We start from the raw sequence: 288,358 nt of genomic DNA on the forward strand, positions 1-288,358 counted from the left end.
GAGACTGACTCACCAAACGTCCAGTTTCAATCGAACACAACCTTAAGAACCACAAAGCTACATGGATCAGGAAATCTTGCTGAATAGTCAAGTTAGCAACACTCCCAGCGTGAGACAGTTAACAAAAAGTGATTCTTGTCTCCAATGCTAATACAGTATGTCTTACAGTATCTTTACCAACTTGCAGATTCACACTTTTAGCACACCACACACTCCTCCTTCCAAATGGTTTTTTATGAACCTTCACATTTTTAAGCCTGTATTACTGAACACGGTAGGTCAGTGAAAGACTAGTTAACACATCTGCCTCACAGTTCTAAGAAGAGAGGTTCAAATCTGGCTTTGCCTATGTGGAGTTGGCATGTTCTTGTCCCAAAAAAAAAAGATGAATGGTTGGTCAGTTGAAGACTCTAAATTATCCACTGGTATGAATTTAAGTGTAAATGATAGTTTGTTTATGTATGCCTTGTGATGGCTGGCAACCAGTTGATAGTATATCCTACCTCCTGCCCTCAGTTAGCTGGGATAGGCTCCAGCATACTGACGACCCTAGTGAGGATAAGCGGTGTAGAAAATGGATGACCGAATAGAGCTGCCTTGCAAATTCACTTCAAGTTAGAATCAATGTGTCAGTAAATTATTATACACTTTCGGACATTTACAGGTATAATTTTGGTGTTGCTCCATTGATCTCGCTAATGTTAATACCGCAGTAAAAGGATCTACAATTATTGATGATTTTTTTTTTTTAATGGGAACTTATAAGGAATTGTTCGTGGTTTGGCTTGTATCTGTGAAAACATCCAAAGATGTCACTTCACACAGTTTTTTTTTTTAATTTTTGTGATGACTCTTGACAAAAGGTTTCAACATTCGATTAGAGTTGTCCAAATTTTACCTGTAACTTCAAATCATTATTAGAAGATGAAACTTAAAGCTAAGACTTGCATAATTTCTTGCATGGCTGGCATACTGTTACCATAAAAATGATGACGTTCCAAAATTGAATTCAACAATAATTCTTGCTTTCACTTGCATTCAGCAGACAAGTGACCACCTTCGGCTTTGTTAAGCCAAACATTTGAAGGCGTCTCAGTGGGAAGTGGCGAGAAATGTCTGCCAGTCGCACCCTGGCTTCCTGCTTGAGTGTCTTTTTCCCAGAAGATCTAACCTCTAAATTGCCTCTCTTGCAACACTGGCGCAGGGAGATTTAAAATGTTACTGCTCACAAACATTATTAGGCCGCCAGTCATCCATGTCAACCATGAACAGCGGCACGAACTAATTGTTTCAATTTAGAAGGAGAGAATGTTCTTCACTAAAGGTGTCATTTGTTGATGCAGTAAATTGTGTTCAAGTAGCGAGGGAGACACTGAAGCCCCAGTAAATGTGGGGGAAAAAATGCAGTTGTAAGTCATTAAAATGAATATGTTGTTATGTAAATATTGCCTCAGTTTGAGCAGGACCATCACATTGAAAAGCAGTGATGTGAGGAGCAGCCATTTTTTCCTCTGTTGTTCTCCCTGGTGACTTAAATACAGAAGGTCTCGAAAGCCACACTGCTCTAAATATGTATTTCTGCAGAGCTAATTAGAGACTGACTGTCAAGCGGGCACTGAGCCCAGAACGAGGGTTGGCTAAATATACTAAAACAAAAACAAAGCTTCCAAAACTGAAAATTAAAAACAATTCGACAGACATAATCACAAACTCTCCTGGAAAGGTAACTTTTTGTGTGAGTTTCATTTAGCGAAGTGGGAGCAGGGCAGTGACATGATTCTGTAGTTTGGTCACAGGCTTTGAAAACTTTATGGAGTAACTGATGTGACTTTATAAGATGAAAAAAAAGGTCATATCAAGACAGAGTCGCTATCAACTTACAAAATAATTTCCATCCATCCATTTTCTTAGCTGCTTATCCTCACAAGGGTCGCAGAAGTGCTGGAACCTATCCCAGCTGTCATCGGGGAGGAGGCAGGGTACACACTGAACTGGTTGCCAGCCAATCACATGGAGAAAGCACTCACAATCAAACCGAGGGGCAATTAGAAGTGTCCAATTAGTTGTGTTTTTTTGGGATGTGGAAGGAAACTGGAATCCCCGGAGGAAACCCACGCAGGCACGGGGAGAACATGTAAACTCCACACAGCTGGGTCCGGGATTCAACCCGGGACCTCAGAACTGTGAGGCCAACTGTAAGGGCACCGTGCCGCCACAATAATTTCTATTGGTTTATAAAAGTTAAAGTGTAAATGGAAGGTTTCAGAGTCTTGGTTGGGTTCCTGGGCTAAGCTCTTATGTCATGTTAAGAAAGTACAGCATGATATGACGTGGAAACATGCAGTACAATAGTCTCTTGCCGTACTGGGGTTTATCTATTTTGGATTCATGCATTGCAGTTTTTCTTTTTTTCTTCAATTCTTTTTGCATACAATTCCTTGTATAGTGAGATTTTAAGTGTAAGATGGAATTTTTAGCTGGTTAAATAAATGCTTCCTAGCCTAAAGCATTAAAACTGTAAAAGAAAAAATATGTAAACACGTATTACAACTACTTTGCATTACTGCATGTATAAGGTTTTAAAAGATGTTAAAGAGTATAGAAAGTTTTTTTTTCCAAGAGTATGGCAGAGGTTAAAAGAAATGTGGTGAAGATTAATTAGACTGTGGGGAGGTCTATGTAGCTTTAAAATGTGTATAAACAATTTTTAAAAAGGGTGTCACTACTTTACGGTTTCCTAATTGTGGGAGTGGTCTGGACCCAAATCCCAAATTATTAAATTATTTCTATTTGTAGTTAGAGTGTGATGACTGATCTAACTAGTTTTGGCCACAATGGGAAGTAGTATATTATATATGTATAGACAGACATCTGGTCATCTTGATTTTTTTTTTCATGTTTCACCATTGAAAACAGTACTGTTTCTCAAGAGAATACGTTACAGCCCTTTAACTTGTAGTAGGATTCTCAATCACATTATCATGCCCCAAAGTAAGAGTAAGGATACCCCACATTAATTTTGTGGCTTGCTAATAAAATGCTGTTTCCATAGTTGAAATTGTTTTAATGCATTTACATATGGTTTATTGTTTTTTCACACTCCATTACACGGTCCACTTCTGCAAGTACAAGCAGCTTAACTCCTCAGCTAACCCAATCCCAGTCTTCCCTGTTACTGTCATTCTGTGGTTATGTAAATCATTTAGCCTTGTGAAACAGTAATAAAAAAAAAAACATGTGTGCCAACATGTAAGGTCTTGAATTATTTAACAAAGGGTTTCAAAGATAAACTTAAAACATCTGTAAAGTTCAACATTTCACACAAAGATACTAACCAGAGGGCTAAAATATGGATGTGTTGAGTGTTTTTCTCCATTTCAGTCTGTGTAACTTGAGGAAGGTGATCTTGGGAGTGTCATGGGTGGATTGGGCTCCCTCCTGCCTTCCTTGCAGCAGATACACGAGCCCTGAGTCAGCTTGGAGGAAGGTGAAATGTTTTACTGTTCACACATTCCCCTCTCACCAACCTCAAAACAGTCCTCTCGTCCCTCCCTGCAAAATAGTGCTCCTTGAGATCCTTGTGCACCGCCACTCAGCAGCACATCTGACACATCTGGGATCCGAGAGAGGATTAAGTGCTCTGTGTCTAAAAGTGTTTTTGAAAAATGAGAACACGTCAAGGGTTGCAAGATGGAAGCCATGACGCAAGCCTTGTGCCGCATGGTCAAACGGTGGAAATAATGTGAGCAGCAAAAATGTGCAGGCATCAAAGTGCATTTACGATCATGGCTCAAAGGTAACCCAACACCATATGTTGATAACATGATGTGCAAAAACCGCAAATAAATTGTTACATAATAATGACACGTAACCCCATTTCCCCCAAAAACATTGCGTTGAAGATTTTAAGGTGACCTTAACAAAAGGGTTTTCAAGATGCTTTAACATTATAAACACTATTTATTGAGTTACAACAGCTATTTTTTTATATTGTGGCTCACTATTGGACAATTTTGTGCTGCTATAACAAACTTTTAGTTGTGTACACGGTGGGGATCCTCTGTTTGCGATTTTATTTCTTACAGCAGCAATGTAACCTAAATTTGAACAGAAGACTGAACATGCTGTAGTGAAAATAAATGAGTAAAGTCATAATGATTACAATAATATAGTTTTCTATTTTGAAAAAAATCAGGTTCGTACATTTAAAACATTCAAATGAAAAACAACGGGTATGTTGGGATTATTGGATGTCTGATCCAGTTTACTATGATAGTTTACAATTCACCATTTTACTGTTTCAAAATTAAAATATCAACATTTATCAGTTTATACAATTTTCTTCAGAAAATTATCATATAAACCTGTATAGTTTCTTTTAGATATTCCTTTCTCACGTTAATAGAGTGTAATATGTGTGAATGTCACAAATGGTGGGCGGTAAAAACTAGACAGGTGGACCAAGGTATTGTACCGATTCAGTGTTCAGGAGGTCCAAATGCTTGATTGGTCACACGCATTGACAGAACAATCTTAGGCCTCTGCTTCACAGTTCAATGAAAATTTTAGTTCAGCAAAGCACTACACTACAGTAGAAAGAAACTTGTCCTGAACTGACCTTTGAAGTTGGAATTTGTCTCTGGGAGTTGGTGCCGGTATGGTATGGCATTCAGACCAAAGAACAAACAGAGTACTAAGAACGAAGAACAATAGACATTCAATTAAAAAGAACTTATGAGAGTCAGAGTAATGCAAAGATGCAGAGTCTTCTTGCATTGAGAACAGTTAACAGTGCACTCTGTAACGCCCCACATTATGTTAATTTTATACAGAGTGCCCTTACCCGTTCACCGTTTTCGTTATATATACACATGACAATTGTGCAAAGGGAGCAGTTTAAACTGACGAATCGTGTGATAGTCTACAGTATACACATATGCTTTCTATCAGTTTTTTTTTTTTTTTTTGGTATGCCCTTAAAATGTATGCTGTAACATTTTGCAATATCTATTAACAATGTGAGTTATTTCTAATCCTTGGGGTATCTGCAGCATCTACATTTTTGTATGAATACAACGTGGGAGATGATTTATTTCCTTGGCAGCTTGTAAACTAGAAGGAAACCATTTTTTTTTTTTTTCAGTTTAACTGTATAGAATAATCTTTGAATTACATTTGCATTTCTTTATCTTGGACAAGCAGCTAAAAACAAACTCTTTGTGATAAGAGGTACACGTGGTTTACATTCATTAAATCACCATTGTGCTTTCAGAGTGTGAGCGTTACCACATGGACAACAAAGTTTTGGATGAAGATAAATCCAATCTGAATGATGGTTGACTTGAACTTTTGATCAGACATCTGGTAAACATCAGCTGACTAAACATGCCACAATACATCTAATACTGTAAGACAAATGAAGACAAATAACCTAAAGCAGCTGCATTCATTCCAGAAGCCGTAAGTCTTCTCAACTTTTTTGAATGAGTTGAACATTTGAACAGAACGTCTGCATAGCACGTCATGTTGGAACACCAACACCGGGGGCCTCATTTAACAGCTGGGATAGGCTCCATCTGACTGCATAGAAATGGATGGACCCGACCAGGGGGTTAATTTATCAAAAAGAGTGCATAGAGTTGGTTTGTTTATAGCACTTGAACATCTCGCCTATTTGCATTGGGAAATGCCTCAAGATTGACCATATATTGTACTGTATGGGAGCAGCCATCCCTTTATGAATGGGCTACTTCTTGCTCTGAAATCGTGGCAAAGAAGGCAGGGGAAAGGACTATGCAAAGAACTTGTGGAGAAAATAAAATACCTTTTGAAACAATTCATTACTTTAATTAATTAAATAAATAAAACTATTAAAGTCCAAAACCAGAGTACGGGTAATTGTAATGCAATATTTTAACAACACCAATACACCAACCCCCACTACCACTGCCGTAAAATGGTTGGCTCCACCAATTGACCCCTCCGTGGATATTGCGCAATCCGCGTCACTGACCAATCAGAGGCCAGAGATCTGCATAAACCAAAGCCCGTTTTTGCTCCCGCCATTTTCTCAGTCAACATTGCATGGTCCAGTATAGGTGTAGTTAGCGTTTTATCGCGTATTTGGTTTATTTAACAAAAAATATGGTTAAGAGGTGTAGTCACGGACTTTGTAATAGTGACGACAGGTATCCTGAAAGGCTAGTTGGTGGAGTTCCATTCGTACCCTTTCCAAAACCGAAGACCCAGTACGAAAAATGCCTTCGATGGATCAAACTTTGTGGAAGACTGCATCATCAACTAAATCCATCTAATATCAACCGGAATACGTTTGCACGAAGGTATACCCTATATTTGATTTTCAATACATGTCTCGTATAAAGGAATTTGAAGTTCTTCCCTAGCATAACACTGCTGCGTGTGAATGATTGACACTGTAGCGCCGGAGAAAAGGAGTCGGAGGCGGAGTGTCGGACACAGGAAAAAGAACTTGCTTTATTGTTCGACATCACCAAACTACTCGCATAACGCCGGGAACTCTGTTAACCTTTACTCCGGAAGCGCAACAACAAAAACAGTCCGTGCGGAACCCCGCACCCCAACTCGAGGTCCCGCGGGTGAATTATGTAAACACCACACAAGCCCCCCCAGAGTTCACCCATAGTCAAAATCCTTGTGCCATGGAGGGATGATGACCCGACCCCGGCGGGTGTGCACTGTAGGGGCCAAGGGGGGCGGGGCCGCACTGTCCATTGAGTCACGGGACAAGGGCTCAGGCGGGGTCAAGGGTACCCCGGCAGGCGCAGGGGCACAGGGCAAAGGGGGACGACCCCGGCGCGGGGGGAGGGCCAACCCCAAAGGCTGGGCAATGTCCAGGTGCGCGGGTTTGACCCTGTCCACGGAAACAGTCTCGGGTCTGCCGCCAATGTCCACGAGCAGGCTCTTATCCCCGTCCTCCAGGACCCGGAACGGCCCGTCGTATGGGGGGCGGAGAGGTCCACGGTGGGCGTCATGACGAACAAACACAAAATCCGCAGAGCGCAGGTGACGGGGCAGCCGGGCAGCTGGGGTGCCATGTTGCGACGTAGGAACCGGCGCGAACCCTTTTGCGGCCTCCAGCAGGGAGGACCGTTGCCTGGCTGCGGACCAGGGATCTGTGGTGTCCGGGATGAATTTGCCGGGGACCCGCAGTGGCTGGCCGTAGACGAGTTCGGCGGATGAGGACAACAGGTCCTCCTTGGGGGCGCACCTGAGGCCGAGCATGACCCACGGGAGCTTATCCAACCAGTTGCCGTCCGTCAAGCCGGCACGCAGGGCTGCTTTCATGGAGCGGTGGAACCGCTCGCAAAGACCGTTCGCCTGGGGGTGATAGGCGGTAGTGCGGTGCAGCTTGACCCCCAAACTCTCAGCGACTGCGTTCCAGAGTTCAGAGGTTAACTGAGGGCCACAATCTGAGGAAAGGTCGCACGGTGTCCCGAAGCGTGCAACCCACGTGCCGATGAACGCCCGGGCCACGTCTGACGACGTTGTCGAGGAGAGGGGAACGGCTTCGGGCCAGCGGGTCGTCCTGTCCACCATGGTGAGCAAGTAGGTGAATCCGTGCTAGGGAGGAAGTGGACCTACCAAGTCGACGTTGACATGGTCAAACCTCCTCTCGGGGACAGCGAAGGGCTCCAAGGGGGCTTTTGTGTGGTGATGCACCTTAGCCCGCTGACAGGCCACGCATGAGTCGACCCAGGCCTGCACATCTTTCTTGAGACCGCGCCACACGAACTTCTGGGCCACCAGCCTCACGGACGGTTTCCTTCCGGGGTGGGAGAGGTTGTGGACCGCCTCGAAAACAGCTCTTCGCCAGTTTGCAGGGACCAGCGGCCGAGGCTGGTCAGCTGAGAGGTCGCACAGCAACCTGACGCCCGAGTCACCAACCGCGACTTCCTCCAGGCGCAAACCCGTGTCAGAAGTCTTGAGGGCCTGCACCCCGTGGTCCGAGGCCTGGTCTGCACTCATGCGGGAGTAGTGGAGACCCGGATGCACAGTGCCGACGATCGCCCTGGAGAGGCAGTCCGCGACCACATTGGATTTGCCGGCGATGTGTTGGATGTCCGTAGTGTGCTCAGAGATGAACGACAGTTGGCGTTGCTGGCGGGCGGACCACGGCTCGGCCACCTTGGACATGGCGAAAGTGAGGGGTTTATGGTCCACATATGCCGTGAACTCACGGCCTTCCAATAGGGAGCGAAAGTAGCGGATCGCCAGCCAGAGGCCGAGGAGCTCTCTATCGAACGTGCTGTATTTGCGCTCCCTGGGGACCAGCTGACGGCTGAAAAAGGCAAGCGGTTGCCAGGCGCCGCCGACCCACTGTTCGAATACGGCTCCAACAGCGTAGTCCGATGCATCGGTAGTGAGAGCGACAGGGGCCCCGTGGGTCGGGTGAGCCAGCCTAGCGGCACGACTCAGTGCGGCCTTCGTAGCCTCGAAGGCTTCCATCCTCTCGGCCGTCCATTCAACGTCCCGGTTGGGGGCCTTGTCTTTAAGAGCCTCATAGAGCGGGCGCATGATGTGTGCCGCCCGGCGGATGAACTGGTTGTAGAAAGTCACCATCCCCAGGAACTCCCGGAGGCCCCGAGCCGAGCGAGGTCGGGGAAAAGCGGAGACGGCCTCCACCTTTGCCGGAAGGGGGGCGGCGCCGTTCTTGTCTATGAGGTGCCCGAGGAACTGGATAGAGGGCACCCCGAAAACACACTTCGCCGGGTTGATGATCAGGCCATGCTGCTCAAGTCTTGCGAAGAGGTCGCGGAGGTGCATCAGATGTTCATCCTCCGAGGAGCTGGCGACGAGGATGTCATCCAAATAGATGAACACAAATGGCAAGTCCCTGAGCACAGAATCCATTAAACGCTGGAAAGATTGTGCCGCGTTTTTAAGACCAAACGGCATCCTCAGAAACTCGAACAGTCCAAACGGAGTGATTACAGCTGTCTTGGGAACGTCTGAGGGGTGCACGGGAACCTGGTGATACCCGCGCACCAGGTCGACCTTGGAGAACAAGATTTTGCCTGCCAGGTGGGCTGAGAAGTCCTGAATGTGTGGAACAGGGTAGCGGTCGGGCGTAGTGGCGTCGTTAAGGCGGCGGTAGTCACCACACGGTTGCCACCCACCACTCGGTTTAGGGACGATGTGTAGTGGCGAGGCCCACGGGCTATCCGAGCGGCGGACGATGCCCAGACGCTCCATGTTGGCAAACTCGGACTTAGCGACTGCTAGCTTCTCGGGATCAAGCCGTCGGGCCCTCGCGTGGATCGGGGGGCTCTTGGTCTCAATGTGGTGCTCGACCCTATGTTTAGTCGTGGCAGAGGAGAAAGTGGGCCGTGTCAAGCCAGGGAACTCACCAAGGAGGAGTTGGTACTTGGTGTCGTCCGATAGCGAACTGGAGAGACCACCATAAGTCGCCTCATTGCGGACGCAGGCGACCGTGGAAAAAGTCAGTGCATCCACCAGACGGCCCCTCTTAACATCCACCAGCAGCCCGTGGGCACAAAAAAAATCAGCGCCGAGGAGAGGGAATGAGACATCCGCAGTGACAAAGTCCCATGTGAAGCGCTGACTCCCGAAACACAAGTCCGCAGTCCTCATGCCATAAGAGCGGATAGGGGAGCCATTAGCGGACAGTAGGGGTGGCCCATGAGTCCCGCCAGTGGCGTCCTCCGCAGTGGCCGTCAGGACGCTCCTCTGGGCGCCGGTGTCGCAAAGGAATTTGCGCCCGGAAAGGTTGTCCTTGACGAACAGCAGCCGGCTCTTCGGGCCCACGCTCACGGCCGCTGCGAAGCGTGGGCTTTGGCGTTTCCCGACGCGTCGTAGTTGCAAGGGGCGCGGCACCTCTTCGCTTTCGCACCGAAACGGGCATGGAAGTAGCACAAGCCTGTGCCAGCACGGCCGTCGGTGCCGAAGGGGCCCCTGCTGGATGCCACCCCCGCGCCCGAAGGTGAGTAACTGCGCGTCGCGGCCAGCGTCTCAGGGGAGAAGCGCTGGGTTGCCAGGAAGAAACGGTCGGCCTCCTCGGCCAGGGCCCGGGGCTCAGTGACAGTACTGTTCGCGAGCGCCGTCTGAACATGCGGTGGCATATGCCTGAGAAACAGTTCCATGAAAATGAAATTGGGCTCTTCCGTGCCCAGCAGGTTTAGCATCATTTCCATGAGTTCGGAAGGTTTGCTGTCCCCCAGTCCATTAATGGCCAACAGACGTCGGGCACGTACCGGCCGTGAAAGCTCAAAAACCTTGAGAAGGTGAGCCTTGATCCCAGCATACTTATCTCGGGCCGGGGGAGAGGTGATGAAGTTCACTGCTCTGGCCGCCGTTGAGCTCCCGAGTGCTGAGACAACGTCGTAGTAACGCGTGGAATCATCTGAGATCCCGCGGAGGGCGAACTGAGCCTCCGTCTGTGCGAACCACGCTGCCGCGGACGTCTCCCAAAACTCCGGCAATTTGAGGATGGCGGTTGCCATGTTCGTTTCAGTCTCGAAAACGCCGGGACTGACGTCGGGGTCACCAGTGTAGCGCCGGAGAAAAGGAGTCGGAGGCGGAGTGTCGGACACAGGAAAAAGAACTTGCTTTATTGTTCGACATCACCAAACTACTCGCATAACGGTGGGAACTCTGTTAACCTTTACTCCGGAAGCGCAACAAAAAAAACAGTCCGTGCGGAACCCCGCACCCCAACTCGAGGTCCCGCGGGTGAATTATGTAAACACCACAACACACTTATTCTTTGTTGAGCGATGATCGGACTGCACAAACATATTGATTTCTTGCTGGCTCGCGGCCGAAGCTTAACCAGACTGTGTTTGCACGAAGATATGCCCTAAATTTGATTTTTAATACACGTCTCGTATAAATGAATGAGACGTTCTCCGCTAGCATAACATTGCTCCGTGTGAATGATTGAATGAAATCAGAAGCATGGCGTCTCTCTCAGTTAAGAATGTATTGTATTTAGAATCTATAATATATCGTTGATTTGAATGAAATCAGAAGCATGGAGTCTGTCTCAGTTCAGACAGTATTGTATTGTATTTGCCATTTTTACTGTTTGTCTTACATCAGCGCACGTGGCGTGACGTCACTTCAGGAGGCGTGGTTAAGTGCCCTGTACGGAGGGGTCAATTCCTTCCCATCTTTCCTGACTGAGCACAATACCTGTCTTCCAGTGATATGGCATAAGTTCCCAGTTTACATTTCTCAACTTCACCCACTCAATTCCAACACATTTTAATCACCAGGCCTCATTTTTCTGCTACATTTAGTCGAAAGTCATCCTTTATATTTTTAGGTAGGAGTTAACTGAAATTTACTCCAGCCGAACAATTGAGGAGCTCAGACAGTATGACTGTCCTCAATTTGATTTGGATATAAGAATTTAGTTACATCGTTTAATAATAACAAAAAGCCAAGTTTCTAGCTAATTGCTTACTGACTGCCATTGGCATTTCTAACTCAACTTTTGAAGGCGCTGCAAAAAGAATCCCAGGATGGCTGAATTGCTGATCCTAGATTTGCCCATTTGACATCTAACTCAGTGCCATGAAAATGCATCATGTCCCACAGATGAGTATTACATGTATATCTGAATAACCAGGGCGAAGACAAGCAATTTTAGATACCTTGTTGCAAGCTTTATTGTCAGGTCAATATACGCGCAGCCAGCCATCTTCAGCAGCTCCTGCTTGGGGCTAATCTGTAGAATGGATGGATGAATGAATGAATAAATAGCGCATTCCTCTCAGCCAGTAGTTTTCATACTGGAAGTGGGAGAGGGTGCGGAATGTTTACGCCCCCCATCCCTTGACAATTTTTCACCCCCTTTCCGTTTCCAATTCTCTGAGCTACTTTTACAATTTTCAGTGCAAAGCACCCCATCTGAGACAATTTCAAGCGGTGGGGAGGTGCAGAAACAGTTAATCTCCCAAAAAGGGGGTGCACATAGCCTTTCCTTTTCAATAGCTGAATGAATTGTGTGATGGTGCTTGAACTGAAATGTGGGTAAAATGTACTCTACACATTTGGGAAACCCTTGTTTAATCCCGTTTTCTTGGTGATGTCTTTAACCGCAAACTGGATGCAAGAATTGGCTGCCACGGTGCGCCAGTGAAACACCACAGACAAGAGGTGAGGATTTCCTTGAACATCTATACCCATAATTTCACTTATCCTCATAAGGGTCGCGGGAGTGCTGGAGCCTATTCCAGCTATCTTCAGGCAAGAGGCAGGGTACACCCTGAACTGGTTAAGAGCCAATTGAAAGGCACATAAAAACAACCAACCAATTGGACTGAACCACACTTAAGGGCAATTTAGAGTCTCCAATTAATGCACATTTTTGGGATGTGGGAGGACACTGGAGTGCCTGGAGAAAAACAGCTCAGGCATGGGGAGAACATGGAAACTACACACAGGCGGGGCCGGGATTTGAACCATCGACCTCCAACTCTATTATGGTTATTATGCACTAGGGACTTGGAAAAAAAGGAAGCACACAGTGCTTTTCAGACAATCGTCTGTACTTTTGCCTAAATTACAAGCCAGCAGACAGGGAAAAGACTGTGTGGTGTGTTATAATGCAACTCAAGCGAGGGGCACACAATATGTAGGATTACTGCATACTATGTATGCAAAATCTTGTGCCATGTCACTGAAACAAATATGTATACCCTACTGAGGAGTGGTACAGAGACTAATGGATGGATAATACGTATAGTTGTGCTAAAAAATTCTGGAACCCCTGGGGTGCCATTTCTAGCCATGACTTCATAAAAAGATGTTCATTTTGACATACTGTCCACATGAGCCCCTCTCTTTTTCTGTTGTGCAGCTGCTACTTGGCTGCTCATCATCGTCACTATCAGGTTCCAACCTCCTGATTGGCTCAAACATATGGTTTGACAAGGAAAAATTCACTTGGTTTCTCCTATATGTTGAAATCCTCATTTCTCGCCATTGAGTATGAAGTGTCACATGCATAAATGCAACATCAGTTCAATTAGCCTTCGCGATGGATCGAGTAACTACATCCCAGTGTCTCAAGCTCCGAGTATGTTTGGGGAGTGCTTAATGTGCATGGTAAAAACCTAATTCTTAGCTAAACTATAGTTGACAACTTGCTGGAAGTGACGTGGATGTACAGTATTAGATCACATATAAATGCAAATATGAGCTTTAAAGACATCAACAACACCTTAGTACTTTGACCTTCATGCACTTGGGAAAATATACGCCATTAGGGGCTTTACTACCATCGGAACGTTTGCAGGAACTTCCCAAGCTACCCTTTTATCTTGAGTTCCCCATGTCTCCCCATCAAAAAATAAAAATAAAAATACCAGGGCACTGGTCTTCTGAGAGCTACAAGAAACTTTCTTGGGGACGGGCTGTGGTGACAAGCATTGGTTTACATACCTGAGTTGGTGTTCATTTTTAGATTGGCAGAGCTGCTTTTATGCGGCATTTCACAAGACTTGAAATAAGACCATTAGACTACATTGAAAAGCAAAACCTTCGTACACCAATCATTACATTTTCCCGCTGAGGCTCACGTGGTTGAAAAGTAACAGGCCAAACAAATTCTGTGCAGCAGCGGACTCAATGGCGAAGTCCGCCACCATTTTCCACAGCGCAAGACGAGGAATTGAAGCCCAGCTTCACAAACAAATATTTGAAATATCCGTTTTTTTTTTTAATCCAAGCAGATTTACACATACCAAATACTTTACACTGGTGTACAATATTTAAAAACTGAATACGTTGTCCATGAAGTCGTGTATTTTTTATTGTTGTTTATTGTACGTTACAGAGGTAAGGTACTCACAATGACAACGTGGCTGCAGACAGCAGAGTATATAAAAAACTAAATACTGTAGATACAAATTCATTTACAAAAGCTAAATATTACATTACATCATAGCACACGATGAATTAATGGTCCATTAGGCATGTAAGCAGATGTTTTTTAAAACTGGAGAATGTAAAATAAATTGTCTGAATTGACGGACCAGGTTGACATCGCAAATGAGAACGAATTGCTCCAATTCCTTGCCTCACACAGCTCAAGGGTTAGGTTAAAAGGATATAATAAATATTTGGAATTGTGAATAAGATGGAAAATAAGACATTAACCTGAAAACGTGAAATACCAGCATTTTTTTTTTTCCATCCATGCCACTGGATTTCTTCCTTGAAATGGTGTTTGATCATCTGGCCCAGACGGAACTGGCAAAATTTGCCTGTACTCTAGTTTGGCTTTGAAATACCGGTATATTTTTTGTGACACTAGTTCTGGAACTTCTCTGACATACATATAGTGTGTACAGTAAATGAAGAGATTGTAGAGGTCAAAATGCCCAATTGTTTGTATGTGAATGCACTGACAGCTTGATACATTATGTGCTTATGGGAAAAGAGATGTTTTTGATTATTGAGGATTGCATTATATTATCAGAATCAGCTTTACTGGCCAAGTACGTATACATCACACAAGGAATTTGTCTCCGATAGTTGGAGCTGCCCCAGTACAACATACATGTTTATGTAGGAAAAACAATGGGCAATTGACAGAATTATTTTTTTTTTTAACTAAGAGTTGTGCAAAGGATGCAGTCTTCTAGCATCTAGAACAGGTACAATTACCAAACAGCGACACGCCACTGCAATCTCCATTGTGGAAAGGATTTAAAGACTTCAAGGAGTGTATGCAGTTTAAAGTGACAAGTCATGCGATAGTCTATCATATATACGTTATACTAATTGGCCACGCAAAAAGTGACAACAAACTCAAGGGAGAAAATTGGCAGGATGTGGAATTACAAGTTAGCTCTTCAAGAATTAGTTGAGAGAGGGAAGAAGCCGTTGGAATGCCTGCTAGTTTTGGTTTGCATTTTTCAGTAGTGCCGACACGTGCCAATCAGAATCAGATTTAATGGCCAAGTATGTAACAACACACAAGGAATTTGTCTCCGGCAGTCGGTGCTGCACTGGTATGGCATTCACGTCGAGCAAAGGGAGCAATTTAAAGTGACAAATCATGTGATACTCTACACTGTACCGTATATATTACTAATACTAACGTGTATAGTGTTTGGACCAACGGGATGTGAGTGAGTGTCCCAACAAAAGTGCGAGGGAGAAAATAGGTTTGCTGATCAAGAAGTCAATGACTAAATTGCAGGAGGTAAAAAATGTTTGAATACCTGCTAGTTTTGATTTGCATTGATCGGTAGTGCCTACCTGATGGAAGGAGCTAGAAGATCCAGGATCTCAATAGTTGTCACAAGACAGTTGAACAGTGTGAGGGGAAGCTGTGGTGAAGGATGCGTCCTGAAGTCCACAATCATCTCTACAGTGTACAGCTCCAGGTTGTGTTGACCACATGAAAGCTTCAGCCTCTCCACTTCCTATCGATACATAGACTCGTCGCCATCTTTGATGTGCCTGATGACTGTGGTGCCATCTCAAACTTCAGAGTTCAGGTACCTTGAGCTGCAGTCGTTCATGTAGGGCGAGAAGAGCAGCGGGGAGAGGACACAACTTTGGGGTGCCCCAGTGCTGATGGTGCATGTAGATGATCATCCTCACCTGCTGTGTACTGTACATCCGGAAGTTGTAGATCCACCGACAGATGGCAGGCAAGACGCTGAGCCAGAGAAGCTTGGAGGAGAGGAGTTCAGGGATGATGGTGTTGAATGCAGAGGTGAAGTCCACAAAAAGGATCCTTGGATAGGTTCCCATGCTGTCGAAATGTTCAAGGATGAAGAGCAGACCCATGCTGATGCATCATCCGAAGACCTGTTCGCTCGGTAGGAAAACTGCAGTCTGTTCAGCTGGGGGCCTGTGACGCTCTTGAAGTTGTCCAGCATAAGGCATTCAAGGGACCTCATGACCACAGATGTCAAGGTCACAAGCCTGTCGTCATTTAGACACGAGATTGCAGGTTTCATGGGGACAAGGATGATGGTGGAGCATTTGAAGCAAGTTAGTACTTCCCACAGTTATAGAGACCTGCTGAAGATCTTTGTTAAGACTGGAGTAAGTTGGTCCGCGCAGACTTTGAGACAGGATGTGGGCACAAGGTCTGGGGTGTCACTTTGCTAATCTTTTTTTGTTTGAAGATGCGTTTCACATCCTGTTTGTGGATGGTCAGCACAGGAGTTAGAGATGTTTAAGTGGTGGGTGGTGCGACTTTGTGGGTGAGTGGATAAAAAGTGTTCTTTTCAAATCCGCAGTAGAAGCTGTGCAGGTCGTCAGCTAGCTCACTATTATTGTCTACTGGGAGGGATCTTCGCTTGTAATTAGTTAGCATTGTAATGGTTGTTGCTGTTTGTAGTTTGGGAGTTCGTGGTTGAGTTTAGCTTTGTTAAAATCTTTTTGGGATAATGAGGGATTAGTCTTGGTGCTTTTTTTCCTTAATCTCGTTTACTTGTTCAAGGACCATTAGTAGCTTCGCTCATGTTCCAAAGAAGGCAAGGGGCATCGACTCTGAGTGGACAATGTTCCGAGCCTCTATTGCCGAGGAGGCCGATGGGACCTGTGGCCTTAAGGTAGTCATGCCTGTCATGGTGGCAATCTCCAAATCCATTGGTGGGCACTAAAAATGAGGGAGGCCGTCAGGCTAAAAGAGGAGCCAGCCCTATTGAGCCTTTTTCGCCTCTGGGGCTCCTAAGGTAGCTAATGGGTCCCGGCTGACCAAGCAGAATGCAGCTTTAGTGGTTTGGTTGCTGAAGCAAAAACTCTGGTATGGGAGGATTTCAGTGAGGTCTTGGAGAAAGACTTTCAGATGGTTTTGAAGAAATTCTGGTCCACCATCCATCCTCTTGGGAGGGAGAAGCAGTGGACCATCAACAATGTGCATAGGGGCTGGTGACCTCGACTTGGGACATTATGAGTCGGTGGGGAGAATACTTTAAAGACCTCCTCAATTCCGCCAACAAACCTTCCGAAGAAGAAGCAGAGTCTGGGTTCTCTGAGGCAGGCTTTCCTATCTGTAGGGTTGAGGTCACCGAGGTGGTTAAAAAACTCCCCTGTGGGAAGGCCATTGGTAAACTTCACCCTGTCCAAGCTTTTTTGGACCATGTTGCAGCTATAAAATTCTAGGTTAATGATTTGCTACAACAAAGTTTATCCATTTGAACATTAAATATCTTGTCTTTGTCATGTAGTCAACTAAATATAGGTTGAACATGATTTGCAATACATTGCATTCTGTTATTTGTTAAACACAACATCCCAACTTCATTGGAATTGAGTTTGTACTGAAAGGGGAAGTCCACCCAGTAAAAATAACAATTTATAAGATAGGTCATGTCATTGGTACTGTAACTTTAAAATAAAGATTTTTATCAGATATCATTTATGGCCTACGTATGCGATGTGAGGTGTCATGTGCTCAACATACAGATTTGAATCTATGGCTGTCTTCTTCTTTTCCTTTCGGCTTGTCCCGTAGGGGTCGCCACAGTGTGTCATCATTTTCCATCTAAGCCCATCTCATGCATCTTCCTCTCTAACACCCACTGTCCTCATGTCCTCCCTCACAACATCCATCAACCTCTTTTTTGGTCTTCCTCTTGCTCGTTTGCTCAGCACCCTTCTACCAATATACTCACTCTCTTGCCTCTGGACATGTCCAAACCATCGAACTCTGCTCTCTCGAACCTTGTCTCCAAAACATCAAACTTTGGCTGTGCCTCTAATTAGCTCATTTCTAATCCTATCCAACCTTCTCACTCCTAGCGAGAACCTGAGCATCTTAATTTCTGCCACCTCCAGTTCTGCTTCCTGTTGTTTCTTCAGTGCCACCGTCTCTAATCTGTACATCATGGCTGGCCTAACCACACTTTTATAAACTTTGCCCTCCATCCTAGCAGAGACTCTTCTGTCACATAACACACCAGAGACTTTCCGCCATATGTTCCAACCTGCTTGGACTCATTTCTTCACTTCTTTACCAGACTCACCACTGCTCTGGATTGTTGACCCCAAGTATTTGAAGTCGGCCACCCTCGCTATCTCCTCTCCCTGTAGCCTCACACTTCCCCCTCCACCACTTTCATTCACTCACATATATTCTGTTTTATTTCGGCTAATCTTCATACCTCTCCTTCCCAGTGCATGTCTCCATCTTTCTAATTCTTCCTCCACCAGCTCACTGCTTTCACTGCATACCACAATATCCTCTGCAAACATTATGGTCCAAGGGGAATCCAGTCTAACCTCGTCTGTCAGCCTATCCATTACTCCGCAAACAGGAAGGGGCTCAGCCCGGATCCCTGATGCAGTCCCACCTCCACCTTAAATTCTTCTGACACACCAACGGCACACCTCAGTGCTGTTCTGCTGCCCTCTTACATGTCCTGTACTATTCTAACATATTTCTCTGCCACACCAAACTTCCACATGCAGTACCACAGTTCCTCTCTTGGTACTCTGTCATAGGCTTTCTCTAGGTCTACAAAGACACAATGTAGCTCCTTCTGACCTTCTCTGTACATTTTCACGAGCATCCTCAAGGCAAATATTGCATCTGTGGTACTCTTTTTAGGCATGAAACCTTACTGTTGCTCCCAGATACTTACTTCTGTCCTGAGTCTACCCTCCACTACTCTTTCCCATAACTTCCTTGTGTGGCTCATTGTTTTTATTCCTCTATAGTTGCCACAGCTCTGCAAATCACCTTTGTTTCTAAAAATGGGAACTAGCACCCTTTTCCTCCATTCTTCAGACATCTTCTCGCCTGCTAGTATTCTGTTGAATAAGTTGGTCAAAAACTCCTTACCATTTTTTTATCCTTTGTAGTGCCTTTCGAACTTCCCCCTTGCTAATCATTGCCACTTCCTGGTCCTTCACACTTGCGTCTTCTACTCTTCCTTCTCTCATTTTATTTATTCATCAACTTCTCAAAATATTCTTTCCATCTATTCAGCACACTACTGGCACCAGTCAACACATTTCCATCTCTATCCTTAATCACCCTTACCTGCTGCAGATCTTTCCCATCTCTATCCCTCTGTCCAGCCAACCTGTAGAGATCCTTTTCTCCTTCTTTAATGTCCAACCTGGTGCACATGTCGTCATATGCCTCTTGCTTAGCCTTCGCCACCTCTGCCTTTGCCCTACGTCACATTTTAATGTATTCCTTCCACCTCTCTTCAGTCCTCTCACTGTCCCACTTCTTCGCTAATCTCTTTCCTTGTATGATTTCCTCTATTTTGGGGTTCCACCACCAGGTCTCCTTCTTCCCTTTCCTACCAGACGACACACCAAGTACTCTCGTGCCTGTCTCTCTGATCACCTTAGCTGTAGTATTCCAGTCTTCCGGGAGCTCCTCCTGTCCATCGAGAGCCTGTCTCCCCTCTCTCCGGAAGGCCTCACAGCATTCTTCCTTTCTCAACTTCCACGACCTGGTTCTCTGCTCTACCTTTGTCTTCTTAATTTTCCTACCCAGCGGCTGCCGGACCAAGCTCGCTCGCTCGCTCGTGGCTGGCTGGCTGCCGGACGAAGCTTGCTTGGTCGTGGCCGGCTGCTGGACGAAGCTTGCTCGCTCATGGACGGCTCCTCGATGAAGCTCACTCGCTCGCGGCCGGCTGCCGGAGCGCCGGGGTTTTTGTTTACGCAATTATGTCCTGCACGTAGGCCTCAGAGTAGTCAGACTCTGCGTCATTCCCGTCTGAAGAACCTTCTGATTATTCAACATTGACAGCCACAGGTTCAAATCTGTATGGATGTATTCCTCTGTCTTTCCGATCAACCAATACTTCTATTTCTTCATCAGATGAGGATAAATCAGACAAATCAGCACTGACAATAACTGTGTAGGAACTGTTGGAGGACGCTTTTTTCTCCGAGTGTTTGTTTAATTTCGGGTAGTGAGAATGTTGGTTATCCAAATACAGGCTGGTGACGATGAACAGTTTCTTCAAAGCTTTTACTTACAGAATACAAGGCACAAATGAGTCACAGACAATGGCTGTAGAAGATCACAAGTGCAAAGATACAGAGGACTTGCACCATTCTTATCCTATCAGAAGGGTCCGCATCAAAAGTATGAACGGAAAATAAAGAGCATCACAAGAGAATCTCATCATAAAATAAAGAGCGTCACATAATATCTGCATCATAAGGACTAAACCAATTCTATCTGGTAATAACGGGCACATTCCTATGTCCTGGTCTCTAGTAAACATTTAAGCAAGGTTCACTTAAGGTTAACTGAAGAGTTGGCACGCTTCAAACACGAGTTATACAGTCATGATTAAATATGAGCAGAAGACACACTTCAATCCCCCTTTTGGACTCGAAAGAGCGGGCACCTGAAATAAACAAGATTAAAAAAAGGTACCAGCAGTGTCATCATCCGGGAGTGGCTGGTGCATTCTGAAATAAACAAAATTAAATAAAGGTACCAGCAGCGTCATTGTCTGGGAGTGGCTGGTGCATTGGCCTAAAGGGGGAGCAATTCATTCTCAATGGCGGCAGTAATCAATCGCTGACACAGGGGAGTCAAGCTGGGATGCAGTCGGCTTCTTCAGGACCTTGGGGTTAGACTACTCCCAGGTACCAGGTAGATTCACCGGGATTATTCTGCCCGTGTACCGTGAAATCAACCCTTGTTGAATTATGTCATCAATGGGTGCCAGAAAGCACTGGAGACGTGGTTTTCCGGTTGTCGTCAGGTGGAGGGATCGCTGAGCCTGAGGCGGACCTAGACCTAGTGTAGACGATGTGGAACCCACGTGTCCTCCTTTCCTTCAAGATGTACTGCTGCTGCTTATTTTAAAGTTACACTACCAATGACATGACCTATCTGATACATTGTTATTTTCAATAAGTGGACTTCCCCTTTAATTTCAACTGTATCTTGAAAATAGAATGAGTCATTAATTTATTTGTGTAGATTGAATTGGATTTAAGATCATAAAACATGTCTGAAAAGTCTCAGGTGGATTTATGTGTGGCTCATATTTTGGCATAGCAAAGATGCAGAATCTGATCACAGTTGGATGTAAGTATCATTTCCTCCCAATTATTTTAATTGCACTCTTTTGCTCCCTGTTTACCTGGACCAGAATTTAAAGGTGGAACTCTGTTATGTAATTCAAGATGTTTTTCACTCATGTTTTATCTAGCTCAATTCAAACACACAACTAAATTTGTTGACTGTTTGAGCAGAACATGAACAACAAAACTTGACACAAGATCAGACATTGATTTAAAAAAAAAAAAGAAGACTATGAAAAAGGAAAGTAATCAGGGGCTTTCTGTGGTTGCTGTATGGCTCACTACACAACATGGCTTTCTGCCAACTCATCTATTAAAATGGTAAACTGAATAACCATTGCAAACTATGACTGTATTCAATGCAATTGATGCTATAGTAACCCAATTTTACCCATAATTTTGATAATTTCCACACCAAAAGAAGAAAGAAGGTTTACAAAATTTAACCATGAGCCAGAGTTTACAAAACATCTTGTTCCTTTTAATGTTGGACTTGGCCAGATGGTCAGCATTTGCGTCGCATCAACTTTCATGTGTTCCTCCCACTGAGCTGAAGATGCTGTGACAAGGAAGTCATCATACTTGATCCACTAACAGGTCCCCAGTTGATGTAATGGCTTTACACGTGAGAATCACGGGAATCATTTCCTTGCCACACAAATTAATGCTGTACCCATCGGATGATGTGAAGCTGCACTCTACCAGGGTGGCAGTGATGCAAGCAAAACTTACCCCCACTGACCATTGTTTTTTTAATTCAGAACACTTTTTGCTTACAGGTAATTTAAGGTGTCAATGATCATGGAGAACTCGTACAACAACCTTATTTGTGCAAGTGAAAGCTCTTTTTCAGATAGACTGGTTTGAGTCATTAGAGCTGTTGTACATTAAATTAAAGAGCCAGTGGACCATACTATAAACCATTCTCAGTACATAGTGCGTGTGTGCATGCGTTCGCACAAGCGTGAAAATGCAGGCAAATGTTTAACGGGGCAGTGAAGCTTTGAATAAATCGAAAAACACATCCTGATTTCCCCCTCAGTCTCAAGTATCATACACACAATTTACTTGAAGAGCAAAAGGTCTGAGACGGAATTGAACTAACCCATTTTATTTTTCAACATAATACACCCTTTGAGGTTTGGAAAGACTTGTTTTCTGTCACTGAAGTGAGATTTGAATGTGTAACACATCATTATTTTTGTCTCTATAACACAATTATGAACTCCAGACTAAAGGACTGAACTCAAATATCTTTTATAAAGGCCTAACACAGACATAAAATCTAAATCAAAAGAAAATACAATAAATATCCAGTTTGGCATTAATATTTTCTCGTAATTCAGTTATCCAATCCAAGTCTGAACTGGAATGGGAGGGCTGGGATCACAGATGCGGTGGAAACACATCTCTAGGAGCACAGATGCACCACATAGCAGTTTCTCAACATACACAATATTTCTGTGAACAGTTATATAGCAGAGAGCACACAAACACATCAACACCAAAAACAACCACTTTGGGAATCTGCATAAGGTATACGAAACATTACATAACTGTGAATTTAAAAAAAAAAAAACAAAAAAAAAACTTGCCGACTCGACATATCTCCACTGGTAAAAAATAACAAAAAAGTACAACACATTTTTGTCTTGCAGCAGAGGAGATGTATTCCTGTGTATTTGAATGGGGTGACCTTACCTTTCCCCTTCTGAAACTAAAAAAAAAAAAAAGAAAATGGACTACTTAAGAGTTAAAACCATATGTGAAGCACTGCTAGCCAAAGTCAGGCAAAAACAAACTATACCACCGCAAGACTCAGGAATCCTGAGATCCATACACACAGCAGTTGTGACTGCAAACACTTACGCAGTATTAATTCCAGGGATACCAGAACTGAAGATCAGGTCGCAGATGGTTGCTGATGTATTTGGCTAGGAGATAGAAGCCAAGGAACTACCTGGACCCCTACACCCAAAAGCCAGAGGGAGCAAAAAAACCTGCCACATCTGGTGACGCCAAAGCGCACGGGCATCACGGACTGCCCCAAAACTTGGTCAGATGGCTCCACTGCAACAAGAACATAAAGTCTCAATAGAAGCTTTTGTACAGAGACATTTCTGTTCAAGATCAATTTCCTATTAGTGGTTTAGAGAAAAGTGGATGATCCCAATCCCGTTTTCAACCTTCAGTGAATTTGACGGAATCATTCTGGTTGTCGCAAATTGCTCATACAATGAAAGATTTCTTAAAGATTTGGGGTTAAAGAACTCGACATCGACATTCCTAATGCATGCTGCTTTTTCAGTTGAAGGAAGATGAAACTATGGAACCAGCAGTTTTGCCAAGAAAATGTCTGAGGGTTGTCCTGATGGTCAGCAGTGTTAACAGTTACAGGCCAGTAGGTCAGTCTCATTATGCAGATGCCTAGTAAAAAGATCAGCTTTTCATTTCAATGAAACCGTAAGTAAAGTGTATTTCAGGAGAAGTCGTTTGCATGTAGAGGTGAAATAATGTACAGGTAAAACACTATCTGGAATTGGTGCATTTCCCTTCAATCCGAGCAGTCAAACTGTGAGAATGATAAGAGGCTCTGCCCATTTCACATGTTTTTGTCATCAGAAAAAGGTTCACGTTTCCAGGGAATGAGTTTTTAATTAATTACCAAAACAAAAGGAGGAAAAGGGAACAAACATTGGTCCATGATGTTGACCTGAAATGAACCGATTTGAAATCCACCTTGGATTTTCTTTCTGAAACAACATTTATTTAGTTCATCATCATATTCAACTTTAACCACAGGACACTGTCCCAGGCAGGAGTCATTATAATGAACTAATGGAATATCCACTGGATGTGGATCCCAACAATGCCATGAATTTGGAATGATCTGTAAAACACGACCCAGTTAGCCATTATATTGCATAAGAGGCCACATGACAGGCTAAGCAGTTCTCTAACCCCCCAGTAATCTCTGGTTGTACAGTATGTAGCATAGCATCTTCACCTCCTGGAGCTTCATGGTGGGACCTACCACCCCTGGTTTGTGTGTTTTATGTAAATATAGTGTGTAATGACACACTATCCAAGCACAGATGGTATTATGGGCTTCCTTCCAAACAGAGGTCATCGTTACCACCCTGCCCAAAAGGAGGGGCTGCAACACCACTATGTGGACCCGCTTTCACACTGACCCAAATGATAGATAGATGAGTTTATACAGTTTCTCTAATGTTGACTTGATTTTATTTCATGAGCTTCCTAAGAATGTTATCCGAAAAACGTAGAAAAATAAATCAAGTCCTCTGTCAATGTTGACAGTTCTCACCTGGCAGGCAGTGGTGAGGAAATTGTGCTTGAATCATAAATTGCCAAATACATTTGTAATCAAAACTCGCAAAATTGATGTAAAAACATGATTTACAACAGTTCTCTGCAATTTTTTTAGCTTAGTCCTATATGCCCCAAAGTGGTGTCACAGTGGCCAAACAGGTACAAAAGACATTTGGCAAAAGTGTTCCATGATCAAAATGTAACTCTTATGAGTTATCGATATTTCACTAATGGAATGTACTTGTATATTATAACACTAACATTGTCTGCAAAGTCAGTAGTGCAAAACAAATTATTGACTGCAAGTTTCACTATGTAAATGCTCTAGACTGCATATCATCATGAATTCTCATTATTCATTCTAAATTACTCAGACACTACAATTTAATATCTACTAAGTTGATTTGGGAGATAACTTTGGAATGTTTACATAACGGAATTTAGGTTTTAAGACCCATTTTAGAGCCATAACCCATCATCTGGGCTTTCCGTCTTCTTTAAAGACAGTGCTACAAAAAATGAAGTGTTTTTCCAGTCTATGTAAACTTCTGGCTTCAACTGTATTTACAGTGCTTTGAAAAAATATTCACCCCCTTCCAGATTTTTTCCCCCCCACACACAAAGGTTTCAAATCATAATCATCACTAATTTTAATGACTCAGAGACAACCAAATGACATACAAAATGCAGTTTTCAAATGACAATTAAATTTATTAAGGCACCCAAACATAAAAAAATAAATACAAACTTTTTTTGACCCTCTGTGAAAATGTAGTTGCCCCGTGAACCTAATAATGCCTTGTGCCACCCTTGGCAGTAATAACTGAAATCAAGCGTTTGCGATAATTGATGAGTCTTTCACATCACTCTGGAGGAATTTTTTTCCACTCTGCAGAATTCTTTTAACTCCACCATATTGGAGGGTTTTCGAGCATGAACGTCCCATTTACGGTCACATCACAGCATCCAATTGGATTTGAAGACAGACTTTGACTTAACCACTCCAAAACCTTAATTTAATTTTGGGGGGAGCCAATCAGAGGGGGATTTGCTGGTGTGTTTTGCATTTTTTTGGACAGAATGTTTGTTCAAAAGTCATCAAGATGTCATTTGGCAAATGTGAGATGAGCCTTTCTTTTCGCCTTGGAACTCTCCTATGGATGCCATTTTTGGCATTAATTGTGGATAATGGCTCTGAAGATTTCAAGGTTTGCTGGAGCCCCAAAGCCTTGGAAATTCCTTTGTAACCTTCTCCAGAGTGAATGATTTCAATCACTTTTTCTTCTCGTTTCTTCTTGAATTTCTTTGGAGAGTAGCATGTTCCATTGGTTCTTGAGATCTTGTAGTCTCACATTCTCTGACAGATTCTATTTAAGTGATTTCTTGATTCAACAAGTATGGTGGTAATCAGGTTTGGGTGTGACGTGTGAAAATTAACTCACCTTTCCCAAATTTGTGGTTAGTCACAGTGACTTTGTGATTTAAAAAGGGTGGAGCGGAATTATGTTTTCCACAGAGAATCAGAAAAGATTTGACTGTGCCTTAATAAATTGAATTGTCGTTTGAAAACTACATTTTGTGTTTCCTTGCGTTGTCTCTGAGTGATTAAAATCAGTTAAATGATGTGAAACTTTTGTGTGATAGCTATGAAAAAAAAAAACAGGGGACAAATACTTTCACTGTATATATATATATATATGTATATATATATACACACACACACACACACACACACACACACACACACACACACACACACACACACACACACACACACACCACACACACACACACACACACATATATTTTCTGAGGTTTTTTCTAAGCCTTTTATCCTCACAAGGGTTGTGGGAGTGCTGGAGTCTATCCCAGCTGTAATCGGGCAGAAGGCGGGGTACACCCTGAACTGGTTGCCAACCAATCACAGGGCATATGGAGACAAACAAAAGTCTCCACTCCTCTATGATTATGTAAATTTATGCCATTACTGGCTGGTGACACATGGCAGAGGAATTGTTTCTGGTGGGGAACCTGAAAGTAGATTTTACAGTTTTCAAAATGCTAGCAAGATTTAAATGTAACCCCCAGCTCACTAATGTGCGTGCACGACAGCACAGGAAGTTAGTTCCACTGCAAACATGATGTATTCATGATGCTGTATTGCCAAATGCAATATCTGATAGCTTTGAGACAAATATCATTTAATAAATTGGAGATGTGATCAATTTACCTGACGACCTGGTGAGAATAATGACATTGGTGGCACCTGTACCCATATGAGACAGTTGTACTGTATGTTTGTCTCTGATTTGTTTTAAGCGCTGTCCTCTTACATCTTTTTAAGTTTTTGTCTTGTGTTTTCTTCGTGAGAGCCTGCGATGTGTCCCTGGGAGTCTGCATGTGCAAATGATTGACACACATCGATTACACCTCCTGTCTTTAGTCTTGATTACGGTAGCTATTCTTGTCATGCCATGATCAATTGTAAATTACTTAAATTAGAGACATAACATGGCTGTCACTCAAGATATAGTCGTACACACACACCTGACTTTGGTGCAGGCGGCGTGGCCTCGATTTACGCTCTGTGATGATATTGCTATGTTCCCTGAGACTGATTGGTGACCAGTTCAGGGTGTAGCCCACCATTCACCCATTGTTAGCTGGGAAAGGCTCCGGCACTCCTGTGACCCTTGTGAGGATAAGCGGCTTGGAAAATGGGACTCCTGGCATAAAATGAGGCCACACAAGGATGACTTTTCAAAAGATCACGATATTGTAGTCATGTCATACATTTTTAACATACAATTATATAACAAAAGGTGTTTTATTTTTTTTTTACTTTCGCTGATACATAGACTGGGAATTACTTTGGTTCAGTTGGTTTCAAATAGCGACTAACAGGTTATATAGAGTTATATAAAGATTCTTCAGGAGGTTCCAAATCCCTGGTCCATGACTCACCTTTAATGTCAGAGAATCTGGTAAATAATTCCCATGTTGTTTGGATTGTAGAAGAACTCCCACTACACTGGTCAATACAAAATAGACTGGGTACAAAGCACCAGAGATGTAAAAGTGTGACATTTGGAATTATGCACTTTTAAAAAAAAACACTTCCATAACCATTGTATTTTCAAGTGATTAAATAAAGGGAAAAAAACAACCCAATTCAGTAAATAAACGCATCTAGTTGTTTAATGCATTCTAGTTGTATAATTATCCAATCATCAGGATGTGGTTAGCTAAGTTGTGTTCAAAACTTTTCTGACACTGTAGTGAACTCTGTTAATATAAAGTCTGCCAGCACAAAATTGTGATCACAGCAAATAAAAATAAAGGCGATTCTAACCACTTTTGTTTTTTAAATTTCCCTAAAATAAAATGTGTGAAGGAAGGGGTTGGGAGGAGTGGCGGCAAGTATGAGTAATTAAATTATAGAATACAATTTTATTGCTGAAGTCAAACTCAAATGCAACAAAACATAATGTTGGACTATGGTCATATCATCATAGTTACCACCATTAACATCATAGAATAAGGTTCCCTAAGATAAGAAGTAATGTAAAAGTATTAGTTGTGAGGGCACACAGGGACATGGAGTCATCTGGACACGGCTTTCGTACTGGATGGTCAGCAAAGTGTCTTTTCCTGGCTGCTCACCATCGATTGGATACATGAGGAGGAAAACGGTGAGCACGTCGTTTAGGGCTTTCAGGAGCTGGCTCTGGAACAAGAGAGGTTGAGAAAGTTGAAGTGACTCCCTTGGCAATGATGGCACATGAGGCGGAAAAGTCGTGCAGGAGATGGTGAACAGTGAGGATAAGGATGTTGCTTGGATTTGATTGAGAATGTTATTCATGGCACTATTTCCCTCAGTTCAACACTTCAGTAACTATAACTTAAAATGAAAATGAAAAAGGGATAACCAAAGGGTGGGTGATTCAAAGCACCCCAGTTAAAAGGATTATTGAGCCCTCCTGGAAGTAATCAGGCAATAGTGAAGCCTTGAGCGTCACAAAGGTCTGCTCAGCATTAGCATTGGACTTGAATGACGATGAATTTGGGGGGAGGGCTTATGACATTAATAATCTGGATCAGTGATGTTGCTGGCAGTATGCTGAAGAAAAATAACAAATCTGATTTTACATTGACAATGCTACGTTGGACATGCCACACACATCAAAATCACATGGCCATGCACTAAGTGAGCGATGTCTGTGTTGAACCTGTGCACAGATTTGTGACAGTACTAGCCGCCGGCTCTCTTTTGACAGGAACACATTTTAAACACATGGTGAAAGTCATGCCTCACACTCAAGTTCCGCCAACAAACATAACAGTGCTCCATAAACACTTATGTGAAGCTAAAAGCTGCTAATGTGAATACAAGAACAGTAAAGATTAAGTTCAGCATCGTCTAAAGGAGAAATGATCAAATTTGGTCAGAAAAAATATTTCTGAAAAATAACAGATCTTTGTGCATCTATCTATGCCAGTGATGTAGTGACAGAACATATAAATGCTCTTTTAATACATTGCATAAAGTACATAATTTACATGTGTATCAATTTTTGTAGTTTGTAGGTGTGTCGTGGGAAATTTCAAATATAAAATATGTGCCTTGGCCCACTAAAGTTTCAAAAAAAAAAATCACTGCTCGAGGGTAACTAAGTAAATGTAAAATATTAATTAAAATCATACACACATTCCTGAGTTTCAGACATTTTCTGATGAGAGGACTGAAATCCGGTAATTCAAATTTCATAGCTATGTCACTTCATACTTCAACGCTCCCAAGACAGTATTGCTAACAGAGCAAACACGTGCTCCAAAGGAGTCTTTATACTCCCGCGGTCGACGATGCCCGCACTGGATCACGTGACCTACGCATTGTCTAGTGCAAGACCCCTCCGCAGGTTGGCTATACACACGTAAAAAAAGGTTGCTGCCCGGAGAAAGCCACAGAGATAATCTAGCGTCATTGGTGTGTTTTAGTTGTATGCTTTGCTTACTGTTCCTACCAGCTCCACACACCACTGCCGCCTTGCGAATTGATTCTGCAGAATTATTATATGTATCTTCTGGTCATTTGGGTCCATTTGTTAAAGCAGACACTATTCCACAATTGCCATTGTTGTTGCTTTGTTCCTCATTACAGAAAGGAAAATAAAAACGGCTACAAGAAATGACCGAAAAGTGGTGAGGAAACTCCACCCTGTGGCATGTAATGCCAGCTGTAGGGACACCTCTGACTTGAAGAACAACTGCAGCACATTTTCAAAACTGTCCGTGTGGGTTGCGCGAATATAAAGCCAAACTACACACAGGATACTCACAATGAAGTCAGCCTGGTCGGCCCATGCAAGAGTATAAAGAGGCCTCGGCAAGTGGGTCTTTTAAAAGGAGGCAACCAATCAGAGAAAGGGGCTACAAAACTGGGTCAAACAGAAGTAGCTGTCAGACGCGCCTTTTCTGGACATGTATGACAAAAACAAGGTACGTTTCTAGAGGCGATGACCGAGGGGGAGAGAGAGGTGTCCAGTACGAACGCTGCCCGGCCGTCCACGCTGCCCTCCACGGCTGAACCCATGCAGGTGGAGGGTCTTGACGGGCCAGCGGAGGAGTGTCTCCGGCGCCGACGGGAGGGTCGCTGTTTTTACTGCGGGCGTCTGGCACACTTGATCGCCCGCTGCCCGGTTCGACTAAAGCACCCCGACATTAGGATCTCCACTCTGGTGAGTATACCGCGGCAGAGTCAGGGAGGTCACTTCTTCACCTCACCTTAGGAACGGACTCCCGTTCATGCACTGTGACTGCGTTAATTGATTCCAGCTAGGATGCAAACCTGATAAATCCCCGCATGGTCAAGGCGTTGGGGGCAGCTACCTAGCCCCACGCAATGGCTTCGTAACGCTTATGCCGCCAACGGCAAGCTCCTTTGTCGGGTTACACACCTCACTCAGATGTGCCGTATGAGCTTTCCAGACGCTCACTCGGAGCGCATTAGCTTTCATGTCTTCGACGCACATAGCAGCGACATCAACTTGGGCAGCCCGTGACTCAGAGAACATAACCTGCACATCGATTGGGCCACGGGTCAGATCAAGACATGGGGAGAGGATTGTCGCAGACGTTGTTTCGCTGTCCAGGAAAACGGGGGGATTCAAGTCGTGCTGGTTCGGCTAACATAAACTAGTACCGCCTCGGAGCTGACCGCAGTGCCCTCCTGCTACCACGACTTGCGGGAAGTTTTCTCTGAATCTAAGGCTAAATCTCTCCAGCCTCATCGGTCATACGACTGAGTGATCGAACTCCTGCCAGGCACCACACCTTCCAGAGGGAAACTGTTCTCGTTAACAGGACCAGAGCACCAGGCCATGAGGGACTACATCGAGGAGTCGCTGGCAGCCGGACTCATTCGCCCCTCATCCTCACCAACCGGTGCGGGTTTTTTTTTTCATCAAAAAGAAGGACTCCACGCTACGACCCTGCATCGACTACTGAGGACTGAACGACATCACAGTCAAGTACCGGTACCCCTTGCCTCTGATCGCTACGGCATTCGAACTCCTTCAGGGAGCCCGGATCTTCACCAAGCTGGACTTGCGCAGCGCTTACCCACCCCCGCCAGCAGGAAGGACGTACAGAGGTTTTTAGGATTCGCTAATTTCTACAGGAAGTTCATACGGAACTTCAGCTCTGTGGCCGCTCCTCTGCGCGCTCTCACCTCACCACACAACGTCTTCGAGTGGTCCAGGAGGCCTTTGGTAAGCTTATGGCGAGTTTCACCGCCGCACGGAATCAGTGGCCGCTCCTATCCTGCCAGAGGCGTGCTTCGTGTCTGGCTTCACCTGGGCGGTCGAGTCGCGGGTGAAGGAGGCTCTGGAGAGATGTCATCCTCCTGGCTTCCTGCCCAGGCTGGGAGTGGCCAGCCAATTAGTCAGTTCACACCTGCACCTTGTCCTGGCTGATTACTCTCAGAATATTTAGGACCCGGGGGACGACTAGTCCTCCGCCAGACCGTTGCCCTTGATGCCTCGTTCCCGCACTCCCGTTTGCCTGACTTCTGCTCTCCGTGTACCGACCCACGCCTGTCCCTTGACTACCCTTGTAAGCCTGTGCCGTTATTATTACCTCTGCTTATTTGGATTGTCTGCCTGATCCCTGACCTTGGATCGAATAAAGGTTACCTCTGTACTGCCTGCTTGTCTCTGGAATCGTGCATTTGGGCCCGCCCTCGAGCCCCATTTGTGACATTATCAGACCACATTTAAAGATAGGTGGATGCAAACCATCTCGATAGGATTCAGATCAGGACTTTGACCAGGCCACTAAAAGTGTTTGTCATTGTCCTGCTGCAGAAACGCTTGAGGTCACGAACAGATGGCCGGAAATTCTCCTTCAGGATTTTTTCTGTCAAATTATCATGGTGTAGGTGTTACAACTACCTCCAATCATCCTTGGAGGTAAGGTTTATTGGGTTTCACACCCTTAGTAGGGTCGCCCATCGTAAACAGGTCCAAGGTGAGGGATCGGACAAAGCACAGTAAAAAGGTAAATAATACAAATAAATGGATGCAAGTTTTCCTTGCCCAGATGTGAGTCACCAAGGCACCCCTCTGGAGCCAGGCTTGGAGCTAGGGCTTGAAAGCGCGCTCTTGGTGGCTGGCACTGCACCTGGGGGGCCTGGCCAGAAAAGCTCAATCAGGTAACGTAGATCTCCCCTCTCATGGGCTCACTACCTGTAAGAGAGGCCTTGGTGATCTGATCCTAGGCTACAAAAGCTGGATCAAAGGACGTGGAAAATCACTTCTCTGCTCGGGAAGGAGCCCAAGATAGTGGGTGAGTTCAAAAAGTTCCAACAAGATATAGTCCGACGAGCCTCTCCACACGCTGGGATTGATAGATGTCCTCTTGAGAGGGGTTGGACTTACTTTCACTCTGGAGTTGGTCGTGGTGAGATCCACTCAGCATATGCATACTGATGGCAAAACTTTCTGGCTTGGCGCTTGTATATTAATTTCACTCTGGTGGAAGAGAGGGTAGCTTCCCTCCAGATTGGTAGGTAGGAGAGGGGTTACTGTTACTTTTGCCTATGCCCCGAACAGCAGTTCAGAGTACCCACCCTTTTGAGTTCTTGGATGAAGGGGTACTAAAGAGCACTCCCACTGGGGACTCCATCATTCTGCTGGGGAACGTCAATACTTATATGGGCAATGACAGTGAGACCTGGAAGGGCATGATTGAGAGGAACAGCACTCCCCAAGCAAAACCAGAGTGTTGTTCTGTTATTGGACTTCTGTGCTCATCATGGACTATCCAAAACAAACACCATGTTCAAGAAAAGGTTGTTCACACGTGGACTTGGCACCAGGACACCCTAGGACGCAGTTTGATGATCGACTTTGTGGTAGTGCCATTGGGGGTGGACGTTGTACACCTGGGCCCCTTCAACATCTCCATCTCCACCGTTTAACATCCATGAAAGGGACGTGAGGCAGATCTTCAAAGAACTAAAGATCAACAAAGCGCCTGGCCATGACCTTGCGTGCCCATCCTGCCTCAAAGTCTGCACAGACCAACTTGCTCCTGTCTTCACAAAGATCTTCAACAGGTTTCTAGAACTGTGTGAAGTACCAAGCGGCTTCAAACGCGCCACCACCATACCGATCCCAAAAAAGGAGCAGTCTCAGGTCTGAATGACTGCAGGCCTGTTGGCTTGACATCTGTGGTCATGAAGTCCTTTGAACACTTTGTGCTGGACCACCTCAAGAACTTCACCGGTCCAGGCTGGACCCACAGCAGTTTGCCTATCGAGCTAACAGGTCTGCGGATGATGCCGTCAACATGGGTCTGACTTCATCCTTAAACATCTCAACAGTGAGTGAAGGATCATGTTCGAATGAATGAGAAAAGTGGAGGGGGAAGAGTGAGGCTACAGGGAGAAGAGATAGCGAGGGTGGACGACTTCAAACATTTAGGGTCAACAATCCAGAGCAATGGTGAGTGTGGTAAGGAAGTGAAGAAACAGGTCCAAGCAGGTTGGAACAGCTGGCAGAAGGTGTCTGGTGTGTTATGTGACAGAAGAGTCTCTGCTAGGATGAAGGGCAAAGTTTACAAAACAGTGGTGAGGCCGGCCATGATGTACGGATTAGAGACGGTGGCACTGAAGAAACAACAGGAAGCAGAACTGGAGGTGGCAGAAATGAAGATGTTGAGGTTCTCGGTCGGAGTGAGCAGGTTGGATAGGATTAGAAATGAGCTCATTAGAGGGACAGCCAAAGTTGGATGTTTGGCTGACAAGGTTCGAGAGAGCAGACTTCGATGGTTTGGACATGTTCAGAGGCGAGAGAGTGAGTATATTGGTGGTAGGGTGCTGAGGATGTAGCTGCCAGGCAAAATGGCGAGAGGAAGACCAAAGAGAAGGTTTATGGATGTGGTGAGGGAAGACATAAGGGCAGTTGGGGTTAGAGAGGAAGATGCAGGAGATAGGCTAAGATGGCAAAAGATGAAACGCTGTGGCGACCCCTAACGGGACAAGCCAAAAGGAAAAGAAGAAGATGTGGTGTCTGTGAAAACTCAAAATTCAAATATATGGATGCAAAGGTCTATGAGTTATGTCTTACAATGAAGAGATTATCTAGGAGGAAAATACACAATTACACAGCTGAGGAGATATTTTGTCTGATGGCCACCAGATGTTCTTTAAAGCTACTTTTCACCTCATCGTAATGACAAATTACAAGCTGTACATTGACTCACTTTCATAGGGTATAAATACATCAAAATTTGATTCTTCCACTTCAAACATTTTGTTCAAAGAAATCTAAGGTCTCGCTTACCATGTTCCAGTTTAGTAGTTGATCATCTTCTTGATTCCCTCAAAACACTTCCACTTATCTGGGATGTAGAATGGTTCAAAAATATGAGGGAAGGGGGTATCATACCCACACACTCGACTAATGGGAGCCTCCAAATTAAGGAAACACTCCTCCTAAAAACAGATAATTAAAAAGCAGATCAGTACAAGTATGAGAGACAGCATAAAATTATGCCTATAACTATATAAGAAACCGAGATTACAAAATGAAGTGTGCTCTTTCAGTGATTACAGGCTTATATGAAGCGGTATTAATGGATTATTTTCATTTTAATTGGAACTTCTTTACGACTGCTCTTCCTTTTGCTAGGATACCTTTACAAGCTGTTCTTAGTCCTCTATTAGCACTGTGCATCTTTATTTGCCAATGTTTGCCCAATCCCCCTAGCAAGATCTTCAAATGTATCAAATTGAAGTTGCTTTGTGAGCAAGAAAAGCATGAGCTCTACAGTGGAGACCCACACATCCACATGGGGCATATTAGATACGGAACAGGAAGTTTCACTGCCCAACACTGTAGCCAGATGCTATTGCGTAAACAAATACCATACAGATCAACCTCTGGCTATGTATTATGTAGGACTAGATGTTGATATCACTATTTCTGCTTATTTCAGCTCCGATGAGGCTCTGTGGGATGTTCAAATAAATGATGGCACCCTACGGGTTATCAATTGGGCTTCCTTCTATCATCAAGTGTTTCACTGATAGGCCCACGACACACTCAAGAGGGTTCAACAGTGAATCCCAGCATCCCAGTTTCACCCCCTAGGTGCCATCAATTCTCCTGATGGCCCAATTGGGGTTTTTCCTCTTTAGCCACAGCCACTGGCGGGCCTTTTCCACTGTTTTGGAGAGATCTCTGACTGGCTGCCGATCGGCCTTCCCTCAGACTCCCATCTTTCTGAGTAGCCCGGATGTTGAGGAGGCTATAAACCCTCAGCAGCCAAATTCCACCGGGCGTACCTCTGCTCTCCAGCTTTGCTGTTGCACTTCGGCCACAAGTCCTGCATATCTCAGCTGCTTCCGCTCACACGCCTCCTCGACTGCCCCCTCCTAGGGCACTCTGAGCTCGATGATGGAGACGAGCTTGAGAGAGGCAGACCAAAGCACTAGATCTGGTTGTAGGGTGGTAGTTGTAATCTCAGATGGAAAGCAGAACTTCTTGTCCAGGTCTGCCAGCAGCTCCCAGTCTCGTGCATTGCCCAGCTGTCCGCTATCTAGTGGCTTGTTAGTGTGGCCGGTTTGACTTTCCCCCTCCCGAACAAACAGCCTTGGTTGCCAGTTAGCTGACAGAGGTGGGAGGGTGTTCACAATCATCTGCTGGTTCTCTAGAACACCAGCGAGACACTTCAGCACTTAGTTGTGGTGCCAGGTGTAACGGCCTTGAGTAAGGCTGGTCATGCAACCAACCAGGATGTGCTTCAGTGTTGCAGGACTTGGGCATAACAGGCACTTATTTGGCATACCACTGGTTTAGGTTCTTGGGAGAAGGCAAGACGTCATACACAGCTCTGATGGTAAAGCTTTCCCTGAATGCATCCATCTCCCACACCTCTTTCCAGGTGATCTTCCTTGCCTCCACTCCAGGTTGCAGTCTTATAGCATTTAGAGCCCATTAGTATGGCCAGGCAGTGCAATGACAATTGTACAAACGGTGTCAAGGTTCAAGGAGTGTATACAGATTAAAATGACAAGTCGTGTGATAGTCTATTGTATATAATATGAACACTGATTGACCCAGCAGGGTTTGAAAACAACAACTCAAGGCAGAAAACTGGCAGAATGTTGCAGTGGAATATTAGTTTAGCTGTTCAAGAATTGAATATCTTAATTGCAAAAGGGAAGAAACTTTTGGAATGGCTTCTCGTTTTGATTTGCATTGATCACTAGCGCCTACCCTATGGAAGGAGGTCAGCATAACATTCAACTATTGCTCTAATTCTAAAAATATTCAAAATACAATAACTTGACATCTAAATAAAAAAAAATCTTTACAACTTTATTTTTCTAAACTCATTACAAGTCATGGATAATTATATTTTTGCATGAGAAATGTTTTGGTTCAAATGGCTCTACATACTGCTATTAAATATATATTCAGCACTCCATGTCATCAAGGGACAACGGCTTAGATGCAACAAGTCACAAGTGTGTTGCGCATCTAAACTTCACAGCCCTGTTCCAGCATTGTGGGTTTTCCTTACACAAAGGTGCTGTCTTACCCCAGTAATGACTCTGGTACTATGCCTAAACACAGACTTAAAAAGCTAATTACTTGCTATTTGTTGTATTATAGGAAATTAAGTTTAATTCGTGTGCAATGAATGGGGATAATGGGTTGAGCACACCCTACTCTTCATCACTTTCTTTGTCCTCACCCTGTGACTGGAACACAACTTGACATTCTTTCCAACAGACTATGGTAGATCAGACAGTAACCAAAATATAAGAGTAAAGCTGGACCTCGTTTTTCTCTTTGCTTGATAATATTGTATTTAATGCTAAAAATCCAAGACAACAATGGATAGCGAAAGTTTCAAAAGCAGATGTTTGCTTTCTCTGCTTGAATCAGTTCAGTTTGTGAACAACATCCTGTCCCCATTTCGGGTTGCACAGAAAAAATAAAGCATACCTAAAATGTATCACATCAAAGAATTTGGTTTGAAATATGATTAAGAATTATCTGGAGGATTTATCAGGTAGAATTGCACCCATCCTTTAATGCAACAGTCTGCTCACATCCCACATAAAGTAGTTACATGTTGCTCAATATAATTGATTTTGGAACATGGTGAGAGGATAACACTGCCCCATCCCGTTAGCTCCCCAAACTACCACTAATTTTGTTGTGTTACTGCACATATGCAGTTTAGATTATCTCGATTCACTCATATAGGAGTACAGGTGACAATTATCATTCAAAATGTCAGCTACACTGAAAGATATCGTTGTTTGCACAATAATGTGTCGTTTACTACCAAATATGATCATAACACACGACCACTAGTACATGTTTCAACTACTTATCCTCTCTTTTACCTACATTTTATTGATAGTAGAGACCACAAGTTATTAAATCCCAAAATTTCTTTCAAATGTACGCTGATGAACAACAGACTATTTTTACCCTCACCCCATCTTTGCTTGTGAATGAATGAGTAATTCAGGGAAGCTCTTTTTATGGTGAGTGATGGTACCCACCTGTCCCCAATTAGCCTATTCAGTTGAGGGATATTCCAAAAAGGTGTTTAATGAGCATTCCTCAACTTTCTCAATCTTTTTTGCCACCTGTCGCAGCTTTTTGGAAGATGTTAGAGCCATAAAATTCCAAGTTAATGATTATGTGCTAAAAACAAAGTTCATCAGTTTGAACAATACATATCTCATCTTTTCAGTGTATTCAATTAAATATGTTGAACATGATTTGGAAATGTTTTTGTTCTGTTTTTATTTAAAAATGTCCCAACTTCATTCGAATTATGTGTGTACATTGGAGCTATTCGGTAGTCCATCAGTAGTGTTTCAAATCATGTATTAACATGAAGCAAATGCATATTTGTAAGGCAAAGCTAAGTATACGCTTAAATGTACAATGGGTAATATCTTCATTATTTTGCATTTATTTCACTGTAAACATCAACTGGGAATGTAAATAGACAGATTAAATCAAACAGCGACTGTTGACAGTCCATGTGCCTTGCGATTGCCTGGCTACCAGTTCAGGGTGTACCCTGCCTCCTGGCCGATGACAGCTGGCATAGGCTCCACATTCCCGCGACCCTCGTGAGGATAAGCAGCTAAGAAAATGGATGGATGGAGGCTCACTATCTGCCAGACCCCACATGAGACATTGTCAACAAAGAGAAAGATTAAGGATGTCCATCTGCCTTGCTATTGTACAGGTAGGTAACTTTGGCAAAAATGGGTTTTGCTAAACAATACATTCAAATACAAAATAAGAATTTCGTTAATTCAACATTTTTTTTTAAATTTAGAAACTGCGGCTTGCACAGAAAATTGTAAAAATAAAAAATACAATACTGTATTTCAAAAGAAAAAAAATGGGTAACAAGGAACTGTTAGCGTATAACATGAAAGGAACGATTTTATAATCATTACTAGAAGTACTTTTGTGCAATTTCTGAGTTAGTAGAAAGTTTATGTTCAAGTTCAATGTCAGATGTGTCATGCATACATGACATACAGCATACCTAAAATAAAATTTCTCTCAGATCTGCAGTGCTATAACAGACTAAAAGATCTTAAAATAAATGAATAACATATAAATACATTTTAATTCTTTTATTAAAACTGTCCTGTGAAGAAAAACGGTAATTCCTTTTACAATGGGGCACAACGGTGGAAACATTGGGCTGACTTTCTGGCGCAGTCCTACGCACCTAATATGTCAATATGGCTTAAAAAAAAAAGTCACCATCCTTGGTTAACACCATCTGGACCAGAATTTTATGAGTAGAAATAACTGATCAGACCAGTGTGCCATGGCACATCAGTGTACTGCGACAGATAAGGTGTGCTGAGTGAAATAATCCAAATTCACTTAATCTATCTGAAAATTATTTATTCACGACAGGTAATTTATCATTGCTCAACTAACTATGCCAGAAATTTATGTATAGCATGACAGAGGGAACAAATAAATGCTCTTCCACTAGATGGCAAAAGATACATAAATAACCTATTGTACAGTAATCTTTTTTAGCGACATTTATTTTTGGTGATGTGCAATGAGATTTCTTGGGAATGCAAAATGTGATCCTTGGCTCAGTAAACTTTGGGAAACATTTCTAAACTACGTCCAAGAACAGCCTGGCTGGTTGAACAAAATGCTGTAGGGTCAGGTTTCATGCAGATATAATGGAAAGCAGCATGAGTGGAATAATACCAGACAATTCAAAAGCCCCAGAAAAAAGGATGAGTACCCCTGATTGATGTATGAGTATATACATTGTGAAAAACCATTGTAAGAAGATTGAGCTGTGGTTGGTTTAAGGAACAAAATTACAGGTTATGTCACATAAGTACAGTCCCATCCAAAAGAAAGTAAAAGCAAGGTCAATTCCTTTGTTTTTGTTTTTTGTATGGTGAAGACATTTGGGTTTCAGATCAAAAGATGAATATGAGACAATAGTTCAGAATTCAATCGTTCCTTTTATGCTACTTACAAACAGCCAGTTAATCGCAGTTACACTTTCTTAGTACGTGACGTCACATGACTAAGAAAGCGTAACTGGATTGGCTGGGTGTTCGGTTCTGACCTGAAGTAACCCAGCCTGGTTTGGACAGACGGTGAATTTTAGACAGCAAACTGTAGCCAGTTGAATTTTTAACAATGAAAAGTTACACTGAAATACAACTATGAAAATGTGATCACTTTACATATCAAATTCAAATCCCGTTTTCTGTGGTATTTCAAATTCAAATCCTGGTGGCACATATTTACATCCATATCCCTCTTCTCAGCTGTAAAATGTTTCTTTTCTCTCATAGACTGCATTCTGGTCTGCACGTTTGCTGAACACCAAATGTACTGCTGCTTTTCACAGGTCCAACCCAAAGCCAGAAGTACGCACTAATGTTTAAGCAATCAAACAAAAAGGCAACAAGTGAGAAACTAGAAAGATCCATCAGTAACATGTTCCAATTATTTTTCTCACTTAAAAAGTCAAATCATCAATGTGTGTAATCTAGACATATAATCATGAAATATAGACATAATTACCATGAAATAATGGAGGGAAATTTGAACCCCAGAAGAATTCCCTTTTACATTTTGTATTGGCAAGACAAGTTTACGTGCTTAAAATGTAACCAAACTATTTGCAAAATAACTTATATTGAAACCTAAATTCGTTAGAAGTGCTTTTTCACAAATTTAACTTTCACAAAAACATGGAAAATGCAGAATATCATTTGACAATTTCTATTTATGTGTATACTTTGGCAAATATTCCACAGAATAAAAATTGTTTTGTTTACATCTACCTTCTTTACAGAACACTGGGATTTATAAAGGATTATATGCTCTCAAAGCAACTAACTTCAAGCAGGTTTTTTGATTGTTTTTGTGAAAAGAACTTTGTTGCAGGATTCTAGCAGCACAGAAAAAAATATATTTGAAGAACAACCAAATAATAATTTAATGCAACAGAGCCATATAAGTCATGCTTCACTGTCTTTGAAAACAAAAAGCACAATATCCACCCCCCCCTCCAAATATTTTCTCCAAACTGCCTGGGGCTATGTGAAGGTTGCAGATTTAACACAATTAGTGATTTCACTTACATCACCAGGTCACAATGTGAAAACATGGACACATTGCTATCCAAGCCTACAGTGTTAGGGGAAGGGGAGCGAATTTGACAATGACTGAACAGAGTTCAAGAATATGAATAAGGAAAACGTTTTGTGACTATGCATATATATATTTATATATATATGTAGCATGGTGGTTAAGCTGGTAAAGAGTTGGCCTCACAGTTCTGAGGACCCGGGTTCAATGCTGGTCCCGCCTGTGTGGAGTTTGCACGTTCTCCCCATGCCTGTGTGGGTTTTCTCTGGGCACTCCGGTTTCCTCCCACCTCCCAAAAACATGAAACATTAATTGGACACACTAAATTGCCTCTCGGTGTGATTGTGAGTGTGGCTGTTTATCTCTATGTGCCCTGTGATTGGCTGGCAACCAGGTTCAGTGACCCTGCTCATTGACAGCTCGGATAGGCAGGTGTGATTAGGCATGGAATCTCAAGACCTTAAAAGTTGTGATACCCGGTATGTACTTGTTACCTTATACCATAATCATAATTTATTGAGACTGTCTGTCACAGACTGTGACAGACATTTTTAAAGAGGTCAATAGACATTCAATTTCAAAATTAAATATTCATATAATCAAATCATTTTATTTCATCATGATGTATTTTTATAATCTTGCATAATTTACAGCGCTATCTATTGTCAATCCAATGATGAAAGCTAGCAGTAGATGATCTATATCTTCCTAAAGCATGGGAAAAGTTTTCAACTTCAAGAAAACACAGGACCACGGGGGAAAATGACCGTTCGCATTTGGATATACGCACAGACTAGTCTAATGTTAGACTTTAGATAAAGTCAAAGTAAATCACAATCTCATAGTCATTATACTTAGATAATGAAACATTACCTGTGTTAAGTCCCTGAAATGTTTTCAGTGTAAGTGAATTTCCTTTAACATGGCTCATGATGTTGATGACTTTCTAGGTAAATGTGCTAGCAGTACGTGAAGCAGCTCGGAATATGTGCTTTTGGCATCACTTACGAACATGCTCTGTGCGGTTAACTTACATTTCCTGTTTCCAGGTGAATACTACTTGTTTAGGATGAGGCTTCTTTTGTTACCAACGTTTATGAAATCTTCTTTCAGCTTGTCCCATTAGGGGTCACCACAACGTGCCATCTTTTTCCATCTAAGCCTATCTCGTGCATCCTCCTCTCAAACACCCACTGTCCTCATGTCCTCCCTCACAATATCCATCAACCTTTTCTTTGGTCTTCCTCTCGCTCTTTTGCCTGGCAGCTCCATCCTCAGCACCCTTCTACCAACATACAGTGAAGAAAATAAATATTTGAACATCCTGCTATATAACAAGTTCTCCCACTTTGAAATCATGGAGGGGTCTGAAATTTTCATTATAGTTGCATGTCCACTGTGAGAGAGATAATTCAAAAACAAAAATCCAGAAAGTACAATGTATAATTTATTTAACGATTTATTTGTGTGATACAGCTGCAAATAAGTATTTGAACACCTGAGGAAACCCAATGTTAATATTTGGTACAGTAGCCTTTCTTTGCAAGCAGCTTGGTGAAAAAAGGTCCACTGTTGGAGCAATCATTAGAATATGGAAGAAGCTAAACATGAAGGTCAATCTCAATCAGAGTGGATCCCCATGCAAGAAATCACCTCGTGGGGTCTCAATGATCCTTAGAAAGGTATGGAATCAGCCCAAGACTACACGACAGGATTTGGTCAATGACCTGAAAACAGCTGGGACCACCGTTTCCAAGGTGACTGTTGGTAAAACACTAAGACACATTGGTTTGAAATCATGCATGACACGGAAGGTTCCCCTGCTTAAACCAGTACATGTCAAGGCTGGTCTTAAGTTTGCCAATGACCATTTGGATGATACAGAGGAGTCATGGGAATAAGTTTTGAAGTCTGATGAGACCAAAATGGAATTTTTTGGTCCCAATTCCTCTAACCCTGTTGGGAGGAAGACGAATGATGAGTTCCATCCTAAGAACACCATCCCTATTGTGAAGCATAGGGGTGGTAGTATCATGCTTTGGGGGTGTTTTTCTGCACGTGGGACAGGACGACTGCACTGTATTAAGGAGAGGATGAATGAGGCCATGTATTGTGAAATTTTGGGGAATGACCTCTTTCACTCAGTCAGAGCATTGAAAATGGGTCATGGCTGAGTCTTTCAACATGACAATGACCCGAAGCACACAGCCAGAAAAACCAAGGAGTGGCTCCGTAAGAAGGATATCAAGGTTCTGGCGTGGCCTAGCCAGTCTCCAGACCTAAACCCAAGCGAAACCCGTTTCTTCACTTCCTTACCACACTCCACTCCATTGCTCTGTATTGTTGACCCAAGTATTTCAAGTTGTTCACCTCCGCTATCTCTTCTTTCCTGGAGCTTCACTCCTCCTCCTTTGCCCCTCTCATTCGCACACATATTGTATATTCTGTTTTACTTCGGCTAATCTTCATTCCTCTGCTTTCCACGGTGTACCTCCATCTTTCTAACTTTTCCTCCGCATGTTCCCTGCTTTCACTGCAGATAACAATATCATATGCAAACATCATGGTCCAAGTCTACCCATTACTATCTCAAAGAGGAAGGGGCTCAGAGCGGAACCCTGATGCAGTCCCACCTCAACCTTAAATGCTTCTGACACACATACGGCACATCTCACTGCTGTTCTGCTGCCCTCATACATGTCCTGTACTATTCTAACAAATTTCTCCGCTACACCATACAAGCAAATGCAGTACCACAGATCCTCTCTTGGTACTCTGTCATAGGCTTTCTCTAAGTCTACAAAGACACAATGTAGCTCCTTCTAAGTTTCTCTGTACTTTTCCACGAGCAGGGTTCAAGGCAAATAATGCATCTGTTGTACTCTTTCTAGGCATGAAACCATACTGTTGCTCGCAGATACTTACTTCTGTCCTGAGTCTATCCTCCACTACTCTTTCCCATAACTTCATTGTGTGGCTCATCATCTTTATTCATCTGTAGTACCAACGTTTATGAAATAAACCTGTAAATTAATGTCAAAACAAACGTTCCATCTAATTTTTTACGTGTCTGAGCAAACACAGAAAGCCCGTGAGCGCCCCCTTTGACCACTGTGAGGAACATCAGACGTATGCACTGAAGTCAGATCACTATCAACCATTGAAGTTACATGGCTCATTCAAAGATTCAGATTATATTCCATCAGAATATTTTAAAAACAATTTTGTGTTTTCCCAAACTTACACTGAAAATGTCAACAAACTAAAAAATACATTGCTAACTAAACCAAGTCAACTATGAACAATAAATTTGAAAGGTCACTTGCAACTTTCAAAACTGAATTATTGCTTGCAGAATGGCGGCACGGTGGTTCAGCTGGTAAAGCATTGGCCTCACAGTTCTGAGGACACGGGTTCGATCCTGGTCCCGCGTGTGTGGAGTTTTAATGTTCTCCCTGTGTGGGTTTTCTCCGGGCACTTCGGTTTCCTTCCACATCCCAAAAACATGGACCATTAACTGGACACTCTAAATTGCCCCGTGGTGTGATTGTGAGTGCGGCTCTCGGTCTCTATGTGACCCGTGATTGGCTGGCAACCAGTTCAGGCTGCACCCTGCATCCTGCCCGTTGACAGCTGGGATAGGCTCCAGCACTCCCCGCGACCCTCGTGAGGATAAGCGGCAAAGAAAATGGATGGATGCTTGCAGAATATCTTTAGCAATGCATGTTGAAAGCTGAATGATACTCCCAAACAGTTTCAAGGTTAATGTTATGGTGCCTCCTAAAATACAGAATTAGCTGTTTATGCACTGTATTGTCTGTGCTTTCATCCTCGATCAGGCTGTGCCAAGGTGGAATTTTAACGTTAGACACCATCTCATCCTGCACTGCACCTGCACGATCTCGTCCAGTTTAACCAGTATTTCTTTGATTATTATATTATCCATTCTAAAACACATTGATGGGCTGCGTAAGTACTAACATTTCTAATTATGAGTGTACGTCTTTTAAGTCTTTAACATTATACACTATCTCATCCTGTACTTTCTACTTTGGCTTCAGACCAGACCTTTTTTCCTCAAAAAAGAGAAACTCTCGTCCAGTTTCACCACTTTTTCTTCTATTATTCACATTAATTAAAGCAACAGCACTTCTTTGTTTTTTTTACTTTTACAATTACTATCGAGAGTAAACACAAGCAGCATGTCAAACTGTCTTTGCTCTATGTTGCCCAGACAATTTTTGTTTGTAATTATAAGTGTACCCCTTTGAAAGCCAGAGGGGGACGGAGTCAGGTAAACTAGCAGGAGACCCTGTGCTTCATGTTGAAAAAAAAAAAAAAAAATAAGTCGCCAGGCTGTAGGTCAGTGCTTTGGATCGGTTTTCATGTGCGCTGAGAATGTGCGACTAGTGTGCAATGGACCTTTCCGACGTGACAATCACTCGTACAATAATAGCCAATCAGATAGCCGCATTGTCTGAACCCCTGGCTTGACCCGCCCCTCTTGTCGTTATGTCCCACAAGCAATGCTGGTTTATCGGTCACGTGCCCTTGGAAATGTTAATGTTAAGAACAAAATGGTCCTCAGATGCGCTTGGGGAACATGCAAATCTGATGAAAGATACTGCTCGACTACAACGGGTCTGGTTGATTCATTTTCCAAAGCCTAAAACACAGTAGAGGAAGAGTCTACGATGGATTAAGGCTTGCCAAAGACTGCATGCACAACTAAATGTGGACAATAATCAACAAACACAAGCCTATATGTTCGAAGTGAGGAAGAAGTATCTTTGCCGAGTTTAATTCCATTATTATCAGTGCTTTATACATTGTAGGAGAACAATTTTCATTTTGTTAGTATATCACCGACCTGCTGAATGAAATGTGTAACATTTTATGCTGAAGAGTCGGGTTTGTGAAACATAAATGCGCCACGTCATGCAAGAGAAATGTATCTATTTTTTATCACATCGGACTTTTAAAACAGAGCACTGGGTTACATTACGAGCCAAATCAAATAATTACAGGCACTCACTTATAAAGACTACAATGAAATGAGTCGTGATCTTTCCAAGTAAAAAGTACTCACCCTGCTTTACATGTGCAGTATGATTCCACAATTTCATCCTCTTAGATTTCAATATAAAGTACGTGAGGCATCAAACTTTTTTGCATTGATCGCCAACGTTTCGTTGTAACTCTGACATTATGTCCTGCTCCGTCCAAAATCTTAATTCCCTGTACATATCCTTGCGTGAAATAGTTGAGACCTCTCTGTAGAACTCTCTTGGACGAGTCTGATTCATTTGGCAAAAAACATACCCCAATATTATCTGGAATACGCGATAGAGAATCCAGTTCAAACCTGTTATGTTCAGTCACCATTTTGGAAGATTGTGGGGAATGGCAACTGTAGTTAAGGGGGGGAGGAGCTAAAGATCGCAAGTCGGAAAAGTCCATTGCGCAGTAGCGCAGTTTAGAGGGAACATTGGTCAAGACTACACAAAATTAGCGACATCATTCAATATCTATGTATTTCTACTTATAACAAATTTTACACGCGTAATTTTTCGTGCTCGACTGTGCAGATTTGTGAGTGCGATGGTGCGCGATCCCGCTCGTCAAATGACAATGATTATATATATATACATATATATATATATATTATTATTTTTTTTTTAAAACACTAACACACACAGCCCTGTCTGTGTGGAGTTTGTATGTTCTCCCCGTGCCTGCGTGGGTTTTCTCTGGGTACTCCGGTTTCTTCCCGCATCCCCAAAATCATGCATTAATTGGAGAGTCCAATTTGCCCCTAGGTCGCCCTTGACTTCTTAATCCGCTGAGTCCTATTTGGATTCCATTGTTCAATCTTTAAAACAATATGAAGCCACTTTCTTTCTTCAGTTAACTGTCCTTTAGTCTTTGACAGAATTTTCTTATCTTCCTTTAAATGACCCCGAATACATGTCATGAGTAGCAGGAAGCAAAACATTATTTATGTGAGTAGAATTCTTGACTTGTGCCTAAAGAAAGGGGAGATAATAAAACTAACATTCTTGTAAATGTTAAACTGTGAGGCCTTCGGAGGGGTAGTTGCACAAGGGCTGTACTACTCTGTGATACTCAGTGAATGACTATTTAGCTTTATTGCAAATTACGGTTTTTACTGTACCTTTGCAGTAAAGACATAATCCTATGAAGATAATCCCTCCTACATGTGCTAGTCTCAAACAACAACAACAAATCTAATACTGTGGTATTAAAAAAAAAATAAATCTAAAAATAGAAACACTCACTTGTACTGTAGAGCTGATTTCAGCAGCGAACCCTCCGGTTATTGGGGCCTCATGACTAATGAGTAAGCGTCCAGTTTTCACCACTGACTGTAATACAAAGAAAAAAATACTTTAATCTCTCCACAGCAACAGTCCTAAAACACAATATTTGGACAAAAGGGCTAAAGTAGAATAATTGAACATTACACGAAAAAAAAAGTACACAGCGTGCAGAAAAAATATGAACACTTTACTGTACTTTACAGAAGAAGAACTTTACATTGTTTCTTCAAAAGTGCAGTAACGAGTAAATGTAAATCTCACGCATTTAACCATGTACCTCTTGATATTTAGATATAAATTTTAATGCAATGTACACAAAGGTAGTCACCAATAATAAACTAAAATGCAGGAATCTTCTTTAATGTGGGTCATGCGTCTGAGATGCAAAAAAATGAGCAGGCACGCAAAAAGAAAGTTCAATCTGCATTAGAGGATGCAAGGCTAAGGATTAGTATTCCTGCGTGGTGAAAGGGAGAGAGAGAGAAAGAATCCACCTGTCCACCAGCCAATACAGGAAGTAAAAAAAAATTCCCTATTTGATATATGACACATTAAGACCATCTGGTTTCTAAGCAAATCAGAGATGATGATGGGACGCCACAGAACCCTCAGAGGGAGTTCACCCTGGTTCTGATTTGTCATGTGTCCTCATTGCGTGCTTTTCAAATGCGGGCACTAGCGTACTCAAAGCTAAGTTTTCTGATGGTGAAATGGTAACTCCAGGTAGAGAATATTGAGCAGCATAAATTGAATTAGTTCAAAAACCCAACATCACCATGACTCTCTGGGAATTTTTTTTTTTTATTAAAGGCAGGTGAACATGGCCATCCCCTGAACAAACAAGCTGGTATGCCCAATTTTTATCAAGTAGCAACACTGCCCAGCAATGCAAATACAAACCTAGCAGCATAAATAGGGCATGGAAAATATTCAGACTCTCTTGAATATAAATTATATTGGAGCCATTTTCTAAAACCATTTCAGTTCATTTTCCCCCCTCAATTTACACACACCTTCCCATATTGACAGAAAGGAAGTGTTGAATTTTTTGCTAAATTATTAAAATACAAATTGAAAATACATATAAATATAGACCTTGAAATGGTTTTACACCTTCAATACTGATTGGACATGATTAGGACACATCGCCCAGGGCGCCGAGTCACCCCAGAAGCCAAAAAACGGTTGACCATTCGTACTTGGGGGTTCGAGACTTTGGGCGACTCCACTGGTGGAGAGGCGTGGTGCAGGTACATAGATCCATCTTGAATGAGCACCCCCTTAAGGTGTCTGAGACGACAGTGGCATCCTTACATGGAAGACATTGGGGATGACCAGAACCCTTCCTAGTTCCTAAAGCTGGCTGTCCAGCCAAATTGAGCAATCAGGAGAGATGAACCTTGGTGAGAGAGGTAAATAAGAAGGCCAAGATCACTGTGGCTTAGCTCCACAGATGCAGTCAGTGGATGGGAGAATGTTCTAGAAAGTCAACCATCACTGGATGCCTCCACCAGTTATGACTTTATGGAAGTGGTTTGCTGGAAGCCTCTCAGTGCAAGAAAGCCCCCACTTGAAGTTTGATTTAAAAAAACAAAAACAAAAACTGAAGGACACAAAAATGGTGACACATAGGATTCTCTGGTTTAATGAGACCATGACAACTTTTTGCCCTTAATTCTAAGTAGTATGTGTGTAGAAAAACAGACACTGCTCATCACCTGTTGCAATACAATACAGTCCCAACAGTGTGGCATGGTGGCGGCAGCATCCTCCTGTGGGCGTGTTTTACAACTGCATGGGCAGGACAGCTGGTTGCAATGGAAGGAAAGATAAATACTGCCAGTATTGGGATATCCTGGAGCAAAACCTCCTCCAGAGTACTCAGGACCTCAGACTGGGATGAAGGAGTGGCTTCAGAATAAAACTTTTTCTGTTCTTGAATAACCCAGGCAAAGCCCGGACTTGTACCCTCTCTGGAGGAACCTAAAAATGTTTGTGGGCACCAATGTTCACCATCTAACCTGACAGAACTGACAAGGATCTGCAAGGAAAAACGGCACGAGATCCCCAAATCCTGGTATGAATCTTGTTGCATCATTCCCAAAAAGACTCATGGCTTTATTAACTAAAAATTGTGTTTCTACTAAATATTGAGCAATTGTCTGAATACTTACTGCTGTGTGATATTTCAGTTTTCTATGATTTCAGAAAAAAAATAAATAAATCAACAGTTCTGTATTTTTCCTGTCAATATGCTGCATGTATTTTAATGAGGAAAATAAGTAAATTATTTTAGCAAATGACTGCAATAAACAGTAAAAAAAATTAACGGTGGGAGACCTGCTGTATATTGCAGAGTTCTTCTACTTTTCCTTTCGGCTTGTCCCGTTACGGGTCGCCACAATTATGCTTAAATTATAGAAAGTAGAGCGTACTCATTAAAGAAGATAAAGCCAGTGAACATGTTGACAAGGAGCATTTAAAGAAAGGCTACAGATTTTTGAAAAGTACGACAAACCTTAAATTAAAATAGGCTGCTTCAATCTACTTGTGCTGTTATTAATGTTACTACACTTTGCAGTTTTTCTTAACCAAATGGAAACTTGATTGGCAATATATTCCCTTTTAAACCATGTGTGTAATCTGTAAATCTTTGCCAAATGCTTAACATTTATTCAAGTGCATTTTTGTGAGTAGAGCCTCTTTGATTTTCATTTTCAAAATATTTTATTATTTTTAATATTTTATATTTATTTTTTAATTTCTACTTTACAATGTTGAATTATGTTCTCATATTTTGTTTTATTTTATGGATTTTATTTTGAAACTAGTTATGTAGTGTGTGTGGGGGGGCACGTGATTCACCAACACCAATAAGCTGTAAGGGCGCGTTTCTTTTCTGTTCTGTTGCATTATGGGATGTGTGTTGATACCGGAAACACTGTCACTCTGTTCACTTTCTGTCTATAGCAGGGGTGCTCAATCAGTCGATCGCTATCGATGAGACAGTCTCAGTTGATCGCGGGACTGCGAGTCAAAATAAAAAAGACATCAGCCAATGGTCCCTCGAAACTGCGCGCGTGCGCAATTGTGCAACGTTGATGCAGTCTTGAGTCAAAGTATGACATACAGTTATTCAGTGTGTGGCATTTTACAATGAGATTCAGTGAGTGAGGGATGACTGGTTGTTACATCGAAGGGCACAATTCACATACATACTGTAAAAAATAAAAAGAAGCCACTAGTTTCTTTTAGGCAGCACACGGAACTCTCTCTAACAGCGACCACTGCTCCACCACACTCTTTTCCTAGGTTATCTTACACTCGCCCACCCCCGCCTCTTAAAGCCGTACACTCATAATTAGAAATTTTAGTACTTACGCAGCCCATCAACGTGTTTTAGAATGGATAATATAATAATCGAAGAAAAAGTGGTTAAACCGGACGAGATTCTCTCTTTTCCGAGTGGGAAAGGTCTAGTCTGAAGCCAAAGTAGAAAGTGCAGGATGAGATGGTGTGTAATTTTAAAATTCCACCTTGGCACAGCCTGATCCAGGATGGGAGCACAGACAATACAGCGCACAAAAAGAAAATTCTGTATTTTAAATATAGGAGGCAACATAACATTAACCTTAAAACGGTTTGGGAGCATCATCATCACCACCACACCCTCCTGCCCCCACTGGTAGCTCATTTTCCTGGCTGTGTCCTTCTGGTCATTGTCATGTTGAAAGACCCGGCCACGGCCCATCTTCAATGGTCTGACTGAGGGAAAGAGGTTGTTCCCCAAAATCTCACAATACATGCCCACGGCGATTCTCTCCTTAATACAGTGCAGCTGTCCTGTCCCATGTGCAGAAAAACACCCCCAAAGCATGATGCTACCACAGCCGTGCTTAACAGTAGGGATGGTGTTCTTGGGATGGAACTCATCATTTGTCTTTCTCCAAACACGGTTAGTGGAATTATGACCAAAAAGTTCAATTTTGGTCTCATCTGACCATAAAACCTCCCATGACTCCTCTGTATCATCCAAATGGTCATTGGCAACCTTAAGACAGGCCTTGACATGTGCTGGTTTAAGCAGGGGAACCTTCCGTGCCATGCATGATTTCAAACCATGATGTCTTACTGTATTACCAACAGTCAACTTGGAAACGGTAGTCCAAGCTCTTTTCAGGTCATTGACCAAGTCCTGTGGTGTAGTCCTGGGCTGATTCCACACCTTTCTAAGGGTCATTGAGACCCCACGAGGTGATATCTTGCATGGGGCTCCACTCCGATTGAGATCGACCTTCCTGTTTAGCTTCTTCCATTTTCTAATGATTGCTCCAACAGTGGACCCCCCCCACCAAGCTGCTTGGCAATTTCTCCGTTGCCCTTTCCAGCCATGTTGAGTTGTACAATTTTATCTCTGGTGTCTTTGGACAGCTCTTTGGTCTTGGCCACCTTACAAGTTTGAGGCTTACTGATTGTATGGGGTGGACAGGGGTCTTTATGCAGCTAACGACGTCACAAAGATGCATTTGATTCAGGATAATACATGGAGTGGAGGTGGACTTTTAAAGGCGGACTAACAGGTCTTTGAGGGTCAGAACTCTAGCTGATAGACAGGTGTTCGAACACTTATTTGCAGCTGTATCCATCCATCCATCCATCCATTTTCTTTGCCGCTTATCCTCACAATCCTCATGCAGGCACAGGAAGAACATACAAACTCCACTGGGGCGGGGCTGGGGTTTGAACCCTAGTCCTCAGAACTGTGAGGCCAACGCTCACCAGCTGCACCACCGTGCCTCCCGTACTGATAAATATTTAGTGACAAAATCTCTCTCCTAAAATTCATGAACTATATTCTTTGATTATAACGCAATCCTACACTCAGTAATGCAAATATCATAGGAAAAACAAGCTCAGGACATTGAATTGATAGTAAGTGAACATTTCTGGTTAAGACAACATTTTGCTTCTCATGCAAGCAGGCTTAGACAGTTTATCGAATTAACACATGAAGCCTGCTCAAATAAGAACTGAAACATCAAAGAAGAAAACACAAGAAGACCACTTGTGATTGATTCAATCCCCTGAGAATAAAATCACATGGATGAAAGAAAATATTTACATGCATCGCAGGACACTGTATAAGTGTAGTTGCATAAAACCAATTCTCCCTTAAAATTTTTACACGAAAGCAACCAGTTACTCAATTTAATTATTAAGGCGCTTAGTAAGTAATGCGCCATTAAAGTGGCCTGCAGATCAACTGAACCAGACAGTTTTATGATGACTGGGAGGCTGGACAGAAGAGGATGTTTTTTTTTTTTTCCAAAATCCAAACAACTATCTGCATACCACAATAAAGCCATCACTTTTTCGTGTGTGGTCTGTGTGTGACTTTTGTGCATAACTCTGTATGATGTTCATGCAAATAAAAATGTGAGAATTACAGGGGGGAGGGGAACTACTTAGGCAAAGTAAGGGTGGATGAGTGCATAATTCAGTATGCTACACCAGCTTGTTACCATGGGTGTGTGTTTCTGTATCACAGTGTGTAAAATGGATACGATAGAACTGTATGAACTTTTTTTTTTTTTTTAGGTTGCTGGAGAGAACCAAAGGGACAACTATGGACATTAGAGGCCTCCCCCTTCCAAGGTCAGGGATTTGGGTTTTCTATAACCTGCCATTACCACATAAGGATGCCTCTGCTCCACCCGTTTGTCATAGAATAAAACCAATAATATACTATAATCTTCTCACTGATCCAGACAAACGCTACGTCTGTTCACTGCAACTTAGGAAAACAGTGTCGTCACTTTCAAGCTTTAAGATTGCTTTTATAACAATCAAGTTTGAACTTTTAAGACACCCAGGAGAGTGTAGACATCTACCTCTGACCTTGGGAAACAATCTGATACAACGAACTTTAACAACTAAAATACCAATTCTGGAAAAGAATTATATCAATTCCATCCATTTTCCGAGATATTTTTTCGGACAAGCCAAAAGGAAAAGAAGACAAGTCTTTAATGAGGTCAATGACCTCTGTGTCATCTGCAAACTTCAAGAGATGGCAGATTGTTCAATCCCGGGTTATTTTGGCTCTGATGCAGCCACTGCGAGCCTCTGTCTGTGACTTCTCTCCAACATTGTCCCACCCACAACACAGTAAAGTAAAAGCCATGAAATGCATGGACAACGCTGTCAGTCTCATATACGGGACAGAGAAGGTCCTGCCAAATGGAGCAAATATATGTTTCAAAGGTAAATCACAGCATACTTGTACCATCATTATGACCCCATTAAGGGTTTTATTGGTCTATCTAGCTATATATATCATGCACACACACACACACACACACACACACACACACACACACACACACCACACACACACACACACACACACACACACACAACACACACACACACGCACACGCACACACGCACACACACAGAGACACAGTCCCTTCAGACATGCCCGTTAGTGTAAATGGTGTAAAGGTGCTTACAGTAATTGTACATTTAATCATTTTGTCGCCTTGCACATTCAATTCATTGAATAAAGAAATCTTCCAATGTTTTGTCTTTTTGCGCTAACTGGTGATCGACAAATTGAAGAGGTAAGCTCGCAAGGTCAAACCTACCCAGCTGCTAATTTGCCACGTCAACTACAAGAGTGGTTCGGGGAGAGGTTGAACTACTTGAAACAGAGTTGGTAACAATAGCAATAGAAAACAGTGATAAAAGTAAGAAGGATATGGTGTGTCAGAGTTAGAGAGCAAGTTAGTTAACTTTATAGTAAACACTCCTGACCCTGGGAACTCCCTCCATATTTTGTTTTTGAACTTTAAACTATTATTATTGTCAAGTAAAAAGATCAATGTTAAAAATACAGAACACTGGAATTTGATAACTATTTGTTATAGAAAACTTCCAGTATTTGTGAAAGTGTCCATTTAATATTCTAATACATGTTGCTGAGCGCGGGGCTTGACTGCACTTTTTTTTTTTTTTTTTTTTTTACATTTTTAAAACAAGTAACTATTTCTAAGACAAAAATAAAAGCTGGAAATCTTTAAAGGTGTTCAATAAATGTGCCTACAGGCTTTTAAATGAAGTTGAGTGTTGCCATTTTTATTATTTTAAATTTTGAAGCCAATATTTTCCTTTCTATGAAACATAAATAGCTTCATTTATCAGCCTCCTTCACTACTAATAATTGTCATTGCCTCGGAGAAAACCGTATTCGCCTATCACTAATGTTGACTGCATCATCCATAAACCTATTTGTTCAGTCGGCAATGAGATGAACACACTAAGTAAATGCAAAATAACCTGAATGTACCACTTGGGCAATCAACTGACAGGTCAAGGTACTGAAGAACCTAGCAATGTATGTCTGAAATGAATAAAGAGAAAAAAAATGTCTCCAATTATTGATGCCTCTCCTGTTCATTTGTTGCGCCAAAATTTCATACTGTACAGTTTAGGTTTGTTAATCCATACTAATGAATTTTCCTCCTTTCTCTGACAGAGGACTCATGATTGTTGGGCAGGGAAGCAGCTCTAGGTGCCTTCAATGTTACATTGTGCTTAATAGGGATGTTATTTGATCCCAGAAATGTTCCAAAGGCTGAAAGCAAAATGTCATGGTTACTACCATTAGCATACACTCCCAAAGTAATGAGCACCAAGACGTTTCACCCTGCCACTGGTATTTCATCCAACACTACTTCTATTATCAGTCTCTTTCTACATAAGTACACTTCCTGCTTCTGCTTTCCTGACCGAGTCCTTCCTCCATGATGCGGTTGGTCTCATCCTCGTATTTTTCTTTGCTCCTCCCTTCATTGATTTTTCAAACCATCCATTTAGCTTGCTTTTGTAAAGTCCATGAGTCAGTTCCAGTACTCCCCACAAAGTGGCCTCACGAAGGTTGGCAGTCAATGACCTGGCAAAAACTCAAAGGCTAAGGTCACTTTCCCATGGAATACATATCCAATTGCACACATAGGCAGATGAGAGCCTCCCAGAGCCAACTGCAACATGGCACCAAACACACACACGCATACTCTTGTATGTGAAGTACACGTTAAAGTGCAGACAAATTTGTTTTCAAGAGCCGTTTTCCTTGGTTTTGTTCATGAAAATTAATTACAGAAGCTTCTTTGACTGTTCTTCTTCTTCTTTTCCTTTCGGCTTGTCCCGTTAGGGGTCGCCACAGCATGTCATCTTTTGCCATCTTAGCCTATCTCCTGCATCTTCCTCTCTAACCCCAACTGCCCTCATGTCTTCCCTCACCACATCCATAAACCTTCTCTTTGGTCTTCCTCTCGCTCTTTTGCCTGGGAGCTCCATCCTCAGCATCCTTCTACCAATATACTCACTCTCTCGCCTCTGAACATGTCCAAACCATCGAAGTCTGCTCTCTCGAATCTTGTCTCCAAAACATCCAGCTTTGGCTGTCCCTCTAATGAGCTCATTTCTAATCCTATCCAACCTGGTCACTCCGAGCGAGAACCTCAACATCTTCATTTCTGCCACCTCCAGTTCAGATTCCTGTTGTTTCTTCAGTGCCACTGTCTCTAATCCGTACATCATGGCCGGCCTCACCACTGTTTTGTAAACTTTGCCCTTCATCCTAGCAGACACTCTTCTGTCACATAACACACCAGACACCTTTCGCCAGCTGTTCCAACCTGCTTGGACCCGTTTCTTCACTTCCTGACCACACTCTCCATTGCTCTGTATTGTTGACCCCAAGTATTTGAAGTCGTCCACCCTCGCTATCTCTTTTCCCTGTAGCCTCACTCTTCCCCCTCTACTTTTCTCATTCACGCACATATATTCTGTTTTACTTCGGCTAATCTTCATTCCTCTCCTTTCCAGTGCATGTCTCCATCTTTCCAATTGTTCCTCTGCATGCTCCCTGCTTTCTCTGCATATGACAATATCATCTGCGAACATCATGGTCCAAGGGGATTCCAGTCTAACCTCATCTGTCAGCCGATCCATTACCACTGCAAACAGGAAGGGGCTCAGAGCTGATCCCTGATGCAGTCCAACCTTGCTTCTTTGACTGTTATATAGTGTTATCCAAAGAGCATAAATCATTTTTAAAAACAGTTATAATGAAACATGAGCTTGGTATGATTGTATAATCTGCAACTCAAACCGACAGATGAGTTAAAAGTGCAATATTTTACTAAAAGAACAATCTAGTATTTGGGATGTAATAGTTTCTATGCTGCCTCAGTAAACATGAAATATAAATTAAAACTGTCCACACATTCCTGAGCTCCAGACATTTCTTTGCAGAGATGCCAGAAATTAGGTCATTTGAGATTCTCAAGCGTATCTACGTCACAAGCGAAGCCCTCCGCTGATCTCTCATCTCCTGAGCCAGCGCCGTCAACAAACACGTGTGCTTCACAGGTGGGTCTTTCACACAGGAGCAATCAATCAGAGGAAAGGGGGAAGTATTAGCCAAATATGGACACAGTCATTACAAAACTCAATCAAACAAGTAGGTGTCAGAGGCGCTTTTTCTGGAGAGAAACTAAGTTTGGTTATACTTTATTGAAGTATTACAATAGACTAAAATTCTTGAGGGGGGACGGAAACTATAATACACATATAGAGTCAGTATGAAAAGCCATCTCTCAGTCGACAGTGGCCATTAAACTTGACTTACAATGGAGAGGGTCACAGGAAATAATGGGAGATCCAGCAAGAGTGGAGATATTCACAATAGTCTATAAATCGATTACTTGCTTCAATGGAATGGAATCTGCTACAATAATTAACTCCATGTGTCATGTAGCAGATGTTTTGGCAGAGTATATTCATTACGGTCGCAACAACGAAGAGTGTTTTGAGTACAAAAAAATTTGTACTGGAAAGACAAAGTGACCAACGCCGAAGTCCTTTCTTGCAGACGTCTACGCAGCGTATACACTATCGCCGACAGAGTGTAGAGTACATGCTGGATAGACTGATGGCTAGGCCACGCCCACTAAATGAAAAATAGCTGAATCCCCAAAGACAAGGTGTACTGCGAGCTGGTTGCTGGGGCGTGAGCTACAGAACAACTGAGGCTATGCTACTGCGACATTGTCGACAGAGACCTGAAGGCCACCAACATGAACCCAGACACCAGAGACAGCCAAGACAACCGCTCAAAATGGAGAGAGGCCCTGACTTAGCACCTCAAAAAGGCGAAGAAAAAGTTGATGGAGGCTGCTGCACAGAATCAAGGAGGTAAGGGTGATTCAGAATAGAGATGGAAATGTGTTGACTGATGCCAGTAGTGTGGTAAACAGATGTAACGAATACTTTCAGAAATTGATGAATGAAGAAAATGATAGAGAAGGAAGAGTTGAAGAGGCAAGTGTGATTGACAGGGAAGGGGCAAAGATTAGTAAGGGGGAAATAAAAGGATGAAAAATGGAAAGGCAGTTGGTCCTCATGACATACCTGTGGTACTATGGAAGTGATTTGGAGAGGTGGCTGTGGTGTTTTTGATCAATGTATTCAACAGAATACTAGCGGGCAAGAAGATGTCTGAAGAATGGAGGAAAAGGGTGCTAGTTCCCATTTTTTAGAAACAAAGGCGATTTGCAGAGCTGTGGCAATTATAGAGGAATAAAGATGTTGAGCCATACAATGAAGTTATGGGAAAGAGTAGTGGAGGCTACAGTCAGAACAGAAGTAAGTATCTGTGAGCAACAGTACGGTTTCATGCGTAGAAGAGTGCCACAGATGCATTATTTGCCTCGAGGAAGTTAGTGGAAAAGTACAGAGAAGGTCAGAAGGAGCTACATTATGTCTTTGTGCATCTAGAAAAAGCCTATGACAGAGTACCAAGAGAGGAAGTGTAGTACTGCATGCATAAGTTTGGCGTGGCAGAGAAATATGTTAGAGTAGTCCAGGACGTATGAGGGGAGCAGAACAGTTTTGATGTATGCTGCAGGTGTGACAGAAGAATTTAAGGTGGAGGTGGGACTGCATCAAGGATCAGCTCTGAGCCCCTTCCTGTTTGCTGTGGTAATGGATAGGCTAACATTGATGATAGACTGGAATCCCCTCAGACCATGATGTTCGCAGATATTGTGATCTGCAGTGAAAGCAGGGATCAGGTGGAGGAACAATTAGATAGATGGAGGCATGGACTGGAAAGGAGAAGAATGAAGTTTAGCAAAAAATGAGGAAACACTGTCTATACAGTGGGTATGGAAAGCATTTCTTCTTCTTTTTCTTTTGGGTTGTCCCGCTAGGGGTCGTCACAGCGTGTTATCTTTTTCCATCTTAACCTATCTCGTGCATCCTCCTCTCCAACACCCACTGTCCTCATGTCCTCCCTCACAACATCCATCAACCTTTTCTTTGGTCTTCCTCTCGCTCTTTTGCCTGGCAGCTCAATCCTCAGCACCCTTCTACAAACATACTCACTCTTTCGCCTCTGAACATCTCCAAACCATCGAAGTCTCCTCTCTAACCTTGTCTCCAAAACATTCAACGATGAGCTCAGTACCACAGCTCCTCTCTTGGTACTCTGTCATAGGCTTTCTCTAGATCCACAAAGACAGTCCCCGTTAAATTGTTCTCACTTTGTTATTTTGGAGTCATTTGCTAAAATAATTTTTCATTTCCCCCCAACCCCGCTCCCCCCAATGTACACACAGCACCCTATAACTAAAAACTACAGAATTGTTGAAACTTTTGCAGATTTATTAAAAAAATGAAAAAAACTGCAATATCACATAGCAGCAAGTATTTAGACCCTTTTCTCACTATTCCGTACAAGCACCATTTTGAACTAATAGAGCGATGAGTCTTTTGGGAATGATGAACATTTTTTACACCTCGATTTAGGGATCCTCTGCCATTCCTCGTTGCAGATCGTCTCCAGTTCTGTCAGGTTGAATGATGATTAACATTGATGGACAGCCATTTTCAAGTCTATCCAGAGATGCTCAATTGGGTTTTTAAGTCGGGGCTCTGGCTGTGCCATTTAAGAACAGTCACAATTGTTCTGAAGCCTTTCCATTATTTTAGCTGTGTGCTTAGAGTCGTCTTGTTGGAAAGTGAAACAGACGGCGCCAGACTGAATGATGAGTTTCAGAGGAAAGGCTCTGAATGCTTGTGACGTTGATATTTTCGACATTTCTTTTATCTGTCAATATGAGGTGGTATGTACATATTAATCTGGAAATAAATGAACAAATGATTTTTGCAAATGGATGCAATATAAGGACGAAAAATTTAAAGAGCTCCGAATAGTTTCCATACACGCTGTGCTTATAGGTAGGCACGTCAGATGACCATTTAGCACTGCCTCACAGTTCTAAAGACCTAGGTTCAAACCAGGTCACTCCTGTGTGGAGTCTGCATGTTTTCCCATTCCCTGGGTGAGTTTTCTCAGGGTACGCCGCTTTCCTTTGACAGTCTCAAAACATGCACGGAAGGTTAAGTGAAGACTAAATTGCCCCTAGGTGTGAATGTGAGTGCAAATGGTTGTTTGTTTCTATGTCCTCTGCAACTGATTAGCAACCAATAAAATTTGACACAGAGGCGTAAACGATTATCACTGGCTCAACAGGAAGTAAACTCGTAAGAATTTTTTTCATTTGGTTAAGAAAAGGTACCAACATTAATAACATCACAAGTAGATCAAACCAACTTTTTTTAAATCCAGATATGTAGTACATTTTAAAAGCCTGCAGGCTTTGTCAACATGTTCAATGGCTACAGCTCTTACAATAGTATCCCTATACTGTACATAATGTGAGCATATACTGTATATGTGCGCCATATTCACTTTTGAATTTACATTGTTGGACAAAGTGTTAATTCCAAACTGCCAGGAAATGGGAAATGCCCCACTATTTTGTTCCCAGCTGAAGATATCGGGTGGGATGCTTGCTTCTAGGAAATTCAGGTGCTTCCGGTGTCTCAGGAGAGGGAAGCAGTGCACTGTCAAGACTGAGTATAATGATGATGGGGTGCTGCTGACATCGACTTGGGACATTGTGAATCGGTGGAAAGAATACTTCAATTCCAACGACAAGGCTTCCCAAAGAGGAAGCATGGTCTGGGTGTTAAGGTCACTGAGGTTGTTAAAAAGTTCATTGGATGAAGGGTAGATGAGATTCGCCCGGAGTTCCGAAAGGCTCTGGATGTTGTGTGGATGTCCTGGTTGACACGCCTCTGGAACATTAGGTGGACATGGGGGACAGTTTCTCTGGACTGGCAGACTGGAGTGGTGGTCCCAGTTTCTAGAAAGGACAAGATGGTGTATTTCATCGACAGGGATATCACACTCCTGAGCCTTCGCAGGAGAGTGTGAAGCGGATGAGAATAGAATCAACACCTCCATATCTGAGACCATAGTCCTCAGTCAGAAAAGGATGGTGTGCCCTCTCCAGGTTGGAGATGAGATCCTGGCCGAAGTGGAGGAGTTCAAGTATCTTAGTAGTGAGTAGTGAGGGAAGAATGGACTGGGAAATCTCAGGCGAATTGGTGCAGCATCTGCAGCGATGCGGACTTTGTATCAGTCTGTTGTGGTAAAGAAGGACTGTTTGAAATAGCTGGGAAAAGGGAAGTCTGGGGTTCCCTGTTGAAGCTACTTCCTCGGCAATGAATGAATGAATGAATGTTGAGAATGAATTTGAGTGGTCAAATGTGAAGCAATGCAGTTGCGACATTTTCTAAAACAAAGGTAATGTTTAAAATAGTTAATTGTTAAATTTTCATGCACAGTCGTACTCTAATTTCAACAAAAGGTTATTCCCGTTTCTTTGAATACAGAATACAGAAATAAAAAGGGAAAAGGTCATCCAAACTGATATGTAATCATTCAAATAACATGATAACCACAATAAAATGGCTGTAACTGTTAAACAGCAAATACAATATTTTGAAGTTGAAGTCTTGAATTATTTTTTTCTGTTTAGTCTCAGAAGAACTTTTTAAGTTCATAATGCCACTGTAGATGTACTTTCATATGAAATTAAATGGGGGGGGAGGGTTTGTCTTTTGTGGTCAAGCTGAGCACTTGTATGCACCGTACCTTGCAAACAGTTTCAACATCCCATGGTAGGATGGTGCGAAGGTCAATGACCTCGCAGGACACGCCCAGTTTCTCCTGCGCCATTTGGGCCACTTCCTTCATTACGTGTACCTAATGAAAAGAAGAAAGAAGAAAAAAAATCTGATCGTGATAATGCTTTTTTTTTTGTCAATTATTCGCATAATTTACTATGGTCAAATCCAGGTCCCCTACAAGTTGATCTTACATTATTGTCTGTGGTAAAGACAGATGACAAGCATGCACCTTATCTGTATCTTAGCTATCTTTTTGGAGCTCAAACTCCACTTGTATAGTTTTCTTTCTTACTTAGAAAGCCAGGCAGATAAGGAATAGTGAAATAGGAAGCAAATGTGAATTTCAGAAGGAAAGGCCATTGTTTCCACTACTTAACTGGAACATCTCTTTTGCCAAGTACACACTTCAAGAATAATACAGGCTATAATAGTGATGCTTTCTCTCAGTGTCCCCTGAACCCCCTCCCAAGCTGAAGGTACATTTGGGCCTAGATAAGCCAGATAAAGTGGTTGGGAACAATCAAACTGAATCTGACTCCTGGCGAGTTACAGGCTCTGTGATACCAAGCCGTACAAATCAAAGCTCACTGATGAAAAGACCATCAACAATGGAAAGTGTGCTGCAGACATGCAGTTAATAGGTGGAAAGCTAAGCACAGCTTTGGTGCTGAGATGTTTTTACAGATATAGTCTAAGCATGCCAGCTGAGCGACCCTGCAGTGACACAGATGGCTAGTAATGGAGTTAAAATTAATCCACCGGGTTTGACCAATATATATTGTTGATACGACGCCCTTCTGCTAGTGTCCACGGTTCCAAAGATAGACAGTAACCAAACTATTCAGCGCACCCACTGAGATGTTGTCAACTATGTGAAGGCCCACCTACCTGCGTCCCCCAGGCAATCAAAGTGACATCACTTCCTTCCTCTACAACCTCAGCCTGTGAGAGTGGAATAGTGTAGTGTTCTGAGGGAACGTGCTCCACTGCAAACACAAGACACAAAAAGATGAGTTCCTTACCAGATATCCAGCTAGTTATTTTGTCATCTTCAGTGTTAACATTATGCACTAGACCATCAACAACAGGGATATATTTTTCATGACTCGCATGACCTCAATCAACCCTGTGCTTCAATCATGCTATTGGACAAAATAGGAGGCATGTCAAAGTTTTCAGAGAAAATATCTATTTCAAATCCAAATTATGTACAAACTACGAGTTTTTCCCTTCAGTGTAGGCCAGATGGTAAATCACCACATCTACAAAGACATCATGCAGTGTGTGATTCTTTCATTATGTGAGAAGAGGGAAGATTTGTGGCAGGAAAACGCTTAGCTGCTTCACCATGAGTAGGGTTGGACAGCGACAATCAAAAACCAATTTGAACTGGGACTGACATTCCACTTCTCCTGGAATCTTTCAAATTTATACATCTTGATTCCCAGTTTCCAAGTCTAGAGTCATCCAAATGCACACAAAGATATGCTTGTGGTCAATGGCAGCAGCAAACAAAAGCGGCTCTTAACTTTGTTAAAATTATTGACCAGTCATTTCAGTGCATCACCTGGAATAAGCTTATGCAAAGCAGGCTTTCACAATGAGAAAAAGTTTGAAGTACTCCCACCTCCTCCGACATTCAGCTGACACCACACAGAGCTTCGATCAAGTCAACAATAAAACATCTTTGCCAAAATTGAGAGGGCTAACAAGGTGAACAGGTGTTGTATCTTTTTAGTAATTATTTTAGTCTTCAAAACATTGTCAAAGACGATGACAGAAAAAAATAGTGTAACATTCACAAACTTCACTGTAGCCCCTTCGCATCACAATAAACTGGGAGAAAATTCACATCAACATTTCATTGCAAACACTAACTTTGTGCCTTGCTGGTGGTTATGGAAAGCAATCATAGCATCTGGCTTGATTCATCTAAGAAATAATAATAATTAACCAGTGTCGTGCAAAGTTACTCTTTGTGCCAAAATATTGAGTTTTGGTGTGCACTCTTTAAAATAAGACAACTAAGCTTAAAACAGGGACTCAAGTTATTATTTAACATGATAGTATAGTCCAAAATAACGTTTAATAATGCTATATTTTATTTTTAGATGAAATGTTAATTGGGCAGCATTGTGGAGCAACTGGTTAGAGCGTTGGCCTCACAGTTCTGAGGACCGGGGTTGAATTCCCGGCACCGCCCGCATGGAGTTTGCATGTTCTGCGCGTGTTTGCGTGGGTTCTCTCTGGGCACTCCGGTTTCCTCCTTGGAAACTCAAAATTGCCCTTAGGAGTGATGAGTGTGAATGCTTGTTTGTCTGTATTTTAGTGTTGCATTAGATGAGAATTGTGACATACAAGACAAGACTTTGTTGAACTGCTAGTTTGTATGTGTGAGAGAGCACACAATTTTAGTTCTCAAAATGACTGGCCTGTGGTCTGTAGGAGTAAATTTTTCTGATGTTGGTGTGTGACATTTACAATTAATCTGGCTGAGCTAAGGTATGTGTGAGGAGGGAATGATGGTCATGTGTGTGATATGGCTCTTTGATGTGTATGATGTGGCTCTTTGTCGTATCAGTAAAAAATGTGGCTCTTCATCTCTGGTTGGCCACCCCTGCGGGTGATTACTTCAATGGGGAAAGCATAAAATATAGTATTTGTGAGGACAATCCACTACAAATTGCTGACAAGGATTTTTCATTACATAATCTGAACTGCTGTCCAGTATAGCTTGCTGTAAGGCAATTCATCTAATATACAGTACTTATTTATGCGAACAACCCTGAGTAACCAGAGAAAATCCATACATGCATGAAGCGAACATTCACATTAAATAGAAAGTTCCCAACGGCAGGATCCAGGACAGGATTCCAAACCTTCCTGCTGTGAGTCAGAAATTTCAACCTAACCCAACCAGAGTGCAATTCTTCACTGTAATTACATAATGTATTATTTTTAGTAAAGAAAATCAATAAAATGCAGACTCAACACTTATGTGGGTTGATACAGAACACATTATGAAACCTGTGGTTACCAAGATACTAAGATTTCAAAACAACTAACTTTAATAGAAGCCAATAATAGACTAACTTTAATAGACTTTAATAAATAAAAGAATAAATAAATAAATAAATAAATAAATAAATAGACTTTAATAGACTATAACTTTAATAGAGCCACTAATAAAATGACAAACCCATCAAACACACATTCCAACAACAGTATATTTTGTCTGACCTGGACGATTTCAAAGGCATCCACACATGCTTTTTCTACAATGCCATCACCTGGAAGAGACAGCATGTGCTTTTATCAGCAAAACATATTGTGTGAATAATGTTTGCCAGGTACATACTTGTTAATGTTGCAGAAAAAAAACTTTTGTTGTAGTTGTTCAAAAGAAGAATTAGACTCATACTCATGACAAACCAGACATGTCAAGCTCCCAGCCCGCACAGCTAATTCCTCCGGCTCGTGGGATTAATATGAAGTAAACATGACACTGACCTACACAACAACATCAGCTAAACATGCACATCATTACATGAAAAGTGTCTTATTTGTATGAGCTATAGAGCTCGTGCACCTTCGTCACTGAAGTCACGTGACTGGCCATATTGATGGTCTAACAGACCATTCTTCAATACCAAATCGATTGGAGACGGCACAAAAATATGTCTTATAGCACAAGGCCCAGAGTTTTGTCCGATACCGTTAAACATTTAGAATGTGATAGTAAACAAAGGTACGTGGAAAAATGAGAGCCACTTGGCATAGAGGACCCATATTTAATGCCGAAGTAGATGTTTTCGTCAATAAGTGGACTGTTAACCCGCTTCCGCTTGTCTTGGACAACTGGATATACACATGTATCAGGTGAGCACAGTGAAAAAAATGAGTATTTGAACATCCTGCTATACTGCAAGTTCTCCTGCTTAGAAATCATGGAGAAGTCTGAAATTTTCATTGTAGGTGCATGTCCACTGTGAGATTATCTTAAAAAAATCCACAAATCACAATGTATGATTTTTTTAACGATTTATTTGTGTGATACAGCTGCAAATAAGTATTTGAACACCTGAGAAAACCAATGTTAGTCATTCTTTGCAATTACAGAGGTCAAACGTTTCCTGTAGTTGTTCAATAGGTTTGCACACACTGCAGGAGGGATTTTGGCCCACTCCTCCACAGAGATCTTCTCTAGATCAGACAGGTTTCTGGGCTGTCGCTGAGAAGCATGGCGTTTCAGCTCCCTCCAAAGATTTTCTATTGGGTCTAGGTCTGGAGACTGGCTCGGCCACGCCAGTACCTTGATACGCTTCTTAAGGAGCCACTCCTTGGTTTTCCTGGCTGTGTGCTTCGGGTCATTGTCATGTTGAAAGACCCAGCCATGACCCATCATCAATGCTCTGACTCAGGGAAAGAGGTTGTTCCCCAAAATATCGCAATACATGGCCGCGGTCATCCTCTCCTAAATACAGTGAAGTCATCCTGTCCCATGTGCAGAAAAACGCAATCACCCCTATGCTTCACAGTAGGGATGGTGTTCTTGGGATGGAACTCTTCATTCTTCTTCCTCCACGCACAGTTAGTGGAATTATGAACAAAAAGTTCAATTTTGGTCTCATTTAACCACAAAACCTTCTCCCATGACTCTTCTGTATCATCAAAATGGTCACTGGCAAACTTAAGACGGGCCTTGACGTGTGCTGGTTTAAGCAGGGGAACCTTCCATGCCATGCATGATTTCAAACGATAACGTCTTAGTGTATTACCAACAGTCACCTTGGAAACGGTGGTCCAAGCACTTTTCAGGTGATTGACCAATTCCTGTGGTGTAGTCCTGGGCTGATTCCTCACCTTTCTTAGGATCAATGAGACCCCATGACGGGGCTCCACTCCAATTGAGATTTACCATCATGTTTAGCTTCTTCCATTTTCTAATGATTGCTCCAACAGTGGACCTTTTTTCACCAACCTGCTTGGCAATTTCTCTGTAGCCCTTTCCAGCCGTGTGGAGTTGTACATTTTTGTCTCTGTTGTCTTTGGACAGCTCTTTGGTCTTGGCCAAGTTCTAGTCTTACCGACTGTATGGGATGAACAGGTGTCTATATGCAGCAAACGACCTCACACAGGTGCATCTGATTCAGGATAATACATGGAGTGGAGGTGGACTTTTAAAGGCAGACTAACGAGTCTTTGCAGGCCAGAATTCTAGCTGATGGACAGCTGTTCGAATCCTTATTTGAAGCTGTATCACACAAATAAATCGTTAAAAAAAAATCATATATTGTGATTTCTGAATGTTTCTTTTTAGATTATTTCTCACAGTGGACATGCACCTACGACGAAGATTTCAGACCCCTCCATGATTTCTACGTGGGTAACGTAGAAATGTCTGGACGCATACTAATACTTCGTTGCTGGATCTGTCAAGAATCAAGAATAAATCCCACAGTGATGGAGCCACTCAGATTTTTTCAATACAAATACCAATGTTTAAATAAATGCCCCTGGTTTTATACAAACTCAGATTCATTAACTATTGAGTGGAAAAAAAAAAAAAGACAGCGAGTTGGCTCCTCCGTACACAAAGCGTGTTGCGGCCACACGTTAAACTTTGGCAAACTTCTCCGTGACAGACGTTTTTTTTCTTAAAGATGCATTGTTCTCAAATGAGTCCAATGTGTATTTAAAAAAAGAAAATAAGCCGCTGGGATAGGCTTCAGCCCCCGTACACTGAAGCATGTTGCCGCCACACATTAACCTACGTAAACATAATTTCTTTTTTTAAATACGCACAGGACTCATTTGAGAAAAATGCACATTTAAAATAAATAAATAATAAATAAATAAATAAATAAATAAATAAGTCTGTCGGGGAGAAGTTTACCTGAGTTCAACGTGTGGCCGCAACATGATTCCGTGTTTGTTGGAGACGACTCCCTGTCTTTTTTTTTTTTTTAACGTATTGTTTTCAAATGAGCCAACTTGGAATTATAAATACTTCTTGGAAATTTGAGATCAAGAGGAATAATACCTACCTGAAATGAAGTGATCGGTACACAGTCGTGTGTATTTGGTTGGGTACCATCCATCACGTTTAATTGCTGAAATCCATCAATCTTTTCTCGTCTTTTCAGCTGGTATTCTATAGAATGATCACTTTGAATATCTGTCTCGTCTGTTGTAACAACCAACAACACAACAAGTCTTGGGTATTGTGTATATTATGCTCCGAGCAGCTCTTTTCGAACGGCAATATGGTGCTGTGAAAATGGTGATGTCAACGTGCACAAGCTCTATAGGGCGGTGTGAAAATGGTGACGTCACATGCACCAGCTCTATAGCTAGGGTGGGGAAGCTATCGCTCACAGGCCATACAAGGCTCTTAAGATGGTTCCATATGGCTCGTAGAACCCTCATAATGACATACTACTTACTGTACATGTGATTTCTTTTGTTCAGGCAACACAAATGACGCAGAGACAGTTTGTCTTAGTGGGGTTGCCATAGTTTGGTGTGGCAGTCGATGTCCATAGCCGCACAAGGGTCGAACGCCGATCAGGTTGGAACAACTAATTATGGAAACACTTTTGACAAAGGTCACTCAAAGAAAAAAGGATGAGTACCAAAGTTTTCAACAAGAATGGACAGCCTTTGTGGAGAGAGAGAGTGCTGCTGTGTCTAAATTCACAGATGGGGAGTATGTCAAAGCATTCGTACTAGATGTTGCCAACAAACATTTTGACAACAATGCATAAAGACAAGATAATCAAACGGATAAAAGACATACCTTTGTCGGCAAGAACTGTTCACCCTCGTACCATCATGAAGGCAAATCAAATTTAATTACGCTCACGATTAACGGATGGAAGTCTAAATGCCTGCATGAAGCTTAATCTAACGACATATGAAACAGACTACAAAGGCATCAGCAAAACCAAGCAGCACCAGAAGTTGCATAAATGGTATGAGGCACTTTTGTCACCATTGGTTACAAACAGCGTTACAATGTTATTCTAAAATAATTAAGACTTATTGTACTCTAAAAGTTTTGGTTTTACATAACTGTGCAAAAACACCTGTACTTAGTTTTAAAAAATACTGTATGGCTCTTTTGAAATTACATTTTGAAATATTTGGCCTTCATGAGTCAAAAAGGTTCCCAACCCCTGAGCAAAACAGTACCCCCTAGGCAAGGGATGATGGATTTTCATGGTACCTTCAAGACCTTGACCAGAAATACCACTGTATCACAACATTTACATTTTTCATTGAACACAATCTTTTATTTTTAAACACAATTTTGGACATTTTGCACGTTAAAAAGAAATGTCCGAGGGTAAGATTAAATAAATCAGACTTCGTAAATCTCTATGTTCCATCAGTGGTGAGCTATTTTAGGAGAGACCCACTGGCTAATTGTGCTCAATGGGAGCTAACTGGTGCCTATGATCGCTGCTCTTCCACAGTGGTACAAAATTCAAAAGGATCTATTTACAACTTCTAACAAGAGTGGTTGCGCTGATCTACGTAAGTAGAAGTACATTTTACATGTAAATAGCGTAATCCATTCCAAGCCGCACACCCCTTTGCTAACTTTTCTAAGAGAAGTGTGACAGGCAAAAGGCATCACGAGGGACAGAGGAGAAGGCAAACTTTGGCAGCTGAGAGAAAAGAGACGTATGAACATACACATGCACAAACTTAATGTCAGTTTCTAGGGGCCCGTGGTGAATAATGATGAATAAACCTGCATAAAACAATGAAAAAAAATTGTACTTTTCCACTGTACTTTAGCTTGTGACAGCGCTAGCATGATTCAGAAACAGTCAAGTTCCCGTGGGAATAAAAATAACATCTTTCTTCTTCTTCTTCTTTTCCTTTCGGCTTGTCCCGTTAGGGGTCGCCACAGCATGCCATCTTTTGCCATCTTAGCCTATCTTCTGCATCTTCCTCTCTAACCCCAACTGCCCTCATATCTTCCCTCACTACATCCATAAACCTTCTCTTTAGTCTTCCTCTAGCTCTTTTGCCTGGCAGCTCCATCCTCACCACCCTTCCACCAATATACTCACTCTCTCGCCTCTGAACATGTCCAAACCATCGAAGTCTGCTCTCTCGAACCTTGTCAGACAAACATCCAACTTTGGCTGTCCCTCTAATGAGCTCATTTCTAATCCTATCCAACCTGCTCACTCCGAGCGAGAACCTCAGCAACTTCATTTATGCTACCTCCAGTTCTTTTTCCTGTTGTTTCTTCAGTGCCACCGTCTCTAACCCATACATCATGGCTGGCCTCACCAATGTTTTGGAAACTTCATCTTAGCAGAGACTTTTCTGTCACATAACACACCAGACACCCTCCGCCAGCTGTTCCAACCTGCTTGGACCTGTTTTTTCACTTCCTTACCACACTCACCATTGTTCTGGATTGTTGACGCTAAATATTTGAAGTCCTCCACCCTCGCTATCTCTTCTCCCTGTAGCCTCACTCTTCCCCCTCCACTTTTCTCATTCACGCACATATATTCTGTTTTACTCCGGCTAATCTTCATTCCTCTCCTTTCCAGTGCATGTCTCCATCTTTCTAATTGTTCCTCTGCATGCTCCCTGCTTTCAAGGCATATCACAATATCATCTGTGAACATCATGGTCCATGGGGATTGCAGTCTAACCTCATCTGTCAGCCTATCCATTACCACTGCAAACAGGAAGGGGCTCAGAGCTGATCCATGATGCAGTCCCACCTCCACCTTAAATTCTTCTGTCACACCTAAGGCACACCTCACCATTGTTCTGCTGCCATCATATATGTCCTGTACTATTTTAACATACTTCTCTGCCACACCAGACTTACGCATGCAGTACCACTGTTCCTCTCTTGGTACTCTGTCATAGGCTTTCTCTAGATCCACAAAGACACAATGTAACTCCTTCTGACCTTCTCTGTACTTTTCCACTAGCATCCCCAAGGCAAATAATGCATCTGTGGTACTCTTTCTAGGCATGAAACCATACTGTTGCTCGCAGATACTTACTTCTGTCCTGAGTCTAGCCTCCACTACTCTTTCCCATAACTTCATTGTGTGGCTCATCAACTTTATTCCTCTATAATTCCCATAGCTCTGAAGATCCCCTTTGTTCTTAAAAATGGGAACTAGAACACTTTTCCTCCATTCTTCAGGCATCGTTTCGCCCGCTAGTATTCTGTTGAATAAGTTGGCCAAAAACTTCACAGCCATCTCTCCAAATTGCTTCCATACCTCTACCGGTATGTCATCAGGACCAACTGTCTTTGCATTTTTCATCCTTTGTAGTGCCTTTCTGACTTCCAGCTTACTAATCATTGCCACTTCCTGGTCCTTCACACTTGCCTCTTCAACTCTTCCTTCTCTCTCATTTTCTTCTTTCATCAACTTCTCAAAATATTCTTTCCATCTATTCAGCACACTACCGGCACCAGTCAACACATTTCCATCTCTATCCTTAATCACCCTTACCTGCTGCACATCCTTCCCATCTCTATCCCTCTGTCTGGCCAACCTGTAGAGATCCTTTTCTCCTTCTTTCGTGCCCAACCTGGTGTACGTCTTCATATGCCTCTTGTTTAGCCTTTGCCACCTCTACCTTTGCCCTACGTCGCATCTCGATGGACTTCTTTCGCCTCTCCTCAGTCCTCTCAGTGTTCCACTTCTTCTTCGCTAATCTCTTTCCTTGTATGACTCCCTGTATTTTGGGGTTCCACCACCAAGTCTCCTTCTGCCTTTTCCTACCAGAAGACACACCAAGTACTCTCCTGCCTGTCTCTCTGATTACCTTGGCTGTCGTTGTCTAGTCTTCCGGGAGCTTCTACAGTCCATTGAGAGCCTGTCTCACCTCTTTCCGAAAGGCCACACAACATTCTTCCTTTCTCAGCTTCCACCACATGGTTCTCTGCTCTAGCTTTGTCTTCTTAATCTTCCTACCCACCACCAGAGTCATCCTACACACCACCATCCTATGCTGTCGAGTTACACTCTCCCCCACCACTACTTTACAGTCAGTAAAATCCTTCAGATTACATCGTCTGCACAAAATATAATCCACCTGCGTGCTTCTTCCTCTGCTCTTGTAGGTCACTATATGTTCCTCCCTCTTCTGGAAATAAGTGTTCACTACAGCCATCTCCATCCTTTTTGCAAAGTCCACCACCATCTGTCCCTCAAAGTTCCTTTCCTGGATGCCATAATTACCCATCACTTCTTCGTCGCCCCTCTTTCCTTTACCAATATGTCCATTACAATCTGCACCAATCACAACTCTCTCGCTGTCTGGGATGCTCAGAACTACTTCATCTAGTTCCTTCCAGAATTTCTCTTTCAACTCTAGGTCACATCCTACCTGTGGGACATAGCTGCTAACCACATTATGCATAACACCCTCAATTTCAAATTTTAGTGTCATCACTCGATCTGATACTCTTTTCACCTCCAAGACATTCTTAGCTAGCTCTTCCTTTAAAATAACCCTTACTCCATTTCTCTTCACATCGACTCTGTGGTAGAATAATTTAAACCCTGCTCCTAAACTTCTAGCCTTACTACCTTTCCACCTGCTCTCTTGGATGCACAGAATATCAACCTTTCTCCTCATCATCATGTCAACCAACTCCTCAGCTATTCCTATCATAGTCCCAACATTCAAAGTCCCTACACTCACTTGTAGGCTCTATGCATTCCTCTTTTTCTTCTGACAATGGATCCGGTTTCCTCGTCTTCTTTGTCTTGGACCCACAGTAACTGAATTTCCAGTGACGCCCTGCAGGTTAGCAGTGCCGGGGGCGGGCGTTGTTAACCCGGGCCACGACCGATCCAATATGGGATTCTTTAGATGAACGCTCATATTTGTTTGGCACAGTTTTTACGCCGGATGCCCTTCCTGACGCAACCCTCTGCATTTATCCGGGCTTGGGACCGGCCTTCAGATTGCACTGGTTTGTGCCCCCACAGGGGTGCATTGGGAATAAAAAAAAAAAAAAAAACATCATGGGTAAAATTAAACGTCCCTCCAACCCAATGGGATCCCAGGAAAATGCTACAGCAACATCCAATGGGAGAGCAGCTCTATCACGCAACACAAACCAAGGTACAGGAAGTGCATCATGGGTAAAGATTGACGTCCCTCCTAGCCAATGGGATGCCAGGAAGATGCAACGGCAATACCCAATGGGAGTGTAGCTCTATCGCGCCAGGATACAGGATGTTTCTGTTCGTGGAATTTGGGAAATCCAGTGCCTATTTCTTCTCTTCATATCCTAAATAGATACCACTGTATTTTAGGCAAAGGTTCTCACACCTGTATATCAAGAAATAATTTATATAGGAAATGCCTAACAAAGTCAAATGGACCAAAAGATCTTCAAAATCTAGACACCATGATGAGCACAAAAGAAATTCAGGAACAAATGAGAAAGAAAATAATCGAGATCAATCAGCGTGAAAAATGTTACAAAGATAAAAGATTAATAAAGATTTGGAGGTGAAGTAAACCACAGTGGGAGCCATTAATCAGAAATCGGGAAAATACAGAACAATGGTGAACCTTTTCAGTGTTGCCTGGCTGAACAAAATTACCAAAAGGTCACAAAAGTCCGATACAACAACATTCGAATAACTGAAGGCCTGACGTCAGTAAGGGTCAGTGTTAATGACTCCACCATAAGAAAAAGACAAACTGCTGTGGAGAGAATAGAGCAGTACAGCTTGTCTTGATTTTGCCAGAAAACAGCTTGATGATTCCCAGGAATTTGTGGAAAATACTCAAATTTTCTGAGCCAAAAGAATTTTTTTTAAGGTGTGTCCCATTACATCTGACGCAAAAGGAACCCCGCATTTCAGAGCATCATACCAACAATAATAGTTTAATAATAGGGCTTCCGGTTCTCGAACTGGTGACAACAAATCGAGGAAGCTCCGACCTGCACGACCAATCAATACCTAAATGCTGCAGAATTTGGACCGAATGCTGTGAGTACTCAACGATGATCTGCAGTTAAAGCAGGGAGCAGGCAGAGGAACAATTAGAAAAATGGAGGCCCCCACTGGAAAGGAGAGGAATGAAGAGCAGCTGAAGTAAAACACAATATATGTGCATGAATGCGAGGGGCAGGGGAGGAGGAGTGAAGCTCCAGGGAGAAGAGCTAGGGAGGATGAATGACTTCAAATACTTGGGGTCAACAATACAGAGCAATGGAGTGTGGTAAAGAAGTGAAGAAATGGGTCCAAGCAGGGTGGAACAGCTGGCTGAAGATAACTGGTGTTCCATGCAACAGAAGAGTCTCCGCTAGGATTAAGGGCAAAGTTTATAAAACAGTCGTGAGGCCGGCTGTGATGTATGGATTAGAAATGGTGGCATTGAAGAAACAACAGGAAGCAGAACTGGAGGTGGCAGAAATGAAGCGGTTGAGGTTTTCGCTCAGAGTGATCTGGTTGGACGGGATTAAACAGCCAAAGTTGAATGTTTTGGAGACAAGGTTCAAGAGAGCAGACTTCGATGATTTGGACATGTCCAGAGGCGAGAGAGAGAGTATGTTGGTAGAAGGGTGCTGAGGATGGAGCTGCCAGGCAAAAGAGCGACAGGAAGACCAAAAAATGATTGATGGATGTTGTGAGGGAAGACATGAGGACAGTGGGTGTTTGAGAAGAAGATGCACGAGATAGGTGGAAACAGATGACACGCTGTGGTGACCCCTAACGGGACAAGCCGAAAGGAAAAGAAGAAAGCAACAATAAAATATTGGTGATTATAATGTGGTGGTCTGGGGCTGTTTTGCTGCTTTGGGACCTGGAAGACTTGTGATAAATTCTGGTGCTACCAAAAAGGTAGAATATCCATCTGTTTGTGACCTCAAGATGAAATGAAGTTGTGATTTACAGCAGGACAATAATTCAAAGCTTCCCAGCAAGTCCACCTCTGAATGGCAGAAGAAAAAACAAAATAAAGACTTTGGAGTGATCATTTGAAGTCCTGGGCTTAATCCCATTGATATGCTGTGCCATGACCTTAAAATGGTGCAGGATGCTCAAAAGCCCACCAATGCAGCTGAATTACAACAATTCTGCAAAGATGAGTCAGCCAAAAGTCCTCCACAGCACTCTAAGACATTGATTACAAGATATTGCAAATGCAGTTGTTGCTGTTAATGGTGGCCCAACCAGTTATTAAATTTAGGGGGCAATCACTTTTTCACAAAGAGCCATGTAGGTTTTGATTTTTTTTTCTCTCCATTGATAATAATAATAGTGATTTTTGTAGTTACTTGTGTTGTTTTTGCCTAATTACATTTGTACGATTATGGGAAACATTTAAGTGTGACAAAAAAAAACAACATTTAAAATAAAAGATAAATCAGAAAGGGGGCTAACGCTTTCATACCAGAGAAACATTTACAAGGCACAGGGAAAATATTCTGAAAAGTTCCCACTAATTTGTACTGTAAGTAATGATGAGTCATTTGAGGTTTTCAAGATTTCCAGATGGATGTGGAATATGGAATTTGTGTAAATGTGAAATTATTTCTCAAATAAAAAAGGTACATTCAGATCAATACACATACAAATGTAAATGTAGATTTATTGTTATCTGTAGGTTACAACTGCAAATGAAAACATTGATTCATAATGTTGAAATTGCACTTAATTTTGTTGACATTTCAAACTGAAATGATTTGAAACATGCTTTGTAACAAGATAATCAATAAATATGACCATTTCCCTAATAAAACATGCATCAAGGAATGCCGGGGATTGGATTGTCATTACTTAAAGATTACTCTGCTATGGCTACATTGGTCCAGCCCACTTGACATCAAATTGGAGTGCATGTGGCCCGAAATTGAAGTTGAGCTTGACATCCCTGCTTTAAATTAAAGGGACTCACTCATCTCTAGACCCTGGGCTCTGCTACCACTAATAAAAGCAAGCAGCCCTCCACGAACACCCACCAGGGAGTGAAGCGGAATAGAAGACCCAAGCATCAGCCCGCTAATTTAACAAAAACTGGGCTTGTCATTGGCCCAGGCTCAGCAGTATGTGCAGCGAAATAAGAGGGGGTTCACTTGGATCAAGACAGACAGCCTTGAATATTGCAAGAGGGGAAATAGTGTGTAAAAAAAAAAAAAAAAGGAATTTATCTTTATCTATAGGGTTATTACCCCAAAAAGACATTATTAACACCTCCAATAATAGCTTCAAATTTTGAGACTGTCTTCTATGACAGCCTTCTTGAGACAAATGTGTTTTTATCCTCTTTGGCAACAAAGTGGGACAGCTAAAAATCTGAACATGACAAAATAAGTAAAGCAAAGACCATTCAGCCATGGAGACATAGGATGAGAGATGCCTTGCTCTGTTCCTTGAGAAAAATAACATTCTAAAACTATAGTACTCTTGTATATTCTGTGTATTGTCAACGGTCATAGCTCAAACTAAAAGTTATATGCCGAGGTTGGCTTTGGATTTCATAGTTCTGATTATACTGCTGTTTCATGAAATGAGAAAAACTGTAATTGTAATGCAGCATGATAAACAAAAACCCTCCAAATTGTTATTTTCATATCACAGTTGTTTGAGGCAAAAAGCTTAAAACTGAAATAAAATTGCTTTAACCATTATCCAACCAGACAAAGCCGTGCTCTTATTCATATATGACAAAACTAACCCTGTGATGATGGAGCTAAAATAATTTGCACCATTTATTCAAAATACATCAATGCTCAGTAAGGAGTGTGATCTATATGAGTAAGTAATAGGTGAAGATAAGGATTATTATAGTGTAAAGATCCAATATGATTACAGACGTTTTTCCTCAACTCAATAAATTTGCACTTTTATCACAGTTCCCTTATCGAATGATTACTGTGACAAAACTGCTTAACTCTAATGTGTGAGCAATACCCATATCAATGATAGCCATCTCAATAGCTTGGAGACGAGTTAGCAACTTTACAGTGACACGAGTCTTCCCTGGTTGCATTGATATCTCTGTAAAGTCTCCTGGAGAATAGGTGGGTCCAGGGTTTCAGACAAACCTTTTGCCCCGGGGGCACTTTTGCGCCCAACTTTTGTTCTTGGTTGCAGGTCGGGAGTTTGACTGGGGTGGAACACCTGTCAAACGATAACACGTGTCCGAAAGTGAGCTCAGGGAGTAGAGAAACCACAAGCACAGGGGAAAGGCAAAAGCTCACTTGATCTTCCTTGTATCTAAATTTTCGACTTCACTGCATGCAAGTATGTAACAGTAGTTACTTTCTCTGCTATTGTACAGCGCAAAAGCTTTTTACATTGCTGTGCTTGCTTTGCCTCTGTTTCAATTTTTTTCTGATAAGCTTATTTTTCCTATGAAAAATAGAAGCAGCAACTCCTGGATACTTTTAAACCTGTGGGACTTTACTTTTTTTTTTTTGAATTTATAGTAGGTTTTTACCATATTCCAATATTTTCTGAATCCCTCTCACCATTACGTGAGCGTGGCCTGCTAACTAGCATAAGCCTGGTATTAGCAACAAGAGCTGTCAAGGATGTGAAACATTTTTGCAGTGAGAAGAACACCAAAGTACTGTGTTTAACCAATGACGCGTTTTCTGATCTAAAAAAATCCTGGAGATCACAAATCAGCACCCAACTGTGAAATCTGTAATTATGCACACAGGGGCTCTGGATGTTCTCAAGCAGCAATTGGTGGTACTTAAGTGAGATTTCATTGACCTCTGAACAAAAGTGCTTGTATAAGTTAGAGATGAACGTTTTGCGAGGCTCAAGGAATTAAATTAGATGTTAAGAGAAGTATTTACTGCACTATCCTGAGTTTCATTTATAATTTCTGCATTTCTTGGGTGCGCACACATCTTTACGAGGCAGACCGTTTCTATCTAAATAGATAAGGGGTGAAATTATTGGCCGACAATATTTTTTACTGTGTGCATCATTCACCAGTCCGAAAAGAAAACAGTGACCATGTTTAAAGAGCTAAAGGACGAAACGATGGAGTTGTTCCCAAACAATCAGAGGAACAACAGAAAACGTGACACAAGGTGCAGACAGATTCATCAGCGTCATCCAAACAATGACATATGAGATGAGGCAGCACTTCCAATCTCCCACACACCTCCCTGCCCCACTGGAGCAGAGTCCAATGCAAAAGTCATGTTTGACTCGCCGAAATGTCATGTTAGGATAGGGTGAAGGCTGTCACCAATATTGGAGTCCAGCCCACACCATGCTAAGATCTTTCCACCATAGCCCCTTGGCTGAAATCACTGTCCACTAAGATGCATACAGCCCCTCCTCCACTCATGAAGAATCTTATCTGTGAATGTGACTGATATCTACAGGGTCTTTTCCAGAATTACTCAGATACCTATGGAAATAAAACATTCAAAGTTGACCAAAGATATGTGAAAAATTAGAACTAAAAAACTTAGTGAGGATAAAATGTGACTCTCAAACTACTGTCTCCAATTTTCTTTGAGAGACTAGGTCTTTTTAGTATCAGGTCACTGAGTAATAAATCAATGTTGATTAATGACATCATTACAACCTCTGACGATGACATCTCGTCATGAAATGAAACAGTTAACAGAAGGTAGCCATAATATAATTTTAAATGAGGTAACATCAGGAAATTTGTATTTTATGAATAATTGTCGAAATGGGAAAAAAGGCAGTGGTATTGCTGTTATGTTTTTAGTTATTTCAGTGTAAAGAAATGACACTGGGTAATTTTAGCTCTTTTGAATATCTGTTTATCAGTTAAAGGTGGGCCAAAAGTGACCTTTGACCTCTCTGAACATAATAGTCCAACCCACACTCAAGGTCACATATTAAAACTGGTCATCTCTAAGGATAGTGAAATTCTATCAATGAATTTAAGCATATGGCTATTTCTGAGCATTTTTGTGTATGTTATGAATTGAATTAGAACCTCGATGTCTATTAAGAAAAGGTACATAAATGGATACTACCACTAAGTTTATGGAAACCATAGCTGTGCCACAAAGACAATGCTGAGACAGGTGATGAACTTTTGGACAATTTCACCCGTACAATCTCAAATGTCAAATGATGTTGCTCCTATTTAAATGAAAACAGCAACCTAAGAACAAGGTTGAGGATTACAATGATGGCAAAGACCTCGAAATGAAAGTGTAAGAAAACACAACATAAGTGGAGAAAAACTAAACTCCAAATTGACCATGACCTCTACAGACAAAGTCTGTAATTATTTCTTATATTCTTTTTTTTTTTTTTTTTTAAAGTTTCATGTTTTTTGGACCAACCCTGTTACCTTGTGATTTTCATAGCGTCACACTGTTTGGCTGCATTCCCGTGTACGACCTCTGTCTGGCAATAAACCTTCCTAAAATCCACGCTTATGTCTCTGTTTCCTGCATTTGGGTTCTACCCTCCACCTCGTTCTTGACAAAATCAAGTTTATTTATTATCTCTGCTAATATACAAGACCATATGGGGGAAAGAAAAAAATGAAACTTTTTATATATATATGTGTGTGTGTGTGTGTGTGTATATATATATATATATATATATATATATATAATGCAGCCCTATGGGGGCACAAACCAGTGCAATCTGTAGGCCGGTCCCAAGCCCGGATAAATGCAGAGGGTTGCGTCAGGAAGGGCATCCAGCGTAAAAACTGTGCCAAACAAATATGAGCGTTCATCTAAAGAATCCCATACCGGATCGGTCGTGGCCCGGGTTAACAACGCCCGCCCCCGGCACTGCTAACCTGCAGGGCGTCGGTGGAAATTCAGCTACTGTGGGTCGAAGACAAAGAAGAGGAGGAAACCGGATCCAGCGTCAGAAGAAAAAGAGGAATGCACAGAGCCTACAACTGAGTGTAGGGACTTTGAATGTTGGGACTATGACAGGAAAAGCACAGGAGTTGGTTGACATGATGATTAGGAGAAAGGTTGATATTCTGTGCATCCAAGAGAGCAGGTGGAAAGGTAGTAAGGCTAGAAGTTTGGGAGCAGGGTTTAAATTATTCTACTACGGAGTAGATGGGAAGAGAAATGGAGTAGGGGTTATTTTAAAGGAAGAGCTGGCTAAGAATGTCTTGGAGGTGAAAAGAGTATCAGATCGAGTGATGAGACTAAAATTTGAAATTGAGGGTGTTATGTATAATGTGGTTAGCGGCTATGCACCACAGGTAGGATGTGACCTAGAGTTGAAAGAGAAATTCTGGAAGGAACTAGATGAAGTAGTTCTGAGCATCCCAGACAGGGAAAGAGTTGTGATTGGTGCAGATTGTAATGGACATATTGGTAAAGGAAACAGGGGCGATGAAGAAGTGATGGGTAAGTACGGCATCCAGGAAAGGAACTATGAAGGGCAGATGGTGGTGGACTTTGCAAAAAGGATGGAGATGGCTGTAGTGAACACTTATTTCCAGAAGAGGGAGGAACATATAATGACCTACAAGAGCGGAGGTAGAACCACGCAGGTAGATTATATTTTGTGCAGACGATGTAATCTGAAGGAGGTTACTGACTGTAAAGTAGTGGTAGGGGAGAGTGTAGCTCGACAGCATAGGATGGTAGTATGTAGGATGATTCTGGTGGTGGGTAGGAAGATTAAGAAGACAAAGGTAGAGCAGAGAACCATGTGGTGGAAGCTGAGAAAGGAAGAATGTTGTGCGGCCTTCCGGAAAGAGGTGAGACAGGCTCTCGATGGACAACCGAAGCTCCCGGAAGACTGGACGACGACAGCCAAGGTGATCAGAGAGACAGGCAGGAGAGTACTTGGTGTGTCATCTGGTAGGAAAGGGGAGAAGGAGACTTGGTGGTGGAACCCCAAAATACAGGGAGTCATACAAGGAAAGAGATTAGCGAAGAAGAAGTGGGATACTGAGAGGACGGAGGAGAGGCGAAAGGAGTACATCGAGATGCGACGTAGGGCAAAGGTAGAGGTGGCAAAGGCTAAACAAGAGGCATATGAAGACATGTACACCAGGTTGGACACGAAAGAAGGAGAAAAGGATCTCTACAGGTTGGCCAGACAGAGGGATAGAGATGGGAAGGATGTGCAGAAGGTTAGGGTGATTAAGGATAGAGATGGAAATGTGTTGACTGGTGCCGGTAGTGTGCTAAATAGATGGAAAGAATACTTTGAGAAGTTGATGAATGAAGAAAATGAGAGAGAAGGAAGAGTTGAAGAGGCAAGAGTGAAGGACCAGGAAGTGGAAATGATTACTAAGGGGGAAGTCAGAAAGGCACTACAAAGGATGAAAAATGGAAAGGCAGTTGGTCCTGATGACATACCGGTAGAGGTATGGAAGCAATTTGGAGAGATGGCTGTGGAGTTTTTGACCAACTTATTCAACAGAATACTAGCGGGCGAAAAGATGCCTGAAGAATGGAGGAAAAGTGTTCTAGTTCCCATTTTTAAGAACAAAGGGGATGTTCAGAGCTGTGGGAACTATAGAGGAATAAAGTTGATGAGCCACACAATGAAGTTATGGGAAAGAGTAGTGGAGGCTAGACTCAGGACAGAAGTAAGTATCTGCGAGCAACAGTATGGTTTCATGCCTAGAAAGAGTACCACAGATGCATTATTTGCCTTGAGGATGCTCGTGGAAAAGTACAGAGAAGGTCAGAAGGAGCTACATTGTGTCTTTGTGGATCTAGAGAAAGCCTATGACAGAGTACCAAGAGAGGAACTGTGGTACTGCATGCGTAAGTCTGGTGTGGCAGAGAAGTATGTTAAAATAGTACAGGACATGTATGATGGCAGCAGAACAATGGTGAGGTGTGCCTTAGGTGTGACAGAGGAATTTAAGGTGGAGGTGGGACTGCATCAGGGATCAGCTCTGAGCCCCTTCCTGTTTGCAGTGGTAATGGATAGGCTGACAGATGAGGTTAGACTGGAATCCCCTTGGACCATGATGTTCGCAGATGATATTGTGATATGCAGTGAAAGCAGGGAGCACGCAGAGGAACAATTGGAAAGATGGAGACATGCACTGGAAAGGAGAGGAATGAAGATTAGCCGAAGTAAAACAGAATATTTGCGCGTGAATGAGAAAAGTGGAGGGGGAAGAGTGAGGCTACAGGGAGAAGAGATAGTGACAGTGGATGACTTCAAATATTTAGGGTCAACAATCCAGAGCAATGGTGAGTGTGGTAAGGAAGTGAAGAAACGGGTCCAAGCAGGTTGGAACAGCTGGCGAAAGGTGTCTGGTGTGTTATGTGACAGAAGAGTGTCTGCTAGGATGAAGGGCAAAGTTTACAAAACAGTGGTGAGGCCGGCCATGATGTACGGATTAGAGATGGTGGCACTGAAGAAACAACAGGAAGCTGAACTGGAGGTGGCAGAAATGAAGATGTTGAGGTTCTCGCTCGGAGTGACCAGGTTGGATAGGATTAGAAATGAGCTCATTCGAGGGACAGCCAAAGCTGGATGTTTTGGAGACAAGATTCGAGAGAGCAGACTTCGATGGTTTGGACATGTTCAGAGGCGAGAGAGTGAGTATATTGGTAGAAGGATGCTGAGGATGGAGCTCCCAGGCAAAAGAGCGAGAGGAAGACCAAAGAGAAGGTTTATAGATGTGGTGAGGGAAGACATGAGGGCAGTTGGGGTTAGAGAGGAAGATGCAGGAGATAGGCTAAGATGGCAAAAGATGACACGCTGTGGCGACCCCTAACGGGACAAGCCGAAAGGAAAAGAAGATATATATATATATATATATATATATATATATATATAAACACAAACAGCTAAAAATACACAAAAAAGGTGTGGTAGTTTACAGATTTATTTCTAGTAACGTATCATGTGACCGACATGGAGTCCAGTGTTGTTTCATTCACGAAAATTTTATTCAAAACAACGAGAGTGAATGTAATGAACTGAATTAGATGAAATTATATATTCTTTGAGCTTGGCCGTCGCCATGAACGAGTCTGCTGGGAGTGGAAACTGGTGGAGCATTCTTTGCAGTTTTGACGTGTCAGTTGTAATGGGCAGATGTTGGAGCTGAGGCGATCCTGTCATTTTTCAAAATAAATGAATAATTTTACACAAAAACACAATACCATGGAAATTATATAAATTGGTCATTCCTTCTATGCGGCCTGGTAAGAAATGCCTCACAGACCAGTAAGGTCCACAGACTGTGGGTTGCAGACCACTGACCTAAATCACTTGTGAAAATCACTTTTTTGTGACCGTAACAAAGATAACTAACCAATGCAGCTTCTGTTGCTGACGACCCCTCATGATGGTGGTTCTTCACTCGATTCTGTGCTAAGTCATTTCTCGATAGCTAAGTTATGTATTTAATTATCTTTTTTGGAGTAACTACTTTTATTCAAGGGTGTTGGGCATCTCAGAGGCTGTCGGCGGCTGGGAGATTTATCTTATTATATTATTATTATATGCCTTGTGAAGCATTTTGCATTGTTTTTAAAGTATGGAAGGTGCTATACAAATAAAGGTTTGATTGATTGATGAATGGATTTTAAAATTTTATTTTTAACCAGACTTAACTGCATGAGTAGTTTTGAAGAATGAATTACTGCTGTGTTTATTAAAGGAAGACTTTGTCGAAACTAATAGGAATGGGAGCACACATTAAAAGTTAGTAGATGAGGGTTCAGTGTTTCTTTTAATCCCAGAGTTATCCCCAGATATTACCAAGAAACATCTCTGAATTGGAAAAGCATTATCGAAATTCCTCTCTCGCTCAGACATTCCAATGAGCCCAGCTGGAAAACTGACAGCCAATCAGCGTTTGCCACGCCTGCAGTGGTTCCTGTTCTGACCCTCCATTGCTCACAGATAGGTCTCACCAAACAGAGAACGTCAACTATCTGACATTTTGTGTTTGATTTTTGTGAAAAATAATTACAAACAAACAAAACAAAAATAGCACGATGTACAATGTTCAAGCCTGTGCGCTTGAGCCAGAATACACACATCCAGCACTTGAGTGTTATAGAAAGGGCGTGGCACTAACTACGAACAATAACAGTCCTATTTTATGGACCGCGGAGATTTGATGCTTCTTTGAGGAGTTGGTTTCGATGTAGAGATTTTACGTGTTTATAAGTCTTTGTATACGTGTTGTTTCTTCCAAGTTTGGCTCTGAAAGCTGGCACACATCCAGATTTTGCTTAGATTTCAAAAATGTTTATTTATTTTCCATTTTTTTTCAATTAATATCCAAAATATATGTAACAATAATATTACTTCACATTGGAGGGTGCCACAGTAAATAAACTTTCCTTGCAATTTACACTGACAAATAATCCAACTTACCTGCTGCTCTATAAAGGATCTTGGGTTCAAAGAAAATGCAGGGGTTTTTATCAGCGATGCAGGAGAGAAGAAGCCCCTTGGCCTGCACTGGGCTACGAGGCACCACAACCTGCGCACACAGATTTAATTGGGTTAAATCCATGTGGACTACAAATAGCAATACTAATAGTATGTCCAAAAGTAAGATCTGTATCTGATATTCCGTAATTATATACAGGATTAGTCCTTACAAACATGAAAACATGTAACTGTTGTAGCATACAGCGATGGACCAGTGAAGCCACCTTTACCACGAACTTCATGCAAGTAACTCACCTCACAAGTTATACTCGCCAAGTTACATGTGAGCTGTATTTTTATGTAGTTCTTGCTCCCATTAACCTTCTCTAAAATACAAATTGTCCATAATATAAGAACTTTTTGCTTTTTGTTTGGAAAACACTAGTGTAAAATACACCTAAAAAAAAACTTTTATTTGTACATTTTGAATCTTAATAATACCCTACATTTGTCGCCATGTCAGTGTTAACGAAAGCAGAATCACTGTTGACTTTTACAAGCCCTTGTTTTAAAAAATAAAAGCGACGAGTATAATTCTTTCTAGAAACTGACGAAATGAGCAAAATAATTTTCATACTTTGGCGCATAAGAAGAAAGCATCAGAAAGCATCCCAAAAGAAAGCAATCAGCGAGTTGATTGTGACGAACACTGTCAAAGACATGGTGCATGTTGGATTGAAAGGTAATTGTCTCACATCATGGTCGAGCAGCTTGATGGTGGACCTTATTTTACATTTTATTCATGCTTTGTTTAACCAGATAAAAGCTTATTGAGCGATAAACTCTTTAAAAAGCCAAGAGGCAGCAGAAATGATACAGTACATAAAACAAGATTCATACATTTAAAAAAAAGAAAAATAATAAAATGTATGGTTTCTGATTTTAAAACAGTGACAAAGCCTAGTACATAAATCGTGTTTAGATTTACTTTTGTATTATTCATTAAAATTTAGCAGGGTTTAAGAAATTTCTTGGGCCTCTTTAGTGTGTTAATGACCAAATGTTTAATATCCATCCATCTATTATCTACCGCTTTTCCGGGTCGGGTCGCGGGAGAAGTAGCTTCAGCAGGGATACCCAGACTTCCCTTTCCCCAGCCACTTCTTCCAGCTCTTTCGGAGGGATCCAGAGGCGTTCCCAAGCAAACAGAGAGACATAGTCTCTCCAGCGTGTCCTGGGTTGTCCTCGGGGTCTCTTTCCGGTGGGGCATGGTCCGGAACACCTCACCAGGGAGGCGTCCAGCAGGCATCCGAATCAGATAGCCCAGCCACCTCATCTGGGCCCTCTGAGCCCCTCTTGGATGACTGAACTTCTCAACCTATCTCTAATGGAAAGCCTGGACACCTTGCAGAGAACACTCATTTCAGCCACTTGTATCTGGGATCTCGTTCTTTCGGTCACGACTCTCAGCTCGTGCCCATAGGTGAGGGTAGGAACGTAGATCGACTGGTAAATTAAGAGCTTCGCCTTTCAACTTAGCTCTCTCTTTACTACCACAGACAGATACAAAGTCCGCATCACTGCAGATGCTGCACCGATCCGTATGTCGATCTCCCGCTCCTTGCTTCCCTCTCGTGAACAAGACCCCAAGATACTTGAACTCCTCCACTTGGGGAAGGATCTCATCCCCAACCTGGAGAGGGCACGCCACCCTTTTCCGACTGCGGACCATAGTCCCGGATTTGGAGGTGCTGATTCTACTGCCAGCCGCTTCACACTCTCTTGCTGCAAATCGCTCCAGTGAGAGCCGGAGATCACAGCTTGATGAAGCCAACAGAACTACATCATCTGTAAAGAGCAGAGATGCAATGCTGAGGCCACCAAACCGGACACCCTCTACGCCTCGGCTGTGCCTAGAAATTCTGTCCATAAAAGTTATGAACAAAATCGCTGACAAAGGGCAGTTTTGGCGGAGTCCAACTCTCACTGGAAACGAGTCCGATTTATTGCCGGCAATGCGGACCAAACTCTGACAGCGGTCATACGGGGACCGAAAAGCTCGTATCAGGGGATTAAGTACCCCATACTCGGGACACGGTTGAATGCCTTCTCCAAGTCCACAAAACACATGTAGACTGGTTGGGCGAACTCCCATGGACCCTCAAGGATCCTGCCGAGAATGTAGAGCTGGTCCACTGTTCCACGGCCAGGACGAAAACTACATTGCTCCTCCTGAATCCAAGACTCGACTTCCCGATCGACCCTCCTCTCCAGTACCCCCGAGTAGACCTTACCGGGGAGGCTGAGGAGTGTGATCCCTCTATAGTTGGAACATACCCTATGGTCACCCTTCTTAAAAGGGGAGACCACCACCCCAGTCTGCCAATCCAGAGGCACTGGCCATGCGATGTTGCAGAGGCGTGTCAAACAGGATAGCCCCGCAACATCCAGAGCCTTTAGGAACTCTGGGCAAATCTCATCCACTGTCGGGGCCCTGCCACCAAGGAGCTTTTTAACCACCTCGGTGACCTCAACCCCAGAGATAGAAGAGCACACCTCAGTGCACCCAGACTCAGCTTCCTCGTGTGAAGGCGTGTTGGTGGAATTGAGGAGGTCTTCGAAGTATTCTCCTCACTGACTCACAACATCCCGAGTTGAGGTCAGCAGCGCCCCGTCCCCACTATACACGGTGTTGACGGTGCATTGCTTCCCCCTCCTGAGACGCCAGACGGTGGACCAGAATTTCCTCGAAGCAGTCCTGAAGTCGTTCTCCATGGACTCAATGAACTCCTCCCACGCCCAGGTTTTTGCCTCGGCAACCACTGAAGCCGCATTTCGTTTGGCCAGCTGATACCTATCAGCTGCCTCAGGAGTCCCATAGGCCAGAAATGCCCGATAGGACTTCTTCTTCAGCTTGACAGCATCCCTCACTGTTGGTGTCGACCAACGTGTTCCTGGGTTGGCGCCACGACAGGCACTGACCACCTTATGGCCACAGCTCCGGTCAGCTGCCTTAGCAATGGAGGCGCGGAACATTGTCCACTCAGATTCAATGTCTCCCACCTCCTCTGGGACGTGAGCAAAATTCTTTCGGAGGTGGGAGTTAAAACTCCTTCTGACAGGGGAATCTGCCAGACATTCCCAGCAGACCCTCAGAATACGTTTGGGCCTGCCACGTCGGACTGGTATCTTCCTCCACCATTGGAGCCAACTCACCACCAGGTGGTGATGAGTTGATTGCTCCGCCCCACTCTTCACCCGCCCCACTCTTCACATGTCCAAGACATGCGGTTGCAAGTCCGATGAAACCACCACAAAGTCGATCATCGAACTGCGACCTAGGGTGTCCTGGTGTCAAGTGGACATGTGAACACACTTATGCTTGAACATTGTGTTTGTTATGGACAATCCTTGATAAGCACAGAAGTCCAGTAACAGAACAACTTTCAAGTTCTGATCGGGGGGCCATTCTTCCCAAACACGCCCCTCCAGGTCTCACCGTCGTTGCCCAGAAGTGGGAATTGAAGTCCCCCAGCAGAATGATGGAGTCGCCAGACGGGACGCTCTCCAGCACTCCCTCTAAGGACTCCAAAAAGAGTGGGTACTCTGCACTGCTCTTTGGTGCATAAGCACAAACAACAGTCAGGACCCATCCCCCTACCTGCAGGTGGAGGGAGGCTACCCTCTCATCTACTGGGGTAAACCCCAACGTACAGGCCCCGAGCAAGGGGGCAATAAGTATACCCACACCTGCTCAGTGTCTCTCCCCATGGGCAACTCCAGAGGGGAACAGAATCCAACCCCTCTCAAGAGGAGCGGTGTGAGTAGTGTGCGCGTAGAAGCGAATCAGACTATATCTAGTCAAAACTTCTCGACCTCACGCACAAATTTTGGCTCCTTCCCTGCCCAAGAAGTGACATTCCATGTCCCTTGAGCTAGTTTCTGTAGCCGGAGATCGGATCGCCAAGGTCCCCGCCGTTGGCCACCACCCACCCCTATGGCCGCTCTCACAGGTGGTGAGCCCATGGGAAGGGGGACCCATGTTACCCTTTCAGGCTGTGCCCGGCTGAGCCCATGGGTGCAGGCCCGGCGATTGTTTAATACATAAGTGCAATTTATAATACACCCAGAGATTGATTTATTTATACTTCTTTATTTATGCAAGATATTTATTGATTTACAATGCAATGGCAATCTTCAATGTTCTTTGGAATTGAAATTTAACTGCTCTTAATAAGGATGTACTTGAACTATTATACTCTACCACATCATATCAGTGGCATAAACAAATACATTTTTAGCTTTAGATTTATATAGATTCATGATTTTTTTTTATTATCCAGTCAATTCCAGGGACTCATTGTTCCGGGGCTGCGACTCATTGTTTCCAGATATGCGTTCCATTTTTGAATGTGAGATTGTGGAGGAAGACCAAGGAGAAAATAATCCATCAAAAAGCATATGGAAGAACTTTGAGATGTGGGAGAGTTGCACAGTTCCTCAAGATGGAGAGAGAGTATGGCGTCAAGTCGCTATCAAAACAATAGCTCAAACTACGTAGAAATGAGCATAATAGGCACAGTAAAAGAAAAAGCGTGATGGCGCACAATTAAAAGGCTTGCTTTTTTTTAATGTGGTCATTACATTTGTTTCATTGTAGTTTGAGCTCTCATTTTGATAGCGAACTGATGCCATGGAAGAGCGACTACAGATTCTAGTCTAATGGAGGGCAAGAGGCAGTAATTGCAACTTTTTCTGGATGTTTCCTCACTACAAAGTCTGAAACTTTCTCCCACATAGCCAACACTTCCTTCATCTCGGTGGTAGGGATACCCTCCTTCGTTTGGGTGTCATGGTTGAAAATGGTTGAATATTCACGTCTACTAAATGCAAAACAACAAAATGCGAGCACAGCTGCACAGAATTGCTACCGAGCTGAGGTGCATTCATGGAAAGACTGAGTGAAGCTCGAAAAGCTGAGTAGAACCTGTGCGTTTCAGAATCTTAACGATCGCGGCCTTATCTACTGGCAGTTGTCCATACGTCAAATACTGGCTCACAAGACAAAGCAAAAGATTGTCCCCCCGGTGGGGCGTATCTCGGAAAACTCATATGTAAAATTACTCATTTGTCAAGGTACCACTGTATAGCATAAAATGGAAATATAATTGGGGAATTGTAAGCCTCTGTAAGGCTAACTAACCTTAATGCCAGGGCAATGGGCAAAAAAGGCTTCGGGACTTTGGGAGTGGTAGAGGGATCCATGGCCAACGCATCCCCAGGGAGCCCGAATGGTGAGGTTTCCACAATCAAACAAGTTGCCAGAGCGGTAGCGGTATTTGGCAGCTTCATTGACAATCTACAAAAAGAACAATATGTTAGTTCCACCAAAAATTGACATTTTTAATCCTACAAATGGCACAGTCTGGTTGCAATCAGTCGGTCATAAAATGAGATCATCTAAACCACAATATGAGACACAGAGGCTGCCCACGAGTACCACGTAGCCCACATGAGGAACACAAGTAGCCCACCGTCCTGTTCTAGATCAAGATGGATTACTCGTGTTATGAGAAATTACAATTTTCCTAGGTATGCTGTAGACGTCATCATTTCAAAATGTACACTTGTAGAGATTTATAGAAAGAAACTGGTGCATACTGATAATTAATCTATTGCATGGATATAAAGTTACAGTGAAGAAAAAAAGTATTTGAACACCCTGCTATATTGCAAGTTCTTCCAATCAGAAATCATGGAGGGGTCTGAAATTTTTTATCGTAGGTGAGAGAAATAATCTAAAAAGAAAAATCTACAAATCACAATGTATAATTTTTTAAAGATTCTTTTGTGTGATACAGCTGCAAATAAGTATTTGAGCACCTGTCTATCAGCTAAAATTCTGACCTTCAAAGACCTGTTAGTCAGCCATTAAAAGTCCACCTCCACTCCATGTATTTTCCTGAATCAGATACACCTACGTGAGGTCGTTAGTTGCATAAAGACACCTGTCAACCCCATACAATCAGTAAGCCTCAAACTTGTAACATGGCCAAGACAAAAGAGTTGTCCAAAGACACCAGAGACAAAATTGTACAACTCCACATGGTTGGAAAGGGCTACGGAGAAATTGCCAAGCAGCTTGGTGAAAAAAGGTCCACTGTTGGAGCAATCACTAGAAAATATAAGAAGCTAAACATGACGGTCAATCTCAATCGGAGTGGAGCCCCATGCAAGATATCACCTCGTGGGGTCTCACGGTTCCTTAGAAAGGTGAGGAATCAGCCCAGGACTACACCACAGGACTTGGTCAATGACATGAAAAGAGCTGGGACCACCATTTCCAAAACTGACGGTTGGTAATACACTCAGAAATCATGCTTTGAAATCATGCATGGCATGGAAGGTTCCTCTGCTGAAGCCAGCAAATGTCAAAATGTCAAGGCCCGTCTTAAGTTTGCCAATGACCATTTGGATTATACTGCGGCCATGTATTGTGAGATTTTGGGGAACAACTCCTTTCCCTCAGTCAGGGTATTGAAGATGGGTCGTGGATGGGTCTTTCATCATGACAATGACACGAAGCACACAGCCAGGATATCCAAGGAGTGGCTCCATAAGAAGCATATCAAGGTTCTGGTGTGGCCTAACCTGGTGAACAACTACAGAAAACGTTTGACCTCTGTAATTGCAAAGGCTACCGTACCAGATGTTCAAATACTTATTTGCAGCTGTATCACACAAATGGTTAAAAAAAAAAAAAAAATCATGATTTGTGATTTCTGGATTTTTCTTTAGATTGTCTCTCTCACATGCACATACAATGAAAATTTCAGAACCCTCCATGATTTCTAAGTGGGGGAACTTGCAATATAGCAGGGTGTTCAAATACCTTTTTTCTTCGCTGTACATCTGCAAAACCCACATCATGAGTAAGTGACAAGGCTTTGGGAGTGGTCTTAGAATGATAAATTGACTTTAGATGGAAGGAGAGGCTTTGATCAGCTATTTGGCAGCACATCATGGAAGCAAACCTTCCATTTCCCATATCCAGCCATAGCCCATGTGGTGAGGTGGTGTGCAAAAGCTGTGTAGTGGTGAGAATATGGAGAAATTCCTGCAGCAAAATCTACAACAGAGCTTTATTAAAACAAAAAAAATATGTCTGAGTCCCATTGTCACCCTTGTCTCAAAAGAAAGTGATGACACTATGTGAACACCAGCTGGGACCGTGTGCATTTGGACAATTCCCCGGAAACAATCGACTGGTGATGTTAAGTCGGAATACGGATATCAGTGAGCTTGAGCCGGATTCTTCAAGCGACTAATGTCCATCCGGCTCATCTTGAGACTCATTTCCTGAGCTCCCAGAAAGTTGGTCGGGAAAGAGGTAAGAACTGGCTATTCTCAAAGCTAATGACCATAGTCTTAAATTGGTGCTACGTGCAAAAATAAGGGATTTTTTTCCAATAATTATTGCATGTTTACAAATCATGCATCAGTGCTGTTTGTGTGTGTGTGTACGTGTGTGATGGTACATTCAGCAGAATTTGGGGGTCCTGTAGCAAAGCAAATTTATTTATATCACACATTTCATACACAAAGTAACAATGTGCTTTACATGATTAAAAAGATTTGAATACAAAGAGATAAAATATTTAAAACAAACGACTGAAGTTCGCACATGACACCACAGTCATCAGCCTCATCAAAGACTGCGACGAGTCTGTTTATCATCAGTGGTGATGTGGTGAAGACTGGAGCTTTGATGTGGTCAACACAACCTGGTGTTGAACACTTTAATGACTAGAAATGATTGTGGACTTCAGAAAGCATCTTTCAACCACAGGTGCCCCTCACACTGTCCAACCATATTGGGTCAACCATTGAGACCTTCAACTTCTTGGGAAATAGAGTCTCACAGGACCTGAAGAGGGAGACGAACATCAACTCCATCCTCAAGAAAGCCCAGCAAAGATGTACTTCCAGCTTCTGAGGAACCGCGGCCTCTCACAAGAGTTGCTGAGACAGTTCTACACAGCAGTCTTCCAATCAGTACTGTGTACCTCCATCACACTCTGGTTTGAAGCTGCCACAAAAAAGGACAAACTCCGACTCCACTGGACAATCAAAACCGCTGAATGGATTGTCGACACCACCCTACCCACCCTTGAAGACGTGTTTTAAAGTAATCCCTTGTTTTTCGCGGTTAGCGAAAAGTGAAAAACCGCCAAGTAGCGGGGAATGTATGTTTATGTAGGTATCAGAATGTTTAAAATATGGAAAAAGTTTTTTTAAAATAGTATATTTGAGACAAAAAAAGGCATTTAGTTAAATCTTAAACATTATAAATATAATAGATACAGTATTATAAATGTATGAGATAACTTTATGTACAATCAATCAATTTAATCCAACAACCTGCAGCCCTATGGGGGCACAAACCAGTGCAATCTGTAGGCCGGTCCCAAGCCCGGATAAATGCAGAGGGTTGCGTCAGGAAGGGCATCCGGCGTAAAAACTGTGCCAAACAAATATGAGCGTTCATCTAAAGAATCCCATACCGGATCGGTCGTGGCCCGGGTTAACAACGCCCGCCCCCGGCACTGCTAACCTGCAGGGCGTCGGTGGAAATTCAGCTACTGTGGGTCGAAGACAAAGAAGAGGAGGAAACCGGACCCAGCGTCAGAAGAAAAAGAGGAATGCACAGAGCCTACAACTGAGTGTAGGGACTTTGAATGTTGGGACTATGACAGGAAAAGCACAGGAGTTGGTTGACATGATGATTAGGAGAAAGGTTGATATTCTGTGCATCCAAGAGAGCAGGTGGAAAGGTAGTAAGGCTAGAAGTTTGGGAGCAGGGTTTAAATTATTCTACCACGGAGTAGATGGGAAGAGAAATGGAGTAGGGGTTATTTTAAAGGAAGAGCTGGCTAAGAATGTCTTGGAGGTGAAAAGAGTATCAGATCGAGTGATGAGACTAAAATTTGAAATTGAGGGTGTTATGTATAATGTGGTTAGCGGCTATGCACCACAGGTAGGATGTGACCTAGAGTTGAAAGACAAATTCTGGAAGGAACTAGATGAAGTAGTTCTGAGCATCCCAGACAGCGAGAGAGTTGTGATTGGTGCAGATTGTAATGGACATATTGGTAAAGGAAACAGGGGCGATGAAGAAGTGATGGGTAAGTACGGCATCCAGGAAAGGAACTTTGAAGGGCAGATGGTGGTGGACTTTGCAAAAAGGATGGAGATGGCTGTAGTGAACACTTATTTCCAGAAGAGGGAGGAACACATAGTGACCTACAAGAGCGGAGGTAGAACCACGCAGGTAGATTATATTTTGTGCAGACGATGTAATCTGAAGGAGGTTACTGACTGTAAAGTAGTGGTAGGGGAGAGTGTAGCTCGACAGCATAGGATGGTAGTGTGTAGGATGACTCTGGTGGTGGGTAGGAAGATTAAGAAGACAAAGGTAGAGCAGAGAACCATGTGGTGGAAGCTGAGAAAGGAAGAATGTTGTGCGGCCTTCCGGAAAGAGGTGAGACAGGCTCTCGATGGACAACCGAAGCTCCCGGAAGACTGGACGACGACAGCCAAGGTGATCAGAGAGACAGGCAGGAGAGTACTTGGTGTGTCATCTGGTAGGAAAGGGGAGAAGGAGACTTGGTGGTGGAACCCCAAAATACAGGGAGTCATACAAGGAAAGAGATTAGCAAAGAAGAAGTGGGATACTGAGAGGACTGAGGAGAGGCGAAAGGAGTACATCGAGATGCGACGTAGGGCAAAGGTAGAGGTGGCAAAGGCTAAACAAGAGGCATATGAAGACATGTACACCAGGTTGGACACGAAAGAAGGAGAAAAGGATCTCTACAGGTTGGCCAGACAGAGGGATAGAGATGGGAAGGATGTGCAGCAGGTTAGGCTGATTAAGGATAGAGATGGAAATGTGTTGACTGGTGCCGGTAGTGTGCTAAATAGATGGAAAGAATACTTTGAGAAGTTCATGAATGAAGAAAATGAGAGAGAAGGAAGAGTTGAAGAGGCAAGAGTGAAGGACCAGGAAGTGGAAATGATTACTGAGGGGGAAGTCAGAAAGGCATTACAAAGGATGAAAAATGGGAAGGCAGTTGGTCCTGATGACATACCGGTAGAGGTATGGAAGCAATTTGGAGAGATGGCTGTGGAGTTTTTGACCAACTTATTCAACAGAATACTAGCGGGCGAAAAGATGCCTGAAGAATGGAGGAAAAGTGTTCTAGTTCCCATTTTTAAGAACAAAGGGGATGTTCAGAGCTGTGGGAACTATAGAGGAATAAAGTTGATGAGCCACACAATGAAGTTATGGGAAAGAGTAGTGGAGGCTAGACTCAGGTCAGAAGTAAGTATCTGCGAGCAACAGTATGGTTTCATGCCTAGAAAGAGTACCACAGATGCATTATTTGCCTTGAGGATGCTCGTGGAAAAGTACAGAGAAGGTCAGAAGGAGCTACATTGTGTCTTTGTGGATCTAGAGAAAGCCTATGACAGAGTACCAAGAGAGGAACTGTGGTACTGCATGCGTAAGTCTGGTGTGGCAGAGAAGTATGTTAAAATAGTACAGGACATGTATGATGGCAGCAGAACAATGGTGAGGTGTGCCTTAGGTGTGACAAAAGAATTTAAGGTGGAGGTGGGACTGCATCAGAGATCAGCTCTGAGCCCCTTCAAGTTTGCAGTGGTAATGGATAGGCTGACAGATGAGGTTAGACTGCAATCCCCTTGGACCATGATGTTCGGAGATGATATTGTGATATGCAGTGAAAGCAGGGAGCATGCAGAAGAACAATTAGAAAGATGGAGACATGCACTGGAAAGGAGAGGAATGAAGATTAGCCGAAGTAAAACAGAATATATGTGCGTGAATGAGAAAGGTGGAGGGGGAAGAGTGAAGCTACAGGGAGAAGAGATAGCGAGGGTGGAGGACTTCATATATTTAGGGTCAACAATCCAGAGCAATGGTGAGTGTGGTAAGGAAGTGAAGAAACGGGTCCAAGCAGGTTGGAACAGCTGGCGGAGGGTGTCTGGTGTGTTATGTGACAGAAAAGTCTCTGCTAAGATAAAGTTTCCAAAACATTGGTGAGGCCGGCCATGATGTACGGATTAGAGACGGTGGCACTGAAGAAACAACAGGAAGCTGAACTGGAGGTGGCAGAAATGAAGATGTTGAGGTTCTCGCTCGGAGTGAGCAGGTTGGATAGGATTAGAAATGAGCTCATTCGAGGGACAGCCAAAGCTGGATGTTTTGGAGACAAGATTCGAGAGAGAAGACTTCGATGGTTTGGACATGTTCAGAGGCGAGAGAGTGAGTATATTGGTAGAAGGATGCTGAGGATGGAGCTCCCAGGCAAAAGAGCGAGAGGAAGACAAAAGAGAAGGTTTATGGATGTGGTGAGGGAAGACATGAGGGCAGTTGGGGTTAGAGAGGAAGATGCAGGAGATAGGCTAAGATGGCAAAAGATGACACGCTGTGGCGACCCCTAACGGGACAAGCCGAAAGGAAAAGAAGAAGAAGAAGAAGATCCTGTACAAGATCATAACGCCGTCAACACCATTCCTGAACTCAACAGCTCATACCATATTGTTGGAAAATTTTTTAAATCAACCTTTGCTTGCTGAAAAGCCTAGTCTTCGAGGGGTTGAATGCTTCATTGGTTGATGTTTATCCAATCATTCTTTTTGGGGTGCGCTGCTGATTCATTCACGTCATAATGGCGCCACAAAACTAACTTCTGCGGTCTTTGATCATGTGCAAAAGTTTCACTTTTTTGCCGATCCATCAGCTCCCTCCCGTCCTCTTCCTCATTGTCACCAGGCTGTTTTTTATTTTGCAATCTGCTGTTTACATAACGAAAGCAGCTTCATTTTCAAGCATTTCTCTAATTTTGCATCTTTCTCTTCAGCTTAGGTGTTTTGGCAGCAGCTTTAAGATGAAGCACGAGTGCTTTGGATGCATTTTGACCTCGAGAGGCTATGCACAGAGTCAACAACCATGCAAACTGGTGCATTAGAAGAAGAAGAAGAAGAAGAAGAAGAAGAAGAAGAAGGGAGGGAGGGAGGGAGGGAGGGAGAAAGGGAGTTTCTGTGTGGAGCTTCACTGATGCGGCCAATCACCTCCAAAAGGTGCACCTGGCTTCTTTTTTGGGGGGAGGGGGGGGCCTTCTTAAAGTGATATAGTATGTACTGTGAGACAACTGGTCTTTTTTTTGTGGGGGGGGTGGAACAAAAAAGCAATGCACTTAATCCGCGATAGGTGAGGCGCGAAGTAGAGAGGGATTATTGTATTCTTTATTTTCAAAATTGTGAAAAATCACATCCCCCTAAACTCTGAGACACTGGATGTGTCCACTAAAAGCACTGAAAGTACAGCCTGCTCAACTTTCTAACACTACTAAAATATTTGTCCTGGAAAAATGAATGCTACTTTGTCGAGCCTCTTTATTTACGGCTACATATACAGTGCCTTGCGAAAGCATTTGGCCCCCTTAAACTAATCAACTTTTCGCCACATTTCAGGCTTAGAACATAAAGATATAAAATTTTCAGTTTTTGTCAAGAATTATCAACAAGTTGGACACAATCGTGAAGTGGAACAAAATTTATTGGATATTTTATACTTTTTTAACAAATAAAAAAATTTAAAAGTGGGCCGTGCAATATTATTCGTCCCCTTTACTTTCAGTGCAGCAAACTATCTCCAGAAGTTCAGTGAGGATCTCTGAATTATTCAATGTTGACTGATGATGATAAATAGAATTGACGTGTATGTTATCAAGTCTACGTATAAATTGCACCTGCTCTGTGATAGTCTCAGTGTTGCGTTTAAAGCGCAGAGAGCATCATGAAGACCAAGGAACACACCAGGCAGGTCGGAGATACTGTTATAGAGAAGTTTAAAGCCGGATTTGGAGACAAAAAGATTTCCCAAGCTTTAAACATCTCAAGGAGAATCAGACCACTGCAGATAGATCAAGACCTGGCTGTCCCTCTAAACTTTCACCTCAAACAAGGAGAAGACTGATCAGAGAAGCAAACAAGACGCCCATGATCACTCTGGATGAACTGCAGAGATCTACAACTGAGGGAGGAGAGTCTGTCCATAGGACAACAATCAGTCGTACACTGCACAAATCTGGCCTTTATGGAAGAGTGGCAAGAAGACAGCTATTTCTCAAAGATATCCAGAAAAATTCTCATTTAAAGTTTGCCACAAGCCACCTGAGACACACACCAAACATGTGGAAGAAGATGCTCTGGTCAAATGAAACCAAAATCAAACTTTTTGGACACAATGCAAAACGATATGCTTGGCGTAAAAGCAACAAAGCACATCAGCCTGAACACACCATCCCCACTGTCAAACATGGTGATGGCAGCCTCATGTTTTGGGCCTGATTTTCTTCAGCAGGGACAGGGAAGATGGTTAGAATTGATGGGAAGATGAATGGAGCCAAATACAGGACCATTCTGGAAGAAAACCTGTTGGAGTCTGCAAAAGACCTGAGACGGGAATGGAGATTTATCTTCCAACAGGACAATGATCCAAAACATAAAGCCAAATCTACAGTGGAATGGTTCACAAATAAACGTATCCAGGTGTTAGAATGGCCAAGTCAAAGACCAGACTTGAATCCAATTGACAATCTGTGGGCAGAGCTGAAGACCGCTGTTCACAAACACTCTCCATCTAACCTCACTGAGCTTGAGTTGTTTTGCAAGGAAGAATGGGCAAGAATTTCAGTGTCTTGATGTGCAAAACTGATAGAGACATACAACAAGCGACTTGCAGCTGTAATTGCAGCAAAAGGAGGAGCGACAAAGTATTAATGTAAGAGGGCTAAATAATATTTTACGCCCCACTGTTTAGGTTTTTATTTGGTAAAAAAAAAAGATTAAAATATCCAATAAATTTCGTTCCACTTCACGATTGTGCCCCAACTGTTGATTCTGGACAAAAAAATAATGTTATATCTTTATGTTTGAAGCCTGAAATGTGGCGAAAGGTTGAAAAGTTCAAGGGGGCCAAATACTTTCCACAAGGCACTGTAACTACATGTTTGACCCATAAAATATGCATCTGCCTTAAGCCTCCAGTGGCTGTATAATATCCAATTGAGTCATTGCAGAGCTTATTCACTTTGCTGTTAGGTGCTATAAAGGGGCCACACCTGCCCCCGTCACATTGACGTTTTTTTTTTTTTTTTTTTTTTGGGGGGGGGGGGGGGGAGAGAGATAGCTCTTCTATCTCTCTCTGTGATTCACGTGTAGTCATGACCAAAAACAAGGTACTCTAATATAGCCACACCAGATTCCCTCAAATGCAGATTCACTTGCTGGCGGTGAAAGTCACAACTTTAAAAAGGGTGAACGATTATTTGAGGGAATATGAATATGAATCAATGAGGTATGCAGCTCATTATGTATTTATGTATGTTCATGTTCAACTATCTTAACGGGTTGCTGATTCCTCTTCCACAGACATGATGTGACCCTGTGGGAAACTCCGGGCGCTTTCTTAGGGTATGAAATAACACAATTCGATTGGAGAGGAATTGAAGTCGACTGTGGTAACGTCCATAACAGTGTAGACATCCCATTTTAAATGCAAGTGAATCAAAATGACAATACTCCAAACAACCCCAGTTATGCTTGGATCACTCTCTCCAAGAATGCAAGACTAATATCGGGCCTCACTTAAGGGGGATTAATGAATTAAGCCACTTTAATTTGCGGCAAATAAAGTCCCCTATTTACAACCACCGGCACAGACAGCCCTTTTTGAAAAATACACTGGCTGTGCATGTCTGGAAGATAATAGCAAACTGCTCTAACTTGGCCCATAGCACAGTTACAACAAGCATCGCACGGAATAGTACTCGTCAAGAAAATAGATACTCATAGTATATAGTTCTGTCTTTCCTCATAATTGCAACAATTATATTGTATAAATGTACACTATGTCTGTACAGGCTGTAATGCATTCAGAAACATTCACTCTAGAGCAGGGGTCGAGAACCTTTTTGGCTGAGAGGGCCATAAAAACGAAATATTTTAAAATGTAATTCAAAAAGAGTCATACAATATTTTTAAAAATTAATAGGTTCATTTCATATTTTATGTAAGACCATTACTTTTTGACTACAATGAGTACATTATGCTGTTGGTCACCAATGATAAAAGTACTTCTTACCATTAATGGAACTTCTGGTGCTGCATGGTTTTGCTGATGGCTTTGTAGTCAGTTTCATACGTCATTAAATTAAATTTCACACAGCCGTTGAGACTTCCTCCATTACTCGTGAACGTTGGTCTTAATGTTTTTTAAATGGGAGAGACTTCTCACATGCATAGGTGGAAACAAACAACGTCAGTAGAGCAATCCTCACGCAGCAGTGTGGTATGTTGACGGGAAGTGGGTTCCAAGTTTTCACAAATCAGGTGGTCTCCAGGTTGTACTGTAATTTTTCGTATATAAAGCGCAAAATTTTCCCAAAATATTTTCAGTCAATAGAGTGCATTATATTTAGCTATAGATGAAACATCAAAAGAAAATCACATTGTACAGTCTTGTACAGGTACATGTGGTGGTAAAAAAAAAGGTATACATTTATATTTTAATATTTAATACACCGCCAATTTAGGATTCCTGACCTACTCGCAGGAGTGTCATTTTACGATCGTTAGCAAAGTATATTTGTTGCTACTCCACCAGACATCAGAAAAGGTTGCCCATGAGTTTGTTTTAACTTAAATTAAAAAAAAAATGTCAACTACAAGAGCTAGTTATGGAGCCGATTTTAAAATAAAAGTCATCACAGCTGCTGAAGAAGTGGGAAACTGCGAACCAGCGCGGCATTTCAAAGCAGCTGAAGTCAAATGTCAGATTGTGCATTACTGCTACATCAGCACATGCACAAAGATGATGATTAATGATTGTTGTACAAACAATTTTTTGAAAAACAATACATAAATGTAAAAACTGAGCAAAATAGAAATACAGATAATTCCAGATATTATGATAAGAATAGCAGCAAATGGGTGGTACAAATTGTACATTGGTAAAAGGGTTTTCCTGAATTGGTTTAGGTCAACTTTGGGGGTGGGCATTATGTACGAGACAGTACGTTAACTTTTTTTTCATTTCTCCTCTCCTGTGTTAGATTGCCAATAATCCTTGATGAGAGAAGCATGTGTTTTTTTCCGTTTGATTATCTTGTCTTTATGTGAAAAGTTGTCAAAAAGTTAATTGGCAACATCAACCGTTTTGGCAAACTCCCCATCTGTGAATGTCTTTCCGTTTCTCACAATTGCCAAAGTACCAGCAAAGCTATCTGACCCATAGGTTCCCGACCTCTGCTCTCCAGGGTCTTTAAATGGAATGTGAAGTTGAATACTTTTTTTTTTCATTATTTATTATTGTTACCTGGTCAAATGCAGGATAGATGTAGTCTGCAAACTGGATTTCAGCAATTGCTGTGGCTCCTGCAACTGCTACACCAATACCAAATCCCACAATGCCCTGCTCACAGAGAGGAGTGTTGAAGACGCGATCCTTACCTGGGGTAACATTAAGAGAAAAACATATAGAAGTAGTACATTAGCTACATGCAAAACTCTACAAAATTGGTTCATAGAAACAACAATAGCTGCAACACTTTACACAGCAGATTCCTGAAAGCTGTATGAGGCCTTAGTCACACTCGGATGATCAACCCATCCCAAACTTGGCAGAGGTTTCTCCTTCCTCTCCAGTCCTCCACTGAGCTGCCTGTTTATTTCCACTACAAAAATAATATAATATCTAAAAATCCACAGATACACCCCTTTTCTACCATTTATCCTCATTAGGGTCAGGATTTTGCTGCAGCCTATCCAAACAGACTCTAGGGGGACAGCGAGTGACTGTGGTCAACAGCCAGTTCCAGCCCATACATATCAACAATTCATGCTAACATTCTTATTGACAATTTAGTCTGCAGTGAGCACCCAAGGAAAAACCACGTAAGCGCAGAAGGACATGCAGACTCCACGCAGGAAGGCAGGGCTTGAAGCTGCTACCTAACTATGAGGCAGACATGCCAGCCATTCATTGGCTGCATTGCCTTATATTTAAAAATATTTTCTCATGTCTATATGTATAGGGTCATATATAGGAAATAATGTAAATAAGTGTAATCCTCTCCCAACCTCTGAATTGTAAATTCCCATTTTAATTTATGTAAAAACATGTACACGCAGTATTTAAACAATAAAAAATGCATACATTTAAACTTAAACGTATCATTTAACTTTTTGGTCACGGTGTGATCCATTGGAGGGACTCGAGAGATAATGGAAGTATGACACCGGAGTTACCCTCCATGATTTTAATGGGTAATTCTCCAGCAGCTTCTCCATTTCTTCTATTACCTGTGGCCTTTGTTTTGTAATGCTAGTCACTCCTTTGGCAACACTAGCTGCTTTTTATTACATTTTTATTCTTTAGGATGGTTGAAATAGTCGACATAGCCATACAATACTAGTTAGCAAGAGCCGTAACAAACATGGACACGATTTTCGTACTTAGTGATTATCTTGTTCCTTATATGCACTGTGGTTCTGACAACTTGTTTTTTCCCTTTGCTGCTGGTAGCCATGCTGTCTTTGGGCCCATGGGAAGGAAAATACTAGAAATATTAAAAAAAAAATACAATTTTGCGAAGCACTTGAGAATGTGCGTGCTCACTGTGAATGTCTGCCTCACTAAAAGCGGGCAGTGGCTTGCATCGGCAGATAAACGTGTGTTCGGCTTGACTCGGCAACAAGATCAACATGAGTTCAGCTTTGTTCAGGTGTTCAGACTCAGAGAATGGACCTGTCAATCACTCATACAATAATAGCCTATCAGATAGCTGCATTATATTAACCCCTGGCTTGTCGCAACCCTGCCGCCATGTTGTCCCACAAGCAATACAGATTGTCAGTAGCGTGCGCTTGGAAAAGTTAATGTTATGAAGAAGATGGTCCTCAGATGCGCTTGGGGAAGCTGCAATTCTGAGGAAAGATATCCTGCAAGGTTACAAGGGGCCCAGTTGATTCATTTTCCAAAGCCTAAAACACAGTTAAAGTGTCTACGATGCATTAAGGCTTGTGAAAGAGCCCACGTACAACTAAATGTGAACAAACACAGGGCTGTATGTTCAAAGGTAAGTGAGGGAGCAGCATCTTCTCTGAGTTTGATTTCATTATTATCAGTGCTTTATACATTGCAGGAGAACAACTTTCACTTTGGTAGTATATCACTGAACTGCTGAATGAAGTGTGTAATGTTCTATGCCGAAGAGTAGAGTTAGTGATTCGTATGCGTGATGTCATGCAAGAGAATTGTCTAATTGCATCACATCAGACTTTTAGGACAGAGCACTGAGTTTGATTACGAGCCAAGTCAAATGAATACACCCAGTTATTTGCGTAATGTACACATGGCATAGAGAGTGGGCTAAATTTCTGCTAGACAATATACAACAAATACAATAATCCAGTCAAGCCGCCCGCAAAAAAATAAAAAATTTTACTATATTTATACAATTATAAGGTGCACTTAGAATTCTATTCTCTCCTATATAGAGCAGGCAGCTTATAATGTGACGCGCCAAATGTCCACACTGAGTTCCAAAATCTGTAAATGTTTTTCTGTGACTAGTCTAATAAAGTGCAACAAAACACACTGGTTGAATTGTTAACATACATGCATTTTAGTTTGAATCAAGCTACCATATGATGGGCGTTCATGAGCCAGTGAGGACCATGTAAGAAGGTTCATCTGGTTACAAACGTAGACTGCAATTGTTCCTCACTGCCTCATGAGGGCCTTCGTGTGGTAGCTTGTATAAATAGTATAACTTGCTAGCAGTTATGCTAACAATGTAACCAATGTGTTCAGGTCCACTTCTTTGGTCTAGTCACACAACATTTACAGATTTTGGAGCTTGTGCACTTAAGGGGAGCTGTCCATTTTGGAGAAAATTTAAGACTTTTAAGGGCACCTTAAGGTCACAAAAGTATGGTACATATCATACATACATCCATGATTTGCAGATTTTCGTTATTTACGAGGGAGTAAGGAACATAAGCCCCACAAATAATGAGGGAACATTGTATACACCAACATACATACACACCGTGTATGTGTGCATGTGTGTGTGGAAACACACACACACATGTGAATAACATAACTCGCAAATAAAAGAATGACTCGAGAAATAATTGACATAAAACATACACTTTAAATGCTATTTCCATGTTGGGAGCGCCGCAAAGCATGATGGGTGTATGTAAACAGAGTTTAAATTGCATGTTTTGTGTCAATTATTTCTTGAGTTATCTTTTATTTCTTTTCTTATTTGGTAGTTCTGTTTGGTGTGGTGTGATGTGATAATTTTAGTTTCAATGTGACACCGTAAACACAACATTGTCAGTAATGACCTGCCTACACACAGGCAGCGTATGGGGCAATGTAAGATTCTTCTGCTTACGGATGTGAAATGCGATCGTCACTTTTTCTTGAGTGCCAGCATATGGTAGCTTACATACACGTTAAAACGCGTACTGGCATGCATGCTAACAGTGTAATGAGTGTGTGTAAGTGTATTTTGTTGGACAAGTCACACAACATTTGCAAATGTTGGAACTCAGTATGCACATAAGGTGCACACATTGTAAGGGGCCATGTCTAATGTGCGTCAACTTAGAGAATTTAAGACCTCTACAATCATGAAAATAAGGTAGATTAAAAAAAAAAAAAAACTTGGCAAGCAAAATCCAGAAAAATGCGGGGCACCCGTGTTAATGGTGTCACACACAATTTAGAAGCTGTAAACTGAAAATTTGAGCTGAGCTGAGCCCTTATGGACTTCAGTCACACATATATATATGGTGTCTTCACCTTTATCATATGAAGTCTACAGGAGCTCCACAAACTGTTGAAAGACAGCCTGCAAGTTTGTTTCAACAGTTGCTGTAGAAACATGCAATGCAACAGTCAAGTGACAACTTCAGTCACAGGCCTAGCAATTGACTCTTTCACTCTGCTCATTTGCCCCATACATTACAAACTTTTAAATACACACGTGTAGACAAATGCTTGCATACTAGAACTGGGTAACTGTTACTGGTATAACAGTGATATCCATTTTTGTTCCTGGTAATAATTGCACTGTTTGCTCGAGTCAGTGCTCTAACCCTAACCTCTGCTAAAAGACACGAAGTCAGAACAAAACAACAAAAGTTACTTTGATTGGCTCATGCTTTCATCATTACAAAACACTAGACTTGTTTCACAGCTGGCATTTGAATGACTGGAGTAGGAATATGCCTATTTGGACCCTCTAATTCACTATTTCTCGCTCTCTTTCTAGTTCCTCAGTCGTGATTGAAATCATGACTCTTGGCAATTAACATAATATGGATAAGCTTTGTGTTTCAGTCATTGCTAACAATTATACATCCACTATTTTGATATATTATTTATCAGCAGTACACTACACAAAACGTATTCAAGATGTGTAGGCAATGATAATGTAAGAATAATAGATGTAATTTTAATTCCACATGGAAAAGATTATCAAGGAAAAACAAGAGAACATGATACGAATATTAACAATACCTTGTGTATTGTACATAAAGATTTGTCACATTACATTTCTAAGGCTACAATGGAAAAATATTTGCAAAAGGTCCTGTTGGTCCTCTAGGTGAACAGTGAATTCTTTCAAGAGCAGCATAAAGTGAGGTTGTTGGGGTTTTTAATCCTCTGGTGCCATCTTGTGTCTAAACAAAAGGCAGAGTAAAGTGCTGCCGCGAAGGGGCTTGATATTATTGTGAAAAAAATTATAGTGAGCAGGCTTAATCTTACCATATTTGTCTCTAAGACCCACTGTACATCGAAACACTCCACCGAAGGCCACATCTTCCCCAAAGATAACTGGAAACAAACAACACAGTTAACTTTACAGAGCATGAGGGGGAAAATAAACAGTGAACAGCCTTGAAAAAAAACCCAAGTCAGTATTTTATAGAGCCACTTTTTGTGGCAATCATGGCTGCAAATTATTTTTTGCCAAGATCTTGCCACATCTTTCCACTGGAATTTTTGCCCATCCATTCGCCAACCTGCTCCAACTCGCTCAAGTTTGATAGTCACTTGCAGACTTGTAAAGGTTCAGACGAATATTGCTATATTTAGCACCAACAATCTCTCTCCAGACTCAAATCACTTTCCAAGTGACTGCTTTTGAAAAACATTCCCACTGCATGATGTTGCCACCATGTTTTGCTGTAAGGATGGAAAAGCTTTGCTTGACAGACTTAATGATTAATTTTGGTTTCATCTGACCACAGCATCCTGGGAGTCTCCCATGCCTTTTTGCAAACTCAAAATGCGCTGTCCTTGTAAATATATTTTTTTAAAACCTGAAAGTAGGCTTTTTTTCTGGCCACTCTTCCATTAAGCCCAGCCCTATGAAGTATACAGATTTTGTCAGGCCTATAGACAAATATTTTAGATATTCTGCTGTGGAAATCTATGGCTACCTGTTACCTTTCAAGACTGTGCAACTTCTGATTAACACCATCATTGCCAGGTAGGTGAGTTTTGGCTGGCAGTCCTCAATTAGCAGGTTTTGTTTTGGGCCCATATTACTTCCACTGGTTATGATGGTGCTCCTGAGGATCATCAAGGGTTTGCAATTTTTTTTTTTTTTTTAAACTCAACCCTGACTTGACTTGTACTTCTCAACAACTGTGCGCCTGACTCATTTGGAGGGCTCCTCCTTCTTTTCAGCTACAGATGCCTCTTGCTGTCTCTGGGGTCTTCACAAAAGGTGGCTACAGAGTAAAAGATCAAGTAACTGTACATAGGTGGACTTAAATGATTTTTTAAGGTAATTGTATCTATCAGGGCGGCACACGGTGGTAAGTGGTTAGACAGTCTCCTTCACACTTCTGAGCATCGGGGTACTTTCTTACCAGCTTCATCCAGCATCTTCACAAGGTCTTTAGCTTTTGTTCTGGAGATGATTAGCACATTTCGGACCAGAACACATTCATCTCTGGGAGAAAGAACATGGCACCTTAAAGGGGAAGTCCGGTGATTGAATTAATGTATCCGATAGGTCATGTCATATGTACTGTACCTAGAAAATTTGAGTTTAGTCCGATATCATTTAAGGTTGTTCTGAGAATATTTTTATTGACAATTTTGAATGCTCCTAGTCGGCGCCATTTTGGCAAGTGACCTACGTGCGCAGATGTGCACAAACAAAGGCTCAGTTACATTCCTACACAATCATGAACAGCACTGATTTTTTGGATTTATCCTCATCTGATGAAGAAATAGCAGTATCAGTTGCTCGAGAAGATGGAGGAATACGTCCATACAGATTTGAACCTGTGGCTGTAAATAATGTTGAATATTCAGATGGTTCTTTGGACGGGAATGACGCGCGGAACACACCATTCATCCATCCTATCGATTTTAGAGTTTGTTTAGGCCAGACAGCGGAGGACTGCACTGAGGAAAGCACTCGTGGCCATGAAGGATGGTAGAACCCATCAGTGGATAGATCTTATATTTTGGGAAAGGTAGTTTTAGCCAAGTGGGTGGCCAAGTGATAATGAAATGATCTTTGGCTTGGTGGAAGTTAATACTGCCTCCACAACAGCGGTGCGGTAGCTCAGCTGATAAAGCATTGGCCTTACAGTTCTGAGGACCCGGTTTCAATTTTCATGCCGTTTTTTTTTTTTTATAGATTTTGTGTGTGTGTGTGTGTGTGTGTGCATGAGTGTGTGTGCATGAGTGTGGAGAATTGTGGAGTTTGCATGTTCTCAGCATGCCTGCGTAGGTTTTCTCCAGACCCTCTGGTTTCCAGTCCTTAAATGATTCTTTTCTTACTGGGCAGAACATGCTACCGAACATTCCATGGATTATTTCTATCCGAATTATGGCAAAATTTCGCAATACAATAAGGTATTCTACTGTGTCCGATCATGGTGGTACTGCATGTGAAGCCACTACAAACTGCCGATGATTTCTTTGTTTGCGTACATGACACATCACAACCTTTGCTCGTAGGTCATGTGACTAGCCAAAATGGCGGCGACCGAGAACATTCAAAATTGAAGATAAAAATATTCTCAAAAAAACCTTAAATGATATCGGATTAAGCTAAAATTTTCTAGGTCAGGCGTGCCCAGACATTTCTACCCTAGAATCTACTTTTCAAGCAGCCAGCCTCTCGCGTTGACGTCACAAAGATCTACCGCTACAAAAATGCTAAAAAGTATTGAGGATTCCTTATTGTGTAAATGTATGTTTGTGTGCCTTGCATAACTGCATGAGCCAAAATTGCGCAACATATCATACTTAACTATGAACATTTTTTGTAACTATCCAAGTTCATGTTGATGATCACTAAACACCATAAGAATGAAAATGCACACCTGGGCTGTGTCACTCACTTCAGTGGATTCGTCTAACTGCAGTGAGAAACACTCAATCTCCAATGTCCTTCCACACATCAACCGTGGCTTCACAGCGCCGTGTAACTGTACTCCTTTACAGCTTCAGAGATTTTGTTGAAGATAATTTTTCCGCCTTATTTTTAAAAGATCGGAACGAGTCAGCTCTGCCTTTTTTACCATGTCTCCATCTTGGAAGGACTTCTTGTTATTAACGATGATGTGACAAACCTGGAATGATGCTTCGTGGTGATATTGTGTGAAAAGTGACTGCTGTGCAGCCAATTGGGATTTTAGTTCATTCACTTTTCTCATACTCGGGTTGCTTTTCGGCAGAATATCAGTGTCGTATTTTCCATAAACAGTTCGAAAATGCCAAAAGACATTTCACTACAGCGGCAGATGAGGCAAACGCACTTCACAAATGACATCGTGAACAAAAGTCCGCCTCCCATTCCGTATGAAAGTGATAAGTTTTTGTCTTTACTTCAGCATCCACTCATGTTTGATAAGATTTCTTAAGCGAGGGCTTAAAATAGGAGGAAGTCGCCGACTAGTGTGTTTTTCTATACTGTGTCGTTTGAACATGTGCAGTGAGCTACAGGTCAGAAAAATACGGTTGATGTCTTTTTTTTTTTTTTCTCGGCACGCCGTCGCGATTAACCAACACTACCAAGTGATCGACTGGTTGATCGCGATTGACGCATTGAGCACCCCTGTTCTCGGTACAGTACATATGACATGACTTATCAGATACATTCTTAATTCAATCACTGTAATTCCCCTTTAAAGCATATGAAAATTGCACCCAAGGATGAGCCAGACTTGTGGATTTCAACAATTCTTTCTCTGATTTCTTTTGATTTTCCCATGATTTCAAACAAGGTGGTATGGCGCTATCTGTTGTGATTGGCAACGTTTTTTTTTTTGGGGGGGGGGGGGCAGGGGGCTAAATGTAAGTGCGAGTCGCACACCGTTGACTTTATGGGAACGACAACCTTCCCAACATGGTGGCCACGTAGAAACGATGATTAGCAACACTGGCCTACCCAGTGTTAATACCTATGCCCGGGAAGATCAATAAAAGCTTGACCTTGTTTGGTCATGTGACTTTCTTGTGCCATTTGATTGGTGCACTAGACATAACGTCACTGAATCTTGAATTGGATTAGCGCAAACATTGACCAGAGTATGAGTCAAAGTCATAGTCTCAAACGCAAAATAGTTGATAAATGAGCAATGACTGATTAATAATAGTAGCAGAGACAATTAGATCATTGTAATGGCATAAATGTACCATTACTTTTTAGCAGAAAGAGCAGTAAAAGTGTTTTTTCCCCAGTCTCATCAACTCGTGACATATCCAAAACTGGTCCCAAGCGCAAAGGTGGAACCTCATGCCGATGCACTCGCATATGAGTCCGGCATGGAGTAATATTCAGAAATTCCATCTGTGTGTGGATGGCGGATGTGTGGAATTGATCTAGCTGTCAACATTCAAGAAGTACGAAAAAGCCTATGACATCAGCGGCGGCGACTCCCTACCCTCTGGAAAACTTCATCAGATATTTACGATTCATGTAAATGGCCCATTTTGAGTTCAAAATGGCGACTAGCCAGTGTTCCGAAAAATTTACCAGTCTTCGACAAACCCAATACACCGATGGAAAACTGAGGCACCACAGTGCAAGATTAATTTGGATTTAATACAAAGTTTCATTGCTAGATGGGAGTAACTGCTATGCAGTGTCCCTTGAATACTATTACATACAGATCAATCAAATAAAATTGTGATATTTCTTTTGGCTTGTCCCGTTACGGGTCGCCACACCGTGTCATCTTTTTCCATCTAAACCTATCTTGTGCATCCTCCTGCTCACTAAAAAAAAGGAAAAAAAAAACATTCAAATTAGTGGTTGTAAAGCCAAGGGGCTGAGTGGTTTTTGCTAGACACTTTAGGGAAGAAACACATACCTTTAATGAGTAAATAAGTAAAAAAAACTCATAAAAACTGAATTGATCGCGTTCAAGTTGAATGGTTCCACTGTACACCGGGCTTTAGTTTGTTGTCTCCCAATAATTTTGACGACACATACATGATTCATAATAATGACAAGTCATGTTGAGATTGCAGTTTTTAGAAATTGTGTGCACTGTTAAGTAGTTGCCAAGATTTGTGCACACACCCTCTACATGAGTAATTAGCATGCTATCAATGACAATGTTACTATATAAGTTTTTAGAGCCCGTCTAACAAGCTTTGACACCTTTTCAAAAATACTACTTTAAGTGTCAGAGAAAATCTGGAACAAAACAATATTAAAATGTAAGTTGGGAAGCTGCTGTGAATATGAAACTCTTCTCAGCTTTCTGAATGTAACAGCAGAATACTTAATCTTTTGTTTGAATGTTTATAAAGTAAACAAAAGCAATTGGTAGATCTCATATTTTACATGTAAAAAATGACTGTATTCTTAATACTCTGTACTAAACCTAATGAATAAAACATATTGTTTTAATGAAATACCTGCTGTGGGGTCACTGGAAAGAGTATTGTCCAAGGCACTTGTAATTGACTGGAACAAATTCATCTTCTGTGTTGGCCCTATGATGAGGTACAAAGACGAAAAAAAACAAGTACTTAACACAATACTTCCACAAGCAATATGTTAATGTGTTATTTGCAGCACTTGTCCACTACTGTATTTAAACTGATAACACTTAAATTATACAACCAGGACTCAATAAACAAAATAGAATATTATTGATCCAAATTTGCATGGCCTGTCCAACATGCACAGGCCTTCCCGATTCTAATCTTTTGTGTTCCGCCTATGTTATTGTAAAAACATTAATTACTAAAAATGAATTCATGAGCCATTGGTGACATCTGAGAATCAATTGTAATTGTAATTGTCATTTAAGCGTGCAATCCCGGCGCAGCACGGTGACTCAGTTGTAAAGCGTTGGCCTCACACTTCTGAGGTCCAGGGTTCAATTGACCCCTCCGTACAGGGCACTTAACAACGCCTCCTGAAGTGACGTCACGCCACGTGCGCTGACGTAAGACAAACAGTAAAAATGGCAAATACAATACAATACATTCTGAACTGAGACAGACTCCATGCTTCTGATTTCATTCAAATCAACGATATATTATAGATTCTAAATACAATACATTATTAACTGAGAGAGACGCCATGCTTCTGATTTCATTCAATCATTCACACGTAGCAATGTTATGCTAGCGGAGAACGTCTCATTCATTTATACGAGACGTGTATTAAAAATCAAATTTAGGGCATATCTTCGTGCAAACACAGTCTGGTTAAGCTTCGGCCGCGAGCCAGCAAGAAATCAATACGTCTGTGCAGTCCGATCATCGCTAAATATCGCTCAACAAAGAATAAGTGTGTCAATCGTTCACACGTAGCGGTGTTATGCTAGCAGAGAACGTCTCATTCATTTATACGAGACGTGTATTAAAAATCAAATTTAGGGCATATCTTCGTGCAAACACAGTCTGGTTAAGCTTCAGCCGCGAGCCAGCAAGAAATCAATACGTTTGTGCAGTCCGATCATCGCTAAATATCGCACAACAAAGAATAAGTGTGTCAATCGTTCACACGCAGCAATGTTATGCTAGCGAAGAACTTCGAATTCATTTATACGAGACGTGTTGAAAATCAAACATAGGGCATACCTTCGTGCAAACATATGTGTTCCGGTTGATATTAGATGGATTTAGTTGATTATGCGGTCTTCCACAAAGTTTGATCCATTAAAGGCATTTTTCATACTGGGTCTTCGGTTTTGGAAAGGGTACGAATCGAACTCCACCAACTAGCCTTTCAGGATACCTGTCGTCACTATTACAAAGTCCGTGACTACACCTCTTAACCATATTTTTGGTTAAATAACACAAATACGTGATAAAACGCTAACTAAACCTATACTGGACCATGCAATGTTTTCTGAGAAAATGGTTTTTGCAGATCTCTGGCCTCTGATTGGTCAGTGACGCAGATTGCGCAATATCTACGGAGGGGTCAATTGCGGGCCAGCCTGTCTGCAATATTAATTGGACACTCTAAATTGTCCCCAGGTGTGATTGTGAATGTGACTGTTCTCTGTCTCCTTGTGCCCTGCGATTGGCTGGCAACCATTTCAGGGTGTACCTTGCTTCCTGCCCATTGGCAGCTGGGATAGGTTCCAGCACTCCCGCGACCCTTGTGATGATAAGCAGCAAAGAAGATAGATGGATGTAAGGAAGGACTCCCAGCACACCTCCAGTATTACTGTTTTATAATCATCTCACCAATTCAGATTAGTTGTGCAGAGAACCCTAACAATACAGCGATTGACACGTGAGCAGACCTGTAATTGCAGTAACTATTTTTGAGAATTGCATGGCTGCAGTGAATGTTGGAATTTGATTTATAAGATTTATATAAAGATGTGACAGTTGTCTCATAATTCAGTGCATGGTTATAGGGACGTTATGTTTTCATAATATATTATTTTATGCGTATTTTCATTCTGGTTTTAGCTCATTTCCCTGACTCATTCTTGTCAATATGGTAGCAACTGAGTATCACTTCGACATATAAAAGTCGTAAGAAAAAGAATTCGACATTGGCTGACGGTTTTGATATTGATTTACAATGTTCACACTGCAATGGCAAATAGGGATTACTGTATCTCGATAAATGTATTTATGTTTCGTCGTAGATGGACGAGAGGAAAAACTAGTTGAACCGCTTGTTACTTACCATACAGTGTCGGGACGAGGTCGGGCTGGAAGGTAAAGTGTGCTGCATGTCTACGCTGTGCTTTGATATGCGGGTTGCAGGTCGGTGACAGTTTCAGCAACGTGGGTCCAAAAGAGGTCTGCGGCACGGTGGAAACGCCAGAGACAGAAAGATTCGAGTGTATCCGTCGAAGTAAAAAACGCGCAGCAGCCGCCATTACTGTTGCGACCGGGTCAAGAACCGAACTGAACTACAAAGATCGTCTACTAAACGGAAGAGCCTAAGTTCAACACAGAGCAAAGAACTGTTTCTGAAAATAAACTTAGCAGATACAATAACAACACTGCTAGATGTGTCTATATGTATATAATAACAGCTTCAAACAAACGAACCTTTTCATCTATTTGTGTAAGAGTCTCATTAAATTGCTGGTACAGTGAATCTTTCTCCTTTTGCTGTGAATAACAGCTCAACTACATACAATTGTTTTGATTGGTTCAGAGAAGGGGGCGTGTTGGCAGGGAACTTGGATCACATCCGGTGTATGTGCAAACTACTTCCGCATTTGGACGAACTATAAAATGAGCTCTCTCTCACATTGCAGATGTCAGACTCTACAAGTGACCGAATATGAGGACATTCCAGCCTGGGTGGTTATTAAAGGTTATTTTCATTTTGTATGTTCAACTGTGTATCGTCGTGTGCAACCACATGAAGCACGTTATTTTTCACGCAGTCAAAAAAAAACATGGAATACGCTCAATGTCCCCCGAGGCCCCGTAGCTCAGTGGCCCCCCACTAGTTTAGCCTTACCTTAGGCATGAAGGTCAATGTGTAGTGTCAAATTTAGTTATACTGTATCTACCGGACTGGGTGTTCCCGGCCTTTCTCAAATCATTGGCCCAAATTCTGCAGGGAGTCTGAGGCTCACGAATGACCACAAAAAAAAAAAAGCATTTCAGAAGCTGCCTTAATTTCGATGCTCACCTGCTTCCTGGGTATCCATCACAACGGAAGCTACATTACAATGCACGTCACCTCACATTGACATCTTTGCCTGGCATGTGTGGTCCACTTCTGTGTGGTGTGCAGGGAAAACCAATACTTAAGATTCAAACTTTTTTTTTTAAAGATGACTATTAAATTACATTTCCTCTTAAATTTAAAATACTGCATTATATTGACAATGCTACTCTATAAACAAGACATTTTTAGATGTGCGCTAACAAAAATATAATTCAAGAGTGTCTAACCAAAGCTTAAACTAATAGAATGCAAACAATTGTGGTTTGGTATTTTTATTGAAAATAAATATTAACAGGTCCAGGAGGAAAAGAAAATCTGTGAACCATATGAATTATTAACTGGATGACCCTTCTTTGGCAGCAACAACATTGACCGTTTTCTGTAGTTGCAAATCAGATCTCCACAATAATCAGGATTACTTGTGAACCATTTCTACTTACACAACTGTTGAAGTTCAGTAAGATTTCTGGGAAGTCTGTTGTGTCTACCTCTCAAGATAATTTCACAGTATCTCAAAGGGGTAGAGGTCATATACATACATATATATATATATATATATATATATATATATATATATAAAACTTATGTGTTGATGTTCAGTTTAGCTCGACAAGTCTATAAATGGAGAATGTTCAAGACTGTTGCGTCTTTTTCCAAAGAGTTGCCAAAGGGAAAACAAAACAAGATTTCTTGAATTATCCTGTATAACCCAAATTACAAATGGGTTTTGTGTAACATTTGATTTTTTTATGGTTTGGCACTGCTCTGTGAGAAATTACAGGAACAAAGGATGAATAGGTGGACTCCTGAGTATACAGCAAGTTTATAATATATACATAACAGGGCTTTAGAATGATCCAAAGAGCGAGGTGAACAATTTTGCTGCAAGGAAAAAAAAAGTGTAATCCAGTTCTGTTCTATCTTGCAGCAATACAACATTTTTACTGCATTAACGTATTAAAAGAAAAAACATTGACATTTCTTTTTCTGCACTGTTAAGTTGACTTAGCACACTCTGCCACATCCAGCTTCCTGCCACTGTTGCACATTTTGGCCAGATTCTGTAAAGAGAAAAACACTTCATAAGTACATGAAATGGTTGGAGAACATAAGCAGGCAACTTTTCAATTAAATCTTACATTAGCAGCTCTGACGATGGTGTTGGGAGACTGAAGGGCTGCAAGGTCCGTTAGGATTTTTTTTAGATCACTGTTGCATGGACGTTCTGAAACAGTTGAAAATGTGTCACTGTCAAATGGCCCAACAAAGTCAGTCTTTTAATCTAATTTTGTTTCTTTTTGAATGTTCCAAACTAAGATTTTTGCTCCTGCAAGCGTTTGCATCAATGCTCTCCATCACCTTAAACTAGCTGCTCACCGCTTACAGTGAACAAAATAAGTATTTGAACACCCTGTTACATTGCAAGTTCTCCCACTTATCATGGAGGGGTCTGAAATTTGCATTGTAGGTGCATGTCCACTGTGAGAGAGATAATCTAAAAAGAAAAATCCAGAAATCACAATGTGTTATGTTTTAACGATTTATTTGTGTGATACAGCTGCAAATAAGTATTTGGCCACCTGAGAAAACCAATGTTAATATTTGGCACAGTAGCCTTTGTTTGCAATTACAGAGGTCAAATGTTTCCTGTAGTTGTTCACCAGCTTTACACACACAGCAGGAGAGATTTTGCCCCACTCCTTCACACAGATCTTTGACAGACAGGTTTCTGGGCTGTCGCTGAGAAACACGGAGTTTCAGCTTCCTCCAAAGATTTTCTATTGGCTTTAGGTCTGGAGACTGGCTAGGCCATGCCAGAACCTTGATAAGCTTCTAATGGAGCCACTCCTTGGCTTTCCTGGCTGTGTGCTTCGGGTCATTGTCATGTAGGAAGACCCAGCCACGACCCATCTTCAATGCTCTGACTGAGGGAAAGAGGTTGTTCCCCAAAATCTCACAATACATGGCCGCGGTCATCCTAAATACAGTGAAGTCGTCCTGTCCCATGTGCAGAAAAACGCTACCACCCCTATGCTTCACAGTAGGGATGGTGTTCTTGGGATGGAACTCTTCATTCTTCTTCCTCCAAACATGGTTAGTGGAATTATGATCCAAAAGTTCAATTTTGGTCTCATCTGACCACAAAACTTTCTCCCATGACTCCTTTGTATCATCCAAATGGTCATTGGCAAACTTAAGACTGGCCTTGACATGTGATGGTTTAAGCAGGGGAACCTTCCGTGCCTTGTTTGACTTCAAACCATGACGTCTTAATGTATTACCAACGGTCACAGAGGTCCCAGCTCTTTTCAGGTCATTGACCAAGTTCTGCCTTGTAGTCCTGGGCTGATTTCTCACCGCTTGCATTCCATTATGTTACCTACTTGGCTCTTGCCGTATCTCCATGTAGCTTGCCACTTACACGTTAAAAAAAGTTGCTGCGTGGAGAAGGCCGCAGTGATCATCGCTCGTGATTGGTCCGTTTTAGTCAAATGGTGTGATGACGTACTCACCGTTCTTCCCTGCTCCACATACCATCTACATTGCCACCTTTTTAAATCGGTTTCACATCATAAACTTATCATTCGGTCATTTAGGTCCATTTGTTCAAGTAGACAGTATTACAGGGTCGCCATTGTTGCTTTGTTCCTTGTTACAGAAAGTAAAGTAAAAAAAGCTACTGGAAACAACAAAAAAGAATGAAGGAAACACTACAAGGTGGCGTCCTAGCCAATAGCAACATGGAGGTCAACACTCAAAGCTGTGAAGATGATCAAAGACTTCAGGAGTCATCTTCCGCTACAGCTGCCCCTCAAACTGTCCAACTACTCTTGTGTCAACCGTCAAGATCTCCAAAGTTCCTGGGAATAACAGACTCTCAGGACCTTAAAGGTCCACTGTCATGAAATGCATGATTTTTAGCATGTTATTAATGGGGAAAAAAGGAAGCCAGAATGGACCCATCCATTTTTTCGCCACACAGCATGATTTTGACGTGTATGGCTTTTTGTCACGTCCACCATGAAAATCCTCTTGATAGATTTGTTTTGGAGAAGGAGCAAGAAGTGACGTTAGTAGCACATGCCCACTTAGGCGGCTTCATGTGTTTGTACCAGTTTTACTTTGTAGCTCTTTGTTCCTTCGTGTCCGACAAAATGCCGACTCGTATTGCTGGATATTGCTCGAACACTCGGGAGGATGGATCCACTCTTTATACTTTTACAAAAGACCCGGTTCATCGTGAAAACTGGATTGCACAGGTGCAAAGGATGAGAGCTTTGTGGGTTCCAAATGACAGCAGTCACTCACATTTGAAAAATGTACGGGTGTAGTCAGTCATGCTCGCAGATATAGTTACGGGTGTGGTCCACCAGTCATGCCCGCAGATAAAGTTGCGGGTGTGATTAGGGATGGAATTCTCATGACCTTAAAATAACTTACTGGATGAATATAAATGTAAATTAAAAATCAAATAAACAAAAACATAACTAAAATGGAAAACTAAAATTTCAAACTCAGAAATGATAATTTCCAAATTCAACTGATATTAATAGAACATGATATAAAACGGTATTTCAAATATTTCATCAATAAAAATTCTTGATCTGACAAACTATCTGAAGAAAAGTTAAATGCACTGGCCTGTCAAGGAATAAACACGAAGGGTCTGTGCCCGCAATGTTTGGAAATGCCGAAAGTTTAGTTCAACATAATCGGCCTTAGTGGCAACAAGCTCGCGATACATTGTAACAAACATTCCTGTCAGCAATCGTGATGTATTGTTGTGGGGAATGGGGGGGGGGGGGGGCACACATCGCGGGACTCCCGTAAATAAGAGGCCGCCTTGCTAGAACAAGCCTTTATGTGCGTGCGATCGACGTATTGGCCACGCCGGAATCAAGCGACGAGGTGGATGATGGTCTTAATTTTGGGGGGGGGGGGGGGGCACGCCGTCACACTGCCTCGCGATCAACGCAATGAGTACCCATGGTGTAACTGAATTTCCTTTGACATGGCTCATTATGTTGAAGACATTCAACGTAAATGCACTAGCAGTACGTGAAGCAGCTCTGAACATGCGCTTTCGCCCTAACTTCCGTACATGCTCAGTACGATTAACTTGCATTTCCTGTTTCCGGGTGAATACTGGTTGTTTTGGAGCAGGCTTGTTTAGGTAACAACGTTTATGAAATAAACACCTAAATTAATGTCAAGGCTACACAAAATAGTCGACGTCTTTCAATATCTATTTTTTTTACTCAAATTTTAAGAGAGTGATTTTTTGTGCTCGACTGTGCAGATTCGCGAGCACGGAGGGGCGCGAGCGTGGTCACACTTGTCAAATGTGAGTGACTGTGACAGGTAGGTGCGTATAGAGCTATTAAAAAAAGAAATAATACCGTCTCTCATAATGTAACAAAAGATCTGCATACGTAAGACAGGGGTGCTAAATGTGTTGATGTGCGCGTCGGGTCGCCGGCGGCGGCTTCTGCGTCCGCCCTGATGCGGAGATGGTTTGGCCCCGTGCAGGAGGAGAAAGGAGCTTCCGCCTCGGTATGGGTCCTTCTGAGTATGCTACATAATGTTGGGGAGTCTTTTGTTAGCTAGAATTGATAGCATATCTTCAAAATATGGTTCAAAATGATAGGGTAATATTGCCAAGGTCAGTTCACTCGATTGTGAGACGTTTTCTTCAAAAAGAGCTTCCGTGTCAGAAGGGGCGTCGGGAAAAATCTGAAAATCTCTGTTGTTCCTCTGTGAATGTCCCAGTGTGACATCATCAGACGTTGCAGGCAATATGGCTCCCACTTGGATGTAAAATGAGACTTCCGCAATTTAGCGCATGGATGACGCGGTCTCCGCTCATATTTATTTTTTCGCGTAGACATTGAAGTGAATAATGTTATGTGTTTTTCGTTACAATATCTATTTTAGAATGTTTATAGGCATGACACTTGAGCTCTAAGTGGAAGATTAAAATCCACGCTATACTCAACAAGGCGCAGAAAAAGTTGTACTTCCTGTGGCTTCTGAGGAACCACGGCCTACTACAGGAGCTGTTGAGGCCGTTCTACACAGCAGTCATAAAATCACTCCTGTGTTCATCCATCACTCTCAGATTTTGTACTGCTACAAAAAGGACAAACAACTGCAACGGACAATCAAAACTGATAAAAACGGTTTCCCCCCACTCATTTCAAACTGCTCTGAATTGCTAGAAGACACTGCATCATTTTACACAATTGTAAAAAAACAAATAATAAAATAAATAGTGGTATTACTATATTACTGGAAACCTTTTATTGCTCAGTGACTGCTTTTATGTCTTTGTCAACTGACTGTTGCACTCGAGCAGCTCCAACTACTGGAGACAAATTCTTTGTTTTTTACATATTTGGCAAATTAAAATTACCGGGATTTGTACCTGGCTCCGGAGACCCTGGTGCCTTCAATTGCAGGTATGGATGCTCCAGTAGTTCTACAATGGATATTCTCTCTCTCGGATTTCTGACCAAGCACCTCTGTCAAACAAGACGTCATATTAGCCATTAAAAACTTTTTGTAACTTTATGACACAGCACAATAGAACTTCACTGATGCTTTTGCCAATGTCCATTTCGTATTCTTTAAATATAAATGTACACTATACAGTATAATGTTTATTTTTATGGGACCGGTATTTAAAAAAATTTGGAGAGAAAAAAAACGGGACATCGCTCCAAGTGTGTCTAAAAGCCCACGATGGGTTAACCAATGACAGTCTTCCAACAAATTCCAATGTCTATAAAGTGTAGTGGGAGGTTGTGTGTCTACATGTGAGGATTGGTGCTGTCATTGTTGGTGTTCTATATATGTCAAACACACCTCACCCTATGAAATATGACCCCTCACAGAGGATAAGGCTTCAGGTCAGAGGTGCCCAGACATTTTTACCCCAAGATTTACTTTTCAAGGAGCCAGCATTTTCCGTTTGACCGGGGAGGGGGGGGCACGCACGCATCGACGCGACTGCCATGGAGAAAGCAAGAGAGAGACCGTAAATAGGAGGCCATCTTGCTAGAACACGCCTTTATGTGCGTGGGATCGACAGTCTGCCACACCTGAATCAAGCGACGGGTTAGATGATAGGCTGACTTTTTTTTTTTTTTTTTTTGGCACGCAGTCATGCGATTGACCAAAACCGCCTCAGGGATCAACTGGTCCAGTCGATCGTGATCGACAAATTGAGTACCCCTGCTCTAAACAGTGCGTGCTCTGTGCTTAGGAAGGAGCGCCTCTGAGAATGAGCCATAGGGGAAAGAATTTGACCAGCCATGGTTCTTGAGTTTCAACTAATGATTGGATTTGGTTAAACAAGTAGTATAATGAAGGCAAGCAAAATAGCTCATAGGCATTTAAGAGCTGATATCGAACCATTTTTCTTCAGGTAATTTATCTTTAGTAGTCCCATGCAGATATTAAAATGAAAAATAATTAAAGAAAAAGGTTGTTTAATAATCTTTATTAATGATTTTTTTAACTTTTTTAGAAAATGTCAATGTTCAAACTTGTTGCACATTTTATAAGATTATCCTAATATTTTGAATTATTAAACTAAGTACTAAAGGATTTCATCAGGGTTTGTCAGTTTTCACTGCACTAATCTTACTTTTCTTTTTGCCGTGGTATCATTTCAGTACCAATTTCGAGGGATTTCATCCAATTACAGTATCTGAAGCCTCCTTGAGCAGTCACCTTATCATGGTGGAGGTGTTTGTGTATCCCAATGACCTAAGTTGTTTGGGGCTTCACACCCCCTGGTAGAGTAACCTATGACAAACAGGTCATAGGTGATGGACTAGACAAAACACCACTCCATAAACCCCTATGACTCATTTAAAACAAAAACAAAAATTGTGGAACTAGGGTTCCCTTATCCGGACGCAGGCCAAAAAGCCCCCACTCTGGAGCCAGGCCTGGAGGTGGGGCTTGAAGGCAAGTGCGTGGCGGTCAGGTCTGTACCCATAAGGCTCAGCCAGGCATATCCTAAAAGAGAAATATGGATCCCCATCTTCCCATGGGTTCACCATCTATGGGGAGGGGCAATTGGGGTCGTTAGCAATGCGACTTGGGTGTTGGCGCGGACCTTGGCGATCCAATCCCAGACTACGGCAGCTGGTTCTAGGGACGAGGAATGCCATCTCTCTAGCTGGGAAGGAGCCAAGCTGGTGTGTTTCTGTAAGTTTCAAATAGATATTTGGGCTTGTCCTCTGGTACCAGTCCTCTAGAGAAGGTTTGAATATTTCCACTCTGGAATCACTCACGGTGAGAGGTGCCGGGCAGGTGCGAGTATAATTATTGCACCCCGTGGCTCGGCGCCTGTACATTGGGATTCATCCCGGTGGACGACAGTGTAGCCTCCCTCCAGCGTCAGGTCCTCACTGACATTTGTGCATATGGACCAAACAACAACAACTAAGAGCACCAACCCTTTTTAGAGTCCTTGGAGTGGGTGCTGAAACCGCTCCTGCTGGGGAGACCATTGTTCTGGTGGGGAACTTCAACGCTCATGTCGCCAATGACAGTGAGACCTGGAAAGGTGTGATTGCGGGGGAATGCCCAATCTAAATCCGAACATGAGTACCGTTATGCTATTGGACTTCTCTGCTCACCATTGTCCATAACATGTTCAAGATAAGGGTGTCCATACATGCACTTGGCAGCACGACACCCCACCGTTCGATGATAGACTTTGTGATCATGTCATCAGACTTCTGGCCGCATGTCTTGGGCACTTTGGTGACGAGAGGCGAGGAGCTGTCCACTGATTACCACCTGGTGATGAGTTGGCTCTTATGGCAGGGGAAGATGCCGGTCCGACTTGGCAGGCCCAAACGTATTGTGAGGGTCTGCTGGGAACATATGCAGAATCCTGTCAGAAGGCATATCAACTTACTCCTCCAAAAGAACTTCACCCAAGTTTAGGAAGATGCGGTGGACATTGAGTCAAAGTAGACCATGTTCCGTTGCCTCTATTGGAGAGGCTGTAAGTTTGTCTGTGCCTGTCGTGTCAGCAATCCCCGAGACCGTTGGTGGACACCAGTGGTGAGGGATGCCGTCAACATCAAGAAAGAGTCCTATCGAGGATTTTTGGCCTGTGAGACTCCTCAGGCAGCTTCAGTAATGCATCTCTGTTTTTTGCAGATGATGTGGTTCTGATGGCCACTGGATCGGTTCGCAGCAGTGTGTGAAGCGGCTATGATGAGAATCGGCACCTCTATATCTGAGACCATGGTGGAGTAGGTGTGGAGTACGCTCTCCAGGTCGTGGATGAGATCCTGCCCCAAGTGGAGGGATTCAAATATATTGGTCTTGTTCACAAGTGAGGGAAGAATGCAACCGGAGATTGATAAACGGATCGGTGCAATCTCTGCAGTAATGCGGACTTTGTATCGATCCCTTGTTGTGAGTAAGGAGCTAAGCTGAAAGGGGAAGCTTTCTATTAACTGGTAGATCTGCATTCCTATCCTGATCTATGGTCACCAGTTGCTAGTTATGACTGAAAGAACAAAATCCTGGATATAAGCAGCCGAAATGAGTTTCCTCCGCAGGGTGTCTGGGGTCTCCCTTAAAAATAGGGTCAGAACCTCAGACATCCGAGAGGGGCTGAGAGGAAAGTCACTGTTCCTCAGCATTGAGAGGAGCCAGATGAGATGGCTTGGGCATCTGTGTAGGACTCTACCATGACGCCTCCCTGGTGAGGTGTTCCGGGCATGTCCCAGCGGGAGGAGACCCCGTAGTTGCCCCAGGACATGCTGGAGAGACTGTCTTTCGGGTTGCTTGGGAACGCCTCGGGATCCCCTCGGGAGAGCTGGAGGAAGTGGCTGTGGAGAGGGAAGTCTAGGCTTCCCTGCTAAAGTTACTGTACCCGCAACCTGAGCTCATATAAATGGAAGAATATGAATGGATAGATGAACTATGTGAGTCAAAATGTTTGTACTGTGATAGAATTAATACAGTATAAGTTTCTTTCAGCTTGTCCCTTTTGGGGTCGCCACAGCGTGACATCTCAGATGAACGCTCATATTTGTTTGGCACAGTTTTTACGCCGGATGCCCTTCCTGACACAACGCCTCTTGGGAAGTAGAGGGGCCAGTGAGATACGAACTCATGAACCCTGGTTTACCAGACCAGTGGTCTAAGCACTGACCTATTGGGCCTCTCTACAATTAATACAGTATATGGATACTATATTATGGCCACATATTTCCTCATCAAATCCAGTACATGTGACATTGTAATCAACATTGACTAACTTGGAGATTTCATGTTTGTTTTGCTTGTTTTAATGCAAAATATTAATTTGCCTTTTATTGAGAAAATTACTGTAAGAAATTAAAATCCAGGGGAAGAAGACCTATATACAATAAGTGACTGATTATAAATACAAGTTTGGTCACACTTGGAAAAGAGGTTTTACAATCTCAAAATATTTCTACCGGGTTAAATAAAGGATATTGAAATGTGTTTTTTGGCCTCTTACCTTCAACACATCCAGTAAATCCTTCTCTGATATGTCAGGAAATTCGATTTTATGGCAGGAATCAATGATGGCATGTAACTTGGCGATTTGGTTGGTGATGCTTTGGAATGGAGTCTTTCTGTACGTCATACAGTACAGGATACAGCCAAGGGACCACACATCACCTTTTGGACTGATCTTGGAGACAAAACCACCAAAAAGTCAGGAGACAATTCTGCAACCAGAAAGATATTTAGTAATTGTTGAATAAATAATTTGAAAATTACTTTTGAGCATCCTTTCCCATGTTGGGATGAAGTGTCTTTAATTGCCTCAGGGGGCATATAATTCAGGGTTCCGACCTATAAATGAGAAACTATTACATAACTACATTTACTCCTTTTTCTTACACTTCCCTGTCAAACATTCAGTGATTTTTCGTAGGGGTGCCCCAAACCACTAGTTAATATCGGATCTCAGTCTGATAACACACAGAAAGAGACATAGAGACACAAAGACACACACACAAACAAACACACACAGGCACACAAACATACACACGCACGCACACACACAAACAGAGAGAAAGAAAGAGCATGTGAGTTCAGGTAAAGACAGAAGTATATCAGACTGGATCTAAGATTTCAGATACAAGCAGTCTATTCTAGACCAAGCTCCAGGACTTTATCAAGCACCACCTGGCACATACAGCATGCAGAGCCAATGTGATCAAGCTGCTAAAGTGCTCCTAAAGTAGCATGGACTAAGCGTGAATGTTGCTTGCTGATAGTGGTATAGGTGACGTCACATCCGTTTTGAATTTTTTTCTGGCCGCCATATTGGGAGGTCTCATTTCGTTGGTAACATTAGATTACAAACGCTTTTTGACTTCTGAGACGATGGTGCACATGTGTTGTTATTGGCTGCTATAACAAGTTCAGCAAAGAAGGGAACAGACGGTTTTTTCGATTTCCAAAAATAATTACGCACCAAGGACCCCAAACAGAAGAAATGTCAAGCAAACGGCAAGCGAAGTGGCTCAGTAATATCTTGCGTGCAGATCTCACTCGTCCTACAGTTTCAAGTCGTGTGTGCAGCGATCACTTCATAAGTGGTAATTTTAAGCCTAGAATTGCCCTTTGACCATATCCTCCTACCGCTATTTTTACATGTATGTGTTGTTTGCTGTGTTTTATATTACAAGACTAACAGTGTTTGATAGGTCTACATGTACATGTACATCCAACTCGACGCCGATCGAAATCGGCCGCCAGTGACAGGCTTTTCATCTACAGTTTAGGATACAAACGTATGGATGTGTGTTGTGCGTTTGCTGTCTGTAAACGTCAAATTATTTTTAAGAAGGAAATATACCGTATATATATATTAAAAACAACACGAGTATGCATGTAGCACCTACCACCTACCAGGGCATCATTCACGCTAACCCTACTACAATAGTAGCGGCTTTCTATACGCTGACATTTGAGTCAGGCAAATAGAAAGTCGCTACTGTTGTATTAGGGCTAGTATTACTATTAGGGCTTCATTCAGACATTCATGCTATAATTTGTTAGTACTTAGTATCTTTACACCTTGTACATTAATTATGTAATGTAATGTAATTCATTATTGTCACATTACTTAATGCTCCTTCAAATAAATGTAAAAGATGGTGTAATATTTATTTGTCATAGATGTTTTTCCCTATTCGGTCCGATTTGTCGGACCTGAAAAATGGCTAAGCAGAAACAACAACAATAGTGAGTTACGCACTCTGTCCCGGGTGATTACAAGTTACTTACTCGGGCAATGATTAAAACCTTTTCTTCAGACAACGTTTTGCAGAGGACACTCTGAATCCACCCGCTTACAAAGTAATTGTAAGGCTCCAAGGACTTGTAGGCCTTCATCTGTTGGTTAGTAAGGCTGTTGGTTGTAAGCACCAAGTAGTTCACAATGTCGGGGTATTCCACTCTCGGCCAACATTTTTCAGTCGCAAAATCAGGCTTCGATCGACTATACGGGTCCAGAGCCTCACATAAACTGATTTTTTGCCTGTAGTAGGGTTTCAGATCAGCAGACAGATCCTCGAAATACTTGGGAAAACGCCATAGAAAGTGCAGATACAATGAATGCGATGCTGGTATGTAGACAAACTAAGAACTGTTTACAACCTCCCAAAATGGCCGACACACAAAAAATTCTTACCCACAAAGCACTTGCTCTGAAGTTGTGCAAGTGACCAATATGGACACTCTAGTTGAAACTCACTACAAAATGAAATTTACATTAAATTTATGTTTTATTAAATCCATTAAATTGTAGTCTACGTTCATGTGTAATCTGTGGTTGCAATTTAAATATATTTTGTATTTGGTTTTATTGAAGCTGTTTGCCAGGGATCTCAAGTTTAATATTTTATTCAATTGTACTAGGTTTAAATATATGTAACCAATTGGTTAGTAAGACTGTAGATGGGTACATTTTTGACAGCCCAAATAAAAATTGAAGCCATTTCGAACTTTTCATACAACAAAATAAGTAAAAAGAATGCATGGGCTGTGCGGATATCAGAGAATCAATATTGGTGTTCACCAAAACACAAGGCTGAAATATGAGTATCACATTGGAATTGAAAAAGTTGTATTAGGACATTCATAACTTAGCTTCTCTAAAGCTACGGCTCTTACTTGGGAATCCTTCATAATGCTCGTCACATCTGGTTGGATACGGTTTGCAATGCCAAAGTCAATTAGCTTCAGTGATGCATTTACAATGACAAAATTTGCTGGCTTCAAGTCACTGTGGACAATGCCTGCATAAAAGACAAAGGACACATAAGTTGGCTTGAAATAAATACTACACAAAGTGTAATTGAAGCCATTGAGAGGGAAAAAAGTACCATGCTTGTGGATAGTATGGACAGCCTCTAGCATGTTCTTCCAGTAGAATTTCCTCTCAAGTGGATTGACAGTCATTCGGTTGCGCAACCAAGTATTTAGATCTAAGTTACCACACTCCATCACCATATAAATGTAGTTGTTTGTTATTTCACTGCAAATACATGACCACCAAAACATTAAAATAACATCAAATTGTTGTATGGTGCATTTCCATGTATTGTTCCTTGAAGTATTCTGTTTGAAATGGAATCCACGCATCAGCTAACATATGATGACCGGAATAACATGATACACACTAATTTGTAGACAACAAATTATTTTAAACCAGTCTGTGTACTTACTAGTCATAGAGCTTTATAATTTGATCACTGTATTGCTGCAAGTGGTTCAGATGTTCAATCTCATTCTTGTAACTTTCTGCAGTCTGAGCATCTGCTTCCTCAAGGTTTACATATTTCACTGCAAACAACTGTTTTTTTTCATCCAAAACCTGGTACACCTAAAGGAAAGAAAAAAAGTCACAGCTACAACAATGAGCACCAACACAAATCATTATATTTATAGTATGTGAATGACTGGGGTACATAACACATTTTCTTCATATCTCCTATCATTATTTACCTTGCTGGATCCACCTCGTCCAATCATTTTAAGAATGAAGAACCGCTTGCTTTTAATCATAATTGTTTCATTTGACAATGATGTAATGGAAGCCTGCTGGTTAAAAAAAAAAAAATCTCAGTTATAAAAGAAAATCTTATTTCTTATAATATCCTTATTACGGTTTCAGATGGTTAAAAAAAATAAAAAATAAAAAAAAAAATCTGTTGATTTCTTGGATGCCATTACCTAGTGGAAACAGAAAAGTAGCATATGGCAGGCATTTCTGAGCCCCCCAACTGGTAAGTTAGAGTTTGGATATTTAGTTGTAATACCAGTATACAAATCCAGACAGCAAAATACAAAATATATCTTCATGCTTGTAATTCAACTGGAAATGGGACTATATTTTACAGTATATGTAGGGCTATACACAACAATATTTGTCTGGTTCTCAAAGTATCACATTAACAGACATCTTTTAAGAATTATTCCACCGATAGTGTAATTATTCTGTGATAAATGTGAAGAATGTTACAAATCTTTAAAACTTGTGAAAAATGACTGATTTCTTGCCAACTTAAGTCAATAAGGGTCAAGACTTTGACCATTTCATGACATCTTGAGTTTGAAACTTTCAGAACTTCTAGAACCTTTATCCAATTTTCAAAAGTTGGTAGCAAAAACTGACAACCTAATAATGTTAATTATTTTTAGTTCATTCCAAGGTTTAAGTGGGAATTTTTGCAGTCAATACAAAGTTATAAAAAAATAAGACAAGAATAAACACAACATAAGTTGTTAAATTACACAAGAAGGAATAAATAAAGCAAAGTAAAGAGGCATTTGTAATTTGTCAAAATTACTATGTATAGCGGTAAGGAAAATAAATGCAGTGAAACGGAATACATTGGTTCAATCGGTATTTAAGTTGATTGACACTGAAAGCCTGACAGCATGGGACTGTGCAATCAGCTGATTTGCTGAGGTCCTCTATGCCAGGGGTACCCAATCTTTTACACACCACAGGCAATTTTCAGGTAAAGACGTCATTGCCCCTCCCCGCTTATGTGCCACTGACAATTCCCGGGGAGTGGCACAATTTGCGGGTGAGTTTCTTGTGCAGCACATGCTCATGGCTGAGCTGAACTAAACTAAGAAACATCTGTTCATGAAGTGACTTCATTCTATACGCTAACTATGAATGAGTTATACTTGAATGGTAATGCCACTTGAGGCTTGTCTACTGTTCCACTCCCATCTTTTCGACCTCCAGAAATGCTTGGTATGTAAATTCATAGTGATACACTTGGAATCTATGTGCTTTTGTTATTTTCAGTAGGCATGAATGCAAATGTGACAAGGGGGTGTACCTGCTGAGTATGAAAACCATCTAATGGGTTCAGAGGTCTGGATGGCTGTTGCACAGGTCCACCTTTCTGTGCTACTATTCCAGATGAATACAACACCACAGGGTCTCTGTTTACAATGGGAAAAATAGAGCTGAAAGTTGAAACACAAGGTGTTTATGATAGAACCACATAAACGTAATATAGACCTGCATTCACAGAACTATCACCCCTATTTTCATAGAAATCAAAAGGCTTTGCATTAAAAGGAAGCACATACACACAAAAAAAAAAAAAAAAAATCAGTGTATGTACCATTTAACTGCCGTGTATAGATCTTACCTATTAGCAGATGGGTTTCCATAGTTGTTTGGAGTCAGTTGATCTAATTTCGATGGAAGTGGCCGAGAATGAGTCAATGCACAAGGAAACTGTTTGGAATCCGGTGGTGTTATGCAGTGTACCTAAAAAGAAGATAAATGCATGCAAATTTGCATTCATTTGGACTGGAAATAATCACAAAATACATTGTGTAGACAGTGGACATTGTACTGTAGATAATTACTACACTTTACACCAGTGATTTCCAACCTTTATGAAGCGACGGCACATTTTACAATTGGAACACCTCACTGCTCACCAACAAACAAAAATGTCAAAAAGTATATAGACGGTAATTATTGTGGCCTTCCTGCGATTTAATAGAAGAGCATTTATTTGTTGAGTCTATCGCTATGCCTGACTGGCATAACTAGAGGAACACAGATACATGTATATTTTTTCTTGTAAATATTAAGCAGAACACAAGCTGTTTATGAGACAGCTACATAAACTGGAGCTGCATTCACAAGACTAATAATTTTACATGGCACACATGGAGATTGGTCTTGACTGTTCATTGCTATATATACACACACACACACACATTTATTATAAATGTATACGATGTATCTTTAAAAGCATTCTCTAGTCCAGTGATTCCATTCAAGTGTGCTGTGGCACAGTGTGCCATGAGAGAGTTTCAGGTGTTCTGTGGGAAATTATCAAATTTTACTGAATTGCTCAAAAATATAATTTCCAAGAAATAATGTATCTTTGTTCCTCTATTTATGCCAGTGAAGCATAGTGAAAGAAAGAATAGAGAAATGTTTTCTATTCCTGTGTATCTATCTACTTTTTGAGAGATTTTCCAAATCGTAAAATATGTGCCTTCGCTCCATAAAGGTTGTAAATCACTGGTCTAGTCAGGTCATGTATTCTTTGTATTCAACATTACGTGACCAAAATAATAGGTACTTAGTTGCTATAATTGAAATGAAGTTACTTCACACACACCCAAGCTTTAGAGCATGAGTCGACAATGCCCGCATATTTACGTAAAACCGTTAGTGCTAGCACTAGCTTGGTAGACCACATAATGTGTTGAATGTAATCTCCGCAACCCTTATATGAGTGTAATCCCCCGAGCACCGGTGACAGCCTACAGACGTTTTTCTCCATTTTGTTCTTATAAAACATTTGTCATATCACCATGGTCACGGGTATATCCAGTGCCATTTTGAGTTCACAGGATAAAGCCCAGTGTTTGTAAAATATAGGATGTGGTGGTATCGGAACACAATATTTTATCACAGTAGTCTGACAGAGCAATTGTGGAAGACCAAATTATTTTGTAATGTGATCCAGGCATTAGGTGTTGTCTCTCCAACACCCGCCAACATATATCCGAAAAAACACTACTTACTTAGTATGTCAAAAGACGTGACAAGGCTAAAAGTAAACTAGCTTTTAGATTTAAATGGGTGCTCCACAGTAAGTGATTTCTGTAGAGACGATCTATGACGCATGCTATATCTCATCGACGATCTATCTCGCATGCACAATTAACATCAGAGGTGTCCTGCAATTGCTGTGCCAGCATGATGTGGACGGATGATCTTAACCCATCCAGGTAATAGGGGAGGGCTCGCTAAGAAGCCCACCCGAGAACAGCCTGGCCAACAGGACACCACTCACACGAAGGGATCCGGGGCAGTCCACCAGGCCCACTGAAACACCCCAAAACCAGCCAGCAGAAGACCATCCCCACCACCACCTCTGTGGACCAGAGGTTGGCTAGGGGGAGGCAAAAGTATTTTGTAGGAAGTGTATAAAAATGTCTAACCTCTGGAGATGTCTTCATTGTTGGGATCTTCCATTCTCCAACTGAGACATCTTCCTTGCTGGCAGGTTTGAGTTGTTTCACAGTTTTGTTCGCAGCGACCCTAGCAGGGAGCTGGGGCACTTAGGTTTACACCACATATGAACATGTTAATTTTAAAAACTAAATAAATTTACATGCATGCACCCGATTTTCAAAATGGGAAAATACCAAAATATGTATAAAGGGAAGTCTGGAGACTGAAGTAATTGTACTTTTTGGTCAGAGGTGCCTTGTTCACTCACCACTACAGGCGAACTGTATCTATGTCAACTTTTTTTGTAAGTGGATTTTTGGCAATTTCTTAATATTTACTGTGTACTTATGATACATTACACACAATACACTGTACATATCGAAGCTGTACTAGATTACACAATTCATATTCAAACAGTTAATACAATAAATCTTTATACAATAATATATGAAGTCGATAGTCGGCTGCGCAATATGGCTGAATAATTTGTCATTAAACTACAGTGGTACCTCGGTTTTCGAACATCTTGGTTTTCGGACAAAAATTTAGAGATTTTTTTGCTTTGATTTTCGAACGAAAATAAGTATTCGAACACCCCGACCAGCTAACCCATGATTTGTTATTGTGCTTTCGAATGCACCCCCGAAAACAACAGAAAAGACGTAATGCGGCGCAACCAATTGACTCACACATTCCTCTGCTCGCGGACGTTTCCCAGTTCTGTAATGACTTTTCTTCAAATTGAGCAACATTAACCCCCGATCAAAGAAGGCAAGTGGAACTGCTAGTGCTGAAAAAAGAAAAGTGGTGCGTAAAACTGTCGACTTCAAGAAGGATTTGATAGCCGAGCATGAATCCGGTGTGCGTATTTAAGAAGTATGGCATGGCGAAAACGACGATCAGCACCATTCTGAAACACAAGGATGCCCTCAAAGCAAGTGATGTTGCTAAAGGAGCAACCGTCTTGTCCAAGCAGAGGCCACAGATCTTGGAGGAACTCGAAAAGTTGTTTCTGATTTTCGTGAAGAGCAGCAATTAGCTGCCTAGGAAGGGAGGACATGTCGCCTGATAAGGCTGATGGCAGGAAAGATGTCTCAAGTGCCGATATTAAAGCCATCTGTGCTAAATGGAATGACATCCATAATTTTGTAGAACTTCATCACCCGAATAAAGCTGAATGTTGCAGAGCACTGCAAAATTTTAATGTTATGAGCCACTTCAGAAAAGTGCTTAAAAGATGGCAGAAACAGATTCATTCTTTGTGAAAAAGGGCCGAGTCATCCCACCGAAGACATTTTAAAATGTTTTGCATTACTGTTTTTCTTTTAATTCATTAATCCTACCTCTAGTTGCAAGTTGTTTTTTTTTTTTTATATATGTTACGTACTTTCTGTGTAAATTTTTTTTTTCCCCGCTCATTATTGCTTGTTTAAAGTTATTCTGCACTTTTAATAAAAAAAGGTTTACAAGGCTGGGGGCCGAGTCGCGACCGATACGGCAATGCACTCCCAGCCTAGCATACTCTACTAGCCTAAAGCATACATTTTAAGCAAAAAATAAGTATATTTCTTAAATTATTTAATCATATGAAATATTTAAACTACACCTGTATTTCTACTATGCAGTTTATTATCAGGAAAAGCTAAAAAAAAAAAGTTGCTGAAAAAAAAAAAAACATTTTAGGCTTGGAACTCATTATTTCATTTTCCATTCATTGTAATGGGAAAACGTGCTTTGGTTTTCTAAAGTTTTGGTTTTCAACCAGCCTTCTTGAATGGATTGTGTTAGAGAACCAAGGAAACATTGTATTTCATATCAGTCGTTGTGAGTAATTATTTTTGAAAGTAAGGACTTGGGGGTAAAAAAGGCTCAACTTTAATTTAATTTTAAAATGTAATGTTTAACCTTTAAAAAGGGGCCAACAAAACTGCTATCCCTGATGTTTTTTTTTTTTAATTAATAATAAGCGAAGGCTGAGGCTAGACTGACTTTTCCTGGCTTCTATCACCTCCATATAATGTAATTTCTCGAGTATAATGCGCACCCCCAAAATTGACAAAAAATAAATAAAATCATGAAAACCCTTTTACCAATGTACAATGTGCACCACCAATTTGCTGCTATCCATATGCTCAAAATATTAGAAATTATCTTTATTTCTATTTTGCTACGTTTGTACTTCTACTGTTTGTACTTGTATATTGTTCGTCCTTCCTCAACTTCCACCACCTGATTCTCTGCTCTACCTTTGTCTTCTTAATCTTCCTACCCACTACCAGAGTCATCCTACACACCACCATCCTATGCTGTCGAGCTACACTCTCTCCCACCAAAACCTTACAATCAGTAACCTTCAGATTACATCGTCTGCACAAAATATAATCCACCTGCGTGCTCCTACCTGTCTTGTTCCTGTCGCTTCTGGAAATAAGTGTTCATCAATGTCAATTCCATCCTTTTTGCGAAGTCCACCACCATCTGACCCTCAAAGCTCCTTCTCTGAATGCCGTGCTTACCCATCACTTCTTCATCGCCCCTGTTTCCTTCTGCCCAACATGTTAATTGAAAATCGGGACCCATCACACTCTCTCCTCCTCTCTCTCTCTATCTCTCTCTCTAGCGAGTAGATCTCTATTCTCGAGAGAGATCAGAGAGAGAGAGAGAGAGAGAGAGAGAGAGGAGAGAGAGAGAGAGAGAGAGAGAGAGAGAGAGAGAGAGAGAGAGATGAGAGAGAGAGAGGCGACGATCTGGAGATCTCGCTCGGACGATGATCGCATCTATCGTCTCGCTCTACTGCTCTATCTCTCTATGTCTCTCTCTAGCTCTCTCTCTCTCTCTCTCTCTCTCTTGTGGGACATAGCCGCTCATCACGTTATACCACAATACCCTCAATTTCAAATTTTAGTCTCATCACTCGATCTGATACTCTTTTCACCTCCAAGACATTCTTAGCCAGCTCTTCCTTTAAAATAACCCCTATTCATTTGTCTTCTATCTACTCCATGGTAAAATAATTTAAACTCTGCTCCTAAGATTCTAGCCTTACTCCCTTTCCACTTGCTCTCTTGGATGCACAATACACCAACCTTTCTCCTAATCATCATGTCAACTAACCCCTGAGCTTTTCCTGTCATAGTCCCAACATTCAAAGTCCCTACACAGAGTTGTAGGGACTGCGCATCCCTCTTCTTCTTCTGCCGACTAAGTCGCTTTCCTCCTCTTTTTTTGTCTTCGACCTACATTATCTGAATTTCTACCTACGCCTTGCAGATTAACAGTGCCAGGGGGGTGGGCGTACTTAGCCAGGGCCACGACCTATCCGTTATGGAAGTCGTTTGATGAACGCTCACATAAGTTTGCCACAGTTTTACGCCAGATGCCCTTCGTGCTGCAACCTTCTGCATTGATCCAGGCTTGGGACAGACGTACAAGATGCACAGGTTGGCAACAGCATTATGTTATTTAAATGAATTTAGAGACTTATTGTACTTTTACAAAGTGTTGGTCTTACATAAAATGCACAAATGCACTTTTATTTAGATTTAAAAATATTTTATGGCTCTTTTGGAATTACATTTCAAAATATTTGCCATTTATGGCTCTCTCAGCCTAAAAGGTAATCGAGCCCTGTGCTATGCTAACGATCGTAAAATGCAAAGCTTCCCTCAGCCCCCCTCAGGAGGTCAGGGTTCAGGTTGGTGGCACACTATATCGTAACACACACATATATAAATCTGTAACATAAGACATCAAGTATCATCGAAATTTACATGAATACCTTTTTTTTTTTAACCACTCTCACACCTGTATACGACTATACAATGTGATTGTATTTTATATTTTTCATCCATACCTAAATATAATGCGCTCTGTTGACTTTATGAAAATATTTTTGGAAAAACATGCACATTATTTTCAAGAAATTACAGTACATTGAAAGCAACCCATCAATAACAGTGGTCCAGCCCTCCCGTGTCCCTTGTGGGGATAAGCGGTAAGAAATTGGATGGATGAGCCCTAAAGTCTCTACTGTAGCCGTCCACAGAATTCGTTGCGGTGTTACTGGAATGGATTGTTCAAAGACTGTTTCTATCAAATATTTTAGTGAACATATTTTCTCCTGATATTGTTCACATCTATCATGATATATATTGAAACATTACAATATAGTACCTGGCCCTAACATATATAGTACAGATACAATATACGATAGATTGAGTGTATCTAATGTAATTTTGCATATAATATACATACAATATACGATACCTATTTCTCCTATAATTTTCATTAAGTGGTCATGATGATGATCTTAATTAATCAATTTTGTGGAAAACATCCTTTATACTTTAGATGGTACATTTTAGAAATGGTCAATTGTGTTGCAATGTACTGCATAGTGATATGTCAGGTGTTGTAACATTACGGCCTGAAAAGGTCCTGTCCAGACTTTCCTTTTTGGCTTTGAGAATACCGATTGAGAGCTGCTCATCCATGGTGGAAACAAGTTGTTTCTTTCCAGCTTCCAGGTTCCGCAGGGCCACCTCCAGCAGCTCAGCTGGCTTGGCATTTAATGACTGGGCTTTGAGGAGTATTGAAGTTGCCTTGCTCACATTTCCTTAATAAAGATGACAACCAATTGACAAAAAGGCATGCTTTAAATGTCCATACATAATGTATATTTGTGTCCAAATGAGACATTAGCCATCTGTATACCGTATTTTCACAAGTATAAAGGCGCACTTAAAAGTCCTAAATTTTCTCCAAAAAGGATGGGGTGCATTATAATGTGGAGCGCCTTATATATGCACAGACATCAAAAATCTATAACTGATTGGGAGCATTTGCTGCCGACACGCAAGTTATAGAGAGGAAAAGGAGACAGCATGCAGAGGTACAGGGCAGTATGGGTGTGGGAGAAGACACTAAAGGCACGCCCAGAAGGTATATAATGCTGTGTTTTGTTCTAAACATCATTTTGGCTAAGGACGCCCAAAAATGGCACCAACAAAGAGACACACTTATGAAGCACAGTTTAAACAAGCTATCAACACGGGAATCAAGCAGCCGCGAGAGAATTCAAGATCAAAAAACCCATGGTGCTAAAGTTGAGGAAGCAGGAAAACGAGCTTCGCCAAGTCAAGAAGACGAAGCAGAGTTTCCGTGAAAACGAGCCAAGGTGGCCCAAGTTGCAAGCGCAACTCGAGCAATTGATTAACAATCGAAGAACAAACAACTGCCATGAAAAAACAAGTGCAGCAAATGAACTCGGAGCTCGCGATTATTGCGGGAGGCTTGACGAAGCAACTTCAACCACTAGACATCAATGCAAACAGGGTGTGCATAGTGAAGTTGCAAGCGTGGGAGTGACGGATGACAAATGGCGAACACACCTTTATTAAGAGGCAGCGCCGGGAGAGTTAAACCACAATTTGTGAATGGATGGTGAATCCTTGGGCTAATGTGTCTGCTTCCACTGTTGTTTGAAAAGCCAGAATCATATATGGCAGGGGAACGAGACTGACAACGACGAGAGGGTACCTGGCGTGTTTGATGGAGAACTTGCCCAGCTGTCCATTTTTGATACAGAAACAAAGGACTTTGATGGATTTGTGGATGCAGATTACGGCAATAAAAAAAATATAACACGAGTACTTACATTGTTAAATAGTTCAATAAAGTACAACCGAACTCAATGTTTACATTGTTCAAGACTTAAAGTGCAACCAAACTCAGTTTTGCTTCCTGGGCCTTTCTTAAATAGCGTGCATGCATGCTACCATATATTTTAAGATAGTGTCGCTATTTAGCTATATTGTAGAGCTACATTGTTAAATACTTAAAATATAACCAAACCCACTGTTTACATTTTTAAATACTTCAATAAAGTACAACCAAACTCAGTTTTGCTTCCGGTAAATTTTAAATAGCCTGCATGCATGCTACTATGTTTTAAGCTAGTGTCACTATATAGCTATTTGCTTTGCAGCGCTAAACATGCTTGTAAATAGCATTTGAAGTGTATGTGTGTGTCAATTATTCAAGCTAGTCTCATTATATAGTTATTTGCTTTGCGGTCCTAAACAAGTTTGTAAATAGCGTTTGAAGTACATCTTTAATTGCAAATATTTCTTCACCTATTTTTTTGGTGTTTGTGCTGTTCTGTTTGTAGTGGTGTAATGATTTTGGTATGGTGTTACACCATGGGTGAGGATGGCGCGCTTAATGGTTACTTGCTTGCACCTGGTGGGGAAAAACTAAAAGCTTATTCTTCTGCTGACAAAAATAAAAAGGTACAATTGTGCCTCACTGTCTTATGAGCGTCACCATGTCTGCACCCAATAATACGATTAGCCTTATATAAGTTAAATACCGAAATTGCACCGACAACTGAGACTGCGCCTTTTAATATGATGCGCCTCAAGGTCGTGAAAATAGGGTAATCATCAGGTACAAGAAATTAAAATGATTGAGCTACTATACCTTGAGATGCCTCAAACTGAGCGTACGCAACATGGACAAATGCAAAGGCTTTACAGTGGGATCTTGCAACTATGAAATGGTCTTCAGCTTCATCAGGATCATTAATGCTTTTAAGGAAAAAGAGAAAATTCAATACAAAAAGGTGAACTGTGTATCATGTCCCTAAAAATTTTCCATATTATATCTTTACCATATTTATCCAGTACTTTAAAACAACTACAGCTGCCCATAGTGCTGTACATTATACTATAATAATAATAATAAAAGAGCAAACTCAAACATTAATAGCAACATTGAAAGCAATAAAGCTAAAAAGAGGGGTCTCATGCAGAGTTGAAAGTATAAAAATGGGTTTTAAGACACGTTCTAAAAATGGCTCAAAATGCTGCAAATTGCATGCATAAATTAAAGTGGACTCCTGCCATTCACAAAAGATAGGGACCGAATACCAAAAATCCATGGCTAATTGATGCCAATAGTAAAAAATAAATGGTCTTTCCTTTATAAATGTATTTATTTTTAATAAACCACCCCTCAAAAAAAAAAAAAAAAAAAAAAAAAAAGCAGGGATAAACAGTGAAAAAGTATTTTGGGGATTGGTTCCCCTCTAAAAAGAAGACAAAAAATTAATTGAATATAACTTTATTGTGAGGGAACAATAGATAAATTCACAAATAGGCGATTCAGCGAGTGTCAGAACGAGGGTACGGGGGGTGTACACTGAGTATCTTAGTACAAGCAGTATAGGTCAGTGATTCCAAAGCAGGGTGCCTGGCACACGATCTTTCAGTGAGTGTTTTTATACTATTTTTCTTTTTTGTCAGCATTGTAACGTGACAGCCAGAATATCCATTTTCTGAGCCGCTTATCCTCACGAGGGTTGCGGGAGTGCTGGAGCCAATCCCAGCTGTCATTGAGCAGGAGGCAGGGTACACCCTAAACTGGTTGCTAGCCAATCACTGGGCAGATGGAAACAGGCAACAGTCGCACTCACAATCACACCTAGTGGTATTTTAGAGTCTCCAGTTAATGCTTGTTTTAGGGATGTGGTAGGAAACCAGAGTTTACAGAGAAAACCCATGCAGGCAAGGGGAGAACATGCAAACACCACACAGGCAAGGCCAGGATTTGAACCCCGGTCCGCAGAACTGTGAGGCCAACACTTTACAGCTGCTCCACCATGCCGGTATTGGCAGAACAATTAAATGCTATTTAATTAGATGACAGAAGGAACAATCAACCTGTGTATCTATCTGTTCCCTTTTATACAACAGAATAAGTCATGGGTGCCTGTGAGTAGATATCTTTGTTTTCAAAAAAACGAGCCAACATTTCACACAGTCAATGTGTGAGTACATCAAGACAAATACGTCATTTTTACAGTCTTCATACTTTTTGTGACATTTTTTGGTGGTGTTCCGTGAGATTTTTTTTCAACTGTAAATAGGGTGCACACTGAACTTGACAAAGGTTGGGAAATGGTAAATAGTCTGTAGTGAGTTCACACTTACCCTTTGAGTTCTGCATATCTGATCAGTATTCTTGCATAGCTCGGGTTCTTGCTGTACTGTCTTATTGGCAGATATGAGAAAAGTTTAGAATAACAATCCTTGAGTTTATTAAGAAGGTAGATGTCTGTATGAGGGTTGCCTCTTTTTTCTAGGTTTATCAGGTAAATCCAACATGTCTCAGGGGAGTTTGAATTTAGGATTTGTTCAAAATTGTAAGTTTCATCTGAAAAAGAAAAAAAGCTAAAATCAGTTAACCAAACATCAATAAAACACTGTCATTATATTTTGGTCAACACTATGTATAGACAATGTCCAATGTGACCATCCAGACTAACCCACATTTTCAGTACCTTTTTTCATTGCTACAGTAGTGTTAAAAAATAATGGCAGTCAAAGATGACTCACCAGATTAAGTCAACTTTTCAGTATATTTTTTATTGCTCCATGTCAAACAAGTTACCAGTAGGTCCAGTAGATTCTCAGAAAACCAACACCCAGGATACTATATATACACTCTTAAAGCCCCACTGACATGGAAACCATGATTTTTAGTATTTTTAATTTTTTTTTTTTTTAAAGGCAGCTGGAATGGACCCATGTGTTTTTTTCACCACACAATATGATTTTGACATATATGGCTTTTTGTAACTCCCACCATGAAAATCCTCTCCAGGGATTTGTTTTGGAGAAGAAGCAGTGTGACAGCAGGAACTCACTCAGGCGGCCTCATGTGTTTATACCAGTTTTACCTGCAGGAAGGTAGCTCTTTGTTCCTTCGTGTTAGCGAAAATGCCGGCTCGTTGTATTGCCGGATATTGCTCGAAAACTTGGGAGGATGGATTTACTCTTCATACTTTTCTAAAAGACGTGGTTTGTCGTGAAAAATGGATTGCACAGGTGCAAAGGATTAGGTTCCAAATGACAGGTAGGTGTGGATAGAGGGACTTAAAAAAAAAAAAAAAAAAAAAAAAAAAAAAAACACAATAGTTGGGGGGGCGTAATCCTCTCAGAACGTAACAAAATATCCGTGTATGTAAGTCAAGGGTGCTAAATGTGTCTATGTTTCCGCCGGCGAAAACTGGGCAGGGCTTCGGCCAGGGTGGCTCATCGCAGCGTAGTGGCTCATACATACTGTCGGGGAGTCTCTTAGTAAGAAGTGATCCACATACCATCTAAATATGGCTCGAAATGATAGGGTAATGTTGCCCCGGTCACTTAACTCGATTGTGAGATGTTCGCTTCTTTGAAAATAGCTTCCGTGTCCCATAGCAGGTGCCACTACGTGTTGCGAATATCCCGGTGTAACATCTGCAGGCATAATGGCTACCTCTTGGATGTCGAATGAGACTTCCGCAACTTTGCGCATGCATGACTATCCGCTCATATTTATTTTTTCATATAGGCATTGAAGTGAATAATGTTATGTATTTTTCATTAAAAAATCCATTTTACAGTGTATATAGGGATGTTAGTGTGGCTTTAAGGCGGTGCAATTGGACAGTTTGTTGGATTTACCAACCTTTTGAATCACTAAACTAACATTTAGTTGTATGACTGCTTTACATCTGTGTGACATGGAGTCAACCAACTTGTGGCAGCTTTCAGGATATTGTTATTCCACTCCAAGATTACTTAACCCCTTCTTGAGCCAACACCTTATCGTGGTGGAGGGGTTTGTGTGTCCCTATGATCCTACGACCTAGATTATCTGGGGCTTCACACCCCTGGTAGGGTCACCCATGGCAAAAAGGTCCTAGCTAAGGGGCCAGAAAAGTGTGACTCAAACTCCTATGAAGAGTGCAAATATTGGATTTTGGTTTCCCTTGCCTGGACGTCACCCCCCGCAGCCAGGCCTGGAGGAGAGGCTCAAAGGCAAGCGCCTGGTAGATGGGCCTGCACGCATGGAATGTCACCTCTCTGGCAAGGAAGGAGCCCAAGTTGGTGCGTGAGGTCGAGAGGTTCTGACTAGATATAGTCGGACTCCCCTCTATGCACCCTTGGGCTCTGGTACCACTCTTCTTGAGAGGAGTTGGTTTCTGTTCCAGTCTAGAGTTACCAACAGTGAGAGACGCAGAGCAGGTATAGGTATACATATGGCCCCCCGGCTCGGGGCCTGTATGTTGGAGGGGGTTAGAGGGAATGCTGGAGACCCCTCCCTCTGGGGACTCCATCATTCTGCTGGGGGACTTTAATGCTCACATGAGCAATGACAGTGAGACCTAGAAGGATGTGCCTGGGAAGACCCCCCCCCCTCCCTAATAAGAACCCAAATGGTGTTCTGTTACTGAACTTCTGTGCTTATCAGAGATCATCCATAATGAACACTATATTCAGGCATTAGGGTGTTCACATGTCTACTTGGCACCAAGACACCCTAGGCCGCAGTTCGATGATCGACTTTGCAGTCGTGTCATTCGACTTGCGACTTCATGTCTCGTCACTTGGTGACGAGAGTGGCGGTGCTGTTCACTGATCACCACTTGGTGGTGAGTTGGCCCAGGTGTTAGAGGAAGTTTACGTATTGTGAGGGTCGACTGGGAACGCCTGGCAGAGTTCCCTGTCAGAAGGAATTTCAACCCCCACCTCCGAAAGAACTTTGCTCACGTTCCGTGGGAGGCGGGGAACATTGAATCAGAGTTCTGCACCTCCATTGCTGAGGCGGCCGACCCGAGCTGTGGCCATAAGGTGGTCAGTGCCTGTCGTGGCGGCAACCCCCGAACAAGTTGGTGGACACCAACAGTGGGGGATACTGTCGAGCTGAAAAAGGAGCCCTATTGGGCATTTTTGACCTGTGGGACTCCCGAGGTAACTGATAGGTACAGGCCGGCCAAGCGGAATGCAGCTTTGGTGGTCACCGAGGCAAAAACCTGGGAGTGGGAGGAGTTAGGTGAGGCCATGGAGAACGACTTCAAGACGGCTTTGAGGAAATTCTGGTCCACCGTCCGGCATCTCAGGAGGGGGATGTGGTGCACCATCAACACTGTATGGCAGGGATGGGGCACTACTGACCTCAACTCAGGATGTTGTGAGTCGGTGGGGAGAATACTTCGAAGACCTCCTCAATTCCACCAACACCCCTTCCCATGAGGAAACTTGAGTGTGGGTTCTCTGACGCGGGCTCTTCTATTTTTGGGGTTGAGGTCACTGAGGTGGTTAAAAAGCTCCTTGGTGGCAGGGCCCCGGCGGGTGGATGAGATTCGCCCGGAGTTCCTAAAGGCTCTGGATGTTGTGGAGCTGTCTTGGTTTACATAACTCTGCAACATTACGTGGACATCATACACAGTTCCTCTTCATTGGCAGACTTGGGTGCTGGTCCCCTTTTTAAGAAGGGGGGCCGGAGGGTGTGTTCCAACTATAGGAGGAAATCACACTTCTAAGCCTCCCTGGTAATGTCTATCCAGGGGTTCTGGAGAGGAGGGTCCGTCGGGAAGTCTAATCTCAGATCCAGGAGGAGCAATGTGGTTTTTCTCCTGGCCTTGAAACAGTGGACCAGCTCTACACCCTCTGCAGGATCCTCGAGGGTGCACAACCAGTCAGTATTTTGTAGACTTGGAGAAGGCATTCGACCGTGTCCCTTGGGGGGAGTCTTGTGGGGGGTTCTTCGGAAGTGTGGGGTACCGAATCCCCCAACACAGGCTGTTCGATCCCTGTATGATCGCTGTCAGAGTTTGGTCCACATTGCTGGCAATAGAGATCGTGCACTCACGTCATAAAATCACGTGATTTTTGTTTACGTCGCCATATTGCCGGTCAAACAAAGCATTGTTGAAAGTTAATTCTGTTGAGACGAAACGAATATATGTCTTATAGTACGACACCCAGAGTTTTGTCTGATACAGTTAAACACTTAGAATGTGATAAAAACAAAGGTACGTGGAAAAATTAGAGACACTTGGCATAGAGGATCCATATTTAATGCCGAAGTCGATGTTTTCGCTGATAAGAAATTTTACTGTTAATTCGCTTCCGCTTGTCTTGGACAACTGGATATACACATGTATCTGGTGAATAAGTCATCAAGATTAACACAGAAGAGTTTGAAAGCGTATAAAAGTCTGGACGCATACAAATACTTAATTGCTGGATCTGCTCTCAATCAAGAATAAATCCCTCATATTGATGTACCCACTCAGATTTTTTCAATACAAATACCAATACTGTATTTAAATAAATGACCCCTAGTTTTACACAAACTCGCATTCATTAACTATGATTGGAAAAAAAAATTAGGACAGGGAGTTGTCTCCTACTTGCACAGTAGCGTATTGCTGCCATACGGTTACCGCCGTAAACGTCTGTGTTTATTTTACTTTTTTTTTTTTAAATACACATTGTTCTCAAATGAGTCAACTTGGCATTAGAAATACTTTTTGATAATTTGAGATAGAGAAGAATAATTGCTACCTGAAATGAAAGGATTGCTACACTGGCATTTAGATGCAGAAATCTATCGATCTTTTCTCGTCTTTTCAGCTGGTATTCTATAGAATGATATCTTTGAAGAACTGTCTCGTCTACTGTGACCACCAACAGCACAGCAGGTCTCTGGCATTGTGAAAAATCTGCTCCAGTTCAACGACTCCCACATTGCCAAGCAGCTTTGTTTGGCCGGCAATATGGCACCGTGAAAACAGTGACATCACATGCACGATCTGTGTAAGTCTGACTTGTTTCCGATGAGAGTTGGACCCCACCAAGGCTGCCCTTTGTCACGAACAAACTTTTATCGACAGAATCTCCTGGCGCAGCAGAGGCGTGGAGGGTGTCTGGTTTTGTGGCCTCAGATCGGTGCAGTCTCTGCACTGATGCGGACTGTATTGGTCAGTTGTGGTGAAGAGGGAGGTAAGTCGAAAGGCAAACCTCTCAATTTAAAAGTCGATCTACGTTCCTAAACCCACCTATGGGCACAAGCTGTGGGTCATGACCAAAAGAACAAAATCCCGGATACAAGCCAACGAAATGAGTTTTCTCAGAAGCAGGGTGTCCGAGCTCTCCCTTAGAGGTAGGGTGAGAAGCACGGTAATCGGGGAGGGGCCCAGTGTCGAGCCACTGCTCCTCCACATTCAGAGGAGCCAGATGAGGTCACTGGGGGATCTGATTCATATGCCACCCGGACGCCTCCCTGGCAATGTTCCCTCTAAACTGCGCAACTGCGCATTTGCCCATTTGTCGCACACACTCAGCGCAGAGGAAAATAGATCCAGCACAGTGAACTACAGGCTGATGTCTTTTTTTTTTTTTTTTTTTTTTAAAACACGGGAGCACACTGCTTCTCACAAAGAGCTGCTGCTCGGCCTCACCCACTGATCTAAAAAAAAAAAAAAAAAAAAAAAAAAGACTGGATAGCACATGCATATCTAGCGGTGTGTTGATTGGTTGAAGCCAGTTGGCCGCCATCTTGGTACTTCCAAAACGTGTGGAGGACATGGCTTACAGGTTGGATCTGTCTGGCATGTAGAATTAAAACTGGTCGTGTGAGCTTGACATTTTTTCAGTTCTGGTAAGATGAAGGATTTTTAATTCAACTTGGTAAGCCAAACAAGGCTAAGTGCAAAGGAAAGACATAACACAAATTACCAAAAATTTCACAGAAAATGTGTTTTCTTGCTTATCCACTGATGAAGTTTGGGAAAATATTTACATCTCTTTTTTGCAAAAAAACCGTCAGCCTAAAAAGGTGAACCAGAGAGTGAACAGTGAACAACAACTATAAACAAAACTTTGTTCAAGTGAATTAAGCTCATCAGAAAATAAAAAACCCTTTACAAACAAACTTTAACAGTGTCAAAGTAAATCTTTCTAACTTACCTGTGGAATATTTTCTCACAGCCAAGAAACTACCGATTAACACACAGGTCGGCATGCTTGTTTTTGGAGTATCAAGATGGCGGATATCTGCTTTCGGCGACTTCAGTTTTGGTGGCCAATTAGCTATCCAGTCATTTTTATTTATTTATTTTTTAAGATCAGTGGCCACCCCAGGCCAACGACTCTACTTCAGAGTTTACCTGACACCGCCCCCTTCCATTTTAAAGGGGTACACTCAATTTCAAACAACGAGGTATGTGAATAATAGAAGAAAAAGTGGGGAAACTGGACAAGACTTTTCTTTTTGATTAAAAAAGGTCTGGTCTGAAGATAAAAAAAGTAGAAAGTGCAGGATGAGATGGTGTGTAATGTTAAAATTCCAGTTTGGCAGAGCCTGAATGAGGATGAAAGCACAGACAATACATTGCCCGTACAGCTAATTCTGTGTTTTAAATATACGAGGCAACATAACATTAACGCTAAAACTGTTTGGGAGCATCATTCAGCTTTCAACATGCATTGCGAAAAATATTCTGCAAGCAATAATTCGGTTTTACACCAAGAAAAACAGACGGGGATGTCAATGTGGGTTAAAAAAAAAATTAAATTCAACAAAGTTGGAAGCGACTTTTCAAATTTACAGTTAAAAGTTGGCTTCTTATGTATTTGTATTGTATGTTTTTGTTTGTTGACATTTTCAGTGAAAGTTTTCAAAAAGACAAAATTGTTCTTAAAAATGTTCAGATAGGAATGTAATCTGAACATTTTAAAGAGCCATGTAACTTCAATGGATGACACTGATTGACCACAGTGCATACGTCTGATGTTGCTCACAGTAGTCAACGGGAGCACTCACGGCCTTAGTGTGTTTGCTCACACGTAAAAAATTAGAGGGAACATTGCTCCCTGGTGAGGTGTTCCGGCCATGTCCCACCAAAAAGAGACACACTGGAAAGACTATGTCTCTTGGCTGGCCTGGGAACGTCTCGGATCCCTCGAAAAGAGCTGGAAGAAGTGGCAGGGTAAAGGGAAGTCTGGGTATCCTTGCTGAAGCTACTACCCCCGCGACACAACCCGGAGAAGCGGTAGAAAATGGATGGATGGATGGATGGATTCCTGAACGACATTCCACAATTCATTTACATTTTTTGGTTTTGCTTCAGAAACAGCATATTTTTATCTCACCCCACAGGTTCTCGATCCATGATCCCTGGTATGCGATAAATAGGCACAACACCATAGTATGAGAAACAAGCCCATATTATGATATTTCAGTGTCTTCACTGTGTACTATGGGTTGAATTCAGAGTTTGGAGGTCGTCTCACAAACTGTCAGCGGCCCCTGGACCCCCAAAAAAAAAAAAAAAAAAAATTCTACTCTCATCAGTCCACAGAATGTTCCTCAATTTTTCTTGCACCCAGCTGATGTGTGATTTGCCAAATTGTATCCTCTTGTGCACATGCTTTTCTTTTTTGCCCCCCCCCCCAACAGAGGGACTTTGCGGGAGATTCTTGAAAATAGAGAAGCTTCATATAGACCTCTTCTCACTGTCACAATACTTTCAGGTAACTCTCGTCTTTGATCATCCCGGAGCTGATCATCCATTTTGATGGTTGTCTTCTGTTTTCTGCCACGTGTCTCTGGTTTGGCTCTCCATTTGAAGTCAATAGAGATCTTTTTAGCTGAACAGTCTATAATTTTTGCACCTCTTTATAAGGTTTCCCCTCACCAGTCGAGCTTTTAATCAAAGTACACTGTTCTTCTGAAAAATGTGTTGAACGACCCATTTTCCTGAGGCTTTCAAAGAGAAATGCATGTTCAACAGGTGCTGGCTTCATCCTTAAATAGGGGCCACCTGATTTACACCTGTTTTTTACAAAACCGATTGAATGCCAAACTTTTTTTTAACGCACTCCTGTCAACAAATTGTCCAATTGCACAGCCTTAAGAGTGTGTATATAATGAATGATTGTGCTCTTGATAATTTACTGCACCTACTAGTAACTCGTTTGAGATGGAGCAATAAAAAAAAATTATACTGAAAACGTGGATTAAATCTAGTGAGTCACATTGGACTGCTATTGTTTTTAACACCGCTGTATTTATCTTAGAGGTATACCGTCTAATTTCAGAGTGTTCTTCGTATCATGTGAATAAAGAAGAGTGGTCATGGACACCACAGAGGCCTGGTCTTTCAAAGGTTTACTTTCTGGAGTGACAGATGGTGTCTGCAATCAATAGACAACACATTCTCCTTCAATCTCATCAACAACATTACGTCTCAACTAAACACTAAAAAAATGCCTCTCTGAATACTCCTGCAAACAATATAAAATTCTAACCGGAAAGCTGGCCAAGCGGTCATCAACAGCAACTTTCTTTGACGAGAGAAGCCCAAGGTTTGAACTAATATTTGAACCAGATGTTTGCCTGAAACACAATGACACAGTTTATACACCTCAATTTTATTGTGCAGATTTTGGTATTTGGCAATTACAGTAATTGATTATAGAACTGATGCAGGTAAAAAGTTAGAGGACGAAACATTAAATAGAGACAAAAATAACCATACAAATAAATATCAGGCATATGGTATGCTCCACATACAAAGTCAAAACAGTATGAACATTTTGCCTCCACATTTCTGCAAAGATTTCACTTGACTGGACTACCAATAGTTCTGACAATTCTAAGAGCAGCTTTGTCAGTGATGCTGAATGAGACCTGGCTCACAATCTCCAAGTTCAATACAGAGATGAGTCACACCTTCCAAACTTATACACCAACACATATACATGCTTGACAGAACAGGGCCATCCCGAAACAGCTCTCACAAAGCTATAAACATAGAATTATGAATTAGAGTTTAAAATAAGATTTGTGATGAAATCTTACAGAATCGGCCATAGCCCTACGCCCGACTAATTCAAGATTAACTGAATTTGTCATGTTTGTTTGTTTTATCTGTTTTGTTTCTAGATGTTTCTAGAGCTGGAAGCATGTGCAAAGAATAATAATTGTTGAGTTATACCAGTAGCTAAAAATTATTTTTCCATCATCAAAATTGACCTAATTTTTTAAATGCAGCCCTATGGGGGCACAAACCAGTGCAATCTATAGGCCGGTCCCAAGCCCGGATAAATGCAGAGGGTTGCGTCAGGAAGGGCATCCGGCGTAAAAACTGTGCCAAACAAATATGAGCGTTCATCTAAAGAATCCCATACCGGATCGGTCGTGGCCCGGGTTAACAACGCCCGCCCCCGGCACTGCTAACCTGCAGGGCGTCGGTGGAAATTCAGCTACTGTGGGTCGAAGACAAAGAAGAGGAGGAAACCGGATCCAGCGTCAGAAGAAAAAGAGGAATGCACAGAGCCTACAACTGAGTGTAGGGACTTTGAATGTTGGGACTATGACAGGAAAAGCACAGGAGTTGGTTGACATGATGATTAGGAGAAAGGTTGATATTCTGTGCATCCAAGAGAGCAGGTGGAAAGGTAGTAAGGCTAGAAGTTTGGGAGCAGGGTTTAAATTATTCTACCACGGAGTAGATGGGAAGAGAAATGGAGTAGGGGTTATTTTAAAGGAAGAGCTGGCTAAGAATGTCTTGGAGGTGAAAAGAGTATCAGATCGAGTGATGAGACTAAAATTTGAAATTGAGGGTGTTATGTATAATGTGGTTAGCGGCTATGCACCACAGGTAGGATGTGACCTAGAGTTGAAAGAGAAATTCTGGAAGGAACTAGATGAAGTAGTTCTGAGCATCCCAGACAGCGAGAGAGTTGTGATTGGTGCAGATTGTAATGGACATATTGGTAAAGGAAACAGGGGCGATGAAGAAGTGATGGGTAAGTACGGCATCCAGGAAAGGAACTTTGAAGGGCAGATGGTGGTGGACTTTGCAAAAAGGATGGAGATGGCTGTAGTGAACACTTATTTCCAGAAGAGGGAGGAACATATAGTGACCTACAAGAGCGGAGGTAGAACCACGCAGGTAGATTATATTTTGTGCAGACGATGTAATCTGAAGGAGGTTACTGACTGTAAAGTCGTGGTAGGGGAGAGTGTAGCTCGACAGCATAGGATGGTAGTATGTAGGATGATTCTGGTGGTGGGTAGGAAGATTAAGAAGACAAAGGTAGAGCAGAGAACCATGTGGTGGAAGCTGAGAAAGGAAGAATGTTGTGCGGCCTTCCGGAAAGAGGTGAGACAGGCTCTCGATGGACAACCGAAGCTCCCGGAAGACTGGACGACGACAGCCAAGGTGATCAGAGAGACAGGCAGGAGAGTACTTGGTGTGTCATCTGGTAGGAAGGGGAGAAGGAGACTTGGTGGTGGAACCCCAAAATACAGGGAGTCATACAAGGAAAGAGATTAGCGAAGAAGAAGTGGGATACTGAGAGGACTGAGGAGAGGCGAAAGGAGTACATCGAGATGCGACGTAGGGCAAAGGTAGAGGTGGCAAAGGCTAAACAAGAGGCATATGAAGACATGTACACCAGGTTGGACACGAAAGAAGGAGAAAAGGATCTCTACAGGTTGGCCAGACAGAGGGATAGAGATGGGAAGGATGTGCAGCAGGTAAGGGTGATTAAGGATAGAGATGGAAATGTGTTGACTGGTGCCGGTAGTGTACTAAATAGATGGAAAGAATACTTTGAGAAGTTGATGAATGAAGAAAATGAGAGAGAAGGAAGAGTTGAAGAGGCAAGAGTGAAGGACCAGGAAGTGGAAATGATTACTAAGGGGGAAGTCAGAAAGGCACTACAAAGGATGAAAAATGGAAAGGCAGTTGGTCCTGATGACATACCGGTAGAGGTATGGAAGCAATTTGGAGAGATGGCTGTGGAGTTTTTGACCAACTTATTCAACAGAATACTAGCGGGCGAAAAGATGCCTGAAGAATGGAGGAAAAGTGTTCTAGTTCCCATTTTTAAGAACAAAGGGGATGTTCAGAGCTGTGGGAACTATAGAGGAATAAAGTTGATGAGCCACACAATGAAGTTATGGGAAAGAGTAGTGGAGGCTAGACTCAGGACAGAAGTAAGTATCTGCGAGCAACAGTATGGTTTCATGCCTAGAAAGAGTACCACAGATGCATTATTTGCCTTGAGGATGCTCGTGGAAAAGTACAGAGAAGGTCAGAAGGAGCTACATTGTGTCTTTGTGGATCTAGAGAAAGCCTATGACAGAGTACCAAGAGAGGAACTGTGGTACTGCATGCGTAAGTCTGGTGTGGCAGAGAAGTATGTTAAAATAGTACAGGACATGTATGATGGTAGCAGAACAATGGTGAGGTGTGCCTTAGGTGTGACAGAGGAATTTAAGGTGGAGGTGGGACTGCATCAGGGATCAGCTCTGAGCCCCTTCCTATTTGCAGTGGTAATGGATAGGCTGACAGATGAGGTTAGACTGGAATCCCCTTGGACCATGATGTTCGCAGATGATATTGTCATATGCAGTGAAAGCAGGGAGCATGCAGAGGAACAATTGGAAAGATGGAGACATGCACTGGAAAGGAGAGGAATGAAGATTAGCCGAAGTAAAACAGAATATATGTGCGTGAATGAGAAAAGTAGAGGGGGAAGAGTGAGGCTACAGGGAGAAGAGATAGCGAGGGTGGACAACTTCAAATACTTGGGGTCAACAATACAGAGCAATGGAGAGTGTGGTCAGGAAGTGAAGAAACGGGTCCAAGCAGGTTGGAACAGCTGGCGAAAGGTGTCTGGTGTGTTATGTGACAGAAGAGTGTCTGCTAGGATGAAGGGCAAAGTTTACAAAACAGTGGTGAGGCCGGCCATGATGTACGGATTAGAGACGGTGGCACTGAAGAGACAACAGGAAGCAGAACTGGAGGTGGCAGAAATGAAGATGTTGAGGTTCTCGCTCGGAGTGACCAGGTTGGATAGGATTAGAAATGAGCTCATTCGAGGGACGGCCAAAGCTGGATGTTTTGGAGACAAGATTCGAGAGAGCAGACTTCGATGGTTTGGACATGTTCAGAGGCGAGAGAGTGAGTATATTGGTAGAAGGATGCTGAGGATGGAGCTCCCAGGCAAAAGAGCGAGAGGAAGACCAAAGAGAAGGTTTATGGATGTGGTGAGGGAAGACATGAGGGCAGTTGGGGTTAGAGAGGAAGATGCAGGAGATAGGCTAAGATGGCAAAAGATGACACGCTGTGGCGACCCCTAACGGGACAAGCCGAAAGGAAAAGAAGAAGAAGAAGAAGAAAATTGACCTAATTTTCGAACGCAGAGCTAAACACTAGCCCAGTGACAACAGCGGTGCAGAGGCATATACTTTCGAGGATGAGGCTCTCACCCATCATATTAATACCAAGCACTCATTCAATGTCGTGGCCATTCAGCAGAATTGACATTTCCTCATTCATTTAAACCTGACCCAATACTACAAGTGAAACATGCAACTGGACATCAAACTTAGCCCACCACTAGGAACAAAATGCGTCTTTCCTGACGTGCAATGAGTTTTGTGTCACTTGGGCCACAGTATGTCTGCCATCTGGCAGCTCTATTGAACAGCAGTGGTTAACCGGAAGGGAGCCTTCATTGAACCTCAACATTTTGGTCATGATGCCATTTCTTATTTTCCATTTATGTGCATTTTAGGTTGCATTAAAAGTAGTTTTCCTTGAGAGAAATTACCTGAACAAAGTCTGTATGACTGATCCATCACTGCTGTTTGATGGGCTCCCATCAAAGTTACATGGAAAACCATCCTTTTCTGGGACGGACAAAAGAGCATTGGGAACTCTGCCTGGCTGGAATGCATTTTTTTTAAACAAGGAAAAAGAAGGGGAAAAAAAACAGATTACAACCACAAAATAAGTTAAATAATCAAGATGAACGGGGGGGCTCACCAAAGTCTTGCATCGAGATGCAGATCTCCAGTTCAGCTGCTGGTCATCTGAACTGAGAAGTTCGCTTCTAGGAGGACAAGGAGAGGGGGGGTAACATGTTTTACAAAATGAAAAAAAGCAGTTTTAAAGTTGGAAGCAGTTGTTTGCCTTACCCTAAATTGAAAATGCTTGACAGATGCAATGAACCACTCCCATCTGATTTCCTCTTATCAGTCTGGATCTCTGAGCTTATTATGAAATCATCATGTGCAGTACTGTTTAAAAATACTGTGAAAAATACAATGACAATGAAGAACATTCATGTCATATATAATTCAAGGTTGAAAGGTTTTAAAACAATAAAGACAAAGACCATACTTCTACACAAAGTAATACAGCAGCCTCTCACACTGACCTACATGATTTGGACAAATACAAATGCATGCTGCCAATGTGAATGCAGTATACATGAACGATTTCTACAAATGCAGGAAACTAAGCACAAGACTGCCATACTTGGGTATTTATGTTTCTTTAAAAAAAAATGCAAATGTGTGATCATTAGGGGTGCAACAATACAAAAAATTCAGTGTAATATACAGTGAAGATAATAAGTATTTGAACTCCCTGCAATATTGCAAGTTCTTCCACTTAGAAATCATGACGGTCAATCTGAATTGGAGTGGAGCCCCATGCAAGATATCACCTTGTGGGGTCTCAATGGTCCTTAGAAAGGTGAGGAATCAGCCCAGGACTACATAACAGGACTTGGTCAATGACCTGAAAAGAGCTGGGACCACCGTTTCTAACGTGACTGTTGGTAAAACACTAAGACATCATGGTTTGAAATCGTTCATGGCACGGAAGGTTCCCCTGGTTAAACTAGCACATGTCAAGGCCCATCTTAAGTTGGCCAATGACCATTTGGATGATACAGAGGAGTCATGGGAGAAAGTTTTGTAGTCAGATGAGACCAAAATGGAACTTTTGGGTCATAATTCCACTCACCGTGTTTGGAGGAAGACGAATAGTGAGTTCCATCCCAAAAACACCATCCCTGCTGTGAAGGTGGTAGCATCATGCTATGGGGGTGTTTTTCTGCATATGGGACAGGACGACTGGACTGTATTAAAGAGAGGATGACCGCGGCCATGTATTGTGAGATTTTGGGGAACAACCTCTTTCCCTCAGTCAGAGCATTGAAGATGGGTCGTGGCTGGGTCTTTCAACATGACAATAACCCGAAACACACAGCCAGGAAAGCCAAGGAGTGACTCCGTAAGAACTATATCAAGCTTCTGCCGTGGCCTAGCCAGTCTTCAGACCTAAACCCAATAGAAAATCTTTGGGGGGAAACTCCGTGTTTCTCAGCGACAGCCCAGAAACCTGTCGTATCTAGAGCCTATCTGTGTGGAGGAGTGGGCCAAAATCCCTCCTGCAGTGTGTGCAAACCTGGTGACACAGTTGAAGCCAGAAGTTATATATCAGAATAAAGCTCTCCATTTTCAGGTCCGTCAGGATCACCCAAATTATCCATCCATATTCTGAGCTGCTGAGGGTCACAGGAGTGCTACAGCCTACCCGTGCTATCGTCGGCCAGGAGGGGGGATACACACTGAACTGTTTGCTAGACCAGTGGTCCCCACCCACCAGGCCGCAGACCGGTACCGGTCCATGGATCAATTAGTACCCGGCCGCTGAAGAAATAATTCATTAGTTCTGTTGTATTCATTATCCAAGTCTGAACAATCTTTTATTTAGAAAATTGACTGAATTCACTTGGTTACATCTCGGTCACTTCAGCACCAAATTTACCCGCACAAACTAGCAAAGTGAGTCAAAATAAAACATCTTTGGAAAGTTTCTTTTTGAAGGGGAAAGGGCTCAGTGAAGAGCCTACAACTTCCAAGAAAATAAAGTTATTGACAACATCAAAGTACACGCCCTTACTTGCACCTTTTAGAGGAGCTATGTGAGGAGATGTATTGAAATAAGGACTTATCTAGAGGGAAATCACTCGCAAGTGTGTTTGAATTACGAGAGCCGCTGCAAAGAATTCTTTCAGAAAAGAAGTCGCCACTGGCAACACATTTCAGTGACGATGGATGGGTTGCAAAACTGGCTTGTTTGTGCGACATATTCAGCCCGCTGAATGAATCCAATTCGACACTTCGGGGAAAAATAACAACAGTCTTCAAGGCAAGTAGTTGAATTTAAAGCCAAACTGGATTTGTGGGGACGGCATATTTGACATGTTTCTATAGCGCAGATTTTGTGTGAGACTGCAGTCCTTCATTCTCCCAGCTGGTGCACGATCACCTGTCTTTGCTACTAAAAGAGTTTGAGCGCTCATTCCCAACCAAAAAGGACCCATGAATTTCCAAGCGATGGATCTGCGACCCATTTATCAACAAACCAGGTGAATCCAGCATATCTGTGCAACAAGATCAACTGCTGGAGATCGCAAACGACAATGCCTTTTAAAGTATTTTGGAGACAACAACTCTGCCAATGATCTGGATTAAAGTCATCACAGGATACCCAGAAGATCGCCACCAAAGCACTGAAAACCCTGTTGGCATTTCCGAAATCCTATCTGTGTGAAGCGGGAGTGACAGCAATCAAAACAAAACAACGGAATAAATTGGACATAAGCAACACACTTCGGGTGTCATTGTCTCCCATTACACACAGATGGGACCATCTTGTTGCAGAAAAACAAGCTCAGGTGTTACTGTTATGACGAGTTCAAATTTTCATACACTTGATTCATTTTTGTGGCATACCTCTATCTTATTTTGAAGGAGTGTTTAAATGTTACTATAGCAACCAGTCAGAGAGCATTAGGGCTGTGGTCGCCAACAGTGAGGTGAGCCAAAAAGGAGAGATGGTTCAAACTGGCAAATTTATGCTATGTGTAGCTTTTTTAAAATAATATATATTTATGGAGTGTTTAATAAATAAAATAAATTGAACTGTTGTGTAGGTATGTTTAGATAAAGAAAAATGTGGAATTGCTGGTTCTTGTTCTTTATTTTTCCATGTTTTTTTATTTTGTTTCATTATTATTTTATTTTTCCTAATCATGTTTATTATATTTGATTTTCAATACAAACGATATTCAATACACAATCTACGTAACGCCCCACCCCCCACCACGGTTCGCAGTAAAAATTGTCAATCATTGTCAATCAATGTTGGGGACCACTGTGCTAGACAATCACAGAAACAACCAAACATTTGCACTCACAATCATACCTATAGGCAATTTAGAGATTCCAATTAATGCATGATTTGGGGTGTGGGATGAAATCAGAGTGGCCAGAGAAAACCCACGCAGGCATGGGGAGAACAGGCAAATTATTACATGGTGTGAAAATGTTAGGGTCGGTCGGGAAATCAGAGTCACAAACTTTTTTCCCCCCCACACGCTTTCAACCCTGCGGCTTATGCGGTGATGCATCTAATTTGGTGGAATATATGTGCCGAGGAAGTGGCTTTTACCGGTATGTTTGTTTTAAACCAGCCCTGTTAGCGCTGCGCTAGCATTAGCGCTGTGCTAGGGTGTTGCTGCTGTGTTACTGACGTGTCTCACTTATTAATATGTTATTTTGTGTTCTGACTGAGTTGTGTAAATAAACAGAACAGGTTACTGAAAAGTGGCATCAATCTCAGGTAATTCTAAGCAAAAATACTCCCATTTATCAGGCTTTAAATGTGTCCATATCACATAGCTCTATTTAGAACAACAGGTCTGTGATATACTGAGATGAAAGTGTACTTTCTGAAAAATCTTGAAAATACAACTGCGAGCATTATATTGTAGATTTTTGAAAAAATGAACGGCTGTAGTGCATTCTGGCGATATCTGTGAACAAATTTCGGACAAAAATTCAAAGTAAAATTTCTAGGTCCTGACCCAAAAAAAATTTTAAAAAATGGGCAAATGTTCCCCAAGGGTTAAGCCGAGATTTTTTTGTCCCCCATCCCCTTATCACTGGATAGTAAAAATCACATTTGTCATTGAATATGCTTAAATTATTCAATCTTATCTCAAGACAAATGAATTAAGTGAACTATTCAGTAAAAAGGCATCTAAAATTGTCCTTTCCCCCACATTATACATATTATAGTATGGATATAGAATTGTGTTTGTTTCTTTCGGCTTGTCCCTTTCGGGGTCGCCACAGCGTGTCAACTCAGATGAACGCATATATATGTTTGGCACAATTTTTACGCCGGATGCCCTTCCCGATAGACGAAAATATATCTACAATTTCTACACCGTACAGCAAAACATGTTAAAGAAGTTGATCTGTAGTAATTATTATAATGTTGAAGTCTCAAACTTGTTACGTCGCGTTGCACTGATACACCCGACCAGATTGCTCACTATCTTAGATATAGATCGAGTAATACTAACAGTATAATGAGTTGCCTATATATATCAATATTTTGAGATATATATAGATAAACCAACTTACCAGGTTTGTTGACCTTTCTAATGTAGTCGGACAAAAAAAAAAAAAAAAAAAAAAAAAAAAAAAAAAAAAAAAACTCTGTTCAACTCCTTTTCCTCAAGTCATGAACACTTGAACGTGTTCCTAACACTTGCGTCTTTTGCACGTATGTCTACCTGTTTGAACATTGCGCAGGGGCTGTACCTGGCTGATCACACATGAATTAGTTTGTACAAAACGCTATTCAAATAGTCGCCATTCAATGATTAATCTGCCTTTTGTGTGCACACGTGCACCCTTTGTGGCTTTCATTCTCGCCAAAATTTAAAAATCTCTGAGATAAAGCGAGGTCATGAGAATGCGAGGGGAGGGGCGTTGCTCATACTAGTATTAGTGCCTCAACATGGCTACGCTCGTGAAAGCAAAACAAAAACTCAAACACATGTTCATTCAGTGTTGTCAACTAATATCCGGATTAATTTTAGGCAAATTTTTCTCAATTTTCCGGAGGAATTTTCATGAAAATTTGACAATCTGGAATTCCGGGAAAATCCGGAGGACTTTTATCACTGGATATACTATTTTGTGAGAATATTTAAAGCAAAAACAAATGAAAAAAAGGTTTCTGAGACAGCTACACTTGGCACATTTTCAGATGTGGAGTTTGAATGCTGAATTCTAGCGTAGAGTGCTTTTTGTTTTTGTCTTATTCAACTTGTTTTTTTAATCAGGGTGATGTTGACTTAAGTATGTGTTGTCATGCATCCTGTGTTTTGGCCCCGTCACACCATGATGTTCTGGTCAGCGTTCTATAGAGTTTGAGGAAACATTGGTAGTCGCCCATGGTCGACGGGATATCGCCAGAAGAACGCTAGTGAACGTCAATGATCGCCGGGAATCGGCGGAGAACGCCGGTCCAGAAAAAAACTATGAACATGCACACAATTTCTCACCGAGACCAGTGTTCATCAACATTTAATTTTAAACGGTGCAGAACGTTCAAGAATGTTCGCGGAGCGTTTTACTAAGGTTCGCCGAGAGTTGCACGCACTTAGCTATCGTTAGTCAGTCGTAACTCGAGCTTTACTTGGTTGTAACTTAATCGTTTGCTTTGCAGTGAACGACTCAGTGGTGACCTATCAACGACCACTGAACAATCCCCTAGCACACACAGCGTGTAACTAAAGTCAAACAAACGTCCTTTGGCGTCCATTGAGCGTCATTCTTGCGTTTCCCGAACATCCATGCATATGGGTATATAAACCGATGCTTTGCATTCTTACTTGCAGCACTAGTTGCTGAAGTCCCCGCCCCACCTTTTTTTTGTCTAGGCGGCATGATGCTGACTGTTCAAACTCCCGAGAACAACTGGAGTATGAAATTTCCAACGTTTTCGTTCCCTTTCCACTGTAAAAATTACATGCCAGCAAAACGCTATTCTGTCGTTATTCACCCGTTTAGTCACACGCTCAACACGCTCGTCTAACATTGACAAATTCGTCGCGCGCCAGTGACACGTTAGTACACGCTAATGGTTTTTAGGGGTATCTTATTTGGTCGCTGGTACACGCTTCTCGTGCGTTAGACACGCGTTAGTCATGCATTAGACACACGTTAATCAAACGCCAGATGTGTCATCCTCATTTGAGAATGCTGAAAAAAATAGAACGATTGAAATGTTCAGAGGACGTTGACCAGAACGTCATGGTGTGACGGGGCCATTTCCATCAATGTAGTTGCATTCTGTGATACTTGTGACATACTATTGTACTTTTGTCTGTGACTATGCTTGCCTTCATGGTCATACTTCATACAAAAACCAGGTTAGTTCCAAACACCACATCTGAAGGATGGAGATTTGATTTCAGGTACACTCGAGGAATTTGTCATGGTGCAAAGGCTCCCTTCGCATGTAGCTTCTGTCTAAACAGCTTGGCCTAAAAGAATGTGGAAGGATCAGTTTAGTGGATCCTCACAATCACAAGTCTATATAAATGTATATTGCTCGATATCCTGTAATTCATAAGATCAGAAACCTCTATTGAATGGTTTGACAGATACACGTATTGTTGCAACCCTAGTGATTATGCATTACAATATACAAACAATTTCATGATACATTTCCATTTTTAGATGTATAGTACAGAGAAAATGGACGGACTTCTACGAACTCCCTTAAACACGGTATTCTTGGTTCAAATAGCTGTAAAATTACTTTTGATGGCTAGCTCAGTAAACTAATTAAGATAAAAGATCATATTCTTACATGGGTCATTTTCCTTGTCGTCTGAAGGAAAAACACGATTTTCCTCTGCTTGCAACCTCTGCAAGGCAGTCTCGAGCAGTTCCTTTGGTTCAGCACCCAGTTTAATTGCATTATCCAGTATATACATGCATTTCTTTGTTTTGCCTGACAATTAATAATAAGAAGAATAATAAGCACATAAGATATCGTATTAATTTAGATTATGAAAATGTTCGTACCTTGAGAATGTGCAAACTCTGCATGCGCAATGTGGACAAATGCAAAGTTATGGCAATGAGATCGTGCCACATCAAAATTGGCCTCAGCTTCATGGACATCTTCAATTCTACCACAAAAAAAAATAAAAACAGATGAAAATACCAATGCAGAACTGATATGCACATAATTAAAGGTGAAAGTGGACTTTTGTGAAAATTCCTGAAAATACACATGCGACCACTAGGGGGGTTCAGGGGCATATTTTATATATATATATATATATATATATATATATATATATATTATATATATACATACACACACACACACACACATACATACACACACAGTCACTCACATTTGAAAAATGTACGGTTGTGGTCAGTCATGCTCCCAGATAAAGTTGCGTGTGTGATTACGGATGGCCTTAAAATAACTTACTGGATTAATATAACATAACTGTAAATTAAAAACAAAATAAATACATAACTAAAATAGAAAATTAAAATATAAAACTCAGAAATGATCATTTCCAATTTCAACTGATATTAGTATAACATGATATAAAACGGTATTTAAAATTTTTCATCAATAAAAATTCTTCATCTGACAAACTATCTGAACAAAAGTTAAATGCACTGGCCTGTCAAGGAATAAACACGAACGGTCTGTACTCACAATGTTTTGAAAATACTGAAAGTTTAGTTCAACATAATTGGCGTTCGTGGCAACAAGCTAGCAATACATTGGAACAAACATTCCTGTCGGCAATTGTGACATATTGTGGGGTGGGGCCGGGGTGGGGGACACGCACCAAGTGACTGCCGTAAATAGGAGGCCAGCTTGCTAGAACGCGCGTTTATGTGCATGCGCTCGAGGTGTTGGCCATACCTGATTAAAGCGACGAGGTGGATGATAGTCTGTTTTTTGTTTATTTTTTACCCCATCACACTTCCTCGCGATGGACGCATTGAGCACCCCTGGTGCAATTGAATTTCCTTTGACATGCCTCATGATGTTGATGACTGTCGAGGTAAATGCACTCGCATTATGTGAAGCATTCTGAACATGCGTTTTCGTACTTGCTCCGTACATGCTTAGTAGGGTTAACTTGCATTTCCAGTTTCTGGGTGAATGCCGGTTGTTTTGGAGCAGACTTGTGTAGTCAACGTTTATGAAATAAACAAGTAAATTAATGTCAAGACCACACAAAATAAGCAACGTCTTGAGAGAATGCGAGGGAAGGGGCGTTACTGTTACTAGTGTTCGTGCCTCAACATGCCGACGCTCATGAAAACAAAACAAGGAACTCAAACGCATGTTTGTTCAATGTTGCCAACTAATATCCGGAATAATTTTAGGCAATTTTTCATGAAAATATGACAATCTGGAATTCCGGGAAAATCCGGAGGACTTTCATCACTGGACATAATAACATCACCCAAATACATACAGAAAAGAAATGGGTTAACATTGGTTTTATCATTTTTATAAATAGTAGAATAAACTACATCAAGTAGTGGGAATGGTGGTACTAGCAGTGGTACTGACAAGATGGGAAAAGTATTAAAGTATTCCAAAACATTTATCTTAAAAGTAAAAAGTATTATAAGTAGTAACACGAGTTACTGTATATCAAGGTCACTCACGCTTTCAACTCTGCAAATCTGACCAACATCCTGGCATAGCTCTCATTTTGACAGTGTAATCCGAGTGGCATATTTGAGAACACTCTGGTATAAAAACTGATGAGCTGGGTGAGATGGTTGGGATTTGAGTGAGGGTCCCTTTTATGCTCCAGATCTATCATGTATGACAGACAAGCTTCAGACGACGACGAGCTGATGATCTGGTTAATATTGTCAGTGTCATGATCTGCAAGAAAAATCAATACATCTGATTAAACATAAGCCTAAATTTTCTCTAAGTGATTTGAAAATAATCCTAGTACCTGTATTTAGATGTTTTCTAATCTTGTTCAGCTTTTGACAAACCATGGCAAGTCTCTGCATTCTGTCCGTATGGTTGTCTTCTTCCATCTAAATAAAAGATGGCGTCTGTTCAGATTAACTCGCAAGAACACAGACACATTTCTCTATGAAGGAAAATTGTGTGGGGTGTACAAAACCAAGTGGAGTACAAGGAAAATAATTTGTAAGTTTATGAATTTCAACCATTTGGTGGCAAATAGTTACATACGTATATTACTTTGTAACATTGGGCTTTTTCAGTAATTTAATTGATCATTTGAAAAGATCTAATCTACATTTTCTTTTCATTTGGAACACATTTTACCTTTTATTTGCACTTCTGTAATTAATGATGAAAGTGCTGATAAACCTTTATCACAACCTTACCACCAATGACTTTTTTTTCCCCCAGGCTCACCAAATGATTATTCTAGACGTGGAAAGCTGTTCATTGCCAAAAAGAGAAGAGGAAAGCACATAACCTAGATTTGAGAGTGTAGGGACTTTGAATGTTGGGACGATGACACGAAAATCTCAGGAGTTGGTTGACATGATGATTAGGAGAAAAGGTAATATATTGTGCATCCAACGGAGGATTCCAAGGGAGGAGGTGGAAAGGCAGGAAGGCTAGATGGTTTTACCATGATTTACTGTAGTAAGAGAAATGGAATTGGGGGTATTTTAAAAGAGTAAGCTCAGAATGTCTTCAAGGTGACAAGAGTATCACATTGTGTGATGAGATGAAACTTGAAATTGAGGGTGTTATGTATAATACAGTCACTGTGTGGGAGTGGTCAGTCATGCCTGCAGATATAAAGTTACGGGTGTGTTCCACCAGTCCTGCCCACAGATATAAAGTTGCAGGTGTGTGTTCTGTTTGTACTTATGAATGTAGCCCTTTAAGAGCGGAGGGGGGTGGTGTCAGGTAAGCTACTCTAAACTAGTAGAAGAAGCTGAGTAGAAGCTCGTTGTTAAAGACCGTGTGCTTCCGTGTTTAAAAAAAAATAAAAAAAGACGTCAGGCTGTGGTTCACTGCGCTGGATCGGTTTTCATGTGCACAGAGTGTGCGACAAGTGTGCAATCGACTTTTCCGACCTGTCAATCACTCGTACAATAATAGCCTATCAGATACCCGCATTGTTGTAACCCTTGGCTTGACCCGCCCCTCTTGTCGTCATGTCCCACAAGCAATGCTGGTTATCGGTCGTGTGCGCTTGGAAAAGTTAATGTTACGAACAAAATGGTCCTCAGATGCGCTTGGGGAACATGCAATCCTGATGAAAGATATCCTGCTATGTTACAAGGGGCCCGGTTGACTCATTTTCCAAAGGCTAAAACACAGTTGAGGAAGTGTCTACGATCGATTAAGGCTTGAGGAAGACCGCACGTAGAACTAAATGTGGACAATATCACCAATCACAAGGCTGTATGTTCGAAGGTAAGTGAGGGAGAAGTATCTTCTCTGACTTTGATTTCATTATTATCAATGCTTTATACATTGCAGGAGAACAACTTTCACTTTATTAGTGTATAATTGACCTCCTGAATGAAGTATGTAATGTTTTAAGCCGAAGAGTCGGGGTTAGTGATACGTAAATGCGCAACGTCATGCAAGAGAAATGTCTATCTGCCTATTTGTATCACATCGGACTCTTAAAACAGAGCACTGGGTCACATTACGAGCCAAGTCAAACGAATACACACTCACTTATAAAGACTATGATATTACTCGTGATCTTTTCAAGTAAAAAGTACTTACCCTAAATTACATGCGCAGTACGATTCCACAATTTTATCCTGTTGGATTCCACAATTTTATCATGTTGGATTTCAATATGAAGTTTCTGAGGCGTCAAACTTTTTTTTTTTTTTTTCCCCCATCGATCGCCAACGTTTCCCTGTAACTCTGACATTGCGTCCTGCTTCGTCCAAAATCTTAATTCCGTGTACATATCCTTGCATGAAATAGTTCAGACCTCTCTGTAGAACTCTCTTGGACAAGTCTGATGTACTTGGCAAAAAAACATACCCCAATATTATCTGGAATACGCGATAGAGAATCCAGTTCAAACCTGTTATGTTCAGTGACCATTTTGGAAGATTGTGGGGAATGGCAACTGTAACTAAGGGGGGGGCGGAGCTGAAGATCGCCAGTCGGAAAGGTCCATTGCGCAGACTACAAGACTACACAAAGCAAGCCACATCTTTCAATATCTATGTATTTCTATTCGTAACAAATTTTACGCATGTGATTTTTCATGATCGACTGTGCAGATTTGAGAGTATAATGGCACGTGGGCACATACGCGCCCGTCAAATCACAGTTACTGATAATGGGACCAGTGACTATGCAACATAGGTAGGATTTGACCTAGTGGGGAAATAGAAATTCTGGAAGGAGCTTGACGACGCAGTTCTGAGCATCCCAGACAAAGTTGCGATTTGTCCAGATTGTAAAGGCAATGTGTCCTAAGTAAATAGGGGTGATGAAGAAGTGATGGGTGAGTATGGCAGCCAAAAAATTAAATTTAATTGACTTCATAAAAAGGATGAAAAAGGCTGGAATCAACATTTTTTCCAGAAGAGGCAGTAACAACAGAGAAGGTAGAAGCACACAAATGGATTATAGTACTTCTTATGTAGATGATGTAATCTGAAGGACATTCCAGACTATAATGTACTGTGGTTAGGCATCATAGGATGGTGGTGTGTAAAATGCCTGATGGTGGGGAGGAAGATTAAGAGGACAAAGGCGGAACAGCAACCCATGTGGTGGAAGCTGAGACAGACTGTTGTGTAGCTTTTCAGGAAGAGATGAGACCGTTTCTTGGTGGAAAGGAGGAGCTTCCAGAAGACTGCACCACTACAGCCAAGGTAATCAGAGAGACAGGCAGGAGAGTACTTATTATATCCTATGGCAGGAAAGGAGAGGTGAAAACATGGCAGTGGAAATCTACACTATAGGAAATAATACAACGATTATTAGGGACTGAGGAGAGGGGAAAGGACTACATTGAGAGGGGAGAGGAATACATTGTGATGAAACGGGGCAAAAGATAGAGGTGGCAAAGGCCAGACAAGAGGCATATGATGACATATATGCCAGGTTGGACTGGACAAAGGAGAAAAGGATCTCTACAGGTTGGCCAGATAGAGGGATACAGATTGGAAAGATGTGAAGCAGGTTAAGATGATGAAGGATAGAGATGAAAAGGAATTCACCGTCCCCGGTAGTGTGCTGGATATATGGAAAGAATAATGAGGAGTTGATGAATGAGGAAAATGAGATAGAAGGAAGACTAGAAGAGGCAAATGTGGTCACAATGGCAATAAAGAGGATGAAAATTGGAAAGTCAGATGGTCCTGATGACATTCCTGTGGAGGTATGGAAGTATCTAATAGAGGGGACTGTAGTTCTTGACAAGCTTGTTCAACAACAAAACGATGTATACAGAAGGTAGAAGCGCTACATTAAGTCTTTGTAGATTTAGATAAAGCGTATGAGAGAGTAAACAGGGAGGAACTGTGGTACTACATCCAGATGTCTGGAGTGGTAGTTTGAATAATAAAGGGCATGTAAGAGGGCAGCAGAACCGTGGCGAGGTGTGCTGTAGGTGTGACAGAGGAATTTAAGGTATAGGTGGGACTGCATCAGTCCTGAGCCCTTTCCTGTTTGTGGTGGGGATGCATCGGCTGACAAGTGAGGCTAGACTGGAATCTCCGTAGACTAAGACGCAAAAAAAAAAGTGCAGGGAGTGACCACATTGGATAAAAATAGAAATGAGTGAGTATATTGGTAGAAGTCTAAAGAGCATGAACCTGTGAAAACTAGAGGAATACCAGAGAGAAGCTTGATGGATGTAGGAAGGGAAGACATGAGGGGAATTGGTGTTAGAGAAATGGATGCAGGAGATAAGCTTGCATGAAAAAGGATGACAGCCTGGGGGACACCTAACGGGACAAGCGAAAGGAAGACGACCAAAGGATTCCTGCAGAGGAGAAGCAGGCCCAAATTGTCAATCTCCAAAGGGTTGAGCTTGCCTTTACTTGGTTTGTGCATCCTCCTGATGGACACTGCTGTATTTGTTCATAAATGCACTTGTGTTTCTCAGGAGATATCCAGACATAGTCTTCAAAACATATGCAGCCATAGAAGTCCCACCACTTTGTGTTCAGGTGAAATTAAGTAACATCAGCAGAATTTTGAAAACAGTTGCATGACATTTGATCTCCACCATCATTGCTCAAATTTTAAGTAATTAGTGATTAATTAGGTTGACAGTAAAACTAAGCCGCTTGTCACTTCACCTATCAATTAAGTGCATCTAAGGCACAGCAAGTACTACTACTACGACTTGCAAAGGATGTTTCAGGAAACCTGGTAAAAGCAGAACATACAGAATGTGTATTGGTGTGAAATAACCAACTGATACAGACATAGCCCTGGTGAAGTGTATGCTAAAATTGATGTCTATCACATTTGATATTTTAATTTAAAGAAAACTCACAGAGGTCTCTGTGGTGTTCAGACTCAGCGTAGTGAATGTACTCTTGCTTTGGTTGTCCACATGGTCAAATACATTCAAAGAGATTCTATATCATGTTCATTAATCTAGCTGTAATCATATTACACATAATTATGCAACTCCAAAATTGGGGCTAGTGAAAATGTTGAATGACTCCCAACTCTAGAAAACAACTACAGTGGCTGGTGAGCAAAAACAAAGTCAAGTCCTGATTACAATCAATCAAAACTGCTGAACAGATTGTCGGCACCACCCTTCCCACCTTTGAGGACTTGCACGCCACTCAAACTAGGTCCAGAGTGGGCAAGATCCTTTCAGACCCTCCACATCCTGGTCACCAGCACTTCCAGCTCCTTCATTCTGGTAAGCGCTACTGATCAATACAAGTCAAAACTAGTAGGCATTCAAACAGTGTTTTCCCTTCTGGTAATGAAGTCATTAAATTGTTGATCAGCGAACCTACTATTTTCTGCATTGAGCCGCTGTTGGGACACACCCTCACATCGTGCTGGTCCAATCAGTATTAGTAATATATTCTATAGACTATCGTACGATTCATCACATTAAACTACTGCCTTTTCACAATTGTCATTGCACTGTGAACCACGAATGGGTAAGGGCATTCTGTGTAAATGTAACAATGTGAGGCGTTAACGCACTCTTAATTGTTGTAAATAAAGACTCTGAATCTTGCACATCTGCGACCCTTATAAGGAATAGTTCTTATGAACTGAATTTCTCTTGTTCTTTGTTATGAATGTCGTACGAGGGCGGCACCGACTGCCAGAGACAAAGTCCTTGTGTTGTTACACACCTGGCCAATAAAGCTGATTCTGATATTCGAAATAGAATATACATAAGGATGTGGAAATGCACGATTGATTAAATTTACTTATTTGCTTTCCACAAAGGTTATTTGATAGACTTCTAAAGTCATGATTAACTTTAATTACTAATGAGCCATAAGGCAAACCCTGCTTTTTAATATGGTGCTGCTATTATCTATTTGGTTAAAAGCAAGCCTGAAGCTAACACTTGCACTTTCTTTGGGGTTATCTTGGTTGATGTCATGCATGACTAAGTTGCTGCACAGAGCAAATAGACCGGTTGGGTTTGTGGTTATTATTAAATACATTCCTTCGGTGAACACATATACTGTATAATTACTAGCCAGTTGTTCTAAAAACAAAAATACCAGCGCCGATTTGTTTTACCCAGCCCACTCCGAGTTATAACCGTCAGCAAAAGCGCTTTTCTCTACATATTTGTGTTCTTAGAGAAGCTAACGTCGGTTAGCAGGTTGCACCGCCAGAGAATATTCTGTTTATTCCGCAACCGATCGGGATACAGATGTAACCCATTTTTTATTTGTTTGTTTGGTTGTTTGTTATAAGGTTAAATATAATTGCCCACCTTGTTTATGATGACAGGACAGCTATTCTTTTTTTCACCGAAATCGGACAACACACTCGCTCTCAACTGACAGTTTTCAAAATATAACCGGTCCGACTGAGTCGCTTGTTGATTGGTTTGTTTCTTCTTCTTCGTTTTCAAGTAGTGGGATTTTTTTTTTGTTTTTTGTTTTTTTTTTTTTTGGGTGGCGGCAAGAAAGCAGGAGTGCATTATCGCCAACTACTGGTAGGGAGTGTGGATTAGGCACGCCTACAAATCAGTCTCGTTAAAATAAAAGATAAAAGTAAACTATCCATACAGGACATCATTTTCCGGATAAAAATATGCCCATATTCTAATAGCCAGAGCTATTTACTGTTGATATTTTTTGGTATATCCACTGCTTACAATCTTATTTTGTCCTTTGTCAAAAGATTTACCATTTGTCTTCAAACAGGCAGAAACGGCAGTGTCAGATTTCATTATGACAGCCTTGTTATGGATCCTACAAACCCTAACCCAATCTAACCTGAACAAACTCCAGTGTTTGTATTTTGCACAGATGTGATACATATTTTGAATAGTGATCTTGTTTCCTCTGGGAAACCACCCCTGTAAAGTGCAGCCAATCATATTGCAGCGGGGCCAATTAGGCCGAGAACTTTCATGGGATTGCCGGAGTTTTGGGAGATGTCCGCGAAAAGCGTGGTTCGCGCAAATGCAGGCTCGATTCGCCCTCCACGGGATCTCGGAGGATACCGTGCGTTATTACCACGTCGTCTCAGCCCTTGGGAGTTCAACGGCGGCCAGAGCAGTGAGTTTCATCACATCACTCCCGACCCGAGATAAATATGCTGGGCTCAAGGCTCACCTCCTCAAGTTTTTCTAGCTTTCACGGCCGATGTCTTTTGGCTATTAATGGACTGGGGGACAGCAAACCTTCCGAACACATGGAAATTATGCTAAACCTGCTGGGTGCGGAGGAGCCCAACTTCCTTTTCATGGAACTGTTTCTCAGACACATGCCGTCGCATGTTCAGACAGCGCTCGCTAACACTTTGATCACTGAACCCCGTGCCCTGGCTGAGGAGGCCGACCGTTTCTTCCTGGCCACCCAGCGCTTCTCCCCTGAGGTGCTGGCCCCGGTGCACAGTTACTCGCTCCCGGGCACAGGGGTGCCATCCAGCAGGGGCCTCATCGCCACCAACGGCCGCGTTGGCACAGGCTTGTGCTACTTCCACACCCATTTTGGCGTGAAAGCGGAGAGGTACCGTGCCCCTTTCAACTACAACGCGGTGGAGAAACGCCAAAGCCCGTGCTCCGTCGCGGCCGTGAGCGCGGGCGGGAAGAACCGGCTGCTCTTCGTCATGGACACCCTTTCCAGGCGCATATTCCTGTGCGACACCGGCACCCAGAGGAGCGTACTGACCGCCACTGCGGATGATGCGCTGGTGGGACTCAGGGGCCACCCCTCCTGTTTGCTAATGGCTCCCCTATCTGTACGTATGGCATAAAGACTGTGGACTTGTGTTTCGGGGGTCGGCGCTTTGCATGGGACTTTGTCACTGCCGATGTCTCGTTCTCTCTCCTCGGCGCTGATTTTTTTTGTTGTGCCCACGGGCTGCTGGTGGACGTGAAGAAGGGCCGTCTGGTGGACGCACTGACTTTGTCCTCGGGTGCCTGTGGCCGCAACGAGGCGACTTATGGCGATCTCTCCAGTTCACTCTCAGATGGCACCAAGCATCAGCTCCTCCTGGGTTAGTTCCCTGGCTTGAAGCGGCCCACTTTCTCCTCTGCTGCTACCAAACATGTGGTCGAGCACCACATCGAGACCAAGGGTCCCCCGATTCATGCGAGAGCCCGACAGCTTGACCCCGAGAAGTTAGCTGTTGCTAAGTCCGAGTTTGCCAACATGGAGCGCCTGGGCATCATCCGCCGGTCGGATGTCCCGTGGGCCTCGCAGCTACACATCGTCCCTAGACCAGAGGGCGGGTGGCAACCATGTGGTGACAACCACCGCCTTAACGACGCCACTGCACCCGACCGCTACCCTGTCCCCCACATTCAGGACTTCTCGGCCCACTTGGCAGGCAAAAGCCTGTTCTCCAAGGTCGACCAGGTGCGCAGTTATCACCAGGTCCCTGAGCACCCCTCAGACGTTCCCAAGACGGCTGTAGTCACACCGTTTGGCCTGTTCGAGTTTCTGGGGATGCCGTTTTGGACTCAAAAACGTGGCCCAGTCTTGCGTTGAGTCGTGCCGCTATGCTGTCCCACCCGTCCCACGACGCCTCACTACTGATGCATCAGAGTACGCCATTGGGGCCGTATTCAAACAGTGGTTCGGCGGCGCCTGGCAACGGCTTGCCTTTTTCAGCCATCAGCTGGTCCCCAGGGAACGGAATTACAGCACATTCGATAGGGAGCTCCCCAACCTCTGGCTGGCGATCCGCCACTTCCATTCCCTATTGGAAGGCCGTGAGTTCACTGCATATGTGGACCACAAACCTCTCACTGCCACCATTTCCAAGGTGGCCGAGCCGTGGTCCGCCAGCCAGCAACGCCAACTGTCATTCATCTCGGACTACACAACGGACATCCGACACATCGCCGGCAAATCCAATGTGGTCGCGGACTGCCTCTCCAGGGCTGTCGTCGGCACTGTGCATCTGGGTCTTGACTATTCCCGTATGAGCACGGACCAGGCCTCGGACCACGGGGTACAGACCTGGGTCGACTCGGGCGTGGCCTGTCAGCGTGCTAAGGTGCACCGCCACGCAAAAGCCCCTGTGGAGTGCTTTGCTGTCCCCGAGAGGAGGTTCGACCACGTCAACGTCAACTTCGGTGGTCATGCTCGGCCTCAGGTGCGCCCTCAAGGAAGGACTGATGCCCTCTTCCTTTGGAGTTGGCCCTCCCCCCACGCTGGGGGCGGCCCCCTTTTCCCCGACTCCCTGCACCTGCCGGGGTGCCCTCGACCCCATCAGGGCCCTGGCCCCTTGACTCAATGGACTGTGTGCCCCCCCCACTCGGTCCCTGCAGTGCACACCCGCCGGGGTCGGGCCATCGTCCCTCCACGGCACAGGGATTTTGACTATGGGTTAATTCTGGGGGTGCTGGTGTGGTGGTCTACATAATTAACCCACGGGACCTCGAGTTAGGTTACAAGGTTCCGCACAGACTGTTTTTGTTCTTACACTTCCGTGAGTTGGTGAGTAGTGAGTTCCCGCCGTTATGCAAGTAGTCTGTTGATGTCTGCCAATAAAACAAGGTTTGTTACTGTGTTCGACACTCCGCCTCCGACTCCTTTTCTTCGGCGCTACAGTAGTGTATAATACAGCTGTTGAAAACCGCAAGGAAAATAAAAGGGGCAAGATAAACTGTCAATAGTTTAATATCCATCGTATAAATACGGTATTTTCACTAACCATTGCAGTTTCCCAGTACTTGTTAATGTGAGGTGTGGGAATAGTTTTTAGTTTGTATGTGGCCAGTGGCTGGTTGGTGATCAGTTCAGGGTTTACCCTGCCCCTCACCCAGAGAATCCCAGAGAGCCTCCAGCACGCCCGCGACCCTGGTCGGATCAGCAGAAGGAAACTGTATGGATGGAGAGTAATCACTCCCCGTGCCTGCGTGGGTTTTCTCTGGGCACTCCAGTTTCCTCCCACATCCCCAAAACATGCAACATAAATTGAACACTCTAAATTGCCCCTTGGTGTGATTGTGAGTGTGGCTGATTGTCTCGATCTGGCCTGCAATTGGCTGGCAACCAGTTCAGGGTGTCCCCTGCCTCATGAACGTGGACAGCTGGGATAGGATCCAGCACACCCAGCGACCCTTGTGAGGATACGCAGCTAATAAAATGGATGGATATTGTATAGTACTATTACTGCTAAATGTACTATTATTACGAAATGTATTCAGGATAAGAACATAATGCAGCCCTATGCAGGCACAAGCCAGTGCAATCTGTAGATTGATCCCAAGCCTGGATAAATGTAGATGGTGCGTCACGAGGGGTATACAACTTTAAACTTTGGCAAACAAATATGAGCGTTCATCAATAGAATCTCATTCTGGAACGGTCGTGGCACGGGTTCACAACTGTTTTATTGAATGGATCGGTGCTGGTCGGCGCTCAGGAGACAAAGACAACACTCAACAAAAGACCAACGTTCCCAAATGTTATTTAGCCTAATAACTGGCATATTTATTTCGACCAAATGCAAGTTTTCAAAATACAGTTGACATTGCGTGAAATCAATCATATGAGCCCCTTACCTATGCCGAGAAGGTGGAGAGCCTAACACCCAGGTAGAGGTCCGCTTGTCAACCAGCTGGGCGTCCGTACGAAACCCGCAGCAGACTCTACCTGTTTGTACTCTGCATCTCTCTATTATACTTTTCAGTTGCGTGCGAGAGAAAGGATGGGTGGCCTACCCGTCCCACCTGGCGCCGCAACAATTGTTTCCTGATTTACTATTGACACCTAAGTGTGTCCTTCAGGCTCTGAGAAACATCTTACGCAGCCATAACTGTCAAGACATCCTACAACAATGTTCGTCTTTGGTATGCATGTGAACAAGATAGTGAAATGGTCCAGACATCTTGACCAGAAAAACAAGTGATGCGAAAAACAAGTGAGTGAAAAACAACTTATATAACCATTGTTGCACAATACATTCGGTTCAACGGTTATGGGAAGCATCACTAATTAACACTCCTTTCAACGACGCCTGCACTCTTAACCTGCAGGCCGTCAGTGGAAATTCAGCAACCGTGGGTCGAAGACAAAGATGAGAAGGAATGTGGATTTGTCAGCAGAACAAGAAGAAGAATGCACAGAGCCTACATCTGAGTGTAGGGACTTTGAATGTATGTACTATGACAGGAAAACCTCAGGAGTTGGTTGACATGATTATTAGGAGAAAGGTTGATATATTGTGCATCCAAGAGAGCAGGTGGAAAGGGAGTAAGGCAAGAAGTTAGGGGCATGGTTTTAATTGTTTTATTATTTACGAACCAACGGTGCACGGGCGGACCCAAACGCAGGACTCCAAGACAAGGACATGATGATCAGTGGGTTTTATTATAAACGAAAGTTGCGCACGACAACAGAGGCCAAGAAGGCATGATCCAGAACACAAGAAACAATGTCCGATAACTATGAGTCAACTAAAGAGCATAACCAAAAGCATGACTGGACTATAATGGCGTAGTGGCGGAGTAACCCTGGATGCGGGAAAGCATACTCAACGAACTGTCAAAAACCAGTCACAAAACTCCAACTTAAATACATTGTCTAATCGCAGTGCCTCGTGTGACACAGCTGTGACCGGCGACAGGTGTCAGAGATGAAACCGCTCGGAGCGGTGGACAGGCCATCCCCCTCTTGGCCGTGGTCCATCCTTGTTCATGACAGAAACCCTCCAAATGCTTGGATCCCAGACACGACCAAATCAGAAAAAAAAAAAAAAACATGACCTGGAGAGGGCACAAACCCCCCAATCACAGTCCGTCTGGTGGCCTTCCACGCTACCCAGAACGAGGTGTCGGGCCGAGCAGGTCAGGAGGTCGGCCAGGACGCCACGCACCAGTGTCCCTATGGGGCGATTCGGGAGGATGTCCTATGCTCACCCATAGGTCGCAGGCGGGAGGTCTTATTGGCCATACAGATCAGGCACACGTTGACATACTCCCTCACGTCCTTTCCCAGGTTTGGCTATCAAAACCGTTGTTCCACTACTGAGCGGGTCTTCACCATGCCAGGGTGGCAGATGGTCTTGTTTGTGTGGTCCCAATCAATGACGTCTCCTCGTAGCACAGGAACCACAAACAGACAGCCGGGAGGACATTCGGCTGGCCCCGGAGAGTTCCTCAAAGCCTCCTCTACCTGTGTCTCGATCTCCCAGGTGAACCCAGACACGAAGCAGGCTTACGGAAGTATCGGAACACTCACTGGCTCCGTTCACTCGCCTACATGGATCTGAGATAGTGCGTCTGGTTTGCCATTCTTTGAGCCTGGAGGGAAGGACAGAGTGAACCGAAAGTAGGTGAAAAATAGTGCCCACCTGGCCTGGCAAGCATTCGGTCTCTTGGCGGTCCTCAGGTACTCCAAGTTCTTATGGTCCGTGAGAATCAAAAATGGAACTCCAGCCAGTGTCTCCATTCCTCCTCCGCCTCAGCTCTTTCCGTCATGTGGGATATGACGAAGACGATTCGTGCGCGGTCTGTCGGGAAGGCGGAGGCCTGTAGCTTGAAGTGAAGATCGCACTGGGCGAGAAAGGGCTTAACATTCCCTGAGTCACCAGAAAAGCATTCGGGCCGGGAGAGAGGTGTGGCTATGAGCCGCTGAAGCTCCGCGACTGGTGGGATAGTGAACGCGACTTCGACTGTGGTAGGAACCGTGGCGGCCGCCGTCGGCGCAGCGTTAGCGGCGCTAGCCTGGGAAGCCAGCCATGGCTCCAATCGGACACAGATTTCATGAAGCCTCTGGTTAGTCACCTGAAGAGCAGCTGCTCGGCCAGCCATCTGCCTTGGATCTGCAATGAGCGGCGGATGGCTTCTGAGTCAGCTGGGTCCATGTTGTGGCCAGATCGTTCAGTCATAACATGAACTCTAGGACGGACACAAATGCACGACTCGCTAGACAAGAAGGCAGTTAGAGGAAGGTCTTAATTCGTTCCAATGTCGAATGTCGGAGATACAGCCAGAGCGAGCAGAAGTATTGGGAGCGTCTAGCTTATGGGGTTGGTCGGATGACAGGCGAAGGTTGGTACACAGGGTTTCAGGATCAGGAATGCGGAAGTGCAGGAACGAGGCATGGATGGCAACGATCTGGCCAGGCCAGACTGTCCTCTGGGTCCTATATATACTGGGGTTAATTATCAGCGATGAGGCGCAGGTGTGTGCCTCCTAATCAACGCAGCAGTGCCGCCTGGACAAGAAGGTGGGCCGGCTGACAAGACTTCACCGCCACCTGGACAAGAAGGTGGGCCGGCTGACAAGACTTCACCGCCACCTGGACAGGAACGTGCGGCGATCGCATACCTATCGCCGCCACTTGGGCAGGAATATGGGGCGGCCAACGAACCTTCACCACAGCCGGGACAGGAACACTGGTCTAAGGAACATGGTTCATTTGGAAGTCTGTCGCCACTCCGACGTGGGTGTAGCATGGCAGCGGGTCAGTTGCCACTGCAATCTGGGCTTGGCTCGGTAGCGGATCGGTGGCTACTGCGTCGTTGGCATGGTTTGCCAGGAAATCTGTCACCACCGCGACGTGGGCTTGGCTCGGTCACGGTTCTGTTGCTACCATGACGTGTGCTTGGCTTTGTAGCGCGTCAGTTGCAACCGTGGCGTGTGATTCACCAGGAAGTCAATCGCCACCGCGACGTGGGCTTGGCTCGGTATTGGGTCAGTTGCTACGTGGGCTTGGCCTGGGCGCGGGTGAGTTGCTACCGCAGCATGGACGTGGTTCACCAGGAAGTTTGTCGCCAACGCAACGTGGGCTTGGTTCAGTAGAGGGTCGGTTGCTACCGCGACGTAGGCATGGCTCGGCAGACAGTCGCTCGTCACTGCCGCACGGGCTCAGTTGTGGCCATCCCAGGACGAGGATGTCCAATTGCCGCTGAATCCCGTCCATAAGATTCCCAATTTCAAGGATCGACAAAACGTCGAGGGAAATTGCCCGAGACTCGGCCGACGCTGAAGCAGAAGTGGGATGGCGCTGTGGCTTGGTTATCGGCGAAGCACCAGGAGAGGTTGGCTGAGGCTCGGGTGTCACTGGAGAAGCGTGGATGGATGATGGGTGTGTCCTGGCCGTCGCTGACGCAGAAGCGGGATGCTGCTGTGGCTTGGTTGTCAGCGAAGCGCCGGAAGACGTCGACTGAGACTCGGCGGCCGTTGGAGTGGGATGCCGCTGTGCCTTGGTTGTCTTGGTCACCCCACCATGGGAGATGCTAGGCGGCACCCTGCATGAGAGTCTAGGACGTGGATAGATCGGCAAATGGGTTCCGAAAAAAGGATTGGAGGAAGAAGACTTGGACTCACGGGGGGGAAGGCATACAGGAGCGGAAGCGTAGGACCGCGAAACAAAATCCTCAGGGAAAGTTGAAATTCATTGTCTGAGTCAGAATCAGGCAGTCGGTCATATGAATCTAAGTCTTCTTCGTAATTCGAAAAATGTTAATCCAATACAATATGTGGTGGTAAGCGGGTCGTGGTTGGGATGTACTCATGGTACACGGGCGGTGCGGGAGGTAAGGTAGAAGAGGATGACATAACGGAGCCTAGTCGGATAGGAGATGGTTGATCCTCAGACAGGCGGCGTCCTTTTCGACGTGCCCGACGACGACGCATTTTCCCTGCTGGGTCCTGTTCTGGCCAGTTCGTTCTGTCACAAACCAACCAGCGACATGTGTCAGAGATGAAACCGCTCGGAGCCTTGGCCAGGCCACGCCCCTCTTGGCCGGGTCCAGCCTTGCTCATGACAATCTGAAGGTGGTTACTGACTGTAAGGTAGTGGTAGGGACGAGTATAATTGAACAGGATACGATGGTGGTGTGGAGGATGACGCTGATGGTGGGGAGGAAGATTAAGAAGACAAAGGTAGAGCAGTGAACCATGTGGTGGAAGCTGAGAAAGGAAGAATGTTGTGCGGCTTTTTGGAAAGAGGTGAGACAGGCTCTCGATGAACAGGGAGAGCTCCCAGAAGACTGGACTACTACAGCCAAAGTGATCAGAGGGAGAGGCAGGAGAATACTTGGTGTGTCTTCTGGTAGGAAAGGGGAGAAGGAGACTTGGTGGTGCATCCCCAAAATACAGGATGTCATACAAGGAAAGAGGTTAGCGAAGAAGTGGGACACAGAGAGGACTGAGGGTAGGCGAATGGAATACATTGACATGCGAGGTAGGGCAAAAGGTAGAGTGGTGAAGGCTAAACAAGGGGCATGTGCACTGGAAAGGAGAGAAATGAAGATTAGCTGAAGTAAAACAGAATATATGTGTGTGAAGGAGAGGGGTGGAGGGCGAAGAGTGAGGCTCCAGGGAGAAGAGTTAGTGAGGGTGGATGACTTCAAATACTAAGGGTAAAAAATCCAGAGCAATGGTGAGTGTGTTAAGGAAGTGAAGAAACGGGTCCAAGCAGGATGGAACAGCTGGCGGAAGGTGTCTGGTGTGTTACGTGACAGAAGAGTCTCTGCTGGGATGAACGGCAACGTTTATTAAACAGTGGTGAGGCCGGCCATGATGTATAGATTAGATATGGTGGCACTGAAGAGACAACAAGAAGCAGACCTGGAAGTGACAGAAATGAAGATGTTGAGGTTCTCGCTCGGAGTGAGGAGGTTGAATAGGATTAGAAATGAGTTCATTAGAGGGAAAAAAGTTGGATGTTTTGTAGACAAGGTTCGAGAGAGCAGACTTTGATTGTTTAGACATGTCCAGAGGCGAGAGAATGAGTATAGAGGATGAGGATGGAGCTGCCAGGCAAAGGGCGAGAGGAAGACCAATGAGAAGGTTGATGGATGTTGTGAGGGAAGACATGAGGACCGTTGGTGATACAGAGGAAGATTCAAGAGATAGGTGCACATGGAAAATGATGAAGCGTTGTGGCAACCCCTAACTTGATAAGCCGAATGGAATGGAAGATTCAAGATAACTACTCCACAAGGTGCTTAAACCAATATAAATACAATAAAATAAAACATATCAATTCTCAGGTAAAGTGACAGGTGAAATATTTTTTTTTAGCAATGCTGTTGTTCAAAGAACTTAAAGAACAAGGTTTCTACATTTTTACTGCCCATGTTCAAGCATTGGTAAGATGACAGTATTGTACAGAACAGTCCATTCATCCATCAATTTTCTGAGCTGCTCATCCTCACAAGAGCCGTGGTAGTGCTGTAGCCTCTACCAGCTGTCATCGGGCAGGAAGCAGGGTACAGACTGAACTGATTGCCAGCCAGTTGCAGGACACATAGAGACAAACAGCCGCACTCACAATCACACCAATTAATGTTGCATGTTTTTGGAAGGTGGGAGGAAACCGAAGTGCCCCGAGAAAACCTGCGCAGGCACGCAGAGAACATGCAAATTGCACACAAGCAGGGCTGGGATTGAACCCATGTCCTCAGAAGTGTGATGCCAATGTTTTACAACTGTTTCAATGTGCCTCCAGCACAGAAAAGTAACACAAACAAAAATAAAGGAAAGTGGAGTTGCATAGATTTTTCATTACGGTGGTGATGTAGTCTTAATGTTCAGTGGTATGAGTTCAGAGTGTTAATGGCTCTAGGGACAACACTGACTTCGAGTCTGTTTTTCCGGGTTTTTTGATGGATCTGTAACGCCTTCCAGAGAGCAGCAGCCTAAACAGGTGGTGACCATGTGTGGGAAGAGTACTCAGCAATATTCGTACCTCTGCTGTGGTAGCGAGAAAGGGCAATGACCGGTAGAGATAGCCGAGATCAGCAAATGATCTTCTAGGCGCTGTTTATCAGTCTATGCAGAGCGAGGATGCTCTCCACAGTGGTTCTACAATAATAATAATAATAATAAAAAAACAGGAGCAATTTAGCTTCTTGATTGTTCTTCCTTGGCACTCTCAGGAAGCTGAGTCGCTGCTGAGCCTTTCTCACCACCGCTCGTTATATCGTTCTATGCACAACTTTTATATAACTATTGTCATATAAATGACAATAAAGGCTTTTGATTTATTGATGCATTCAAGATACCCAAATCAGTGTCCGAGGCACAGATTATCTTTGATCGAGCAACACATTCTGTGCTAAAGACTCAGCGCGCCAATCCATCAATAAAATAACTACATAGAACCACAAAACGGATCATTTATACTACTGCACTAAAATAAAAGCATCTGACTTCAGTACGTCCGACACTTTTGGAGTAAGTGAAGGCAGCACGCGTGCCTTATTTCCTTGTTCCTGCTCCTCTTAGCTCAGCGCCAAGATGGCAGCTCCGCGATGGAGATGAGCAAAGCAACGACGCATTTTCTGTCATGAGACAGTATTCGAGTATGTCGCTCTTGTGGTCTTTGTCATGACATGACAGTAATCTAAAAGCTGGCACATCTCGTCAGAAGACTATTGTAAGTTTTTCGAGAACATGCTTTTCCGTTGGCGAAGCTAGCAAGCAGCGGGTTCGGCAAATAAATGAACTTGTCACGTCAGCTACACAAAAGGAAACACCAGCTTTGCATATGGTAATTTTCACCCGTTGCTCTATTCTTTAATTGTCGATAAAGAGAAAGCTTGCTAGACTGTCTGAAAGGGGAGAAACGTTACATTTTAGGCAGGGTTACTTGATATTCTCTTAGCTGCACTTGTGACTTGGTGCTTGCCTATTTACATTGACGATAGCATCATAGTTTTTGAGAGAGCACATAAACCACCTATATTCCAATGTTTTTTTCCCCCCTCCTCCACTAGATCTCGTTCATCATGGCCATCACTCAGTTCCGTCTGTTTAAGATCTGCACTTGCCTAGCCAGTTTGCTCTCTTTCTTTAAAAGATTGATATGCAGGTAAGTAAAGGAAAAAAACGTAAAATCTGTCCATTGTTTTTTTTTAATCTATGGTGGTAGCTGTAGGTTTTTAGCATATTCAGATTAACCCTTAATATATCTTAAATCACTTTTCTATTTAATTTATCTGCTTGTCGTGTAAATGTTATTGCATGCAAAAACGTTTAAAACTCAAACTTCAGGTGTGACCTTAATTTCCCTTTTTATTGTCCTATCTTTTGGGAATAAAGGAGTGGAAGGGGACGAAAGCTCAGCGGGGATCAAATAACGCTCCCTACCACAGTGGATTTCTCATCAGTACCAAAACAGGTTAGGAGTGAACTCTCTGGACGGAAAATAAACAAGGACTAGCAACATGGTGTAAGGTTTAACGTCATTTCATTTTGTGTGGGACGATTCTTAATGTTCCACATTTTAGTGGCATTTGGCTGCAAAGGTCTGCCTGGGTCAAAATGATCTGGTAAACACATCTGAAAAAGAGTACTTTGATCAAATAATTTACCTCCAAACTTTGTTTTTTTACTGTTAAGTGTGCACAGCCAGAAGTTGAAGAATGGAGTTCATGGGATGAGGAAGCTCCAACAAGTATTAAGATTGAAGGTGGGAATGGAAACGTCCACCCTCAACCCACTGAAATTGAGGAACCCGACTACTTCAAAGACATGGCACCAACCATTCGGAAAACACAGAAGGTATATCAACACTTACAGCAAAGAAATATGCTTAGTGATTGTTCTTTCCTTACTGAATTGCTCATCGAAAATACAATTAAATTGTGACTGCTTAATTTATGATTTGTTTTGTTAATGTAAAATAAAATAATGTATTTAAATATTAGGCTAGGATCAAAAATACAAAACTGAAAAACAGGCCATTGGACTGAACTTAATTTTAATATTTAGTTGGTCATGTTATTAGATTTGCATTCATGCATAACATCTGACACGACCTTTCCTGCAGTTTTATGAATGTTATCTTTGGTGTTTTTGAGGTGTACTGTGCCTAGTTGTAGCCCCACCCCACACGAGATTTGTACTCAAAGTTCCATCATAATGGTTGGAGAATGAATGAAAATTATTTTGTTGAAGTGATTTGCCCCAAGTCTACTCATTCACATGTGGTGATCCTTCTATGTGGTTATGACTAGAAAACCACCAAATTGAGGGATCAATTGTTGTGCCTTCCTCCCTAAGCGTGACATTTTGTCTCTTCAACAAAACATAGCTGTCCATGTTCTAATTTGCCTGATGTGCTTTTGGCAGAGTAAAATCTCTCTTGTGACCTTTTGTTCCCCCTTTTGTGTACTCATATGAGCCTAAAATCGAAATGTGAAAAGTCAGACATATTTGTTTTTTTGTTCTTCAGTTTCCAATTGAAAATGGAAACAAGTGACTTATTGATACATGTCCTGCTTTCATTTTTTTAGTGTCAAACGTGATTAAAAATTAAATGTTTGTCTTTATCTTGGCAAATATTCTAATGTCTCTATACTATAGTAGTTGTTAGTCACATCCCCACTAAAAAATGTTAGCGTATCATGTAGTTACTAAGTATCAAATCTAATATGGGAGAGATGCTTCAAGAAACATTGAACTGATCATCTGGTTACTTTTGTTTTTGACAATTGAAAGAAAAATCAGCAGATGATGATATCTGACAGTTTGTTTTAAGTCACATCATCTTGAGCTTCTGGTAAACCATCACAAGTTTTTGCATTCTGTGTATATGTTCATATTTAATAGCAGAGAGCAACATTTTTTTGTAATACAATGCGTGTTGAGAGCCGAGTTAAAAAAATAAACTAAATGTTGAGTTTCATAGTAAAGACATAAAATTTTCCCTTGTGGAAGCGCCATTATTTTTGCCAAGCTGCCAAATTACTCTAGTCAATTAGTGGATAAGTGTACTTTGTGTATGGAGCGAATATCGCCCAACAAAACTGCTTCCACTTTGGCAGCTGCACCAAGCAATTCTGTGCCATTTATCAGTTGCTCATCTAATCTGTATGCACAAAAATGCACTTGAGCATCGTTTACCTTTTTAAGTACAGTTATACTGTGTTCAGATTGTGTAGTATTTTTTCCAGACTGTTGCCGTCATTTGAAAGTGCCAGATCTTTGCCCAGTCTAGCTGCCAAGTAATTGGCAGAGAACCTTCATGTGATGGTGGTTATTCTGTAAATTTGGTGGCACTGTTTCATAACAGTAGGGCTGGAATTCACAACAGCTCACTTACAAAAATGAATTGAAAGATTTACTTGGACCTTAGTCAGGCCTTACAACCTTTGGATGCAAGAAATGTAAGAAGTCGATGCTCCATTATGTCACCTTTAAAGGTATGGTCTTTGTAAAGGTTGCCCCTAGGTATGATTGTGAGTGTGGCTGTTTGTGTCTGTGTCCTGCGATTGGCTGGCAACCAGTTCAGGGTGTACCCTGCCTCCTGCCTGTTGACAGCTGGGAGGGACTCCAGCATTGCCGTCCGTGACCATTGTGATGATACGTGACTAAGAAAATGAATGGATATTTCTAGACAGTTGATTTTGAAGCTTAAAAAACATGACATGGGGACGGATCAATATTGATGATGTGGGGAAAATAAATAAAACAGCATGTTTCTATTCTCCACTTTGCAGATACTGCTAAAGAAAAGGGAGCCATTGAACCTCTTGGTGCCTGATGGCTCTGCAGGTTTCTCCAGCAGACTAGCAGCCTCTCAGGATATGATGAGTTTCTGCCCACCTTCTGTGAGTTCTCTCTTATGCTCTATGAAACTTCAGGTATGCATTCTGTGTATGGCTGAGGAAGACATGAGCGTGAAGATTTTATTGTTGATTACTATTAAAATTAATTTTATCATCGTATAAATGCTTGAGCATAGTATTGTATGTCAGGGGTTGTCAGAAAGTCTCTGTCACAGATCCTCTTGTAACGTGAGGGAATAACTTTGATCTTAAATTATATCACCTCTCCATTCTGTGTGGACTTGGAGTGGTGGTGTTGTCTGAACAGCAGCATGGTGGTCTATTGGTATTATTGTGCCAACAGATTTGCTGTATGTCAGGCGACTTAAGTACAGTGGTACTTCTACTTATGGAATTAATCCGTTCCGGAAGTCGTTTCGTTATGTAAAACTTTCATGAGTAGAAACGCATTTTACATGAAAATAACGTAATCCATTCCAAATTTTGTTCATTTACCTTTGGCTTTGAGCAGTGATGTGAAGAGAACGGTGAGTGACAAGACATCGTGGGGAGGAGGCACCCACAAAACTTAATTGCACTAAAATTAATAAATTCTAAAAATTATGAATTCCAAACAAACAACAACATTTACTTTCAATGTTTTGTGAAGCACCAATCTAAGGATGTTTGCCTTTGACATCTTTTAATAATCTTGTGGAAATGTGTAAGGCAAATGCCACAAAAGTGAGTGATAGCTCAATGGGTTAATACATTTTTCGGATGATTCTTTTGAATAGATTCAAAAATGTCATGGAATTTCATCAACATTTCTTTTATTCTAGCTGACTGAGTAGAGCCTGCCTCCTCCTACACCGCAAACCGCTCCTGCATTGTCATGTGTTGCATCGCCTCCAGGCTTTTGCTTTTTCGTAGAAAGGTTCTCATGGTCCTCCTGAACCAACTCGTTGATGTCCTCCTCAGTCTTTCCCGGCGAAACAATTTCCTCAACTTCAAGTTCAACCTGAACCTTGCACCTCTCAAAATCCTGTTGAGCAGCAGCATTAGGCCACATGCATGCGTGTCATTTTTATATTTCTCAACAATTTCATGTTTTGTTTTTAGGGACAAAACAACTCTTGTCTTCTTCTCACTGGCAATGGCCATCAATTTTTTGGGGCGCATGATGAAAAAAGATCAATAAATCAGCGAAGAAGTTGCACAGTACGTGTGTGCGTGAGCATATGATTATGGATTTGGTGATGAAGACACAGGAAGTGTGTCACAGGTAAAGATTGACATCCCCCCCAAAAAAATTGACGTCGCTCCTTGGCAATAGAGGGAGGGATGTGATGCCAGCACGATGCTACATGGTAGCCAATAGAGGAAGCTGCTCTAATGTGCCACACAAACCAAGAGACAGGATGTGCGTCTTGGCTTAAGATTGACATCCCTCCGAGCCAATGTGATGCTAGGAAGATAATCCGGCAGTTGCCAATGGCAAAGCAGCTCTATTGCGCCGCTTTCAGACCAAGATACAGTACAGGATGTTTACGTTCGCTGACATCCAGCGACCTTTTTTCCCTTTCGTATCCTGAATTTCCTTCGTAACTAGAGACAAAAAAAATTCTGGGGAGGCTTTTCATAACCTGAGTCTTTCATAAGTAGAGGTACACACCATTTCTTTCTGTTGGATTTATACCATAATATTGTCGTTGGTGCGATTGTATCACTGTACAGGCGGAGCTTGGCGAAATGGACAACTGGCAGGGGGACACTAATGCTTGGGAGGAGGAGTCTGATGCCACCTGGGAAGCTGAGGAAGTGCTCAGGTAGTGCATCTACTGTAAAGCTTTGGCCAAATGTTTTGAGATTCACACAAATACAAATTTTCACAATCTACTGCCTATTTTTTTTTATGTTGGTAATTTTAATGCATTCCAGAATGTTAGGAAAAGTGATCAGATAAATTTAAATGAATTGAAAAGTCCCTATTTGCCATTAAAATGCCCACTAAAACACACACTTCCACTGCACTTCAGCCCTGACACAGAAGGAGGACTAGCTGACATCATGCCAGTGATTCTCTCGTCAACACAGTTGGGAGTGTTGATGAGGAAAAAGCTTGATCAATCTTTCATGCTGATTGAGTTAGAATAACACCCTGACAAGGAGGGTGGTGATTGAAATCCTTCGTCTTCCTCCTTTTCTTCCTTTAACAAAGGTTACCAGCAAGGAAACATGCAGTCATCATTGCATTGTACAAAAAGGACTTTTAAAGGCAAATATATTACTGTTTGTACGATTGCACCTAAATCAACCATTTATTGGCTCATGAAGAACTTCAAGCAGCGAGGTTCAATAGCTGTGAAGAAGGATTCAGGACACCAAAGTAACTCCAGCAAATGTCATGACCCTTTCCTAACGTTCGTTTGGCTGCGAGATCAGGTCACCTCCAGTGCAGATCTTACTAAGGAATGGCAGCAAGCAGATGTGATTGCATCTGCATGCACAGTGAGGCGAAGACTTTGGGAGGATGGCCTGGTGTCAATAAAGGCAGCAAAAAAGCCACTTCTCTCCAAGAAAAACACCAGGGACTGGGCTGCTGAGGACCCGGTTAAGTCATTTTCTTTGATGAAATCCACTTTCCGATTAAAAAAATTGCCAATTTCTGACAAACTCCAAGCATTATTTGTTTAAGAATGTGTGGCCATCAGTCAAGACAGCATGCCAGGGCGGATTGCAGAGGTCTTGGAAAAAGAACGCAAATATTGACTCTTTGCATAAATTTCATTTGTCAAGAAAATTCTTTGACACTTGTGAAATTCTTATAATTATACTTCACTATATCATAGTAACATCTAACAAAAAGATCCAAAACACTGAAGCAGCAAAATTCGTCATAACCAATATTTGTCATTCTGTAAACTTGGCCTCGAGTTATATTCACAGTTCATAGGTGTGTAGCTTTACTCTTTGACCAAGAGATGGCAGCATTTACCACTACAATGGAATTCATTTCATATGTAATTACATATTTTACCAATTTTAATCCTTGTAACAGACAACAGAAGCTGGCTGAAAGAGAAAAGCGATCCATGGAGCAGCAGAGGAAGAAAATGGAAAAAGAGGCACAGAGGATGATGAAGAAAGAGCAGAAGATGGCTGTTAAGCTTTCATAACATTCTGCTTCGAGCCAGAGGAATACAAGGGAAATACACTGCATCAGTTGTGCGTTTATTTTTAAAATCATCAAACCATCCAAACCTCTCATGCTGCAGTGCAGCATTGTCAGAAACCTGTCCTCCCCATCATGTTTCAAAATCTTTTTGGCTTTTATGTATGAATTAGGATTTCTGGGTTTGCCCCCCCCCAAGTTATTTTAGGTGTATGTGCTAATTAGCACCTGCCCTATTCAAGTTGTCAATAAACTGAACCTGGACTTTACAAATTTTTCATATAAGGTGTCTAATTGCTTTAATTTCTAACTACAAAGGACAGTGGGTAACATTTTTTAAGGATCTGTTTATTGCTCATCTTTTTGTTTAATTGTTTGAAAGCTTTTCCCACCAATGATTGCTTGCACTGTACCTCTGCAAAATTAATGGTCAAAGTTAAATAGCATAAATAGTCTGTAAAAATAAGCCGTGGGTTCCTATGGTAACAACAAGGCTACTAACGTGAACCTCAGACCGTGATTAAAAAATATACTATTACTCATCAAATGTTTATGAATTGGTCTGGCAGAAGTGTGAATAAGTGCCATCAATTATGAGGTATGAATCTTTCACTAGCTACATAAATCAGTTGTGTTGCTTTCCTCTGTTTTAGATTTTCACTGGCAGCCTTTTTTGAAGTGAAATGTGCATTTCTTTGTGGTCTGTTGATTTTTGAAAGTGATGGATGTAAAGTCAATGAGTTCAAGTTAAAGAAAGAGAGAAATGTGCCGTCAACTGAGCTCCCTTTGAGAATCTAGATTCTTCAGCAATAAGATCTCCCTAATTCACCAAAAGCTTGCACGGTACATTGGTGTGTCTATTAAAAATGATATTTGTTATTTCTGATTTGCCGTATACAGTGTTTTGATTATTAAAGAAATGTGACTGTCTGAAGTCACCATCCTGAAATATACCCTCACAGCTTTTTGAATAAACTTCAGTCAGGTGAATAACATGCTTTCTGAATACAACAGATTGTAAATGGGTGTAAATTTTGAAATTTTCCACTTTTTAAATAGTATCAATAATATATTGCTCGGCTATCATGGACCTTCAATCTGTACATCAATTTCAATAGTCATTGATGGTGTAGTGCCAGGGGAGCCAACCAGTCAGTGATCAAGAGCTCCATTTTTTTTTAACTGTGTTACGGCCAAGAGCCACATTGTATACATGAAAGAGCAAAAGAGCCACATCATACACATGAACATTCCCTCCTCACACACATACCTTTGCTCTGCCAGATTTATTGTAAATGTCACACACCATTATGATAGCAAGAAAAATCGACTACTAGAGAGTACAAAGACCACAGGGCAGTAATTTAAAAACAATTGTATGTTCTTTCACACACAGAGAAACTAGCAGTTCACCTAAGTCTTTTGTATGTCAACTCTCATCTAATGCAACTCTAAAATACTCACATGACTGGAGGTCTAGTGCAACTGTGAATAAGTGGCCATGCTAATGTCCAATATTTTCTGTCCAGCAGTGTGGAGGGACAGTTGAAGGTCTGATACCATTTGTTTAAGATTTTTCTTTTCATGACAAAATATTTCAGCGATGTCTGTCCATCCATTTTTTGAGCCGGTTATCCTCACAAAGGTTGCAGGAGTGCTGGAGCCTTACTGAACTGATTGCCATCCAATCGCAGGGCACATTGAGACAATATCCGCACTCACAATCACACTTCAGGACAATTTAGAGTCTTCAATTAATGGATGTTTTTGGGAAATGGGAGGAAACGGGAGTGCCCAGAGAAAACCCATACAGGTATGGAGAGAACATGCAAACTCCACACAGGTAGGGCCGGGATTCGAACACCGGTCCTCAGAACTGTGAGCCCCGCTATAATCAATTCCATCACTGTTCCACCTTTCAGCGATGTCATCCAGGCATTTTTTTCAATCAATTCCCCTTAGTTGTAAGGGTTAGTGACATTAATTGGACACTCTAAATTGCCCCGAGGTGTGATTGTGAGTGCAGCTGTTTGTCTCTATGTGCCCTGGGAATGGCTGGCAACCAGTTCAGGGTGTCCCCAGCCTCCTGCCCGTTGACAGCTGGGATAGGCTCCAGCACTCCTGTGACCCTTGTGAGGCTAATTGGTTAAGAAATTGCATGGATGGATGGGTTAGTGGCCCTTTCAATGTTCCAAGCCAGTTGACATGATGCAGGCATTAATGAGCTGTGCTGGTACTTTTCCCAGCTGACACTTGGTGAAAGATAGGGTACACCCTGAACTGGTCGCCAGGAAATATCAGGGCACGTGTAAAAAAATCAACCATTCACAGTCACATTCACACCTAGAGGCAGTTTATTAATTCATCCATTCATCTATCCATCCATTTTACAAACCACTTATCCTCACAGGCGTCGTGGGAGTGCTGGAGCCTATTTCAGCTAGGTTACACCCTGAACTGGTTGCCAGCCAATCACGGGGCACATAGAGACAAAAACAGTCACAATCACACCTAAGAGCAATTTATAGTCTCCAATTAATGCATGTTTTTTGGGATGTTGATGGAAAATGGAGTACCCGAAGACAACCCACGCAGGCAAGGGAAGTACATGCAAACTCCACACAGGCAGGTACGGGATTTGAACCCCAGACCACAGCACTGTGAGGCCAATGCTTTTCAGTTGCTACACTGTGCTGCCTTGCTTCTTTATATTGAATTTTATTTTAGTTATTATAAGAGTTTGTGCTCATGTACGGTCTACAATATTTCTAATTAGATATAAGATATCAGTATTGCTATATTGCATATCCGTCAATTTAGTTAGTAATCTACTTTTTTCCCTTTTTGTCTTAATATCAATATTGGCATCAGCCCTCAAATTCCATATTGTTCAGGCTCTCGTAAAATATACTGTAGCTGCTAAATAAAACAAAACACATGTAGCTATTAAGTGAGCAAATAATTTTTCTCAAATGATTATGCCAGATTAAAATGATAACTGAAGAATTATTTGAAGATTTGTTAGACCACAATGCATTGCTGCTTGCGTAAATTTCAAATTGTGACAATATTTTGTCTGCATGGATAAAAAACAAAAAGGTCAGGTGGTGAACGAAGATTAGGTTCTGATGTATTCCATGTGAAGCGAATGTTCTGCAGGTATAATTTTAACTGCTTGTTTTCATGTTTGAAATCAGTGATGCCTGTCCCGTGAGATTGCTTTTTGTTGGTTAAAACTGCTTTAGAAATGACCTAAAGTCCTTTCAAAACTGGAAATCTGTCAGGGTACTCAGAAAGACAACTTCATAAACAATATTTCCTATACCCTGAAGGGTAATATTTCACCACACATCATCCTAACACAAGCCTACTATGCAGGTTGTTACAGCATCCTATGATTCAGGCTTTTGATGGCTACTGAACCATGATATTTTGGTTATGTAACATGGAGATACAACGCCATGGCAGAATAGAATGTTGTCATCATAGAGACGAAATTATGTGTTCATTCCTTTAGATTTGTCAGATTTTTCTTAAGTAGATTTGAATTGGCATTAGACTAAGTGTGTGTAGATGGATACAGTAGATGCAGTGATGCTAACCCAGTTTGTGAGCAGATTTAGACCTTCAGAGACTACCCTTAAAGTGGATTCAATGCACTTTACCCTGTCGGCTGTTTTGCCCCAAGGGGTGTGAAAATGGAGATTGACAAAGCTTTTACCTAAAATGAGCAGTCATCGCAATGCTGTCTGGTTAGCTCCCCTTTATTTATTCATGTTGTGAACATCTTAAATAAATTATTTGCCAGCTTTTACAGCGCTCTTACAGAAGATTGACCTACAGTGGTGCCTTGAGATATGTGTTTCATTTGTTTCATGATAAAGTACGGAACTAAATGATTAAATCTATGGATGGATGGATGGAAAAGCGATTCATCCCTTCCTGCCCCAACCCTCCAATCATCCACTTCCTTGTCAGTCACACTTGCCTCTTCTACTCTACCTTCTCTCCCATTTTCTTTATTCATTAACTTCTCAAAGTACTCTTTCCATCTACTTAGCACACTACTGGCACAAGTCAATATATTTCCATCACTATCCTTAATCATCTTTACTTGCTGCACATCCTTCCCATCTCTGTACCTCTGTCTGGCTAACCTGTGGAGACCCTTTTCTCGTTCTTTCGTATCCAACTTGGTGTACATGTCATCATATGCCTCTTGTTTAGCCTTCGCCATGTTCGATGTTTGGTCCTCGTTGTGTACTCCTCATTGGTAATGTTGTTAGCGCGCGAGGCTAACTTAGGCTGAACAGCTTCAACGCTTACGATACAGCACCAATTTAGGTACTAAGATGTACTAAGATAAGACTTGTTAAATTTCCTATAAGTCCTCAGTGCCCTCGTCATACAAGTTCTGAAGTTACTCACGTTCGATGTTTCTTCAACAGCACGGTTTGATCAGAAACGCGTCTTGTTATTAGCCAACCAAGCTCAGGTGGGCTGGGCCAATAAGCAAGTTTAAGTTGACGTTTCTACTTGCCCAACTTCCTACTAAGTACTCACGCTCCTCGTAAACAAAACGTAGGTATTGCCGGCCGTGTAAGTAGTAACGTTTGATGTTAAATATTAGTTCAGCTCCATTAAATATTAGAATACAGATGCATTTTGTTGTTAGCGATCTAGGCTAGGCAAACTTAGGTCGCACATATAGTTAAACATAGAACACAAATATTCATACTCCGATTCACCCCTACAGGAAATTTAAAGTCTTACATTAACTTACCCTGCATGTTCTTGCAATGTGGGAGGAAACCAGAGCACCCAAAAAAAACCCACACTGGCACAGGGAGAACTTGCAAACTCGACACAGGAAGGCCTGAGCCCGGATACAAACCCAACACCTTTGAACTGGGAGGTAGTCTTGCTCACCAATTGTCCAATGTGGTGCTCAGTGTAATACAAACATATGGATATACAGTACCTAGAACCAGTCAAAACTGCTTAGAAGGTCACAGTAATAACAGCTACATGTATAATATAAAGAATATATCCCCAAGTATTGTTATATTACCTATATCTGTGTTGTTACACTGTGTGAAAATATTCGTTGCTTGAAGAGTTATTACGGAATTTCATCTGTGCTATTTACCCATTTGTGGCATTTTCCGTTAACATAAAGAAACTTACCATATCTACAACAATGTGGCTGTTTAAAACACATACTATATGTCCACCCATCCATTTTCCAAACTGCTGCTCCTCACTAGGATTGCAGGCATACTGGTGCCTCTCCTAGCAATATATTGTTATTGAAAGATATTCACAACTACGGACAGTTTCTAATCTTCATTTAACCTACTGTATAGGTTTTGGGCATTCATGAGGAAACCAAAGTACCTGGAGAAAACCATTTCAGGCAAGGGGACAACATGCACAGTCCACACAGGAGAGGGCGGATTTAAACCCCGGGTCCTCATACTGTGAGACAGACATGGTAACCAATCACTCACCAGGCTGCCTTTTAAGTACATATGTAATTCTCTACGATTTTAGTTTGACTGTAAGCTTCAATTTAGAGTTGAAAACAGGAAGCTTGTTTTATGTGCATTTTTCACTATCAGTAAACTGCTGCTTCTTGTGAAGGGTGTTCAGTTCATTGTCACCGCACAGCACTTTTATCAAATTTTTGCCAATAAGTCAAAACCAGAAAAATAATCACTCAAACAGCACGTACCTAAAAAAACAAAACAAAAAAACAAAAAAAAAAAAAACATACAGCTTGTGTTACTAAAATCTCAAGGAACAACTGTAATTTGTGCCAGCACAAAACCAGTCAGGAGTTCAAGTGCTGTATGATCATGCTTTAATAATAAATGCACATGGATATTCATGCAAACTGCAGGTATTGCACATAGCTCAGGCACATATCTCATTTGCTGTGAATCATCATCAACTGTTAATACAAAAGTTCAACTTAAAGCTCCACTTATTGGGAGGACCAATACACTTTCACAAACATTTCACATTAAAGCTTTGGCTGAAGGAAAAAAAGTTTATTTTTTAAACAACTTAAACTTCTGAAAACATGTCAAACAGACTGACATTCAATCTTTCTTCTCCAAACAGTCATTTGAGCAGGTGACGGCAAGTTTTAACAAGGACAATCTGGAACAGTACAAAACACCAAAGATCAATAAATCTACTTAGATCGTTTTGTAGACAAACTATAGACAAATTATACCCATGAATAAATATTCCCTTTCATGTTGCCATTTTGCTTTATCTCACAGTAAATATACACAGGTGGACCCCAAATAGCAACATTGATTAGATGTTCAGGAAAATAATGAAAAAAATTGAAAAATCCTTAAGTGCTTCAAATTCAAAGTGAGCCATGTGCTTACATGTTGAAAACCATTAGACATCTGGCCTGTGAGCAATGTGACGAAGAGAGTGCAATCCCATGATACAACAGCCCCGAATGAGAGCAGCAATGTTAACTGGAGTGCTTTTCTCCACACCATGCTGCGAGTACAGCCAGGCCACTGTGGGTAGCATGGGTGCTGCGACTGCAACCAGATCCACCAGAAAACTGTTGCTCCAGTATTGCTTCCTGACCACACCCAGTCCTGGTGAGGGAGGGTGTGTTTCTGTGCTTATATCAAAATCCAATTCATCCATGAACCGAGGGTTATCTTCCAGTTCTGAGCAGCACAGTTCAACGTCAGTAGCGATGACTGCACTGTTGCGGGGAGCAGGACTCAGCATGGATGCTATGGGAGATATCAAGTCAGGGGAATGTGCAGAAGTTACAGTGGAGTTGAACAGGTTTGGGAGACCCAAAACAGAGCTGGACAATGTTTGGCCTCCACTCCCTTCAAGTTTAAGAAGGTGATAAAGGAGCGCCTGAAGGTCTTGTGACATGGGCATTATGTCAGTCTGGAGCGCCTTATCTTCAGTCTTGTTCAGGGCAAGTGAGATGCTGCTAGTAACAGAAGCTGATTTAGATGGTGGACATGGATTGGATATTTCGGATAAGATGGACACACCAGGGCCTGGCTCGATCCCGGCCTTTGGTTTGTTGATGGAGCCCAGACTGAAATCCACAGCAGTAGACATGAAGACCTGCTCCAAAATATCATCTCTGTTGGCCATCTCATCATTCATTAGCAGCCCACCATCAGCCATGGCCTCTACCCCTTGGTCTCCCAACTCCATTCCACACTCTTCATCTCTATCAATCTTCTTCCCATCCCTTTCAGGGCTCTGAAAGACAAAGTCCTGTGTGTTTTCGTCTTGAAGGTTGGCAAGTTCCATGCTTTGCAGTAGGGACTCCAGCTTCCTGTTTTGGATGTTTATGTCAATGAAATACTTCTGTATTCCCTTATCTTTTTCCATCAGGCTGTTCTTCATGGTCTCCACAACGTGGCGCAGCTGTTTGATTTCTTTACGGGCTTCTTTGAGGGACAGCTGAGCCTCTACCCGGTGACATTCTTCCTCAATCCAGTCTTCTCTCATTCTGCTGAGCTGGCCCTTGAGATCCTCAATTTCTGCCTCTCTGAAAAACAAGGAAAACTTTCTCTGTGACTACGTTATTGGATAAGTAGATAGTTCAAGACTTGTTTGCAGACATAGCCAGCCATCTCTCACTAGCCAAAAAAGTAAACATGAAAAAGTTTGGAAATGCTAAAGGAATACAATGAAATAGTCATACTAATGAGGAATCCAGAAGAAAGTTTCACGCAAGAGCAAACTTAAGCGTTGTGTCATGTCATTTACTTTTTATAATCATTTTCTCTTATGTAATTTCCAAGTGAAGTTGAATTGAGCAGAGCTTCAGGATGTGGCTATTACACCACGTCTACATTCCCCGACACCCTTGCTTCAAACTGCAAAAAGGTTAAAATAACAATTAAAGAAGCTCCATGTCAACACACCTGTCATGCACCCTGTTGTCAGACTCCAGTAGCTTTGTTTTCAGGTGCCTGATGGCCACTTCTTTTCGCTGCAGAGGGGTGAGATACTGTTCAGGGTTGGGGGGTCGAATTCCATGGTTATCGCCACATGAATGGTAGCGGCTCAAGTTTGCTCTCCTGTTGGCCAGAGAAGTCAAATTTGTTAAAACAATATGACACATATAGATTTAAAAATTATGAAATACAATAGGCAATTTGCTTGTCTGGAAGAGTGTTGACAAGGAAGATGTTTGGTGGAGCCTTTAATTATTTTTCTGGTGCAGTATTAATGGAATGCAGACAGTATTTTTCATGGAAATACATGCTTGGTAAACTAAAGACAGAATTCACCTTACAGGTTAACAAAATAAAAACTATAGGCTGCACCTAATTTTGACAGTACTTTTCATCTGACAGTCACCATTGTGAGGAAAATTACCTTTGAAATGTTTATTATTAGTTGCCATGTTGAAAATATAATAGATTTCATTTACTTACTAATTACATTTTGATTAATTTTCCTAATCTTAAATAAATATAGCAACATGACTCTCAGGAAAAAAGTGGATTAAAAACCATTGATCATTAATTTAGAATACACTTTTTAAAAAAAAATAAAATGAGGAAATGTAAATACTCTAAAAACTTGTGTGTTTTATACACATGTAGCTTGTGGCAACTGGTTAGAGCATTGGCCACACAGTGCTGAAGACCGGGGTTCAAATCCTGGGACTGCCTCTGTGGAGTATCCATGTTCTCCCCATGCCGGAGTGGGTTTTCTCCGGGTTCTCTGGTTTCCTCCCACATCCCAAAACATGCATTAATTGGTGACTCTAAATTGCCCCCAGGTGTGATTATGAGTGCCATTGTTGTCTGTCTCTGTGTGCCCTGAAATCGGCTGGCAACCAATTCAGGGTGTACCCCGCCTCCTGCCCATTGACAGCTGGGATAGGCTCCAGCACTCCCTCAACCCTTGTGAGGATAAGTGGCTCAGAAAATGGATGGATACATATGTAGCCTACACCCTGTGGAAAACATGAGTATTTTGACCTAATGGCAAATGTGCACAATCATGACAATCTCATTACATGTAATTAGTTAATCCTCAACCCCACCACACACACACAAGTAGAAACCATGCACATTAATGTTCTGAAAAGATGACAACTCTAGACAAAAAGATCTTCAGTATACATTTTTCTATGCTAAACACAACAGAGGGGGATACTTTGATACTATGGAAGATACAAAACATGATCATCACTGTCCCTTGATGACCAACCTCCTAAATTACCAGTATACACGCTGCCCTTGAAATCACTGTGCATTTATTGTAATGGGGTTCTGAACTACAGCTCATAGGGTAATCATCGGGGATCCGTGATTAGACATTTGAATTATTGAATTCTTATTAATCCTACCCAGAGCCAACTAATCCCAGTAGGCTACAAAAGAGGAAATGATTAAAAAAAAAAAAAAGTCAGAGCGTAATCCAGCCACATATGCACTGATCATCTTGGATATTGGCTGTGCTTCAATCTCAATCTCACCCACCAAAGATTCCTTCTCTTTCAAGTACAGACAATGGGAGTTTGATAAACAGGGTGGAAAGATTGGATGTACATTATCTCTTATTAGTATTGTAGTGAATACGACTCCGGCTTTTTTCACACTGCTGGCCTGGAAAACATCACAATCAATGCCTGGTTCCCTATATGGAATGACTGGAAATACATTCAGTGTTTGTCCCTATCGCCCTTGCCATAAATAAAATGAGCTGGCTCCAGCTTTCCTGAAACCCCTGAACAGGTTAAGGTGTCTTTAAAAAAAAAAAAAAAGAAGCATAAACTGTTGTTATTAAAAATATGTACCTGGATGTAGGGCTGGAGTTGCAGCTGCTACTATTGGTTGAGGATGCAACCCTAGGCGGAGTCCTACATGGAGCATATAGTTCTGCATCATAGTTGAAGGAAGGGCTTCCTGCTGGTTTGAACACTGGAAGCGAGCTGAGGTGAGTAATGTGACTGAATAATAATGTAGGAAATTAATGTTATGCAAAAAAACAAAACATTAATTCACATTAAACTGAAAAAACTGCAGATGCCAAAATAATACAAGAAACAGGATACCTGTGAGAAGGAGCCTTCTTTGCAGATATTTTGGTGAGAGTCTCCCTGGTCTTCAGACTCCCTGTACTACTGGAGGAGCTAAAATCTGCCTCACTTCCTGCGTGAGGAGGAATTGTATGTTAGCAGGAGCTGCTGCCAGACAGCGCACACTGTCACACTAAATAATGGTTATTTTGGTTGTCATTTCAGATGGTCAGGTATTAAAAATGAGCAATTATACTATAACATTTGATTTTTATACAGTTTTTTGGAAATCCTGACACTGTGCAGACTAAATGCTTTGACGGGACTTTTTTTTTTTTTTTTTAAAAGACTGAAATCCCTATTAAATACAGTTCTAATAGTGCATTGTCTTCAAGTTTTGCACTCAACATCTGCAATTCTTAATGGCAACATAGTCCAGTTAACCATGTCACAGCTGAACTGAAAAAGTCAAAACAAGCTCAGTGGAGTTTGTGGAGAAATACAGCGGTCAATCAACAACTGACTGACAGTGAATGTTACATACACTCAAGGTGTCCCAATCACTCTCAGTCACATTGGTCAAATGCAAATGTTGGATACAAAATGTTTATTAATGCACCGATCCAACCACAGTTTACAGGTTAAAAAATTCAACTAATAAAATAAAACCAAATTCCATACCTGAGAGAAATCTCTTGCCATCAAACAAAATCATAGTACTGTTTCCAGTGATTACCATGTCCAACTATATCTAAATGAGTAAAAATTGTGTGATTCCACACAACTTGGTGAGTCAAGAGGTCTGAGCACGTTCCCTCAGTCAAACAAGCTCCCACTAATCAGCCTAATTGGCTAAGCCTCCAAACTTTTTCCCTCGACCAATCAATTTACTACCTATTTTGTCTCATGTAGTTTTGTGCCCATTTACAGATTTAAGATGGATAAAGTTCAATTCTTAGATAAGGAGCCTATTTCCCAGCCTTCAATAACAACTACTGAATTAAGTAATTATTCTCCTTTCTCTCTTTGAGATTGCAGCTTTTTTTTTTTTTTCATAGAGACAATTCTTAATCATGTGATCAGTGTTTTTTTGTCTGGCACATTGGAAGAATTGGAAAATGAATGGAAGAAGATTCTCGATTTAAACACTTAATAAGCACAATGTACCAAGATACAACATGACCATGACTGAGGTCAGGAAAACTACTGCCTGTCACGTGCTGGGAGGTGTGCCATCTTGTAAAATTTGATAATTTTTTTAAACTGTGTGATTTCATTATTGTCATTTCTTTGTTTTGAAAAAATACAACAGTGCTGTCACACATTTATTTTTTTTAACAAATTCAAATTATTTAAAATATTTTCATTTGTGGCGACAATGCAGTCCTATGGGGGCACAAGCCATTGTAATCTGTAGGTCGGTCCCAAGCCCAGATAAATGCAGAGGGTTGCGTCAGGAACGGCATCTGGCGTAAAACAATGCCAAACAAATATGAGCTTTCATCTAAAGAATCCCATCCCGGATCAGTCATGGCCTGGGTCAACAATCCCTGCCCCCGGCACCGCTAACCTGCAGGGCGTCGGTGGAAATTCAGCTACTGTGGGTTGAAGACAAAGAAGAGGAGGAAACCGGATCCATCGTCAGAAGAAAAAGAGAAATGGAAAGAGCCTACAACTGAGTGTATTGACTTTGAATGTTGGGACTATGACAGGAAAAGGTCAGGACTTGGTTTACATGATGATTGGGAGAAAGGCTTATATATTGTGCATCCAAGAGAGCAGGTGGAAGGCTTGAAGTTTAGGGGCAGGGTTTAAATTATTTTACTAAGGAGTAGATGGGAAGAGAAATGGAGTAGGGGTCATTCTAAAGGAAGAGCTGGCTAAGAAAGTCTTGGAGATGAAAAGAATACCAGATCAAGTGATGAGGCTGAAATTTGCAATTGAGGGTGTTATATATAATGTGATTAGCGGCTATGCTCCACAGGTAGGATGTGACCTAGAGATGAAATAGAAATTCTCGAAGGAACTAGATGAAGTAGTCCTGAGCATCCCAGACAGATAGAGAGTTGTGATTGGGGTAGATTGTCATGGACATATTGGTGAAGGAAACAGGGGCGACAAAGAAGTGATGGGTAAGTACGGCATCCAGGAAAGGAACTTTGAGGGACAGATGGTGGTGAACTCTGTAGAAAGGATGGAAATGGCTATAGTGAACACTTATTTCCAAAAGAGGCAGGAACTTAGAGTGACCTACAAAAGTGGAGGTAGAAGCATGCAGATGAATGGACCTTTCCGATGGCGATCTTAAGCTACACCCCCTTAGCCATGTCCCAAAAGCTTACAAAATGGCTATTGAACAGAACGTGTTTGAAGTCGATTCTCTATCATGTATAATATTGGGGTATGTTTTTTTGCCCAGTAGCTCAGTGGTTAGAGCAGTGGTTTGGTAAACCAGGGGTTGTGGGTTCATATCCCACTGGGACCTCCACTCCCTGAGAAGGGTTGCGTCAGGAAGGGCATCCGGCGTAAAAATTGTGCCAAACATATATGTGCGTTCATCTGAGATGACACGCTGTGGCGACCTCGAAAGGGACAAGCCGAAATCTAGCTTTCATGTTTTTTGCCAAATCCGTCAGACTTGGCCAAGAGAGTTCTACAGAGAGATCTCAACAATTTCACGCAAGGTTATGTACAAAGAGTTAAGATCAGGAGCAGGATGCAATATCAGATTTACAGCGAAATGTTAGCGATCGATGTAAAAACGTTTGACGCCTCAGAAACTTCATATTGAAATCCAAGAGGATAAAATAGTGGAATTGTACTGCACATGTAAAGCAGGGTGAGTACTTTTTACTTGGAAAGATCATGAGTAATATCATTGTAGTCTTTATAAGTGAGTGGGTGTATTCATTTATGAATTAAATTCTGAAATATTTTAGGACTGGGGACTTCTTTTAACATCAGCATCCTTTCAGCAACTTATTGAAATTTGAATATGAATATGTTCTGTTTTATTAAGAAAGTTAGCCAAACATTTTGTTATTTATGACTATAATTTCAGGCAAGCCAGCACAGCTGTATGATTCCACTGATCCGGACTGAGTTTCAACCAATAATCATTTGGAAATCAGTGGAATATTCCCTCTGTACAGCAAACTGAAATAAAATGTGTCCCTTTATTCATAAAGTGATGTGAAGAGCATTCTTAAGTGTATGTCTTCGTGGAAGTATATAATACCGAAGCGTGCTTTATAAGCTTAAGATAATGGACTTTGCATCCTTCCTTGAACATTTTGTTATTCAAAGATAGTATCAACAGCGCTGAATTGAAAATAACAAAATGTTACCTTTGGAAGTCATTTATTGCAATTCATGTAAATTTGTACATATATATATATATATATATACACAGGTTTTTGTTTCAAATACAGTGGGTAACTGTTACAAGTAGAACTAAACACATTTTTCAAGGTACAGAACAGCCTGACATGTTCGTGGAGAATGAGACAATAAAATTTTGAAGTACAATTCGTTTGTTCGTTTTCACACTTACATAACATTGGGTACAGCACATTTAGATGGTCAAAACATTGTGATAAGGCCAAACAAAAATAATGTTCTGTTCGGTAACATCGACTAAGAAAACTAGGGTTGGTAGGTTGAGATTTTTTTTTATTTTGGATTTTTTTTTTTAGTATTGACTACTTTTGAGAAGGACTACGGTTTGGTGAGACATAGAATGGGTTATTATGGTATTGTTGCCTAGAACTTGGAAATGAATTGATCTGAGTCTGAAAATGGTGAATGGCATCCACATTGGCAACAGCCTCAACATCAGTATGCAGTTAGTGTTTTTGTCTTTGCTGTAGTAAAGTCAATTTCACCAATTATATGATACTCAACATCCTTTAAAGGTGTTGGCAGCTTCCAGTATGCTTTCTCTTGTGTGACAGTCTTTGAGTCTTGTATCCTGATGTTGGCTTCAACCCAAAACACCAGTGTAGCAACATGTGAGCAAGCTTCTCCCAGGCCAGCCTTGAAGTTGCAATGTGCAGCAACAATTTTCCCACTTGGTTCAGCAATCACCCAAGGCCAAAGGGGCTTTTCTCACAATGCTTGGGAATGGAGAACCTGTAAAGATAATATTGGAGTTTTTAACATATATGGATGTATACATGTATTAAGTATTATGCACATTTAATTAATATTACAGAATATTGTTATTTATCATTGTAGCAAATGAAAATTTCACAAAAGAATGGAGGCTAAAGAAATTTACATTTTATTGAAAAAAATTGTCTTTTTCAAATATGATTCTGAAAATATATGTAGTACAAAATGCCGGAAACAACAAAAACAAATTAATTATACTCTTTCCTGCATAGTGTTACTTAACTGTCAAATTATAAATTGCAAATGATCATTACATTTCTCCGGGCCTCACAAACATTACACACATTTAAATGTACATGAAGTAAATAATTGGATTTGCTAAAAAGCTGTAGTGGGAACGTCTACATTGAACTGAAAAAAGTCACAGTGTAATGAAATATAGATCATATGAAATGTAAACTGACCTTTCCACTGACTAGTTGGTATCCATTTCTGACAACAGCTCCCACATCATGAACCCACCCACACACAAACTGATTGCATGCATCCATGCGCTTGTCAGCTTTCAGGTCATCCATGGTATAAACACTTGGAGTGAAGATAAAATAGTTCACAATGTAAGGGTAAGTTAGAGCAGGATAGTATGTCATATCTGTTGTCCATTCCTGTTTGGGTAACTCGTAGGGGTCAACTCCATCAACCAGAGCAAGTTTCTCCTTGTTCCTTTTGACAGCTGGCAGGGTGTCAACATGTTTACACTTGGCAGAAGGACCTGCCATGCCTTGCTAGATCATGTAGACCAAACTCCAAGCGAAGAAACACTGACAAAACTATATAAAAACAGATTACACCTACACGCATGCAAACTTCCTGGGGGTTAGTTTGTCTTCCAATATGGCGGAAAATTAATGTGCATGCTCAGCAGTGACGTCAGTCGCAGCCCTCAATACAGTCTGCCGTTATGAGGGCTCTGCGAGCCATACGCAACCACCAAAAAAGCCGGGTGTGGCTTCTAGAGCCAGAGGTTCCCGACCCCTGGCTTGGATGGAAAAAGATGACACGGGACAAGCCGAAAGGAAAAGAAGAAGAAGATTTCCATTTGTGGGGGCACGGCGGCGTAACTGGCTAGAGCGTTGGCCTCACAGTTCTGAGGACCGGAGTTCAAATACTCTATTGGCCCTGCCTGTGTGGAGTTTGCATGTTCTCTCTGTGCCTGTGGTCCGTTTTTTCCAGGCACTGCGTTTTCCTCCCACATCCCAAAACATGCATTCACTGGAGACTCTAAATTGCCCTTAGGTGTGATTGTGAGTGCGACTGGTTGTCTGTCTCTCGGTGCCCTGCAATTGGCTGGCAACCAGTTCAGGTTGTACCCAGCCTCCTGCCTGTTGACAGCTGGGATAGGCTCCAGCACACCCGCAACCCTCGTGAGGATAAGTGGCTCAGAAAATGGATGGATGGATTTTTGTTTGTAATTTGAATGTATTTTTCTGATTTTACTGGAATTTTAATTTTCATCTTGCCACCAATGGAAATATTTTATTTTGAAATAAATTTAACTGAATGTGATTTCTGGATGCAATGCAGATGTACACAGGAGCAACATTGATCAGCAAAATAATAGTATAGTATAGTATCTTAGTATAGTAATAATAGTTTGCATTGTGGCAATGTTACAGTTTATATTTTTAAATATGTACTGTATTGGTTCTTGACTGGACATAATATTCAGCCCTGGAATCTGGTGCATTTTTATTTTCATTGAATCAAAGCTAAAATGTTAAATGTTACATATTCATTTTCTTTTTGTTGATGTAGTGTTTCTTTTTTTTCAGGGTTCTTCACCTCTGGGTTTCATGGCCGACCTCAGCTCCTTCTTGTGCCTGGTTGGAGCACTCCGTGGTCCGTGACTGCCATCCGCTATAACTCGGACCCTCTTCGCTTTGGCCTTGCGCCCGGGGAGCGTTGGTGAGCTATGGGCACTCTCCTCAGAGCCTGACGGAGTTTTGAAGGGGGACACAGACTGACTAGTGGGGCAGCCGGTGTCATCTATATTGTAGATAGGCACATAGACAGTAATAACCAAAACCAGACACACGAGAGCTCGACCTTGCACGCACACAAACACACATGCAAATGTGCATGCACAAACACAAGTGCACATATAATGGGGCAAATGGGGTGTGCATAAATTAAATAGATCAATAAAAGATCTTTGAGAGCTGTTGCCTAACATTGCTTATTGAGTTGTAAGAGGTTTCATCACTCGTTGGTGTTTTGTTTGTCATGATAAACAAAAAGAATGACTGACAATTATATTGTGTATATTCGGGATCTGAAAATGAACGCTTTACTAACGCATTCATATAAATTTCCTTTAATACTGTTTTCTTTTTTTTTTTTGCGTGACCCTTATTTGTGCTTACACTGCACTTGCTGAATGTGTACTTTGTTGAGTGTGCTGTTCCTGCTGTGTGTTCCTTGGCCTCTTTCGGGCAGTGTTGTGCATGAATGCAGATAACAAACGTACAACATACGTATTAGTTAAATGACCACAGTTAAACTGCATTATTAATACTCATTTCACATTACAAATATAAGCCTGCCAGTATTGTGCTATAAACTGTCTGGATGTTCCAACAGTGTTTGTGACTCCTGCAACTTTTATGCTAATTTCTGTTAGCCTGTCAATAGGAATTTAAATTGTGTGTTAGCATTAAGATGGTGATTTAAACGTTCTGTAATTTGGCTAATTACACTTCCATAGAGAGACACTCTTACATGGATAGTATAAGTGTCAATTTCATTAAAAAAAAACAACAACAACTACTTTGGTCTGGAGTGTCCAAAAGAGCTTCTTCTGTTTTACCCAGTTTTGTATTCGCTTTGTCCATATTTGGCTAAGACCTTCCCTTTCTTCTGATTGGTTCCCTTCATGTAGAAGACCTTGTGAGAGCACACCTTTGACATGGCTGTCTTGGGAGCGAAGAGGTAGGTGGCGATCTTCACTTGTGACATAGATAAGGTTGAGACAATCAAATGACCTGATTTCAGGCCTCTTTTAAAAAAAATAAAATAAATTAGGGAACTCAGGAATGTGGATGATATTAATTCATATTACATGTTTACTGAGGCACAAGTGAGACAATATTACATTCCAAATACCTGAAAAAGTTGGCTGAAGAATGTGTTGTATTTAATTATTCCCAATGTGTGTAATCGTTTCGTTGAATGTTTAGTTTTGCAGTACAGTACAGTACAATAAAATAACAGTCTTAGGTAGGTGCTTAGTAGGTGCCCCTCATGCTTGTTGTTGGCTTGAATTTAAAATATCATCACAAACATTTGTTATAGTGTGAAATATGGTAAAATAAAAATATTCCTTCATACGGGTTAGCTATTTGTCACATTTTTTTATGTCAGGTCCGAGTGAAAATTTTGGAACTGAAGTTCTTACCGGAATAAAAACTGTTGGTGCTGATTGTTCTCTTAGAGTGATCTGAGCTGGTGTCACACTCTTTGCCCTCCTCTTCTGAGAAAGGAGAGTCAGAAAGAGGTGATCCATTGCCCTTTTGCTGGAAGGGATGGAGGCCCAAACGTGGGATGCGACTCCGAGGGCTCCCTTTCTTTTTTTCCTGTTCAGTAGTGAAACATTGAATAATGTATATGTAGACATTCATTTCATACCATCCATCCATCCATCCATCCATCCATCCATCCATCCATTCATTTTCTTCACCGCTTATCCTCACAAGGGTCGCGGGGAGGGCTGGAGCCTATACCAGCTGTCAATGAGTAGGAGGCGGGGTACACCCTGAATTGTTGTCAGCCAATCGCAGGGTACATTGAGACAAACAGCCGGACTCACAATCACACCTAGGGGCAATTTAGAGTGTTCAATTAATCTTGCATGTTTTTGGAATGTGGGAGGAAACCGGAGTGCCCAGAGGAAACCCACATAGGCACAGGGAGAACATGCAAACTCCACACAGGCGGGTCCAGTATTTAACCAGGGACCTCAGAACTGTGAGGCCAACGCTTTACCACCCATTTCATACCTTTTGGTATAATTATGTATACGGTATACAGTATATAGACAGTATATTAATACAATTGTCTTAACTATAAAACCACATGCAACACCACTTTTATCAAGACTAACCTCATACTCTTGGAATGGTCCCATTGTGTTTCCTGTAGCGTATTCTCACTGTTCAAACATACAAAAAAAGGATAGGTCTTAATAAATGAAGACCAAAACACCCTTTCTGAATAGCATCACCCAACCCGTCCACAAAAACAACACACACAAATGCATGCACGCAGTATACTCACAATTGACATGCTGGTACAGATGCTACAATGAGTACACAGCCACAAATTTTGCTACCCTATAAAACCTTCTGAATATTGACATGAATTAATAGTAATAATATGGGAAGGATATTTTCATTTTACTATGTTTTACACTATAATAAAGCTGTTACTTAACCAAATTAAAATTCAAACATGTATAAACTATAGATTTTATTTAAAAAAAAAAAAACCTTACTGATTTAAAGCTGACACTGTCATGCCCCTGGCATCCTGCCCAGGCTGGGCGTGGCCAGCCAATTAGTTCACACACACCTGCACCCTGTTTCGGCTGATTACACCCGATACTTATAGGACACAGGGGACAACTAGTCCTCCGCCAGATCGTTGATTCTCATGCCTCATTCCCGCACTCCTGTATACCTGACGTACTGTGTACCGACCCTCGCCTGTTCCCTGTCCATCCTAGTAAGCCTGCCTCTTCTGATACTGCTGCTTTTCCAGACCGACTCGCTGATCATTGACCATGGACCGAATAAAGGCTTTCTCTACACTACCTGCTTGCCTCTGGAGTCGTGCATTCGGGTCCGACCTCGAGCCTCGTTCGTGACAGAACGATCTGGCCACAACATGGACCCAGTCGACCCCGAAGCCATCCGCCGCTCGTTACAGTTCCAGAGCAGACGCCTGGCTGAGCAGGAGGCTGCTCTTCAGGTAACGAATCAACGTATCCATGAGATCTCTGCCCGGGTGGAGCTGTGGCTAGCATCCCAAGCTAGTGCCTGTCGCCCTGAGTCAACCCGTTCCGCCTGTTACGGAGCCCTCCCGTGCCAGCATAACTCCGCTCTCCCGACCGGAAGGTTTCTCAAGTGACTCAGGCAACGTCAAGCCCTTACCTTGCGCAGTGCGACCTCCATTTCGAACTGTAGGCGTCTGCTTTCCCAATGGAACACTCCGGATTGCCTTCGCCATTTCCCACATGACGGAAAGGGGGGAGGCATGCGCCACAGAAGAATGGAGTCGCAACTCGGAGATTCATGGACGACGTTTGTCTGCACGCTCACCCAAGTATTCCAGTACGCGGCTCCGGAACGCAAGGCGGCGGCCTCACTCATGACAATTCGCCAAGGCCGTCGCCGCGTGTCAGACTACGCTATAGAATTCTGGATCCGGGCCGCTGAGAGCCGGTGGAATGAGGAGGCTCTCCAAGACGCCTTCTACCAGGGACTTTCCCCACAGATCCGTGGTTACCTCATTGCCATGGATCTTCCTCCTTCGCTGGACGACCTCACTGCACTGGCCCTCAAGGTGGATCAGCGCTTGGCCGTGCAGGGGCAGATGGACGGTATGACCGAGGAGGAGAGGGAGAGGCTCAGCCCGGTCGCTTCCCAGCCGCCCACGCTGCTTACTACGCTGGAACTCATGCAAGTGGAGGGGCTCAGGAGCTCAGCGGAGGAGCGCTTACGCCGGCGACGAGAAGGGCGTTGTTTCTACTGTAGTCGTCTTGGACCCTTAATCGCCTGCTGCCCGGTTTGACCGAAGCGCTCCGACTTTAGGATCTCAACGCCGGTGAGTGTGCGGTATACTGTCGCTGAGTCAGGGTGTAAGATAAGCTTACACATTTCACAGAGGCCTGTGAAATGTATCACCTCATGTGTCATAAATCTCTTTTAATGACTCTGTTGCTGTGCAGCGATGCATGTGTGTGCTGTTTGTCTATGGGAAGTTTAAGAGCTCAAGGTGACTGCAAATTTATGATAGCTGCATTCTTGTGGGTTTTTGTAACAGGAAGAACTGTGTCTACTCAGAGGACACCCGGCCTTGAGAAGATTAACTGTCTCTGTATAACAACTTTACTTGTCTTGTGAAACCTGCTCTCCCCCACCCTATGTGTGGAGCTCAATAAAATGTGTGGTTTTGGGGAGACTCGGAGAGAGTCTTACGTGCGGGTCTGGAGGATATGTTCTGCTCTCCTAAGCTCTCCCCAAACTGCAGTTTGGTAAAAAATAACTCTGCCTCTGTCTCAATCATTTTATCCTGGTGCTGTGAGCTTCTGGGTCCACATTGAGCGAGAAGTCCGTGCTTTGGACCTAACACAGGGCGGTTGCTTTTACACCTCACCGTGGGAACGGACTCTCGCTCATGCCTAGTGATCGCGTTCATTGACTCCAGTTCAGACGCTAACCTAATAAATCCCCATGTGGTCGAAGCGTTGCGTGCGGCGACCTTCCCCACACAGCGTCTTCGTATTGCTTACGCCGCCAATGGCAAGTTCCTCTGCCGGGTTACACACCACACACAAACCTTACGTATGGACTTTCCGGATACGCACACGGAGCGCATTAGTTTCCACGTTTTTAACTCTAGCAGCAGTGATATAATCCTGGGGAGTCCATGGCTCAAGAGACACAACCCCCGCATTGACTGGGTCACGGGTCGGATAATGGCATGGGGTGAGGACTGTCGCAAGCAGTGTTTTGCCGCTCGGGGGAACGGAGGGATTCAAGTTGCTGAACTGAGTACCGCTTCCGAATTAGCCCCCGTGCCCTCTTGCTACCATGATTTAAAGGAGGTGTTTTCTGAGCCCAAGGCAAAATCTCTGCCACTGCATCGGCCTTATGACTATGCTATCGAACTCCTCACAGGCACCTCACTTCCCAGAGGGAGACTCTTCTCTTTGACAGGACTGGAGTATCAGGAAATGAGGGATTATATCGAGGAGTCGCTGGCAACCGGATTCATTCGCCCGTCATCCTCAGCAGCCGGTGCAGGGTTTTCTTTTAAGAATAAGGAAATCAATTTACGACCCTGTATTAACTACCGAGGATTGAATGACATCACGGTCAAGAACAGGTACCCCTTGCCGTTAATTTCTACCGCATTTGAACTCCTCCAAGGAGCTGGGATCTTCACCAAGCTGGACTTGTACAGCGCGTATCAGCTGGTGCGGATCTGGGAGGGCGACGAATGGAAGACGGCTTTCAACACTCCCACGGGGCATTACGAGTATCTTGTGATGGCCTCCGGACTGATCAATGCGCCGGCCGTCTTCCATAACTTCATTAATGACGTGCTTCAGGAGTTCCTTAACAAAAACTTATTTGTATACCTTGACAACATTCTTATCTTTTCAGGAGACCTGACCTCCCATATCCGACAGGTCAGAGAGGTGCTCCAGCGTCTCTTGCAGGACCAGCTGTTCGTGAAATGGGAGAAGTGCGAGTTCCACCGAGCATCCGCGTCCTTTCTGGGCTTCATCCTGGCAAAAGGGGAGATACAGATAGATCCCGGGAAGATCGACGCGGTGCTTCGGTGGCCCACCCCCGCCAGCAGGAAGGACGTGCAGAGGTTCATTGGCTTCGCAAATTGCTACAGAAAGTTCATTCAGAACTTCAGCGCCATGGCTGCCCCTCTGCATACCCTCACCTCTCCGCACGTTTTCGAATGGTCCAGGACCTGCCACGAGGCCTTCAATAAACTTAAGGCAAGTTTCACCACTGCACCTATTCTCATTATCCCGGATCCAGATCGCCAGTTCGTGGTGGAGGTGGACGCGTCGGACTCGGGAATCGGAGCCATTTTGACGCAGATCACGTTGGACTTCGTCACCAGCCTACCGCCCTCCCAGGGAAACACAGTTGTGCTGTCTGTAGTGGACCTATTTCTCCAAGATGGTTCACTTTGTGCCACTTCCGAAGATCCCGTCGGCCAACCAGACAGCCCAGCTGGTGTTGGACGAGGTCATCCGCTACCACGGGTTCTCTCGGGACATCATCTCAGACAGAGGCACGAAATTCAGCGCCCACTTCTGGAAGGAATTGTGCACCCTCATCGGCACTTCGGCTAGTCTAACTTGGGGCCACCATCTCGAGTCTTAACGGCCAAACAGAGAGGGTAAATCAGGAATTAGAGACCGGACTTCGATGCTTAGCATCTAGGGACCAGACCACATGGAGCCAGCACCTCAAATGGGTTGAGTACGCCCACAACTCCCTACCCTCTGCCTCAACAGGTATGGCTCCACTCCACGTTGTGCACGGCTATCCTCCCTCTCTGTTTCCCTCATTGGCCACAGAGTCTGCGGTGCTGTCGGCCCTGGCAGTGGTACGGCGCTGCAAACGGACCTGGGAGGCAGCCCAGATGACGCTGCTGCGCATGAGCAACATCTACACATCCGCAGCGGACCGCAATTGGAGGTGCACCAGAACTCAGGGTGGGGCAGCGAGTGTGGCTCTCCACCAAGGATCTCCTGCTGCGGATGGAATCCCACTAACTTGCTCCCAGGTTTGTTGGTCCATTCCCGATCACCAAAATCATTAACCCGGTCAACGTATCAGTTAGACTACCCAGGTCGAGGAGGGTGCACCCTACGTTCCACGTCGGTAGACTACACGCGGATCGTCCTTCGCCGCTGGGTCCTCCAGCCAAACCCCCCCCGCATGGTGGACGGCGGGCCAGTGTACACAGTGCTCCGGTTGCTGTCTTCCCACCGCAGAGGAAGGAGGTTTCTGTACCTGGTGGATTGGGAGGGATATGGACCAGAGGAGCACTCTTGGATCCCCTTGCGCTTCATTGTGGACCCCTCCCTCATCGAGAACTTCCACGTGGCCCATCCAGACGCTCCTGGGCCGTTAGGGGCCAGCCGTTGAGGGGGGTACTGTCATGCCCCTGGCATCCTGCCCAGGCTGGGCGTGGCCAGCCAATTAGTTCACACACACCTGCACCCTGTTTCGGCTGATTGCACCCGGTACTTATAGGACACGGGGGACAACTCGTACTCTGCCAGATCATTGATTCTCATGCCTCGCTCCTGCACTCCCGTATACCTGTCCTACCGTGTACTGACCCTCGCCTGTTCCCTGACCATCCTAGTAAGCCTGCCTCTTCTGACACTGCTGCTTTTCCTGACTAACTCGCTGATCATTGACCATGGACCGAATAAAGGCTTTCTGTACACTACCTCCTTGCCTCTGGAGTCGTGCATTTGGATCCGCCCTTGAGCCTCGTTCGTGACAGACACCATAAATGGCAATTGACGGTATGTGCTCAATTCCTTCCAAGTGAGTGTGAATTATTTATATGTGGAGTGGATGACTGGCGACCAGTTATAGGTGAGATAGGCTCCAACGTTCTGCGAACAGGATAAGCGACATAGAAAAGTGATGCAAGGATGGAAGATTTAAGAAGGATACATGATCAATAATTTCCCACTTAATCTGTTCTGGGTCGTGAACCTATGGAGTCCATCCCAGTTGATGTAGGGCAAGAGGCGGGGTACACCCCTGGGAGGCTTCAATGAATCTACATTGCATGTTTTTGGGAGGTGGGAGAAAGTGGGGGTACTCCAAAAGTGATTATAGTTAGATTTTTTTTTTTAATGTAAGGACAAATGAACTAATTTCCCCAGTAAAACTGTGACTTTCCACTCAAAAGCACAAACAAAAAAAATTGTATAACAGTGCTATTTAGGCATTAAAGTTAAATAAAGACGACAGAAGAAATTAACTCCCATTGGATTAACCTCTTCCCCTCGGATTTTAACAAGGAACAAACATTTTTTATTAATGCTTTTGCACTAAATTATGTAGAATTTCCCCTCATGCTTGAATAAAATCTAAACTCTCATCACTTCTGGTTTGTTGGCTGCACTACCTCCCAGCAGGTTCCCTTAATGGGTCAGTTGCGTAACTGCAGATGTGATGTACTTCTTCTTCTGATGTAATTGACCCCAAGCTTTTTGTTCAGGTCAGCTCTGAAATCTTTGAGATGTCGGTCTTACATCTGTCTGTCTTGATCTGTAGCAATACACATTTAATTTGATTATAAGCTTCATCTGTGTACTATTTATTTAGTGGCAAAAAAAAAAGAAATGAAATTATTTTGGATGAGCTCCAGATGATGACATTCCCCTTTTTTTTTCAAACCACAAAGGATCACAAAAATAGACAAGTCTCATGGGATTAAAACTCCATTTGTCATTGTTAGATTCTAAAATAGGAGTTATATCTAGGTGCCCTCCATTATATATTTTAGATTCAGTGTCACAAACAACAGTGCCGTGGTATGTGAGCAGACGTCTCTTGGACTGGCACAACAGAATCTGATTTAGAATCAAGAGGAGAAAAACCTTTACACCTCTGCCCTAGCAACAGCCTTGGCAACAAAAGGGATGGTGAAGAAGGGAGCAATTAATGGCAATGGTTGGTTGCAGCTCATCTGAAGACTGCTGTATTGTTGATGGAATAGGGATGCTTTTACACTCTGAATAAATATGATGCCCTAGATTTGCTATCTGAAAACTGATTTGTGTGTGCAAACAGATTTTTTTCCAAATATTTATCTAATGTTGCATTGAAGGCCTAGTGTACAAAAGGCATTAAAATATTGTACAATTGTACTACATGGCTGCCTCAGATTATATGTGAGAAAATATTTTGGGCCATATTCTCAACTGTCCTAACCTTATTAATGCTGCAACTAATGCCGATTTGGTTGCCCAGTTGCATTATCAGCTTGGAGTCCGGACAACATTGCCAAGTTGTGACGCATCACATCTTATTGGTCAACATGTGATTTTCAGATTTCTTAAGCAATAAGTCACATCCAAACCACTTGATCTAAAGCCCCTCCAAGAATTAATTTAAGTGTTTTGTATGTGTCTTTAAGGAACGGGAAACTCTGGAAAAGTGAATCCATCCCCGTGTCATACAGTGCAGTGAAAACGTATTCCCCCCGATCTCAAACATTTATATGTTTGTGTAGTTTCCCCAATTTTATGTTTAACATCATCAAATAAATATAACCCAAGTGAACTTAAAATGCAGTACTTCAACACTATTCAATGTTTCCTGTCTGTGTGAACAAATAATGGTCCCCTACCCCTAAAAACTGGTTGGGTATCCTCAGCAGCAACAACTGAAATCAAGCATTTTCTGTAACTGGCAATGAGTCTTTCACATCTCTGTGGAGACTTTTTGCCCACTCTTCCTTGAAGAATTGAGTGACTCTAGCAACAATTGAGTGTTTTAGAGCATGAACGGCCTCTTTCAAGGTCATGACACATTTCATTCGGATTCAAGTCTCCACTGTGACCAGGCAACACCAAAATCTTCACTTTGTTTGTTTAAACCATTCAGAAGTTGACTTGGTGGCTTGTTTCCCCCTGCTGCAGAATTCAAGTGCACTTCAGGTTGAGGTCACAAACTGATGGCTGAATATTCTCCTTTGTAATTCTCTGTTATAGAATAGAAGTCATGATTACATTATTCACAGTAAGTGGTCGAGGTCCTCAAGGAGCAGATTAGCCCAAGACTGTCACACTACCACCATATTTGACTGTTATGATATTTCACACAGGGCCAAGTTATTTGGAAAAGTTTTCTTTTTTTTTGAGAAATAGAATCACCATTTAAAAACAGCCTTTTAGATTCACTTGGGTTATGTTTGACTGGTATTTACATTTGTTAGATGATCATTTACATTAAAGTGGGGACACTGTACAAAAATATAAGAAATATTAATTTGAGAAGAGGTCCAATACTTTTTTTTCACAGCACTGTATGTCAGCACTAAGATAATGAAATCTTTCAGTCAAATGCACAGAAAATGTTTGGAAGTGACCAAGTCTCAAAACATGTTCTCACGCTTTCTTCTATGACCAGATGGTTTACGTTTTAAACAGTTTATACATATAATCTCTTAATACACTCCAACTGCTTTCTAATGGTGATCTACAGATGGACTCTTGTCAAGATGTGTAGACCTTTTATTGCATTGATGCAGCAAGTCCTTTGTGTTGATTATCTTATGTTTTGATCTCCCACACAATGCTTAACTAGTACTCCAATATGCTTGAACCCTGAATGGTGTCAATTTACATATAAATTCATTATGCTCATATTACATGTCGTGAAAGTATGGTATGATGACAATAAATGGCATTCATTCATGATGCAATGCAAATAAATCAGTCAATAAATAAATCACTCCTTTGTTCTATAACTGTGAACCTTGAAACGGATGCCATCATCACACCATGTTGTCACAATGAGTAATGCTATCTATCTATCTATCTATCTATCTATCTATCTATCTATCTATCTATCTATCTATCTATCTATCTATCTATCTATCTATCTATCTATCTATCTATCTATCTATCTATCTATCTATCTATCTATCTATCTATCTATCTATCTATCTATCTATCTATCTATCTATATCTAGCGACAATAAAATTTAAATTTCAGACTCCTTGGAAAACCCGTCATTGAATTTGTTTCAATTGGTGCCCCGTCGATCAAAACAGAAAATGTTTTGCCTGTGGAATGAACACATGCGTGGCCATATTTATTTAGTCAAGTCACCAAAGAATGACATTATTTGCGTTGTCATAACAAACAACAACATAACTCCTACAGAGAAAACACACACACACACACCGATTCTTACGTGCAGTTCATTTGTTCAGAAACAGTCATATAACATGTTATTTTTATAAAAAAAAAAAAAATCACCAGTAAAAAGCTCACCTGATGTTTAGAATTGCCTCAGAAGGTCTGCGTAGCAAAAAAATAAAAAATAAAAATAAATAACTCGTCGGCTTTCTGGTCGCACGTTGTGTTCAACAGGACAGATGGAGCCACAGTGAGGACCAGCACCAATTGGACCACTGACAGTTCATGCACACGATGACGAACATCCTCAGGGTGTTACATAACGCATTAACTCTTGGATCGCCCACCACAGTGTAAACACTCCAGACGGACAAAACGAGTAATATGGAGCAGCACATGTAATCCATCGTATTCGACCGGCAAATAAATATGGCTCAAACATTTGAGGTTAAGAATACGCAAATATTTTAAATGATGTGCACATTTGCGAATAATGGCTCTCCATGGTACTGAATGGACAACTCGAGGCGTGGGAAGGGCCAGTGCTCGTGCCTTTAATTGTGAATCATATTCACCACCTTTTTATCGTGATATTCGGATAAACTCGCGAGATTCGAAAACGTCATGCCTTTGTTTTGTTTTGGTTTTCTCGAGTACTGTGTTAGGATGAGTGTCAATGACGCCTGTACGGGGAAAGAAAACATCTCAGAGTGCTTATTGCTTGCGCCCGTGGTTCCGCATCATTTGCCGGTGAGTCAAAGTGAACCGACATTTAGTTCTTCGAGTCTGGACGCTGCCTGGAACCGTGAAAGTCAGCACGTGATCAAACAAACAACATTTTGTCGTCACTGATGACCTCTACCGGTAATAAACAGTCATGACACATTCATCACTGGTTATATACTCTGCAGTACTGCTTTTAACATCCATCCATCCATCCATCCATCCATCCATCCATCCATCCATCCATCCATCCATCCATCCATCCATCCATCCATCCATCCATCCATCCATCCATCCATTTTCTTAGCCGCTTATCCTTACAAGGGTCGCGAGAGTGCTGGGGCCTATCCTATGTGTCAACGGGCAGGAGGCGGGGTACACCCTGAACTGGTTGCCAGCCAATCGCAGGTGCTTTTGACATCTTAACCGATTTTCAGAATTGGTCAACGCACAATGAGGAAAAAGATCATAGTTTGTTCTTACTGTTAATAAAGGCTATTGAGTGGTCTTGACATTCTCAATCAATGTGCCGTGGCATCTTACTGTGCAAAGAGGTGTGCCAGAAGAAATGATCTAATTTCATTTTTATTGGTCCAATTATTATTATTGTTATTATTATTTACTACAAACATATCTTTGTGACATATAGTGATAATTAAATACTCTTCTAATAGATGGTGAAAGATTCACAATAGTCTGTGCCCATTTTTTGGGAGACATTTCTGTTTGGTGGTGTGTCAGAACGTTCGCCGACCGTTGCACGCGTTTGGCTATCGTTAGTCAGTCGTTAGTGTAGCGTTACTTGTTTGTTACTTATCGTTTCTTACCGTCGGACTGTCATCACTGGGGTTTTCATGGTGTTTAGGGTCTCCAGGGAGTGTCACATGGTGTGTTACTTCTCAGATGTGCTCTTCCTCCTGGTGTTCTTTTTCCTCCTAAGACATTGCTAGTGAGAGAGGCTTTGCATTCTTACTTGCAGCGCTAGTTGCTGAAGTCCGCACCCCACCTTTTTTTTCGTCTAGGCAGCATGATGCTGACTGTTCAAACTCACAAGAACAACTGAAGTGACTATGAAATTTCCAACGTTTTCATTCCCGTTCCACTGTAAAAATTACACGCCAGCAAAACGCTATTCTGACGTTATTCACCCATTAGTCACACGCTCAACACGCTCGTCTTACATTGACAAATCGCTCGTCACACCCCAGTGACACGTTAGCACATGCTAATGGTTTTTAGGGGTATTGTTAAAATAATCATCCATATGTTCTCATTTTGTTCAAACTGTAGTTGGTTACAGATCACCACCAAGCTTGTACCTTTGAACTCACTATGTTGATGTAATCACTCTAACTTGATGGAATCAATTTAACAGATGAAAACAATCAAACAGTCTGACACGTCTTAGTTTATGTGTCGCAAGCCTTCAATGGTTGTGACACACTCACACACACACTCATCATGTGATTCACTGAATAAAAAGAAGCTGCAAGGAGACACAAGTTGGAGTTGGTTGGAAGCAGGGAAGTCCTGTCGCTCCCCTTGCAGCAAGTAAAACTTGAAGCCTTGTCTGTTCGCCTTCTTTTAATAGAGAGTCAAGCTTTTAAACCTGACAGGTATCTTATTTGGTCGCTGTTACACGCTTATCGTGCGTTAGACACAGGTTAGTCATGCATTAGACACATGTTAATCACACACTAGATGTGTCATCCTCATTTGAGAATGCTGAAAAATAGAACGATTGAAATGTTCAGAGAACGTTGACCAGAACGCCATGGTGTGACGAAGCCTTTAGATTAAGGTGGTAATATATGGGTTTTGCTCTGGTTGTAAAACAATGAACCAATGCTGAAGTACATCCTTCATGTGGGCCATTCAATATGCATAAAATTTCACTCCCTCTATAATTGGTGTCAGAGTTTGGTTTGTAGTCACTGCGTGCACTGATTCATACTCAGTGATGTTTGGACCCGAACAAGGTAACACTTTCGCCAATTCGATTCATAACCTCATCCTTTCATCCATTAGCTACCACTTATCCAGGTCAGTTCGCGGGGGAAGTAACTTCAACAGGGATACCCCGACTTTGCTTTCCCCAGCTACTTCTTTTAGCTCTTCCGGAGGGATCCCGAGGCGTTCCCAAGCCAGCCGAGAGACATAGTTTCTCCAGCGTGCCCTTCGTCATTCTCTGGGTCTTTTTCCGGTGGGACATGCCTGGAACACCTCACCAGGGAGGTGTCCGGGAGGCATCCGAATCAGATGGCCCAGCCACCTCATCTGGCTCCTCTCAATGCGGAGATGTAGCGGCTCGAGACTGAGCCCCTCCCGGATGACCGAGCTTCTCACCCTTTCTCTAAGGGAGATCCCGGACATCCTGGGGAGGAAACTCATATCGGCTACTTGTATCCGGGATCTTGCTCTTTTGGTCATGACCCACAGCTCATGCCCATAGGTGAGGGTAGGAACGTAGATCAACTGGTAAATTCAGAGCTTTGCCTTTCGACTTACCTTCCTCTGTATCACAACGGACCGATACAAAGTCTGTATCATTGCAGACGCTGCACTGACCCGTCTGTCGTTCTATTCTTCCCTCACTTGTGAACAAGACCCCAAGATACTTGAACTCCTCCACTTGGGGGAGGATCTCATCCCCGACCTGGAGAGGGCATGCAACCCTTTTCTGACTGAGGACCATAGCCTCGGATTTGGAGGTGCTGATTCTCATCCGAGCCGCTTCGCATTTGTTGTTATGGAAAATCCGTGATGAGCACAGCGGTCCAGTAACAGAAGACCACTTAAGTTCTGATTGGGGGGGGGGGGGGGCGTTCTTCCCAGGCACGCCTTTCCAGGTCTCACTGCCATTGCCCATGTGGGCATTGAAGTCCCCCTGCAGAATGATGGAGTCGCCAGGGGGGTCGCTCTCCAGCAGTCCCTCTAAGGACTCCAAAAATGATGGGCACTCTGCACTGCTGTCTGGTGGATAAGCACAAACAACAGTCAAGACCCACCCCCCATACCTGCAGGCGAAGGGAGGCTACCCTCTCATCCACTGGGGCAAACCCCAACGTACAGGCCCTGAGCCGGGGGGCAATAAGTATACCCACACCTGCTCAGCATCTCTCCCCGTAGGCAACTCCAGAGTGGAACAGAGTCCAACCCCTCTCAGGAGGAAGGGTGCCAGAGTCCAAGTGGTGTATAGAGGCAAGTCCGACTATATCTAGTTGAAACTTCTCAACCTCACGCACCTCGGGCTCCTTCCCTGCCAAAGGGGTGACATTCCATTTCCCTCGGGCTGCTTTCTGTAGCCGCGGATTGGATCACCAAGGTTCCCGCCTTTGGCCACGGCCCAGCTCACATTGCACCCAACCCCTATGGCTCCTCTCACAGGTGGTGAGCCCGTGGGAAGAGGGACGCATGTTACCCTTTCGGACTGTGCCTCGCCGAGCCCCGTGGGTGCAGGCCATGCCACCAGGGGCTTGCCTTCGAGCCCCACCTCCATGCCAGAGGGGGGCCTCGGTGACCCTCGTCCAGGCAAGGGAAACCAAGATCCAATATTTGTAGTCATCATAGGGGTTTTGGAGTCGTACTTTGTCTGATCCCTCACCTAGGACCTGTTTGCCGTGGGTGACCCTTCCAGGGGCATGAAGCCCCAGACAACTTAGCTCCTAGAATCATCGGGACACACAAACCCCTCCACCCCGATAAGGTGACGGCTCGAGGAGGGGCGATTCATAACCTTTACGGATAAATTTTCAAGGCGCAACTAAGGCCTTGGGGTTGTCCGGTTTGGTAAACCCGACTATTTTACCTCTGCCTTCCATAGCTGATGCGGTTCTCTTTGTGTCATCAAGATTCTATCTTCAACTGTCTCTGGAGCAGCTAAATGTAAAGCGGTTAGGAAGAGAATCAGTACCTCCAAAAGGTGCCCAGAAGGTAAAGGGTTCTTCCAGGGAATGAATTCCTGCCCCCAGGTGAAAGAGTTCAAGTATCTTGGGGTCTTTTTCTTGAATGAAGGAAAAAAAGAAACAGGCGATTTAAAGACAGATCAAACTCCAGATCAGTCTGTTGTAGTGAAGAAGCAACTTGGGAAAACCCGCAAAGCTGTCATTTTACTTAGCGATCTACTTTAGGCGGTACGGTGGACATCTGCCTCAGAGTTCAGTTCTGGGCACTCTATTCAAATCTGGCCTTGCCTGTGTGTAGTTTACATCTTCTCCCTGTGCCTGTGTGTGTTTTCTCAGGGTACTCCAGTTCCTCCAACATCCCAAAAACGCACGTGGTAGGTTAAATGCAGATTCTAAATTGTGAGGAGGTGTGAGTGTGATTGCTTATGTCCCCTGCGATTGGCTAGCGACCAGTTCAGGTTGAACTCGGCTTCTTGGCTGCAGTTAGCTGGGATTGGCTTCTGCATCCCTGCGACCTGAGGTTTGATAAGAATAGAAAATGGATGGTTGAATTTCCTGTTGCCTACATTCCATTCCCACCCTTACCTATGGTCATATGCTGTGGGTTATGACAAAAAACAAAAAAATGTATACAAGTGGCCGGAAATATTTTCTACTGCAGGGTGTCTGAGCTCGGTCATCTGGGACGGGCTTAGAGTAGAGTCACTGCTCCTCTGTATTTGGAGGAGCCAGATGAAGTGGCTTGGGCATCTTGTTAAGATGATGAAGTTTTCTGGCCATGTCCCTGTGAAAGGAGGCACAAGGTAGGATGGCCTGGAGAAATGTCTCTTAACACACACAAACACACACATAATAAATAAATAAGTAAATAAATAAATAAATACATTCTCTGAGCCGCTTATCCTCACGAGGGTCGTGGGAGTCCTGGAGCCAATCCCACCTGTCATTGGGCAGGAGGCGGGGTACACCTTTAAGTGGTTACCAGGGCACATGGAGACAGACAACAGTCACACTCACAATCACACCAACGGGCAATCTAGAGTGTCTGATTAATGCATGTTTTTGGGATGTGGAAGGAAACTCGAGTGCCTGGAGAAAACCCATGTGGGTATTTGGAGAACATGCAAACTCCACACATGCAGGGACAGGATTTGGATCCTAGTCCTCAGAACTGTGAGGCCAACGCTCTAACAAGTCACACCACCATTGTCTATCTATGAATGTGCTGCTCTCATTTAATTAGAATTTACAGATCCATTAAAAGCGTGAAAATACTTTTAGAAAACCATTTACCCATTCTTTAAGAATCAAAGAATGGTTTATTATGTGACATTTTAATTTCTTGACATTGTGAATTTGAGATTTTTGTTAGCTGCATAGGCAAAAGATAAAGATTAAAATTCATTAAAATATCATCATGAAATATTTCACTGTGTGTATTGAATGGAGGCCTATATTAGTTGCATTTACTAAACTACTGAAATAAAACCATAACAGTGCACGATATTCTTTAAAAATGAAAAGTGCATATTACGGCATAACAAATTAGGGTGTTTATTTATGTCATGCACTATGACATTTTAGGAGCATGATCTTTATGGTTTATATGGACAGTAGGCCTTGTAACCATGCCTAGGTCTTTTAGACTTGGACAGTACAGTACAACTTTGAAGAATGACCAGTGGAGGTCGCTAGAACAATTGTAAATGTCGGTGCCGTTGACCTACAGTCCTGCATTAAATACGCCATATACAGAATCCCGCTGGTGTTTTGTGTTTGGCAATGACCAGTGCATTTAATTTTCTCATTTATTATTGTGCTTAACACCTCCTCGTAAAGATTCCATGCAAGTGACTCAAAGATATCTTGTCCTGTTCACGCCATGTGTGTTATATTGACACGATTTAATGGTCACTCAGTACCTTTTCAACAGTCTGGACGTAAAATCTTATCTAATCAGATCTGATGAGTCCTTGGATGGATTCATTTCGTCCCAGTAATGGCCAGAACTATCTGATAAAGAGCTTTTATGCATGTTATCTCCATACCCTATAGCTGGACAGTCCAGATTTAGACAAGTCTTTAGTTTTGAAAACTTATCCAACACGAGTCATTAATCAGGAATCGCAACTTTTCGTTTATTTTCTGCCGCATTGATGCAATTTTATTTTCACTAAATGCAGAAAAGACAATCCATGCATGAGTTTGTTGCGAAAGCGCCACCAAAACTTTCCCACATGGACTCCCGGCTCGCTATTGTGGCCTTTGGCTGGGTGTTTGCAAGTGCATGTCATGAAATTGGGAAGCACCGGGCGAGCGTGTGGGCGTGTTCCAATTGGCCCAACTCGCTCTGCTCTCGCATGGAATCTGGAGCGCAAAAGGCACTTCTCGAGGGTCGCAAAGCAACCTCACACCCTGACGCGCAGACCGGCTCAGGCGGACTCCTCGATCCAAGGAACGGATCGACACTCGTCATCTGCGACTCAGCCTCCAGCCATGTTTGCATTTCGACTTGTTACGCTTTACGTGGGCCTGCTCCTTGTTTTCCTTTGGAATATACCATGCTTCCAGTCAGCTGCTATCATCTCTCCCTCTGCCCCGAAGAGGAACAGGGGAGCCAGGCTCCCTCATCACGGCGGACAAAGGTCAACCAAACTCCTAAAAGACATCTTCGCCTCTTCCCATTATATGAATAGCCAGCGCAAAGAAGACCTTAAGGACGATGTGGTGCCGCATGAGTACATGCTCTCCATTTACAGGACCTATTCGGCGGCGGAGAAGCTCGGACTAAACGCCAGCTTTTTTCGCTCCTCTAAATCTGCCAACACCATCACAAGTTTCGTGGACAGAGGAACAGGTTGGTTTGGGCCGCGGCCAACTCCGTCACATCAATCTAGCAAAGCTTTCTTTTTCTTTCCTTTTTTTGAGGGAGGGTCGAGGGTGGGGTGGATATAAAGAAGCGCTGTAACTTCGCTGTGCAAACGAGAAAAATCATGTAACTGCTGCTGGACCACTTAGCGGATACATCTTACTTTATCACATGTACAAAACGCGTGACCCCCCCCCCTTTTTTTTTTTTTTTTTTTTTTTTTTTTTTTTTTAGCTACGCTTAACCCCTAGGCAACACGACAGTAAAACACTAATTGAAACGCTCTCTAAACAAAGGCTGTAAATCAGAGGGAGTGCAGACTTAAAAAAAAAAAAAAAAAAAACTCCATACACGTAAATAGGAAACTATTCCGCCAGTTAATCTATTACAATACGAGGCTACAGCGCAACACTTGTGGTAGCCTATCCATGCGCAATAGCCCGAAATTGGCATGGAGCTGAATTGACTGTAGGCACCTTTTCACAGGTATCCAACATGCTCGTTTGCGCGTGTGCGTGTGAGGGGCAGGTGTCTGAGTCATAAACAGTGTTTTGGTGGCCAATATTTCAAATCTGTCGCGCAGTATTGCAACTACAATGCAACTGGAGGTTCTCTGCAACGATCTTAATGCATTCATTCAAAATGTATATTAATATCAACTTACCTCCTGAAAGGACAATAGAGCAATTGTATTAGACCTTAGTGTTTTTTTCCCCTCCCACAGTAATAATACATTTGCTTTCTTATAAAAAAAAAACATTCAATTTTTGATAGATTTTGTTAAACACGCAGTCAAAAATAAATAAATAAATAAAAAACCCTAAATGACGTTTACTGATTGCAGCTCCAGTATGAAGACAGAAAAGTAAGTCAAAACACGTTTCCGAGCTGCTTCTTGTGTGTGTTTCTTGCAGTGTGAACTGATTGGATAAAATCTAAAGGACAAAAAAAAAAAAAAAAAAAAAGCCGCACGCTCGTGATTGTGATGTGCTGTGTCACTGGCTCTGACCCCGAGACGGGCCCGGGACCCTCTGAAAGCTGCTTGGTATCGAACGGCTGATTGGAGTGTTTGAACTCAACGATCTGATTGAGTGTTCATGTCATAACATATCAAGAACTGTCCTCTCCCGTAATTACCCAGAGGCCACGATGAGAGGCTGCATCGCCAAATAAAGGGCTACGACGGGGGAAAGGTAAAAACAAATAACGAAAATAAAAAAAACAAACAAAAACAAAACAAGAAAAAAACAACAACTCTGCGGTCAGGTCATTTCTATTATTTTATTGGGACGCCAATTACGCGCTCGCCAATTCCAATTTATTGCGGAAAATTTGTAGTAGCTTTTGTTTCTTTAAAGGGTCCCCCTAAAATCCCTCCAGCGTTACATTTTATTAAGTAAGATGCAGTCAATTGGGAATACAAATCAAGGCAAAACTACCAACTGAGGCCTTGTTTTATGCACGAGCATGCGCTGCGCCTTTAGTACTCTGACGAGCTCTCATTTACATTTGCAGATTATATATAGGCCTATATATAGATGAATAGGGCCTATTATATTTTTTTTCCCAAAAATTGAAACTAAGGCGGTTCATAAAGGTCATTTCAAGAGCACGAGGTTCAATTTTCAAATACAACTGTGGCAGCGCTGCATTTTAATTGAAAGAAAAACGGCAAAATGGCTTTTGCATTTGTTGGCATGAAGCGAAAATTGCGGAGAAAGGCACCGAGAACGGAATCTGGGGTTTAAGAAAACCTGGTACATTCTTCTCTGTCAACACGAATATGTCAGTAATTTCAACACGGACTGTTCACTCAGTCCGTTCAGGGGTATTTTAAGGGGGATGTTGTCGTTGGCAAGATGGGATGAAATATAAGAGGGGAAGTGATTTCATGAGGAAGATGGGAATTCAGGCTGTTAATTATTTGCTGAACTTAAATTTGATTTTTTTGTTAAAGGTCTTGTTAAAAAAAGAAGAAAAAAGGTAGAAAAGAAACGTAATGCAGACCAGACCTGGAAGTCACAGAAACAAGCACAAGGTTTCAATCTGTTTTTTTTTTTTTGGTTTTTTTTTACGGTTTCACTCGAGGGTTCACGGAGGGAAACTGACAAGTAGAGTCAAATATCTATTTAGGAGAGCTTGTACAAATCACACGAGTGTGCGCACGCAGTCTTGTCGCTTACACTTTTCAAAGAACTTGGATATTTTGATATTATACTGGTTAACCCAGGCCAGGTTTAATTTGACGCATTTTACCGAGCAATATTATTTGACGTTTTTTTTGTTACAATACTATTGCACTTGATTAAATGCGTTTAAAAATTAACTCGCATTTAAGATCACAATATATATATATATATATATATATATATATATATATATATATATATATATATATATATATATACTTAAACACTTGTGAAATTGAATTTCAAATCGTATCGCAAGTTTCCTCCGCTGTAAGAGTGAACGTCGTTACAATGTAGGTCAACTATTTAATGCTTTGCAAATAGTTGTTTTTCCTTATCACTTCAAGTTGATGGAATATTTGCAGGCCCCCTTTCGCCCCCGGGGCTCTCACGGAGCATAATGCATTTATTGTGCATTGTTCGTATGAGTGTATCGGCATGCCTTCGGCCCGTTATTTCTGCCGTGCATAGCCAACTTTACCCATCATTATCCAGTAACTGTTGACCGTGCTTCTTCAAAAGTACATGCAGAAATTAAATTAACGCCAATATTAAGCACGTATAAGGACCAATGAACCTACAACTAAGTAACCTTTGAGAGTGATGGTAATTTATACAAAATAGCCTGTATTTAATACTAACCTAGAGACATTCACCATTAAATAAAAAAACAAAAACAAAAAACAAGTGACAACAAGAAGAAATCCTCCTGTGAACGGCCTGCCGGAAGCATTTTGAACTGTCTCTGCTCGACAAATTTGCAAAAATGAAATCAAAACATGGAAGCAGCATTTGGAGATGGCCTTTCCCCAAATGCAAGCACCCCAATTATTGATCAACAGACCCACAATTTATTGACATGCGACTAATAAAACATTTGTGTTTGTTATGCATTTGTTTAACTGTAAATGAATTTCCATGTCTCAGATTTATGTCAATGTATGATGTTTGATCGTGCTTGAGTCTTTGTGAGGAAACATTTTTCGCTCGCACTGTGAAAAAAAAAACGGTTTTGAATTTGTGCACTTTCAGCGGAAGCAGAGACTCGAATTTTAGCACAAAATTGGTATAAATGATAAAAATCTGCTTTTTCAGGTTGGTTTAGTGTGGGTATTGTGGGGGTAGTGCGAAGGGGGGAAACAAGGCCTCTGTGTGTCCCCTCCCTCCCCCATCTGAACACTGTACACACTAAGTGAATCTGACTGCAATTATTTCCCTCTTTTATCCTTGCAGACGATCTTTTGCACCCTCCTCTGCGAAGACAAAAGTATCTGTTTGATGTCTCAACCCTTTCAGACAAAGAGGAGCTGGTTGGGGCGGAATTAAGGATATTTAGGAGAGCGTTGGGAGACTTACAGAAGACAGGCCTCTACCACATGCAACTTTACCCCTGCAGCTCTGACGTGCTGCTAGACTCCAGGCTGCTGGACCCTCTGGACTCCACCATGTCCAGATGGGAGGTTCTAGACGTGTGGGAGATGTTTAAATCTCATCAACAGCATCAGCGGCAATCCCATGGTTATCATGAAGGGAACCATCTCTGCTTCCAGCTCAGAGTCACTCTCGGAAGTCCTGACACTGAATTGGATCTTAAGGTGCTGGGCCTGGACAGGAGCGGGCGGTCCCAAAAGGAGAAAGCCATTCTGGTGGCTTACACGCGCTCCAGGAAAAGGGAGAACCTCTTCAATGAGATGAAGGAGAAGATCAAGTCACGGAGGTCTATCAAGGAGATAGAAGCGGTGAGTGCTTCAGAAGAGGAGGAGAAGGAGGAGGAGGGGATGCCCCCCAGCAGGGTCAGAGGCGAGGGACCCCGCAGGCGAAGGCGGACAGCCCTGAGCAACCGCCACGGGAAAAGACATGGGAAGAAATCCAAATCCAGGTGCAGCAAAAAGGCGTTGCATGTGAATTTTAAAGAGCTGGGCTGGGACGACTGGATCATCGCCCCCTTGGACTACGAGGCGTACCACTGTGAAGGGGTTTGTGACTTCCCGCTCAGATCTCACCTGGAACCTACAAACCATGCCATCATACAGACTCTCATGAACTCCATGGATCCCAACAGCACCCCTCCCAGCTGCTGCGTCCCCACCAAACTGAGCCCGATCAGCATCCTGTACATAGACTCGGGCAATAATGTGGTCTATAAACAGTATGAGGACATGGTGGTGGAGCAGTGTGGGTGCAGGTAGCGGCCATTCAAGCACAAAATCAAACCTTTTAGAAGAGAAAAACAAAACAAAAAGATGTTGGCGGGAGGAAGAGTCCTTACACGATACCTCGACCCATGACGTGACATGGAACGCTAGATGCGATATTTGCTATTTATTCCAACTCACCGCTCACAAAAATGCACACTATCTGCCTTAAAGTGTTATTTCCCAACCATGCAAAAGTTACTGGTCATCAAACGGGCCTTTGTTTCCCAGAGTCTGGTTCTTTGTGTGATGGAATCCCATTGGGTGCCACGGTGCACCTGTTCGTGCTGTGGCTGTCGAGCCTATGAGAGGCTTTTTGCCTGTCAGCGTTTGGACTTGCAAGCTCTTGTCGTGCAATCCTGTCTGCGGGACGGACTCTTTTTGGTCTGTGCATCCAACTCGTAATTGCCTTGGTCCAGCTGGAGTCATTAAAGGCCCGTGCAAGTGCATGCTTTGCAAATAATAATAATAATAAAGAAATAAAAAAAAAAGAAAGAGAAAAAATGAAACGGGAGAGAATGTCACGCACAAGCACACAAGTGCACACACAAACGCATGCACACGCGCGTACAGAGTCAGAATAGAGGAGATAATGCCTTGAAGAGATTTTTGCCTGACTGTCAACCAGTAAGGAGGCGCTGTGTGAGGGTCATCGTGCGCTTTTGTGGACAGAAAAGGAAGAAAAATTGACTTGTTGGCCCTGTTTTTAAAAGCACACAGGTGAGGTGATTTTTTTTTCTTTTTCTTTCTCTTTCTCTCAAAAGTCTGCATCTTTATGAAATGCACTTCTGCAGCTTACTGCACCAAGGTGATGCAGTCACTTTGTCTGCTCAGATGAGGAAAATGTAAAACGAGAGACTCGCAAAAGAAGCGATATTTAAATGCACATTAGCTTTGAATGCACTGCTGTTCAATTAATTTTGAGCTGTAAATATTTTGTCTAGTTGTTAACTTTACAAAGTGCTCCCAATGAAGAAATGAGAGAACTGCATTTCTTTGTAAATATACAAAATGCACTCAAATTGGTATAATTATTTTATTATTTGTGATGTACAGAGTTTCATGATAATCATATATTTCTTACATTGATAAGAGTAATTTAAGGTGTATCCAGTATATTTTGCAGAGGGTGGAAATTACCATCATTAAGTGTCTACCTCATAATTGCCTATCGGACCTGAGTTTTGAGGTGTCCATTCGATGTAAAGAGTTTTCACAGTACCACAGTGTGTGTGTATGCATATATATATATATATATATATATATATATATATATATATATATATATATATATATATGTGTGTATGTATAAGATCATCTAATGGATACTATTCCACTCTATTACTTTCAAATAAAATTCCAAACCAAGTCCACAAGCCTTGTACGTATTTGGATGAATTCCACCCTCATTTTGTTTTGTGTATTAAAGCCAATAAAATATTGTTGAACATCTGTACTAAAGTGAATGAGGAAAGTCAATTCCTTGTCTCATTTTCTCATTGAATATCACGGTTTTAAAAGTGTGTTGCTCTAAATATTGCATTGTTTTGTACTCAGCAATACTTACAATGTCAGCAGTGTGTCGTTGCAGATTAGTAAAAATGTTATGTAATATTAAAATCCAAAATTTACTTTAGTGCCAAACTTACTTGTACATTTGGATGTACTGAGCAGGTCTTCTTTGTCGATGCTGAAAGTTCATGAGGTCATGCAAAACCTGTAATATTGACAGTAAGGGGGTCATTGTATTTGTTATTTGTTGTGTGCTCAACAAATCCTCTGAAAACTTGACAGGATTTAAATGGAGAGTAAAGTTGTAAGCAGATTTGAAACATTTGTTAGCTTGTGGGCTCGACACACGCTCTACAAGTGGCAAATTTTAAAACTCAAATTAATTGCAATTCACTCTCAAGTAAAAGTTGAATTGCATGTCTTTGAGTTTGAGTGATGTAAATGAAGTTGATTCATATTTAAGATAAAAACTTAATAAGCGGTGCGATGACTTGCCCTTTAGCATTGTCATCAGAGACTATTTAGAACTGAGCAAAAGCAGAAGAGCCATGGAAAGAATCTCACGTATTCTAAACTCTATTATTCTCATTTGGAAACAGTCAATCTTCATAAATGACAAATGCCATCAACGCTCAGACAGACACGGCGCTACACAAAAGCCATTTTGCGAACATTGCCGTAGCCATATGGTAACCGTCCAAGGAAGGAAATTCACAGCTTCGGTGTCACTGAATGTATGAAAAGACAGCTATTTTCCAATGAATTAGCCTTGCCGGGTGGAGTTTACTTAACACTTTATTGTTTTCCAATCTGTGGATGAACATTTTGGAGAGAAAGGGATTGCTCCAATATAAGCAAAGGACCGTGGCCTGGAAACATTTAGGAAATTACTTTGAAATATTATATATTGCCCAGACTCTCGCACAGTATCATGTCACTCCTCGCATGCTCGTGAGAGTGAAACCGAGGATGCTAACTGCACTTTTTAGCAGGGGCGGCAAATGACTGACACAACAACCATCACTGAATGGCCCTCTAGGCTCCGTGTCTGGAACGCCACAGCCACGGTGATACTTGAGACTCGCTATCATCTCCTGTGAGCATTCGGAGAGATAGCAGCCACCATCAAGGATGGAATTGAGAAGAACTAACAAAGAGAAATTAAGTGACCAAATTATTGGATAAACCTTTTCTTTTTTTACTTCTATTTATTTGACAAGTTTCTGCTTTGGTGGGCACTGGCTGGGACGCGAGACTGAATGTGGGGGGAACAGTTAAATGGTGATGAAAAGGACAGGAATGCTTTGTTTACCCGCTTAATCCCCCTCTCCTTAAATTAAATGTTCCAATAAAATGTCTTCATGACAACCGCCGTATTGTCCCCCCATTGCACGCAGAAGCAGAAAGATCAGAAAGAGATCTGTTTATTTGAAATTTGCTTCGAGTGTGTTAGTTCAAGCCTACCAAAATTGGCAACGAGACGGGTTCTTTTCATAAAAAATGTGGAGAATGTATAACACAAATAGTCTTGACACCCCACATCTGTATTGAAGGCTCCTCTTTAGGGCAGTGGTAGGCTACGAAGCAAAAAAAACAAAAAAAAGGGGGAAGGTCGGCATTGTGATTGTGTGAGTGGGAAGCCAGGGAGCCTCTCCAAGACATAAAAAAAAAAGTCATCTTGGCTCATTGAGGATGTGAATGCTCCTCATTCTTAACCTTCCCTTTATCAGTGATGTCCTCATCAGGATCGACATACGGTACATCTTGCTGATGGCTGAGACTGATACCCGAGACTTCAAAACCAAGTGGAAGTATGTTAGCTGGCAATCGAGGCACATTGCAACATCAATGGTCAGGATCTTGATTCATTGAAATACAACTTCGATGCAGAAAAGGGAAAATGGGCTGGATGCTTGGCTGAGGCCTGACTTTTTTATTGATAAAATCCAGCACCAGCATATATTCAGGAATGATATTTCTTTTCAGAGAGTTTGGCTCCAGAGGGATGCTCTCTTCTCCCGTGTCTTGTAGTCTTTGTTGTTACAGTTTGCTGATACTGTGACTCTATTTATAATAAAGGTCATCACCTTTCTCTTGACACAGGCCAGTGCAAGGTCACAATAAGGTCTAGATGAAGTGTACAATTACACACATCGCACGTTAATTGTCGATGTATTTATGTTTATAGGCCATTTTCACATGATTTGATCAATAATCCTGAAGATACACCCCACCTAATTTCCTTTTGGAAATATATTGATTTCACTTCAACGATTATTTGAATGATTGGCAGGTGTCATCTTTCAAACAGAAATCATCGTTTAAACTTTTAATGCTAACATATCTTTGTCATTCGGTCTCAAAACAATGAAATTTCCATGATGTGTAATATGATTTCTGAAGATGCTAATTACTTTCCTGGATACATGATATTTTTCTCCTTTTGCTCAATATGTGTTTTCCACTAAAACATACACAAATGCATTTTATTGTCTGCAGAGATCAATTTCTTTGTTCTTTTACAAACAATCCTTCTTTGCCACTCATTCAATTGCTGCAATACACCAAAGGAATCTGTGAGCTGAAGTGCCACGATGTGTCAGCCATGCATGAATATGTGTGTCCAAACTATTGCATGTCTTAGCATTATTATGATAGCAGAAATACAAGAGTGTAATGGGTTTAATTAGAAGTAGGTAGGATCATTTATGCAATATCATCCACAGCGTTTGAAGGGCAACATATGTAAATTGTGCAAATCACACAATTTTTATGAAGCTGTTGTCTTTACTGCTACACACTTTTGTCTTACCATCATGCAAGAGAGAAGCATATTTCAGTGGTTCAACACAAATTTCTCTGTCAATTATGATTCACGATGAAAACCCAAATTTTGAATCATAACTTTATGAAAATATAACTTCTAAGAATTGCTTTGTTTGAGTACCAATACAAAACCAAGGCAGCAGCAAAAAAAGATCTGTACATTAAACATTTATTTACATGTCTTTACCATTATCATTAAAAAAGCCAGACACACACGCACACACACACACACATACCCAAATGTACATGTGTGCATCTATAAACGCATTTATATTATGAATGGACAGAAGGGCTGCAGTCCACATAGATGAACAGATGAGGGATTCGGCAGAGCAGCAGATGCCTCAAGTGACCCTCCTGCTGCCTTTCATTGAACCACAGGCTCCAAGACAAAGGCAGGGGCAGCCCTAAACCTAAAATACACTTGCTTTTGCCTGAATGGCAAAGGTCACGTTGCCCCCCCCCCCCCCCACTCCCTCTCCCCCACCTCCATTTACTCTCATGAACTCATTTAACGATCACAAAATATCTATAGTCATCACAGGGACTCATTTTAAGAAGTCATTTGAACACAAGAATCAAAACTGGGCATTAAAAAGGAGGCGTCATTCTTGGAAGTTAAGAAGGCCAGTGTGATAAGCAGTCACAGCTTTACAAAAGAGTGGAGTCTTTTTTTTTTTCTCCCGTAGTGCAGCGTACAGTATATGAACCCCCCTCCCGTACACCATGCGACCTCTCCTTCTGTGGTACAGAATGATGTCTTTCATCCCGTCAATCAGATGCCTCCGATTCACCATTGATTACTTGCTAATTGCATTACATGAAATGTCACCCCCTGTGGAGCTTCTGATATGTCAGGACGAACAATTTTGCATGACGATCACGGTACAACACTTGTAATAAAAAATACATGTCGCTTGGCTTACCTTTCTGGACAAGCATGTTTTTTTTTTTGCTGTTTATTTTCAAAAGGAATGTTGAGGGTGCCCTTTCACCTCTCCTCATCAATTTACTACCCCTGGTCTCCGTTACAGATGGTGACCCTGTCCTCGTCATCCCTGATTAACAAGTACACCTACAGATTCTCTAACAAGTCGCGGCTTAGCATGCAGTCCATCTTTTTTGTTGTTGTTATTGGAAGTCTCTGTGAGCTTGTGTGAGGTTCTGCATGAGCTTGAGCCAAAGGTAAATTTACTCTGTCAAGTGTGACAATACTGATGTTTGGGAGCAAGGCGAGGACATGACCTCAGTGCCAATTCACATCCACAACTTGTTGAGTGGACAGTGAGGGAGAGTCATTTACAAACAATGGTATTTTCAGGGCTGGACACTTAGCCTGGAGGAGTGCAAATAAAGTCTTCTTTGTGCTGCATTGACTTCAAATATGAGTGAAACCTAAAATGAGTTAAAATAGTTGCTCAGTATTTCCTGATTCGATCGTTTCGATAATGCAATTGGTTTTCTTATTCTCCTACTTAAATTCAAACTATAACTAACAAAGAACAGTGCTGCATATCTATAGACGTGTCTGCGTTGAAAAATAATGTCTTTAAAAAATCCTTTTGTTTTACCACAAAACACATATGCAAACAGGTCAGGGGCAATGAGGGAGCAAGACAAGGATCTGAGGTTGAAAGGGAGATGACAGAGGGGTGGAAGGTGGATGGCGGAGGGGTGCACGAAGACTTGATGGACAACTCCACAACTCAGCAGAGGCAGAGCTTTCACTTAAAAATGATGCCTGGCCTATCTCAAAAGGTCACAGCCCAGAACGCTAACACACTACATTAATCATGAGAGGTTGTGGCTTACCTGTCTCGTGTTTCAGCTGTGCCGTACAGTTAACCTTAATTATGTCTGATTAGGAGGTGTGGAAGATAAAGGGTCAAAGGAGCCATGCAAACATTAATGATGCAAATTCAGATAGGATTTGGGTGTTTACAAAATTGAAAGAGTAATGTTTTGGTCATCATTTACCACACGGTTATTTTCTTAGTGTTAAATATCCAGCACCAAATATGTGAATAATGTTATATTTTATTTGTGCAGACAAACTTGAAAGAAAGATGAATATGCACGGGCTACTTGCAGATAAAACCACAAAAATACATTCAGTAATGTCTAAACTGTTTTCAAACATTTGTGTTCTCCTTTATTCAGTGCTATCGCTAAAACACAAGCAATGTTTACACAACAAATAAAAACAAATCTTCGTTTTGAATAATGTCTTGTACTGATGTAAATGTAGTTTTACGATGGTCAAAAGAAAAGTATAAATAGCAACCTCACAATTTAGTTTCTCACACACAACAAAAGCAAAATGTACTATGCTGATGATCTTTAAATGAGTTTTTTTCTGGAGGATCATTATTGCGATATGTTTGATAAATTGGATCATGACATAAAAGAGAAAATGAAATCCCAATCAGGTTATTTGCTGCCATAATTCAACGACCTTTATCCATCAGCGTGTTATAAGTCGAACATTTTGATCACATTCTTTCAGATTGCTTTCTGATATGAATCTAAGTAGAAAACCTCTATATATAAAAACAATCTACTACTTCTACTTCTATTACTATTAGTAATTAGTAGATGCAATCATAACAGTAATACACGGCAGCACGGTGGAGCAGCTGGAAAGCTTTGACCCTTCAGTTCTGAGGTCCTGGGTTCAATCCCGGACCCGCCTGTGTGGAGTTTGCATGTTCTCCCCGTGCCTGTGTGGGTTTTCTCCGGGCACTCTGGTTTCCTCCTATATCCCCAAAACATGCAACATTCATTGGACACTCTAAATTGCCCCTAGGTGTGATTATGAGTGCGGCTGGTTATATCGACATGCCTTGCGTTTGGCTGGCAACCAGTTCAGCGTGTACCCTGCCTGCTGCCCCTTGACAGCTGTAATAGGCTCCAGCAATTACCCATGACCCTTGTGAGGATAAGTGGCTAAGAAAATGGATGGATGGAATAGTAATATACGTGAGTACTAATTTGCACACTCACAAACCTGTTCTATTTTTACTGTCCTTGTTCAGACATCTGAGACCAAGCAATTATTTCACGATGCAAAAGATTAGACAGTCATGAGTCACCGAACATTGGCTAATTAATGATGTTGTTGTTCATGTTGCTGTTTATATTTCGGAGGGTCAGGGATGGCACATGAGGCATGACACTTATTGGTGTAAGTATTATGTGATTTGTGGAAAACTAGGAAAATTATAGTTCAATGTGGACACGTCTAGGACAGATGAAGTCCTGCTCAAAAATGAGTAAGATAGAAACTTCGTTCAACTTTTGCCAGCCTTCTGTGGGGATATGGATATCCAAATGAAAACATTAATCTACAGTATCTTCTCTGTGACTTTAGTGAAGCCCAATCATTTAAGACATTTTCAGACAAACCTTTTCCTACACCCATACAATAACATAAGAAATGTCTTGACTGGTAGTTGTGTCTTTTATTTTTCTTTGGCACAGCAAACATTTAGTCAAGATCGCATGCTCATAGTTATACAGTATATGTGATGCCGCTACAACACACACACACAGAGACACACACGACTGGTCCACTGTCCGGCGTCTCAGGAGGGGGAAGCAGTGCACAGTCAACTCTGTATATAGTGAAGCTGGGGCACAGCTGACCTCAACTTGGGATGTTGTGAGTCAGTGGGAGAATACTTCGAAGACCTCCTCAATCCTACCGACACACCTCCCCATGAGGAAGCAGACTTTGGATTCTTTGAGGCGGGCTCTTCTTTCTCTGGGGTTGAGGTCACTGAAGTGGTTGAAAAGCTCCTTCGTAACAGGGCCCTGGGGTTGGATGAAATTCACCCGAAGTTCCTAAAGGCTTTGGATGTTGTGGGGCTGTGTTGGTTTTCACGCCTCTGCAACATCACATAGACATTGGAGACACTGCTTCTGGATTGGTAGATTGTTGTGGTGCTCCGGTAGATTGGTGTGGTTTTTTTAAGAAGCGGGACTGGAGTGTGTGTTCCAACTTCAGGGGGATCACACTCCTCAGTCTCCCTGGTAAGGTCTATTCATGGGTGCTGGAGAGGAGGGTCCATCGAGAAGTCTCAGATTCAGGAAGAGCAATGTGGTTTTTGTCCAGTGGAACAGCTCTACACCTTTGGCAGGATCCTCGAGGGTTCATGGGAGTACACCCAACCACTCGACATGAGTTTTGTGGACTTGGAGAAGGCTTTTGACCGCGTCCTTCAGGAAGTCCTGGGGGGAGTTTTTATGGAGTATGGTGTACTGAACCCCGTGATATGGGCTGTTTGGTCCCTGTACGACCGGTGTCAGAGTTTGGTGCGCATTGCTGGCAGAAAGTCAGACTCATTTCAAGTGAGAGTTGGACTCCACCAAGGCTACCTTTTGTCACTGATTTTGTTCATAACTTTTCTGAACAGAATTTCTAGGCACAGCTGACGTGTAGAGGGGGTCCGGTTTGGTGGCCTCAGTATTGCTTCTCAGAGGCCTTCCCGACGCCCCCCTGCTAAGGTGTTACAGGCACGTCCAACTGGAAAGAGACCCCAGGGACGACCCAGGACACGCTGGACAGACTATGTCTCTCAGCTGGCCTGGGATTGCCACGGGATTCCTCCGGAAGAGCTGAATGAAGTGGATGGATGGATGGTCTCGTTATTTTGCATTTCATATCAGTAACATGATACCACACCCACTACTATTAAGTATAATGCAGGCAAACCTGAAGGGGTCTGTCTATAATGATAATTTTTGAATGCTGTTGGACACTTAAAACTGGGTGGCAGGCTGGAAGTAGATCAGGAGCTGGACTTTGGACACTGATGGTGTGAACAAAGTTTACATCTTTTCAGTTGGATATTCGGTGCTTGGCGATTACTGGTGACAAAAATTCAGAAAGCATTTTCAGTCAAATACCAAAGGGACATTTTGAAAAAGTGGAAAAGTGAGTGCATGCTGGAAATATACAGTAAATATACTGGAGTATAAACAAATAAAGTATGCTGGTAATCACAAACAAAAACCAATGTAAAGAGACACTTGCTAGAGTGACTGACATTGCAAAACAGCTCGCTTTCCTTCATAAAATGATTAAATTCTCACTTGTTCACACATCATGTGCGTGTTGCATTTCCCATGCAATGGATTTTAAGTAACCATAGCGAAATAATACAAATGCCATAGTTGAGCATTTCATGAAATAAAACAAACCGGACAATATGCCAGGCACATGCGCCTGCAAAATACTAAAATGCATGCACACATTGAATGTTGTGCCAAAGCGAGGTAATGGTTTCACACTCTCACAACCCCCTTCTTGGTAATTGCCCCATTATACGTTTGTGCCAGATGAAGCCATTACAGATGTTTTATGATGGGGCCATTTTCATTTTGTCTTCCCAATGAGGGGCAGATTTATGGCAAAAGGCAGCCCTCCATTCAGGGAGTCCCGGATTCCCTAAAACAGAAACACTTTTACTGTGTTTACGTGCTCACATACACACACATGCACAGACAATAAATGCTATATTTCATTTCATTGTATTATGCACATAACTGAGAGTGGGATCTGGTGCCTATCGTTTTAATCCAAAGTCAATCATAAATTAGGCAGTATTCCATGTCGGTCCACAATTTGCATTGCATGTGGGAATGGGAAGAAGCATTTTGAGGCAATACCTTGTCAAGATGTTTGTAGTCTATGGGGAAGAAACAGATATAGGGTCAGTTCCAGCTCAGTGTTGGTGTCGATATCTCCCCTGTGACTGACTGCCGGGCAGTTCAGGGTATAGTCCGCCTTTCGCCTAAAGCTAGGTGGGATAGGCTCCAACTTTCCCACAACCCTTGTGAGGATAAGCGGCTTGGATAATGACATGACATGACACTGCAAAGAAAATGTCAATGCTTCAAATGACTGAATTTATTTGATGACTGATTTGATTCTGAAATATGGTGTTCCTTCCTGGAACTGTAAGTATTTGTCAGGTACAAGTCTTTTACAAACAAGGTATGCGGTATGTGGAGTGGTAAACAAGGTATGCAGAGGAAGCCTTGTAATAAATCATTTACTCAAGCCGAACAAAGAAATCAGTAGAGAAACGAGCTGGCCTTTGTGTTCGTGCATAGAATCGTGTTGCACAAACCAGCCACTGTGACACTTCCAATACCTTGCACATATCATCCTGACCTACCCGACGCTGATTGATTTTCTCATTGTGACACTCAGCTTATTGAATCTGTCACCACGATGGTTTCACTGTTGCAGCACTATGTAAAAAATCAAATCTCAACTGAACGATTGCTGGATTCCTCACCAATTTAGTTTGTGTTAATTAACGTTGGCACCACTTGATTCATTCCAACATACAGGAAGTACATTTTCTCTCCATTCTCCCTCTCAGGCATGCTTTTTGACCACCTGAAACGTGAACATTGACTCTCTTGCTATCTCTCCAGCTGCTATTCTTGTGTCTCTCGCATCTTGTAAATGTGCCCCTCCTTCGCAAAAACCCCCAAAACTGAGCTCTCGCACGATTTTTCTGTTTGCTGTTGTCTGACCTCTTCATGAACTGCGGTAAAGTGAAAGCCACTTTCATCTGGGAGAGAATCGGATGGCAGTCACCATATGCCTTTCTACTGATACAAAGGTGGGAAAGGGGGGAGGCCAGTGTGTGTGAGCATTGGGTAGGGTGGAGGTGGTGGGTGGGGGTATTGCATGCCTGGGAGAAAAGGAAAGTGGCATGCTGCATCTTTTTGTGCTGGTAAAGTGGTAGCGGTTAAGGGTCGGGGGCTTGGGGCAGAAGAAAAGGGGAGGTTTACTGGATGTTGTGCTCAGCGCTGAATGACTGTTGAGAGGGAAGCCTCTTATGGATGACTGCAACGGGTAAACAGCATTCCTCTTTCTCTGTCTGACTCGCGCTGTCTCCAATTTCAGACATAGACTACTATCTGTTTTTAGAAAGAGAGAACTTCATCAGGTCTGTAGTTGACTGAGGCTCAAGGTGCTCTCCTTCTGACGACAAACACATTCTCCATTTCATAAGATGAACCTCCTCAGACAGCATGTTTTACAGAAAATAAAGAAGAGGACACCCAGAAAGTATCATATAAATATTGTATATTTGGCTGACACTTGACAGGGATTGATAATCTCCATGTCTCAGTCCCAAGATGCTCAATAGAGTGTCAAATAAATTCATCCTTTTATTTGTTTGTTTTATTCTATCTTTTCTTTTGGATTTCACTTCTAAGGGTAATGTTATGAATAAAGCAGCCAGTACAAATCCTCAATGATTCATTGTAAAGCATAAGAACTAAAATACAATTTTATCTACCCCTGTAGAAGCAGCACCATAGATGGACAGCATGGGCAGAGTGGATGAACCCTGAACCGCTCCCTTGTTGCTATATCTGCACGAGTGTCTGCTAACTTTGCTTACTTCTGTGATGGGCAGAGGGGAAGATTCCTGAATATGCCTGTAAAAATGACAAATAAAAACAATTCTTCTACAAGTATATAGAGTTACTTGGATTACACTCACAGGTTTGCAAAGTCACTTATACTTTTTCAGAGGTTATAAGCCACAATAATTACTGCCCTATAGGGAAATTAAAAATGAGCATTTGACAATAATACTAAGCTTTTAAACTTGTTAAATTGGGGGTGACAGCGGCATACTTTTGGACAGAAAGGCCACATGATTGACACAAAAACTGTTTTTAAGTTCAAAGGGAAGGTGAAACACCATATTCCAGTAATCCCCAACCACCGGACCACGCACCAGCATTGGGCCATGGGCCATCTGGTACAAGGCCTCACAAGTAAGTTGGAATTTTTTTATATATCTTTTAAAATTACAATTTTATTTTTGCTAAGCAGGAGATGGGACACCCCCACCCCGTTGGGGGTCACTCCATCCACCCCATTCTGTTCACAATAACATCCATGATTAGTGTAAATGCTGTCAATCATGTTTTTTTTTTAACACACTTTTATTTTAAAAATATTTAGAGAGGGGTGGCACAGTGAATGACTGGTAAACACATCTGACTCATGGTTCTGACGACCAGGGTTCAAATCCCAGCCCCACCTATTTGCATGTTCACCCTGTTCATGCATGGGTTTTCTTCAGGTACTCCAGTTTCCTCCCACATCGCTCCAGCATGCCGCAAACCTGTTGAGGATAAACGGAACAAAAGATAAAAGAATAGATGTTTGCTCTGGAAGTTAGCCAGTTACTGTCTCTGATGCAAAGAGAGAAGCACTTGTCATCATGTCACTTGCAATTAATTTACTGTTCTCTCCATTCATAGTTGTGTGCTACAGCTGTGTGAGTGCATTTTATGAAGAATTTTGTTGAATATCCTATTTGAAGATTACTGCCATTGGTTGGGAAGCAGGCTGTGGTGATCAGTATCAGTTTGCATTGTCTCTCTCTGTGAGCTTCAGTCCTAATCAAGAAATGCTTGGTTTGTCACAATTGTTATACTGTATCTTATGTTTGCCTTTTTTGTAAATCCAACCATCCATTTTCAACACCACTTGTCCTGATTGGGGTCGTGGGGTGCTGGAGGTGATCTCAGCTGACTTCAGGCGAAAGGCGGAGTAAATCCTGAACTGGTCACTAGTCAGTCGCAAGACACATATAAACATGGACAACCATTTGCACCCACATTCACACCGTCACCGATGGTGAGCTGAACCCACGCTGCCTGCACCAAAGTCAGGCGAGTGTATCACTTTGATATGGGCCTCAAGTTTTGGCCAGCGTCACAGAGTTGACTGTTTTTGTTGTTGCTTTGAACTGACCTCTCCTACCCTCTCCTCTTGGAACCCTGGAAAGCAGAAGTGATAAGAAGGAGAGAGCCAGTTATCACTTCTTACCCGGAAAGCATTTTCTGGAGTAAGAAGGAAGGTTCCCGCCCCTTAATGCATTGCCGCGGACCAATCCCGGTCAACTTTTGGCTCTGCCCCCCATTACAGTAGTTAGCTCAATATGATTGAGTGACCAAGACTGCAATTTGTAACCCTTAAGCTTCACATTTGTGTATATCACAACTATATTATCAGTGACCTTTTTTGTTAGTCTGAATATTTTCACCTTCAGTTTGGGGATGTGTTGATGTGTGGTTATCGGGAAAGAAGCGTGATTGATTAGCTTCTGGATTTAGAGCACAGTGGGCACACCTCTTTTTTTGATTCAGGGACTTTCAAACGTGCATTCAACCATACATTGTTCGGAAAAAATTACTTTTTTCGACTTTATTTCATACCGAATGAAAAACACTCTCTTACAAGTTGTTAGGCCTTTTCAAATTGAAAACTCTCATATTTCAATGATTTAGACCACCATAGAGTGACTCTCTAACATCAGTTTCATATAATAGGGTCAATTTCATTAAAAAAAAAACATCTTCGTTTTGTCATACAAGTGTCCAGAAAAGACTAACAGCTACTTCTGATTGACACATTTTGTATCACGATTGTCCATAATGGGCTAAGACTGCCCCCTTTGTTTTGTTTGGCTGGCACAGTGTAGATGACCCACTTGTGAGAGCACACGTGTTTCTTATGGTGACACCACTGGCTTGGGAGGGGAAAGGGAATCTGAAGTGTTTCGCTAGTGACATAGATAAGCTTGAGAAATTTCAATCACCTGATTTCAGGGCTCTCAACAGAAAACTATCTGGAGCTCAGGCAGTGTGGACGATATGTATTCACATTGCACAAGTTTAATGAAGCCCCATAGAAACAATATTACATCCCCAATACTCGAAAAAGTTGGTTTGGGGAAATATGCACCTTGTCTTTTTCACAGATTTTAATGTTGCATGGTTTTCACAGAGCCTTGATTGCCAAAGAATCACGTTTCTTTGACAAGGTCTCCTTCATTAACAAATTCTTAGCGTGTCAGAAGTCTTCTTGGGAGATGCGCTAAAGAAAGGACTTAGATGCAAACGGGGGAGTCAGGCAGGTAATAAACGGAAGAATAACTTGGAGATATTACATCAAGATACAGTTCATATTCATGAGCTCAGTTCAATAGCAATTACAAAAGGCTTGTGCCACCATGTGACCCCAAGGCAAATATGTTGCTAATACCCGAGTCTTTGTGAAAACAATGTCATCTTTTACAGTATGGTCATGAGAGGAGCACCAAATAAACACAATGCAAGACCACGTCTATTTAATTGAAACCCCATCCAGTTTTGTGCCGTTTCCCTCTATTTCTTCATGCACATCCTGCACTTATTGTGGAATGTACTTTAAGTGACTATAACAAAAGTCAATATTAAATACATAAGAATATTAATAAAATCTCTGTCAATTCCCATTTTATTCTCCATACTTTGGAATTTTTGTGGATTGCGTGATGAAAAACATGCGTTATTCAGCTGTTCTTCAGATAGTTGTTTCCAAATAATTAAATTGGAGAACAATTTCAACTTTCAAACCATCAGGCAATTTGCAGAGAGTGGTTTGCATAAATGTTGAAATGCTTGCTACAATGAATCTATTAAATGATTTCTAGTACAAAATACATTTTTATGACACGTCTCTACCAATATTCTGTGTGTAAATATGTTTATTATGGCTGTTTACTTTGCTTGAATCCAAACCACCCGCTTTTAGTCCTCAAAGTCATTTAAAAAAACATTATTTTGTGCTGCATTTGTACTTTAATGATTGATTGATTATGAACCATTAACATTATCTATTAAGAATTCCAATTGTGTTATTTTAAGTGGTCTGTCATAGACAGATCTTTGTGAAGAATGGCACACCTACTATAACAACACAATGAATCAAAGGTGCAACTCCCTACAGGCCTGATGCGTAACATCTTTTTTAACTGCCTGGACCTATACGGTTTCATTTATGCGGATTCTCCCGTGAAGACTCATGACACAGTCACTGGATAAGTGTTGTGAATGAAGGTGACCTTATACCAAAGAGGTGTAACTCACTGACAATGGTGGTTATCATAAATCATAGATCACAGCGTTTTCTTGAACCTTGTAAAAATTGAAAGCTGTGAAAAAGATAAAGTGCACTTTAAATTTGAAGAGGGCATACACCTTTGTGTGTAAATCTATTTAAAACAAATCCAATAAATCTCTCTTTTTTTTTTGGAATGGCCAATAATGAAATAGAATGACCAAGTCACAAAGATCTACCCACTATTATAATGCAGAACATATTTATTTTAAAGTATACTGAGGATTCTTCATGTGTAAATGTATGTGTGTGTGCCTTGCATAACCGCATATGCCAATATTGCACAACACAACATAACTATGAAAATGTTTTGTAACGATCTGAGTTCACATTGATGATCACTAAACACCACACGAATGAAAATGCACATTTGGGCTGTGTCACTCACGTGAGTAGATTCGTCCATATGCAGTGAGAAACACTCACAAGCTCCGATGTCCTTCCACACATCTGCCATGGCTTCACAGTGCCGTGTAACTGTACTCCTTGACAGCGGTAGAGCTTTTTTTGAAGATAATATTTTCGCCTTATTTTTAAAAGGTCGGAACAATGAGTCTCTTTTACCATCTCTCCGTCTTAGAAGGACTTCTTGTTATTAACAATGATGTGACGAACCCCGAATGGATGGCGGCTTTTGCTGTTGAACTCTGATGTGGGAAAAATGACTGCTGTGTGGTCATTTGGGATTTTAGTTTGTTCACTTTTTTCATTCTCAGCTCGCTTTGAGGTGGAATGTCGGTGTCGTATTTGCCATGAACAATTCGAAAATGCCACTCCACATTTCACTACACTGGCAGATGAGGGAAACGGACTTCGAAAATGACATTGTGAAAAAAAAGTCTGCGTGCCATTCCATATGAAAATGATATGTTTTTGTCTTCTTCTTTGCTCCAGCCTCCATACTCATGTTTGATAAGATTTCTTTACTTTAAGAAAAAAGCGAGGCCTTAAAATAGTGGGGGAACTTGCTGACTAGCGTGTTTTCCTGTACTGTGTCGTTGTTTGCTCACGCGCAGTGAGCTAAAGGTCAGAAAAATACAGCTGAAGTCTTCTTTTTTTTTTTCTCGGCACGCCTTTGTGATCGACCAAGACTGGCTCGCGATTGAAGGGTCGATCGCGATCGACACATTGAGCACCCCTGCTCTAGATTAATTAAATCTGTTAGCTTCACCTGTTACAAATCAATATGCTCTGGCACACCCAGTATAAAAGTATTGGAACTTGAAATATCAACATGAAATGAATTAAGGGGGGCGGGTCTTGTACATGCGAATTGCTTGTGTATGCCCTCACTTATACTGTAGTTCTATGGACTTCTATAATTTACTTAGTCCCACCATACTTCAGTTGTAGTCGGGTTCACGACCATTGTCCTGCATGTTTCTTCTCCTGTGCTGTCCTGTCCCATCTTGCCCTGTCCTTCCCAAGTGTACCACATGCAACATCCATATTTAATGTTTCCTAGTTGCAGATATGTAATGATTTATTTTTATCATTCTATTTACAATAACATATCTTTGTCTCCCTTCCCCCTCTGGAGATTTGACTAATTGACTCTAATTCTCAATAAACTGCAATTAAGAAACCACAGAAAAAGCTTTAAAACTGAACTGTGACACAGAAAAACTTTTCTAGCATAAAAGGAATGCAGATTCGCCATTCTGGCTGGGCGGGTTTTCTCTGGGCACTCCAGTTTCCTTCCACATCAACAAAACATGCATTAATTTGAGACTCTAAAAAGCCCCTAGGTGTGTTTGTGAGTGCGACTGTTATCTTTCTCCGTGTGCCCTGCAATTGGCTAGCAACCAGTTCAGGGTGTATCCCGCCTCCTGCTCAATGACAGCTGGGATGGGCTCCTGGACTCCCATGACCCTAGTGAGGATAAGCAGCTCAGAAAATGGATGGATGGATTTCATAGCCACACATGCGAGTGGAGTCATCAGCCATTAGAGGAAGAATTGGCATCTAACATCTACACTTTCTACCAAAGACATGCTCGGAGAGGAGCATGGAATACATAGCGATGAAGGTAAGCATCTATATCACAGGTGTCAAACTCAAGGCCCGGGGACCAGATCCGGCCCGCCACATGATTTTACGTGGCCCGCGAAGGTAAATCATGTGTGTCAATCTCCATGATTCTTGTTCAAATCAATCCATCCATCCATCCATCCATCCATCCATCCATCCATCCATTTTCTTCACCGCGTATTCTCACGAGGGTCGGGGGGAGTGCTGGAGCATATCCCAGTTGTCAATGGGCAGGAGGCGGGGTACACCCTGAATTGGTTGCCAGCCAATCGCACGGCACATTGACAAAAACAGCCGTACTCCCAATCACACCGAGGGGCAATTTAGAGTGTTCAATTAATGTTGCATGTTTCTGGAATGTGGGAGGAAACCAGAGTGCCCGGAGTAAACCCACGCAGGCACGGAGAGAACATGCAAACTCCACACAGGCGGGTCCAAGATTGAACCCGGGACCTCAGAACTGTGAGGCCAACACTTTACCAGCTGACCCACCGTGCCGCCCTCTTGTTCAAATCTGTAAACAAATTTAAAACTGTATAAATAATAACATCAAGACACAGCAAGCATTTTTTTTATCTTACCAAACATTGATAATAGTTGAAAACTCTATTACCCTTGATTTCTGACTTCAAAACTAGCTCATAAATTTCATGAGTAAATTTGATGAGGCGGATAAAGATTTCTATATTTTCAGTCAGTCAGAAACCGGAACGACAATGTGGTCCAGATTAAAAATTAGTTTGACACCACTGATCTACATGGTGACTGTTGGACTCAATATTAGACAATGAAATATATAATAGCTGGGATAGGTCCAGCACTCCCCAAGACCCTTGTGAGGATAAGCGGCAAAGAAATTGGATGGATGGATGAAATGTATAACATCCTTGATAAAAACTTGAAATTATGTTTTTGGGATGTGTTGTTTGTACATTCTCTATTTGAAACAGTGATAGATTGATACTTTTTCAGAAACCTCTTACAATATAATTAGTAGAGTTGGGCATTGTTTGAATTTGAGTGATTCCAGTGTTGATTCTGGTTGCTTATTTTGATTACGATTCTAAACAAGTCTCAATTCCAATTATTTTAGCGGGCTGTGCCAAAAACGTTTGCTTGGTTTAAATAAGGGTGTCATATGATGAACATCCATTTTCTTGGCAGCCTGCAGCATAGACTACAATGAACATTTGATTGAGGATCTTTATAACTGCTATCAATATCAGTCATGAACAAATCTAAACTAAAAAGCAATGTGTGGAACTAACCCAGTTGACATAAAATTAATTAATTAATGTTTCAGCTAAAAATTAAATATAGACTTGTAAAAATAATACAAACAAATTATTTATATATGCAACTTTTAATTTGACTTCCCATTTTAAGAATATCAGCTTTTATTTTGAAGCATACATGCCAAAACTCAGCATTTTCGCTTGAACGGTGACTTTTTACGATACCGGTCAGAACAAAAGTAAAACTAGAGAGAATTAAAAGAGTCATGAATTCAATTAAATCCTCTGTAAAATGTTGAACCCTTTAGCAACCCAGAGATGAGGCATGACATTCCAATTGTGTTAATTTGAGACAATGTTTATGTTACTTTTGTCCCAATTCATTATGATGTTTTAGCTCAATATCACACTTGTAATGTTACTGTCATTACTTTCTTTCGGGTATGATGAAACCATTTATATTTTCTTCTTGTCTCTGTAATCAGCTCTTACTTTTTTGGGGGGAAGACTAGAATAAATGCTAAAAACTATTAGTGCAAGAGTGCAACCCAGTGTTTAACTTGTTAGCTGCCTCAATGTTGACAAAGATGTATTTTATTGTTTCAAACTCACCCAAATGATGTCAGTGACATTCTGTGTGGTGTAGGCTGAGGCTTGGAATGGGAGGGAGCACACGACGTTTGTACATAACATGAAAACCCCCTTTACTCAATATAATCTTGTGTTGCACTGAGAAGACTGGTAAGTTATTTTATCAAAGGTAAGACAGAGTTTGTTCACCACTGATGTTGGGCACAATTAAATCTTTGTGTGCGTTCTTCGTCGTTAGTGTTCTGAGCTTTTTTTGGGGGGTCGTTGGACTGTAGGCATCAAAACTGGCAACCAAATTTGTACATTTGAACAATTCCAGTAGAACGACAAAGTTCATGCCTGTTTCAATTGGTTCTTGATTCTCAATGCCAAATCTTTAGTATACACTCCAACTGCAATATGATGTTTCACCTTGCCAGGGCATCTGACCAAATACAGCCGCAGAAGTACATAAGAGAAAAAGTGCTCAAATGAAATTGAATATGCATCTATGAAAGTCTCTTTTACAAGCTTACATGAACACAGATATTTTCTAGTATCTATTCATCATTCATTGTGCTTATCCCTCATTTTACTGTATTTTTTAATTGTTCTGCCTAGTTCCCCTAAGCTGAGTATATGCATACATTTGTCACCTTCAATTAATTTCTCCCACCGTATTGTTGTTAACGATCTCACTGCCCTTCAAATAATGTATACTGTGCATCAAACTAGATGCTGACGTCATGCATCTAATTAACTGATTGGGATATGCCTTGAAAAAGGCAATAAGTAGATACAATAAAGTTCTCGTGTTTTTGCGGGCAAAGTCTCACCAGATCAAAAGTAACCTGCCTGGGAGTGATGTGTGAGAGGCAGCGTCTCAGAACCACAGACACGTTGTATGGAGAGACCCAGCCTTGTTGAGGAATCAAACGTAAAGCTTTCCTCCATATTGAATTGAATTGAATTCAAGTTGTTTCCTTTGTTTGTAACTTGGCCATATACCTATCATTTTACATTCAAAACTGGTTCTTACAGGATTTCAGACTTTAGTTTATTTAACATTTTTATTTATTTAACCGTTGTGAGGCTGCACGTTGGAGCAGCTGTAAAGCGTCGGCCTCACAGTTCTGAGGACAGGGGTTTGAATCCTGGCCCTGCCTGTGTGGAGTTTGCATGTTCTCCCCCGTGCCTGCGTGAGTTTTCTCCAACCCTGCGACTGGCTGGTGGCCAGTTCGAGGTGTAGTCTACCTTTTGCCTGAAGTTAGCTGGGATAGGCTCCAGCCCTCTGCCCGGATAAATGCAGAGGGGTTCTGTCAGGAAAGGCATCCGGCGTAAAAAGTGTGCCAAACAAATATGAGGGTTCATCTGAGATGACACACTGTGGCGACCCCTCACGGGACAAGCCGAAAGAAATCCATACTCCAGTTTCCTTCCTTATCCCAAAAACATGCATTGATTGGAGAGCGTGTACTCTGCCTCCTGCCTGATGACAGTTGGGATTGGCTCCAGCACTCCCGTGACCCTCGTGCGGATAAGCGGCTCAGAAAATGGATGGATGGATTTTAAGTGTAAGCAAGACACAGCTAAGAAGCTGTACCAATACCGTATTTATGAATCTGCATTTTATATCATTTATTGTGAACACATTTTAAAATGTGTTTAATTGATTAATTTCAAAGCCTCACCAGTAACAGTCAATGGGGAAAACATAACCACAGAAAAATCCCGAGACATAGCAAATAATTTGCAATATAAATACAAAATTATCTCCAATGCACTAAACTATATATTAAGGGATAACTGCAATTATTATTATTATTATTTTTATTATTATTATGATTATTATTATGATGATGATGATTATTATTTATTCTTTACATGAGGGTAAAGGACTTCCTCCCCTGACTGCATGTACCTGGAAAATTTACTCTGAGAATAAATATTATATTTATCTTCTTCTTTTCCTTTCGGCTTGTCCCGTTAGGGGTCGCCACAGCGTGTCATCTTTTGCCATCTTAGCCTATCTCCTGCATCTTCCTCTCGAACCCCAACTGCCCTCATGTCTTCCCTCACCACATCCATAAACCTTCTCTTTGGTCTTCCTCTCGCTCTTTTGCCTGGGAGCTCCATCCTCAGCATCCTTCTACCAATATACTCACTCTCTCGCCTCTGAACATGTCCAAACCATCGAAGTCTTCTCTCTCGAATCTTGTCTCCAAAACATCCAGCTTTGGCTGTCCCTCGAATGAGCTCATTTCTAATCCTATCCAACCTGCTCACTCCGAGCGAGAACCTCAACATCTTCATTTCTGCCACCTCCAGTTCAGCTTCCTGTTGTTTCTTCAGTGCCACCGTCTCTAATCCGTACATCATGGCCGGCCTCACCACTGTTTTGTAAACTTTGCCCTTCATCCTAGCAGAGACTCTTCTGTCACATAACACACCAGACACCTTTCGCCAGCTGTTCCAACCTGCTTGGACCCGTTTCTTCACTTCCTGACCACCCTCTCCATTGCTCTGTATTGTTGACCCCAAGTATTTGAAGTCGTCCACCCTCGCTATCTCTTCTCCCTGTAGCCTCACTCTTCCCCCTCCACTTTTCTCATTCACGCACATATATTCTGTTTTACTTCGGCTAATCTTCATTCCTCTCCTTTCCAGTGCATGTCTCCATCTTTCCAATTGTTCCTCTGCATGCTCCCTGCTTTCACTGCATATGACAATATCATCTGCGAACATCATGGTCCAAGGGGATTCCAGTCTAACCTCATCTGTCAGCCTATCCATTACCACTGCAAACAGGAAGGGGCTCAGAGCTGATCCCTGATGCAGTCCCACCTCCACCTTAAAGTCCTCTGTCACACCTAAGGCACACCTCACCATTGTTCTGCTGCCATCATACATGTCCTGTACTATTTTAACATACTTCTCTGCCACACCAGACTTACGCATGCAGTACCACAGTTCCTCTCTTGGTACTCTGTCATAGGCTTTCTCTAGATCCACAAAGACACAATGTAGCTCCTTCTGACCTTCTCTGTACTTTTCCACGAGCATCCTCAAGGCAAATAATGCATCTGTGGTACTCTTTCTAGGCATGAAACCATACTGTTGCTCGCAGATACTTACTTCTGACCTGAGTCTAGCCTCCACTACTCTTTCCCATAACTTCATTGTGTGGCTCATCAACTTTATTCCTCTATAGTTCCCACAGCTCTGAACATCCCCTTTGTTCTTAAAAATGGGAACTAGAACACTTTTCCTCCATTCTTCAGGCATCTTTTCGCCCGCTAGTATTCTGTTGAATAAGTTGGTCAAAAACTCCACAGCCATCTCTCCAAATTGCTTCCATACCTCTACCGGTATGTCATCAGGACCAACTGCCTTCCCATTTTTCATCCTTTGTAATGCCTTTCTGACTTCCCCCTTAGTAATCATTTCCACTTCCTGGTCCTTCACTCTTGCCTCTTCAACTCTTCCTTCTCTCTCATTTTCTTCATTCATCAACTTCTCAAAGTATTCTTTCCATCTATTTAGCACACTACCGGCACCAGTCAACACATTTCCATCTCTATCCTTAATCAGCCTAACCTGCTGTACATCCTTCCCATCTCTATCCCTCTGTCTGGCCAACCTGTAGAGATCCTTTCCTCCTTCTTTCGTGTCCAACCTGGTGTACATGTCTTCATATGCCTCTTGTTTAGCCTTTGCCACCTCTACCTTTGCCCTACGTCGCATCTCGATGTACTCCTTTCGCCTCTCCTCAGTCCTCTCAGTATCCCACTTCTTCTTCGCTAATCTCTTTCCTTGTATGACTCCCTGTATTATGGGGTTCCACCACCAAGTCTCCTTCTCCCCTTTCCTACCAGATGACACACCAAGTACTCTCCTGCCTGTCTCTCTGATCATCTTGGCTGTCGTCGTCCAGTCTTCCAGGAGCTTCGGTTGTCCATCGAGAGCCTGTCTCACCTCTTTCCGGAAGGCCGCACAACATTCTTCCTTTCTCAGCTTCCACCACATGGTTCTCTGCTCTACCTTTGTCTTCTTAATCTTCCTACCCACCACCAGAAACATCCTACATACTACCATCCTATGCTGTCGAGCTACACTCTCCCCTACCACTACTTTACAGTCAGTAACCTCCTTCAGATTACATCGTCTGCACAAAATATAATCTACCTGCGTGGTTCTACCGCCGCTCTTGTAGGTCACTATATGTTCCTCCCTCTTTTGGAAATAAGTGTTCACTACAGCCATCTCCATCCTTTTTGCAAAGTCCACCACCATCTGCCCTTCAAAGTTCCTTTCCTGTCCCCTGTTTCCTTTACCAATATGTCCATTACAATCTGCACCAATCACAACTCTCTCGCTGTCTGGGATGCTCAGAACTACTTCATCTAGTTCCTTCCAGAATTTCTCTTTCAACTCTAGGTCACATCCTACCTGTGGTGCATAGCCGCTAACCACATTATACATAACACCCTCAATTTCAAATTTTAGTCTCATCACTCGATCTGATACTCTTTTCACCTCCAAGACATTCTTAGCCAGCTCTTCCTTTAAAATAACCCCTACTCCATTTCTCTTCCCATCTACTCCGTGGTAGAATAATTTAAACCCTGCTCCCAAACTTCTAGCCTTACTACCTTTCCACCTGCTCTCTTGGATGCACAGAATATCAACCTTTCTCCTAATCATCATGTCAACCAACTCCTGAGCTTTTCCTGTCATAGTCATAATATTATATTTATCAGATTTAAAATTACCAATGTTGTTTCCCAAATAAAGAAATTAAATAATAATTTAGTGTGTGTATGAATGGGTGATTTAGAGGCATTAACCATGTGCACTTTGTAGATTGTCACTTTATAAAGTTCAGTCCAATGGTTTGAAGTTTACAGGCAGATGCGGAACAGCAGTTATGGTATACGCATGAAAGTATCCAAGCAATGAGCCAACTTGCTCATGGTGGGGCTATTTAATATTTGATGAAAGACTGCTGAAAAACAAAAAGAAATAGAAGTTATGGTAGACATTTGTTTAGGTGCTAAATGCATCCCGTTGGGAACATCTTGTCAGTACTTCTGCTTGTCATTTCTATTGTGGCAAGACTTGGAGGACACATAAACCGCAGCTCTAGGAGCTGTAGTTGATCTCATATTCATCTGTGTAAAGTTGCCAGTTGCCATGATTCGTTTTTCGAGTATCCATCTCACTTCCCGATTGGCAAAAGTTTTGTTCCATGAGACAATCATGGCTTTGTGGGTTGGTTGTCTTAATTGTTGACCCCATTCAACATGATTTTTATTGAAAATCTCCAACATTTACAGTTTACTATTGCCAACCCTGATCATTTTCCAAGCAGATCTACAAGGGTTAAAACCACCCTCCAAATACCCTTAATCCACATGAGAATTTGTCAAGATAATCTTTAGAGACATCAAATAATCAGGAATATTATGAAAGGATAAAAATACTTATATATTACATCTTTGTATAATTTGCTTTACTTTACCCTTTATATATATATATATATATATATATATATATATATATATATATATATATATATGTTGATACATACACATTCATGCACATCTTAAACTGATTAACGAACTTAACACTGCACTATAGTGTGTAATCTTTTTGTGTGATCAGAGGAGATTTAGGGAGCCACCGTGTTTGGAAGGAAGAGAGGACGTACCGGAAGAATGTTTGTTAAAGAAGTAACATTAATCCATTCCTCTTGGCATTCTTTAAAGAGTAGCAGCAGCTATGACAGGCTAAATGTTTCCAGAAATGTCACATTTCCACAAAATCTAAAAAGCCTCTTGCAGCCACTCATCCTTTGATGTTTGAATATGCGTTAGAGATCCAATGATAAATAGACGATGGTTAAGGCTGGAGAGGAAAGAGGTCTGGGTGGAGGGGCTTGGCAAAGGCCTGCTGACGGAACAGACTCCACCACTCAGACCACTTTGCCAATGAATCCAGATGCTTTCCTTTTTTCAACCACAGGGTGGTTTGAAGTGCAACTCGAAATCAAGATCTCTTCAGACATCCAAGATTGCAAGGTTACAGCCGTGAATCTGAGTATTGTATCCGCTCCGAATGCTTCTGAACATATTGGCCCTGGAAATGCACACCCACTTTGGAAAGATATTGAACAGATGCCGCAGAGCTGCTGTGATCTATTAAACATAAGATGTGGCTCACCACCATCATATTAGATCAGAGGGCACCTGGACAGAGCAGGTACATTTACCACTGCATTTTGTCTCTGAAATCAAACCACACCTCCTGGGAAATTCTTTGGTATCTTTTCTAGTGAGCAAAGTGTTGTCTGTATGATTACTGGTTTTAATAACAAAAACAAAACAAACAAAACTGTAAAGATCCATAAGTTCTTTCAAAAGTGTATTATTTTTTACTTTTTTGGAGGGAGGCTGGGAGGGTGACATGGATCTTTTAGACACATTCACATTCAGTATTCAATGAAGGCAAGTAGTATGTATGCATACAGTATGTCACAACCAAAACAACAAACACAAGCTGTTTTTGATTTTGGATCTACAGAAAAGTGACATCTATTGTTTCCAATGGGGTCACATTACTCACAAATGCCAAATTCAAAACCAGCATATTAACCAGCAAATTATATTCAAACTGAAACAAAGGAAAGGGGAAACAAAGAAAAACAAGAAAATAAACAAAGGACTTTGTCATGTATAGATGGTGTCACTATAGTACACGCTATATATGAGAGGAATGTATACTTAAGTCTGAGAGTACGATAATACTGATCAACAACAAATATCAGAAAAACATGTGGAAAAATCAGAGTAACACGCTGCCATTGGTTCAAGGTGTACAATGCTTCTTGCCCAATGAGAGTTGAGTTTGGCTCCGGCACTCCCGCGACCCTAGTGAGGATAGGTGGCTCAGAAAATGGATGGATGGATGTCCGTGGGACAATTATGAATGCAGTAATACAGAAAGAACAAAATGTGTCTTGTCTATATTAATATTATATATATATTATATATTATATACTCATATTATAAATGGGAAAATCTATAATCAAACAGGGATGCATTTGGTTATTTTTTTAATGGGTGTATGGTATGCCTTACTCATTGAGAGGTATTTTGTGTTGTGTATGTTTTGTTTTTGTGATTGTATTTTGTGAGTCATCAATAATAACCATAAAAATAAAAGCAATCCGATTTTCGATACCGATTGTCCTCATTAGGGTCCTGGCCAACCTGAAGTCTATTTCAGCTGACCTTGAGAGACAGGGTACATCCTGATTTGGGTGCCAGCCAATTGGAGGGCACATATGTAGAGGAAAAAAAATCCATACTCATAATTTAGAGTCTTCAAGGTAATATGCACAAGTTCCATTTAAAATTAGGAGGAAGCCAGAGTATCTGGAGAACGCACATGCAAACTCCACACAGATGGGGGCTTGATTTGAACCAAGGTCCTCAGAACTGTGAGACAGATGCTCTAACCAGTCGCGCTATTGTGCTGCCACAACACGATTGTAAAGTCTAATTTTAATGGCCGACAACAAAACAACTGCCAAATAATTATTAGATGATTTAGGATAATTTTGATTCACCAAATCCAAATACCTCTTTGGTTCTGTTAAATTATGTCAACTTTTTAAACTGTGGCCGTATTTTTGAAGAAAGACTCAATGTTTTTAAAACCAAAGACCAAATCCGAAACTTAGGTGTTCTGAGAGATTCCGACCTCATCTTCAACAGTCACGTCAAATCAATTACTAAAAACAACCTTTTACTGTCTGGAGAACATATATAAAGTGAAGGCTTTCATGTGTCAAGCAGACCAGGAAAAACTCATCCATGCTTTTATCTCAAGTAGACTTGACTGTTGTAATGGTCTTCTGACTGGACTCCCTAAAAAGAGCATTAAACAGCTGCAGCATTCTGAATGTGCTGCAGCTGGGGTTATGACCAGAACGAAGAGGTCAGAGCATATGACTCCAATTCTAAAGTCCTTGCACTGGCTTCCAGTCAGCTTTAGAATAGATTTCAAAGTTCTCCTACTGGTCTATAAATCACTAAATGATGCAGGTCCTGAGTACACGGAAGAAATGCTAATGGAATACAAACCCAGTAGGGCTCTGAGATCGACAGACTCAGGTCCAATAGTGGAGCGCAAAGTCCAAAGCAAACATGGTGAAGCAGCATTGAGCTATTGTCCTCCAAAAAAAAAATGGAATAAGTTGCCGAGAGGGGTGATGTCACCCCTGTGAATATTTTTAAATTGAATTTTAAAACTCTTGTTTTAGTATTTCTGTCTTTAAATTGCACTGTATGGTGTTTTAATTGTGGAGTTTCTTTTTGTTCTATTACTTGGTTTTTAAATTATTCTAATCATGTAAAGCCCATTCGGTTACATTGTGTATGAAATGTGCAATACAAATGAATTTGCTTTGCATTTTCTTGATTTTATCTAGCCTAGTTGGTTGCAGGTATATTACCAAATTGTCAAAGCAGGTCTTAAAAGTATAAAAGAAATGCAACCAAGTTATAAATGATGTATAGCATTACAAACAAATGTTCATATCAAATATCAACAGTTGGAGAACTCTGCTGGCATGTTCCTGTGAGAAAGCCAGTGTTGGTCTTTTCAGGATCTGAAGATGATGTGCTCTAGTGAGCACTCGTATGAACATTTCATACCACAACTACTGGATAGTGACCAGAATTACTAATCATTGATACTGTCACCACACTAGAATAAACTTGACCAAACTTTATCTAGGACATTATAGGTCCAAGACAACAACAACATGGGCTATGAAAAGGGTTTTAATGCTTAAAATGTTTTGGAAAATGGGCTCCTCTCCCAATGTCGCCACAATCTCAAGTTATATCATGTGTTGCTTTTCACAGGCTTATAAAACCATAATAATGTCCTTTAGAGACTCAGCCAAACGAAACATACAGTACATCTGTACAACAACTTTTCTTAAAAGTGGCTAACCCCAGAATGAGAAAAAGTTGGCTGTCACTATCCTATCACGTTAAATGCAAAAACAGCCACAGAACATCGTCGTATGCCACATTTAGACTATGGAAAGAAAACTGCTCCACAGCTGAGCAGTAAAGAGTGGTTTGCGATATGTTCTGAACAAAGAGGCTTTGAGATCTGAGGAGCACTGGTGGAATTTCCTCTTTAACATAATTGCCTGAGCATACAAATTACCATCTTGTTGGTGAATGACCTTATCATCTGTTTGAGATGTAATGGCCAAGGTATTTTACCTATTACATATTTCAAGGACATTGTTACTCAGACAGAACATATGGAAAACTGATTTCTGGTCATCGTTGCCACATATAATGTTGATATTGTTTTTCTTGGCATCATATTTGATGTCATATTGGGTACCATACTGAGAGCAAACTGTGAGTAACTCATGTAACCCAGCCCTACAAGGGGAGAGCACGACCAAGTCATCCACATACATGAAGTGATTAATGACCGTGTTCCCTATTACACGGGCGTTTTTACAGGCATGTAGTCCATTAGACAAGTCATCCATGTACACATTGAACAGAAAGCAAAAAAATATGTTAGCTGTGCAGTTTGTATAGTAATAGTTATTCATGCAAGAGCCCATAACACGTACTTGACAATGAATAAGCCACCTGTGATGTTGAGCTCAAAGATGAAAAAAAGGATTTAAAATCGGGTCTCCTTTAGCGGCTACTCTCTTCTCTATTGCCCGCCAGTGCCGGCCCGAGGCAGACGTGTACTAAGCACCTGGAACTAGGAGCCCCTTAATAAAATTTATTTTTGAAAGCAAATAAAACATTGTCAAGAAATAAAGGAGGTAACACAAACATCATATGCCTACATCATATACATATGACACTTGTGTTGTTAGTTGTCAAGTGAAGGTGACACCAGGTGGTGGGAGGGCCCCCCGCTCCCAGAGGGCCCCCCCCCCCCAAAAAAGAAAAACATGGGCTGGCAGTCTTTCCCCTCATATAGGCTAATTATCTATCATGCATTCTGCATTTGCAACAACAACAACAAAGTACTCTCACAATCCTCCCCTAGTCTTCCTCATAGCTGAAATGATATTGTCGTCATTTGGGCTGCCTTTCTTAATGTTTTGTGGAAGTGCGACATATGTCTTGCTTCTGTTGTGCGTGTCTCATTCCCTCTTCTATGATTCTCGCTTTCTTCTTTCTCTGCTAGTTTGCTGTTGCTAGTGGCACCCAAGGGGAGAAGTAGACAGACAAACCCTGCTGAATACTGTAGTTAAGTCAATGCAAAATTTAAACAGTAATTAACTATCAGTAATTATGTAACCTATTTTAAAACTGTAAGTCGTAAACTGGTTGTAATGCGGTCAAAGATTGCCTAGCGAGCTTGGGGGTAGCCATCAAGACAGGAAGGTAGAGTAGTATGTTGGTGTGGAAAAGGTGGGCATTCCTGATTCCAAGCCACGATGACAGCCAAAAGCCTGTTTGTCATCTCCCACACCGAGAAGATGCTCCCCGCAGCCAGCTGGGTGTCCTGTGACTGGCACGACTCCTTCAGTGGCAAAAGGGAGATAAGTAATGGTGAAATTGAGAAAATGAGATTGTGAAAGCAGTTGCTTTGTTTCCAAACGCTCAGCCAGCGTCTTTTATTTGAACTCTGGACACAAGTGGCTTAAATTCACCAATCCAGTCAAAATAATAAGCAAAATGACACACCAGTCATAACTCAGAAACAAATATGACTTGAGGCATATTACCTCCTTCACTGTCTTGAAATGAAGGACTTTTAGGGGGGTGAAACCTAACATTGTTTACAGATTTTGTCAATATATTATGTCTTTGGATCAGAATCTACTTTTTTACTGACTGACATGACATGTACTATTAATTTTTGAGTACCTATTTTAGGCAATTAAAGAATCCAAGTTTAAAAATTTGCTAACAAACAGAAATATTCCATGAATTACATTATTGGAGATCTGTAGTTTTATGAAACTGCTCAGTGACCCCCTTGTTGTCAAGTAATACACAGCTATGCTTTAAAAAAAACAATTGAGACACGCTGCATGTATTATTATAGCATATTTAGTTGGACTGTTATCTTTGCGTGTTAAATATGGAATGAAATAATTATTCAGAAATTCTCATGTTTACCAGTTAGAAACAGTCGCAATTGCTGGTGAGTGCAGCGTAATGAGTTGAACCCAATGATTGACTTGCGACCAATTCAGGGTGTAACGTGCCTCTTGTCAAAAAGTCAGTTGGTTCAGCTTCCACAACATAAGCAGTAGAAAATGAATGAATAAATGGATGAATGAAAGAATGAAAGATTATGTTGCCACGGAACATCATGCTCTGTATCTGCGCTTTGAACTGACCTGTCATGGTTGATTTTAAAGTCTTTCCAACTACTCTGGTGGTTCGGTGTGCTACACCTGGGTCCTTACAGCAGATTCACCCCGTGTCATTTTATGGAGGAAAAAACATTTATCATCAGATTATGTAACATAAATACAGAAAGAAAAGATTTCCAAATGCTTGCTACCTCATTTCATTGTTGCTTATCTTGTATTTGTTGGTGAATATGCTCAGACTAACTATAAGTATTTTCAGCAGCATGCACCCTGTGGATAGAACTCGAGCACGTGCAAAACAGGCAAAATTCACATACATCATAGAGTATATACAGTATAATGTAACAGCTCCGGCTTCACTTGTCCTCTTCAAATAGAGTACAATCCCCCTTACACGGAGCAATGGTTTGTTCCTGTCTGAAGAAGACAGCCTCTTGATTGTCATTATATACAGATTGTCATGACATTTTGTCTTCAGACCTTGGACTCAAACTCAACTTCGGCGGATCTGTTCTAGAGACGTTTCTGTTTAGTCTGGATGCAACATTCCACAAAGACATTTAGAAATTTGCCTCTTAAAATTGAACAAAACATCCTTTAAAATCTGAACCGTGTCCAAAAATTGTTCAGCTGGATTGTTCAGAAGGAAATAGCAGAGTGGGGCATTTCCTCCATTCATCTGTGTCAATAAATTTATGGATTTACAGACGTCAATTTTATGAGCCTCTAGCCAGAGTGCCAACATTATCCGCTCACTTCAAGTTGGCCAAATAAAATGGCTCAACTATTTATGATTGACTAGTCTCCGAGGAGCAACAAGTAAAGTTCGGCATGCTGTGACTGCTAACCTAAAGCCATTTTACTACACGTCGCTTTGTTTTGTGTACTCAATCTTGAATTGAACATCTGCTCAGAAGATGCACCACATACAGAATATTTTTCAACATACTGTATGTAATGCAGATGCAACACAGAAATTCCCATTGTTCCCCGCTTTTGAAATTGTTTTGAAAATGAAATAATTTATCATTAAGCCTTTTAATCTATGGTTCCAAAGAAAATGACATAAGCTCTTTGAAATCAATAACAGCCCCCCCCTTTTTCCCTGTACAGAAATTAGTGGCAGGCTGTTGGCAGATTTATTACCCTTATACACTACTGTGTGTACTTAACATGTCCGAGAAAACATGTGGATAGAAGTTACAGCTCCTTTCTCTATTTTTTTTCTTTCTACACAGCACACATTGTGCTCTTCAACAATCATATCCTGGGCAATGTCATTTGAGGTGGGAACCCCTATAGGAGGGTTAGAAGCTAGCTTGGGTGGAGTGAAAGTAGTGAGCGGTGGGGGAGTTGGGAATTAATCCTTAGCCAGATACTAGGCTGAATAAATAAACCCGGAAACATTAAAATCCCCTTTCCCCTTCACCTTTGAACTTGAGCATTAGATTGTGTAAACATACATTGCGACGTTTCAGCTCAGCTTGTTGTGTCTCTGTCTTACACTCGTCAATGTTCTCTTCCACCGGTGAAACAGCACCTTGTGCTCTCACATTTCATTTTGTATATTTGGGGGGGGAACGCCGCTATTTGGGGTATATATTTTTTGTGCATTGTTTTCTAATTAGAACCAGGCACACCATAATTTGGATACGCACCTGTCACGTCCCATCGGAACGAGAGGTAGGACTCAAATGCAGGAACTCGGAAGACGCAAGGTAGTTCAAGAAGAGACACGTTTATTGTATGCAGAGTTCGGGGATCGAGCAGGCAGTCCGGTGCACGGGGAAACAATGCAGGCAGAAGTGTCAAGGAGTCAGGCTTACAAGGTTGGTCAGAGAACGGACGGAGGTCGGTACACACAGGTTCAGTCAGGAGTACGAGAGTGCTGGAACGGGACATAAAGCTCAACGAACTGGCCGCGGACCAGTCGTCACCGGGTCCTATATATACAGGGGATGATCAGCCTGCATGAGGAGCAGGTGTGCGCCTCCCAATCAGCGCAGCCGCGCGGGCACCCGCACAGCTCATGCTGAAGCGGCAGGATCATGACAGTACCCCCCCCCCTCAAAGGCACGGCTCCCAGACGTGCCTAAACGAAAAAACAGACAATAACACAGGAAGGGGGTCCGGAGGAGGGCACGCCCCCCCTGAACCCCAGACTGGTGGCCATCCAGGCTACCAAACACGAGGCGTCCGGGCGGACAGGTCAGGAGGACGACCCGGACGCCAAGCACCAGGGTCCCCACGGGGCGATTCGGGCGGACGACCTCTGTGAGGAACCAAACGGCGAGGCAGGAACCAGAACGAGGCAGGCCACTGCTCCAGACGAGAACCTCCCATGCCGTCGTTGCAAGACGACCAGCGATTGGTCGCCAACGAGGCCAGGTCCTGAAGCGGCTGGGCGAACTCAGGAGTGAAGAAGATGGAGAGCAGGACCAGAGCCATGACCACCACCCTCCCGTAGTCTCTCCAGCTCCAGGGTGGCTCCACAGAACTCCCCAGCTCCTCCTGGACAGCAACGTGAGAAGGCGGCGCCATCGCCGCCCCCTCCTGGACAGCAACGTGAGAAGGCGGCACCATCGCTGCCCCCTCCTGGACAGCAACGTGAGAAGGCGGCGCCATCGCCGCCCCCTCCTGGACAGCAACGTGAGAAGGCGGCGCCAGTACCGCCCCCTCCTGGACAGCAACGTGAGAAGGCGGCGCCAGTACCGCCCCCTCCTGGACAGCAACTTGAGAAGGCGGCGCCAGTATCGCCCCCTCCTGGACAGCAACTTGAGAAGGCAGCAGCAGCATCACCAACTCCGCCCCCTCCTGGACAGCAACGTGAGAAGGCGGCAGCAGCATCACCAACTCCGCCGCCTCCTGGACGGGAGCGTGAGGCGGCTGGGGAACTGTCGCCCCCTCCTGGACAGCAACTTGAGAAGGCGGCGCCAGTACCGCCCCCTCCTGGACAGCAACTTGAGAAGGCAGCGCCAGTACCGCCCCATCCTGGACAGCAACTTGAGAAGGCAGCGCCAGTACCGCACCCTCCTGGACAGCAACTTGAGAAGGCGGCGCCAGTACCGCCCCCTCCTGGACAGCAACTTGAGAAGGCGGCGCCAGTACCGCCCCCTCCTGGACAGCAACGTGAGAAGGCGGCGCCAGTACCGCCCCCTCCTGGACAGCAACTTGAGAAGGCGGCGCCAGTACCGCCCCCTCCTGGACAGCAACGTGAGAAGGCGGCGCCAGTACCGCCCCCTCCTGGACAGCAACGTAAGAAGGCGGCGCCTGTACCGCCCCCTCCTGGACAGAAACTTGAGAAGGCGGCGCCAGTACCGCCCCCTCCTGGACAGCAACGTGAGAAGGCGGCAGCAGCATCACCAACTCCACCTCCTGCTGGACGGGAGCGTGAGGCGGCTGGGGAACTGTCGCCACCTCCTGGACAGGAACGTGAGGGCGTGCCCGTCGCCAACAGAGCAGGAACGGGTAGCGGCCGCGGGCCGGTCGCCGACAGAGCAGGAGTGTGGAGCGTCTGCGGGCCGGTCGCCACTGCCACCCCAGAGCACGGACGAGAGGCGCTGTGGAGACGTCGCCACCTCCTGGACAGCAACGTGAGGTGGCATCGGGTCGGTCCCCACTGCCACGTGAGCTTGCAGTGCATCCGTTGAAACGGCAACGTGGGCATGGCGCGGTGGCGTATCCGTTTCCAGGGCAACGTGAACCTGAGTAGGCGGAGAGTCAGTCGAAACTGACACGTGGGCGTGTCTCGGGAGCGGGTCAGTTCCAACTGCCGCGTGAGCTCTGCTCAGAACCGCCAACACTGCGACGTGCACTTGAGGTGGCGAGTCTGTTCCCACTGTGGCGTGCACTTGGCAAGGGGACGAGTCGGTTTCCACGGCAACGTGAACCTGAGCAGGCGGAGAGTCAGTCGAAACTGACACGTGGGCGTGTCTCGGGAGCGGGTCAGTTCCAACTGCCACGTGAACCTGAGTCAGCAGCGAGTCCGTCGCCGTTGCGACGTCAGCGTAGGTTGGCTGGTTCGCCAATCGTTGCCGGACCTGGGCCGTGAGAGCCGCCAATTCGGCAGTCTGCCACTCTATCTCTGCTCGCATTTCGCGGCGGAACGCCTCGTGATTAGGCGGCTCCTCCTCCGTCCTGGCTGGAAGCTTCGCCACCTGCTGGGGGTCTGCCGGTCTCACCGTTGCCGGCGAGGAGTGGGAGGACGGTGTCTTCGTTGCTGCGCAGCGAGAGACACCAGGGAGCGCCCGGCCGGGGCGTCTCCTCTGTCCGCCACGCGGAGGTCCCGGGTAGATGGCCAATCGGGTTCCCTCGTACCGATTAGTGTACTTGGATCTACCGGGCGAAGTCGCTCGGGTGCTGGAAACGCGGGGAGGCGGCACAAACTGACTGGGGTGAAGGATCGGACGAGCAGATTCATATTCAAATTCGTCGGAGTCGTACTCAGGCAGCTGGTCATACAAATCGTGGTCCTCCTCATATTCCGAAAAGTCAGAGTCCAGAAGAATATGAGGAGCCGGATGGGTCGTGTTCGGGACGTATTCATACCTCGCTGGCGGAGCGTAAGACACGAAAGTGGAGGACGTCAGGGAGCCTACCCGGATTGGACAGGCTTGGTCCTCCGGCAGACGGTCTACCTTGCGTCGGTCCCGGCGACGCCGGGTCTTTCCTGCTGGGTCCTGTGATGGCCAGTTCGTTCTGTCATGTCCCATCGGAACGAGAGGTAGGACCCAAATGCAGGAACTCGGAAGACGCAAGGTAGTTCAAGAAGAGACACGTTTATTGTATGGAGAGTTCGGGGATCGAGCAGGCAGTCCGGTGCACGGGGAAACAATGCAGGCAGAAGTGTCAAGGAGTCAGGCTTACAAGGTTGGTCAGAGAACGGACGGAGGTCGGTACACACAGGTTCAGTCAGGAGTACGAGAGTGCTGGAACGGGACATAAAGCTCAACGAACTGGCCGCGGACCAGTCGTCACCGGGTCCTATATATACAGGGGATGATCAGCCCGCATGAGGAGCAGGTGTGCGCCTCCCAATCAGCGCAGCCGCGCGGGCACCCGCACAGCTCATGCTGAAGCGGCAGGATCATGACAGCACCGCAATATTTCCACACCATTGTCAGTCTTAAATATTTTCCAAGTTCATGGCCACAATTCTAGCAGCTTCTGTAGATTTAGATTCAGCAAATGGTGTAATATTTTATAGTCCTGGAAATCTTGATGTTAACCATTGCTTCCAGTTAGTAGAAATAGTAGAATATTTAAAATTGTGGAGGCTCAACTGTGAGTTTAAAATCCATCATGCAAAATGATTTTGAATTACCGGAGTGCCTTCCCACCCATCAATTTTAAAATTAAACAAGCAAGTAAATCGGTGAGGTTTCTTCAAATCTTGAAGTGTTTTTGCTTTTTCTTCACACCTTTGGCTACTCAAAGTCTTCAACTCTTTGCAAAGTCGTGCTTGAAATTCACCACCAGTAGAGGGGGTGAGAGTGAGAAGAGGAGACTGAAGCAACTCCCCAGAACCAAGTCATTTCATCCGGTGCTACAAGTGGGTGTTAAGTGTACTGTAATTCCCAACATTTTTGTGTACATGAACTGAAGAATGACAGACCATTTATGAAAACACCTATGGATTGTTTTAAATCGTGGGGAAAATACATTATATTTTAAGTGTCTCTTAAAGTGTGGTCCATCTTTGGTTAGTGTGAAATAAAATTGATTATTACTTTATATCCTTTGAAAAATCAAGTAAAACAATGCTTATCAAAGAAATAACATGTTGAAATCAATCTAATCTTTTTTTTTTTTTTTAAACGTAATTATTGCGAGTGGGAGACAGAAGAGGCTCCCATTACAATACAAACAATGATAATATTACACTGGTAACTACTGTATATATGATTCACCATAAGCTGTAAAACCATGCAGTTGTGCTAAAAAATATTGGGACACCTGAGGTAAAAAAAAAAACACATTACGCTTTTTTTTCTTGACTGTCTGATGTTAAGTCAGACTAACATTTCCTGTTTTAGTTCAATATCCAGCCATCCATTTTCTTTGCCGCTTCTTCTCACAAGGGTTGCGAGGAGTGCTGGAGCCTATTCAAGCTGTCACCGGGCAGGAGGCGGGGTAGTCCCTGAACTGGCAATCGCAGGGCATATCGAGGCAAACAGCCACACTCACAATCACAGCTAGGGGCAATTGACCCCTCCATACAGGGCACTTAACCACGCCTCCTGAAGTGACGTCACGCCACGTGCGCTGACGTAAGACAAATAGTAAAATGGCAAATACAATACAATACAATACATTCTGAACTGAGACAGACTCCATGCTTCTGAATTCATTCAAATCAACGATATATTATAGATTCTAAATACAATACATTCTTAACTGAGAGAGACACCATGCTTCTGATTTCATTCAATCATTCACACGTAGCAATGTTATGCTAGCGGAGAACGTCTCATTCATTTATACGAGACGTGCATTAAAGATCAAATTTAGGGCATATCTTCATGCAAACACAGTCTGGTTAACTTTCGGCCGCGAGCCAGCAAGAAATAAATACGTTTGTGCAGTCCGATCATCGCTAAATATCGCTCAACAAAGAATAAGTGTGGCAATCGTTCCCACGTAGCAATGTTATGCTAGCGCAGAACGTCTCATTCATTTATATGAGACGTGTATTAAAAATGAAATTTAGGGCATATCTTCGAGCAAACACAGTTTGGTTAACTTTCGGCCACGAGCCAGCAAGAAATCAATACGTTTGTGCAGTCCGATTATCGCTAAATATCCCTCAACAAAGAATAAGTGTGGCAATCGTTCACACGTAGCAATGTTATGCTAGCGGAGAACGTCTCATTCATTTATACGAGACGTGTATTAAAAATCAAATTTAGGGCATATCTTCGTGCAAACACAGTCTGGTTGACTTTCGGCCGCGAGCCAGCAAGAAATCAATACGTTTGTGCAGTTCGATCATCGCTAAATATCGCTCAACAAAGAATTAGTGTGGCAATCGTTCACACGTAGCAATGTTATGCTAGCGGAGAACGTCTCATTCATTTATACGAGACGTGTATTAAAAATCAAATTTAGGGCATATCTTCGTGCAAACACAGTCTGGTTAAGCTTCGGCCGCGAGCCAGCAAGAAAGCGACACGTTTGTGCAGTCCGATCATCGCTAAATATCGCTCAACAAAGAATAAGTGTGTCAATCGTTCACACGCAGCAGTGTTATGCTAGCGAAGAACTTTGAATTCATTTATACGAGACATGTATTGAAAATCAAATATAGGGCATACCTTCATGCAAACATATGTGTTCCGGTTGATATTAGATGGATTTAGTTGATGATGCGGTCTTCCACAAAGTTTGATCCATCGAAGGCATTTTTCGTACTGGGTCTTCGGTTTTGGAAAGGGTACGAATTGAACTCCACCAACTAGCCTTTCAAGATACCTGTCGTCACTATTACAAAGTCCGTGACTACACCTCTTAACCATATTTTTTGTTAAATAACCCAAATACGCGATAAAACGCTTACTAAACCTATACTGGACCATTCAATGTTGTCAGAGAAAATGGCGGGAGCAAAAACAGGCTTTGGTCCATGCAGATCTCTGGCCTCTGATTGGTCAGTAACGCGGATTGCGCAATATCCACGGAGGGGTCAATTTTGAGTGTCCAATTAATGTTGCATGTTTTTTGGTAAGTGGGAGGAAACCGGAGTGCCTGGACGACACCCATGTAGCCATGGGGAGAACATGCAAACTCCACAAAGAGTCTGGGATTGAACCCAGGACCTCAGAACTGTGAGGCCAACGCTTTACCAGCTGATCCACCGTGCTGCCCTTAGTTCAATTTGAATTACCAAAAGTATTTGATAAAAACCAGAAGAGTAAGAGAAGGACTTTTGTAGACAAATGTATATAATAGACAAATGTTAAGGATTCGATTGTTAATTTTTCACTGACACTCTGTCTTTGTATAATATCTGTATTGGTGATGAGTAAGTATGGAGTGGAGGCCTGTTGAACGTTCCTGGCACATGGTTGACTCAAAGTGGGTTTTTATTAACTACAGTGACAGTAATAGTGAGAAAAATTCCAATACCAGTCCAGAGGATGCACATTCCCCATACAAATAGTGGAATCACATTTCATTTCCATTCCTGCTTCGATGAACGTCTTTCCTCGCATTCTGTATTGTGAGAGTGCGAGGACCAGGGAATAGCATGATAAACAACACAATGGTCTAGCAACGAATACTGTTCAGCTCACGCTTTTTGCATTTCTATATGAATATTTTCCAAACTTGTCATTCCATTACCCAACAGGGCACTATTTCACGTAGTAATTAAAAACAAATGTTTTGGGGCACATTGAGTCACCGCCAGAGGATGCCACTCTGTGATGCCACACATTGTGTGCATGCCAGAAATGACCACAGTGAGAGCAGAAGACAGTCAAGTGTGGCTGATAGGCTTGCCATTATAGTACTCAATATGTTTTTTTATTGCATTGATATGTAGTGAAAATAACACAGGCAGTAGAAATACGGTTTTAACAAGTCACCGTTGTTCTGGTTGCGTTGGTTATTTATTCCAGTTCCTATGTAATTGTGACTTTGTGTAAAACAAAAACTAAAATGATTTGCAAATCCTCATCAAACAATGTCAAATGGAATACACTACAATGATTTCTTATAATGTCATTGATTTAATGGTAGAAAGGCTGACTTTACAGGCTACCAACCCGAGTGCTCAGTAGATCCAAGAAAGTCAGCAGTGAACCTTGCTGAGTAAGTAGGTTAAAATGAATGTAGATACTTACAGTGAACCAAATAAATATTTTAACACCGTGCTATATCCCAAGTTCTCCCACTTAGAAATCATGGAGGGGTCTGAAATTCTCATCATGGGTGCATGTCCACTGTGAGAGAGATAATCTAAAGACAAAAATCCAGAAATTACAATGTATGATTTTTTAAACAATTTATTTATGTGACACAGCTGCAATTAAGTATTTGAACACCTGTCTATCAGCTAGAATTCTGACCCTCACGGACCTGTTAGTCTGCCTCTAAAAGTCCACCTCCACTCCATGTATCATCCTGAATCAGATGCACCTGTGTGAGGTTGTTAGCTGCATAAAGACACCTGTCCACTCCATACAATAAGTAAGACTCAAACTTGTAACATGGCGAAGACCAAAGAGTTGTCCAAAGACACCAGAGACAAAATTGTACAACTCCACACGGCTGGAAAGGGCTACGGAGAAATTGTCAAGCAGCTTGGTGAAAAAAGGTTCTCTGTTGGAGCAATCATTAGAAAATGGAAGAAGCTCAACATGACGGTCAGTCTCAATGGGAGTGGAGCCCCATGCAAGATATCACCTTGTGGAGTCTCAATGATCCTTAGAAAGGTGAGGAATCAGCCCAGGACTATACGACAGGACTTGGTAAGTGACCAGAAAAGAGCTGGGACCACCGTTTACAAGGTGACTGTTGGTAATACACTAAGACATCATGGTTTGAAATCATGCATGGCACGGAAAATTCCCCTGCTTAAACCAGCACATGTCAAGACCCATCTTAAGTTTGCCAATAACCATTTGGATGATACAGAAGAGTCATGGGAGAAAGTTTTGTGGTCACGTGAGACCAAAATGGAACTTTTGGGTCAGAATTCCACTCACCGTGTTTGGAGGAAGATGAATGATGAGTTCCATCCCAAGAACACCATCCCTACTGTGAAGTCTGGGGGTGGTAGCATCATGCTTTGGGGGTGTTTTTCTGCACATGGGACAGGACGACTGCACTGTATTAAGGTGAGGATGACCACGGCCATGTATTGAGAGATTTTGGAGAACAACCTATTTCCCTCAGTCAGAGCATTGAAGATGGGTTGTGTCTAGGTCTTTCAACATGACAATGACCCAAAGGACACAGCCAGGAAAACCAAGGAGTGGCTCCATAAGAAGCAAATCAATGTTCTGGCATGGACTAGCCAGTCTCAAGACCAAAATCCAAAAGAAAATCTTTGGAGGGAGCGGAAATTCCGTGATTCTCAGCGACAGCCCAGAATTAAATTGCTCCTAGGTGTGATTGTGAGTGCGACTGATGTCTGTCTCGGTGTGCCCTGTGATTGCTTGGCAACCAGTTCAAGGTGTACCCTGCCTCCTGCCCAATGACAGATCGGTTAGGCTCCAGGACTCCCGTGACCCTCGTGAGGATAAGCGGTGAAGAAAATGGATGAATATTAAACTATAATAAAACTTTGAGTCAAATGAAGTGGCTTTGGCATCTTGTTATGATGCCTCCTGGATGGTTCTCTAATGGGAGGAGGCCCCTGTGTCAAACCAGGACACACCGGACAGACTTGGGAATGCCTCGGGACCGATGAATGAAATGGCTGGGTAGATAGAAGTCTGGGTTTATGTGCTTTAGCTGCAGCCCCTGCAATCCAACTCTTGAATGGATGAATGGATTCTATTTATGTTTTACACAACATTCCAATCTCTTTGGAAGTGGGGGTTGTGCTTGACGTTATAACCTTGAACTTTTTTTCCATTTTACTGTCGCCAAGTGTTTCCCTCAGTGTACATGCAGTGCGTTTCTGCATGTGTTTGTGTGCTTTGGTGACTATTAGTGTGCATCTGACCTGCATTACCTTCCTTTACTTTGGTTACAATCCTTTAGCTTTTTGTTTTTTGACTCAGAAGCTGGCGCCCCGAGGCAGACAGCAGGGGTTCCGTACTGTGTTTCCTGTAAAAAATACCTACTCACTACACATCCTAATTAAAGTGATGGACATACGCAAGATCCCTCTAAAATCACAGAACTATACCAATTTCCTGGTCATTTGGCCTTTTCATCTGGCTCTTGTTTCTTAGCATAAAAATTTTCTTGCTGAACATGAAGATTTATACCTACATGCTCAACACCCCCATCATATTTTTGTAGCATATTGATATGATTGGTACTTAACAACATGATAACTACAGATGATACTTTCTGTCCCTTTAACTTGGACTAAAAGAGGATGATCTAATAAGCAATGTGAGAAAACACATAGCCTCTGCTGGAAGTGGCCTAAAAACCTTTGGCTTGGAGTACAAACTTTCTTCTGATATCAGTGTCAATGTTTGTATGTGTGAAAGTCTGGGAATGTGTGATTGCATTGGCGCTGAGTTATAGGAAGTCAGAGACATGATAAAGAAACAGGCTGATTTCACGGCTGGCTGCCAACATTGACAAGTAGTAACAACTATGCAACTAACATACCGGTACTTATTTCCACAGACACCAACACCCAATACAATGTATGCAAATATATAACACCATTTAGTAGTTGTCAGTGATAATTAATAATTATAATAATTTTTAGGGTGGAAGAGTGGGACAGTTGTAGAGCATTGGCCTCACAGTTCTGAGGGCCGGAGTTGAAATCCCGGCCCAGCCTGTGTGGAGTTTGCATGTTGTCCCTGTGCCTGTGTGGGTTTTCTCTGGGCACTCCGGTTTCCTCCCACAGACCAAAAACAAGCATTTATTGGAGAGTGCCCATAGGTACGATTGTTTTCTGTCTACATATGCCATGCAATTGACTGGCAACCAGTTCAGGGTGGAATACTACTAATATCAACATCAACTACCAATATTGAGATGAAAACACTATATGTTATCATATATATTACCCTATGGGTGATTGAATGCATAGATCGTTCTACAAGTATCAGAAGTGAATAATTGTTGCTTAGAATTAAAAAGTACATGATCGCTAATAGATGATGTGTGGTGATGGTCTTTTTATCCCATAAGTTGCATAGTCCTTTCCATTCTTTCATCAGATCCTCTGAGCATTTTCAGACCCAATTCCAATGAAGTTGGGACGTTACATACACAGAAACAGAATACAATGCTTAGAACCATCCATCCATCCATCCATCCATCCATCCATCCATCCATCCATCCATCCATCCATCCATCCATCCATCTATCCATCCATCCATCCATCCATCCATCACTTTTCTTAGCTGCTTATCATCACAGGGGTAATGGGAGTGCTGGAGCCTATCCCAGCTGTCAACAGGCTCCAGACAGGGTACAACGCTGACCTGGTTGCCAGCCAACTGCAGGGCACATGTAGACAGACAACACCCACACTCACAATCACAGCTGGGGGGAATTTAGAATGTCCAATGGATGTGGAAGGAAACTGGAGTGTCCCGAGAAAACCCACACAGGCATGGGGAGAACATGCAAACTCCATACAGGTGGGTCCGGGATCAAATCCGGGACCTCAGGACTGTGAGACCAACGCTTTTACTAGCTGCATCACCGTGCCGCCAATACGTAAAATACAATTCCAATAATAAAAAAAATATTTATGATCATTCGTATTTGTTTATTCATAATGGGTTATAGTTAAACAATTATTTACCCACTCATCCATTTTCTTCCACTTGTCTGAGGTCGGGCCATGGGGGCAGTAGCTTTAGCAGGGAAGCCCAGACTTCCGTCATTGCAACCACTCCATTCAGCTCTTCCCGGGGTATCATGAGGCGTTCCCGGGTCAACCGAGAGACATAGTCTCTCGAGCATGTCCTAGTTCGTCTCTAGAATCACCCTCCAGTGGCACATGCCCAGAACACGTCACCAGGGAGGCGTCCAGGAGGCATCCTAGTCATCATATCTGCCTCCTGGAGGAGCAGCAGCTCTACTCTGAGTCCCTCGCAGATGACCAAGCTTCTCATCCTATCTCTAAGAGAGAGCCAGGACACCCTGCAGAGGAAACCCTTTTGAGACGCTTTTATCCAGGATCTTGTTCTTATGGTCATGAGTCACAATTCTTGACAAGAGAAACCTAGACCGGCTAGTAAATTGAGAGCTTTGCATTTCGTCTGAGCTTCCTCTTTACCACAAGAGACCTATATAAAGTCTGCATTTCTGCAGACGCTGCACCAATCTGCCTGTCAATCTCCCGTTACATTCTTCCCTTACTCTTGAAAAAGACCCCGAGATTCTTGAACTCCTGCACTTGGGGCAGGATCTCATTCCCGACCTGGAGAGGCCACGCCACCCTTGTCCAAGTTCGGACCAAGGTCTCAGATTTGGAGATGCTACTTTTTATCCTAATGACTTCACTCCCAGCTCCGAACTGCTTAAGTGAGAGGTGGAGATTATGGCTTGATGTTGCTAACATAACTGCATCATCAGCAAAAACGAGATAAAAAATACTAGAGCCATCAAAATGGACCCCCTCGACACATTAACTCCACCTAGAAATTCTCTCTATAAAAGTTAGGGCAGAATTGGTGACAAGGGGCAGCCTTGGCAGAGTCCAATCCTCACCTGAAATTAGTCCAATTTACTGTCACCTCTGGCACCAGTCATACAGGGACCAAACAATCCGTATCAGGGGATTCAGCATCGCATACTCCCCACAGGACTCACCAAGTTAAATATTCAAATGCCTTCTCCAAATCCACAAAACACATGCAGAGTGCTTAGGCGAACTTCCATGCACGCTGCAGGACCCTGCTGAGGGTGTAAAGCTGGTCCACTCTTTCACAGCCAGGACAAAAACCACACTGCTCCTCCTCAATATGAGATTAGAGTTCCCGGTGGACCCTCTTCTCCAGCACCCCTGAATAGACGTTAGTAGGGAGGCTGAGGAGTAGGATCACCCCTGTAGTTGGAACACATGCTCCGGTCCCCCTCCTTAATTCTGTAAAATTAGAGGACCTATCTCTGACTTCTCTGCAATGTTGCACAAGCATGTGAACTAGCACAAACTAACCATATCTAGAGGAACTCCGGGCGGATCTCATCCACCCCTAGGGCCTTGCCACTGAGGAGCTTTTTAACCACCTCAGTGACCAAAACCCCAGAAATAGGGATAGGCTCTTATGGCCGCATATGTTCCTCCAAAACCTGTATGTACCTTTCAGCATTAATGTGCCTTCACCGATATGTAAGTTACCCACGACATTGGCATTAAGCCGCATACCATCACAAATGCTAGCTTTTGAACTTTGCGTCCATAACAGTCCGGATGGTTCTTTACTTCTTTAGCCCATCAGACAGAATGTCCAAAGATTTTTTTTTTAGGACTCATCAGACCACAGAACACTTTCCACTTTACATCAGTCCATCTTAGATGAGTTTGAGCCCAGAGAAGCCTGCAGCATTTCTGGGTGTTGTTGATAAATGGCTTTTGCTTTCCATATTTGAGTTTTAAGTTACACTTACGGATGTAGGGCCGAAATATATTTACTTACAATGGTTTTCTGAAGTCTTCCTGGAGCCATTTGGAGATATCCTTTTCTACATTGATATTTGTTTTTTATGCAGTGCCACCCAACGGATCGAAGGTCAGGGGCATTCAATGTTGGTTTTTGACCTTGCCGTTGACATGCAGTGATTTCTTCCGATTTTTCTCAACCTTGTGATAATATTATGGAAGTACCTAAATTTCTCCCAATTATACGTTGAGGAACATTGCCCTTAAATTGTTCAACTACTTTCTCATGCTCTTGTTCACAAAGATGTAACCTCGCCCCACATATGCTTTTCAATGACTGAGCAATTCAGGAAAGCTCCTTTTACACTCAATGGATGTGCTAAAAACTAAATTTTCAGTTAGAACAGTATTTAATTGAATAGATGTATTCAAGGCGGCACAGTGGCTCAGCTAGAAACCGTTGGCCTCACAGTTCTGAGGTTCCGGGTTCAATCCTGGTCCCGCCTGTGTGGAATTTGCATGTTCTCCCCATGCCTGCATGGGTTTTCTCCGAGCACTCCGGTTTCCTCCCACCTCCCAAAAACATGCAACATTAATTGGACTCTCTAAATTGCCCCTAGGTGTTATTGTGAGTGCATCTGTTTGTCTCTATGTGCCCTGTGATTGGCTGGCAACCAGTTCAGGGTGTACCCTGCCTCCTGCCCGTTGACAGCTGGGATAGGCTCCATGACTCCCTTGACCTTCGTGATGTTAAGCGGCAAAGAAAATCAATGCATGGATGGATGGATGGATGGACATTTATTCAATTAAATATAGGTTCAACGTATTTGTAAGGGCGACACGACAGTCAGCTGGAAAGCATTTGCCTGACAGTTCTGAGGACAATGGTTCCATCCCGGCCCACCATTGTGGAGTTTGCATGTTCTCCCCGTGCCTGCGTGGGTTTTCTCCGGCCACTCCGGTTTCCTTCCACATCCCAAAAACATGCTACATTAATTGGACACTCTAAATTGCCCCTAGGTGTGATTGTGAGTGCGGCTGTTTGTCTCGATGTGCCCTGCAATTGGCTGGTAACTAGTTCAGGGTGTATGCCGCCTCCTGCCTGGTGACAGCTGGGATTGGCTCCAGCACTCCCCGCACCACTCATGAGGATAAGTGGCAAAGAAAATGGATGGATGGATTTTACATATAGCATCACTGCTGCGATTGGCTCCATCACTTCCCGTGACCCTTGTGAGGATAAGCTCCTAAGAAAATGGATGGATGGATGGATGGATGGATGGATGGTTGGATGGATGGATATAGCATCATTGATGGTGTAGAGGTACATTCATCTGATTTTGCTGCATGCAGCGTGTGTTCAGTCACCACTGTGCGACGGTTTGAATGTGAGTCTGAATTGTTGCCCACGTCTATCTTTGTCCTGGGACTGACTGATGACCAGCTCAAAGTATACTTCACCTTTCAGACAAAGTCAGCTAGCATAGGCTCCCGTAACCCTGAAAAGCACAAGCAATCCAGAAAATTGATGAATATTTGCCCCCCAAAAAATAAAATAACTGGATGAAAATCATGTTATCTTAGTACCCTCATTTTGGTTTTCATAATGTTATTAAAAATATATATATATATCTAGGATCTCATTTGATGTGTTTATGTGTCCTAGAAAAGCAATGTGAATGTGTGTCTACTGACCCACAACATCGTTTATCTACATGCAGTATGTGTGCAAGGCTCAAATTAAGCGGTCTCACATTGCAGTTTACAAGTCAAATTTTGCATTTTGGACATATAAAAAAAAAAAACACAAAAAAATAAAAAAACTGTAAAAAAAAAAAACAAAAACGAAAATAGAGGCCAGGCAGTGGCATAAGTGGTCCAACATGCTTATGTCAACAATGTGACATAAGATGCTGTCTAATTTGTGATTTTTTTCATTTAACTGTGACAATGACAATATTATGCAACCATGAGTGATTGTGCTTTTTGCTTAGTGTGCTCACTGTGGGACATATTGCCAATCTGATGGTCTGTAATTAGAACAACCTTGAGTCAAGTGGGTGAAAAATACTGTAAAACGTGGCCAGAAAGGAATAAGAGTAAAATGGATCATGACAATGTACTCAAAAAGAGGAGGGTTTAGGCAAAGGGAGAAACATCTTTCTCATTTGAGGTTTCCTCATTTTAGTTTGAAAAAAATGAACACTTGCAAACCTTGCAGTCATAAAAAGATTATTTTTTTCTTATTCCTACTCAACTGGTCTAAGCTTATAAATACATACCAAGGAAACTAATGTATGAATATTGTATGTCACGAAATACTAAAATGCTGGCTGTTTAAGAAGTGAAGATGCACAAAGGCTGTTCATGCTTTAAGAAAAAAAGCATTATCATTTATGCACAATTTGAATTGAAATGAAAACGGAAAAAAGGAAACTAAATAGTCATACCTTACTAAGTGAAAGGTCCTATTTTATCTTTTATATTAAAAAATTTCTCTTTAACCAAGCAAAAATATATCTTACCCCGGTAACTGATCATTTGATAGAATTTTCAGGAGGGTAAGAGTACCAAAATATTCATTAAGTGTGACCCTTCATTTAAACTCCCCCATTATATTGTCATCAACAATTTTCATGATGTTTTATGAAATCCTTGCTTAGCTTGCCTATGTGATTAAGCCGCAAAAAAAAAAAAAAAAAAAAAAAACGCGCATCAAAATGAGGAAGTATCTGAGCAAATGAAAAATGATTCACAAAACTGCTCCCCATATTAAAAATAAATGGGCCTAGTGTTTGTGTTTGTGAATCATTATCCACTAAAAGTATTACTCTTGTCTTGGTTTTCACCAATCAGAAGAACACTTGGGCAGATTACAGTATCATAAAAGCAATGGACATGAGATATTTTTTGTGGACTCAAACTGTTATTGTAAGACCCGACACGATGCTCGCAATGCAACGGGATGCTTGAGGAATGACTTTGGCAAAAAAACTGGGAAATTTTAGGGAATCTCAAGTATTTATTAAATTCACCTGCCCAAGAGCCAAACAGCTCACTCTGTTGCAACGTCATTTAAGAGGTCACTAATTCACGGTTCATGAACGGACCTAGAAGCAGTCCCCCAAAAACCAATGCCATGGCCAAAAAAGAATTGAAGACATATGAGGTGCTTCCATTTTAAGCAGCGCAACATATTTCAGGGTTTATGGTAGTAATGAACTCTATCAAAACAGGGCCATTTCAGCCAGTCAAATCTGAATCGCAGGCGGTAATTACTGAAATCACTGGCTGGGCACAGACCAGATGCAGACAAAGAATGAAAGAGAGAGTGAGAGAGCAAGAGAAAGAGAGAGAGAGAGAGTGAGAGAAAGAGAGAGCAAGAGAGAGAGAGAGAGAGAGAGAGAGAGAGAGAGAGACAGACAGTGAGAGAGAATGTAAGTTGAGTTAAAGGCAGAGAAAGATCAGAAAATGACCAACAAAGTGAAAGAAAATTTGGAACAAATGGCACTTAAAATGGAAGTAAAATTAGATCATTTTTGTATGCGCTTCTCAGTGGGAAGTTTCCACTGAGAGCTCTGATTAAAAGTGGATGTAATGGGTGAAAGGCCATTATGAACTTAAAAAAAGGGTTTGAACAAACCAAAGTGGTTCACTTAATATTTCTTAGATTAATATATGAAGAGTTTGTTTTCAAAACGAGACATAGGCATTTTTTTCAGATTTACGAAACTCGCGCCAAAATTATCCAGTTCTGAATGGATAATTTTGGCGCGAGTTTCGTAATTCTGAAAAAAATGCCTATGTCTCGTTTTGAAAACAAACTCTTCATATGTAAAATAGTTTAAGACTATACTGTGTGAAGATGCCAAGCAGAACAACAGAAACTCAAACTTCATTTTTTAAAGTTTTTCAAATAACTTTATTTGAAAACAACTTTCTCTTTGTATTTACTTTCTCTTATTGTGAAATGTAGCTCCACATTTATGTAGGAAATGAGAGACCATTACACAGTTGTTTTCATATGTTTTATGATTAGGGAAGAATTTGTAAAACATGTTACAATTATTAATTATGCTTTCATATCATCACATCATCCATCAATCCATTCATTTTCTGAGCCGCTTATCCTCACTAGGGTCATGGGAGTGCTGGAGCACATCCAAACTATCTTTGGGCAGGAGGCGGGGTACATCCAGAACTGGTTGCCAGCCATGGCAGCTAGGGCACATTGAAACAAACAACCATTTGAACACAAATTCAAACCTATGGGGAATTTCGAGTCTTCAATTCATATATCATGCATGTTTTTGGGATGTGGGAGGAAACCAGAGTACCGGGGGAAAACCTAGGCAAGTACTGGGAAAATATGTAAACTCCACACAGGTGGGGCTGGGATTTGAACCACAATCATCAGAACTGTGACGCCTATGCTCTAACATGAAACTCAAATTAAAATATCCTCCAATTTACAATGGCTGTGCAGGAGCTCTAACCAGTTGGGCCACCATGCCACCAATTATACTTATTATATAATATAATTAGATCAAATTGAAATCTGCCTACCATCACCAGGCTAAAGAGGTTCCATATCGTAGTGGGGATAGGGCCCTCTACAATCGTACTAGAAATAAGATGACTAAAGAAATCAACATTTAAGAGGTATTATGTTGCAAAACTGGAAAAACAGCTTGGCGCTAATGACTCCAAATCAGTCTGGCACAGATTACAAATGCTCACTCATTACAAGTGACGATCCCCCACAGTAGACAACTATAGTGGGCTAGCTGACAACCTGAAAACCTGAACAGTTTTTGCTGCCGATTTGAAAATGACACGCTCCCTCCAAACACCCACCAAGTCGCACCACCATCCACTTCAAGTATCTCCAACGCCACTGTTTACCCTCCATGCACGGGATGTGAGGCAGATCTTCAAACAACAAACGATCAACAAAGTGCTGGGCCCTGACCTTGTGTCCACATCCTACCTCAAAGTCTGCGCAGACCAACTTGCTCCTGTCTTCAACAGGTCTCTAGAGCTGTGTGAATTACCGACCTGTTTCAAACGCTTCACTATTATAGCGGTCCCCAAAAAAGCAGCAGTCTCTGGTTTTAATGACTACAGGTCTGTTGCCTTGACATCTGTAGTCATGAAGTCTTTTCAACACCTTGTGCTGGACCACCTCAAGAGATTCACGGGTCCCCACCTGGACGCACTGCAGCTAACAGGTTTGTGGATGATGGGCCTGCACTTCATCCTTGAACACCTCGATAGCGAGGGAACCTATGCGAGGATCATGTTTGTGGACTTCAGATCTGTGTTTAACACAATCATCCCTGAACTCCTCTCCTCCAAGCTGCCAGTGGATCGACAACTTCCTGACAGGCAGTACACAACAGTTGAGGCTGGGGGCAGCACCTCATCCACGCGCACTATAAGCACTGTGCCACACCAAGGTTGTGCTCTCTCCCCTCTGCTCGTCATCTGCCTCATCGTAGACGGCGACGAGTCTGCGTATCGAGAGGAAGTGGCGAAATTGAAGCTTTGGTGTGGCCAACACAACCTGGCGATGAACACTCTAAAGACTGTACAAGTGTCTGTGGACTTCAGGGGGCATCCTCCACCACAGCTTCCCCTCACATTGTCCAAATGTCTTGTGTCACCCGTCGAAACCTTCAAGTTCTTTAGAATTACTGTCTCATAGGACCTGAAGTGGGAGACGGGCAACAACTCCATCCTCAAAAAAGCCCAGCAAAGGATGTACTACTTGCGGGTTCTGAGGAAGCATGACCTGCTACAAGAGCTGCTGAGACAGTTCTACACAGTAGTCATCTAATCACTACTGAGTACCTCCATCACAGTCTGGTTTGGGGCTGCCACAAAAAACAACAAACTTCGACTGCAAGGGAGAATCAAAACAGCTGAACGGATTGTTGGCACCACCCTACTCACCCTTGAAGATTTGCATGCCACTCGAACTACGGCCAGAATGTGCAGGATCCTTTCGGACCTTCCACATCTTGGCCACAAGCTCTTCCAGGTCCTTCTTTGGGTAGGCGCTATCGATCAATGCAAATCAAAACTCGCAGACGTTCAAGCAGTTTTTTCTCCTCTTGCAATTACGTCATGAAATTCTTGATCAGTGAACCTACAAGTTTCTGCCCTATCCACACCCTCACATTCTGCTGGTTCGATCAGTATTCATATTATATACTGTAGACTATAGCACGATTCGTCACTTTGAACTGCTCCCTTTGCACAATTGTGATTTCACTGGTCTATAACGTTGAACCGTAAATGCGTGAGGCCAATCTGTTTAAGCACAAAATAATGACGTTGACACACTCTAAACTGTTCTAAATTATAGAAGACTGCATCTTGCACAACTGTGACTCTTATAAGGTATAGTTCATTTTGAATTGAATGTCTATTGTTCTTCCTCTTGTTAATTTTTCTCAGTACTCAACATGAATGTCGTACCAGTGCGGCACCGACTGCCAGAGACGAATTCCTTGTGTGTTGTTCCATACTTGGCCATTAAATCAGATTCTGATTCTGATTCTGATTTTGGATCTGAACCCATTACTCCTGATATTTGAGGTAGCTGCACTAACAAATCACCCACATGAACAGTCAGTAAGTCGGGATTGTGTTTGTTGCTATTGGTGTACTCACATAAGACAGGCACCAAAAATGTACTAATTTCACACAGTGGCAAACAAATGTTGTCTATCAATATTGTGAAGTCTTTTCCTGTTGCACTATGATTGCTCATGTAAATTAGAGCACAAAAGGAGGTTACAGCCCACCAAGTACTAACGATCACTCACTGGCTATCTTACCTGGTTAACAAGTGCGTCCCACTGCCCCCTCACTCATGCACTATAAGGATTCCCACAGTTTTTCAGGCAGCACACTCACCTTGGCAATATGACTGGCCCCTGCTTCCCGGGAAGAGAAGGCTATGCAGTTGTAACAATATGACCATCCCAATCATTTACCACATTTGTATGATGTAAATACAAAGAAGTTTGCTTTTGTTATGTTTGGAGGTTGTGTAGGGTATTAAGGCAGTTTAGAATTAGGTTGGGTTGAGGGTTAGTGGGAAATATATTAATGCCATGACACTTAAGTCACAAGCTTTTCGTTCTGTCTGGAAGCAGTTGGCGTGTTCTAGAGCAACCAGTCATGGTGCATTGCCACATGTCCGGGAGCCAGTAATATTGGAGAATATTACGGTCACCCTGTTGAGGGAAATAATATAAATCCGAGTATCCATGGCAATCCTGTTTTCATCAAGCTTCAGACACTGTATGGTAGCTGATCAAAATTTATCCGCTTACTGCTTTCATAACGGCTTGGAATGAATCATGCACTCCCATTCAAGTACTTTACATTGACCAGATCTCAGTCCACGGAATGTGTGTGAGTCACCGCCCCTTGTCGGACGACTGTCTTCGGCTCGCCTGCAGCTTCTCTCCATGATCACACCCTGGGGACCCATTCAATCAGCCCCCCATATATTTTGTAATTAACTTTAACGGATGACTTTGAGCAATGGCAGTGTTTTACTGTCTCTTTTAAATTGCATTTATCATGCTACTGGTTTCGAGGTATAAAAATGTGACCCTCCCCACTATAATGCCAATCAGATCTTAGTGAGACCATTCTGTCCTGTTAGTTCCCAGAATGCCACACCAACCCCACCCTCTTTCTCTCTCTCTCTCCCAGGGTGTCTCATGACTGACCAAGACAGTTTTATTAGCCTTTGACCAAGCCAGCAGGAAAAGGGGGAGCTGGTACAGGGTCCTAACAAATACACTGCCAGTCAAGGAAACAACTGGTCGAAGAGAATATAGATGATCTCAAACAGATAATTGACAGAGCTGAGGGACGATTGATAAGCAAACTGCAGGGAGGGGCTGAAGGAAATGTGAGGTCAGGGGACACAAGGGTTTGTCTTGTCTAAATGGGAGGAAAAGGTAGCTCTGTACCCACTATTTCTTTTTATTGCACTGTTAATTTTGATAGAACATGCATATTTGCCAATCATCCATTCATGATCCAATCATCAACAATTGTGAGGATTCAGTTTACCTGTTAATTCAACCTAAAGGGGTGAGCCATTCTGCATTTTATAGATGCAAATCATTAAAGTTTCCTTGATCACCCCTTCCACCAGTTTGCCCCATATGTCTGACTAAATGAAGTAACATAAGGTCTCCGAGTATCCTAAATCTGTTTTTTCGAGATCAGCTTGGAAATTCCTAGCTTGCTCACCAGCAACAGGTTGCGAATGCTGTCAGGCCATTGTTGAATCTGTTTGCAGTCAAAGGTTAGATGTTGCAGCAGCCTACAATCAAGAAATGTTTTAAAGTTCCTCCCTCTGTGTTCCTCTTCTTGATCCCTGGTATTCACAGTGGGGCTAGATGTGTACTGTAACATCCAAGTCAACACTTTCTTTCATGTCTGTTACCCCATGAGAATTACTAATGTGTCTGTGGCTGTCGAAAGGTGCATGATAACCTGCATGTTTGCACGTGTGTGCATATGCTTGTATTTGGCTAAGTAGGAAAGGAAGACTTGAATAACAGCTCAATAAATATCATGTGTTGGTTTATTGTTTTTGACGCATTTTTGTCGTTTTTTTGGGGAAACACTAAACCAACGAATGTCTCTGGGAAAAAGGCAACGTGGTGCTCTTTTCTGGGTCAAGAAGAATATGGAGGAAATCCACTTTGACGTTCAAAGGTATTTTGAGATTAAATGTACTTGTCATGGGATTGGTTACTGGTCTGTGTTAGGGGTGAGGGCGAAAGGGGAAGAAGGTGTGTGTTCTGGGGTCCATGGATACAATTTTGCCTGTTGATAAGTGGAGCGGGTAATACTGATAACATTTTTAGCCCTTGTGAGCATGGTGTGTTGTAGAGCAATCATGCAGTGAATCATAGGATGGATGAACACTGAGACTAGCTGGTTTAGACTAGTGGGAAAGCATGGGGACACTTGTTCCCCACAAAAACTGTTGAATAATATTTCAATTATGTGTGTAATTTTCCATGTACCAAATTTATGTATGGCTTATACTGTTTAGGGTCATTGGGAAGTAAGACCCTATCTGAGCTGGCTGCATGATGGGTACAACCTGGACTGAGCAGATGTCACTCACCAGACTGAAACCTAGAAACAGACAAACTTTCATAAGGACAATCATAGCAATGACCATTTCAAAATTTGATTAATCTAACACACACTGTTTGGATTGGCAAGAAACCCAAATAATATGTGTTAGGGAATGTGGAATATTGATATGGGAGAAAGCAGATTGATGTACAGGTAGGAAAACTCCAAAAATTGATTATCTACGCAACGTATTTCATCCATTTCTTTATAAAAACATACATACATCAATAAAGCAATGCATGATGAGATAGCTAAGAACATGGAAGGATGAATATCTAACAAAAACTGAACAGAAACAAGGAAACTTAACTGTACCTACAAGCAGACCAGAAAACTAGACTAGCCTCGACTGAAGCCTGTGGAAACAAAACACAAGTGACCCTTACTTTAGCCAGGAAAATTTCATTTAGATTAAATATCTCTTTTACAAGAATGTCCTGCGGGGGTTAGGCCAGGCGGGGTGTCGGCGGCGGACAGGTAAAAATCACATACAACAGGTTTGAGAGGACAAGCGAGATTGATTTCAAACAATTAATCTCATAATATAACACTGAACAGTTGTCCTTAACAGAATTCATACTCTTTAAATGCAAATAAAATTAAGCATTGACAGCCTGATGTTTCTGCTTCCAAACTGCTTAACTGTCCTATAAAATGATTCAATGAGACCATATCCTTCAGTTTCAGCCGTTGCTGAATTTATCTTCTCAATATAGAGTGACTGTAACAATCTGTGGTGATCCTGCACAAGCAGAGGTAAAAATACACAAACTCCACACAGAATGGCTCGTCCCATCCCGAAGCTTCTTGTTGTGAAGCAGCATGGGTGACCTCATATTGCACTGTGCTGTTGCATTCCATGGTCCATGTTTGTGGACTCAGCAATAACACTGGCTTCTTCTCAATACCTAACCAAATCAAACAAATAAATACATTCTGACATTTGCAGGCCATGATTCTAGTGGGGAATCTGGTGGTTTGATTTACCATTTAATCAAACCACTTACACCTTTGGGTAGAACAATAGAGAGTTTACATTCGGAATGCAAATGGATGAATTTTGGCCTACTGTTGCTGCTTAAGAGTTTTGTCATTTTGTGTTTGTGTGTTTTGAAAAGAGGAAAAAATTGACCGATTGATGCAATTGTCACTCAAAAAGTATGTAAGTTGAGGCACTTGTAAGTCAAAAAAACATCTTTTACACAATCCTGAATGGCACCTTGCATGGAACTACTGGAAGTGTAACGATACATATTTACATGACTATGAGGCTGAGAGTAAGGAGGCAAATAACTTAAGAAAACACATAAAGCACTTGTAAATAAAACACTGACTTAAGACAAAAAAATTGTTTTGCCTATGTGCTTTGGTTCTTATTAAGTTTCAGTTTTACAAAGCAACAACGAAAATCGGGACTTTATAAATGCCTCATGAGAATTTTCTGCTTTTACATGAAGGTTCCTCAATGGAGGGTAAAATATCTGCTTGTACCTTCACAGCCTGTGTGACCAATTGACAGCCTGATAATTTATTGCCCTTTACGTCCTGCAACTTGGAAAATAAACTTTCTTCCCCGACCTCTGAATTTTGAGGAGGGAAGTGTGTTTCAGCTCTTTGTCCTTCAAGGCTGGGTCACAAAACCTGGAATGCACAGGAAGGAAGTTAAAGGAGTGTGGATATCTGTAAAGACCCCCCTTCTCTACTTCCCTCTTCTTTTGTTTCCTACTCCTTCTATTTCTGTTTAGCGAGAGAAGGAATGAGTGAACAAGAAAGAAGGGAGTTCCTGGGTTGGGGTCTGCCCTTACGAGATCGTGTGTGTGCTTGTGTGTGTATATGTGCATATTATATTGTCAAGGGGTTAAATGTTTCTGAGGCGGCGTGCTCCCCTTCTGGGCTGTCTTTCATCACATCATTTACCCCCCAGGAAGCTTTAGATGTCCGTCTGGCTTCATAATTCTCTTATCGAGCTAATCTGAGAGATAAGGATGGTGAAGTTGAAAGTGTAAACCCTGCACACTGATTGAGGAATCCAGTGGCAGAAGGCCCATTCTCAGCCTGCCTTCCTGGGTGTCCCTTCATGGGTGCTGTGCCCGTGGATGAATTTCAATCCATCGGTGCTTGTATAGCTGAGCTTTTGTCTGTCTGTCGGTCTGTGCTTACGCCGCCCAACCCCCTCGTGCTGATATTGTTGCCACCCACTTGCAGGGCTGCTGGAGTATGATTGATCTGGGCAGAGGTAGTGGTCACATCCTGAACTGGAGTTGATTTCCTCTCCCCCCCCAAATACAGACCTGGTGTTTATCATAGGCTCAGTGTTATGTTTGCATGTTTTCATAGATCAGAGCTCTTATAGGCGGTAGTATGGGAGCAGAGGAGGTGGGATAAAATTTGAGAGGAAAAAGAAAAAAAAATCATGACAGTTCTTTCTTCTCCTGTCCTCCATTTGAGCATAAATCTCCAGTGGATGTTAACGGTCAGAGAATGTGATAATTGAGCCACAGAAGTTTGACCTGATTAAATCTACGACAACACTGGAAGATTAGTTTTTTATGTCACTGACAAAGATTCATAGGTTTTTGTACAAATGCATTTTTTGTTACGACACTGCAGGTGCACAGTTGAAGAAATAAACCTATCAACAATTTCCGACCTTTTCCCTCTTGGTGTTTGCTTTCTGGAGGTTTTCCAGTTACATTCTGTTAAGAGATTTTTTGGATCTGGATGAGTTTTTTTTCCCTCTTGTTGAGAAGGAAATGCCATGATTATAGTATCGACCTCCTGAAGGGATTGTTTTCAGCACACAAATTGTAAAAATTTGACTCTAGTCACTAGGATTTACATCTTAAGTGCTGCTTTTGCAAACATTCCAAATCAATAAATACAAGAATCAGGTGAAATCAGTAAACGCAATCCCAGTAATGAAACATTTGAAAAGCCACTTAAATGTATTAACACTGACATTTTGGATATTTTGACACGAGTATTCATACAAGTAGGCTGGTAAATCCAGATTAACAGATTCAAATTGCAACACTGTTACCTAATGTGCTTAAACCCATACTTCTGGTATCAAGGACTGAACATGCCTTACCTCGTCCAGTCAGTTGCTATTCACACATCTCTATCACTCAAGGCGCACTGGAAATTTTGCTGAATGTGATGAGTCATATTATTAAACCATATTCATGCATGTTAACACTTGAATTCAATAAGAACTGATCTTCAAATGCCTAGTTGACAGGGGGTTAATGTAAAATCACAAGACACCACTCATTCTTTTGTAAAATAAGACACGGCACAATCACTGACATTTTACTAATGTCTTTAAGCAAAGCAAACTACACTTTTTTTCCTCATTTCATGGTGATCTAAAGTAGTAAAAACATTTTTTGTTACTCTGTCAGGCTTGCTCCAGTGCCCCGCGAGTCTAACCAGGATAATCGGTGTTGGAATGGATGGATGGAAGCACATGTGATCATAAATTGGCCCAAGTGACTTACAAATATTCAGCCATCCTTGTTATGTACATTTACCTGGAACGCCTTCAGGTCGGAACTGGTACAATCCGAGTGGAATAAATTCAACTTCCCACTTTTCTGGAATGCAGCATTATCTTAACTACATTCCTCAGTAGCAGTAGTTCTAACGTCACTGTTCAAAAACTGTTTTTCAGTTACAAAGCTACATTTATAGATGGCACATACTTCTAACATTTTAACATGGCTTGTTTCTTGTTTGGCGTCCCATATTACTGTATGACCCCGGTCCTCAGAACTTTGAGGCCAACGCTCCAACTAGTTACAGCACCGTGCCGCCAGATGGAGAATACTTCAAAGAAACACTTACTGTAATAAGATTTCACACCACCTACACTCAGACTTCAAAATCAAAGATGAAATTTCGTAGAAAATGAGAATCATACTGCTCTTTGCGAAAACTGCTTCAGACAAAACTGTGAAGATGGCAGAAAACATCACCAGGCAGTAGATTCAAAATAACAATTCAGCTTTGGCATACGCTCCTAAAAAAGAAATGACATTGAACAACGAGCGTTGTTCTCCCAAAAGGTGAGCACTGCTGGGCCGATGGTGCCCAGAAACAGACAATGGATTTTAGTTCGCATTGTTGGTTTGATGCCGGTGGTTAGATAAATAGAATAGGGAGAATATGCAAATTCCACACAGGTGAGCCCGGGATTTGAAACCCATTTATTAGAACTGTGAGGCCAACGCTTTACACCTCAGCCACCATGCCAGAATGTAGTTAAGCTATCCATCCATCCATTTTTTTTCAGCCGCTTATCCTCACAAGGTTTGCGGGAGTGGTGGAGCCTGTCCCAGCTGTCAACGGGCAGGAGGCAGGGTACACTGTGAACTGGTTGCCAGCCAATCGCACATAGAGACAAACAGCTGCACTCAGAATCACACCGAGGGGCAATTTAGAGTGTCCAATTAATGTTGCATGTTTTTGCGACGATGGGTGCAACCAGAGTGTGAGGAGAAAACCCACAAAGGCACGAAGAGAACATGCAAACTCCACACAGGGAGGGCTGGGATTAAACCCCGGTCCTCAGAACTGTGAGGCTAATGCTTGACAGCTGCGCCACCGTTCCGCCATGTAGTTAAGCTATATATATTTAATGTTGAATAAGTTGTAGCTACACTCAACGTTTTCCAAGTAGATTGCTAACTCTGCTTCTACAAACTTAGATTCTGGGTAGCATAGTTACACTTCAAATTTAAATGTTGTTTCTGCAAATAGAGTTGTTTACATGAATACAAATTATGTTTTTGAGTCACCAACATGTTCTCAGTGTTGGAGTATAATTTTCCTACGGCTCAGTCGGTCCGTGGTCACAAGCCTTCCTGATGTTTTCTGTCCTTTATGCAATTCGCGAGAGTAGTTTCTTGTGCTACACTGTTCTGAAACACTGGCTGGCTTGTTTGCCAACTGCAGAATGATGTGTTTCCAGTAAGTGGTGGCTTCTTTTGTGGTAATAATAATCAAAGGTGTAGTTTAGATGCCCTCCCTTCACAGGCTTCTTCATCAAGTTTCAAACTTCCACAACTCCTTTGGGGCAACATGACTCATAGACGGCGCCCATTTTAAAATGAAGTCCGATACCCCAACTTTAAAAGTCAGTCTGTTTAATTTCTTAGACCCTAATACTTTATAGATCAATTTTCTGTGATGACTCAAGTACAAAGCATACATAGTAACATCCAAACATGAGATGTTTTCGCCTTTGCCTTTTTGTAAGGATCAACTCACTCCACTCCCTCCTCCTCTGTTGTAACTTTTTGGCCAAGATCACAGAGCATGCCGAACTCTCAAAGATATTGAGTAATCGGATGACATGACAAACTCTTGCACTCTAATTATCTTTCACCGATACTCGCAGGGTCCTTTTACCCCATTTTGTTTTTCTTTCCATATATGTATTCTCATTCATGGCCATATTGAATACAAACAATAGTTTTGATAATCTCTTAAATTTACCAACCTATTGTAGGACCATGAATTTATTTATTTTTTTTCAATCTCTTGGTGAAGTTTTACACAAGATATACATTTTTGAAGAAAAAAAGATTAAAAAAGTAAATGTCTTTAGCCCATCCTTACAAACAAACTCATTAGCATACTGAACATTTGGATTGAAAGATTAGTAGGAATTTGTGAACTATTGCTGCGAATTTTATTAAAATCAAATGAATATATAATTACTTGCATGTTGTACTTCTGACAAACTCTTTAATTGTGCAGATGTACTATGTATATACAGCACATTAAATTAAATGTGAAAGCTTTCTGTTCTTCCTCTTCTTTGTTAGCTTGTTGTTGTTCTTCTTGTATGCTTGATATCTAAGCTCTTTCATACATGTCTACTGCTCTGGAACTGGTATTGTAGTGATATGCTATCTTTGATGCAGGCATCCAAGTTCAATTCCTGACCAGTACCTCTTCACCCTGGTACCAGACTTCTGAAGTGCTAGTCCCAAGTCCCGATAAATGCAGCTGTTGTGTCAGGAAGGACGTCCAGCATCAAAACGATGTTAAACAAACTGACTTGCTGCCTCTCAGCCCATGAAAGAACACTTCTGTCTCTTTTGATCAAGGTTTAGATTATTGGAGTGTTATTTTCAAAAGAAATTGAGAAATAATTAGCTTTTGATAATCATGTGACATAATATGTTGAAAAGGAGTCTTATCTCTGATAAGACAATGCTTAAAGTGTGATAAGAATGGCTGCAAATTTGTACATTCTCAGTAATGACAATGGTACACTGAAAGTGTCACACTACAGCTTCATATTTTTTATTCCTGTTTACTCTGATGAAATTTTATGTGTATAAAGTCAAGATTCTACCAGGACCAAATGTAACAACTTCGAGCTTCCCGTGGCAACCAGCATTTTACAATTCGTTACTAAACTCAACCAGACGCTTTCTAGAAGCAGTATTTGTTCTCCTCAGTTTCTTTTGGACATGTGTTGAGTAAAACTCCACTGACAAGACTAAGTAGAATAGGATACTATTCACATAAATGACATCTGATCTTTCTGAAATTAAAAACCGAATCAGAGATTCTCTCCCATAAATCACACAAGTACATCAACACAAAAATGTCATCAGGTCATAAATCAACTGCTTAGAAGACTTTCGAGACATATAAGAAGACTAAGAAAATAAAATACATCACTATATGTCATAAACTTCATTGGAACCTCTCCTCCCCCAAAAAAGTTTTGAGCGATAGAACAAGTATTTCTTATTTCCATCAAGCAAAACTGTTTGGTTCATTTCAGTGCATATTTTGAGTTGTGTATATAGTAATTTTAAATATCTGACTTGCATTCTGCCACATTTCTGTGACCTTTCATTGCAGTCCCAGTTGCAGTTATATATTGTACTTCACCCGTCTAGGATGGAGCTACAGTATAAATGCTTTTGTCTGTTGATTGGTGTACAGAGTATTGTTAGTTCTATGTTGCAATGGAATATTTGTCACTTGTTACTCGAGAGAGAGTTTACAAATGTCTGGCACAATTCCTGTCAGAGTGAAGGCATTACATGCTTGTCTTGGGAATGTAACCTAATTTTGTATGCATATCAGAACAGGTTGTAATCTGGCACTAGCCTACGCTCATGGAGTAGTAAATTCATAATTACAGCACTTATTTGCTCTTATTTGTATTAAATCTACTCATAGTCCATAAATCTATGAAAAACAATAGGTTTAGTGGCACTGGAGTCCTCTGTGTGCCGTTTGTAACCTCAAAACCTTGTATGTCAGTACCCTTAACCGAGGACTGAGGAAATGTTACCGATTTGATCTCAAGAAAAAAATGTTCACCTAAGTACAATCACTGGTGGGACTTTATTACCCTAAAGCAGTTTACAACAGCATAAAATGAATACACATTTACTACATCAAATGCTAATTATACGCTTTGTACTCAATCAAGGAATAATGCTATTCATATAAGACATATGTTTTTCATGAAGTTGAGTCTTGAGGAATGTGAACTTAGGTGAGAAGCCGCTATGATTTGTGAGGTGTGTGTGTGTGTGTGTGTGTGGCGGAAGGACAACAGGGGGATGGGGAGCCTCCAAAGGGATTTTCCCCTCTGTATAGCAGCGATGCTCTTAACATGTCCACCCCATTGCTTTCTTTCACCAACTTAAGTTGCCATGTGTTTTAAGTGCCCATATATACAGTAGCTAAAAAGATGTGGTATTGTGTGCTGGTTGCACAAGCGGAATTCCATGCAGAATAGCTTGACAGCTTCAATGTATACTGTATAGCCAAATATCTACGCGATTCCCAGACTTTGAGGCCAAGCCTAATCCCCACAGTGCGACCCCTGACACATGGGTCCCAGCCCACTTTGAGCTCATATAGGATGAGGCAATGTGGAACCTGGGGAGGTTAGCAGTAAGCAGACACTAGTTGAAGGAGCGAGGACGGGCTTTCTGCATTTCTCTCTCTCTCTCTCTCTCTCTCTCTCTCTCTTCTCTCTCTCTCTCTCTCTCTCTCTCTCTCTCTTGTCTCTCTTAAAAAGACATGAGGAAAAGGCTTTGCCTTGCTGACAGAATTAGTTGGATTGGGACACTGTCCTCCCTTTCAATGTCTCCCAGATGGTCAACACTTTGGACCGCACAGAGTGAGGGAGAGCAAGAGTGAGAGAGAGCAGTGGTGATGCTGATGATGATAAGACCTGGCCTGCTTATACGTATAGTATGACCCCTCCATAGGTCCTCTGAGCTGAAGGGACAATGCTAACGAACATGACCTGACACCAGTCAAGTGCACAACAATGACAAAAACATTGTCACTATCTAAGTTTCTTTATTAAATGCATAAATAATTCATTTTTTAATGAAATGAAAACAAGACTAGATAATGGAATGAAATGTATTGTAATGTAATATAAAGCGCTAGATTCCATATATTCATCCATTTTCTTGACTGGTTATTGTGTTCAGCGTTACAGTGAGCTATAGCCCATCAGTGATGATGGCTTTGACTTCTAACTGACAGCCATTCAATCAAATGGGTTAGGGCACATACAGTACGGTAGAAGGACAGAAACTGACATTCACTGCATCACTTTGGGGGAAGTGAACTCACACTTCCTGCGTGGAAGTCAGGTGAGTGAACTGCTATGTTGAATTGAATGAATGGAAGCGTTGGCCTCACAGTTCTGAGGTGAAGTGAAGATGCAATATATTACTGTACTTAACTATTACATTTATCTGATTTTATGCTTTGTAATGGATCTTTTCTCCTTGGGTGTTCTCACCATTGGCATCCATCCATGCATTTTTTTAGCTGCTTATCCTCATGAGGGTCGGGGCAGAGCCTATCCCAGCTGTCAACGGGTAGGAGGCGGGGTACATGCTAAACTGGTTGCCAGCCAATCACAGGGCACATCGAGACAAACAGCCGCACTCATAATCATACCTAGGGGCAATTTAGAGTGTCCAATTAATGTTGCATGTTTTTGGGATGTGGGAGGAAACCGGAGTGCCTGGAGGAAACCCACGCAGGCATGGGGAGAACATGCAAACTCCACACAGGCGGGTCCGGGATTGAACCCTGGACCTCAGAACTGTGAGGCCAACACTTTGTAGTTGACTCACCGTGCCGTCCATCATTGGGTTCAGAACCTAAATGTTTTTACACATTTACATCATGACAAGTTAAAAAAAAAGAAAAAAATCATCACTAACTCCGAGGTACAAGTGCCTATAATTTTAAGCATCCAATTTATGGAAAAATACGCATTTACTTGGGAAAAAGTCCATATACTGTATGCCTCAGTTCCAATGTTGAAACATATCCAAACTGCTTTATTCGATAGGATCCACACCAGCAATGTCTAGTACAAATTTAAGGTCAGTTGTGTCTTTATGTTTTTGACAAAAGATGGATGAGTAATCCATTCACAATCTCAAACAGTTTCCATTTGCAGTTTTGAGAAATTTAACATGCCCACTGAAGCATCTCCTTTCAGATATCCTCTGCCAAAGGAGGTCTGGACTAGGCTTCAGGCTCCAGCACTCCCCGTGACCCTCGTGAGGATAAGCGGCAAATAAAATGGATGGATGGATAGATATTCTATCCATTTTTCTATCTATTGATCAGGAAATCAAATAAGATCTATCTATCTATCTATCTATCTATATCTATCTATCTATCTATCTATCTATCTATCTATCTATCTATCTATCTATCTATCTATCTATCTATCTATCTATCTATCTATCTATCTATCTATCTATCTATCTATCTATCTATCTATCTGAAACAATGTCAATTTAAGTGGTACGTGTAAGGAAAGCCTTAAGCTCGGAAGTGCATCTTTTCTTGAAGGTAGTGTCAACACCTGTTTGTTTATTTATAACTCACCTGTTATACAGACAGGCGCTCATGTCCTCGGCATTTTGATAGAAAGACACAAGGTATTGTTTTGTGTCTGCTTGTGACCGACCTGGCCTTCCATGACCCCAGTGTAAAGGCATTCCTGGCAATATGCCATGGGCTTTCGTTCAGAAGAAGTCACAAGGAGGAGGTGAGATCTTGAATTTGTCAACAAGACACCACAGACTTGGCACTAGGAAAAGGATGTCTGAGTCCCATCTCCCCCTGTAAATTATTTGGTGAGGAAATTATTTGACTCCTTATTGAAAGACATTCTTTCACCAGTGTGCGTGACAGAAAATTATACAAATACATTTCCAAATCAACCCACGTTGTACAAAATGTATACGTATATTCAACTTTAACTTTAACTTTACTGATGGCATAGCGCACTAGTGTCAAATTCATTGCCTGGGGGCCAGATCCGGCTCGCCACATCATTTGTGATGTGCGTCAACTAGATGTCTCTTCCTAAGATAGCAAAATTGCGGATTGCCTTCACTTCTAATAATGGTGAGATCCTGAATGGTGGGAGAAGTGTTTCTTCATTATCAACCCTCTTCTTAAAATAAAGTGAATAATAGATGAACAAACATTTTTTAACACTCGGTTTTGATTCAAAACCAATTTTCTGTCAATTTGTAGCGTATATGTGATATATTAGGCTATCATACATACACCTCGGGGCAATTTAGAGTCTCCAATTAATGTTGCATGTTTTTGGGACGAGGGAGGAAACTGGAGTGCCTGGAGAAAACCCACACAGGCACAGGGAGAGCATGCAAACGCCACACAGACCGGTCCGCGATTGAACCCCGGACCTCAGAACTGTGAGGCCAACGCTTCCATTCATTCAAACGTGTTTAATTTACCGAAAATCTCAGCCTGTTTATAGCACATAACCTTAAATGTATGTGTGTGGGGGAGGCAAAGAGGGGTAGAGAAAACAGAGAGAGGAGAGAAAAGAGAGAGATATAGAGAATGAGAGAGCAAGAGAGAGAGAGAGAAAGAGAGAGAAAGAGAGAGAAAGAGAGAGAGAGAGAGAGAGACCGAGAGAGAGAGAGATGTTTTGGTATGAGATATGGATTATTGAATCAGTTGTTTCCAGAAAAATAATATTTTTAAAGGTTTTTGGAGTGGCAATGTTTATTATTATTAATTATTTTCACTACCTTTTACACCTTTAATATAAATCTTTTTCCAAAAATAACTAGCCTCCAATAATAATAAATGTAATATTGTACTTATATAATTTCCTTACTTTATGTGTGTCTGAATATGTATATTCAAGTTCAAAAGTTCAAAATAGCGCTTGCACCTCTTAATTTTTCAGTGTGCAACCCTCAGAGGAAACGATAGAACACTTTTGCTTTAGACAGTAGTTATTCCAAGAACAGAACAAAAAAGTTCGACAACTGCCAACACGTTGTTCAAGCTGCCCTAAGTCACCAGCCAATTCACAAATCCCAATTCCAATGATGTTTGGATGTTGTGCAAAAGGTTGAAATGTTGAGAAAGTGTCTTCCAATTTGGAATACTTCACAGGGGGTCTTTGAGCCATACTTTGTCTGGTCCTTTAACTAGAACCTGTTTGTCATGGATGACCCTGACAAAGCAATAGAGCTCCCGAGAACTTATCGCTTAGGATTATTGGGACACTCAAACGCCTCCACCATGATAACGCTCAAGGAATGTGGAATAAAAAATTTCAAAATTTCAATATATATCCATCCATCCATCCATCCATCCATCCATCCATCCATTTTCTGAGCCACTTATCCTCATGAGGCGGGACTGCTAGAGCCTATCCCAGCTATATTCAGGAAGGAGATGGGCCATACCCCGAACTGGTTGCCAGCCAATCGGAGGCACATAGAAACAAACAAGCATTGCACTCACAGTCTCACCTCAGGGTAATTTGGAGTTCCAATTAAAGGGATGTGGGAAGAAACTGTAGTTCCCAGACAAAAATCTCATGCAAGCACATGGAGAAGATCCAATCTCCTCAATATACTGTATATCATATTTCAATGAATTTTTTAAACCCATATTCCATCGAATAAAACGACAAAGACATCAATTTTCCAAGCCACTTATCCACCTTAATTTCTGATGAAAGGCGGACTACACCCTGAACTGGTCAGTAGCAGGAAATGATCCCATGCTGCCTGCACCTTAGTCAGGCGTGAGTAGCACGACACCATCAATCTAGTGAATGTCTATTGTCCTTCGTTCTTGTTAGTTTGTTTGTTCTTCTTCTCCTTACTCATGAATTTCGTACCAGGGCGGCACGTACTGCTGGAAACAAATTCCTTGTGTGTTGTTATATATTTGGCCATTTAGGCTGCTTATGATTCTGATTCTCCCCGTGCCTCCGTGGGTTTTCTCTGGACACTTCTCTGGGCACTCCCACATCCCCAAAACATGTATTAATTGGGGAATAAACTGCAATTGACTGGCAATAAATTCAGGGTGTACCCCGTCTTCTCCCCAATGATGGCTGGGATAGGCTCCTTCACTACTACAACCCTCGTGAGGATAAGCGGCTTGGAAAAGAATGAATGAAATAAAAAGATTTGAATACATTGAATTTTCTTTTTATTGTTTCATTTTACCCAACGTCCCAACTTCATTGAAATTGTGTTTGTAACTAATTTGTTTATCTCAGTTATTTACACACATTTACTTTATACTTCAGACTTCTGGTTCAACACAGTTCTTCGACTCAGCACACCGTGTTGCTATTTAACATAACTAAATCTAGACCCAATTCATGTTTTACTTCTGTGACAGAGCAGAGTGACTTGATGCAATATTGTGTGTTAGCCAGTGTGTGTGTGTGTTTCCTGGCTAACAGGATTGGGAAGACTCCACCCTTTAACACAAATGCTCAATTAGTCCAAGCAAAGTCTGGTTCATATCACACAAAGAATTTGTAATTGTGTCAGATTTAACAGAGAGTCGGTTTCTAAACAGTTCAATCAAGCGGGGCCATATAGCTTTAGTTATTTCTCAGTGGTCTCGTAGAAATCCCAGACCCTATGCATTATTCTATGTCCCTTTTCATCACTCCAGCAGATAAATACTACCTCTTTAAATTGCGCAACAGACACCAAACAGGAAAATTCCAAGACTGTTTTGTAATATCTTTCCTCGCAAAGGATGATTGCAAGCCTCTGGTGCTGGTTGGACTGTGTGTGACAGCCCATAAGATCTCCAAGCCTTACCTTCAAGACATCTGTACATCTGTCCCCAAACACAACCCCACCTCTCACCCAACCATATTGTATGCTTTTTGTTGACTCAAAAGGTTCAGGGATCTGCTCTTAATCACATGTCCTCTTTTATAAGCTCCCCGTCTTATTAAAGCACCTCATGGCTGCATTTAGGAGCTATAAATCATATTTTGTAATATAGCTGGACGGAGGGATGGTTTGGAATGTACTTGATGCAAAGCCATCTTGTTTTCATCCTTGAGGACACTAGGCCAGCCTGAAAAAAAAGGCCAGCCTGAAAAAAAAAAAAGTATGAGTGGAACAATCCTTTGAACAGCTGCCGCCATAGCAAGTTTGTGTGACTGTCACAATGTTCAAACTCGTATGACTTGTCACAGTTTGGATTCTTACCCACTCTTTTAT

General features: G+C 42.3%; 5 protein-coding genes across 17 annotated transcripts; 2 read left to right on the plus strand and 3 right to left on the minus strand.

Annotated features, from left to right (window-relative positions):
* Positions 1-27,186: 27,186 nt before the first annotated feature.
* Positions 27,187-112,567, minus strand: bckdhb (branched chain keto acid dehydrogenase E1 subunit beta). Of its 4 annotated transcripts, none has more exons than XM_061821101.1 (12): positions 112,446-112,567; positions 111,654-111,771; positions 109,409-109,486; positions 104,279-104,347; positions 99,809-99,942; positions 88,550-88,705; positions 83,347-83,455; positions 61,910-62,007; positions 60,987-61,097; positions 46,871-46,957; positions 34,218-34,369; positions 27,187-28,099 (listed from the first exon to the last, which is right to left on the minus strand). In XM_061821101.1, the coding sequence occupies exons 1-11, from the start codon at positions 112,452-112,454 to the stop codon at positions 34,229-34,231; spliced, it is 1,110 nt and encodes a 369-aa protein (XP_061677085.1). In that variant the 5' UTR covers positions 112,455-112,567; the 3' UTR covers positions 27,187-28,099; positions 34,218-34,228. The 4 variants fall into 4 exon arrangements, with proteins under 4 accessions (XP_061677085.1, XP_061677087.1, XP_061677084.1 ...); XM_061821103.1 differs by lacking the exon at positions 112,446-112,567 and adding an exon at positions 112,025-112,100; XM_061821100.1 differs by lacking the exon at positions 112,446-112,567 and having other exon boundaries at positions 111,654-112,016.
* An 898-nt stretch (positions 112,568-113,465) lies between these two features.
* Positions 113,466-164,801, minus strand: ttk (ttk protein kinase). 5 transcript variants are annotated; one of them, XM_061820586.1, is made up of 25 exons: positions 164,682-164,801; positions 158,724-158,811; positions 158,422-158,647; positions 156,793-156,899; positions 156,575-156,718; positions 150,022-150,136; positions 149,870-149,936; positions 149,655-149,770; positions 145,335-145,422; positions 145,112-145,220; positions 137,184-137,406; positions 135,673-135,779; positions 133,664-133,807; positions 129,180-129,298; positions 127,358-127,479; positions 127,040-127,145; positions 125,688-125,780; positions 125,408-125,565; positions 125,066-125,217; positions 124,854-124,978; positions 122,448-122,522; positions 122,182-122,358; positions 118,072-118,180; positions 113,798-113,883; positions 113,466-113,719 (listed from the first exon to the last, which is right to left on the minus strand). In XM_061820586.1, the coding sequence occupies exons 2-25, from the start codon at positions 158,809-158,811 to the stop codon at positions 113,654-113,656; spliced, it is 2,922 nt and encodes a 973-aa protein (XP_061676570.1). In that variant the 5' UTR covers positions 164,682-164,801; the 3' UTR covers positions 113,466-113,653. The 5 variants fall into 5 exon arrangements, with proteins under 5 accessions (XP_061676570.1, XP_061676569.1, XP_061676567.1 ...); XM_061820585.1 differs by having other exon boundaries at positions 125,688-125,783; XM_061820583.1 differs by having other exon boundaries at positions 127,040-127,169.
* Positions 164,802-175,554: 10,753 nt separating this feature from the next.
* ebag9 (estrogen receptor binding site associated antigen 9) lies at positions 175,555-182,940 on the plus strand. 3 transcript variants are annotated; one of them, XM_061820194.1, is made up of 7 exons: positions 175,555-175,690; positions 176,105-176,199; positions 176,430-176,508; positions 176,730-176,891; positions 178,832-178,942; positions 180,617-180,708; positions 181,941-182,940. In XM_061820194.1, exons 2-7 carry the CDS (start codon positions 176,117-176,119, stop codon positions 182,056-182,058), a joined length of 645 nt encoding a protein of 214 aa, XP_061676178.1. In that variant the 5' UTR covers positions 175,555-175,690; positions 176,105-176,116; the 3' UTR covers positions 182,059-182,940. The 3 variants fall into 3 exon arrangements, with proteins under 3 accessions (XP_061676178.1, XP_061676177.1, XP_061676176.1); XM_061820193.1 differs by having other exon boundaries at positions 175,567-175,764; XM_061820192.1 differs by having other exon boundaries at positions 175,570-175,878.
* A 4,960-nt stretch (positions 182,941-187,900) lies between these two features.
* On the minus strand, positions 187,901-200,413 carry sybu (syntabulin (syntaxin-interacting)). Of its 4 annotated transcripts, XM_061820191.1 has the most exons (7): positions 200,375-200,413; positions 199,670-199,847; positions 198,058-198,207; positions 192,139-192,235; positions 191,881-192,015; positions 189,992-190,147; positions 187,901-189,612 (listed from the first exon to the last, which is right to left on the minus strand). In XM_061820191.1, the coding sequence occupies exons 1-7, from the start codon at positions 200,396-200,398 to the stop codon at positions 188,472-188,474; spliced, it is 1,881 nt and encodes a 626-aa protein (XP_061676175.1). In that variant the 5' UTR covers positions 200,399-200,413; the 3' UTR covers positions 187,901-188,471. The 4 variants fall into 4 exon arrangements, with proteins under 4 accessions (XP_061676175.1, XP_061676172.1, XP_061676174.1 ...); XM_061820188.1 differs by lacking the exons at positions 198,058-198,207; positions 199,670-199,847; positions 200,375-200,413 and adding an exon at positions 192,784-193,086 and having other exon boundaries at positions 191,881-192,024; XM_061820190.1 differs by lacking the exons at positions 198,058-198,207; positions 199,670-199,847; positions 200,375-200,413 and adding an exon at positions 192,784-193,084.
* Positions 200,414-215,923: 15,510 nt separating this feature from the next.
* gdf6a (growth differentiation factor 6a) lies at positions 215,924-222,251 on the plus strand. Its single transcript, XM_061819986.1, has 2 exons — positions 215,924-216,407; positions 219,842-222,251. Exons 1-2 carry the CDS (start codon positions 216,047-216,049, stop codon positions 220,795-220,797), a joined length of 1,317 nt encoding a protein of 438 aa, XP_061675970.1. The 5' UTR covers positions 215,924-216,046; the 3' UTR covers positions 220,798-222,251.
* The last annotated feature ends 66,107 nt before the right edge of the window (positions 222,252-288,358 follow it).

The sequence above is a fragment of the Syngnathoides biaculeatus genome, chromosome 5, assembly GCF_019802595.1.
Source record: "Syngnathoides biaculeatus isolate LvHL_M chromosome 5, ASM1980259v1, whole genome shotgun sequence".
Taxonomy (NCBI): domain Eukaryota; kingdom Metazoa; phylum Chordata; class Actinopteri; order Syngnathiformes; family Syngnathidae; genus Syngnathoides; species Syngnathoides biaculeatus.

Bases quoted from the DNA above. Each gene is read 5' to 3' on its own strand.
- gdf6a (XM_061819986.1), top strand. From the start codon at position 216,047: ATGTTTGCATTTCGACTTGTTACGCTTTACGTGGGCCTGCTCCTTGTT. The intron at 216,408-219,841 runs GTTGGTTTGGGC...TTATCCTTGCAG, and splicing joins TTTCGTGGACAGAGGAACAG to ACGATCTTTTGCACCCTCCT.
- sybu (XM_061820191.1), bottom strand. From the start codon at position 200,398: ATGGGACCATTCCAAGAGTATGAG. The intron at 198,208-199,669 runs GTAAGAACTTCA...AAACTCCGTCAG, and splicing joins CACCAACAGTTTTTATTCCG to GCTCTGAGGAGAGTGCCCAT. The intron at 192,236-198,057 runs GTGAAGAACCCT...CTCCTCACGCAG, and splicing joins GTCGGCCATGAAACCCAGAG to GAAGTGAGGCAGATTTTAGC.
- ebag9 (XM_061820192.1), top strand. The intron at 176,892-178,831 runs GTATATCAACAC...TCCACTTTGCAG, and splicing joins CCATTCGGAAAACACAGAAG to ATACTGCTAAAGAAAAGGGA. The intron at 180,709-181,940 runs GTAGTGCATCTA...TCCTTGTAACAG, and splicing joins GAAGCTGAGGAAGTGCTCAG to ACAACAGAAGCTGGCTGAAA.
- bckdhb (XM_061821100.1), bottom strand. From the start codon at position 111,849: ATGGCGGCTGCTGCGCGTTTTTTACTTCGACGGATACACTCGAATCTT. The intron at 99,943-104,278 runs GTAAGATTAAGC...ATGTTACCCCAG, and splicing joins GGGTCTTAGAGACAAATATG to GTAAGGATCGCGTCTTCAAC. The intron at 83,456-88,549 runs GTTAGTTAGCCT...CTGTGTGCGCAG, and splicing joins CCCATTGCCCTGGCATTAAG to GTTGTGGTGCCTCGTAGCCC.
- ttk (XM_061820582.1), bottom strand. From the start codon at position 158,811: ATGGAAGAAGACAACCATACGGACAGAATGCAGAGACTTGCCATGGTT. The intron at 127,170-127,357 runs GTAAGATCTATA...TTCAACTTTCAG, and splicing joins GGAAACCCATCTGCTAATAG to CTCTATTTTTCCCATTGTAA. The intron at 113,884-118,071 runs GTAATTTTAATT...CAACTGTTTCAG, and splicing joins GGAGCCAGGTACAAATCCCG to AACGTCCATGCAACAGTGAT.